Consider the following 286,550-nt stretch of genomic DNA (forward strand, 5'->3'; position numbering starts at 1 on the left):
GCTGGGGGAGGTCTAGGCTGGATGTGAGGAGGAAGTTGTTGGCAGAGAGAGTGATTGGCATTGGAATGGGCTGCCCAGGGAGGTGGTGGAGGCACCATCCCTGGAGGTCTTCAAGAAGAGACTGGATGAGGCACTTGGTGCCATGGTCTAGTTGAGTGGCTGGGGCTGGGTGCTAGGTTGGACTGGATGATCTTGGAGCTCTCTTCCAGCCTGGTTGATTCTATGATTCTATGAAAGTAAGGCTGAGGGGCTTTTAGCCTGGAGAAGACTGAGGGGGGATGTATCAATGCTTATAAATGCTACAAGAGTGTTAGGGGGATGGGGCCAGTCTTTTTGAAGTGGTGCCCAGTGGCAGGACAAGAGGTAACAGATGCAAACTTGAATGTGGGAAGTTAATCTAACCATGAGGACGAACTTCTTTACATGAGGGTGACAGAGCACTGAAACAGGCTGCCAGTGAGGTGGTGGAGTCTCCATCTCTGGAGCCATTCAAACCCCACCTGGATGCCATCCTGTGTAACCTGCTCTAGGTGAACCTGCTCTGATAGGGCAGATTGGATTAGATGATCTGCAGAGTTCCCTTTCAACCCCTGTCATCCTGTAATTCTGTGAATTGTTTCTCAGGAGCACTTAGAGGATCAGAGGAGGCTTTATCTCGGGGAATAAACAGCAGATGTTGGTTTATAGCAGAAGAGATTTTGCCTCAGAGCTCATCCTGTAACATGGTAGCAGAGCTGTCTACCTGGGGTGGCAGACCTGTGTCCTCATTTGATCCACTGAGTGTGAGGGAGATAGGTCACCATCAGTAACCAGCAAGTGATTGTTGTACCTGGGGTGGCACACCTGTGTCCTCATTTGATCCACTGAGTGTGAGGGAGATAGGTCACCATCAGTAACCAGCAAGTGATTGTTGTACCTGGGGTGGCAGATCTGTGTCCTCATTTGATCCACTCAGTGTGAGGGAGATAGGTCACCATCAGTAACCAGCAAGTGATTGTTGTACCTGGGGTGGCACACCTGTGTCCTCATTTGATCCACTCAGTGTGAGGGAGATAGGTCACCATCAGTAACCAGCAAGTGATTGTTGTACCTGGGGTGGCAGACCTGTGTCCTCATTTGATCCACTGAGTGTGAGGGAGATAGGTCACCATCAGTAACCAGCAAGTGATTGTTGTACCTGGGGTGGCAGACCTGTGTCCTCATTTGATCCACTGAGTGTGAGGGAGATAGGTCACCACCAGTAACCAGCAAGTGATTGTTGTACCTGGGGTGGCAGACCTGTGTCCTCATTTGATCCACTGAGTGTGAGGGAGATAGGTCACCACCAGTAACCAGCAAGTGATTGTTGTACCTGGGGTGGCAGACCTGTGTCCTCATTTGATCCACTGAGTGTGAGGGAGATAGGTCACCATCAGTAACCAGCAAGTGATTGTTGTACCTGAGGTGGCAGACCTGTGTCCTCATTTGATCCACTGAGTGTGAGGGAGATAGGTCACCATCAGTAACCAGCAAGTGATTGTTGTACCTGGGGTGGCAGACCTGTGTCCTCATTTGATCCACTGAGTGTGAGGGAGATAGGTCACCACCAGTAACCAGCAAGTGATTGTTGTACCTGGGGTGGCAGACCTGTGTCCTCATTTGATCCACTGAGTGTGAGGGAGATAGGTCACCACCAGTAACCAGCAAGTGATTGTTGTACCTGGGGTGGCAGACCTGTGTCCTCATTTGATCCACTGAGTGTGAGGGAGATAGGTCACCATCAGTAACCAGCAAGTGATTGTTGTACCTGAGGTGGCAGACCTGTGTCCTCATTTGATCCACTGAGTGTGAGGGAGATAGGTCACCACCAGTAACCAGCAAGTGATTGTTGTACCTGGGGTGCCCTGCTCTGGATGGTGCCTTTCTGTAGCATTACTGTGGCCACAGGCTGAGGTCGTTACAGGAGTAGCAGCATCAACACTTGGACCTTGGGTATGAGCTGAACTCGCTGGTTCTCTTCTGTCCTTAATGGTGCAGAATTAGTACATCTCTACAAAACTGCAGCAAAAAAAGAAGCAGGCCTTATGGAGCTGCTTCGTGGTAGGCACTATCCTGAACTGGTGTGCTGGTGGACCAGCTCCTCCTCCACTGGGAGTGCCTGGCGTGTGAGGAGTGAATATGAGCTTATCCACCAAGCTGCCTGGGTTTGCTATCCAGCAAAGCACTTGTGGCTGCAAGCAGACATGATGGCCCTGTTGTTGAGCAAATCATCACTGCATTCCTGGGTCAGTGGCTATAAAAACACGTGCTGAAAGGCTGTTACCTTCCCAGTGGAGCCAGAATGGAGCAGTGCCTGAGACCAGTCTTCATGTTCCCTGTCAGAAAGCCACCACACAGGGTGGCCCCTCTTTTCCATCTGTCACAACTTGGACCACTTCACTGGGTTTTGTGTAGCTTAGGTAGAATTTGGATGGTTGTTTAACTGAATCAGAATTGGGCTGAGGTCCAGCAAGAGATAGACATCCATCTGCACAGGACAGGTGTCCCCGGACTTTGCAAAGCCACCAGACTGGAGAGTGCCACAAGTCCATCAGGAAGCCATTTGGGCAATGCAGAGGAAAGGAAGTTCTATAACTAGGTGGATGCACCATCATTAAAAGTGCTCAGCATCAGCTGGGATGAGGCTTTGAGCAACCTCATCTGGAGAAAGATGTCTGTACCCATGGCAGGGGTAGTCTTTAGGCATCTTTAAAGTCACTTAATAAAAAAGAGTAGAATAGAATCAACCAGGTTGGAAGAGACCTCCAACATCATCCAGTCCAACCTAGCACCCTGCCCTATCCAATCAACCAGACCATGGCACTAAGTGCCTCAGCCAGGCTTTGCTTGAACACCTCCAGGGATGGTGACTCCACCACCTCCCTGGGCAGCCCATTCCAATGCCAATCACTCTCTCTGGCAAGAGCTTCCTCCTAACATCCAGCCTAGACCTCCCCTGGCACAACTTGAGACTGTGTCCCCTTGTTCTGTTGCTGGTTGCCTGGGAGAAGAGACCAACCCCCACCTGGCTACAGCCTCCCTTCAGGTAGAGGAGCTGGCTAAACACCCCCAGCTCCCTCAGCCTCTCCTCACAGGGCTGTGTCCCAGGCCCCTCACCAGCTTTGTTGCCCTTCTCTGGACACGTTCCAGCACCTCAACATCTCTCTTGAATTGAGGGGCCCAGAACTGGACACAGGACTCAAGGTGTGGCCTGAGCAGTGCTGAGTACAGGGGACACTTCCAACCCAAACCATTCTGTCTATGGAAGCACAGGTAGACAGGATTGCTGGCTGGGGCTCAGGGGGATCTGGGTTGGTGACTGTGTCCTACACTCTACATCTGATCTGATTGAAGAGAGTGCCCTACACCCTGCATCCTGTGCCCTCAGAGAGCAGCCACAGGCTGAGGTTTAAGAAGCAGCTCATCTGTACAGCTTGTTTCCCTGGCCACAAAATATTCCTCTTTCTGTGGCCTTTTCCAGTATTTTGGTTTTGCTTTGCTGTTGTGCTGCCAGGGCCCAACAGGCAGGCAGGACGGCCACAGGGCACTGAGGGCATCGATGGTACAGAGAACTCTGATGTTCATTGCACAATCTGGGCCCTTCCTCCTGGTCACAGTTAAGCAATAAATCGCTGGTGACATCCACTCCCCATCTAATCTCCCTCCTTGACTTCTCCCACACACGTCACTGCCAGAAGTGACTGCAAGTTTATGCCTGTGCTGCATTTGTTGATGAGCCCCAGCAAAAAGAGGTGAAAGTTGCATTATTCTGCTGTTATCATTGCTGCTGACTGAGAATAGAATCACCAAAATACTTCTGCTTGCCCTTTTGTGCTTATACGGGGATGTTGCTGCAGATATCCCCTGCATTCCCCTGGAAAAGAAAGAGTGTTTTATCCCTATTCCCCAAGTGCCCAATACAAATGCAAATCAGCTCCAGGCGGTAAATGCTGGTTTGGGGTTTTTGTTTCTCTCCTGGCTGCCCAGCATCCTTTGGCGGAGCGTTACTCACTGGTTGCTTTTCCTCACTTTCCTTTAGCTGCTGTGCCCGAAGTGAGATCCCCATGAGGGTCCCAGACCTGCTCCATTCCCACACCTCTGCCCTGATCCTCCTCCTCCTCCTCCTCCTCCTTCTCCTTCTTCTCGTTGTTTTGCCCAACTTGTTAACACCCTGTTTGTTTATTAATCCCTTGAGAAGAAGAGCTAAAAATAAACTAGTGCTCACTCAGTTTCCCTAAAATAGTGGCTAGGTGAGCCACACTGGTGCCATATGTGTATAGAGAATCATAGAATCAACCAGGTTGGAAGAGACCTCCAAGATCATCCAGTCTAACCTAGTACCCAGCCCTGTCCAATCAACTAGACCATGGCACTAAGTGCCTCAGCCACTGTTTTTTTGAACCACTCCAGGGATGGCAACTCCACCACCTTCCTGGGCAGCCCATTCCAATGCCAATCACTCTCTCTGCCAACAACTTCCTCCTAACATCCAGCCTAGACCTGCCCTGGCACAACTTGAGACTGTGTCCCCTTCTTCTGTTGCTGGTTGTGGGGAGAAGAGACCATCTGTGTTCCCATATGTGGTCTCTGTACATGAGAAGTTGTTCAGCATGAGAGTGGTGAGAGACTGGAATGGGTTGCCCAGGGAGGTGGTTGAGGCTTCATCCCTGGAGGTGTTTAAGGCCAGGCTGGATGAGGCTGTGACCAACCTGATCTAGGGTAGGGTGTCCCTGGGCATGGCAGGGGGTTGGAACTAGATGGACCCTTGTGGTCCCTTCCAACCCTGACTGATTCTATGATTCTTTTATCCTTGTAGTCCCTTCCAACCCTGACTGATTCTATGATTCTTTTATCCTTGTAGTCCATTCCAACCCTGACTGATTCTATGAATCTATATGAGAATATGTGGGTACTTTGTCTTCTTACTTTGCAGCCTCTCCACAGGATTCATCTCTTAGACAAAACCATGCAGGACATCATAGGACATCTTGGACAAAGCACAGCAGGGAGTCAAAATCAGAGGAAGGAAGGTGATGCTGAATTTCCCCATCACTTTAAATAGGTCAGGGGTTTTAAGGTATAAAATACCTACATGAGGGACTCCTAAGTCCTCTATGAATAGAATTTGGACAAGTGGGACTAGAACAAACAAGGCCAATGAGAGTAGCTGGTACTCTAAACCCTGAGGCCAAAGCAAGTGTCTGCTTGCTTAGAAAATTCATGCACTAATTTTTTTAAGTGCAAGAAATCACCAGAAGAGGCTGTTGGGAGTCACAGGATATTACAGGGTGGATGGGACCTCTGGAGATCATTGAATCCAACTTCCCTGCCAGAGCAGGACAGAGTTAAAGCCATGTCTGCTATTTCTCCTTCTGGACTTAGCACATTTTCTTACCTGCCCATATTTCAGACTGAGGCAGACTCCCTATGCCTTCAGTACCTCTTAACTGTTTTGAAAGAAGCTATCATCAACTGCATTTAAAACTACAGCTGAACTGATCTGCAGTGTACGTCACATGTGCCCAGAATTACTAAAGGGGAGGTTAAAAATGAGATATCAACATCAAAATTCAGCTCTGGCAATCCAGCAAATGGCAGCCTGGAAGTTCAGTGAGATCAGTCTTCTTCTGAGCATCACTGCTAGGGGCAGCCACTGGCTTGATCAGGGTCATCTCTTCCTTCTTGATTTCAGGTCAGCCAAGCACTTAAAGGGTTGGACTTGATGATCTATGAGGTCTCTTCCAACCTTGGTAATACTGTGATATGCCTGATTGAAGTGCATGAGCAGCTCCTGCTTACCAAAATGTTCTTGCAACTGGTGTAGCATTTAGAATCATAGAATCTACCAGGTTGGAAGAGACCTCCAAGATCATCCAGTCCAATCTATCGCCCAGCCCTATCCAGTCAGCTAGACCATGGCACTAAGTGCCCCATCCAGGCTTTTCTTGAACACCTCCAGGGATGGTGACTCCACCACCTCCCTGGGCAGCCCATTCCAATGGCAAATCAGAATAGGATATCCTTAGGATATCATTTTAGGATATCCTTAAACCCAGTGAAGGTGGTGGAGTCGCTGTCCCTGGAGGTGTTGAAGAAAAGCCTGACTGAGGCACTCAGTGCCATGGTCTAGTTGACTGGACAGGGCTGGGTGCTAGGTTGGACTGGATGATCTTGGAGGTCTCTTCCAACCTGGTTGATTCTGTGATTCTAAGGGCTGCTGAAGCTGATATGGGGCTCAGGCAACCCACTTTCTATCCCACTTGGGTCCACCAAGGGGCCTGAGGTCCTGTGAATCCGCTGAGCTCCGAGGCCTGGCTGTGCGTTGCGGTGTTTGAGCCCACAAAGTGGCCTGAGCTGTCTGCAGGGAGTGACCCAGTTTAGGTGGGCAACACAAGGAGCTGAATCCATCACCTGCATCACTTTGTAGCACCTCCCATCCGCCCGGCGCTGACACTGAGCGGATTGTTCTGCCCTGAATGCCGCAGCTGAGCTGCTCCCTAGAAAAAGACCTCGGAGTTAAAAATTTCATTTGTGCATGTCCCTTTTTTTTTTCCCCTCTCTTTTATTTTTTTTTCTCCTTCCTCCTTCCCCCCCCCCTTTTCATCTTCTTTCCTGCTGCTATTCATTTAGCATGAAATAACCTCCCAAATCAATCCGGAAGAGATGGTTTGAAACTGTTGCTCTTTTCCCATTGCTAATTGCCGGTTCGAAACGCCATTCGGCTCGGCCCTGAATGCACAGTCAGATGTTCCTAAGTGCCCACCAGGTATTTTCCCCAACAAGCTTTTATTTTCCTGTAAAAAAAAACCAAACCTCCAACCAACCAGTGCTGGCTCACTGGTTAGCTTTTAACGGGACAATAGCGTCTCCATAGTACGTCTTGTTTCCGAAGCGGAGCAGGAATCAACCGCTGCCAAGTTTCACAGGGCCAGGGGCATGGGTTGGTACTTGGGGGCCTCAGAAATGAAGCAGTTAATTGCCCTACTGGGAAGGAGGAAATTTCTTGTAAAAATCCAGAATCTGGTTGAACAATGTGGCCTTTTATTTTCAGCCTTGGAATCAAGCCTGGCTGCTCTTGTAAACAAAGAAAGGAAAGAATCACTGAACCAACCCAACACATAAAAACTGACCGTGTCTGTCTTTGAAGTTCCCTTTATGCTGTTTGGAAAACTTGAGATTATAGAGGGGTTTTTTTTTCTGTTTTTTTTTTTTTTTCTCTCACTCTCTTTTTAAGGAAAAAGAGGGATGGGAGTTAAGGGAAACTTTCTCTTAAACAGAGCAGAAGTCATTAATTAAGTATCCCATTCATCCCAAGGCACCGGCTCATCAATCAGGCTTCTTATTAGCATTCTGATGACCCTCCTGACCCCTGTCTCTGTACTGTCTGCATGACGACACAGCAAACCAGACCACACACCGAAACGAGGAGGATTATTCCACACTTTTCCTTACTCCCGGTGGGCAGCAGGGGGGGAGGGAATGAGCCGGGAAGAGGAATGATGGCTGATGTTGTTGTTTTCCATTGAAGCAAGTCAATAAGTGGCTCCTGGAGAAACAGCCCCTGAGAGCTTGGGAGGGCAGCATAAATGATGTGGTGGTGGGTTTGCTGATGTCTGCACAAGGCTGCTTTGGGATTGGGACCTACAGCTTAGCAGCCATCTCCTCCCCTCTCCTCTCACCCCACCTCAGCACCTCTCGTCCTGTAGCTGTGGTCAGTTGTAGGCAATACCACAGATGGACCCTAGCTGTGTCTTCTACCTACCTGTGAGTGCAGGAATCTCATCATCCTTACAAAGAGAAAAAAAGCACAAAACACATAGCAAAAACCAAAAACACATAAAAAAAAACCTACAGACAACCCCCCACCAAAAAACCCCAACACCCAAAAATCAAACACACACACACAAAAAAAACCCCACACAGAAGAATATAGACACAAAGAAAACCACACAAAGAATGGAATCATCCAGTCCAACCTAGCACCCAGCCCTGGCCAATCAACCAGACCATGGCACTAAGTGCCTCAGCCAGGTTTTTCTGGAACACCTCTAGTACCTCCCTGAGGTACATTCTGTGGCTGTCAGCTGGCTTTGTGTGCTGTGCCATTCTACTCAATACTCTGTGTATTGTGAATTTAGATCAGCTGAAAAGTCAGATATTTCTCTGATGATGTAATCTCTTTCAACAAAGTGGCCTGGAAAGCAGCAAGTTAAAAAAACCCCACCAAAACCAAACAAGGAGAGAAGAACATATATTAAGAGGTGGATGTGAAGCTCAACATGAGCCAGCAGTGTGCACTTGCAGCCCAGAAAGCCAACCAGAGCCTGGGCTGCAGCAGAAGTGTGGCCAGCAGGGCAAGGGAGGTGACTGTGACCCCCTACTCCACCCTGCTGAGACCCCACCTGGAGTACTGCATCCAGTTCTGGAGCCCCTATTACAAGAAGGATGTGGAGATGCTGGAGTGTGTCCAGAGAAGGACCACGAGGATGCTCAGAGGGCTGGAGCAGCTCTGCTATGAGGACAGACTGAAAGAGTTGGGGCTGTTCAGTCTGGAGAGGAGAAGGCTCCAAGGTGACCTTTTTGTGGCCTCCCAGGATCTGAAGGGGACCTACAAAAAAGCTGGGGAAGAACTTTTCAGGATATCAGGTAGTGACAGGACCAGGGGGAATGGAGCAAAGCTGGAGGTGGGGAGATTCAGACTGGATGTGAGGAGGAAGTTGTTGAGCATGAGAGTGGTGAGAGCCTGGAATGGGTTGCCCAGGGAGATGGTTGAGGCCCCATCCCTGGAGGTGTTTATAGCCAGGCTGGATGAGGCTGTGGGCAGCCTGATCTAGGGTAGGGTGTCCCTGAGCATGGCAGAGGGGTTGGAACCAGATGATCCTTGTGGTCCCTTCCAACCCTGACTGATTCTATGATTCTAAGTTGCTACTGTCACAAAGGAGATCAGGGGAGGAGAGACCTGTTACATGGGAGACCTAAAAAGGCACAAAGAATTGTGAGGCTCAGACCCTTTTCATCTCTCTCCAGTGCAGCATATGAGAAGGTGAGTTCAGCTGGGTCTAAGTTCGGCAGCTGCTGATGTGGTGCTGGACCAGCTGATGCAGCAATCAGATGCAGCAAAGCCTGCATAAATTAAATTCCATGAACAGGGGGGAAAAAAATTAAAGAGGACCTCTAGTGCCAGCAGCTCCTCTTATCACTTTGTAGCCTGTTTGTGTTCCCTGGCAGATAATCACCATGACTAACATTTATCTGACACAGACGACTTTGCTACCCAAATCTGTTTTCTGACCTTAAGTGACTGTTCACAGAAATGAGAGCTACCCCTGACAGTATAAATGCTAACAGTGTTCTCCAAGGAAAGAGATGAGCTTTGTAGACACCTTCATAAAGTCAAAACAAGATGCAATGAGTGCTCCAGAGAGCTGGAGGAGAGTCTCAGTGCCTTTTGTTTACCTGTCTTAGTATGTGTGGGAGTTTTCTTCATCTGATTTCTTTCTTTTGCTGTTGTGTGTTGCAGCTTCAGACTCTGTGCAGCTGGATGGCCTCACTGGAGCAAGCTGCCTGTCATGCTCTTCAAGCCAACTTGACTTCTGCTCTTTCTTTCCCTTCTGTTATCTAATCTGTAGTTTCAAGAGGTCTGCGAGGCAGGAAAAGCTGGCACAAGTGTTTGGCGATGCAGCAAAGGAAGTTGCTCAGGGTTCAGAAGAACTTGGCAAAGCAGCAGAGGTTTAACTTTAAGCAGCTTCCTGGGCTCTTCAACGTGCCTGGATCCAGACAGTGGTGGAAGGTGCAGTGAGATGGGAGGGGAAAGGAGGACCTGGGCAGCTGCACACAGGTCTGCCTGTGGCTTGTTAGCAGATTGCTAATCTAAGAGTTTTGCTGCCCAGACAATTCCCTCTGCTGCACATTTCCTCATACATCCCCACTCAGCTCATGTGCATTATAAATTCCCACTTTATCCTCTTGAGACAGAGACTTGACAGGAGGGCAAGGAGCATGTTGGAATCTTCCAAGTTTTTATGCACTGAGATTTAGCTTACCTTTCACAAGAACTGAACTCTTCCAGTGGCTTTGCCTGTTCCTTCCCCAAGTCTGTTGTTCATGTTTTCTTTGGATCCTTTTGCTCTCTTTTTCCCTTTGATTTTCCTCCATGAAGCTTATAGTGTCCCATGAACCCACAGCATGCTTCTGAAAAAATCCATCTTTAAACAGTGCACCTGAGCCACATGTTCCCTCTACAGAGATCCTCACCTGAATAGCCAAGCTGAAGGCACCAGACAGCAGAGGCATGGCTTAAAGAGGGTCTCCTGTGAAAAATCACCAGACTGCCTCCAAGCAGGTCTACATAAATCACCTCTGGTCAAAATTGAGTGCACAGTATTTATATTTCATGGAATCACAGAGCCAACCAGGTTGGAAGAGAGCTCCAAGATCATCCAGTCCAACCTAGCACCCAGCCCTGTGCAATCAACCAGACCATGGCACTAAGTGCCTCAGCCAGGCTTTGCTTGAACACCTCTAGAGTTGGAGAATCCACCACCTCCCTGGGCAGCCCATTCCAATGCCAATCACTCTCTCTGCCAACAACTTCCTCCTAACATCCAGCCTATGCCTTCCCTGGCTCTACTTGAGGCTGTGTCCCCTTGTTCTGTTGCTGGTTGCCTGGCAGAAGAGACCAACCCTCACCTGGCTACAATGTCCCTTCAGGTAGTTGCAGACAGCAATGAGGTCACCCCTGAGCCTCCTCTTCTCCAGGCTTCACACCCCCAGCTCCCTCAGCCTCTCCTCACAGCACTGTGCTCCAGGCCTCTCACCAGCTTCGTTGCCCTGCTTTCCTTATCTTGTATGTCTGGCTGCTTGTCAGGGATGCCAAGATCAGAAATGACTCAAGTCATTGACAAAAACCATACACTCGGTCTGCCCCTGAGGAAATAACCTGCATCTCCTCATCTGTCAGTATTTCCTCTTCTTCCTCCTTGGACTATCACAAAGAGACTGAATTTTTCCTTTATTAATGACCCTCTTCACCTAAGTTGAATGAGTTCTCCATAGGTTCTCTAGATGAACCTGCTTGAGCAAGGAGGTCAGACTAAGTGATTGCCAGAAGTCCCTTCCAACACCTACTATTCTGTGATTCTGTGATTCTCATTCAGCTGCTTCTTAAAAGTCCCTTCAGGTAGTTGTAGACAGCAATGAGGTCCCCCCTGAGCCTCCTCTTCTCCAGGATAAACACCCCCAGCTCCCTCAGCCTCTCCTCACAGGGCTGTGCTCCAGGCCTCTCAACAGCTTTGTCGCCCTCCTGTGGACACATTCCAGCACCTCAACATCTCTCTTGAATTGAGGGGCCCAGAACTGGACACAGCACTCAAGGTGTGGCCTGACCAGTGCAGAGTACAGGGGAAGAATAACCTCCCTTGTCCTTCTGGCCACACTGTTCCTGATCCAGGCCAGGATGCCATTGGCTCTCTTGGCCACCTGGGCTCACTGCTGGCTCATCTTCAGCTACTATCTACCAGCACCCCCAGGTCCCTTTCTGCCTGGCTGCTCTGCATTGCTGTCTACAACTACCTGAAGGGAGGCTGTAGCCAGGTGAGGGTTGGTCTCTTCTCCCAGACAACCAGCAACAGAACAAGGGGACACAGTCACAAGATGTGGGGGGGAAGTATGGGCTGGATGTTAGGAGGAAGTTGTTGGCAGAGAGAGTGATTTGCCATTGGAATGGGCTGCCCAGGGAGGTGGTGGAGTCGCTGTCCCTGGAGGTGTTCAAGCAAAGCCTGGATGGGGCACTTAGTGCCATGGTCTAGTTGATTGGACAGGGCTGGGTGCTAGGTTGGCCTGGATGATCTTGGAGCTCTCTTCCAACCTGGTTGGCTCTGTGATTCTGTGATTGAGATCCATGCCCCTGAGGAGAGCAGAGGCAAAGTGCAGCTCGCACTCACTCCGTGCCCCCAGCAGCGTGGCGGTTGGGGCAGGCGAGCAGGAGCGTTCCCAGCGCCGGGCGCGCAGCGATGCCAAAGGATCTTCAGGGGCTTGAGGGGGGGAAGAAAACCCTGGCATAGAATTTAAAATGTGCTCTAACCTTTTCTGCAAACTGAAAGCAAGAAAAATGCTCATAAAACTACTCTTTGTGCCCAGAAAGAAGTCCGTTTTTACACTGTTGCTAAGTTTCTTATTGTTTTCTGGCTGTTTTTTGTGTTTCTGTGGCAGCCTTTTCTGTGGGTCTCTTTCAGTGACTTAGCTATATTGGCCTGCAGATAATTAGATCAGTGCTATCATTTTCACTGTCCTTTTTTTCTTTCCTCTGGGGCTATTTGCATGAGAATGGCAGTTTGTGCCACTCTTTCCCTCTGTCTCCCTCTCTCTTTTGAACACGGCACCATTTCTAAACATGAAATGATTCAGGCAACAATCTGCCGGTGGCTCTGGTTAAGGAAACACTGAAAACATCTGCTTAAGAAAACACTTCTGTCAACCAAAATGTCAACTCCTTTTTTTGGTCAGTTGAGGCTTCTCTTCAGAAAAAAAAAAAAAGGGGATTCTAATTTCTTTATTTTATGTATTTCGTTTTAGAAGGTTTTTAGCCTGTTTGCATTTGCTGTATGCAAAGCTCCTGACCAGACTATACTCTCACTCTGGCTATATAGCTGTGTATCATGATTTATGGTGTGCTTAGATAGTTTGTAGACAAATGACATATTAGTATTTAAACTCTTGGTGCACCCTATGGACATTGGACCCTCAGCAAGTTTGCTGATGACACCAAGCTGTGTGGTGCAGCAGACAGGCTGGAGGGCAGGGATGCCATCCAGAGGGACCTGGATAGGATGGAGAGGTGGGCACAAGCCAACCTCATGAGGTTCAGAAGACCAAGTGCAAGGTCCTGCATCTGGAGCAAGGCAATCCCAAGCGAAATGCAGGCTGGGCAGTGAGTGGCTGGAAAGCAGCCCTGAGGAGAGGGACTTGGGGGGTGCTGGTGGACAAGAAGCTCAGCATGAGCCAGCAGTATGCACTTGCAGCCCAGAAAGCCAACCAGAGCCTGGGCTGCATCAGAAGTGTGGCCAGCAGGGCAAGGGAGGTGATTGTGACCCTCTACTCCGCCCTGCTGAGACCCCACATGGAGTACTGCATCCATTTCTGGAGCCTCCATTACAAGAGGGATGTGGAGATGCTGAAGTGCATCCAGAGAAGAGCCACGAGGATGCTCAGAGTGCTGAAGCAGCTCTGCTATGAGGACAGACTGAAAGAGTTGGGGCTGTTCAGTCTGGAGAAGAAAAGGCTCTGAGGTGGCCTTCTTGTGGCCTTTCAGTATCTGAAGGGGGCCTACAAAAAGCTGGGGAGGGACTTTTTAGGGTATCAGGGAGTGAGAGGACTAGGGGGAATGGAGCAAAGCTAAAGATGGATAGATTCAGAGTGGACATGAGGAGGAAATTGTTGAGCATGAGAGTGGTGAGAGCCTGGAATGGGTTGCCCAGGGAGGTGGTTGAGGCCTCATCCCTGGAGGTGTTTAAGGCCAGGCTGGATGAGGCTGTGGGCAGCCTGATCTTGGGTAGGGTGTCCCTGGGCATGGCAGAAGAGTTGGAACTGGATGATCCTTCTGGTCCCTTCCAACCCTGACTGATTCTATGAACTCACCTGGGAGTCAGAGACTCTTCAACATGGTAGAAGCAATATTTGGGGGTTACCCAGAAGAGCAGACAGGGCTGAGCCCAGGACATGGGAGAGCTGAGAGGCCAAGCAGAGTTTAGCTCACTGCTACATGAGGAGGAGATGCCACATGATGCATCAAGATTTTGACATGGAGTTTCCTGGCTCAAGAAAATTGGTTATTCCCAAGAGGAGTGCAAAGGGACTGGAACTGACTCGCCAGAGCCATGGGAACTGCTAATGCTCAGCAGCTCTGAAAATTGTGTCAGTTCACTGGGGTTAGTCATCACTCAGTGGAAGTCACTGGAAATGGCTTCACCAGGAGCATAAACTATGAATTAGAAGACTTCTTAATGAAACACTCATGCCAAGCTGTGCATAACCAGAGACCACACATCAAACAGCACACAACCCTGTGCTCCTCCCTGTGTTGTGGATGGCACACAGCTAGACCTTTGGGAAGCACTTCAGGACCTTTGATTTCAGTGACCCTTCTGAAGTGTATTTCCCAAATCCTCTCTGTTTGCATCAGGCAAGTTTTGAGGAGCTCTTGTTCTCCCCAGAGCCATGCAACACCTCCCAGCAACCTTCCTTCCCATGCAGCTCCTTCTTAGCCAGGAGCTGTTAGATCAAATAAACTAGTCCCTGCCAAGCAAACAGAGATTAGTGGAAGGAAAGAGTGCAGCACACAAGACAGTGCTTGGTATTAGTTGTTAATTGTCTGCATTTAGCATTTTATTTCTGCCCAGCAAAACTCTTAAAAGCAATGACCTGCACTAGTAAAAATAGTTTATAGAACCATAGAATCAGTCAGGGTTGGAAGGGACCACAAGGATCATGCAGTTCCAACTCCCTGCCATGGCCAGGGACACCCTACCCTAGATCAGGCTGCCCACAGCCTCATCCAGCCTGGCCTTAAACACCTCCAGCCATGGGGCCTCAACCACCTCCCTGGGCAACCCATTCCAGGCTCTCACCACTCTCATGCTCAACAACTTCCTCCTCACATCCAGGCTGAATCTCCTCACCTCCAGCTTTGCTCCATTCTCCCTAGTCCTGTCACTATCTGATACCCTAACAAAGGCTCCCCAAAGGGAGTCTGATCTCAAACCTCACACATTTACCTGCAGAAATTTCTCTGAATGAAGATAAAATCTTTGCAAATTTCAAGGAACACAGAAATGCTGAGGGGGAAAAAAGTAGTCAGAAATAACATTTCTCAAAAAAAAAAAGAAAAATAATTTTCTTTCTTACTCTTTTCAAGTATCTGAAAATGTTTCCTCAATGCTAATTCTCTTCCTAAATCACAGAATCATAGAATCAAGCAGGTTGGAAGATACCTCCAAGATCATCCAGGCCAACCTAGCACCCAGCCCTGTCCAATCAACTAGACCATGGCACTAAGTGTCCCATTCAGTCTTTTCTTGAACACTTCTAGGGACAGTGACTCCACCACCTCCCTGGGCAGCCCATTCCAATGCCAATCACTCTGTCTGGAAAGAACTTCCTCCTAACATCCAGCCTAGACCTCCCATGGCACAACTTGAGACTGTGTCCCCTTGTTCTGTTGCTGGTTGTCTGGCAGAAGAGACCAACCCCCACCTGGCTACAGCCTCCCTTCAGGTAGTTGTAGACAGCAATGAGGTCTCACCCCCTGAGCCTCCTCTGCTCCAGGCTAAACACCCCAGCACCCTCAGCCTCTCCTCACAGGGCTGTGTTCCAGGCCCCTCACCAGCTTTGTCACCCTTCTCCAGGCACGTTCCAGTATCTCAGCAGCTCTCCTGAAGATTAAGTATAGTCACTGCCCATGCTTGATCCATATTTCAGTTGAGTTCTGGACTCCTCTTGTCAAAAACAACCACTCATAGATTCATAGAATGGATTGGGTTGGAAGGAACCTTAAAGATCATCTAGTTCCCACCCTACCTCTGCTGGTAGGGACATCTTCCACTAGCCCAGGTTGCTCAAGGCCTTGTCCTACATGGCCTTGAACACCTCCTGGCATAGGGCATCCACAACCTCCCTGGGCAACCTGTTGCAGTGTCTCACCACCCTCACTGCAAAGAATTTCTTCCTAACATCTAGTCTAAATCTGCCCTGAACAAGCTCCCATCCATTCCCTCTCACCCTATCACTACAAGCCCTTGTTAAAAGTCCCTTCCTGGCTTTCCTGTAGGTCCCTTTCAGGTACCAGAAGGCTGCTATAAGGTCTCCCCTTTGCCCTATAAGCAACAAGACCCCAAGAACTATATCTCAAGAATTATCCCAGGACTGAGCTGTGTAAATCTCCATGAGTTCAGAAAATGCTGGCAAACTGAAATACAAAGTTGACTGAATGAGCACATGAAGTGACCTGCTGTTTCTTCTTCACAGAATCATAGACCCAGTCAGGGGTGGAAGGGACCACAAGGATCATCTAGTTCCAACCCCCCTGCTGTGGGCAGGGATACCCTAGACTAGATCAGGCTGCCCACAGCCTCATCCAGCCTGGATGAGTTCTTCAGTTCTTTCAGTTCTTAACAGTATATATTGGGGTGGGGGTTTTGTTTGCTTGGTTGGTTTTGGGTTTTGTTTTGTTTTGTTTCTTTTTCTTTCCTGCTTTAAAAAAAACTCAGGTTAGGTGTTTCAGGTCCAGTTCAGACACTTGTGTTTAGCTCAGCAATACTTTGCTGAAACCAGAAGTCTCCAGTGGCATCTCACAGCTCAGCCTGGCCTGGGCAAGGACTAAGAGAACCTTTGGAGTATCTCCTGATCAAGTGAATGTCCCCTAAACACAGACAGCACAGCTTTGTACTTAAACATCTCTTCCCAGTGTAATGCAGTGCTGACAAACACATAGTGCTCACTCACCACTGCCAGCAGAACCACCATAAACTGCTTTGTCCTTTCTTCTGGGGAGAATGTATTCCAAGTGAACATGAAATGCACACCAAGATTAAAAGAGGAGAAGGGAAACTGAGACAATGGCATCCAGAGTTTGCCAGAGGAAAATAGGGCTTTGTATGTAGGGTGCCAAGTCTGCAGTCTTGTGTCCACCAGTAGTTTCACCTGAATAAAACAGCATATCTGGAAGCCAAGACTCTGAAGGAAGGAACTGTGTACATGCAGTGTATATTCTTTGAAGGGGTCTATAGAAAACCCAGGCAGGTGAGGACTGGATCTACACAAGCCACACAATCTTATGTCTACACACAGCTTCAGGTTAAAAGGCTTAACTTTGGCTTCAGCAGAATATGCTTTTCATCTATCTTTCCCATCTTCTTGGGTCTCTTACTGTGTTCATTTCTTGTGCTTCTTTTAGGGGAGAAACAAACCAGACTGCTTTAAAAATGTCTTCCACTGCCGAGAGTATAAACTTCCTGAAGATTTTAGCCTGTTTGCAAGAGATTCAGTTAAAACGAAGATTTTAGGTCAACATTTTCTTCTGGCAGACTGAGCCTGAAGTGCACTTTATTTCCCTTTAATTTAACAGCTCCAGCAGCTTTTCCAGTTAAATCGACTGTTCATTATTGAGCCCATTTATGAAGGGCTGTGCAGTGCAGTTTAATGAATCCCTGGCACAAAGCTCCCTTTCAGCGTAGGGAAAGAATAGCAGCCTATTTAGGTCCTGTAGGGCTGTATGTCAAAGGCTGCCTATAATACTTGTCAGGGAAGGGCAGAAATTCCCACTGATATAAGAATGTGCAAGAAATCAACTTTCACAACCTACTTGCCGATTAAGATGCGATCAGGAAATGAGGCTGTAGGTTGGGAGCGGTGACACCTGTTTGGGCAGCCGGATTTTCCCAGAACTCGATAACCATATGGGCCATACAACTGGGCAGGGGGGGACAAAAAGAGTCCTCCCTCCCCTGTAGGAGAGGCTTCCTTACTTTTATACTGCCTTCCCAATGCTGTGGTGAAAGGGAAATGAGTGCTGTGAATCGCTCAGTGCTGGGTTTGGTTCGTCTTCTGCAAAGGAAGGTTTTTCTAGTGGTCACAGAATCATGGAATGGTTTGTGTTGGAAGGAACCTTCAAAGGTCACCTACCCTGTCTCCATGCAATGTGCAGAGATGTCTTTAACTAGACAAGGTTGCTGAGAGCCCCATTCAGCCTGACCTTGAATGCTTCCAGGGATTGGGCATCTGCCACCTCTCTGAGCAACTTGTTCCGGTGCTTCACCACTGTCATTGTAAAATACTTCTTCCTTACATCATACCCTCTTTTAGTGATGGGGCATAGGATGAGGTCTTTGCTTAAGGCTGGATCCTAGTGGGATCCTGTCTCTGTCACAGAAGATGTACTCTGGTGTTGGGCACTCTGACAGGTGGTCCCATGAGCATTAGGAGGGTAGATTCAGATTCTGCAACTGCCTGTGATGAGGAAATGCTCTGCAAAAGTGCTGGCACCATAACACGGTCCTCAGCTGTCCAACGGTTTCTTGTTTGCAGAAGGTGTTCTCTCCTTTCTGGCCTACTTGGTCTGTAAGGATAACAAATTGTTCTTCTTGAGATGACCTTGATTGTGTCTCTGTGAGCTCACCTTGTGGCCTGTGCAAAGTATTAGTGGGCATGGCATGGCCCTGATCTCTCTGATTCATGGGGTGACCACACTGCAATTCCCTCTAAAAAAGCCAAGTTTGATGCCAAGGGCATCACTCAGGAAAGCCTTAATTCCCAGAGCTGCCTGAGTTGCTGCTCCCTATAATGGGCAAGAAAACAACTGAAAGTAGATAAATTTCCTGCACACACAAAAAAGAGGAAAACAGAGCACTGTGAACACTTTGTGAGCGGGATGTAGGTTTGGAGTGGGGAAAAGCACTTCTGTAGCTTGTTCACTCACCTCAGTCTGATGAGGGGAGAGTGGCAGGACCAAAACATCTAATCCAAACATTATTGGGGGGTTGGAATTATTTTGAGGGTCTGATCTCAGCACTTCCCAATCATTAGACCTTGCCAGAGAACCCATGTGGATGACTGGTGGGGTGTGAGAGCCACCCTCCGTGTGCTGAGCATTATCATCCTGAGAGAGCGCAGGCAGAGGATAAGCGTTGGCTCATACGGTCGCTGAGAAAGAGAGATGTGTTGCAGAAATAACCAAACTGCTATTTCCCTGGAAAAAATAAGTTTCTTTGCAAGTTGTTGACATCATGTAGCTTAGCAAATTTCCCTCCAGGCTTTGCCCAACTTGGGGTAATCAGCTCTGCTTGAGAGAACATGGAGAATGAGCATGTTTAATGCAATTATGAAGGCTTTCTAAATCTCCAGATCTGGTTGAGAATATGTAAATTTGGCTGCTTAGCACAACTGAATGCAAACTTCCCTTTGCATGCCTGACAATTGTTTTAATACTCTCCAATTTTTAGGAGGTAATCAAGTCTCCCACTAAACCGTAGCTGAGCTCTCAAAGCTGTTTAATTGAATGAATTCAGCCTTACACAGAGGAGAAGCCAGGGCTTTCAGCCTTTTTTTCCTCTAAGCCACTGGATATTTAGGCACTCTGCACATAATGCCACCCAGACTCATTAAGAAGCCCCTTTAGATAAGCTATGAAATGTTGCTGTTATGACACCGAAGCAGATACTAACTGGAGAACAACTTAGCTGCTGCTCTGTTAGAGTTATTTCACATTGCTCAGGTAAGAACTGGTACCAAACTGGCTGCACATCCAGTAAGAGACAGTGATCCTCATTTTCTAGACCCATGTGCAGTTTGAAGTGGCTTCAAAGTGGATGCAAAACTATCTAGTGGAGCACACAGGGGACATGTATGTTGTTTTTCACATTTCCCCATTGGTAAGGGAGCTTGGAGCAGGCTGAGAAGCTTGACAGGGCTTGATGGGACACAAGCATAAAGGCTTGGGTAGCTAATCCATGTCAGTTGCATTCAGTCTAAGTAGTTGAAATCCACCTTGTATGTAGAGGTAATTAATCTTATCCAGAGGTACACTGATATCCCATAGCCCTCTGCTTACTAAGGTAATTTTTGGCTTCCATTACACAGCTGCACTCAGAGCAAGTCTCCAATAAGATTCTGAGAGGCTCCAAGCTGAGCATATTTTGCAAGGACATCCAGTCCAAACATGCCTAATTTTACTTCTGATGAAGTATGTACTTTTTTTTTTTCGCCCTTTGCATTCAACAAGTGTTTGAAACCAAACTGAGGTGAACTTGCTTCTCTTTTATATATATATATATATATATATACACACACTACTAATCATAGAATCATAGAGCCAACCAGGTTGGAAGAGACCTCCAAGATCATCCAGTCCAACCTAGCACCCAGCCCTAGCCAATCAACTAAACCATGGCACTAAGTGCCTCAGCCAGGCTTTTATTCAACACCTCCAGGGATGGTGACTCCACCACCTCCCTGGGCAGCCCATTCCAATGCCAATCACTCTCTCTGGCAACAACTTCCTCCTAACATCCAGCCTAGACCTCCCTGGCACAACTTGAGACTGTCCCCTTGGTCTATTGCTGGTTGCCTGGCAGAAGAGACCAACCCTCACCTGGCTACAGCCTCCCTTCAGGTAGTTGTACAGAGCAATGAGGTCACCCCTGAGCCTCCTCTTCTCCAGGCTAAACCCCCCCAGCTCCCTCATATTTTCCTCACAGGGCTGTGATCCAGTCCCCTCACCAGCTTCACTGCCCTTCTCTGGACACATTCCAGTACCTCAACACCTCTCTTGAACTGAAGAGCCCAGAACCTGACACAGTAAAAGTGTGGCCTGACCAGTGCTGAGTACATGGGAAGAATAACCTCCCTTGTCCGTTCCAATGCCAATCACTCTCTCTGTGAAGAACTTCCTCCTAACTTCCAGCCTATACCTCCCCTGGTGCAATTTGAGGCTGTGTCCCCTTGTTCTGTTGCTTGTTCTGTTGCTAAGTACAACTTCAAGAGCAAGTTGTCCTTTTCTTTTTCAAAGTTTTGCTTTCTGGTTTTTCCTTACCCCACAAAACTGCTTCATTTCTAAGGAATTGATGCAGACCAAGAAAAGTCATTTTGTTTCAGTCAAAATGAGATACACATCTTTATTCCTATCTGGACATTGAAATTCACCAGAAATAAACCTGGAGCTCAAAGGGTTAATCACAGCACCACGATTCTATGATTAACCCTTTGAGCTCCAGATTTATTTCTAGTGAATAAGGTTGTTCTGCATCAGCATAGAAGTTTCAGGACAGAAACTCAACCAAATACCTTTTCCCTGCAGAAAAGACAAGGTAGTTCCTTCAGGAGGTATCAGTGCTTTCAGTAGGCAGCTCACCAACTTTTCTACATTCCATATGGAAGATCTACTGCTTCACTAAACCTGGGCAAGTCAGAATCTTCCATTTTAACTGAATGCAGCCCTGTCTACAGGATCACAGTACTGGATTTTCTCAGGACTTGATCTGACCGTCCCTGGGGGTCTTCAAGAAAAGACTGGATGAGGCACTTAGTGCCATGGTCTAGTTGATTGGTTAGGGCTGGGTGATAGGTTGGACTAGATGATCTTGGAGGTCTCTTCCAACCTGGTTGATTCTATGTGGATTCTATGTGGATTCTATGACAACAATCTGAAAACAAAATATGCTGGACAATGTGCATAGCAATGAGCTTGGAAGAAAACCCACAACCTTTTGTATTTAAGGCTTGCACATCACAGCAGGCATCAGAGCAGAAATATGTCTCTGTGCCCTTGCACCTAGAGCTGTGCAGGTGATCCAGCACCACCGTGTCAGATCTCAAGCAGAAGGAGATGTATTGTGCCATCTGAACAGCTGCAGGAGGTGGGCGACAGTGTTGAGGGTGGCTGCATGTTAGTGATGGGGATCACAGAGTCATTTAATTTGGAAAAGACCATTAAGATTAAACATCTGAGGGCTGGCCAGGAGTGAGTGGGACAGGTTCTGCTCACTTGCTCCCTGGTATAGGACAAGGAGGAATGGGTGTAAGCTGCAGCACAAGAGGTTCCACCTCAACACAAGGGGGAACTTCCTTACTGGAAGGGTCCCAGAGCACTGGAACAGGCTCCCCAGAGAGGTTGTGGAGTCTCCTTCTCTGGAGACATTCAAGGCCTGTCTGGATGTGTTCTTGTGTGACCTGAGCTAGATTGTGTGGTCCTGCTCTGGCAAGGGGGGTTGGGCTCGATGATCTCCTTAGGTCCCTTCCAGCCCCTAATATCCTGTGATCCTGTGAAGATTACTGAGTCCAACTGTTAATCTTACACCAACAAGTCCACCACTAAACCATGTCTCTAAACTTCACATTTACACATATTTTAAACACCCCCAGTCAAAATGACTCCACCGCTTCCTTGGGCAGTCTGCTCTAATGCTTAACAACCTTTTTGGTGAATATGTTTTTTCCTCATATCCATTCTAAACCTCTGCTGGTACAATTCGAGGCTGTTTCCCTTTGTCCTATCGCTTGGTACCCTGGAGAAAGCTGATTGTGTCCAGGGCGGTCTGAGTATCTGGTCAGGGATGGGTGTACCTACCTGTTTCTGCCTGCCCCAGGACAGCTGTGTACCTATGCCGGGAGTTATATACCTGTCACGGGTGTGTGTGCTTACCTGTGCCGGTAGCAGTGTACCTTCCCGGGGCTGCGTTCCTGTCCCGGGGCTGTACCTGTGCCAGGGGCTGCGTACCGGTCCTGGGGAAGATGCTCATCCCGTCTCTCCACCGCTGCCGATTTCCCCGGGCGGGGGGGTGGTGGCAGTGGGTGCCTGTGGCACGGCCCAGCCCCTGGGCGCCCGGCGGGGAGGCGGGGAGGACCGGGACCAGCCCCGCTCCTGAGCCCTCCTCCTCCCCCGCCCGCCGCCTTTTCCCCGCCACCACCGCTGTCCGCTCGCCCGGCTCAGCCCTGCGGAGTTCGGGGTGGCGGCGCCCCGGCGCCGGCCATGGCCGTGCCAGCCGCACTGCTCAGCCCCCACCACCTCCTCTCCTTCTGCTTCCCCGCCGCTGGCGGCCTCCTGGGCTATGCCGACCTGGAGAAGGGCTATGAGGGCGGCGGAGGAGATGCGGAGGACTTTAAAGAAGCCACCAGGGACCTGCTGAGCTTCATCGACTCGGCCTCCAGCAACATCAAGCTGGCGCTGGACAAGCCGGTGAAGTCCAAGCGGAAGGTGAACCACAGAAAGTACCTGCAGAAACAGATCAAGCGCTGCACCGGCATCATCGCCGCCGCTCCGCCGCCACCACCCGCTCCGCTCCCGCCGGCCGCCGCTTCCTCTTCCCCTCCCGCTGCCTGCCCCGCCAAGCCCCCGCCGCGCCGGGAGGCCTCGCAGGCGGCCAGCAGCCTCCAGAGCAAGAGCCTGGCGGCCCTCTTCGGCTCCCTACAGCAGGGCCGAGGGCCGGCGGGCAGCGGCGGAGAAGCGGCGGGCGGCGGAGCGGTGGGAGGCGGCGGCGGAGCTACGGGCGGCCCGCGGAAGGTGCCGCTGCGGGACCGTAACCTGCCGCCCTCCTTCTTCACGGAGCCGGCGTTGCCTCCGGCTGCCCGCGGGCCGCCGCCGCCAGCCAAGGAGCTTGAGAAGGGCGGCGGTGGAAGCGGCGCAGAGACGACCGAGTTCTTCGAGCTACTGGGCCCCGAGTACGGTGCGCTGCTGCCCGAGCACGCCGCTCCGCCGGACGCCTTCCCTGGAGGCGGCACCCACCGCCTGCCAGCCGAGCTGGGCCTGGAGCACGGCCTCTACGAGTCGCCGCTGCCGCTGCCCGCCGCCCACCACCCGCTGCTGGGCGGGCTGCTGTATCCCGAGCCACCCTGGAGCCCGGCCGGGCCCTGCAGCCCGCCCAAGAAGGCGCCAGCCGAGGCGCTGCGCCCACTCTACCCTGGCGGCGGGGAGCCAACCCCCGGCGGCGGCGGTGAGGAGCCCGGCGGGCACCTCTCGGCTGGGTTCGCCCCCTTCTTCCCCGAATGCTCGCTGCCGCCGCCGCCGCCGCAGGTGTCTTACGACTACAGCGCCAGCTACCACCGCTCTGCTTTCTCTGGCCTGTAGGACCACGCCGAGGGTCTCGGCCCCCGCCCCGAACCGCTCCGCCCGGGACGATGAAACGCAGGGAAGGGGGAGCCAGCCCGGCCCTGGGGACCTGAGAGACGCTCCGAGTAGAGCGGGGGCCTCCCAGCGCTCACTCCCGGGCAGCAGGCTCCGCTCGCCCCACCAAAAGTCTGTCTGTGTCCCACCCGAAATCACAGCCACGGCTCCCGCAGGATTCCCCCTTGTGCTCCACGAGCTGCATCCTCCTGCGGTTTGGGAGACGCTACAAAGAAACAGTGAAATGATGCGTTACTTCAGGTGTTTGTCTAGCGGCCGGTGACTGCCTTTCCTTAGCCTTCCCTAGGGGTCGGATGCTGTCTTACTGTAGGCGGACGCGGCTCGGTGTACCTGTCTTACGCGACCTTGCAGCGGGGGCTGCTCTTGAAGGCAGCCGTGACCACTTGTACATTATTTCAGTCTAAAACTGCCCACTCCTGGGGGGCTTTTACCATTCCTCCCCGGCTCGTGTGCATCGCAACTGCTGGCGGGCGCTCAGCTGAGGACACAAAGGCGAGTTGAGAATGTCAAGTGAAGCAAAATCTAAAATGCTGCTACCAAAACTTAGTGTCCTGAAGCGTAACAGTGTCCCGCAGCACCTTGCAAACGGCAGTTTACAGCGGTACCTAAGTTAATTGATGGCGTAAGATGGGGACAAAAACGTACTGTAGCCACTGCAGCGATGTGATTCCTACAGACCCGCTGGATTTCTTCCAGGAATGTGTCAAAGCTCGGAAAACAGCGCGGCTCGGTCTCATTGTGTACAGGAGATTATTTGATAATCATTTAAGTTATGTAAAAGAGTCTATGATAGGTCCTATAAAAATAAAGCGACACAATAGTTCTAAGACCTGTGGTTGTTACTGCCGTGGAAATGAAGCATTCAAGGGGCTTTCACTGTGCCTCCATCCTCTGTAATGGTTTCTTGGCAGGAGTTAAGACAGGCAGTGGGTTTTGTCTCTCCTAAATCTTTTGAAACGCTGTATTTTATCCACAGCGACCCGTGCTTGTTTTGCCTTCATTTGTACCGGCTGTTCCTTTAACTTGGTAGAAAGAAGGGAACGATAATGCGCTACAAAGCCAAGGGATGAAAATTGTTACAGTTATGAAAACAGATCAAAATACTCTTGAGGTTTCCTATTGAGATGCGAGCCTTAAAAGGCAAGGCTGGCTCCCTGCCAGCCCCGAGCGGGCTGTTTGTTTTTGAAACGGGATCCACATACGGATCAGGCTGAGGATTTACCCTCAGTGGTAACAGGTCCTTGTGCCTTGTGTCTTTTAAAAGATAGCTTGAAAGGTAAAGCAGTTTTCCCCTTTTATCAACACAGACAGAACTTTGCAGAGGCTTAGGGTCAAGATGTTGGGATGCGTGGAGAGCTGAAACAAGATCTTTCAGAAATAAACTGTGAGAGAGTTTGTTTGAGAAATTGGCTTAATTTTACTACCAAACAGCCAGAGCTGCAGCTTAGACAGCTTCTTTCCTCCTAAAAAAGATCACCAAAGGCTGTAGGGGAAGGAGCCATCATGGGTGAATGTCCACAGCATTACAGTGTCGAGTAGCTGAATGCTTCCCAGAAAATGCACCTTTCAAGTATAGTTTCGTGGTAGTTTATTTAACTAGGCTTGTATGAGGAACAGTGGGCAGCTGGGGTAGGCAAGGTAGCTACAAATTGGGTTAATCCTGCCCCGCTGCTGGTTTTGATGGTGGGACAATGTCCTACTTTGTGAACTCAGTCTTTCTGCCTTCGCTTTGGCAAACCTCCCAGTGAAGAGAGTGCAAGTTTGCATTTGCAAGCAGTGCTTTGCCAGGTCTGAGCAGAGCCTGCGTGTAACTGCGTTGGAGATTATCTAGTCTAGACCAACTGAGGGGTTATTTCAGTTGGAAAGGTGGGATTTGTTTTGTTTAGCAGTTGCCTCAAGCATGTGGATTTGTGGCACACATTGGCAGCTGCTTGGAGTATTTCAGTGTGATGGTGCTGTGTTATTCTATCTTACTGCCCAGCTTTCTCACTTGAGCTGTGGGTCCAAGACATGCACTTTCAGCAAGCCAAGCAAATGAAAGGGAAGCTGCCAATGCAGTGGTCTCTGCTAAGGAAAGAAAACACCTTTTTTCACTTGTTATTTCACTGAAAATCATAGATGTTTCACCAGCTCAGCAAAGAAATGTCTGTTAACTAAGGATCTAATCCTGAGAAGACCTTACAGCTTATCCCAAGGACGTGGTGGAAGCCCCATCCCTGCAGGTCTTTGAGGACAGGCTGGATGGAGCTCTGAGCAACCTGATCTAGTGTGAGGTGTCCTTGCCCACGGCAGGGGGGTTGGAACTAGATGATCCTTGAAGTCCCTTCCAGCCCTGACAATGCTATGATTCTATGATCATGTCATCTGTCTCACAGACTTGAAAAAAATCTGAAGGAGGTCTTCAGGAATATACTCTAAGGTATGCTATGTAAACACTGCAAACCTGGATGGTTTGGTTGCCCACAGGCCTCACATTTTTATTCCAAGTAGCTGTGAAATGACACAAATCCAATCCACTGTTGGTTTTCACTCATTTGGTACTCTGATCCCTTGTCAGTGCTCAGAGCAGCCTTCCTGGGTGAGATCTTGTCTCAAACCATTGAGAGGAACAGGTCTGTGGGTGTCATCAGAGCTGGATTGGCACCAAACTGGTCTGGCAGCGTGTTCCAGATCCTGCCAGCTTGGGAGATTTGCAAGAAGTTTGGTTAGGCTCCAGAAGTCAGCTTGACTGAGCAGCAGCAGCAGCTGCAGATGTTGCTTCAGCTTAGCTTCTGTTCTGCAATAGCTCCTTAAGGCAGATTTCCATTTTACAGGAGCTTACGCTGGGGAGACAAACCAACCAACCAACCAAAAAGGTATCAGTAGTCTTCAAAGTATCCCTACATCTCTGCCAGAGAATGTGCTTGAAAAGTGCGTGGTATGGGAAGTCTGATAACGCTGGGAAGGAATTAACAATGGCCGGGTCGATCCCGGCTGCTTTTCCCACAACACAGGCCAGACAAAGGACTTCTGTGCAACTGCTGCGGAGGGCTGGAGCTCCTCTCGGCGCTGCGGAGGAGGCGAGGGCAGCGCTACGAGACCAGGGGTTGCCATCTAGCGGCTCTGTGTCTTTTATCCTCTTTGTGCATGTGTGGGCTCTTTTTGTTGTGGTCGTTTCCCTCAGCTTGAATAGTGCAGGCACTGAAAATGTCACCTAAGAGTCTCACTCAGAAACGTCCTTGCTTTCTCCTCTGAAATTGCTTTCTCCTCTGAAACACTGAAGAGCACCATCTGAAGCATCTGTGAGAAGCAAACCTTTTCACTCGAGCTGGGTATTTTGGTTTATTTGGTGCACTTTAACAAGGAGTCTGTCTCTGGGAACTAAAGCTGATTGTTTTTTTAGCTTTTCTGGCTCAAAAGTAGTGTGTCTCTTGGAATGAAAGCAAGTCCTGTTCGGTTGGATCAAGGTCAGACGATCAAAGCATTTTGCTTTAGAAAGCCTGCACTGTGTTCCTCAGCTATACTCAACCCCATTTTGTTACTGGTGTGTTTTACACATACTGCCTGATTTCAGTGGAGATTTCAGTAGGAAAACCTACACATCTTAATAATTCCTTATGTGCAGTCAAAGATGGTAAAGGAGAACACTGAGAACCCTTTCTCCTGTTTTTAAAGGAGGGAAACTTACCTTTCCATAATGGTGACTTACTGGTGAATAATAAAGAGGTCACCATGAAAAGGTATCACTATGTCTCAGTATTTTGTGACTTAAACAGCCTGGGCCTTTTCCAAAGCCACTTCCAGAAAGCAGAAAGAGCCTTTTCTTTTCTTGGATGGGCTTTTGAAGCAGACTCAGCTAACTCTTTAGTGACCCCAGCTTGGCATTGCTCAAATACAGCCTGACCCTCGATGATGAGTCATCTGTGAGCTTACATAGTTGTTCAAACAATGTTAGTTAAAAAGACAGAGAAGTTTGTTGTAAACCTTCTTTTTTCTTTTCTGACATTTAGAATAAACTGCTTTTGGCAACAGTGCAAAATCTGAAGGTCATTCTGCAGTTATGTGCAACAGGAGGGACAAAAAGGTGGTGAAGCAATTTCAAAGTGTTATGCAAATAACTGAGATGGAACTGCACTGCAAACCTGACTGTGAGTTGGTACTGCTTTTAGGATGGTTTTGTGTCAGCTGGGGAGACTGCAGCCTGCCTTCTCTGCAGTAAATTCATCTTTTATTTTTAAGATTGGCAAACACTCGTTTAAAATCCATTGGGGTTTTGTAACACATCTACATAAAAGAGTATAGAATCACAGAATAATAGAATCAAGCAGGTTGGAAGAGATCTCCAAGATCAGCCAGTCCAACCTAGCACCCAGCCCTAGCCAGTCAACTAGACCATGGCACTAAGTGTCTCAGCCAGTCTTGAACACCTCCAGGGACAGTGACTCCACCACCTCCCTGGGCAGCCCATTCCAGTGCCAATCACTCTCTCTGGCAACAACTTCCTCCTAACATCCAGCCTAGACCTCCCCTGGCACAACTTGAGACTGTGTCCCCTTGTTCTGTTGCTGGTTGTCTGGCAGAAGAGCCCAACCCCACCTGGGTACAGCCTCCCTTCAGGTAGGTGTAGACAGCAATGAGGTCTGCCCTGAGCCTCCTCTTCTCCAGGCTGCACACCCCCAGCTCCCTCAGCCTCTCCTCACAGGGCTGTGTTCCAGGCCCCTCACCAGCTTTGTCACCCTTCTCAGTATCACAGTATCACCACGGTTGGAAGAGACCTCACAGACCATCAAGTCCAACCCTTTACCACAGAGCTCAAGGCTAGACCATGGCACCAAGTGCCACGTCCAACCTTGCCTTGAACTGCCCCAGGGACGGCGACTCCACCACCTCCCCGGGCAGCCCATTCCAGTGTCCAATGACTCTCTTAGTGAAGAACTTTCTCCTCACCTCCAGCCTAAATCTCCCCTGGTGCAGCCTGAGGCTGTGTCCTCTCGTTCTGGTGCTGGCCACCTGAGAGAAGAGAGCAACCTCCTCCTGGCCACAACCACCCCTCAGGTAGTTGTAGACAGCAATAAGGTCACCCCTGAGCCTCCTCTTCTCCAGGCTAACCAACCCCAGCTCCCTCAGCCTCTCCTTGTAGGGCTGTGCTCAAGGCCTCTCCCCAGCCTCGTCGCCCTTCTCTGGACACGCTCAAGCATCTCAATGTCCCTCCTAAACTGGGGGGCCCAGAACTGAACACAGTGCTCAAGGTGTGGCCTGACCAGTGCTGAGTACAGGGGAAGAATAACCTCCCTTGTCCAACTGGCCACATCCAGGTCCAGGCCAGGATGCCATTGGCTCTTTTGGCCACCTGGGCACACTGCTGGCTCATGTTCAGCTACTATCTGCCAGCACCCCCAGGTCCCTTTCTTCCTGGCTGCTCTCCAGCTGCTCTGTCCCCAGCCTGTAGCTGTGGATGATCTCCAGGGGTCCCTTTTGCCCCCTATCATGCTGTGATCCTGTGTGATCACGTTGCTGAATATGTGAAATACTTTTAAGTGCTTGAATTATGTTCAAGGAATATGCAGCATTTCTCAAATGATCTCTCACCTCTCTGAGATGCTGGAGCTGCATCCTATGAAAGATGTCACCCTCCCAAAGGCAGATAAAACTATGCCCTTTTCCCTGTGCTCCCTCCAGGTATTCCTTGGCAATGCTTGACATGCAAGAAAATGTGTTTTGATCCATAATAAGGGAGGCAGGACAGGATTCCAGATTTGTATTAACAGGCCCCTATTAGTGCATGTTTTGTGTATTAGGATGTCTCCTGGTGGGCATTCAGACTGCCTCAGTCTCAGCAGCTAATTGTCATTCAGCCTGCAAGCTCTGCTGAACAAGTTCTGGCAAATCCTGCTGTGCTAGATGAAGAGGTGACTGTCCCCATTTCCTACCCTGCCTCACTGACATAGGTGCCATCCCATAGCTCTGTGTGCTGAAGAGGACTGTACCTGTGTCTCAGTTACTCCAGGCTGTGATCAGTGTTCAAGCCCATCTTCCAGAATGGTTTAAAGTGAACTGGGGAGGTACCAATTAGCCCAGGAGTGGCTGGAGTTCAGCTCAGCTGTTTGTGCCACAGCTCAGCTGAACTAATCTGCTTGCAGATGGGGAGTGAGTTAAACCTGAGATACTGGGTAACAGCAGTATTACTTTACTAGGAGCTGTAGGTGGGGAATACAAACATCTTTCTCTTTGAGCAGAAGCTGGGCATAATTGTTTCTGATACTTTGTGTGTGTGTGTGTTTAGCTTTATAGAAGATACAGACTCACTGCTTAAACCTCTGTGTGCCTCAACAGTGGGGGAAACTCAGTGAATGATTTTTGATCATGTTGCCAAGACACACTTCAAATGTAAAGAATCCAGCCTGAGACAGGCTGCTGGATGAGGGATGGTGCCACAGGAAAGGGAGTGGCTCAGATTTTGTCTTTTTCTGTCTAATAAATTGCAGACTGATACAGGGTCTTCAACACTACAAGGTAAAGAACAAGTTTATAGAGACTGAACTCCATGACTCATTTCAGTGACCTGTTGCAGACATGACCCTTTATGGAGGTAGTCTTCCAAACCTCACAGTGAAGACCTCAAGCTTGTGCTGGATCTACTTTGCTCTCTATAGTGAGTTTGGGCTGTGACAATGCTCCATGGTAGCTGTGAGAGCTCCTAAGAGCTGTTCTGGGCTCTGCCTTAGTATGACATACGTAGTATTTAGACTCAGAATCATAGAATCAACCAGGTTGGAAGAGAGCTCCAAGATCATCCAGTCCAACCCAGCACCCAGCCCTGTCCAGTCAACTAGACCATGGCACTAAGTGCCTCAGCCAGGCTTTTCTTGAACCCCTCCAGGGATGGTGACTCCACCACCTCCCTGGGCAGCCCATTCCAATGCAAATCACTCTCTCTGCCAACAACTTCCTCCTAACATCCAGCCTAGACCTCACCCAGCACAACTTGAGACTGTGTCCCCTTGTTCTGTTGCTGGCTGCCTGGCAGAAGAAACCAGCCCCCACCTGGCTACAGCCTCCCTTCAGGTAGTTGTAGACAGTAATGAGCTCTGCCCTGAGCCTCCTCTTCTCCAGGCTAAATCCCCCCAGCTCCCTCAGCCCCTTCTCATAGGGTTTGTGTTCCAGGCCTCTCTGTCTGTTCCTTCTCTACCCATGTCTCTTGGACATGTTCAGCTCCAAAGCTAGTGGGAGTGCTTCTTTGGGTGTTGAGGTTGAGCATTAGGAAAAGTGCTTTTTCCTCCCAGCAGTTTAAAAGAAGGTTCATAGTGAATTTGGGAGATCTCTGAATCAATACCCAGGAGCTACAGATTAAACTATCATTTACTGTTTTGACTCCTGACTGTATTGAATACAGCCTGCTTGCCTGTGAGTTGAGCTGGACTCTGATGGATGTGGTGTGACTAATACCAGCCAGTGTTACAGTTCTGTGATCAACTCCTCCCTGTTCCAGCAGCTTCTTCCCTATCAGCAGTTTGTTAGCTAGATTTGTTAGGTCTGGAGTAAACAGCCCTGTTGTTCACAGTATACAGAAAGCAGAGTTCAGATAGGTAGAAATTGGGTCTGAATTCTAAGTAGAAGGGAAATTCCATCCTTCTACCACCATTTTTCCTCAGTGGATAATGAATAAGGAATCTTTTTTTTCTTTGCATAGTAACATTTCACAGTAGAGCTGGGCTTTAAAGAATAGCTGTAATTGCTTCTCTGCACTCAAATAATTGAATATAGATCAATTACCACCATTTTAGGTATTTGAACAGCCAAGCTTGCTCTGTGAAGAAAAACCTTCCTTTCCTGTTTAATAGTCAGACCTTTAGCTTCTTTCTTTATCCATATATCTGGGGCAGATGATTCAAGCACGGTCATTAATTAGTGATTTTATCAAGATTTTCCTTTCAGGACTGAAAGGTCAGCACACCCTTGAAGAGCTGGCAAAACAAATGTCTCTGATTTGCACATGAAGTCAAAGCTTTGGAGGAAGCAGCCTCAGAAAATGACTTAAAGGGTAGAGATTTAATTTGAGGTGGCTGCTTGCAAGAACAGGCCTGGTGTGCTAAACACAAATGTGATGACCAAATAGCCTGAATTTTATCCAAAATTAGGAGATTATTTTTTTAAATGGATTGGATGATCTTCCAAGCATAAAGCCAGCTGACAGAAACACCAGGCAGAAGGGCTGGAGTAAAAGCCAGGGCAGAGGAGCATGGCTCTGTCTTTGATAGAATTAATTTTTGGTTTTCTGTTCAGAGATCTTTTGGTTGCCAAAGACACATGCTGGGTGCTGGGGATGAGCCAGTGCAGCAGCCTGTGGCAGAGTGCTCCAAGCAGTGTGGTGGCTTGGCCCTGCTGAGGAAGGAAGAACATGTTTTGCTATGAGACAAATGCTACCTGAATAATCCAGACCAGATGGGATCATGAATAAGATGCAATTTTGTTCAATCAGAGGAGTGAGCTCAAAGGCTAGGCAAAGAGAAGTGAAGGGTTTTTTTCTGGCAGGGGTAACTCAGATAACAGTCAATTAGAAGGCTTAACATCGTGTTAGGATGCCATAGTGGCTTGAAGTGGGTGGTTGAGGCTCCATCCCTGGAGGTGTTTAAGGCCAGGCCGGATGAAGCTGTGGCCAGCCTCATCTAGGGTAGGGTGTCCCTGCCCATGGCAGGGGGTTTGGAAGTAGATGATCCTTATCACAGAAGCACAGAATCAACCAGGTTGGAAGAGAGCTCCAACATCATCCAGTCCAACCTATCCCCCAGCCCTATCCAGTCAACTAGACCATGGCACTAAGTGTCTCATCCAGGCTTTTCTTGAACACCTCCAGGGATGGTGTCCCTTCCAACCCTGACCAATTCCATGACTCCATAAGATTGCCACATTATTACTTGCATTGGTATATTTTCCTTCTATTTATCCTACTTTTATCACTGGTTTCAAATCACTTCATTTTTGAAAGGAAGAGAAAAAGAACAACTTAGGAACAGATCATTTCTTCTGCTATTGAGAGTAAAAGTAGGGACAAACAGAGTAATCCAAAATGATTAGCTTTAAATATTCTCACTTCAAATTAGAAACCAAAGCACAGACAGCAGCTGAAAGTCCCAGTTTGAAGGTGTGTGTTTCTTACACACTCTTAATCTCTTTTACTAGGGGATGTGACTTGTAGAGCAGCCATGCAGCAATTTCTGACATTGGTCACGAGTGCCTCTATAGGATATTTGTCTTGCACAAGATTGGACAAGAAAAAAGACCAACATGAATTGCCACTGCTTGGGTCCCTAGTAAAAGCCACCATAGCACTGACAAGAGCTTCTCAGGCTCGCAGGAGCTTCAGCTAGCAGTCCTCTACAGCCCTCGAGTGGTGCACTTTGAATCCGACAGGCTGGCAACAGCGCCGTAGCCTCGGCTAAGACGTTGCCAGGCCGGGCACGGTCATCCCTTCCAGGAAAGGCACTTACCGCCTTGCCGCCGCCTTGGCAGCCTTCCCCTTCCCTCCCAGCTCAGGAGCCCCAGTGAGGATGTGCTGTCTCCCCGCAGCACCAGCCTGCCAGCCTTCCCCTTCCCTCCCAGCTCAGGAGCCCCAGTGAGGATGTGCTGTCTCCCCGCAGCACCAGCCTGCCAGCCTGCACTCTCAGCTGTGGGCCAAGGGCGAGCACCAGACCTTTTAGATGGAGGTGCAAAGGCAGAAGCTGTTAAGCCTCCCAGCGAGGTTGGCCTAAACTCGGGAGGGTGTCTCCCTGCAGCCTCCTGTCTCAGAGGAAGTCAGCAGGAAAGGCTTTGGCCTTTGGCTTCTGAAGCCAAGGGGAAGGATGCTTTTGCTGCAGTGAGCTTGGGGATTGAGGCCAGCATCAGTAAGTATGCAGAAGACACCAAGCTAGGAGCAGGTGTGGATCTGCTGGAGTGCAGGAGAGCCCTGCAGAGGGACTTGAGCAGGCTGGATGGGTGGGCAGAGGCCAATGGGATGAGACTGAACAAGGCCAACTGCAGGTTTCTGCACTTTGGCCACAACAACCCCAAGCAGCACTCCAGGCTGGGGCCAGAGTGGCTGGAGAGCAGCCAGGCAGAAAGGGACCTGGGGGTGCTGGTAGAAAGTAGCTGAACATGAGCCAGCAGTGAGCCCAGGTGGCCAGGAGAGCCAAGGGCACCATAGCCTGCATTGGGAACAGTGTGGCCAGTAGGACAAGGGAGGTTATTCTGCCCCTGTACTCAACACTGGTCAGGGCACAGCTTGAGTCCTGTGTCCAGTTCTGGGCTCCTCAGTTCAAGAAAGATGTTGAGGTGCTGGAAGGTGTCCACAGGAGGGCGACAAAGCTGGTGAGGGGCCTGGAGCACAGCCCTGTGAGGAGAGGCTGAGGGAGCTGGGGGTGTGCAGCCTGGAGAAGAGGAGGCTCAGGGGTGACCTCATTGCTGTCTACAACTACCTGAAGGGAGGCTGTAGCCAGGTGGGGGTTGGTCTCTTCTGCCAGGCAACCAGCAACAGAACAAGGGGACACAGTCTCAAGTTGTGCCAGGGGAGGTCTAGGCTGGATGTTAGGAGGAAGTTGTTGTCAGAGAGAGTGATTGGCATTGGAATGGGCTGCCCAGGGAGGTGGAGTCGCTGTCCCTGGAGGTGTTTAACAAAAGCCTGGCTGAGGCACTTAGTGTCATGGTCTAGTTGATTGGTTAGGGCTGGGTGATAGGTTGGACTGGATGATCTTGGAGGTCTCTTCCAAGCTGGTTGATTCTATGGTTGTTTGATTCTATGATTGTTTGATTCTGATTCCTCAAGGGAGTTAAAACAGATGCAGAAAGTGCTGGTCTGTTGCTTGGAGGGAAGTTTACAGGACAAGATCTGAGAGGGAAAAGGAGTCTGCAAGCCCTGATGTGGGCAGAGAAAGGTTAAGTTGTAGAGTGCTTTAAACCATTTGACACACCCAGGCCCACTCTGTCTCATTCCTTGCTGCCCACATGCTCTCCCTCTCCTTTCTGGAGCTGCTCCTCGGCCACTGGTGCCCAGACATTTCTTTCATCTTGCTGCATACACAGGCAATGCTGAGAGGAGACATCAGTGGAGGAAATGTCCAGCTTGAGTATCCATGTAATGATACAGGCATGTTAACCACAGAAGGTACCTGATTGCTCTCCAGTGACCCTCAAAGATGTAGGTAGGGTCTGGGGCCAGGCTGCAGCAGAGCAGTGTGTGAGCAGTGAGCATATAAGTGTGAAGCTCTGGACGGAGGCAACGGGAAAGCTCTTCAAAGCACCCCAGGCAGGGACCGAGCCTCAATGCATGCAGTTTGGCAAAGGAGTAGTGGAGAAGAACAGGACTTTCCCCTGTGAAACAATTATATGGCCTGAAGCTATCTGGTAAAGGGCACTCCTGCTGAATGCAGCCAAACTCATTGTCTCTGTTCTCTGCAATAGAGACAGCCCTGGGTGACAGCATTGCCAGGATCCCATTGCCAACCAAGGCAGCTAGCCTTTAGGTTGCTAAGGCAGAAAGCTGTCCTCTGGCAGAGCTCACTTGTCCTCATTAACCCCTCCTTAGAAGGAGCTGCACAGCTCAGAGAAGCATCTAGGAAACAAACAAGCACAGAGCAAATTCAGTCAGACAGTGCTGCAGCAGAGGACAGTCAAGGTTAGGAGGCTGCCAGACCCACAGGACAACTGTGCTAGAGAGCTGTCCTGCAGATTCCTTTGGTGCAGGTCAAAACCGAGGACTGTGTAGCCTGTCCCTGTGCTCATCTTAAAGTACTCTCCTGGCTGAGGCATCCAGGGGACAGCAAGGATGTCTTTGTCACACCAGGGTGGGGCTGTTCTACAAGGAATCTTCTGCCTTCCCAAGACATGTGGCCATTCACTTTCCCAAGGACATTGTCTGAGTTTCACAGCTTAGAGGGCTCTCAGTCCTGTCTGCAGGACCAGTATCTTTGCCTGCAAGAGGAGAGAGGACTGACCCTAGGAAGAAGGCAATCCCTCAAAACTCTGAGCTCTGAGGGCCTAGGGGGTCTGTCTTCTGTTTTCTGGGTCTTTCCTCATGTCCTTCTGAGAAATTGGAATAAGGTTGGATAGCTTCCAGTCAGCAGGGACCTGCCCAGACTCCCAGGACCTCTGGTAGGTGACTGAGAGGGTTCTGCCATGCCATCTGCTAACTCCTTCAGTACTCTGGGATGAATCCCATCAGGCCCTATGGACTTGGAACCATTCTGATGAGATTTAAACTGCTCTCTTAGAATGCCAGAACTTTGATGCTGTCTGTTACAAACACTTGAAGACACCTTGAATAACAGAGCAATGCTTTGCAATCCTCTGCTGCTGCCTTCTATGTCAGAAGGGCTGCCTATCACTGCCAGAGCTGTCCCCACAGCAGCCTCAGTGGCTGTGCCCCAAGACAGTAAAAGGTGCAACACAAATTTCCTGCAGTTACACTGGCCCCATGAACACAGAAAGCCAAGAGTTTAATGTGAAGAATCTCACTTTTGCACCCAGAAAGAGCCTCTTCTAGATGACATTTCCATTCTGTAACAAAGCATGTCTCTGTGCTACACACAGACTGACAGAGGAACACTGCCATAGAGGGAACAGTGCCCAGATGACAAGGAGTTTCTACCTAACTGCTGGATTTATGTGAAGTGCATTCCCTGCCTTTATTTCGCTTGTTCAGTAACCTTGGAGGATGCTCACAACTTCAGCTTGTGCAATTTTCAGTGCGCTGTTCTGCTCTGCAGCTCCTCTCCATCCTAGAGACACTGCTGCTCTGCAGACAGCTGCTGCCTCAAGAAGGCAGCTTTGCACCTGCTCTATCTACTGTGGTCGGCAAAGCCAATTCCTTCTGAGTTATCCACGAGAATGCCAACACCACCTTCTACTGGGACATGTGAAGAAGAACAAAGATGGCATTAGGAGGCTGCAGTTAAGGAAGCTCTGCCTCGACCTTCTCACCAAGGTGCAATCTCTGTCATCCTGTCCCATAGCAGGACAGAGCTCTTCCACTTGGGCTTCTGCCTGGGCCTTTCTCACACTCATGGCAGTGGCCCCAGGAGCCCTGCAGGGAGAGGGAGCCTGACTCTGGATAGCACTGGAATGGTCACAGTGTGTCCTGGGACTGCTGGAGATCAGGTGGCAGAAAAGGCCATGGAGGTCCCAGCTCAGCAGCAGCCAGCAAGGTGCCACTGCCCAAAGGTGGCAAGTGGTACCCTGGGCTGCACTGGGCAAAGCCTCACCAGCAAGTACCCAGTGCTGGTGAGACCACTATGAGGGAGACTTGGGCATGCTGGGGAGAGCCCTCCGGGGCCCCTCCCCCACCCTACCTTGAGTGACCGTTGGGCTATTGTTGCCTTCACCTGGCGCTGCCTGGCAACGGCTCCAGTGCCTGCAGGGAGCACACAGGAGTGGCATTGGAGAGCCAAGCTCTTGCTCACCAGCATCCCCAGTTAACATCCTTGGGTTAGCTGAGTGACTCCCTGGTTTTCCATCGCATCCCACACGAGGCTCCTCCACATCTTGGCAGCATGGGCCAGCTGAACTGCTGCAGGGGCTCCAGGTAGGCTTCAGTCAGGACTCGGGGACACCTCAGCACAGCTGGGACCCACAGCAGCCACACTGCTCATGCCTGGTGCTCTCTGCTCTGCAGGGTTGAACCTGAGCCCGTGCAGCAGAGCCCACCTGTCCCAGCACTGCCCAGACCACTGCTCCGTGAGCGCCTGCAGCTGGCTCTTGGAAGGAGAATGAGGCTGCCCTGGCCCTTTAGGCAAAGAGAGACCTCAGCCACCACTGTAGATGTGCCCAGACCATCGGGCTGTGGTGGCTCAGGTCTTCTCTTTGGCCAGCCCCTGGCTGCTCTGTGCAGCCAGGATGGCAGGATGCCCCAGCCCATCCAGGTAAGCAAAGCCTGCCCAGGGCTTCCCCATCCTGCTTGCTCCTCTGGCAAGTGGTGGCCCCAGCAGAGGGGCTCTGGGTAGGGCTCGACCCAATGTCACCATCCTCCAGCCACCCTCTGTCCCGCACCGGTGAGAGCTGTGGAGCCCTCCACACTTGCTGCTGCCCCTGAGCAGCCTCCAGGCAGGGCTGGGGCGGCAGGCAGGCAGCTGTCTCCCTCTGTGTGCTGCAGGACCTGCTGGCTCTGCTCCACCAGCGGGGGCCATCCACAGAAGGGATCTTCCGGCTGGCAGCTGGCGAGAGAGACTTAGGGGCCCTCCGGGAGGCCCTGGACAGCGGGCAGGAGGTGCCCCTGCAGAGCCAGCCTGTGCACCTGCTGGCTGCCATCCTGAAGGTGAAGCCTGCTGACCTGCAGCCCAGCAGCTCTGGGCTCTCTGGTGCTGATGGGCACCGGTGAGAGCAGGAGCCGAAAGCCAGTGGCTGCTGGCGAGCCAGGGCTGGGCAAAGCCTCAGCCAGAGCCTTTGCCATTGCAGGACTTTCTGCGGAAGATCCCTTCCAAGCTGCTGGAGGCTGAGCTGTACCAGCAGTGGATGGGAGCCCTGCACAAGAGCAGCAGGCAGGCGAGGCTGGCGGCGCTGAAGGAGTAAGTGTGCTCAGCAGCCTGCCTGCTCCTCAGGGACTGGCAGAGCTTGGCACTTGCCTGCACAGCAGTGGCCTCCTTGCCCAAGCTGTGTGTGCTGCCAGCCACCTCTAGCTGCTGAGGGCTGGAGCTCTGGGGGCAAGAGGCACACAAAAGCATTCCTCTCCTTGGAGCAATTCCTGCACACACTGGGGGCTGCTCCACCGAGGAATTCCTGCCAGAAGGGCAGGCAGGGAGGGAGGTGGGCAGGGAGCCTTCCTGCAGCGGGTCTTGGGTGCCATCAGCCTGTGTTGACAACATCCATTTTACTGACCTTGTGTTCCTCTTTGCTCAGGGTCACCAACAAATTGCCCCAGGCCAACCTCATTCTCCTCAAGAGCTTGCTGTCCCTGCTGCATAACATCAGCAGCAACACGGACAGCAGCAGGATGACAGCCAGGAGCCTTGCCATCTGTGTTGGGCCAAACTTGCTGAGCCCAGTGGAGGAGCCACCCCTGGAGATGCTACTGGAGGTGACAAGCAGGGTATGCTGCCTTTCCCGGCTGGCTACAGCCTTGCAGGCCCTGCTGAGCTTTGCTGTTCAGAGGAACCTTCCTGCCTCCACTCTGCAGCAAACACTTGGTGGGGAGCTGCCTGGAAGAGCAGCCCCACAGCTGCAGCTTTCTGTGCAGAAGCCAGGCTCAGCAGTGGGAAAGACTGTGAAAAATGGTACCCGTGTCAATAAAAGAATGGCAAAGCAGAATATAAGAATATGAGAAAATGGAAATATGTCAGTATGAGAGTGGCAGAGCAGGGTGTGTCAGAGCTAACTAAGCTGGAGACGCTGGAACCTACGAGCGACAACAGAAAGCGCTGTGAAGAGACAGCCCCCCTGTGAATAGGGGCCATGAACAAAACAGGGGTGTGCCGGAGCTAACTGAGCAAGGCTAGGGATGAACAGTAACAGAAAACACCATAACCATGGTAGGTAAGGGACCGTAAAGCAGGTGACTGTGCAGACCAAATAGCTGAGTCACAAAGACACCTGAGGAAGACTCGTTACTTCAGCCTCATGGCCACCAGAGAGACCCCCAGGAGGATGAGCAGGCATGCGCAACAGCTCCAGGAAAGACCAGAAACTGCTCGGGAAGTGTCTGACTGTGTATGAAACTGCTTTGTGACTATGTATGTGAGTGGGAAACAAAAACCCTGCAGCGGCATGTGTGCAGTGCACAGCTGTGGAGATCACAGGATCACAGTATCACAGTACCACCAAGGTTGGAAGAGACCTCATAGATCATCAAGTCCAACCCTTTACCACAGAGCTCAAGGCTAGACCATGGCACCAAGTGCCACGTCCAATCCTGCCTTGAACAGCTCCAGGGACGGCGACTCCACCACCTCCCCGGGCAGCCCATTCCAGTGTCCAATGACTCTCTCAGTGAAGAACTTTCTCCTCACCTCCAGCCTAAATCTCCCCTGGTGCAGCCTGAGGCTGTGTCCTCTTGTTCTGGTGCTGGCCACCTGAGAGAAGAGAGCAACCTCCTCCTGGCCACAACCACCCCTCAGGTAGTTGTAGACAGCAATAAGGTCTGCCCTGAGCCTCCTCTTCTCCAGGCTAACCAATCCCAGCTCCCTCAGCCTCTCCTCGTAGGGCTGTGCTCAAGGCCTCTCCCCAGCCTCGTTGCCCTTCTCTGGACACGCTCAAGCATCTCAGTGTCCCTGCGCCCAGCGCTGCTCCTTGCTTGCCAAAATAAAAACTCCTTAAGCTTATCTCTATGTTTTTGGTGGCTCAATTTTAACAAGACTCAGCTTCAGCCTCCCCGGTGGGTGAGTTAGCCAAGCCGCAGCCTGCCGCTCAGCCTCTTGAGTTGCCTGCACGGCTCAGCACAGACTCGTCCCTCCGGGACAAGCAGAGCCCAGGCCCCTGCAGTCCCTGCACAGCACCGCAGGCGCGGGAGCTGCCGGCCGCGCTCCGCTGCGCGGCTGCACGCACGCACCGCGCCTGCGCAATGCGAACTGCGGCGTGCGGAGAGCGCGGGCAGAGGCCGAGTGCCGCCGCTCAGCCGCGGCTCTCCTCTGCGGCACCTCCTGCCTGGCGTCCCCTCCTGCCTGGCGTCCCCCTGGGGCAAGCCGGCGGCTCGGGAAAGTCTCTTTCTCCTCTGAGTTGCTCTTTGCCCCGTGGGCATTCTCCTGACTTCCCCAAATGGTTACCTGCGCCTGTGTGTCCCAACCCTCCCCACAGCCGAACGCTGTGAACCTGCACATAGACTTCATTAATATGTTAACGGGATTTTGATATTAATAAACTGATAATTTAATTAATTGTTCTGTCAAACATGAATATCCCTAACTCTTTATAACATGAGGTGTGGCAGAATTGAGACAGGCTGGAGAGATGGGCCCAAGCCAACCTCAAGAAGTGAAGACAGCCAAGTGCAAGGTCCTGGAGAAGAGTCAGGGCAATCCGAGGACTAAATGCAGGGTGGAAAAGGACTTACTGCAGGGTGGTCTCAAAGGGAAAGAACTTGGGGAATGTCAGTCGAGGAAAAACTCAACCCAAGCCAGCAATGTGTGCTTGCAGCCCAGAAGGGAAATCCTGTGCTGGGCTGTGCCAAAGAAGTGTGATCAGCGAGAGGAGAGGCAGATGTGACTCTCCCCTTCTGCTCTCCTCTCCTGAGACACCACCTGGAGTACTCTATCCAGTTCTGGTGCAGAGTCAGGACTCTAAGCTTTAGGAATGCAAACTTCCAGCTCCTTATGGAGATAGTCAGTAGGACAACATGGGAAAAGATCCTCAGAGAGAGAGGAGCAGAGCAGAGCTGGCAGATCTTTAAGGGCATCATGGTTAGAGCACAGGAGATCTTGCTTCCCATTTGTAAGAGATCAGGCAAGGAAGGGAAGAAACAGGCATGTCTGAATAGAGAGCTGCCAGTCAAAAGAGCAAGAGGAGACGGCACAGACAGTGGAAGCAGGGACAGGAAACCTGGGAGAGGAATAGAAACACCACCCAGTTGTGTAGAGGTCATTTAGTGCAGCCCCCATGCAGTCAGCAGGGACACCTCCAACTAGGTGAGGCTGCCCAAGCCTTACTCCATGAGAAAGCAGGTGTATGTGTAGCTGGTGCCATGGTCTAGCCTTGAGCTCTGTGGCAAAGGGTTGGACTTGATGATCTGTGAGGTCTCTTCCAACCCTGTGATACTGTAATACACATCCTGGGCATCCAGACCAGCCACTTGGGCTGCTGAGGTCTGGGGAAGGCAGCAACAGTGATCTTTCTCTTTGTTGATTTACATGAACAAGGGAGAGACAATTTCATAGAATAGAATCATAGTGAATCATAGTATCAACCAGATTGGAAGAGACCTCCAGGATCATCCAGTCCAACTCATCACCCAGCCCCGTTCAGTCAACTAGACCATGGCACCAAGTGCCTCGTCCAGCCTTTTTTTGAACACCAGAACGAGAGGACACAGCCTCAGGCTGTGCCAGGGGAAATTTAGGCTGGAGGTGAGGAGAAAGTTCTTCACTGAGAGAGTCATTGGGCACTGGAATGGGCTGCCCTGGGAGGTGGTGGAGTCGCCGTCCCTGGAGCTGTTCAAGGCAGGATTGGACGTGGCACTTGGTGCCATGGTCTAGCCTTGAGCTCTGTGGTAAAGGGTTGGACTTGATGATCTGTGAGGTCTCTTCCAACCTTGGTGATACTGTGATACTGTGATACATGTCAGAGGCGAGCTGTGAGTTCTTCCTCCTTTGACCAGACAGCTGCTCTGGAATGCTGAGAGACCTCTCAGCATTGCTCCTAAGCCTGACAGTGCTCAAGAGCAGTTGGGTTTGAGCACCAAAATATCAATAACAACAATAGAAATTGTAAAGCTGAAGTCCTGAGTACCCTCCAAGATAAACTTATAGAGGTTTTACTGGCAGATAAGGACAAGCAAAATAAAGGAACAGGCTCTCCAGAGAGGTTGTTTGGTCTCCTTCTCAAAGGGCTCTCAAGGAGAGTGGGGCTCCATGTGGCTGCCAGCCAGGCACCAGCAGCGTTCTGGGGCCAGCTCTGCTCAGGATTTCTATCTTGGTCTGGAAGCAGGAGCAGCTGAATGCACCATGAGTGACTTTACTGACAACACTAAACTGGAAGGTGCTCATGAGGCCTCAAGTCTAGCAGTGGGTAAGAGGTATTTGAACAATGGCCTCAAGAGCATGTTTCTTCAGAAGGTCCTGAGAACAGCCTGAGTCCTCACAAGCACAGACATCCCCTTACGTTCCACCACCTGTGTGGTAGTTTGAGGGGTCCTAGATCTCCCTTAACCAAACCATAGGGACGGAGGCCCATCCGAGGGAGATGGACCTGCTTGTCCCAGGATATTGTAGTATTGCTAATCTAGTCATAGAATCAAGCAGGTTGGAAGAGACCTCCAAGGTCATCCAGGCCAACCTAGCACCCAGCCCTGTCCAATCAACCAGACCATGGCACTGAGTGCCTCAGTCAGGCTTTTCTTCAACACCTCCAGGGATGGCAACTCCACCACCTCCCTGGGCAGCCCATTCCAATGCCAATCACTTTCTCTGGCAACAACTTCCTCCTAACATCCAGCCTAGACCTCTCCCGGCACAGCTTGAGACTGTGTCCCCTTGTTCTGTTGCTGGCTGCCTGGGAGAAGAGACCAACCCCCACCTGGCTACAGCCTCCCTTCAGGTAGTTGTAGACAGTAATGAGCTCTGCCCTGAGCTTCCTCTTCTCCAGGCTGCACACCCCCAGCTCCCTCAGCCTCTCCTCACAGGGCTGTGCTCCAGGCCCCTCACCAGCTTTGTTGCCCTTCTCTGGACACGTTCCAGCACCTCAACATCTCTCTTGAATTGAGGGGCCCAGAACTGGACACAGCACTCAAGGTGTGGCCTGCCAGTGCTGAGCAGAGGGGCAGAATAACCTCCCTTGTCCTGCTGGCCACACTGTGCCTGATCCAGGCAGGATGCCATTGGCTCTCCTGGCCACCTGGGCACGTTCTGTCTTCTGGTATCACAGCTTATAAGGCAGTGCCTGACTGATACCCTTTCCTTCTGCCCCTGCCTTTCCTCCCTTCACTTCTTTGCCCAGGGAACAGCATGTGTCCCCTCTCATCTGATGGGCTGTGGGGGAGGTGGCTGCCAGCTTGTCACTACCAGGCATTGTGAGCTGCAGCATGCAGGTTGCGGAGGCCTTGCAAGCCTCAGCTGGGGAGGGCAGTTTCAGCCGCAGGGTGGCAGGGGTGGAGGATCCCAGAAGGCCGGTTTGGGCCTAATGGGTCTCGGTCTGACGGCTGTGGCCTAGCTTGTGAATGTACTTATTCTGCCTGAGGGGTTTCTGTCTATGTGCTCTTGTACACAGAATCTCTCTTTAAGCTTTCCATCGCTGTGCAGTCTCCTCATTCTTACTCCAGTGCCAGGTCACCCATGGCCTCGAACTGGGACAACCTGATAAGCAGCAAAGGTCCCTCTGCAGTGTCTGCACCCTGAGGGAATGTTAAGGATGAGGGGAGAGCCCAACAGAACAAGTACCACGGGAGCTGGCTCCTGGGAATGCCTGCATGTGCAGGTTTTGCTTTACCTGTAAACCTGGGCTTTGGCTTGATCCAGAGGGATTCTTCCTCTTACCCTTCGGAGTCTTTTCCCTATGGCACTGCCAGGCAGTGACTGAGCTCATTTATGGTGCTGGGCTGCCTGCTAGCCAACGACTGATGGCAACAGTGACCAGGTATGGAAGGCACTTTCAGATTTCCCCAGAGCAGCTATTGCCTCCTCTAGGGGAGCTGAGGGTTGAAGGTACTGAGTTCCCAGGAGTACTGTTGTCCCCAAAAAGCAGGCAAGGGCTGACTGCCCTCATCTCTGCAAGGCTTTACAAGTAAGAGATAAATTCAGAGTATAAGAAGAGGCTTCTGTGGTAAGAGTATGGCTCTCTGTTGGACTTGCTGATTGCCTGGTCAAGATGAGCTGGACCAAACCCAGCTTATTCTCAGGAATAAACCATGTTTGTGGAAGTCTCAAATTACGTTAGTGAAGAATAAAGTCTTTCAAGCCACCTGTCCAAAAGCATCTTGTCTTTGATTTCATTGGTGGAGGCATGAAGCCTTCCTTGCTGGCAACATTTGAAGAGGAAGATGGTCAGGTGTCTGCCATAAGACCCTCTGAGCACTCTTCAGTGCCCCCAGGCTGCTCAGGAAATTTCCTCCCTTCGTGACTCCACCTATTGTCTCTCTTTCTTTCTTTTTCTTTTTGAATTCTTGCCTAATATTTTAGAAGTCAGGCCTAGAAGAATACAGGAAGAACAGAAGAGAAACCAGGAGAGGGCTATGTTTGAAACAAACCTTTTTGAAACAAACAAAAGTGACTACTACCCTGCCACCTGCCTTCTCAAAGGCAGAGCTTTTTCCAGAAGCCATGGAAATTGAAGAAAGCCTCAGTTTCAAGGTCTCTCATTCAAGGACTGTGAGCATTTCTCAGTGTCTCTTCCTGAACCTGAAGCTTGATGGCTTTCTTTTCCCTTCTTTAGCCTAGGTGACAATTGCCTATGCAAAGAGCATGAAAGGTGCTGGCATGCCAATCATCTAGACACTGTGAGAGAGACTGGTTCACCAGCAAAGGGATGAGGTGCATTTCCTGGCACTAAAAGCCACAGTGGTATCTAGCCTTGGCCTTGCTGTGTTTGAGCACCAGGAATTGGCAAGGGAAGAGCTACTATCAAGCTTCTCTTTTGTAGTTATGATCAGGAACACCTTCCAACTCACTGGGATAGTATTTGCCAGGGCTGTGACAATTTTGCAGGGCTGCTGGATGCATCCCTGGAACTTTGTGACATGGAGACACCCCCCAGGAGGTCCTCTTCTGGCTTCCTTAGCAGTGCCCAGCAGAAGATGCAGTGGTGCAGGTGTGCATGGGTTTGGGAGTGCTTTGGTCTCCAGACTCCCCATTGTGCATCCCTTGGCTCCTGTTCACTTGGAGAGCACCCTGGACTGCAAAGAGGATAGAATCTGTTGTCCCTATCGGCCTGAGGGAGGTTTTCAGGTTTGTTTCCAAGGAGGTGGAAGCAGGACCATGCCAGGATTTGTGGCCTATGCACCAGCTTAGGTTGGATGAGACTGCCCAGACACTGGGGACTTTCGAAGCAGCAAAGGGTGGTGCTGCTCAAGTGTGCAGCTCTTCCAGGGCAATGCACACACTTCCCACCACACTCAGATGGCAGTGTGGCTGTTGTGTGTGAGGGATGGCCATGCATACAGCTGCCACCATGGAAGTGGTGCTCTGAGCTTCCTGCAGGCACTCCCACTAGGAATGAGACTGTCTGTGAGGTTGCCCAGGTAGCTTCTCTGGAGGCCGCAGAGCTGAGACCTGGGCAGTATGCTAAGCAGGCAGCAATATGCAGTGTTAACTGGCTGGGATAGGCTGCAGCCACAGCCTGTCCTTGGAGCACTGGCTGCCCAGGCTGGACTCTTGTTTTATTCCCCGCTGATACGCTGCCACAGAGAAGAAGCAGCAGCAAGTAACAAAGTGCTTGTATTGATTCACTTTTATCATTCTGCAAGCCTGGAGGTGCACTGATATCAGCAATGAAATGAACCATGGGAAGTGATTCCCGCTGGAGAGGGACAACAGTTCTCACTTGTTTTTTTCACTTAGACGTTTTGAGTTTGCATGGCTGCAGAGGGCCACCTGTAATCATCCATAACAAAAGAATCATAGTCAGGACTGTAAACGAGCTGCTTCACAAAGGCTTCCTTATCTGCTGGCTCAGGGTACCAAGAAGCAAGACCATGCTTGTAGGCCCAGTCAACGATCTGCAAAAAGATAAGCAAAACGATCTGAAGAAACAATATTGGTATGTTAGAAAGCTGAGGCCAACTGCAGTTTGTCCCTGCCTGTATTTTCACTCCTCCCCTCAAAATTGTGGCCTTTTCTCCAATTTTTTCCTCTTTCCTCTCCTGAGTCAGCTGCACTTCACCCCTTGGGTGAAGCAGTGGATTTATAGGTTGGACTAGATGATCTCAAAGGTCTTTTCCAACCTGGTTAATTCTGTGATTCTATGTGAATGCAAGCTGCCTGCAAGATCTCAAAGGTCTTTTCCACCCTGGTTAATTCTGTGATTCTATGTGAATGCAAGCTGCCTGCAAGATCTCAAAGGTCTTTTCCACCCTGGTTAATTCTGTGATTCTGTGTGAATGCAAGCTGCCTGCAAGATCTCAAAGGTCTTTTCCACCCTGGTTAATTCTGTGATTCTGTGTGAATGCAAGCTGCCTGTGAGATCTCAAAGGTCTTTTCCACCCTGGTTAATTCTGTGATTCTGTGTGAATGCAAGCTGCCTGTGAGATCTCAAAGGTCTTTTCCAACCTAATTCTGTGATTCTGTGTGAATGCAAGCTGCCTGTGAGATCTCAAAGGTCTTTTCCAACCTAATTCTGTGATTCTGTGTGAATGCAAGCTGCCTGTGAGATCTCAAAGGTCTTTTCCAACCTGTTTAATTATGTGATTCTATGTGAATGCAAGCTGCCTGTGAGATCTCAAAGGTCTTTTCCAACCTGTTTAATTATGTGATTCTATATGAATGCAAGCTGCCTGCAACTACTGGCTTCTCAGAAATGGACACCCTTGCCCTGTCAAAATGGTTGGAGTGTGCAATTAAAGGAGGAGAGCAGCCCTATGCTCACACCTTTAAGCTCCTCAGCTACACTGTGCATCCATCAGTAACTCCTAGATGACCAAGAGGATGATTCTCACTGGGTGTCCCCTGAACAGGAATTACTAACCTGATGTACAGAGGGCAACAATCCACAATCAAACAACAAATCTGAATCTGGAATAGTATTTAGGTACTTAAGCCCCTATAACATACAGGAAGAGAGGTTCCCAAACAGCAGCTTGGAACCTAAAGTCTTTTGGCAACTTGCATCATATTTGAATTTGACTCTAAACCCTGTTTTTTTTTAAGTGCTAAGCACTCACAGCACCAAGCAACAAAAACAGAGCTTTGTGAGCTGTGAGGAAGCCAGGATCAGAAGGTATTTTTCATGCTCATGATGGGACAAATCATTGCAGCAATTCTGGCTGAAAGCATTCCCAGGAATCATTCCTTTAGGCTGTAGAGTAAGTTGAATTAAACCCCTAGAAAGCAAAAATGGTACCATGGCAATTCTTGCTCTCCCTACCACAGAAAGTGGCAGTAAAAGTGCAAATACTCACTTTCACAGCAATTTTAAGAGACACCTCTCTGATGCTGTTCAAGGGGGGATAGAGTCTTCCTTCTGCAAGGTTCTGCTCTGTCACCTCAGCAGCAATAGACTAGAAAGAAGAGAAATGCCAATTATAAAGATGGCCTCAATAACACTGCACACTCGCTAGCATTGCACAGCGTGTGGCTGACACCTCAGCAGCGGTGGAGCTGGGACTAGTTCTCAATGGGAAGTGCTGAACTGCTGAAAACACATATGTGCATACATTTCATTACAGGCTTAACACTGGCTCAAGAAGGGCAGAAGTGCTGTGCCACAACAGAACTTGTGGAGAGTGAGAAAAACTCTGTCATAACTCCTGCACCTCTCTCGGTGCAGTGGAAGCACCTGAGACTGGGAAAGGCTGTGGCTTTTTGCTGAGGCTGTGCCATTTCCACTCAAGCCAGTGTGAGAAATAGATGTTTGATCCGATCAATTTGTGGCAAGAGGCCACAGACAGGGAGGAAAGGGGGTTTTGAATGGAGCTGCACTACTCCTTGCACGACCATCACAAAAGCATACACTTGGCTTAAGATAACAGCAATAAATAATTAGAAACTAGAAAGATTGGTGGAGGAGGGAGGCAGGTGGAAGAGACAGCCTTTGCACATGAGCAAACAGAGGACTAGTTTGGAGTTCGTGGAAAAGACACTTGAGGAAGACCCCTTACTTCATCACTGAAAGACCACCAGAGGGACCACCGGATAAAAAGAGACATGCGTGGAAGAGACACCTCCCATTCTTAGAACTGATAAGGACAACCCAACCTTTTCTTAGAATTAGTAATGAATATGTAATAGAATAGGCTATAAAAAGAGACAACTGAAAACAAAAGGTGTGTGTTAGGGTAGAGCAGAGTCTCCCCACGCACCCAGGCCTGTACATTGCTTGATTCCTGCAACTCTATTCAAGCCTTATTTTGCATGAACGCAAGTTTATGCCTGTTATTTATGAGACCAGGTTCTTGGAAACACCTGCAGCAGATGCATGTGCCTCTTACTGTCTGTCCCAGGTTGAGGCTACAGGGTTAAAAACATTTTCTGGGGACTAGAAGATTGTTACTCAATCCCATAATTCTGCTATCTCTTTATAGACTCACAAGGTCAATTCGTTCTCCTTTCCTCCTCCTCCTGCCCTGAGTGTGTGGCGGGAGCCAATTTATTGGGAACATGCAAGCAGTAGGCCTCTTGGATGGTGGAGGCGTTGGCAGGGGGGAGGACTGGAGCACTGGGGAGTGTAGATCTAGCTGTTTGGGGATGGGGAAAACTTCAAGGGGGGGTTACCATGATAATTGCTTTCTAATATCTATCGCTGTATTATCTCCCTCTAAATATAATTCTGTATTTTCTCTCCAATTTGATTTGAGAGTTTGATCTCTGTCAGCTCTCTTTAAAAACCTACGGCACTGTCTTTTAAAAGTATTAGTTTAATGCCAGTTGGAAACCTCTGCCGTGACGAGGAAGATATCATCAGAGATGTGCCGAACTCCACAAGCGATGACTCCCAGTGCCACTCCTGGGAAGACGTAGGCATTGTTGCCTTGGCCTGGGAAGAAGGTCTGTCCACTGGGCAGGGTTACCTTTGAGAAGGGACTCCCACTTGCAAATATTCCCCGGCCCTGGTCAAAGAGACAGAAAGAGGCACCCAGATTCAGAAGAGAAGTCTTAACCTTTCTGCTGCTTGCCATGATCTGTGCTCAGTGAACTCTAGTGAACAAGCGGACAAATCTGCAGCTGGTCAGTGAGAGGCATCTCCACCACAGCCACCTCCAGGTGACACTTCTGGAGGACATGTCCAGAGAAGGGCGACGAGGCTGGTGAGAGGCCTTGAGCACAGCCCTACGAGGAGAGGCTGAGGGAGCTGGGGTTGTTTAGCCTGGAGAAGAGGAGGCTCAGGGGTGATCTTATTGCTGTCTACAACTACCTGAGGGGTGGTTGTGGCCAGGGGGAGGTTGCTCTCTTCTCTCAGGTGGCCAGCACCAGAACGAGAGGACACAGCCTCAGGCTGTGCCAGGGGAGATTTAGGCTGGAGGTGAGGAGAAAGTTCTTCACTGAGAGAGTCATTGGACACTGGAATGGGCTGCCTGGGGAGGTGGTGGAGTCGCCGTCCCTGGGGCTGTTCAAGGCAGGATTGGACGTGGCACTTGGTGCCATGGTCTAGCCTTGAGCTCTGTGGTAAAGGGTTGGACTTGATGATCTGTGAGGTCTCTTCCAACCTTGGTCATACTGTGATACTGTGACATGGTTCCCAGCATTATGAACCAGGCCACTGAGCACGGAGTGTGTGTTTGTACTACAAGTGCTTTGAACTTGTTGAGGAGTCTCTCTTCCTCTCTATGAATCACCTATAAAGTGTGAAGAGAGATGCATATGAGATAAGGCTCTGGGGACTACGCGATTGTTTTAGCTGGCATCAAGTGGTGGGATGGGCAAAGAGGAGAGAGAGACAAGGCCTCCTCTCACTCTAAGTCAAGCCATGTGACAATAGTTCTTCAGTGACATGTGGTCCCGACTGGGTTCTGAAACTTATGTAAACAACTAGGTTGCCAAAAGACTAAGGACAGCAACCTGGAAGGATGTGACATCTCAGACAGCTATGGGTGAAGGAGGCAAGTGCTGACTTGAGAGGATTACGAAGTAATTCAGGCTGGTAGGGGTGCAAGCTCCTGCTCACAGCAAGGTTAGCTATGCAGTCAGGCCAGGTTGCTTAGGGCTTTCTCTAGCCTGGTCTTGAAACCTTGCAAGGACAGACTGCACAAGCATTCTGGGCCCCTATTCTGCTTCCTGACTCTCCTCACAGTGTGCAAGCTTTTTTTTTTACAATCAGCTTGAACTTCTTTTGCTTCAACTTATGCCCACTGTCACTTGTCCACACACCATGGTTTCCTTGGTACAGTAATGGCCACAGCACACCCAGCTTCCCCACGCTGAACTCCAGTACCTCAGTGAGGTGGTAGCACTGCTCCGCTGTGCACTCTGCTTTACTCGTGGGGTTGCTCAGGGCAAACACGATAGGCCTCTCATTGAAGGCTGCCATGTCCTTCAAAATCTTCTCAGTGAAAGCTCCTGCAACAGCTGCTACACCTAAAACAACAACAGCAGAGTGAGATGGTGCTTTCCACCTGCCTGACTTCAGTATGTTGGACTGATGCCTCTTGAACACCTCTATTGGTAAATGAACTGTGGAACAGGCTGCATCTCTGGAGATGCAGGTGGGAATGTTTCTCCTACTATGGCACGATTAAAAGCCTGTCTCAAAACAAAGCCCTCTGCTTCTCTGAGCAGAGAGGGGATCAGTGTTTAGGCCAGTCTGGCTGCAACACTTTGCCTCCAAAAGACTTGCCTGAGGCGCTTGTTGTTACCATGGCCCTGCCCAGCCTACCAGGGCCATAACTGCTGCTATGAGCTCCAGATCCTGAGACCCCCAGCACCTCCCTCTACAGCCCTGTCTGGGAAGGCTCCGACAGCTCCAAGAGAGAGGAAGCCTGTGATCCACAGTCGAGGAGGGAAGGATGTGGAGAACTAAACTAACAAAAGAGGGTAATAGAAGGCTGCTTTCATTGTGGCTGGGAAAATAACGTGAGGACCTGGAGGAAAGAAGTTCTCCTAAGAACTGAATTGATGCAAAAAGGTTATGCTAAGGGAACTCCACCTATAATTGCTGTAGGCTTCACTTTCTGCACAACCTCTTCCAGTGTGTTGACACTGGGGTGGTCCTGGGCAAACATTTCTTTCTCATGGTTCAGGTGGCTCCTGCCCTGTGAGGAAAAAGGAGTCAAACTTTGGTCTGTTGGCAAAAGTTGGAGGCACAAGGTAGCAACTAGTCATTTCATTTATCTTTTAGTCCTCTACCTAAACCAGATTCCACAGAGCAGAACCTCAGCATCAGCCAGACAGGCATTGAGCTGTTGGTGTAATATCATGTAGGGCTGGTCTCTGCTCCTCTCTCCCTGCAAAATATACTGATTTTGTGGGGGGAAGGATTTGTCTGCCAGGGCAGAGAAGTGGTACATCATGAGCCTCCTCAAGTGTGAGGAGAGACAAGAGAGGCCCTGGGGACCCAGGCAGTTCAGGGCAGAGCTGGGCCAGGCTGGATCATGAAGCAAGGCACAATGTTGTTGTAATGCTCTTTATGACCTGCAAGATTTCTAGTACTGCTTGAGACCATGGCCAGTAGTGCATCCCACCACTTCAGAGGCCCAGCCTGAAGCACTGCCTTTAGGCCAGCCCGTGCTGCTGGTACACAGTTGTCTCCAGGAGGCCTAGTCCTCTGAACAGGAAGAGCTCTGCTGACACCAATGAAACTGCAGCCCTTACTCCAGTGCTGAGCAGGAGTCCCAAGGTATTCACCTGCTCTGGCCTCTCTCTAGCTTGCAGGAAACAGCAAAGAAATGAAGCTTCACATTTACCTTCACAATCAGGCCCTTGGAGTCCACCATCCAAATCTTTTTGATGGCATCTTCTCGTGAAATACCTTCCTTTTCCATGGCCATGATGATAAGGTGAGCTATGCCCATTGCAGCCTGGAACACAGCATGTCAACATTTCATAGGGGTATCATCATCTTTTGAGGGGTGACTTTTTAAGCAAGAGATGTGTTGGGGCTGCCCTGTGCAGGGAGGCTGGGCAGTGTCATAGCATGGGCCTGAAATGATCTCTGTAGGTGGTGCCATAAATACAGAAAGAACCTAAATCATGCAGCAGAGCAGGTAGCCTATGAGGCTGGAGCAGTGGAGGTGGTACCTTGAGAGGCAGAGGCTGTCCCCACCATTAAACCAGCTGCTGCAGGAAAGGAAAGGGGCAAATACTGGATGAATGCTGGTGAAGCTAAGTGGGATTGCTGCATCTGAAATACAGCCAAGATTAATGTCCTCTTCTCTCATTCCTGCCTGAAGAAGCAGCCCTGGATTTGCTCTGTTAGTGGTCCTACAGCTGTGCCTGGCCCTCCTGCCCATCTGAGGACAAACAAGGTTAGGATGGGTCTCTGTGTCAGAGATGGTGACCAGCACAGACATGTCTGCCAGAAGGGGCGGAGAAAGAGAACAAATGGTCGTTATTTCACAGAGGGGTGGACAAACAGTGAGCAGCAGACCTTCCCAAAGTCCCACAAGTGGGCAAGAGCTGAGCCAGAATCTGGACCAACAGCTTCAGTAGCCCACAGCCCAGACATGGGATACTTTTTCTTCTCCTCTTACTTTGAGGAAGGCATCACACAGACTGTTTGGGTTTGCCATAGGGGCAATATGACTGACTCCAAGAAGTGAAGTTACCTTCTTATGGTCCTTTGGGTCTGAGTCCTTCTGACTGTATTGCTAAAGAGGCTCTGGTTTACCCTGAATACCAGCTCTGAGGACTCAAACCGACCTCCCTCATGTTCCTGCAGCACAAAGTATGTCCCTCACGGTAATTAAAGCCCCACTGACACATGGGCAGCCTCACAGCATTCAGGAAGTCTGCCTAGAATTCATGTGCTAAAGGATCAGTGAAAGATTATTGGTAACCTCTGTGCAGCAGTGAGATTCACCTGCTGGGCCTGCTCTTGCCCAGTGACAAGGAACCTGTTTCTGTGCTTTGTTCTCATGAAGCCAACTCCTGCAGCAAGCTGTGTATTTGACTTTCCTTTCTTTAAATGTGAGTTTAGTTTGATTTAGGAAAAAGCCAAGAGCGTTCCTACCTCTCCTGCTCCCTGGAAAACAAACTTGTGGTCAGAGAGTTTGTTCTTTGTGATCCTTAAGGCTGCAAAGATGCCAGCGACCGCAACAGATGCAGTGCCTGAAAAGAGAGAAGCACCATGAGATGGACATCCTGGCAAATGGATTAGCTATACTACTGATACACTGCTAGAAACCTTGTGGTAAGAATCCTTCTCTTAGATGTCGTCACTAAAGAGCCAGACTGCATTCCCTAATCTGAAATATTGCTCCTCAGAAGTGCAGGGGCAGGAGTGCACCAATTTCCCTCTACAGATAATCAAAAGGACTCTGAATGATAGAGTGGCAGAAGAATTTAATACCTAACTCCCAAGAGTTTAAGATGCACCTGCAGCAGAGTTGTGGTCTGAAGTTGGGCACTCACCACAAAATCCTCTGTGATCATGGAATTACTTTTCCTCATTTACCTTCACAGCCTAGCAACATCTTCTCTTTATTTGACTTCCCTGACATTCTGATATGGTGACTCAGAGCCATCGTGTCTCACTGACATTAGGGAGTCACTGAACATGTGAGTTGGTCCCAGATTAGTGAGGAGAGCAGACTCCTGCTGTTACAGACACAGATCCATCAAGGGAGGCTGGTATCTACACTGAATAAACCTGGCTTCGCCCCACATCGATCACACACTGTGTTCATATAATGTCCTGTTCCAAGTGAAGGAACAAGGTGGGAAGAAACCAGTTAAGGCACAGTTTAATAAGGAGTCAGGCACTGGTGGTATCTCTGTTCACCTGGGCAAGCTGAATACAAGTGTTACAGGTGATCTAGAAGTGAAAGACGCACTTCTATCACAGAGTATCTCAAATTGAAAGAGATCCATAAGGATCATCAAGTCCAAGTTTTACTGTTTAGCATTTTAAAGGATACTGGTTCAGATGCGCTCCAACTCCAATGCTATCCCCAGCTCTAAATCTGCTCTCTTCAATGTCATATTCACAAGCTTTGTGACAAATTAGGGAGGTCACAAGTAACAAGCCCTGTGTGGGTGGTCATGGGTGGGACATTGAACCCTTTCAGGCTTATAAACCTTCAGTAGCTTTACCAGATTCCCTGCATTTCTTACTTTCCTGCCCATTTAATCAGCAAGTGCTTCTGTTTCAACCAGCCAGTGCATCACCCCTGAGGGTGGTCAAGAATTGTGCAGGGGGGGTGCTTCAGGATTTTAGTGGTCACGGTAGGTTGCACTTGATGATTTTAAAGGTCTTTTCTAACCTTAAAGATTCTCTGGTTCTACAATCAGTGAGATCACAGGCAGGATCCTTATAGCTTGGGGTGCTGACTGACATCAGTGAACCTGCCCGGCTGGCATACGGTGCAGCTCATGAGCTAAGCATGACCATGAGCAGTGAAACCAGCAGATGGTGCTGCCTCATTTGTGAAGAACCGAGAAAATAAGTTCGTCTTCACATGCTCGTTTTCTCTAGTGCAAAAGCCACACCTAAAGTAGGAATCTACTGCCGTATCATGGCATCGAGTGCAGATTGTATCCCCCATTATTTCCAGGCAAACAGCAGAACTAGCGAGAGCACAGCTGTTCTAGCAGAGAAGTCCCTTTTATTGACAGGGAGCCTTGAGAAGAGACTGGCAAAGAAAATCTTTACTGGCCAGACCAGAAGAGTTTTCCAGCACCAGCAGTTCACCAGCATTTTGCTCTTATAACTAGGATGAGTTTAGCTCTCCAAAACCGGATAATTAGCACGACTTACAAGTCATTCTGGTTAAGCAGAGGTGGCAGCAGCCACTGACCTGCAGCAGACGGTGCAGTGGTGTCCATACACAGACACATTCGAATGAGAATAGGAGCAGCATCACTTCTTGCTCATGAGGGCACTGCAAGCACCCAGCTCTTACAAACAAGAGACTAGACTAATGGCTGGTAGTTTCATAGGCTTCTTTCTCACCACAAATCATCTAAGGCACTCACTTCAGCACCAAGGATGAATTCCCCTCATTTGCTCCAAAACACAGTTTAAGGGAGTTGATGGAGAAGAAACCAGCCACTGAGTGCTCTGCTGCTTCAGTACTGACATCTCAGCTCAGATGACTGAAGGATTTCTTGTTTCTCCTGCACTCTTTGCCTTTTAAAGATGGATTTAGAGTAATATTTACCTGGTGAAAGGCCATGCCACGGGACTTGAGAAAGGACAGGGGAAGATAATGAACATCCCAGCACCTTAAAGGACACCAGATTATCTGCCTAGTTTTCAGATGTTGCTGCTTTTTGTAGGTGTCACACAGCTATCTCATGCTCAGTCTCTAATTAGTGTGGGACTGCTTGGCTTGCTGCCATGCCAGATGCTAGGAAGAAGCTCCTCTAAACAAACATCACACAGAATCACAGCATCACTATGGCTGCAGTAGACCTTTAGGATTATCAAGATCATCTAACTCTACCAGGGCCACTACTACACCACATCCCTGAGTACCATATCTAGATGGCTTTTAAATACACTAAAGGATGGCAACTCAATCGCTTCTCTGGGCAGCCTGTTCCAGTCTTTGAGAACCCCTTTGCTACAGAAGTTTTTCCTGATGTTTAACCTACATTTCCCCTGGTGTTAGTTGGTGCCATTTCCTCTTGTCCTATCAGTTGTGACTTGTGAGAAGAGACTAACATCCACCTCTCTACAACATCCTTTTAGGCAGTTGTATTCTGACAAGGTTTCCCCCCGCCCCCAGTTCCCTCAGCTGCCTCTCAGAAGAGTTGTTCTTAAGGTCCTTCACCAACTTTGTTGCCCTTTTCTGAATCTACTCCAGCACCTCAATGTCTCTTACACTGTGGTGCATGAATGATCCTGCCCATGCTAAAGCATGGACTGGGTCAGATGAAATGTGCCCTTACACTATGGTGCATGACTGATCCTGCCCATGCTAAAGCATGGACTGGGTCAGATGAAATGTGCCCTTACACTATGGTGCATGATTGATCCTGCCCATGCTAAAGCATGGACTGGGTCAGATGAAATGTGCCCTTACACTATGGTGCATGACTGATCCTGCCCATGCTAAAGCATGAACTGGGTCAGATGAAATGTGCCCTTACACTATGGTGCATGATTGATCCTGCCCATGCTAAAGCATGGACTGGGTCAGATGAAGTGTGCCCTTACACTATGGTGCATGATTGATCCTGCCCATGCTAAAGCATGGACTGGGTCAGATGAAATGTGCCCTTACACTATGGTGCATGACTGATCCTGCCCATGCTAAAGCATGGACTGGGTCAGATGAAATGTGCCCTTACACTATGGTGCATGATTGATCCTGCCCATGCTAAAGCATGGACTGGGTCAGATGAAATGTGCCCTTACACTATGGTGCATGACTGATCCTGCTCATGCTAAAGCATGGACTGGGTCAGATGAAATGTGCCCTTACACTATGGTGCATGATTGATCCTGCCCGTGCTAAAGCATGGACTGGGTCAGATGAAATGTGCCCTTACACTATGGTGCATGATTGATCCTGCCCATGCTAAAGCATGGACTGGGTCAGATGAAATGTGCCATTACACTATGGTGCATGACTGATCCTGCCCATGCTAAAGCATGGACTGGGTCAGATGAAATGTGCCATTACACTGTGGTGCATGAATGATCCTGCCCATGCTAAAGCATGGACTGGGTCAGATGAAATGTGCCCTTACACTATGGTGCATGACTGATCCTGCCCATGCTAAAGCATGGACTGGGTCAGATGAAATGTGCCCTAGCACTGTTACCACCACCACAGTTTTTCAAGAGAGGCAAGACAACTGGAAACCATGTAGACACTTCTACTGCAGACGGTAGAAGAAGACACTTCTAATGCAGACGGTAGAAGAGGAAGGGACTCCTGCCTGGCAGTTTGAACTGCAAAGAAGTGAGGTGAGACCAAGGTCTCTCCTGTGACATGCAGTAGAAAATGAATGCCTACTCATACACTCACGCATGCTCACATGCTGCATCCCAGGCTTACTGTGCATGGAAATCCCCAAGTCCCTGTGTGGGTGGGAGTGGGGAAGTGATCAGAGGAAAAACTCCCAAAGTGGAACAATTACAGTGCAACAGTGTAAGTGTGAGGTCACAGCATTAGCAGCAATAGATGCCTGGAAAGCATTTAAAAGAAAGAAACATAATTGAGAACTGTCTTGTTTCTCTTGGCCCTGACTCAGGCAAAATTGCTTTACAACCTATGACTGTTGAGAAGTCTGATGGGACAAATGCTGCAAAGCCATTTAAATGGACAGTGCTGGTAGGACATTCAGCAGAGGGGCTTGAGATCCTTTTTAAAGATGTCACTAGTGGGCACTTGAGAAGTGAGGAGTATGAAAAAAGGGTGCATGGATTCAGCCTGCAGAGCAGTGTGCATTTTGCAGAGCGCAGACCTGTGGGACTGGGTGTGCCATTACTCATCCCCCTGCACTTGCGCTGCAGCTCTGAATAACAGCAGGACTCTGTTCAGCTCTGTCATTCCTAATCCTCCTCTTCTCTCTCCAGTGACTCTCTAATCTTTCCACATCTCCTCTACTGCATCTCACTCTTATTACTCAAGTAACAAAGTTAGAATCATAGAATCAGTCAGGGTTGGAAGGGACCACAAAGATCATCTAGTTCCAACCCCCCTGCCATGGGCAGGAACACCCTACCCTAGATCAGCCTGGCCACAGCCTCATCCAGTTACAGTACCTTGGCCTCAGCTCAGTATGTTTCTTTGAGAATTACAAATTCTGAGCATGGAACAATTGAGCTTCTCTATGGAGGAGAGCTCACAGCTGGTTCATGTAAGGAACTGGCTAACCATTGTGCTTCAGTTCTGAAAAAAACACAACATGAGATGAGAGGGGATGGGATGGGGCACTCCTCACCAGGAGTTGTGGCATGAAAAAAACAACCACCCTTCAACACATTGGTCTGTCTGTTTCCAAAGAGATTGGTATCTGAGGTGAGATATGGAGAGGCACAGAGACGAGAAAGGAAAATGCTCACAAATTATCCTGTTTGTCCCAGACTCAAAGTGAACACTCAACAAAGTATCACAAAATAGCAAGCAGCCCTCAGGAGCCTCTCTGGGGACCCCAGAACAACAGAACAGGTGAGAAAACTCAGGTACACTCAGAAAAACGACTGTTCTCTTAGGAACTAATCTCTGACACTCAGGGACATTGAGAACTTTGTAAAACATTACAGGAAACCCTTCTGAGGTTGATGTGCCACTTGCACCGCTGTAAGAACAAACCCCAGCAGATGTCAGTGGAGCTACACTGCAGCAAAACCTGGGGTCTGAAACAGCTCCACAACTTCAAGACCCTTCAAAATTGAAAGGGCTGCAGTCCAGAGGCACCCATGCTCAGAGACTTTATTCTGCCTTCAGAGAGGAAAGAGACGGCAGAGAGGTGAAGAAGTTTTGCACATGGACTTACAGGCAGTGCTGGCATGAGTGTCACAGGGAAGGTACTGCCCAGTGCCAATGTCAGGGTTGTACTGTGTGTGCCATCAGCCAGTAGCTCAGCAGGGGACACAGGGGCAAGGACCCTGTGGGTGCTTGGGAACAAGAGTACTCTCATGCTGAGGGCTGTCACTGCCCTGTCACTCAGCTCCTGGCACAGGCTGAGTGGTGCAGAGCCTAACTACCATGCTGAACCCTTCTGATAGCAGCAGCAACGTGAGCACACAGCACACCACTGCCCATTTCTTCATAACACACCCACGTGGGTGATTCTCCCATGTCCACTGCACACTGGTGGAAGAGATGGCCAAATTCAGCCTCATGTTTTATTTTTTCCCCTTGTCCCACCTGCTTATCCTTCACCCCATCAAAACTGTGCCACAATGAGGACTCAGGGAACAGCAAACACTTGACAGCTCCAGCAAAAGGCAGCCAAGAAAATACATCTAAATTTATGGCTGCAGAGGAAGCATAGGGCTTTTCCAAACCCTGGTTCACATTAACTCCCTGCAACAGTTCCACCTGTTACTGGAAGGCAGAGTGGAGCTTGTCCAGATCCGCTCCAAACACATAACCAAAAGGCCAAGACAACAAAGTTGATGCAGAAAAGCTGCTGGAGCGGCTCAGTGTTTTCACCTCCATGGCTGTGGGCTAGTGTGAAGAGGCAAAGAGGTGAAGAGCTGCTTGATAATGAATGTGCAGAGCTCATCTTAAACTAGATGCTTAACTGCAGGTAGTCTCTAGGTGCTCATTTTTAATCCTTCCACTGTAAAATGCTTGGATTATACTTGGCTTGGCTGATCACTCCTGCCTGTGCAGAATGCCAGCCAGGACACAGGCTGTACCCACTGGCAGACTGAATCCTCTGGTCCACGAAGACAGAGGCTACCAGGCAGCGACCAGCACTTTGCAAGAAAGCATCTCTGTCCCACAGCAGTGGAGATGCTGTGGATGCTGTTTTATACCAACAAGCTAAACCAGGTCAGAGCACAGCCCTGTTTTCTCTGTGCATTTTGCCTCCTTAGCCTGGACTTGCAGATCAAGAGGAGCTTAAAACTGAGGTGATGTATGCTGTTCTTGATGGAAAAGGAGGAGTCTGCCATAGCCAGTGAACAAGAGAAACAGAACAAGAAAAGCAGGAGAGAAAAGCAGATCAAATGTTACCATCCCCCAAATGACAGAAGGTACAGGCCACATCTTTAGGGCCCTTCACCACTAAGCCCAAAGCACTAAGGGCCATTTACAGCCCGGAGTCCATACTGTTCTGACCTGGATGGTTTAGCAGTCAGTGTGTGATTTAGACACAACCCCAGGAGCTGGTCCTTAAACAGTTATATGTAGTAGCACCAAGGGAAAACGCAGGAGCCTCTTCTGCTGCAGGGCACCACCTAGTAGTGGTGACTAGTAGAGAACTGAGAACATCTCCACTTCTATCTTCAGGCTGGGTAAATCCCCACAGGGAAAGTGTGCTGCTCAGGAGTTGCCTGGCAGGACATAGCCTGCTTTGTTCTGCAGCAGGGTATGTCCAGAGCTCCCTTCCTATTGTGCTCCCCCCTCCTCTTAGTTTCCTGTGATAATTACTGAAGCATTTTCCACACCAGCTGAAACAACAAAGTAAGATACTGTACCATTTGAATCTGCTGCAATTAGTTAATGCTGAGCCAAAAGCTAGCTTTGCCTGCTTCTCACAGCACATGGCAATGTGCCTGCAAAACTGGCCACGTCTGCACATGATTGATTGCTAACTTGCACAAATGTTTGAAGCAGCTCGGATTTGTGGTGCTGCAGTCAGCTTGTTCCCAACCTCAGCTGAGGTCTGGGAGCAGTATTCCTCCAGGCTGAAACACTGCCTCCTGAAGCATCCTGGAAAGCTTACTGGAATGGTTATCTGCTAGGATAGTGAGAAAAGGTGGTTGGTGGGTCATGAGATATTTTGAGGCTCATCTGCAGTCACACATTCAACAACAAAGTGGAATCTCTGCTCTAGCAGTTGGGAAAAGACTCAGAGGTTCTACAAAAGTGATGACTCCCTCTGCACTGCCTGCAGAAGACCACATTAGCTGTGGAGGGAGTGTGGAAATATAAAAGGCTGGGTGTTTTTCAGGTGGATAATGATCTGGGGGCTCCCTTCCTCAAGTGCCCTGAAAAAGTTTCATTGCCTGGTTTAAGTGCTCATGGTTTTAGAAATCCCATCTGTTCAGAGCCTCCCAAACTGGATACAGATACACATGGAACAGTGATTGGTGGTTCACAGATACATTTGGAACAGTGACTGGTGGTTCTTTGAGAAGATATCAATGACAGTTTCAAAAGACTGTTAAAGATGGCCAGAGCCAGGAGTCAGTAGACCTGTGCTTCTGTGTGCTCTTCTTTTGCCCTGACCATATGTGTGAAAGGCTTTTGAATGACATAGAATCATAGAATCAACCAGGTTGGAAGAGACCTCCAAGATCATCCAGCCCAACCTAGCACCCAGCCCTGTCCAATCAACTAGACCATGACACTAAGTGCCTCAGACAGGCTTGGCTTCAACACCTCCAGGGATGGCAACTCTACCACCTCCCTGGGCAGCCCATTCCAATGCCAATCACTCTTTCTGGCAACAACTTCCTCCTAACATCCAGCCTAAAGCTCCCCCAGCACAACTTGAGACTGTGTCCCCTTGTTCTGTTGCTGGCTGCCTGGCAGAAGAGACCAGCTTCCACCTGGCTACAGCCTCCCTTCAGGCAGTTGTAGGCAGAAACATTCAACTGCCATCCAGCCAGATTTGGACAGGCTGCAGTGCTGGATGAAGGCTACCCTCATGAAGTTCAATAAGGACAAATACAGGGTCCTCCATCTGGGGAGGAAGAACAGCAGACACCAGTACAGGTTGGGGACTGCCCTGCTGGAAAGCAGCTCCATGGAGAAAGACCTTGGAGTCCTGGTGGACAGCAAGTTCTGCGTGGGCCAGCAATGTGGCCTTGTGGCCCAGAGAGACAATGCCATGCTGGGATGTAGCAAGAAAAGTGTGTCCAGGAGGCCTAGGGAGCTTCTTCTCCCCCTCTGCTCTGCCTTAGTGAGACCACATCTGGAATATTGTGTCCAGTTTGGGGCTCCCCAGTTCAAGAGACTCAGGGACCTATTAGAGTCCAGCAGAGAGCCACAAAGATGACTGGGGGGGCTTGAGTATGTCCCCTATAAAGACAGACTACGAGCCCTGGGGCTGTTTAGTCTGGAGAAGAGAAGTCTGAGAAGAGATCTTATCAATGTCTATAAATATCTGAGGGGTGGGTGTCAAGTGGATGGAGCCAATCTCCTTTCGCTGGTCAGCAGCAATAAGACAAGGAGCAATGGCTACAAACTGGAACACAGAAGGTTTCCCCTCAACATGAGGAGAGACTTCTTTACATTGAAGGGTGACAGAGCACTGAACAGGCTGCCCTGAGAGGCTGTGGAGTGTCCTTCTCTGCAGACTTAAAACACCTGCTTGATTGCATTCCTGTGTGAACTACCCCTAGGGGATCCTGTGATTCTGTAATTCAGGCTGGAAAAGACCCTCGGGATCACCAAGTCCAACCAATCACCTTACTCTACAAATTTCATCCTTAACCATGTCCCCAAGCACCACATCTAAATGACCTTTAAACGCATCCTGGGTTGGTGACTCAACCACCTCCTCAGATAGCCCATTCCAATGCCTGCCCACTCCTTCTGTGAAAAAATTCTTCTTTATGTCCACTCTGAAGCTACTCTGTTTCGGTACTAAGTAACCTGCACCTGAAGGACTCAGGTTTGATAGGTGACTATGGAGGATACCATGCTGCTCAGCCAGGAGAACAAACCTTTACTAGAAAATGTATGGTTAGAAGAGATGCCCAGAAACCATCTTGTCCTGTGTCTGCTCAAAGCAGGGCTAGATTCAAACTGGGATTAGATTGTGTCCTAGTTACCCCAAATTTCTCTCTTCTCCCTCTAACTCCGTGGTTTGAATGGGAGGAGAAAGGAGTGAAAACCTGCTTCCTCCCCACCCTGCCCTGAGGGCTTGAAGGGGGCAGCAAAGGGTCCCTTTTCCTGCACACGGGCTGACCCGCGCAGAAGCCCACGCTGAAATCAGGCTGGTGATTGGCTGTGGTTTTGCACCCAGAATAGCTGGTAAATGGACACTTTGTCTAGAAAAAGGGATAAATGAAACAAGGGTGCCCACCTTGGGGTCCCCATCTAGAATCATAGATTCAACCAGGTTGGAAGAAACCTCCAAGATCATCCAGTCCAACCTAGCACCCAGCCCTAGCCAGTCAACTAGACCATGGCACTAAGTGCCTCAGCCAGGCTTTGCTTCAACACCTCCAGGGATGATGACTCCACCACCTCCCTGGGCAGCCCATTCCAATGGGAAATCACTCTCCCTGCCAACAACTTCCTCCTAACATCCAGCCTAGACCTCCACCGGCACAACTTGAGACTGTGTCCCCTTGTTCTGTTGCTGGTTGCCTGGGAGAAGAGGCCAACCCCCCCCCCCCCCCCCACCTGGCTACAACCTCCCCTCAGGTAGCTGTAGACAGCAATGAGGTCACCCCTGAGCCTCCTCTTCTCCAGGCTAAACACCCCCAGCTCCCTCAGCCTCTCCTCACAGGGCTGTGTTCCAGGCCCCTCACCAGCTTTGTTGCCCTTCTCTGGACACATTCCAGCACCTCAACATTTCTCTTGAATTGAGGGGCCCAGAACTAGACACAGCACTCAAGGTGTGGCCTGAGCAGTGCTGAGTACAGGGGCAGAATAACCTCCCTTGTCCTACTGGCCACTGTTCCTGAGCCAGGCCAGGATGCCATTGGCTCTCTTGGCCACCTGGGCACACTGCTGGCTCATGTTCAGCCTATTATCTATCAGTGCCCCCAGGTCCCTTTCTTCCTGGCTGCTCTCAGCCACTCTGTCCCCAGCCTGTAGTGCTGCTTGGGGTTGTTGTGGCCAAAGTGCAGAAGCCTGCACTTGGCCTTGTTAAATGTCATTCCTTTGGCCTCTGCCCACCCATCCAGCCTGTCCAGGTCCCTCTGCAGGGCTCTCCTACCCTCCAACAGATCCACACCTGCTCCTAGCTTGGTGTCATCTGCAAACTTACTGATGCTGGACTCAATCCCCTCGTCCAGATCATCAACAACAGAATGCTTGGCCAGATGGGCTCCTGCCATGACTGGCCCTTTCCCGCTTTTGGATGGCTCCTACCTTTTGGAGGGCTCATGATTTTCAGCCTGTCCCTGCTTTGGATGGCTGTCTCCACTTCTGCACCCTTTGTGCAAGCTGCTAGGCTTGTGAAGCCTGAGGTCCTTTGAGAGTCACCGGTGGACTGCTCCCTCTCAGACCCTATCAGTAGCTAACTTCCTGGCTGCCTCCTGGCCTGGGGACCCTATCAGTTTTTGGCTTTCCCCTGCTGTTCTGAGGGCAGCATCGTCCTGTGACCATCCCACTCAGGAGGAAGTGCTCGAGACATTTCTGAGTTTGGTGGCTCTGTGACTCACCTCGGACTTCTGTGGCCTGGATCTCTATTATTGCATATTGCCTGCAATGTCAGAAGGCTGCTCCTGCAGAGGAATCCAGTAAGGGATCGCTGCTGAGCGCCTATCTCCCTTCTGTCAGTAAGCCTTTCCCTTCATCTTCTGCTCAGCCTGACTGATAGTGGGGTAAAGCTGTGTTTATAGCTTAGCCTGTTCCATTCCCTGACTTCCTAAATAGCTAGATTAGAATACCCTTTGTAAGATACCCCTGATCAAACGGAATCTGCTAATAAACTAAACTAATTTTGTATATAGTTTTGGGGGTAGGGTTGCAGGAAAAGAAAATAATTCTATTTTTCATACTTCCTGACTTGGCCACGTTAATTCCCTGCCTCCACAACAGACTGTTGATTAGGGCTTTCTCAAAGGATAAAAGTCCCAAAGCTTTTCTGCAGAGATTGCCCTCGTGCTCTGCCATTCTCACAGTGAATAATGCTTTTGTTAGGCCTGATCAGGTAACAATGATAGCAAAGGCTTTCTGTTGCAGCATAAATGTTTCAGCTCTGCAAGCTGTGTCAAGTGCCAATCACAGGTTGATGAATCTGATCCCACTTTTGCTTAACCCAGGCACAAACTCCTGCTGATTCTTCACAGAGCCCTAGGTAGAATCACAGAATGGTTGGGGTTGGAAGGGACCTTTAAAGATCATCTAGTCCAATTCCCCTGCAGCAAGCAGGGACACCTTCAACCACAGCAGTTTGCCCAGAGCCCTGTCCAACCTGACCTTGAATATTTCTGGGGATGGGGCATCTACCACCTCACTGGGCAACCTGTGCCAGTGTTTCACCATCCTTAGCAGAAAAAATGGCTTCCCTATATCTAGTCTAACTCTCTCCTCTTTGAGTATAAAACCACTACCCCTTGTCTTGTTGCAACAGGCCTTGCTATAAACTGTCCCTGTATTTCTTATAGGTCCCCTTTAAATACTGAAAGGCCACAATAAGGTCTCCTCAGAGTCCTCTTTTCTCCTTCAGGCTGAACAGCCCCCGTTCTCTCAGTCTCACCTCACAGGACAGCTGCTCCAGCCTTCTGATTTTTATTTCCACTGGTCTGACTCCAACAAGTTCATGTCCTTCTTGTGCTGAGGACTCTAGGAATGGACACAGTTGTTGCCAGGGTTGAGTAGAGGGGCAGAAGCACCTTGCTTGAACTGTGGTCATGCTGCTTTCCATGCAGCCCAAGAAACAGTTGGCTTTCTGGGCTGCAAGTGCACACTGTTGGTTCATGTCCAGCTCTTCATCCACCAATACCTCTAGGTTGCTGCTCTCTATCACATCCTCCCCCAGCCTCTATCAAGGCTTCAGCTGTCTTACTTTTTGTTTATCACAAGTTGAGCAAAGTTACAGAAGGAAGGGAAAGTGCAGGACCTAAAGCTTTCTTGTGTCACTCCAACTTCACATGCCTGCTTCACTGCCTGCCCTGGTACTTTACTGGGAAAAAGGAAGAAGTGACAATCAGTTTTCTCCCCTAGAGCTGAAACTGAAGCTGTTGCCCCTTGCATGAACCCAGACAGAGCTGGGAAAGGACTGATGTCATCACCCCCATAGAGGAAGGAGAAGCACTCCCTCAATGGGGAGCTCCTACGAGGCGGGCACTTTGAGCCAGCTCCTGCTAGCTCCCAGGCTAATGGCTTTCAGAGTAAGAGCAATCACCTCATCCCAGTTTGTGGTACCTGGCAGGCGTCCCACTCAGCGTCACCAGGCTGGCTCCAACTGGAAGAGGGCTGAGTCACTTTAATTCTGAGGGGTTGAGATGGATTTGGCAATACTGTAATTTGTGTGACAGGGAAAAAAAGAAAGAAAATAAAAGGCAGGCCTTAATATTTTAGACTGCTTTCAGTTCATGTAGGCCCCGAGGCAGCAAGAGGGAGACCCAAGGGAGATTAAGTGGAGCAATTAATCCTTTCTTCCCACGTCTGTGTGTAGGCACATGGAGTTCAGAGTCCCAGGAACCCACGGACAATGACTTCACATGAGTGTGGCTCAGCCCTGACTTAACTTGCACTGTTTGTGCCTAAGATGTGTTTTCAAATCAATATACTTAAAACAATTCTGGCTCAGAAGCTGGGGTAATTCAGGCTTCAGGAGGTCTGTTGCTGCCTGACTTAAGTAACACAAATCAGGGTTGCTTAGACAAGACTTTGTATGATTCCCATCCATCATTTAAAACCCAATTTGCACTGAACTCTTCAATTTTTGTTAAGGTAGGTGAATCACAAAACACCAGAATGTTAGAAAAGAGAGAGCCTGAGGAAAACCCCTGCTGAGGGGTCTGGAGCACAAGCACTATGGTGAGTGGCTGAGGGAGCTGAGATTATTTAGCCTGGAGAAGAGGAGGCTCAGGGGAGACCTCATTGCTGTCTACGACTACCTGAAGGGAAGCTGTAGCCAGGTGAGGGTCAGTCTCTTTTCCCAGGTGACCAGTGAGAGAACAAGGGGATACAGTCTCAAGCTGTACCAGGGGAGGTTTAGGCTGGATGTTAGGAAAAAACACTTCACAGAAAGAGTAACTGGCCATTGGAATGAGCTGCCCTGGCAAGTGGTGGAGTCACTGTCTCTGGGAGTGTTTAAAAAGAGACTGGCTGTGACACTTGGTGCCATGGTTTCGTTGGTTAGATGATGCTGGGTGATAGGTTGGACTCGATGATCTCAAAGGTCTTTTCCAACCTAATTAATCTGTAATTCTGTGCTTAGGAGGGTGTGAGAAAATGGCACTTTCTACCTTTCTCATGTCATCTGGGATACAGAGGGGTGAATAAATTGGACTACTCATCCCAGCTTCAACTTCATTAAAGCCTGACCTGACTCTAAAACAGGGCGAGTTGAGCAGACACAAGTTCTATCAGCTTCCCAAAGGTCCCCAAAACTCATTCCTGACTAGGACCCTGGCTTGCAATCCCTATTTCCTACAGTCACATAAAAAACCTGAAATGGTGACTTGATTCCCTTGCCCCATCCCTTGTCTGTGCAATAGAGGGGCAGGATTTCTTTCCTTATCTATGACTGAAACCGGTGCTTGCCAGATGCTTTATCTGAGAACGTAAGGGAGTTCAGTAAGAGGTGAAGTCCTCTTGTTTTCACAGGTGGAACTGTGTGCATTTTTCAGAGGACTCAGCATCTCCCATGCACCATGGAAGGCATCTAACCTGGGGAAAAGCAGACCAGGTCCATTTTATGGTAATGCTATTTTACAGTTTCCTCCTAGATGTGGTTTGCCTCTGAAGTAATTTCCAGGAACTGTCTAAGGCATTCAACTATGGCCAAAAAGACACTGTAAAATAGTCTCCTGCCTCCCACTCAAGACCTTGAATTTTGCTTTAATATCCTCTTTCTCTTCTATCTTAGAAACCATTCCAATTCACCAAGAAACATTTCCAATTCACTCAAGTTCCCTCAAGAAAACCTCAAGGCCCACAGATCTGCCACATCACCTGGCCTATTTTGCTTTCAACTGCTGAGTCTTATTCCACTTGCAGAGAGAGCAACTTACCCAGAATAAATCTTTACATCATTGGCTTCTTAGTATAGGCTTCATCTTTCCATCTCCAGAACAGTTTGAGTTCTTAGTTCCTCCATTCAAAACTGTATCTGCTTTTGCAGTGCTCCTCTCTATCTCCTTTTGCAGTGTTCCTCTCTCTGCTGAAAGCTCTTGTGGGTGGCAAGGGCACCTAATGAGTCTTCTTGTGCAGGAGAATCTCTCTCACCTTCTCTGAAGTGCCTTAAGCTCCTCTACTTCTGAACCCTTCTCCTGAGAGTGTCTCTGAGCAGGACCATGCATCCTGTCACACCACCCATATTCCCACAAGCCAGGGTCTTACTCCTTCGTGTGTCACGGCAGATGTGAACAAGCTGTTACACATACTGCCTAATACTGCTGGATGAGTAGCAGATGCAGAAGCAGCACTGCAAAGTTTGCTCACCAAAGAGCCAGTATTGTGTGAGAAATGTCTCTGGCATTTCTTTCAGTCTCTTTCAAGTACAAATGAAGATAAGCCCAATCAACTGCAAATAATTACAGTATCACACAGTATCAGGGTATCATCAGGGTTGGAAGAGACCTCATAGATCATCAAGTCCAACCCTTTACCACAGAGCACAAGGCCAGACCATGGCACCAAGTGCCACGTCCAATCCTGCCTTGAACAGCCCCAGGGACGGCGACTCCACCACCTCCCCGGGCAGCCCATTCCAGTGTCCAATGACTCTCTCAGTGAAGAACTTTCTCCTCACCTCCAGCCTAAATCTCCCCTGGCGCAGCCTGAGGCTGTGTCCTCTCGTTCTGGTGCTGGCCACCTGAGAGAAGAGAGCAACCTCCCCCTGGCCACAACCACCCCTCAGGTAGTTGTAGACAGCAATAAGGTCACCCCTGAGCCTCCTCTTCTCCAGGCTAACCAATCCCAGCTCCCTCAGCCTCTCCTCGTAGGGCTGTGCTCAAGGCCTCTCCCCAGCCTCGTCGCCCTTCTCTGGACACGCTCGAGCATCTCAATGTCCCTCCTAAACTGGGGGGCCCAGAACTGAACACAGTACTCAAGGTGTGGTCTAACCAGTGCAGAGTACAGGGGCAGAATGACCTCCCTGCTCCTGCTGACCACACCATTCCTGATGCAGGCCAGGATGCCACTGGCTCTCTTGGCCACCTGGGCACACTGCTGGCTCATGTTCAGGCGGGTATCAATCAGCACCCCCAGATCCCTCTCTCTCTGGCTGCTCTCCAGCCACTCCGACCCCAGCCTGTGTCTCTGCATGGGGTTGTTGTAGCCAAAGTGCAGCACCCTGCACTTGGAGCTATTGAACCCCATCCCATTGGACTCTGCCCATCTGTCCAGGCGGTCAAGGTCCCGCTGCAGAGCCCTTCTGCCCTCCAACCCAGCCACATCTGCCCCCAGCTTGGTGTCATCTGCAAACTTGCTGATGACTGACTCCATGCCCTCATCCAGATCATCTATGAAGATGTTAAAGAGGATGGGGCCCAGCACTGAACCTCGTGAAATTCTACATGTTGTGAGCAGGACTAGACAGAAGAAGAAAAGATGAAGACATTGACAGGAGAGCTACTGCTTATTTATAGGCACTTGGATGGGCAAACAGCATTTGCTTTATAGCAAAGTCATCCTAAGACCAGGATGCCACCAGGATGCAGCTTGTATCCCTGTGCTCATGTGAGCAGTTCTGCTGAGTGCCGAGTCTCGCAGGGCCTGGTACATACTGGTAAATAACTACATGCTGGTAAATAACCCAGCCTTGCTGCTCTCATTTCTCTTGGACCCTGGGAGAGTTATGCTAACCACTCTAGGGGAGAGCACATGAGTTCTCAGATTACAGTGGAGTTAGCATCCATGGAGTGGAAATTAGCAGGTTTACCTTTTCATTTATACATGTCATAAGGAGGATTGTAACAATAGAGGGACATTTTCAGCTAATGACCACCTGGCTCAGGGAAATGGAAAGTCCTGCATATCTGTTAAGGCATCATCATTGTTTTAGCTAAATTATAGAAAATTAATGGAACTCTCTAAATTACCTTAATAACCTAAAGCAGATGATCAGTTTTCTCCCTTGGACAATATTTCTGTAGTGAAGCAGCTAAATTCCTGAAGATAATTAACAAACAATGAGAAGGACTGGTTGTAGATGTTAAGGTTGGAGGTAATCTTGGCTGTAGAGACCATGAGATGTTAGAGTTTAGTATCACTAGAGAAAGAAGCAGGGTTCTGCACTTTGGTCATAACAACCCCAAGCAGCGCTACAGGCTGGGGACAGAGTGGCTGGAGAGCAGGCAGGAGGAAAGGGCCCTGGGGGTACTGGTAGATAGTAGCTGAAGATGAGCCAGCAGTGTGCCCAGGTGGCCAAGAGAGCCAATGGCATCCTGGTCTGGATCAGGAACAGTGTGGCCAGCAGGACAAGGGAGGTTATTCTTCCCCTGTACTCAGCACTGGTCAGGCCACACCTTGAGTGCTGTGTCCAGTTCTGGGCTCCTCAATTCAAGAGAGATGTTTTGATGCTGGAACATGTCCAGAGAAGGGTAACAAAGCTGGTGAGGGGCCTGGAACACAAACCCTGTGAGGAGAGGCTGAGGGAGCTGGGGGTGTTTAGCCTGGAGAAGAGGAGGCTCAGGGATGACCTCATTGCTGTCTACAGCTACCTGAAGGGACATTGTAGCCAGGTGGGGAGGTGGCCTCTTCTCCCAAGCAACCAGCAATAGAACAAGGGGACACAGCCTCAAGTTGTGCTGGGGAAAGTATAGGCTGGATGTTAGGAGGAAGTTGTTGTCAGAGAGAGTGATTGGCATTGGAATGGGCTGCCCAGGGAGGTGGTGGAGGCACCGTCCCTGGAGGTGTTGAAGCAAAGCCTGGCTGAGGCAGTTAGTGCCATGGTCTGGTTGACTGGCTAGGGCTGGGTGCTAGGTTGGACTGGATGATCTTGGAGGTCTCTTCCAACCTGGCTGATTCTATGATTCTGTGATCAGTAAAATGTCAGCCCTGGACTTTAAGAGGGCTAACTTTGCCCTCTTTAAAACTCTACTTAGAAGCATCCAGTGGACTAGGGCTTCAGAAGGAAAGGGGGTCCAAGAGAGATGGTTAACATTCAAACATTACCTCCTCCAGGCTCAAGAAAAATGTATTCCTTGAAAAAAGGCAACAAGTGAGAGAGGCAGAAGACCTGCATGGCTAAGCAGGGAGCTGAGTCTTGCCAGTAGGGTGAAAGAAAGCAAAAAGTGCTTTTTGAAGTACATCAATAACAAAAGGAAGATCAAGGAAAAAGTAGGTCCCCTACTGAACAACATGGGAGGTTTGGTAACCAAAGATGCAGAGATGGCAGAGCTGCTGAATGCCCTCTTTGCCTCAGTCTTTACTGCTAAGACTGCCCCTCAGGAATCTCAGTCTCTGGAAGCAAGAGAGCAAACTGGAGAGAAGAGGACACTCCACTAGTCAGTCAGGACTGGGTTAGAGATCATTTGTGCCAGCTGAAGACACACAAATCCATGAGCCCTGGTGTGTTGCACTTGTAAGTGCTGAGAGAATTGGCTGATGTTGTGGCTGAGCCTCTCTCCATCATTTGTGAAGTCATGGAGAACAGGGAAGGTGCCTGACAACTGGAAGAAAGCCAATGTCAGTCCAGTCTTCAAAAAAGGCAAGAAGGAAGACCCAGGTAACTACATACCAGTCAGCCTTGCCTCCATCCCTGGAAAGGTGATGGAGCAGCTCATTCTGGAGGCCATCTCTGACCACATGGAAGAAAAGAGGGTTATCAGGAGCAGCCAACATGGATTTACCAAGGGAAGATCTTGCTTGACTAAGCTAAGAGCCTTCTATGATACCATGACCAAAGGAAGAGATGTGGATGTAATCTACTTTGACTTCAGCAAGGCTTTTGATACTGTCTCCCACAACATCCTCATAAATAAACTCAGGAGATGTGGCATAGATGGCTGGTCTGTCAGGTGGATTGAAAACTGCCTCCACAACAGAGTTCAGAGTTGTCATCAATGGCACAAAATCAAGATCGAGGCCTGTGGCCAGTAGTGTTCCCCAGGGTTCAGTACTGGGTCCAGTTTTGTTCAGTATCTTTATCAATGACCTGGATGAGGGCATTGAGTGCACCCTCAGCAAGTTCACTGATGATACAAAACTGGGGGGGGATGGCCAACAGTCTGCCAGGCTGTGCTGCCATCCAATGAGACCTGGACTTGCTGAGAGCTGGGTGAAGGCAAACCACATGAAGATCAATAAGGACAAGTGCAGGGTCCTCCATCTGGGGAGGAAGAACAACAGGCACCAGTACGGGATGGGGGCTGCCCTGCTGGAAAGCAGCTCCATGGAGAAAGACCTTGGAGTCCTGGTGGACAGCAAGTTCTGCATGGGTCAGCAATGTGCCCTTGTGGCTGAGAGAACCAATCACATCCTGGGGTGCATCAGGAAAAGTGTGCCCAAGAGGCTTAGGGAGCTTCTTCTCCCCCTCTACTCTGCCCTAGTGAGACCACATCTGGAATATTGTGTCCAGTTTTAGGCTCCCCAGTTCAAGAGAGACTGAGACATGGTGGAGAGAGTCCAGCAGAGAGCCCAGAGGATGACTGGGGGACTTAAGCACCTGCCCTGTGAAGAGAGACTGAAAGACCTGAGGCTGTTTAGTTTAGAGAAGAGAAGACCACGAGGAGATCTTATCAATGTCTGCAAGTATCTGAGGGGTGGGTGTCAAGTGGATGGGGCCAATGTCAGCCAATAATAAGACAAAGTCCAATGGCTACAAACTGAAACACAGAAGGTTTCTCCTCAACATGAGGAGAAACTTCTTTACAGTAAGGGTGACAGAGCACTGGAACAGGCTGCCCTGAGAGGTTGTGGAGTCTCTTCCTCTGGAGACTTTCCTCTGGAGACTGCCTGGATGTGTTCCTGAGTGAACTACCCTAGGGGATCTTGCCTTGGCAAGGAGGTTGGACTTGATGATCTCTGGAGGTCCCTTCCGACCCCTGAAGTTCTGTGATTCCATAATGCAGCCTCAGTTTTCACTTTAGATTGCTGTGCTTTTGCTTACATTTTAAAGTGCTTATCTGTAAACTCTAAAATCTACCAGACATTGAGTATTGTACAATAAACAATCTCGTGACCTTCATCATCTTTCCTCATGACAAGGTGAAGGTAACAATTTTCATCCTCCTACCAGTCCTTACCTTGAATATCATCATTGAACGTACAGTATCTGTCGCGGTATTTATTGAGGAGCCGAAAAGCGTTGGCATTGGCAAAGTCTTCAAACTGAATCAGACAATTCATGCCATACCTGCAAACAGAGATACCTGTCAATGAAAAGGGATAAAAGTCTTCCCACCACACAGGATGTTAGGCACATATTTTATCAGGACAATGTAGCTAGTGCAGAGATAAACATATCGTAAGAGAAATGTGTCACGGTAACCGCTGTGAGGATCTCACCTTTCCCAAGGTCCATACACTCAGAAATGTGGAGTAGCTAAGAATAAAATTGGGATGGGTTTAAAATTACCCCAAATAAAATCACCAGACTAGCTCTGAAGGCTTGGAAGCAAATGAAGCTAGATCATAGAATCATAGAATCAACCAGATTGGAAGAGACCTCCAAGATCATCCAATCCAACCTAGCACCCAGCCCTGTCCAATCAACTAGACCATGGCACTAAGCGTCTCCAAGTCTCAGGTTTCAAGTTGTGCTGGAGGAGGTATAGGCTGGATGTTAGAAGGAAGTTCTTCACAGAGAAAGTGATTTGCCATTGGACCGTGCTGCCCAGGGAGGTGGTGGAGTCACTATTCCTAGACGTGTTCAAGAAAAGCCTGGCTGAGGCACTTAGTGCCATGGTCTAGTTGATTGGCCGGGGCTGGGTGCTAGGTTGGCCTGGATGATCTTGGAGGTCTCTTCCAACCTGGCTGATTCAATTCTCTGATTCTGATACAGAAAATCTGACTGCCAAGGAGACATCAGTTAAAGAGACATCAGCAAGTGCTCATTTCACCTGGGCCAAGAGATGAGAGAAAAACCCTGCCTGTATGATCCCATGGGTGGAGTGTTTTGCAGTGTGATTTCACATAGAACATTTTTGTGCTTCAGAAATGTTCCTCTCCACTGAGCTGCTTTGCAGGAAGCCAGCACACAGTGTCAACTAGTGACCCATAGAGTCAAATGACAGGAAATAACTGCAAACTTCCCATAATGATCTACTAAAATCAGGGCAAGTCTGCTGCTTCTAAAAACCAGGCAACAAACTGCTCTGTGTCTGTAGAATTCCAGAACCCTGTAAAACTCTAGGCTGCATTAAAGCTTTGTGAGTAACATCAGATGTGATGGTTTGGGTGTTACCTGGCACCCCACACTTAAGAAAATCACCCAGACTAGACTCAGCCAGCTCTGGAAATTGGAAGAATGAAGCTTTACATTTACAGCTTAGCACAATATACAAGCAGACATTCACAATATTTACAGCTTCATACAGAAACATACAGGTTAGAGGTAATACAGAAACACAGCAGCCCTCCCAGAAACCTGAGTCCCCAGGAGGGGCTCCCACCCCTCTACCTTAACCCAGACTTTGTCTTACGTTCAAGGTGAGTTTGGAGGGTCAGCCAGGGGGGTTAGGAAGCAGAAGGATTAGCCAGCCAGCAAGTTAGGTTAGAAAGAGAAGTGCAGCCCAAAAGCTAGAGAGAGACTCTGTATTATCTATGTTTGTGTTCTTGTTCTTATACATGATGATACTGTGATCCTGTGATCTCAGCAAGCCTATGAGTGAAGCAGACATCACCACTGTTTCCTTTTCACAGCCTATAGTCTAATTCTTCTCACCAAAATATCCCAGCTAGGCTCAAACTAGCACACCTAGAAGGGCTATAAGTAATCTTTTCTGTCACATAATGCAATAGGGCAGTGGGAGAAGCTCAGAGAATGAATAATGCAACTATCAGCAACCTCTGGGCTGCAGGCAGCTGAGAAAGGTTCTAAATAGCTGCACTGTGTGAGAGACCTGAGCCTCTTCTGGGACTGTAAGCAACACAGAGGCAGCATCACCTTGCATACCTCCCATTCAGGTTTCCTTCCATTGCCACTGAAACCTGGAGCTGGGGCCATGCCTGCTTTAAACTAGAAAGTGATGCAGGACAAAACATGCTGCATTTGAGAACTGTGGCTCCTGCCACAAGGAGCTCTCTTCTTGGCACTCACTGTGGGCAGTCAGGCCCTGGATGTTTTCATTAGTAGTATTATTCTTTTCCATTTCTAGTGTGTCTGTCAGCAAAGAGACAATGACAACTACATGCATTGTGCTCCTTAATTTCTCCACCATGAGAAATTCCAGTTTCATAAACCTTCTAGTCTCTAAAAGACAAGAGGGCTGGTGTTTACACTTGGGTCATGTTCTCTGTGCTTGCTGTTAGGGAAGGATCACGATGGGGACAGATGTTTTATCAGAGCCTGTTGGGACAGTACAAGGGACAGTGGTTTCAAACTAAAAGAGGGTAGATGCAGACTGTATTTAAAGAAGAATTTTTTTACAGTGAAGGTAATGAAACACTGGAGCAGGTTGCCAGAGAAGTGGTTGAGATGCTGGAACGTGTCCAGAGGAGGGTGACAAAGCTGGTGAGGGGCCTGGAACACAGCCCTGTGAGGAGAGGCTGAGGCAGCTGGGGGTGTGCAGCCTGGAGAAGAGGAGGCTCAGGGGTGACCTCATTGCTGTCTACAACTACCTGAAGGGAGGCTGTAGCCAGGTGGGGGTTGGCCTCTTCTCTCAGGCAACCAGCAACAGAACAAGGGGACACAGTCTCAAGTTGTGCCAGAGGAGGTCTAGGCTGGATGTTAGGAGGAAGTTGTTGGCAGAGAGAGTGATTGGCATTGGAATGTGCTGCCCAGGGAGGTGGTGGAGTCACTGTGCCTGGAGGTGTTGAAGCAAAGCCTGGATGAGGCACTTAGTGCCATGGTCTAGCTGACTGGCTAGGGCTGGGTGCTAGGTTGGACTGGATGATCTTGGAGGTCTCTTCCAACCTGCTTGAGTCTATGACTCTATGATTCTAAATACTACATATATACTACTAGGGCAGAGCCCAGGACAGCTCTCATGAGCTCCCACAGCTACCCTGGAGCACTGTCACAGCCCAGACTCACCAGATCAGGCAGTGATCGTGGCAAGACCCTAAGACCTGATGCTTTAAATGAAAGAAAAAAGTATTGAAGAGTCACAATTAAAATCTCTGGATGATGGCACTTAGTGCCATGGTCTAGTTGATTGGATAGGGCTGGGTGCTAGGTTGGACTGGATGACCTTGGAGGTCTCTTCCAACCTGGTTGATTCTATGATTCTATGTTCAAATCCCAGTGCTCAAAGACTGGTGTGTTGAGAGGACTTTAAAGAACTTGTGCTGCTCAAAGTCTCTGCAATTAAACATGAATTAGGCAGTGGCCACACTGAGCTATACTAGAAATCCAGCAGTTAGTGCTTACTGCTCTTTGCTAACAGCACTTTGGTGGTTGCCTACAGCACTCCATTCTACAATGATGTGACTGGCCAGAGGTTAAACTTAGAGAGGAAAATGAACAACACAGCTGCTGAGGACATTAACAGCAACATCCTTGTGAGTATCAACATGATGAGTCAGATCTACTGTCCTCCCTCCACAGCACAGTAACTCAAGATTTGTGTAACCTGTTTCATCCCAAAGGAATTCAAAGCACTCTACAAAGTATTTGGGTAGCATCCAAAAATAAAATGTGGCCAACTTGTGTCTGGAGCACAGAAGTGCTTTAATATGCTACAATGCTAAAAACCCCTCTGGTTTAGGAGACAAGATGGAGAATCTTTGTTACTGCAAAGGGAAAGGGTGGTCAAAGAGCTGCTACTTGCACTGGAATTCAGCCAAGAAAATGCAGCACAGAATGGGATTTCTTCCACTACCTTTACATATCTTAAAGTTGGCTGTGTAAGGTTGAGCTACATAACTCTGGCTGCTTGCTCAGGCAACAGGGCAATAGAGGCATGACCTAGTAACTTATTGGAACTACTCTAAATATAAAATACAAGCAGACAAAACTTCTGGAGATGCCTTTTGCTCCACGAGCTCTGTGAAGATGGTCTAAGGTGACAAACTTTAATTTACATGTCTGACTTTAGACACCTAAATTAGGAGAGATGACCTAATGTTATCTAATTCTGTTATCTGGAGCAGCTCTCCTATGAGGACAGACTGAAAGAATTGGGGCTGTTCAGTCTGGAGAAGAGGAGGCTCCCAGGTGGTCTTCTTGTGGCCTTCCAGTATCTGAAGGGGGCCTACAGAAAAGCTGGGGAGGAACTTTTCAGGGCATCAGGGAGTGACAGGACTAGGGGGAATGGAGCAAAGCTGGAGGTGGGGAGAGTCAGAGTGGACATGAGGAGGAAGTTGCTGAGCATGAGAGTGGTGAGAGCCTGGAATGGGTTGCCCAGGGAGGTGGTTGAGGCCCCATCCCTGGAGATGTTTAAGGCCAGGCTGGCCGAGGCTGTGGGCAGCCTGACCTAGGGTAGGGTGTCCCTGGACATGGCAGGGGGGTTGGAACTTGATGTTCCTTGTAGTCCCTTCCAACTCTGACTGATTCTATGATTCTATGATGTCAAGCTAAGAGGGGACCTATCATAGAATCATAGAATCAACCAAGTTGGAACAGTCCTCCAAGATCATCCAGTCCAACTTAGCACCCAGCCCTAGCCAGTCAACCAGACCATGGCACTAAGTGCCTCAGTCAGGCTTTTCTTGAACACCTCCAGGGACAGTGACTCCACCACCTCCCTGGGCAGCCCATTCCAATGCAAATCACTCTCTCTGTGAAGAACTTCCTCCTAACATCCAGCCTAGACCTCACCCAGCACAACTTGAAACTGTGTCCCCTTGTTCTGTTGATGGCTGCCTGGCAGAAGAGACCAACCCCACCTGGCTACAGCCTCCCTTCAGGTAGTTGTAGACAGCAATGAGGTCTGCCCTGAGCCTCCTCTTCTCCAGGCTAAACACTCCCAGCTCCCTCAGCCTCTCCTCACAGGGCTGTGTTCCAGGCTAGGCTCAATGGACCAAGTTTTGCACACAGTTGCCTCCCAAGAGGAACAAAATACTTAGCCTGGAGCCCTGCTTAAAGAGCTCAGTCGTTTCATGTATTTTAGGTGAAAGAGTAATGAATGGAACTTTGGGCAGCAGGGAAACACAGACATGTATCCAGCTGTTTCAGAAAAGGGCTTTTCTTTCTAAAATTGCCCAGAAGTTGATTTGATTTTAAAACACTGTAAATGCCACCTCTGAAGCCTCTGACACTCTGCTCGTTTCATTACTAGATGCCTATTATGAGACCAGGAGCCCTTTCTGCTGACTGTAGGGGTCTCAAGCTATAGAAATTTGACATCTGTTTGATACTATTATTGCATCAGAAAAGTAAATCTCCACTCCCTTGGCTTTCTTGTGGGCTCTTACACATTCCACTTCAATGACAAATGTCCCTCGAGCAGGCAGTGATTTGACAGAGTAGGAGGCACTCCTGCAGTGAACCTGACAAATGGTCTCCATGAGAAGCTGAGGCACCCTCAGGAAGTAGACAGAATTTCTGCACGAACATCAAGCTGAAGGAAACCCTCAAACTGCAATAGATTTGTGTCAACTCATATGATTCTTCACCAAAGAACTGAATTTGGATGTGACATCACAGGCTTGCATAAGCAAGCACAGCAGCCTGGAGATCACAGCAGTTTGTACTCACAGCTTTCCTTGCACATGGAAGCAGGCTACAATAAAGCAGCACGTTCTTGACCTCCTGAACAATTTCTGCTTCCTTTCTTAACAGAAGTGAGAGCTCCTACTGGGTTGCATCCAGTCATTCCAGTGGAAACTTGAAAGCAAATGAACCTCTTTCATGCAAGTGTGCCAAACCCAGGCTGCTAGCAGGACTGTTCACCAGCCCAGAGCTTACAGAGGATCGCACTCCAACACCGCTTTAAAGTCTGCTGGTGGTCAGGATGATATTACAGGGTAACAACTCCTTTCACTCAAGGATCTCCAAATACTTTACAGATGTGAATGGAGAAGTGCAAAGTGGAATTTCCCAGCCCCACTTTGTTGTAAAAAAACACAACTTTTTCAGGCTATGTTCAAGCAATTCATCGTGGCTGAGAACTAGAAAAGCTGGGAGAGGGGCCCCAGGAACTTGATTCCCACTACTTGGATGAAAACATTAGACATGACATCACCTCCTCACGAGATAAGAGCTCATTGTTTCATGGCTGAGCGTCTTCTCCTTTCAGTGTAGAGATTAGCTCATGTAAACTAAAGACAGGAAAATAACAGCCAACCCTTCCTCTCCAGCACCAAGCACAGAGAAGAACTGCCTCTCTGCCGCCGTCACTGACAGTGCAGGACTAGTGGGTGCTATGAGCTCTGCATTTAACACCACAAGCATGAATCCCACAGCCAAATTAGTCACGGCTGAAACCATCAGCTGGGTTCTCATTCTATTGTTCCCATTCTGTCATCAACATCAACACTGCAATATCCCTGTGGTGTCCTGGCCAGAAGGAAGTAGAACTGTTTCCTTGAAGAATTAATTAGTAACTGCAATCAAAACAAACTAAAATCCTGCAAATCAGCGCTGACAACTCTTAAATCTTTTTGACCTGTAGAGCCTTTTGTTATTCCTAGCTGTGTTTTACCAGTTTTCTAGCTTCCAAGAGATCCTGCCCACCAAGGAAACTCACAAGTTTCTAGTATAGAATCACAGAACCAACCAGGTTGGAAGAGACCTCATATAACACTATACTACACTGTAACCAAACATCATTTCAACCAGGCTTTCTTAGCAAATATAAAGGGACAAAACAGAGCCCAAACACAAAATTATTTTCTCTGCACTCATCCTTGGGTATTTTCATAGAATCATAGAGTTAACCAGGTTGGAAGAGACCTCCAAGATCATCCAGTCCAATCCAGCCCTGTCCAGTCAACTAGACCATGGCACCAAGTGCCTCAGCCAGGCTTTGCTTCAACACCTCCAGGGACAGTGACTCCACCACCTCCCTGGGCAGCCCATTCCAATGCAAATCACTCTCTCTGCCAACAACTTCCTCCTAACATCCAGCCTAGACCTCCCCTGGCACAACTTGGGACTGTGTCCCCTTGTTCTGTTGCTGGTTGCCTGGCAGAAGAGACCGACCCCCACCTGGCTACAGCCTCCCTTCAGGTAGTTGGAGACAGCAATGAGGTCACCCCTGAGCCTCAATCCAACAGGCAAGGCTGTGTTACTGTGTTCAGACCCACAGGTACAGGAGCTGTATCACTAGCAAGTATCTTCACCCAGTAAGTGGGCAACTGCAGCTGGCTGGGTTGAAGTACTGGCTGGCCATTGTACAGGACATGTCTACACCACACTGCTGAACAGCAAAGGAGAGACTCCTCTCTTAGTGTGCTAGTTTGAAGCTAGCTAGAATGTTTTGGTGAGAAGAACTAGATTACAGGCTGTGGAAGGGAAACAATGGTGATGTCTACTTCCCTCATAGGCTTGCTGAGAGGTATAAGAACAAGAATCTGAACATAGATAAGGGAATCATTCTCCTGCTGGGGAGCTCTGAGCTGCATCTCTCTCTAGACTCTCTGCTGTCTCTCTGATAATCCACTTTGCTTCATAACCCCCTGGCTGAACCTCCATTCTTCCTTGGGACTGGGATAAGGTAGAGAGGGGTGGGAGAAGGTGGAAGGGTGGTTGGGAGCCCCTCCTGGGGACTCAGGTTTCTGGGAGGGCTGTTGTGTTTCTGTATTACCTTTCAACTTGCATATTTCTGTCTATAACTGTATATACTGTGAATATCTGCCTGTATATTGTGCTAAGCCTTAAATATAAGCTTCATTCAATTTCCAGAGCTGGCTGAGTCTAGTCTGGGTGATTTCCAAAGTGTGTGGGGAGTAGGAAACACCCAAACCATCACACTTAGCAGCACTGCTGCACAGAGCCACCACATCAACAGATGCTGAAATTCTCCATGACACACTCGTTTCCCTCAAAAGTTGGTTTGTCAGCTGTGGCTGAATGAAATGCTGAATCCTCATCATTTCAGTCTCTATTTCCTATCCAAGTGGGCAGTTGGAGTGTGTGTGAAGACATGCTCCTCAGCAGATGGGTAGCTGTTGTCCTTATGTGATGGCTCTTGCCTCAAAGGAGACAGGATGAACTGTGAGTCGATGACAGATGTACCACTCACTCCCTTCCACGTGTGGAGGAACACACACATACATGCAGCCAGCTGGAGACACAAAAAGGAGGAAGATCAAGCACAGCTCCTGTGAAGAAAAGACCCTACAGCACACAGGCAGGCAGCTGCCTATTAATCAGGCACAGGCTGCAGCTCTCTGCTACTCTTTATCAATCTCATCTGCTGCTTTAGCAAAGACAGAAAAAGCTACTTAGGAGCTTAGGGCTTTCTTAATATTCTTTTTTGGATTTAACAGCTGTTTTCACTTTCATTCTTATGGTAACTTCTCCAGATAGTCATGGAGATTTTAATAGATTTTATCAGAAAGAGGAACTCAATGCAGTGCAAGAGCTGCACATAACAGAGCTGAGGTTGAGACTCTGCTCTTCCCTGCCACATCAGAGACTTTACTTACTCCCAGCTAGTGAATAAGAACGGAACCATGCACTTGATCTGTCCCACCATTAAAAAGACAATGCTTACGATCCTGGCCTCTGCTCTTTGCAGACTTAAATGCCAGCAAGGAAGCTCCTATTCGTGAGAGAGCAACAGCCAGGCAGTCTGCAGACTCACACAGACATCACATGCCATTTCCACTTAGATGATTTCCTTCACAGTGGTGAAAGAGAGCAACTTCCTTTACCAAATACAAACAAACCAAAGTTTAGGTTCTGCCTCTGCTGAATGAGGCTCATAAATGCACGATAGAGGCCAGATCCAGCCCATAGGGCATCCATTTGACAGCTCTGGCCTATATGGACAGGAAATGCTTATATATAATCAGTCACATTTCACTTCTCTGAGGACAAATATTTTTAACACGGAGTGCTTAAGCACAAAGAGTAATTTGTAGACCACCCAGGAGAGATGCACTTAAATGCCCCTTTTTTGCTTTGATAATCAATTATACTACTGCTTATTTCACGAGTTGCAAGGTTTGCTCTTAAATGGAAGCAGCCCAGAGGAGCCATGTGCATCATCCCACTTACTTGCTGGTAACTGCCTGCATAAACTCATCAATCAGTTCGTCGTACTGTTTCCCACGAACCCGCTTGTGTTTCAGTCCGATATAGAGTGGATCACTCAGCAGAGCCTAGGACACAAAGCAAGTCTGTTAACATCTTCACTTCCATGGATGAACACAGATTTATGTCCTGGCCTACTCAAAAAGTTTGTCTGGTGTGGTTGTATTACTTGTGTTTACGATGCAGCTCTTCCTGAGTAGAAAGCGTTTCAGTGAGAAGCTACAGCCAGGAGGATGCTCAGAGGGCTGGAGCAGCTCTGCTGTGAGGACAGACTGAAAGAGTTGGGGCTGTGCAGTCTGGAGAAGAGGACCCTCCAAGGTGACCTTCTTGTGGCCTTCCAGTGTCTGAAGGGGGCCTATAAAAAAGCTGGGGAAGGACTTTTCAGGCTCCCAGGGAGTGCCAGTACTAGGGGGAATGGAGCAAAGCTGGAGGTGGGGAGATTCAGAGTGGACATGAGGAGGAAGTTGTTGAGCATGAGAGTGGTGAGAGCCTGGAATGGGTTGCCCAGGGAGGTGGCTGAGGCCCCATTGCTGGAGGTGTTTAAGGCCAGGCTGGCCGAGGCTGTGGCCAGCCTGACCTAGGGTAGGGTGTCCCTGCCCATGGCAGGGGAGTTGGAACTAGGTGATCCTTATGGTCCCTTCCAACCCTGACTGATTCTATGATTCTATGATTCCATGGACTAGCTTTTTGTGTAAATAAGTCAGAGGGATTCATGCTTCTTGAAACTCATAGGAAATGGAGCTCTACAGCTCTACCAAGACTTCCTGAGAAAGAGCCTTATGGCTGCTGAATAAAACTTATCTTATATGGGGAGTGTTTACTGTTGATTCAGCACTGAGGTTACCAGAAAAGCTGTTGACCATAAGCAGTACTTTGAGCAATGAAGACCATCTGAAGTAACTTGACATGTGTCCTTTAGGCTATTAAGTGACAGCCCAGGGCTGATCAGAACCAGTGACCAGATGCCAAAACATTCCCAAACCCTGCACCTACCTAGCACTCACCTCAGTTATGTGTAGGTGTCCAGCCAAGGTACTGGCATATGACAGATTATTTTTTGGCTCCTCTTAGGAAAATAAACCCATGCCAGGTTTGGTTCAATCAGTCAGGATCCCTAAGCCACCTGGAAATGACTGTGTCAGCATGGAAATAGGACATATATTGGGGAAAATCACAGGACAAAGAGCAGCAGGAGACAGGAGGGCCAGCACCTCCCTGAGTCACTGCAAAGCCACTCTACTTCCCTTCCGATTTCAGGAACTGAATCATTCACATGAGAAGGGGATAAGGCTTCTCAAACCTATTGTCCTGCCGCCATGTGGGCCCTGAATACTGTCAGGTATGCCAAAATTACATTTGTTTTTATAGCCACAGCTGTTCTCTAGAAGGAAAGATGAAAGAGGTTTTCCTCTGAGTTTCGATACATTAACCCTTCAGGGCCATGAAGCAGAAAGCAAACTCATTTGCAGGACTACCCTGACTGCTCCTGTAGCACCACCTGCTCTGAGGCTGGGTCATGGAGTATAACATCCTCTCCTAGGCAAGCTGAGAAATGACAAAATCAGGAAAGACTACTTTGCTAAAAGAGCATACAAACTACTCTGAGCTGTCAGAAAGGCTGGGGACTAATGCTAAGAATACAACTCAGCTGCTCCATTTACTCCTGAGGTTCCTCTGTTTGCCAGTCACTCTAGAATCATCACCGAGTGACAGGCTGAGAAGAACAGGATGAGTGCCTAAAAGAGATGTCTTATTTCTGCACTGAGAAACAAATTTACTCAGGAGGCAAAATGCTACTAGGACACGCAGCCAGTTCTGGAGCCTCCATTACAAGAGGGATGTGACCGTGCTGGAGTGTGTCCAGAGAAGGGCCACAAGGATGCTCAGAGGGCTGCAGCAGCTCTGCTGTGAGGACAGACTGAAAGAGTTGGGGCTGTTCAGTTTGGAGAAGAGGAGGGTCTGAGCTGACCTTCTTGTGGCCTTCCAGTATCTGAAGGGGGCCTACAAAAAAGCTGGGGAGGGACTTTTTAGGCTCTCAGGCAGTGACAGGACAAGGGGGAATGGAGCAAAGCTGGAGGTGGGGAGATCCAAATTGGGTGTGAGGAGGAAGTTGCTCAGCATGAGAGTGATGAGAGCCTGGAATGGGTTGCCCAGGGAGGTGCTTGAGGCCCCATGCCTGGAGGTGTTTAAGGCCAGGCTGGATGAGGCTGTTGGCAGCCTGCTCTAGGGTAGGGTGTCCCTGGCCACGGCAGGGAGGTTGGAACTAGATGATCCTTGTGGTCCCCTCCAACCCTGACTGAGTCTATGATTCTACACTTAGGTGCCCTGGCATGAGTTAGTGCCATGGTCTAGTTGACTGGCTAGGGCTGGGTGCTAGGTTGGACTGGCTGATCTTGGAGGTCTATTCTGACCTGGTTGATTCTATGACTTAGAAGAAGTTTAGCTTGGTGACTACTTTTCAGCTCTGTTTTATCCAAGTAACTGCACTTGCTGAAGTTAATGGTTTGTTTTCAGAGACAGTGCCTGCTTCTACTAGTGGTAGTGCTCCATGTTCAGTGTTATCTCCAAGGGTTGGTGTGCAGAGCAAGGTCACTGCTAAACCTTGTGTACTGTGTTGGGGGTGCAGAAGTTAAATGCTGCACCTTCAGGGAGGAGTGGACAGGACAAGTGACCCTAAATTGACCATTCTATGAGCGCCATATTCAGTATAAGCTGACAAATCACAAGGGTCAAGTCTCTTCCTCAACGGCTGGTATGCAAGGAGGGCTCTGTCTGTTCTGCCTTTGATCCTAACCTATGAGTTCCTGAATCCAGTTCCTATCTGCATTTGAGTCTGTGACTTCCCCAGTGCCTGTCACAGCAGCAGTGAGGATGGTGACTTATTGCCATCAAGAGGCTTGGGCTTGACACTGCTTTGGTAAATATTTGTATACATTTCATTTGACTGTTATTATTTTCATTAGTTTTACCTTCCAATTCATAAATTAATAATTTAGTGGTCAGCCCAGCCCTAAGCCTTGACATTAGGGTTCAGCTAAATGGGATTTCTGCAGCTAAGAAAGCCACTCAAACCAATTATCTATGTTGTTCATATTGCTGGAAAACAGCAACTGTTATATCTTAATCCCAGATGTGAAATTGCCTCCACAGAGAAGTTCCTGGACACATAAGCTAGTTACACTTGGGCAGAAGAAAAGGGGCCAAGTGACTCTGTGAGTTCCTTTTCCTGACACATCTGACCCTTGGAAATGCCTAAAGAGCATTGGTGCTACTTTGGATTTTAATGTCCCCTCGATGCTGGGATAGAAACAGTCATGGCATGGTCAGAAGCTTCTTGTGGGAAGAGCAGCACTTACTTTCAGGTCCCTCTGGAGGGGAGCTTCAGCTGGGGGGCTCAGAGTGTGCAAACACTCAGTGGTGTGCAGACCAGCATGGAGGATTAGGAAGAGATCAAGGAGAAGGAAGAGTTGAAAGAGTCAAAGTACAATGCTCTATTGATTGGAAATTTCAAGAAGCGAGAGGCTGAGACTTATGTCTACAACTACCTGAGGGGTGGTTGTGGCCAGGGGGAGGTTGCTCTCTTCTCTCAGGTGGCCAGCACCAGAACGAGAGGACACAGCCTCAGGCTGCGCCAGGGGAGATTTAGGCTGGAGGTGAGGAGAAAGTTCTTCCCTGAGAGAGTCATTGGACACTGGAATGGGCTGCCCGGGGAGGTGGTGGAGTCGTCGTCCCTGGGGCTGTTCAAGGCAGGATTGGATGTGGCACTTGGTGCCATGGTCTGGCCTTGAGCTCTGTGGTAAAGGGTTGGACTTGATGATCTGTGAGGTCTCTTCCAACCTTGGTGATACTGTGATACTGTGATGTTCTGCTTTAGCCTTAGAGGGTCCAAACCCAACTGTTGCCATTTTCAGGAAGGAGCACAGATCAAGCTGAGCACACCCTACATTCTGTCAGTCCATGAGAGGCCTCTGTACTGAAGGGATAAAATAATCCTGTGACCAGAGACACAAGAGGTAGTTTGGAATCTCATCCCAGATGTCATCTGTGGCCACTTATTTTGCTTTCATTCTTTCCTAGTGTTCCAAGTGTGAAACCCTTGGGGCTGGAGTGAAAATGGCACATAAAAATCTGGCTTTCCAGTGAGCACAGGGATGCCTGAAAATGTCAGTACCATTTTGTCTTCAGACACAGATTCTAACTTCTTATCCCCCAGGTCTGCTATTTCTCTCAACAAACACGTGCTTGGTTTTCTTGGGGTCAAGTGAGGCACAAGTCTGTTTCACAGAGAGGGACAAGCCCAGGCCATCACAAATAACTATAGGATATTCATTTCATAAAGGACTTCCTCACAGATGTCCATTCTGGCATTGCTAAAATGTTGTGCTTTGGCCTTTCTGAGCCAGAGTCACAAGGCAAAAACCTGCAAACAGATGGAGCCCTCTTCTCTGGTTATCATGTGCAGTCAAGTCTGCAGCCTGACCAAAGACTGGAATTAATCATTCCCAAACCACCCACCAGGGATTCTCCGTTCTCTGGAATAGAGTCACCTCTCTGCAGACACAGCTCTCTGCCTGCTTTCTCCTAATTACCAGTGAAGAATAAATCTGGGATTTCCTGCACAAACTCTTTCAGCTCACCTTGCAAGGCCAAAGGGTGGAGCTGAACCTTCAGTTCCAACTGGCAACACTTTTGAAGACTTCTCACCAGGGGACCATGCAGCTATTTAGTGTTTATTCCAGTTCCCTCATAAGAGCAAACGTTTCTTGAGCATCAAATAGGAATGAAACCTGCCCACATCCCTGCAGTGCTGGTCTAGCCATTGTCTCATCTCAGGCGTCTCTGGCTTTGCATCCACTTTTAGGGAGCTGGCTCAGATAAGCCTTAATCTCACTCCCTTCTGCCCTCTGATAGATTTATGGGAAAACATTAAGTCTTACCTCATTGTCTGTGCCAACATCCAGCAGGACAGGGAGACACTGTTGTGGGTGAACTCCACCACAAGCTGTGTACAAGGCAAGCTTCCCCACTGGGATGCCCATGCCGTAACTTCCTAGATCTCCCAAGCCGAGAATCCTCTCTCCATCTGTCACCACGATGGCCTAGGAGGATCAAAAGAGACTGTTGTATGATGCTGCCCAATGCCCTAGAACCAAAACCAGCTCCACTGCCTTCACACCAAAGTCACTTTGCAGTTGCACTGTGCGGTGGATATTTGTTCCTTCTCCATGGCACCATGGCAATCAGCTGCTAGCAACATTGCTGTGATGGAGAAGCATTTAGCTGTCTAGGAATAGAATAGACCTCCTGCAGCACTTTCCTATTTCAGGAAGAATCATACTGATCTGTTTCAGTTTATTTTCTTATTCAACAGAAAACTATTTAGAGATCCCAAGGCTATTTTCTCCCTCAGCCTAAACCACTGCTTGTAAGGGCACAGCAGAATTCCATTACATTGCATTGCTCAGGAATAAGCCTGAGGGGGAACTGGAGGAACAGAGGACAGGTGCATCTATTTTGTCTTTTACACCAGCTTGGCCTTCTAGCAAAAAAAAACTCTTCAGTGGTTTGAGGCATGACACATTCCAGGATTGGAAGGCACATAATAACAGTGACAAGCAACCTGTAAGAGGGATGATTTCTGAATGCTTCTCCTAAAGGTGCTTTTTTTAAATGATGTTGCACAGTCTGAGCAGCAGGAGAGGAAGACAGCTGGGGTTTCTAGTACTGGCAGAGAGTAGCTGAGCATGAGCCCAGGTGGCCAAGAGAATCAATGGCATCCTGGCCTGTATCAGGAACAATGTGGCCAGCAGGACAAGGGAGGTTATTCTGCCCTTGTACTCAGCACTGGTCAGGCCACACCTTGAGTACTGTGTCCAGTTCTGGGCTCCTCAATTCAAGAAAGATGTTGAGATACTGGAATGTGTCCAGAGAAGGGTGACAAAGCTGGTGAGAGGCCTGGAGCACAAACCCTGTGAGGAGAGGCTGAGGGAGCTGGGGGTGTTTAGCCTGGAGAAGAGGAGGCTCAGGGGTGACCTCATTGCTGTCTACCACTACCTGAAGGGAGGCTGTAGCCAGGTGGGGTTGGTCTCTTCTCCCAGGCAACCAGCAACAGAACAAGGCGACACAGTCTCAAGTTGTGCTGGGGGAAGTCTAGGCTGGATGTTAGGAGGAAGTTGTTGGCAGAGAGAGTGATTGGCATTGGAATGGGCTGCCCAGGGAGGTGGTGGAGTCACTGTCCCTGGAAGTGTTGAAGAAAAGCCTGGCTGAGGCACTTAGTGCCATGGTCTAGTTGACTGGACAGGGCTGGTTAATAGGTTGGACTGGATGATCTTGGAGGTCTCTTCCAACCTGGTTGATTCTATGAGTCTCTAATAAGAAACTCAGCCATGGCTGTGATACACTTATCTACCTCTGTCATTGAACATTTTCCTGTTTGTTTTTCCTTCTGAGTCAATGTGCACAGTGTCAGTGATGGGAAAGTCTCTTTTTGGGTGGCCTCCATCTGTTTCTGGGTGTGAGCTCACTTTTTTACCACACCCAGAGGATGCAATTGGGACTGGAAGGCAGTACTGGGAATAGGGAAAGCAGCAAGCACATACACTGCTGCAGGTTCATCCTGGGGAAAAAAAAGGAAGTTAAAATCCCAACTATGCTGAGAATCTTTTAATTTAATGAAGAAGTTTTAAACAAGAATTTTTCTGAAGCACAGATCCCCTTTCATCCAAATAACTTCCCAGGCAAGCCTAAACATTCCTCAATACTCAGAGAGAAAATTTCTTCAGCTTAGACCACAGAATCATAGAATCAACCAGATTGAAAGAGACCTCCAAGATCATCCAGTCCAACCTAGCATCCAGCTCTATCCAGTCAACTAGGCCATGGCACCAAGTGCCTCATCCAGTCTTCTATTGAACACCTCCAGGGATGGTGAGTCCACCACCTCCCTGGGCAGCCCATTCCAATGGCAATGTGCTGAACTCTACAGGTACCAAAGCTACCCAAGGTAACACTGAAAAATGCAGGAGAACAGAAAATGCAGCCCAAAAGACATCCATTACTGTCTGTACCAGAAAGCAGAACCTGGACTCACATTTATTTGTAGCTCTTTGGATGTAAAAAACAATGGGGAAGAAAACAGCACAAAGTTTCAGTGGGTACCTGATATATAAGTACATGAAAATGATGTTTTAATTTCTCATCATGTTTGTGTGATTAGAACTCAACAAACAGTGCACTAATCTCTGGCTGAGGACAGACCCCTCAAACCAAACCACTGCTTTAACAACTAGGACCCTGTTTTCCACTTCCAGCTGTGACTTTCTTGATGACTTCAGTCAAGTCTGTGGCTAAAGAATAGGAGTACAGCTCAAGCTGATCTTCTAACTGGTTTCTCAGACATCTCTGATAGCTGATGGTGAGAGACACAAACATCCAAAGTGCAACTCTTCCCTCCAGCAGCTGTTTTGGGAAGGGATGAAAGGGATACTTCTATTGGAAGACCTCCCTCTTCATTGATCGCTATGGAAGAGAGAGTGATTGGCATTGGAATGGGCTGCCCAGGGAGGTGGTGGAGACACTGTCCCTGGAGGTGTTCAAGAAAAGACTGGCTGAGGCACTTAGTGCCATGGTCTAGATGACTGGCTAGGGCTGGGTGCTAGGTTGGCCTGGATGATCTTGGAGGTCTCTTCCAACCTGTCTGACTCTCTGATTCTGTGAAGTACTGGCAAACTGAGATTAGGCAGCAAGTCTTTGGGCAGCTGAGACTGAGATGATCCTGGACACAGGCTGTATGTAACTAGTCCAGTTTTGCAGCTCCTAAGGAGGAGACACTTGGTCCAGCAGACTGATCTAGAGCACTACACTGATCTCCAAGCTGCTGAGGCAACACAGAGAGGCAAACATCTGCCGCTGGCACTCCTACTTCTCTGCACTGACTGCATGAGGTCAGCCTTTCTAGGATGAACTGAAACTGTGGCCTGAGTGCACCAACAGGAAATGCTACATGGAAGGGTGAGTCTGAACAGCTCTGTATAGCAGTAATCCTGCTACAAGATAGGATAGGGACTCAAGATGCTGAGGGCACTTCTCAGGGTGAATATCCGATGGACAGGAATGTAAGAAGGCCAGCCCAGGAGCTTGCAGGGCAGCAGACTTGTCTAGGAATGGGAGATAAGCTTTATAACTTCTACAGAAAGATGGTTTGAAACCCATTGTCCAGAATGACACCTTATCATGACACCACTCTGTATGATTACTTGCATTCCTCCTGCTCTAACTGGGCCTTCACACAGAAAGGAGCATAAGGCTAAGGAACCAGAGACAAAAATAGCAAGGGGAGGCACTGATAAGAGCTGTCAACATCTATTCAGTGTTTCTTCATGGCAAGATTCATTAGCAACCCTGAAGGAGTGGCACAGTGACACTCCCATGTAAGTGTATTCAGAAGTGGCTTCTTCTCACTCATTCCTCTTCCAGCACTCTAATTCGTTCAGAGCAGTCCAGCTTCAACAGGAGGGGTAGAGGTGGGGCAGAGGTGGGGCACACTGGAGCTTGGCTGCAGTGCTGCTAAGCAGCCCCTCCAGACAGAGAATCCAGGTCTACAATACTTATCTCCCAATTTCCACAGTAAATGGTGTTGCCACAAAGCATTAGAAGCCACAAAGCATAAGGTGGAGCTGCATCTCCAGATACTGTTTTCACTGTCTTTAATGGGACTTACTCTCGTCGGTGTTCAGTGTGATCCAAGCCATTTCAAAGCAACAGATCCCTGCAGGGACTTAGGTGCACTCCAGGTGCCTCCTCACTTATCTCAAAATCTCAAGTGTTCCAGTGCCTACCAGTCCAGGCATGGAGAAGTCTGTGTAGAAACACACAGGGAACCCTGTGGTCCAAAACACTGATACTGATGAAATTAGATGCCTTTGTAGTCTGGCAGACATGGAAAGCAGATAGTCTGAATCTCTTCCACAGACCACTGCCCTCCTTATAGTCCCTTTTGGATGCCAGACTGGGCTGTTTCAACAACAGTCTCTAATCTTTCTGTGCCAGTTTCCCCATCTGCAAAAACAACTTGATTGGCCATAATGAGTTCTGCTCACAGTCCTAAGTCAGAAACAAATGGAAATACTGAGTTCTTTGGACAGAACAAGGACAAAACATCTAGTTTGCATCTGTTCTTCATGGTTCCAGAGACAAGGTCACAGCAATATGATTACTTTTTCTGGACACATGTTAAATTCCCTGATTTTTCCCCTTAGAAATGGAAAATGCTTGCAACACTTTCTCAGTTGCCAAACCTTTGTTCCTGGAAGAAACAGCTAACTGATAGGGGACCAAGCTCTGTCAGTAGACAGGAAAATTGCAGGCATATGCACTTTCAGACTGATGGAAGGAGGTGACTGCTAAGACCTGTCTTAAGTGTTGACTTTATTTCATGCCAGGGACTTGCCCAGCCCCGAGCTTTAGTGAAAAACACTTCAGAAGATCACTTTTTGGGTGGAGCACCAGTAATATTTTCAGCTGCTGGATATCAAACACTATTTGCTGAGTTGCCAGTGTTCTGGATGCTGCATGACTCACTGGATTTGGGAAGAAGTCCCACAAGCAAGTCAGTTACAGAGATATCTTAACGATCTCTGGTACATCTCTCTTCTAAGGAGAGCCTGAGGGAGCTGGGGCTCTTTAGCTTGGAGAGCAGGAGACTGAGAGGTGACCTCATCAGTGCTTACAAATATGTAAAGGATGAGTGCCTGGAGGATGCAGCCAGGCTCTGCTTAGTGGTGCCTAATGACAGGACAAGGGGCAATGGGGTGAAGTTGAGGCATAGGAAGTTCCATGTAAACAGGAGGAGGAATTTTTCCCTGTAAGGATGACAGAACACTGGAACAGGCTGCCCAGGGGGGCTGGGGAGTCTCCCTCTCTGGAGATATTCAAAACCTGCCTGGACGCATTCCTGTGTGATCTGCTCTAGGTGATGCTGCTCTGGCAGGGAGCTTGGACTGGCTGAGCTTTTGAGGTCACTTCCAGCCCCTGATGTTCTGTGATTCTGTGACCTAAGAAGCTTCAAGTCAGCCATAGAATTCTCCAACACACAGACCTTTCTTTTTCCTAAGGCCTCTACTCTGTACATATTTATTACCATTCACTCTCTTTTTATTGCCCAAGGTCCTGTTGCCTTTGAAAAAGACATTCTTGACCCCATACAGAGATGACAGAGTCTCTGAAGTCCAATCATTAGCCAGGAAACTCTCTGAGGCTGGCAGTGTTTCTTTCTTATCCTTTTAAATGGACCAAGCAGTAAATAATGGGCCAAGTAAATAACACCAAGCAGTTCCATTTGTATCCCAATTTCCATCCAGCTCTCTGCAATTTCCCAGTCCACAGGTGACATGCCACATACCTTAATATTTTCTTCAGGCCAAGAGTTTAGCATTGTTGCAATATGGCCTTTGTCATGGATGGTGATAAACAACCCCCTAAGAACAGGGAAAAAAAGAAGAGGAAAAAGAAGCCTTGTCATAAAATCAGTAACTCCAAGATAAAGTAAAACAGGTGAAACTTGAATATGTGGGGCAATGAGCCACTGAGGACGAAGCCAGGCTGTTCACTGTCATGGAAATGAGACCCCAGGGGACTGCTCATAAGTTTAGTTCTCATTTCAAAACCCCACAGCCCAAGACCTTTAATAGAACTTCAGGCAACAGCAACTAATGTTGGACATTTCACCCTTGTAAAACATCTTTGCCTCAGGGAGGACACTCTGCTTTAGTGCAGAAAGGCCTCCTAGTTAAAATAACTCTGGTAAATGCAGGGGTGAAGGTGGGATGGTTTTGCTTTAAACCTTGCTACACCTTCTTTCCTGGGGAGCTCATGGGGGCAGTTCACTGAAAGCAGGACTCTTCTTACCCAGGTACCAATGCCACAGCTGCATATGGCCATTGCAGACAGACATTGCAGATCCCATCTCTAGTCAACAGAGCTCCAGCTGGACACAATTAGATCAGTATTTGCCATGGCATTTGCTTTGACCAAGTCAAAACATTGGAATGGGCTGCCCAGGGAGGTGGTGGAGTTGTCATCCCTGGAGGTGTTCAAGAAAAGACTGGATGGGGCACTTAGTGCCATGGTTTAGTTGACTGGATAGGGCTGGGTGCTAGGTTGGACTGGATGATCTTGGAGGTCTCTTCCAACCTGGTTGATTCTATGATTCTATGAAACCTGACCTTACAATACTGTTTTGCTGAGCTACTTTTCTGAGCCATTTTTGACACCTGCATTCACCAAATGAAGAACACCAAAAAGCATGAGAAGTGAAAGAGAAAATGAAATGTTTGGATGAAAACTCAGGTATGCTATTGCATGGACAATTGATTGTACTAAGGCTCATTACAGTGAGGCTGGGGAGGGGCTATTTATAAGGTCTGGTAATGACAGGACAAGGGGTGATAGGTTTAAACTTGAAGAGGGGAGATTCAAACTAGATGTTAGGAAGAGGCAGAGGCCAAAGGGATGAGATTTAACAAGGCCAAGTGCAGGTTTCTGCACTTTGGCCACAACAACCCTAAGCAGCACTACAGGCTGGGGATAGAGTGGCTGGAGAGCAGCCAGAAACAAAGGGACCTGGGGGTACTGGTAGAGAGTAGCTGAACATGAGCCAGCAGTGTGCCCAGGTGGCCAGGAGAGCCAATGGCATCCTGGCCTGGATAAGGAACAGTGTCACACCTTGAGTGCTGTGTCCAGTTCTGGGCTCCTCAACTCAAGAGAGAAGCTGAGATACTGGAATGTGTCCAGAGAAGGGCAACAAAGCTGGTGAGGGGCCTGGAGCACAGCCCTGTGAGGAGAGGCTGAGGGAGCTGGGGGTGTGCAGCCTGGAGGAGGCTCAGGGGTGACCTCTTCACTGTCTACAACTACCTGAAGGGAAGCTGTAGCCAGGTGGGGGTTGGTCTCTTCTGCCAGGCAGCCAGCAACAGGACAAGGGGACACAGTTTCAAGTTGTGCCAGGGGAGGTCTAGGCTGGATGTTAGGAGGAAGTTGTTGGCAGAAAGAGTGATTGGCATTGGAATGGGCTGCCCAGGGAGGTGGTGGAGTCACTGTGCCTGGAGGTGTTGAAGCAAAGCCTGGCTGAGGCACTTAGTGCCATGGTCTAGTTGACTGGCTAGGGCTGGGTGCTAGGTTGGACTGGATGGTCTTGGAGGTCTCTTCCAACCTGGTGGATTCTATGATTCTCACATGACTCTTCCAGGGAGGCAGCTCGTTCCCACACTTAACTGTGGGAGTCCTAATGAAAAAGCCCTTCACTTTGAAAAGAAGAAAGACAAAAGTGCTGCCTTCAGCACTGATCGAGTTGCAACCACTCAGTAAGATCAGAAATGCAAAACAGGGAAAAAGTAATGGTTCATTTATTTAGCAAACTCCTTAAAACTGTGCCCAGTAACCAACAGACTAATCAGACACACATGGCCTGTCTCAGAGGCAGCTCTCACAGATATTAAACTTCATAAACTTCATTTAGGCTCTGAGGGAGTGACAGGACTGGGGGGAATGGAGTGAAGCTGGAGGTGGGGAGATTCAGACTGGATCTGAGGAAGAAGTTGCTCAGCATGAAAGTGGTGAGAGGCTGGAATGGGTTGCCCAGGGAGGTGGTGGAGGCTCTATCCCTGGAGGTGTTTAAGGCCAGGCTGGATGAGGCTGTGGGCAGCCTGACCTAGGGTAGGGTGTCCCTGGGCATGGCAGGGGGTTGGCACTAGATGATCCTTGTGGTCCCTTCCCACCCTGACTGATTCTATGATCCCATGAACAGGGCACCATACAGCTGCCATCTGTGCTTAGAAAATACTCATTAACCATAAATTAAGAGCACAGATTAGTAACATCATTGCAGATATGTCAAGGTATCACATGCTTAAAAAAGCTCTTGTTTTAATACAACATTTTCCATACATAATGATGACAACTATGGCTTAAGTGTGTAGCTGCATGTCTCATACAATCACATCTCTTCAGTGCTGAAAGGAGTCCACCAGCTATCTAACCTTTGAAAGGCATCCAGGGCTCACAGGAGAAGCTGAAGCTCAGCTAACTACTATAGCCCTGTGGCTTCATGAGTTGCCAGGTTTTTTGCACACAGTGGAGAGGGCAGATTCTCACTGCCTCTGAAGAGCTTCTGTCTCTGGCTGTTGTCTTGGGAGGGCAGTGGGTTGGTTTCCAATTCCTGCTCAGATTGCTCAGATCTAGCAGTAGAAAGAGCTCACCCTGGGTCTTCCAAAGTCTGATGCCTGCTCTCACTGTGTAACTTGGTGTGGTGGTTTGGGTGTTACCTGCACCCCCACACTTTAGAAGAATCACCCAGACTAGACTCAGTGGCTCTGGAAATGGAATGAAGCTTTGTATTTACAGCTTAGTACAACCCACAAGCAGATATTTACAGCATATACAGTTATATGCAGAAATATGCAAGTTGAAAGGCAATACAGAAACACAACAGCCCTCCCAGACACCTGAGTCCCCAGGAGGGGCTCCCAACCATCCTTCCACCTTCTCCCACCCCTCTCGACCTTACCCCAGACGTTGCCTTGTGCCTAAGGAAGAATGGAGGGTCGGCCAGGGGGGTTAGGAAGCAGGTGGATTAATCAGGTTAGGTTAGAGAGAGAGAAATGCAGCTCAAACCCCAGACAGAGAATGATTCCCTTATCTATGTTTGGATTCTTGCTCTTATACCCCTCAGCAAGCCTATGAGTGCAGTAGACATCACCATTGTTTCCCTTTCACAGCCTGTAATCTAGTTCTTCTCACCAAAACATTCTAGCTAGCTTCAAACTAGCACACTCGGGAGACAGGCTCTCATGGCCATCATCACTGCAGCATGTTTGGGCTGAAGAAGGACTGGCTTGGCTTAGCCAGGTAGGTGATGCAGAATCAAGCATGGAGAGGCAACTCTCTGAGAATTAGCATTCCCTTCTTTAGAATCATAGAATCAGCCAGGTTGGAAGAGACCTCCAAGACCATCCAGTCCAACCTAGCACCCAGCCCTAACCAATCAACTAGACCATGGCACTAAGTGCCTCAGCCAGGCTTTTCTTGAAGACCCCCAGGGACGGTGCCTCCACCACCTCCCTGGGCAGCCCATTCCAATGCCAATCACTCTCTCTGTGAAGAACTTCTTCCTAATATCCAGCCTATACCTACCCTGGCACAACTTGAGACTGTGTCCCCTTGTTCTGTTGCTGGTTGCCTGGGAGAAGAGGCCACCCCCCACCTGGCTACAATGCCCCTTCAGGTAGTTGTAGACAGTAATAAGATCACCCCTGAGCCTCCTCTTCTCCAGGCTAAACAGGCCCAGCTCCCTCAACCTCTCCTCATAGGATTTGTGCTTTAATACTGCTTTTGTTTGTGGTCAGTCAGACCCTGCCACTGAGTGGGCTGGCTTTTATGGATCCTTTTCTGCAGACCAAGTGGCTATGACACGCTTTCAGTCTCCCAACCAGATCCCTAGTCCTAGCTGCTTATCTCCAATGTCACACCCATGGAGTAATTTGGATGAACAACTGCTCCTTACTTTACTCCAGGCAAAATCTATGGCAAGTGACTTCTCTTGCTGAAAAAAGCACATCTGGAAGAGGACACATATCTGAGCAAGCCTCGAACTGAAGAGCCAAGTGCCTGGTTTCAATAAAACACACATTTCCAATGCCAGCTGGGCAACATTCCTGAACATGCTTAAGACTCCATTAGGTATTCAAGCATTCAGAAAGGGATGCTGGTAGTGGTGAGCTAGAAGCCTGTTTTTAGGCCAAGTATGAAATAACTCTGACAGGCAGCTCAGCAAATTCACTGTGTTTTTAAGAACAGGCCAAGGGAAACAGACATCAGACTTCAGATTCAGAGCAAGTTCAGATTCAGACATAAACCTGTGATTTTTTTATGGTCACCAGGAGAGTCATGCTCTACCCACTGATGACAAAAGTTACCCACAGAGATAAGGAGGCTAGCTTGCTGAAGTAAGAGGTGCACAGCTAACAGAGAGTTAATCTTCCTTAAAACCCCTTCTGTAAGGCAGGCAGAAGGAAGGAACCAGGTCCTCAAACTGAACTCAGCAAACAGTTTGCTGCTGACTGAACAGAGAAGGGCAGCAGCCAGGTTTCTCTCCAAGGTACACAGCTTATAGGAGAGTTAACAGGAGCAAAAGCTTAGTTTGTGCCTTTGAGGACAGCAAGGCAGAGCTGTGAATACTGAAAAGAACAGACTGGTCTGTGTGGATCAGTAGTAAATAAGAAACATCCATGCATCAATAAAACCAATTAACTTGATTTTCCTGGGGAAAAGATGCAGCCTAAGCATTCTGAAGAGGGAATGCAAAGGAATGCAGTGCAACAGATGCTGCCTTTATCATCATGCCCTCTCCATCTCTCTTGGGCTTATATTTGATTAATTGCTTCAGAGACACAACAAGACAGTGAGGTGAAACATAGAATCATAGAATCAAGCAGGTTGGAAGAGACCTCCAAGATCATTCAGTCCAACCTAGCACCCAGCCCTAGCCAGTCAACCAGACCATGGCACTAAGTGCCTCAGCCAGGCTTTGCTTCAACACCTCCAGGGACGGTGACTCCAGCACCAACCTGGGCAGCCCATTCCAATGGCAGTTCTACTTTAATCCCTCTTGGGACTCAATAAAAAATGATTTAGTTAAAATAAACCAGTAAAAAAATAAGTAACTTTTATCAAGTCAATAACATGGGCACTGTGTGGAGCAAGCACACATCCTGGTTTACTGGGCCAGAATCATAGAATCAACCAGGTTGGAAGAGACCTTCAAGATGATCCAGTCCAACCTAGCACCCAGCCCTATCCTGTGCTGAGGATCCTGCCATTCTCCATCTCACTGTGTATCTTTATCCCCTGCTGAGAAGAAGCTATGTACACAGCTGGAAGCCAAACACACACGCGTGGGAGTGAAAACATAAGAAATAGAGCTTGGTAAGAATTAACTGCTTCAGCAATGGCAAGAGAGAATCTATACAGTGTAGTTCTGGCTAAACAGTAACCTCCAGAGCTGTTACCTTTGTGGGAGTAATTTCAGAGTGGGAAATGTTTCAACCTGTGTTCCTTAGGGTTGCAGAGCTCCAGGCTCCTATTCAGTCCATTAACATCATAGGTTTCACTGTAGAATCATAGAATCAACCAGGTTGGAAGAGACCTCCAAGATCATCCAGTCCAACCTAGCACCTAGCCCTAGCCAGTCAACTAGACCATGGCACTAAGTGCCTCAGCCAGGCTTTTCTTGAAGACCCCCAGGGACAGTGCCTCCACCACCTCCCTGGGCAGCCCATTCCAATGCCAATCACTCTCTCTGTGAAGAACTTCTTCCTAACATCCAGCCTATACCTACCCTGGCACAACTTGAGACTGTGTCCCCTTGTTCTATTGCTGGTTGCCTGGGAGAAGAGGTAGCTGTCTTTAGTTAAGGTGGAAGTCAGACTAGATTTTACTGTGCCACTGAGTACACCTGTAAGGCTTCAGGGAACTTCAGACAGTGTTACAACTCCTTAATTTGTCACTGACAGTATTTCTAGCTGGATTTCTAGCTGCCCAGGGAGGTTGTGGAGTCTCTCTCTCTGGAGATATTCAGTAACCATCTGGATGCATTCCAGAGTGATCTGCTCTAGGTGATCCAAGTCCCTCTCCTCAGGGCTGCTCTCCAGCCACTCACTGCCCAGCCTGGATTTGTGCTTGAGATTGCCTCTTCTTTCCTAGTAGCTTCAAATCTCTCCTCACTTCCCTTCTACCCAAAAGTTCCCCTCCCTCTCCCTAGCAGCTTTACCTTGGCACTTACCAGTGCTTCTTTGGCTGTGTTTGCAACCCTTCTGGTGCTATCTTGCCCCACTTTTCTGGCCTACTGCTGCCTCTGACATGCAATCAAACTGAAATACAATGCCATGCAATGCAATCAATGTCTTTTCTTTATCAAGCTCCACACATAACTTCTTTGGCCAGTGTTGTGCCTCTCCTGCAGTCTTATCTGGTGCTGTGGTTTTGGGTAGCACTGATCCAATTTCATTTACCTGTTTCATCTATACTATTAAAAGGTCCTTTAAACTTAATACACGTGAATACCAGCCAGCAATTATACCCACCCACTTCAGCACTTTGGTTAAAAGCCACAGTGCAGCAGAGCAGAGGATGGCAACAGATTGCTGACTCATGTTTTAAAGTGAAGCAAAAGGATCCTACTTTTTGCTTCATGGGAATTTCCCTTACTAGCTGACAGGACCACATCTGTATGTCCCTGTAGAGGAATAGAATCATAGAATCATAGAATCAACCAGGTTGGAAGAGACCTCCAAGATCAGCCAGTCCAACCTAGCACCCAGCCCTATCCAGTCAACTAGACCATGGCACTAAGTGCCTCATCCAGTCTTTTCTTGAAGACCCCCAGGGACGGTGCCTCCACCTTGATAGCAGCTAAGCTGACAAGGGTTGAAAAGCACAACCCCCTGGCTCCTTCTCCTCCCTCACTGCTCCAGAAGCACTAGTCTCTGAAAAAAACAGATACTTACTCAACAAGGGAGAAATGCATTTGCACAGCATTATCAAATATTTAGAATGATAGAATCAGTCAGGATTGGAAGGGACCACAAGGATCATCTAGTTCCAACCCCCCTGCCATGGCCAGGGACACTCTACCCTAGAGCAGGCTGGCCACAGCCTCATCCAGCCTGGCCTTAAACACCTCCAGGGATGGGGCCTCAAACACCTCCCTGGGCAACCCATTCCAGGCTCTCACCACTGTTATGCTGAACAACTTCCTCCTCACATCCAGGCTGATTCTCCCCACCTCCAGCTTTGCTCCATTCCCCCTAGTCCTGTCACTCCCTGATATCCTGAAAAGTCTCTCCCCAGCTTTTTTGTAGGCCCCTTTCAGATGCTGGAAGGCCACAAGAAGGCCACCTGGGAGCCTCCTTTTCTCCAGACTGAACAGCCCCAACTCTTTCAGCCTGTCCTCATATTGCAGGCACTGCAATCCCATACTCCGTGTTTGATATATAGCATAAGGAACACAATAAACTCAACTGCAAGTTCCACATGCCTTCTGCACAGCCTGTTCACCAGCCCTGTATATGGGATCTCAGAAAAGAAACATCAGAGGTGTCAGTCTTTGCTCTGTATAATTAATTGCTCCTGAGATGAGGGATTCAGATAGTAGCTAAGGTTCCTGATCCTTCAGATGCTTCCACACTGCTGGTCAGCCAGATGCTTGCAAGGACTGTATGTGCTGCTGTGCCAGTGGGCAATGAATGGCAAGACTAAATCACTGACATGCCAACAAACCTCAAGCTTTTGATGTGGTGTTTTGTTTTGTTTTGTTTTCCATTGACAAAGGTCCAGTCTGGGTGCTCTGAGGGGAACTTGCTCCACAAGCAAGGCGAGGACAAAGACTACTGGACTGGATAGCATTAAGAAAATGAACACACTCACAATACTTCTATCAGACAGGTAGGCATTATGATGCAGTGTTTGTAGCCAGACAGGAAAGGCTCATTCTCAGAACAAAACCACTCAGAAAAAAGGTTAAGCATTTCCATGAGCCAGCAGTGTGCCCAGGTGGCCAGGAGAGCCAATGGCATCCTGGTCTGGATCAGGAACAGTGTGGCCAGTAAGACAAGGGAGGTTATTCTGCCCCTGTACTCAGCACTGGTCAGGCCACACCTTGAGTGCTGTGTCCAGTTCTGGGCTCCTCAATTCAAGAGAGATGTTGAGGTGCTGGAATGTGCCCAGAGAAGGGCAATGAAGCTGGTGGAAGGCCTGGAACACAGCCCTGTGAGGAGAGGCTGAGGAAGCTGGGGGTGTGCAGCCTGAAGAAGAGGAGGCTCAGGGGTGACCTCATTGCTCTCTACAACTACCTGAAGGGGCATTGTAGCCAGGTGGGGTTGGTCTCTTCTGCCAGGCAACCAGCAACAGGACAAGGGGACACAGTCTCAAGTTGTGCCAGGGGAGGTCTAGGCTGGATGTTAGGAGGAAGTTGTTGGCAGAGAGAGTGATTGGCATTGGAATGGGCTGCCCAGGGAGGTGGTGGAGTCACCATCCCTGGAGGTGTTGAAGAAAAGCTTGGCTGAGGCACTTAGTGCCATGGTCTAGTTGACTGGCTAGGGCTGGGTGCTAGGTTGGACTGGATGATCTTGGAGGTCTCTTCCCACTTGGTTGATTCTATGATTCTGTGATTCCACTCAGAACCTGAAGGTGATGAATTTCTGCCCATATAAGAGCCCTTGAGTCTTTTGGCTTAGTTGAGCCTGAAGTTCCCTCTGAACAGGTAGGAAATCCACAGGCAACCATTGCTTAAGAAAAAGAGCAACAAACCAAAGAAATGAGTCAGCTCTCTGCCAAAATCCAAGTCTGTGCAAATCTGCTGTTGAACAGCAAAGAAGAAGCTGTAGGGCAGCAGTCAGAAACCACCACTGAGGAAGGAGGTGGCAGAGGAAAAGGCTCTGACAGAAGGGGATCACAGCCATTTCCTTACAGAAAGGCATGACACCCTTGGAATGCCTTGAGAAAGCCTTCAGATGGCAAAACTAATCTTCACAGTCAGTAAAGACAGAGACCAGTTGATGTGCCACTGTGAAAGGATGCTGGCAACTGCTGCAAGCCACTCTGTGCTCTTTGGAGTTTGGCTGAATTACGCCTTGAGCCCAGAGCATTGACAGGCATTTTGGCTGTCCACAGCTGCAATGGGAACACAGGCAAAGCAGGGATCAGCTGATGGCCTTGGCTTTTGCTGCATGCTAACAACAGCAAATTGCCACAATTGTGCCAGAAGAACAGGCTGGAGGATCTGCTGTTGATTAAAGGGCAGTCTGTGCTAGGGATGCAGTTAAACGTGCTTACAGTAAACCCCTGCAGTTGGTTTTATTTATTTACACTTTGAAGACTCACACACAAAATTGACAGGTTGAGCAATATGAGCCTCTAGAGACATCTCCACCAGCTGCGCCCCTGTTGTTGAACTTTTTTGGTTCAGGTCTCTGCCAGAACAGGATAAGAAGCTTCAGAATAACAAAATAAACTTTGAAATTGCTTGGCTCTTTTTGGGAGCTTGAGATTATAAATGCCTGTGGGCCACAGGCTTTGGAGAGAAAGTATGTGCTAGCATGCACTGATTTGTCTAAATACAGTACCATTAATCATCAACTTGGACAAAACCTCTGGAGTGATCCATCCCATCTTTTTGCAGACTTGTTTGTAATAGCAGCCAAGAACTTTTTATTGGTTTAGATAACTTTATTTGTAACTTGTATGATGCTGAACAGTGTCCTGAGGTACTGATGAAAACATAAGAGGAACCAAGCACAAGCAACTATTAATGAAAGCTACAGAGATCTATACAGCAGTATCACAGCATCACAGAATTGTTTTGGTTGGAAAAGTCTCTGTAGGGGGACCTGGATAGACTGGATCAGTGGCACAAGGTGTGCTAGTTTGAAGCTAGCTAGAATGTTTTGGTGAGAAGAACTAGATTACAGGCTGGGGAAAGAAAACAAGGGTGATGGCTACTTTGCTCACAGGCTTGCTGAGATGTATAGGAACAAGAAATAAAAACATAGATAACCACTCTCACTTGGGCTGCTGCTGGCTGAGCTGCATCTTACTCTCTCACCTCACCCTCCATTTTGGACTAATCCACTTTGCTTCCTAACCCCCTGGCTGAACCTCTGTTCTTCCTTGGGACTGGGGTAAGGTTGAGAGGGGTAGGGGAATGGTGAAGGGGTGGTTGGGAGCCCCTCCTGGGGACTCAGGTTTCTGGGAGGGCTGTTGTGTTTCTGTATTACCCTTTACCTTGTGTATTTCTGTCTATAACTGTGTATACTGTAAATATCTGCTTGTATATTGTGCCAGTTGTAAATATAAGCTTCATTCATATTTACAGAGCTGGCTGAGTCTAGTCTGGGTGATTTCTAAAGTGTGGGGGGGCAGGGAACACCCAAACCATCACACAAGGCCAATGGGATGAAGCTCAAAAAGGCCAAGTTCCAGGTCCTGCACTTGGATCACAACAACCCCATGAATTCTCCAGGCCTGGGGTAGAGTGGCTGGTAACTGCTCAGGGGAAAAAGGACCTGGGGGTGTGGGTAAACAGCCACCTTGAAGATGAGTCAGTGTGTGCCCAGGTTACCAAGAAGGCAAACAGCATCCTGGCCTGTGTCAGCAATAGTGTGTCCAGCAGGATGCCAAGAGACTTATTTTCAAATGATTTGCAAGGTAAGTGACTGCATTAATATCAGACATGCAATTAAAGCTGTAATCATGTATTTTAGGCAGGAAAATAATTGTGGGACCCAGAGGGTTCAGGCTCCAAAGTATGATAATGAAAGTTTCACTATCCATACCCACCCACCAAACCCACACAAGGAAATCTCCATGATCCTGAGGACAGCAAGCAGCTAAGCTCTAGGAGAAACTGACAAAGACCAGAACAGAGACATCTGAATGAGCACATAGGAATGATTGCTCCCAAATTCTTCACCATCAGAGTGGTGAGAGCCTGACCAGGGAGGTGGTTGAAGGCTCCATCCTGTCTTGGTTCTAATTTAAATTCTCAGAGACTCAAATATATTTGATAGAACCAGTAACACATTTTTAGAGTGCACTTTCCTCTTCCCCCTTCTTTCCCAAAAGAAAGGAATTAGATGTAGGGAGAGAAAAGGTAAGCACACCCAAATAAATCATCTCACTCTGATTTGGAAGTTAAAAGAAGAACAGTTTAGCAATAAATTAAAAAGGTATCTGAGGTAGGGAAGTTAACAAAGGTATAGGGAAGGGAAAACAACTACAAAATGTGTAAATGCAACCAGATTTTGATGGTGATGGCCTTTGTCTGCCTCGTGGGTGATGGCCACGTTGTAAAAACCAGGAACAGGATGGTGATGCTGGTAAGCAGGGAGGCAGGGAGTGCAGAGAGAGAGGGAACAGGAAGCCCTCCCTGCTTTTATGGATCTTTAGACAGGCAGGGGGAGCTAACCATCACCTGGTAGTGATCAGACCCACCCCCGGGGAGGGGTCAAGACCACCTAAGGGCAGGTTCAAGGTCACTCCCCCTGCAGGGTTAACCCTGTACACATCCCTGGAGGTGTTTAAGGCCAGGCTGGATGAGGCTGTGGGCAGCCTGATCTAGGGAAGGGTGTCCCTGCCCATGGCAGAGGGGTTGGAACTAGATGATCCTTGTGGTCCCTTCCAACCCTGTCTGATTCTATGTCCCCATCACTCTGGGGAGGGGAACACAAACCTTCCTCTAACAACTATTCTGATAGTTGGCCAAAAAGATAGCTTCCACTTAGACATAACATGTGCTGCTTCATGCCTAGTTCCTACTGAGCTCTCACCAATCCATACCCAGTAAAACATCAGAACTCTTCTGAGCTGCAGGACTGAGCAAAACACAGAGAAAATGAGGAAAAAAACCTGAATGTAGAGAAAACAACATGAAAAAAGGGAATGGTTATGGAGCAGGATCCAAAATGTACAGATAGAAAACCAAAGGGGACAGCAAGCAGAGCACTTATGGCTGTGCCTGCTGCTCCCTAAAGAAGAGGTGGAGTAAGGGAAGAAGCACAAACTCCTGTGGGTGCCTACAGTGGAGCACAGATGGACATGGGTAATGGGTGAGGAGGACGTGAAAGGGAACAGACAGCATCACAAATGTGAAGTGCTAGGGAACAGTGGGCACAAATTGAGAGGAACCCTGGATTCATGGGTTCTGCTAGCCAGGAAACAGTCTAAATAATAAGTAGTCTTTTCTTCCTCAGCAGGGGGAAGTTAATGGAGAAAGATCAACTCATTAACTACTGGGTTTGGTCATTATGCAGCACAGCGACAATGGAGTGTTTGTGTCATATCCCTAACAAATATCTGCTATCCACAGTACAAGATTAAGGGAGGAGGCAAACAGATCCATGTTGCTCTTGGCTTTTCCTGAGCTACCTGAACCTTCCAGATTCTCAGGACTGGATTTTATGCTTGAACCAGAGAAGAGCTGTGCCATAGCATAATTCAGTGCTTAAACCTCACTTGCATCTCAAAACATCAGAAACCAATTTACTCCAGTGTCCTTTTCAGCTGTGGTGTTTCAATAGTGGTGTTTAAGTGAACCTCTGAGAAGGTCTGTGTAAGAATTGAGCTCCTGGTGCCAAAGGATGGGTGAGATCCAAGCAAGTCTGACTCTTGCTTAACCTCAGTACCCAGAGTCCCCTTCTTGCTGGTGTGCAGAAGGGAGAGGGAGCAAGCCAGGCTGTTCATAGCTACTCTGCCACTCCTGTCTTAATTTGCAGATGCACATGGGTAAAGATCAGGCTTTGATGTAAGACACAAGATCCCACCTCTCAAGGGACTTCACCAACCAGCAAGAGTGTACAGTTCCCAAATTCAGTCTGCTTTGCTGCATTTAAGCTCACCATGCTCAAGGGACTTGAAGCCCTTCATTCAAAAGCAACTTTCCTACAGTGTAGAAAAGTCTGGTTCAGCCCTGAATTTCTCTTCCTTTTTGGAGGCTCCATCCCAAACTGGCCTCTATGTGGGACCCTGGTGGTATCTCAGTAACTGAAAGACTACAGGGTTGCACAGAGAAATGTGTTAAGATAGGCAATCAGTGCTCAGTGATGTTGACCAAGGAGCCCTTATCTGTTTTCACTGCTAAGCATGTAATGTATTGTGTTTTACTTGAGAGTACAGAGGTTGAGGTGGGATCAAAAATCCCTGGGAAGTTAAATTAAGTCCTACCCTAATGATATCTCCTTCCTGTCCTGTGCAAATTCTTGCAAGACCCACACCTTCACTTTGAAAGTGCACTGCAGGGAACTCCAGAAAGGAATACAGAGCTAGGACAAAGTTTGACAAAGAAAAGAAGGATTACCTTGAGAATATCAGAGTCGTTGCTGTCTACAGCCAGCTGAAGGGAGGCTGGAGCCAGGTGGGTGTTGGTCTCTTCTGCCAGACAACCAGCAACAGAACAAGGGGACACAGTCTCAGGTTGTGCCAGAGGAGGTCTAGGCTGGATGTTAGGAGGAAGTTGTTGGCAGAGAGAGTGATTGGCATTGGAATGGGCTGCCCAGGGAGGTGGTGGAGTCACTGTCCCTGGAGGTGTTCAAGAAAAGCCTGGATTTTAGTGCCATAATGTAGTTGATTGGACAGGGCTGGGTGCTAGGTTGGACTGGATGATCTTGGAAGTCTCTTCCAAGAAGGTTGATTCTATGATTAGCTTTCAATTAAGTAAAATCTAACCTGGTATACTCAGAATGAATCCACCTCATAAGAAAATGTTCCTTTTGCCAGAAATTACATCAAATACCACCAGCTTCTACAGCAGGTCCCCCATAATCATGTATTGAAGATGTGTGTGGTTTGCATTACCAAAAATGTTTGAATGATGCATCCACACAGAAGGTTCTCCAGAAACAAACCCCAAAACACAGCAAAACCCAGGGAAGCTGAAAATTACAGCATCAAAGCTCAGAAGCCCTCACTCTATGAAGAGTCCCTGGGGAAGAATCTTTCTGGCAAATGCAAACCAGTTCTTCATGCAGCCTGCTGAGTTTTTTTCTGCTTCAGAAGTAGGTGCCCATGGCAGGGGTGTTAGAACAGATGATCCCTAAGGTCCCTTCCAGCCCTGATGATTCTGTGCCCTGTTATTAGAGGATAGGAATGCTGCCTTGCTAGCTCTGACAAGGCTTTTCCACAGCAATATGGGACTGCAGATCACAGTTACCTTGCAGTGCCATATCAATGATATAATAAAAATCATAGAATCATAGAATCAGCCAGGTTGGAAGAGACCTCCAAGATCACCCAGAACTGTATCATTTATGAATATAACAGAATTGATATATTTATAGATATTAGAAGAAACTTTTTCACTGAAAGGGTTATCAAACACTAGGATAGGCTCCCAAGAGAGGTGGCTGAATCATTGTCCCTGGAGGTCTTTAGAAGATGCAGAAATGTGATGGTAAGGGACATAGCTTATCACCAGACTTGCTAGAGCTAGGAAATGGTTTGGCTTGATGATCTTAAAGGTCCTTTCCAACTGGAATGATTCTGTGATCCTGTAAATATTCCATAAACTAAACAGTTAAGAATCACAGAACCAACCAGGTTGGAAGAGACCTCCAAGATCATCCAGTCCAACCTAGCACCCAGCCCTAGCCAGTCAACTACACCATGGTGCTAAATGCCCCATCCAGGCTTTTCTTCAACACCCCCAGGGATGGTGACTCCACCACCTCCCTGGGCAGCCCATTCCAATGCCAATCACTCCCTCTGTGAAGAACTTCCTCCTAACATCCAGCCTAGACCTCCTCTGGCACAACTTGAGACTGTGTCCCCTTGTTCTGTTGCTGGTTGCCTGGCAGAAGAGACTGACCCCCACAGAGCTAGAAGAAAAGAGGATTGCTACTCATGCAAGGTGTCCCCTAGGTCATGAAGCATAGTCCATGGGAAGCTGTCCTATGGTCCAGTGGATACTGCTGTCTGATGTTTTCATGATAGCTGGTGCTATTTCCCCTCCAATTTACATCCTGGTATTCAAAACTAAATAATTCTCTTCCCTCCTCCCTGTCTTTGGCATTTTTTTTTTGTTTAAGGTGGGGTTGATTCTTGTGGCAGCAGCACAGATTTATGCCAGATTAAAGGCAAACACTTCCTCTTGAATTTCCTTCACCAGGTCAATGTCTTTCTTTTGGCCAACTCCACCTCTTCCTATGAGCTTCTCCTGGTAAATCTGGGAATTTCAGCAGACTTCAACTTAAATCACCTCTGACAGCAAAGGAAAGCCTGACCTTCATAAATTAATAGGAGACACTGCTGTTAACGTCCATGGAGGTTGCTCTTGGCTGCTAAAGCCACATATATTTTGTGCAGGAAAGGTAAGGGAGAGGAAGAGCAAACACTGGAGATAGAGAAGGAGCAGCACTGATTGTTTTTCTAGTGAAGAAAAAGGATGTAAGTTGCTTTTCACTCCCACTGCATAACTGTGGTACACACCAACAGTGTCCATCCTATTATCCCAGTCTCCATGGTACCTAAAATCATGGCTGATATCTCAGCTCTTCTCCCTGTACACCCAGAAGTCAATCTGTGCCCTTCATCCCATTTTGAGAACCACTTAACTGAAGGGGGAACTGAGAAGGGACAAGGATGGGGGTACTGCATGCTGAAAAGGTTTGTCTGGAAAAAGTGGAGTCACCTCTGCAGGAGCAGTGGGAACCTGTGAACGACTTTGTCACCTCTTGGCAGAGGTTTCCAGCAGGCTGAGATGTTTTCAGCAGCCCTGGTGCTCTCTCTGTGCTTACTGGCTCATCTTTACCTACTTCAGTCATGGCCTTCCCCACATTCTGTAACCTGATCCCATACCAAGGACTGTCTCCCACCTATATATCCTGCCAACCTCTTCAGAGCTTCCAGATTCTACATTGTCTTCACACACATTCCACAGTTTCCCCCTCTTTCAGTCTATTACAGGACCAGTCTGCTGTGGTGACGTTCTCTGAAAGCATATGATTGGACATATCAATCTCCTCCTACAGTGATATCAGTGGCTTCTTGAAGAAGGCTGAATCAGGCTGGTAGCAACAAGAGAAGTTATGATAGCAAACCTTTTCACAAGTAGAGATTGCCTACAGGGATTTCAAAGAACAATTTTTAGGGCATCAGTACAAAACCCAGCCTTCCCACTCACTTTTGACCTCCACTGTTTCAAAGAAAAGGAAGAGCCAACGATTCTGTGGTTAGGGACACGTCTATGGGACTTACTCTTTTGCCTTAATTTCCATTATGCTTGGGTTTAAAGTCTTTAGAATCATAGAATCATCCAGGTTGGAAAAAAGACCTGCAAGATCTCAGAGGCCCAACCTAGCACCCAGCCCTAGCCAGTCAACCAGACCATGGCACTAAGTGCCTCAGCCAGGCTTTGCTTCAACACCTCCAGGGACAGTGACTCCACCACCTCCCTGGGCAGCCCATTCCAATGCCAATCACTCTCTCTGACAACAACTTCCTCCTAACATCCAGCCTAGACCTTCCCCAGCACAGCTTGAGACTGTGTCCCCTTGTTCTGTTGCTGGTTGCCTGGGAGAAGAGACCAACCCCCACCTGGCTACAGCCTCCCTTCAGGTAGTCGTAGACAGCAATGAAGTCACCCCTGAGCCTCCTCTTCTCCAGGCTGCACACCCCCAGCTCCCTCAGCCTCTCCTCACAGGGCTGTGTTCCAGACCCCTCTCAAGCCTTGTCACCCTTCTCTGGACACCTTCCAGCACCTCAACATCTCTCTTGAACTGAGGAGCCCAGAACTGGACACAGCACTCAAGGTGTGGCCTGACCAGTGCTGAGTACAGGGGCAGAATAACCTCCCTTGTCCTACTGGCCACACTCTTCCTGATCCAGGCCAGGATGCCATTGGCTCTCTTGACCACCTGGGCACACTGCTGCCTCATGTTCAGCTACTATCTACCAGTACCAGAAACACCAGGCAACTTCCTCTCCTGCTGCTCAGACTGTGCAATGTCATTAAAAAAAAGCACCTCATCAGAGACAGATCTGTTGACAATTCTGTAGCTTGACTGATCTTTCACTTGCTCATTTGTCATCAGAGACACAGATCATTATTTTGTCAGACTTCATTTTTGCACCATCTGCATCCTGTTAGCTTTCATTCTCCAGGTTCAGCTTCACCCAAGCATGTTTTGCATTGTTCTGCCATCACTTGTCAAGGATATTTACATCTCCAGAAAAGTGAATTTATGTTTTTCTCTCTGCCCCCACTGCTTTCCTCCAAAAGTAATGCTCCAACCTTTTCCAGTCCTGCTCTCATGGGATGCCAAAAGCTTTTGAGGAGCAGCTGATGACTTTATACTTTCAAATAGCAGTATGCTCATGAATTACCCAGTGTCTAAAGACATTATGGTCTTATGTCACTGCAGTAAAACTATCCCTCATTATCACAGAAGAAATAAAACCCTCATTCCATGCCCCAAGATAAGTTTCCTCTCTGCTTTCTCCTTGTGAAAAAGTATAAGGAGTCCTTCCAAAGATACTGCCACAACGAAAAGAGATCCTCTGCTTTAAAAAAAACCCTTTTCAATAGCATTGCACAAGTTCAGCCCTGTGCTTTAAGCACATTTGTAAAGCAAAACAAAACAATCAGAAAAAGCAAACAAAGGAAACAATGCAACCACTGGAATGGGCTGCCCAGGGAGGTGCTGGAGTTGTCATCTCTGGAGGTGTTGAAGAAAAGCCTGGCTGAGGCACTCAGTGCCATGGTCCAGTTGATTGGCTAGGGCTTGGTGCTAGGTTGGACAGGATGATCTTGGAGATGTCTTCCAAGCTCATTGATGCTATGATTCTATGAAATATTGCTGCCTTGGGACACCATTTCCAGCCATATCCTTTGGCCCTGACAATAGGCATACATCCAAGCCCTCTTACAACCATTCCAGAACTTGTGAAGCCCCACACAGCAGAAGACTTTTGTCCCACACAGCAGAAGAGTTTTGTCCCACACAGTGGCAGATTTTTGTAACAAAACTACAACCACAAAACCATGAGACACAAAACAAGGAGGGGCAGAATCTGAGTATCATAGAATCACAGAAACATTCTGCTTGGAAAAGACCCTCAGGATCACCAGGTCCAACCGATAAACCTTACTCTTGCAAGGTTCAGCCTAAACCATATCCCCAAGCACCACATCCAAACGACTTTTAAACACTTCCAGAGCAGGTGTTTTAAACACTTCCAGAGATGGCATTGGTCTTTCTCACAGAGAGAGTGATTTGACACTGGAATGGGCTGCCCGGGGAGGTGGTGGAGTCACTGTCCCTGGAGGTGTTGAAGCAAAGCCTGGCTGAGGCACTTAGTGCCATGGTCTAGTTGATTGGCTAGGGCTGGGTGCTAGGTTGGACTGGATGATCTTGGAGGTCTCTTCCAACCTGGATGATTCTATGATTCTATGGTGACTCAACCACCTCCCCAGGCAGCCCTTTCCCATGCCTGACCAAAGTCCCTGAGAAGTCAGGATATTTATCCCCCCTAGTTTTAATACTCCTCCTGTTACTGGCTACTGCTGCAGACAGGATTTGTGGCTAGGAGGACGTCTCCTTGGACATGGTTGCTCCTTTCTTGTGCTTATTTAATGTGGTCTGATCACAGAAGAGAGATTTTGACAGGGTCTTTAATCAAAAAAATCATAGAACAGTTTGGGTTGGAAGAGACCTTAAAGATAATCTAGTGTCAAATTCCTGCTTTGGGCTGGGACACCTTCTACTAGATCAGGTTGCTCAAAGCCCCATCCAGTCTGGACTTGAACACTCAGGTGCTACTGTTTGATCCTTCAACCTGCACTTAGAATTTACAAAATCTTTTTTTTTTTTAATCATTTCAAAACCTGCCTGGAAAACAAGACTGGAACATTGTGATTCAACACAGACACTTTCCAACAACTTCAGAGGTCTTAGGTGCTGGAAATGCTGGTTTTAATGATCTGATAGTTCCAGCTCTCTTATGGTCATTCAAAAAACCTGAGTTTTCACTGCATAGGAAAAGTCTGAGGACACAGGGGAAAAAAAAACCCAACCCAACAAACCTGCTTGAGGAATTTGAAGTGCCTCCTGAAGAGAACAGCAGTAGGAGTTTGGGGAAGGCAGAGACAGGAACCTGGTGAGGTATAAGACACTCAGCCTGGTCCATCAGAAGTAGTGAGGACACTATAAGGATCACAGGTTAGCATACCGAGAGCTGGATGTTTGCAAGTGGGTTTTCCTAGCAGTTGTTTTCACAGTGTCACAGTATTATCAGGATTGGAAGAAACCTCACAGATCATCAGGTCCAACCCTTTACCACAGAGCTCAAGGCTAGACCATGGCACCAAGTGCCACATCCAATCCTGCCTTGAACAGCCCCAGGGACGGCGACTCCACTACCTCCCCGGGCAGCCCATTCCAGTGTCCAATGACTCTCTCAGTGAAGAACTTTCTCCTCACCTCCAGCCTAAATCTCCCCTGGTGCAGCCTGAGGCTGTGTCCTCTCGTTCTGGTGCTGGCCACCTGAGAGAAGAGAGCAACCTCCTCCTGGCCACAACCACCCTTCACGTAGTTGTAGACAGCAATAAGGTCACCCCTGAGCCTCCTGGTTAGCAGAGAAAGACTGCATAATATTCTATAGAACTATAGATTCTATAGAGGATGATGGAAACCTGGACCTAGAAGGAGTCCTGACCTTCAGACACCAGCCCTGTAAAAGCACAGGTAAAGAAGTCCAGCCTTAAGACTTTGTCTAGAGACTAGGAAAGGTAAAAGAGGCACTGAGCCCTGCAATTATGACAGCAGCATCTGGCAAACAAAATCTGCAGCCATGTGAACACTCATAAATGTGCTCTGATGAGAAAAGCCCTGTTGGATCTCATAGGACTATTTTCAGATGCTCTTGTACAAGTGCTGCATTGTAAGCAAATTACTTTTTATTTGTAAGCAAATTGTTTTAACCTTTCCAGGGTCAACCTTCAAAGCAGCCTGATCTATGGTAGGGTGTCCCTGCCCATGGCAGAGGGGTTGGAACTCGATGATCCTTGTGGTCCCTTCCAATCCTGACTGATTCTATGATAAAGGCAAGCACTAATAGGGCTGAGGAAGACCTCAACACAGGGAAGAAGTGTATTGTGTCCATTTTTCACTAATTGCTGCTGCTGTGGCCACAGAAAGACTGCATAATATTCTATAGACCTCCCTCCTCACTATAAGTGGAGGTCTCTTCCAACCTGGTTGATTCTATGATTCTATATGTGCATGTCCATCCATGCTGGAGCACCATATGGCACTTAAAAACTGAGATATCTCATCTCTCCTGCCTGCTCAACTGCATTAGATGTGACAGCCTGGTTTAAAAGGTAATTGCTGCAGCAAACATTCAGATCAGCTCCCTGCTGCCCAAAGACGTGGGGTGGGAGGCATGGCACTCTGGAGGACAAGCTTAGAAAGAATTTGATTCAGTGGAGAGATGACCCAAAATCAGCAGGAGAGAGTTCACAGCAGGACATGTAGTGAGGAGAAATACTAAGCACAATTATGGAGTGGCACATATTTGGTGGAATAATTGTGTCAAAGATTCACATGGAGAAGACAAAATGAATTACAGTGACCAGACCACTCAGATAATGCCAAAACCAGTGAGGGCACGCCAGGACACGTTAGCAAAAGTTCACAGCTAACTGCTCCAGTCACCTCGACTCTGCCAGCCCTCTGTGGCAAAGTGGTGCTCACTCTTCCGTGATGCAAAAAGGACACTTTTGTGGTAGCCAAACAGGACACTTAAGAATGGGACAAGCTGGATGAGTCCAAGGCAAGGAAGCTGTCAAGCTGAATGTGATTCCAGTCTGCTACCATGCAAAAGCTACTGCAGAGAGGATGACACTGCAAAGAATGTTTAGGTGGGGAATCTAGGGAAAAACACTTTTTGCTTACATGAGAGTTATGTCCTGGAATGGGCTACATAGAGCAGCTTCACTGCAGATTTAACATAAGCCATGATTAATTAATGAACAGGATTATATGACAAAGCTTCCTATGACAGCAGAGCAAAACTGAATGGCTTGTCCTCTCCAGCTCTAAGTGCTATGTTCATCCTAAAACATCAGTAAATTACATTTATATGGGTCTCACTTTGTTTTAAAGCCCTTCCAATACAAACACAATTAGAAGAATCAACTTTTATTCATAAAAGATTCATAGAATCGACCAGGTTGGAAGAGACCTCCAAGATCAGCCAGTCCAACCTAGCACCCAGCTCTGTCCAATCATCTAGACCATGGCACTAAATGCCTCAGCCAGGCTTTTCCTGAACAGCTCCAGGGATGGCAACTCCACCACCTCCCTGGGCAGCCCATTCCAATGCCAATCACTCTCTCTGTGGATATTGTCCCAACAAGACCATGGTACTAAGTGCCTCATCCAAGCTTTTCTTGAACATCTCCAGGGACAGCGACTCCACTGCCTCCCTGGGCAGCCCATTCCAATGCTAACCACTCTCTCTGCCAACAACTTCCTCCTAACACCCAGCCTAGACCTCCCCTGCCCCAACCTGAGACTGTGTCCTCTTGTTCTGTTGCTGGTTGCCTGGCAGAAGAGACTGACCCCCACGGAACATCAGTGAAACTTAGGCTAACAAACACAGGAAGGGGTAAAGGTAGAAATTCAAACTTAATTCCTGAGCTCACCAAATCTGCAGGCCCCAGTGATTTATCAGGAAGTGCTGGTTCTCACCCTGAACTAAGGTCTTGCAGGCCAGCTCCTAATATACATAACATCCTCCAAGACAGAAAATATACACTGCAAGACAGTAAAAGGCAGATTGACAAAAAAAGCACATATGAATGCTTCTCATCACTTTACATAGTGCAATACTCTTTTCTTTTTGCAACAAAACCACTGTTTTGTTAAAAAAACACAACTTGATTCAAACCAAATCTGAGGCTAGGCTGAAATTCACACAGTATCACAGTATCACCAAGGTTGGAAGAGACCTCACAGATCATCAAGTCCAACCCTTTACCACAGAGCTCAAGGCTAGACCATGGCACCAAGTGCCACATCCAATCCTGCCTTGAACAGCTCCAGGGACGGCGACTCCACCACCTCCCCAGGCAGCCCATTCCAGTGTCCAATGACTCTCTCAGGGAAGAACTTTCTCCTCACCTCCAGCCTAAATCTCCCCTGGTGCAGCCTGAGGCTGTGTCCTCTCGTTCTGGTGCTGGCCACCTGAGAGAAGAGAGCAACCTCCTCCTGGCCACAACCACCCCTCAGGTAGTTGTAGACAGCAATAAGGTCACCCCTGAGCCTCCTCTTCTCCAGGCTAACCAATCCCAGCTCCCTCAGCCTCTCCTCGTAGGGCTGTGCTCAAGGCCTCTCCCCAGCCTCGTCGCCCTTCTCTGGACACGCTCAAGCATCTCAATGTCCCTCCTAAACTGGGGGGCCCAGAACTGAACACAGCACTCAAGGTGTGGTCTAACCAGTGCAGAGTACAGGGGCAGAATGACCTCCCTGCTCCTGCTGGCCACACCATTCCTGATGCAGGCCAGGATGCCACTGGCTCTCTTGGCCACCTGAGCACACTGCTGGCTCCCTGCCACTGGAAATTCAGTGTACTAAGGGCATGACAGTTTGCCCTTTCCTGTGGAAGCCATAGGCTGGAATCCAAAACAGCTCCAAGCCCAAGTTGAGCAGTAAAACTGTCAGATTATGAGAACAGATGTTCTTACCACGTTGGTAAAATGCTGAGGGTTTATAACATGAGAAAGAACTGAGTTCCAGGAAGTGGAATTCTCCAACAGCAACAACTGCAGAGTCTAGTGCACGGAAAGGCAGACCTACTTTCCTGAGGATAACATTAGGGATGGAAAAGAAAAGAAGCACATCTCCCAGATATTGTTTTAACTTCTTGCACAGTAAAGGCAGACTGAAGGCAAAGACAGTGGCTGCACATTCAGGAATTGCAGCTGTGAATTTTGAGCAGCTGAGAACTAGCAGTGTGTTCTTCCCTGCTTGACAGTGCTCACAGGTGAACACCAGGAGACAGTCTGGATTCTCTTCTCTTTACTACCTTTTACTCCTGCCCAGAAGAATTAAGTGTTCTCCTCCTGTACAAAGAGCAATTCTTTCTTTGGCTTCCTCATACACAATGAAGATGAGGGGATAAGGCCAAGTGTTAGGTCCTGCACCTTGGTCAGGACAATCCTCGATATCAATACAGGCTGGGGAGAGATGAAATTGAGAGCAGTCCTGCTGAAAGTCACTAGGGAGTACTGGTGGGCAATAAGATGAATATCAGCCAACAATGGCTACTTGCAGCCCAGAAGGCAAATCACATCCTGGGCTGCATCTAAAGAAGTGTGGCCAGCATGTCAAGAGAGGTCATTCTACCACTCTGCTCTGCTCTGCTGAGACCTCTCCTGGAGTACTATCTCCAGCTATGGGGCCCACAACAGAAGAGGGATATGAACCTGCAGGAGCAGGTCCAGAAGAGGGCCACTAAGATGATGAGAAGGCTGAAACACCTCTCCTGTGACGACAGGCTTAAAGAACTGGGGCTGTTCTACCTGGAGAATGCTCTGGGGGGCCCTTATAGCTACATTTCAATATCTGAAGGAGACCTGCAGAAAGGCTGGAGAAGGACTAATTAGAATGGCTTGTAGTGACAATGGTTTTAAATTGGAGCAGAGTAGATTTAGGTTGGGCATAAGGAGCAAGTTCTTTACAGTGAGAGTGGTGAAATACTGGAACAGGTTGCTTGGGGAAGTGGTTGAGGCCCCACCCCTAAAGATATTCAAGATCAGACTTGATGTGGCCCTGGGCAGCGTGATCTAGCTGGATGTTCCTGCTCACTGGAGGAGGGTTTGACAAGACAACCTTTGAGGGTCCCTTCCAACCCAATGCAATCCTTGAATCTGTGGATATAATCAAGACTTCCCTAGATGAATATCTTCACCACAGCCCAGCAAATTTAGAAGCTGGAAATAGAACACAATTACCCAGAACAGAAATAAGCCAAAACACAATCCTGAAGAGCAGCTCATGTCAGGGAATGCAGTGTCCTTGTTGGAAATAAGGACAAGAAGGATGCAACTGTTTTTCACCAGTACAATCTTATCCATAATATATCCTTCATTATTAGTTTACACAGCTCCTTGATCTTCAAGGTTATGATCCTCCTGTGCCCTTAGAGGCAGCTAGTAGAACTTGCCTGTTTTGTCACCCATCACACCACTCTCAGCTGAAACTGCAGTTACACCTCATGCTGGTGCAATGCTTTTAAAAAGGATATTATTCCTCTCCTCTCCTTTGCATACTTCTGCAGCAAAAGTTAAAACCTTTACTCTTTATTTCGAGGACAAGAAAGAAAAAATAAGAAGCTTGCAATGAAAATTGAACCTCACCCCTGAATTTTCAGGCTAGGACTAAAATGTATTTCAGAATGCTAATGAGGACTTTCAGCATTAATCATTAAAAAGAGTTAATGCAGGACAGTGCCTTCCAGCATGGTAGAGAGTGTTTAATGTTGCATGAATTTATATGGTCACTGTTTGGAGCAGTGAGGAAGGCACCGATGCAGAGCATCATCCCTTATGAAAATGATTCTTGTGGCATGGTTTGTGGCAGTGCACACAAAAGCTCCAACTCAGCACAATGTATCCAAACCCCAGCAATTACTCAAACGGCAGCACTGCAGAAGGCACTCCGAGCTCCTGAGGCAGCAGATGGGGCGGGGTGCAGCCGTAAGTTCAGAAAGCTGTTTGGAGCTAGGCTGCACAGACTGTACAGTACTGTTAGAGAACAAAACCACTCTGTTCACTGTCCATAGGAAGAAGGCAGAGCTAGTCTCGATTCCCCAGCTCATCATCAAGTCTACACACACAAAACTGTTTGCTGCTCCGACTTTGGATGAGAGTTTCAGATCTTTTGGGCCACACACATAAAGATGGACTGTTGATACAAAAGAAACATTCACACCAAATTTAATAGAGTCAAGAAGAGTCTCTCCACTCACCGTGGTCTCCTGAAAGCCAAACCATACTGCTGACAAGCCAGGCCAACTGTTGGGGTGTAAATGATGGGCATGAACCTTTCGATGTCGGAGGTCAGCACTCGGTAAAAAAGCTTCTCGTTCCTGTCTTGCAATGTCATAAGGACAATATACCTTGAAAGTAAACCAAAATAGAAATGTATCAGCATTCATGGCAGCTCCACAAAACGCAGTACTTGGCTCACTCAGTATTCATTCAGTTTTCCCAAGCCTTGACACTCCGCAGTGCTATACCAAGGTTGGGTACTTGGAGCAAAATTTCCCAGAGGACCTGACCAGCTTTACCATCCTCACCAACAGCTACACAAAGATTCAGCAGAGCTGAAGTCACACCCTTGCATAAACTCATTTGAGTTTCACCACAGTATAGAAGGGACATTGAGGTGCTGGAGCGGGTGTGAAGAAGGGAGACAAGGCCGGGGAGAGGTCTGGAAAATGACCTATGAGGAGCGGCTGAGGGAGCTGGGGTTGTTTAGTCTGGAGAAGAGGAGGCTGAGAGGGGACCTTATTGTCCTCTACAGCTGTAGAGGCTGTAGTGAGGCTGGAGCTGGTCTCATCTCCCAAATTACTAATGAGAGGACAAGAGGAAATGGCCTCAAGATGTGTCAGGGAAGGTTTAGGTTGGGTGCTGGGAGGAAGTTCTTTACTGAGCAGGTGGTCAGGCACTGGAACAGGCTGCCCAGGGAGGTGGTGGAGTTGCCATCCCTGGAGGTGTTTAAATGGAGAGTGGATGTGGCACGTGAGTCTATGGTTTAGTGATTAAGGATGCTGGGATGAAGGTTGGACTGGATGATGCTGGTGGTCCTTTCCAACCATATCAATTCATAGTGATTGGATATTGTGCTGAGGGATTTGGTTTCGTCAAGGACCTGTCAGTGTGAAACTAATGATTGGACTCAATGCTCTTGAAGGTCTTTTCCAATCTAAGAAACTCTGTGATTCTGTGAGATGCAAACCCATCCATCACAACAGGAGTCAAACACCATTTTCCATCATCAACTGTGATGAACAATACTGGATGCAAAGGAAGCTCAGAAATACAAAGATTAGTCAATAGACATCATTTGTTCTGTTTTGTTTAATTCATTTCCTTCCAGTTGGCAGGTTCTTTCTGTTCTTCCACCCAGTATCATAGTGGATGTATTGATATGCACATGGCAGGTATGGGCAGTACTTGTGTTCAGTCTGCCTCCAGTGCTCTGAGGCAAGGACTGACTTTTCAATGTACATTTGTACCCAAAATTTGCTCCCCAGAAATGTGGTGGTGGGAAAAGATAGTACCAGTGCTATTCTAGGAGAGCATATAATGAGGAGAAGGTGGACAGGCTATAATGAAAGCTCCATGGGCAGCTGGAAAAAAGTGACTTCGAGGGAGACCTGTGTGCTTTGAAGCAGCATCCATCAGTCTTCTTGGAGGCTCTAAAGGATTGAAAACTGAAAACAGGGAGGGAGGAGGAAATAAGATGGTTTTGACATACTTGTCTAGATCATTTGATTTGTTCTCAAAGTTTTTCATCACACGGAGGACTTGAACATCTTGGCTTAAGAAACAAGGAGGAAGAAGGCCATGAATTCCCAGCTGAAGCCTCTCTTCAAGTGTAAAAGCCATTCCCTGGGAAGAAAAGAGGAAGGCAGATTAAAAAAAGAGGAAAAAGAGCAACAGTATTCAGATCCTGAAGCCCTGAAAGCAGTCCTACTCTGCAGGGACTGCAGCAGTTGGATCATCCAGGCTGTACAGCTCCTGCATCAGCAGTCTCAGCATCCACAGGGCTCTTTTGCCCTTTGAATTTACTTGGTCTCTGCAGTGTATACAACTTTATAGTGCACATATTCTTATGTATGCTTTCACTTTACACTTCCCTTATGTTATGTAATTAGCTCTTGCCTACTAGTTCAAATGGCCTTCCTGAAAGCCCAGGTCTCACAGCCCTTTAGAAACGACGTGACAGGTTTAGAACCATAGAATCAGCTAGGTTGTAAAAGACCATTAATATCAGAGTCCAAATGCTAAGCTGACATTTACCTTAGTCTACCACTAAACCATGACCCTAAATGTCACATCTACAAGTCTTTTACATATGTCCAGGGATGGTGACTCAACCACTTCCCTGGACAGACTGTTCCAAGGCTTGACAACTCTTTCAGTGAAGAAAATGCTCCTAAGATACAGTATAAACCTTCCCTGGCTCACCCTGCTACAGCATGCTTTCAGAAGAGTAACTTTTCCTCTCAGCCTCCTTTATTCCATACAGAACAATACTAGTTCCCTCAGCTGCTCCCACAGAAGACTTGTGCACCAGGCCCCCCTTCAACACCTTTGCTACCCTTCTTTGGATACACCACAGCACCTCAACGTCTTTCTTGTAGTGTGTGGGCTAAACAGAGTTGGAGATGTGGCCACACCAGTACCAAGTACACAGGGACAATCACTTCCCTAGTCCTGCTGGCCACACTAGTTCTAACACAACAGGATGCTGGTAGCCTTCTTGGCCATCAGGGCACATTGTTGCCTCATATTCTGCTGGCCATTTGAGGCACTTAGTGCCATGGTCTAGTGGATTGGACAGGGATGGGTGCTAGGTTGGACTGGATGATATTGGAGCTCTCTTCCAAGCTGGTTGATTCTATGAACATTCCCAGGTGCCTTTCTGCCAGGCAGCTTTCCAGCCACTCACTGAGAGAGTCATTGGACACTGGAATGGGCTGCCCGGGGAGGTGGTGGAGTCGCCGTCCCTGGAGCTGTTCAAGGCAGGATTGGACGTGGCACTTGGTGCCATGGTCTAGCCTTGAGCTCTGTGGTAAAGGGTTGGACTTGATGATCTGTGAGGTCTTTTCCAACCTTGGTGATACTGTGATACTGTGACCCTGCAGCATCGCATAGGGTTATTATGAACCAGGTACAGGATCCAGCACTTGGCCATGTTGAACTTCATATTGCTGGCCTTGGCCCATTGATCCAGCCTGTCCAGATCCCTCTGCAGAGCATCTCTACCCTGAAGAACATCAACACTTCTGCCCACGTTGGTGTCTCCTGCAAACTTATTGAGGGTGCCCTTGATGCCCTCATGCAGATCACTGAACAAAGACATTAAAGAGGACTGGTGCAGTACTGAACTCTGGGGAACGTTACTTGTGACTGGCCATCAACTGGACTTAACTCCATTTACCACAGATCTCTTGGCCCAGTCATCCAGTCAAGTTTCTACCCAGTGAAGAGGACATCTGCCCAAGCCATGAGCAGCCACTTTCTCCAGGAGAATGTTGTGGGAAACAGTGCCAAACGTTGTAGTCAAGTCCAGGTAAACAATATCCACAGCTTTTCCCTTATCCACTAAGCTGGTCAACCTGCTGTAAAAAGCCAGGTTAGTCAAGCAGGATTTGTCTTTCATAAACTCATGCAGGCTGGGCCTGATCACCTGGCTGTCCTCTATGTGCCATGTGATGGATGGCACTCATGATCATCTGCTCCACCACCTTTCCTAGCACCCAGATCAGGTTGACAGGCCTGTAGTTTCCTGGATTCTCCTTCCAGCCCTCCTGGCAGGTGGGTGTCACATTTGCTAACCTCCTGCTAGCAAAGTTTTCAGTTTGGATACTGAACAGTATCCAACTGATCAACTTCTCACAGCTTATCAACTTCAGTCGCCTTCTGGTTTTCCACCAGCCAGAATGCGTGTTAGTGGCATATTAGAAGTGCAGATGACTGATTGATGCTCATGATGCCTTCTTGGTGCTAACTCTTTGTTTTTATCCAAGGAGCAAACAACTCTGATGAAGAAGCTGACACTGGCTCAGAGCTGAAGATGGAATGCTAGGTTACACAGGATAACCCTGCTCTTATGGGACAGCATCCTCCTTCAGCATCCTTGAGCCTGAGCATGTCTCGCTCCTACGCATGCAGGGGGCTGATGCTTCAGACAACCATCAGTGCCCTGTGCTGGACTGAGGTAGATGAATGATAGAATCAACCAGGTTGGAAGAGACTTCTAAGATCATCCAGTCCAACCTAGCACCCAGCCCTAGCCAGTCAACAAGACCATGGCACTGAGTGCCTCAGCCAGGCTTTGCTTCAACACCTCCAGGGACGGTGCCTCCACCACCTCCCTGGGCAGCCCATTCCAATGCCAATCACTCTCTCTGCCAACAACTTCCTCCTAACATCCAGCCTAGACCTCCCCCGGTACAACTTGAGACTGTGTCCCCTTGCTCTGTTGCTGGTTGCCTGGCAGAAGAGACCAACCTCCACCTGGCTACAGCCTCCCTTCAGGTAGCTGTAGACAGCAATGAGGTCCCCCCTGAGCCTCCTCTTCTCCAGGCTAAACACTCCCAGCTCCCTCACCCTCTCCTCACAGGGCTGTGTTCCAGGCCTCTCACCAGCTTTGTTTCCCTTCTCTGGACATGTTCCAGCATCAAAACATCTCTCTTGAATTGAGGGGCCCAGAACTGGACACAGGACTCAAGGTGTGGCCTGACCAGTTGTTGAACAGCAAAGGTAACACATTCTGCAGTCTAGGAAGATGATTATACAAAGTCTTAGTGCTTAATTAATGGTATTTCTCCATGCTGATAGCAGATTAGACAGCAAGATAGAATGAAACATTTTCAGAAGCATCTAGGTAGCATAAATCCTAATGGAAACTTCACCCATAACAAACCAACTGATTCGTGTCTTGATGAACAGCTGGCAGTAAAATATTAAGGATCAGTAATTATTGGACTGTATTTACTCAAGCACACAAATGATTTTAAATATCTTAACGAGCAGCTTTATGACCATATAGCTGCTAAGCTTTGTGGCACAGATTTAGTATTCCTCTAGGGTACAGAACTGCTATTATTGCTGCACAAGAAAAACTGAGGACAGATCCTGATGAACTTGGATTTGGCAACCTTCCCTAACCCCCTGTTGCTTGTTCCCATCCCTGTGCCATCCCAGTGGCTGTGCCAGCACAAGCATGTGCACAGTCATATGGTTAAGGAGTGAGAGGAAGTACCTGGATTAAAAATAATCAGGTCAGTTGAGCTGTGAGCAGCTCCCCTGGCTGATGACACACCACAGGTAGCAGAGACTGGCAAACCTGGGCACAGCCACTGGGAACATACAGCCATGGCTCTCATTCAGCTGTAACTGCTGCAGATACTGATGAAAAAGTTTGTCAAACTGACAGCAACCTGTGACAGCATAGAGCAAAGGAGTGAAACTGATTCTCCTGTTAGAATCATAGCATCAGTCATTGTTGGAAGGGACCACAAGGATCATGCAGTTCCAACCCCTCTGCTATGCCCAGGGACACTCTACCCTAGAGCAGGCTGGCCACAGCCTCATCCAGCCTGGCCTTAAACACCTCCAGGGATGGGGCCTCAACCACCTCCCTGGGCAACCCATTCCAGGCTCTCACCACTCTCATGCTCAACAACTTCCTTGTCACGTCCAGCCTGAACCTCCCCACCTCCAGCTTTGCTCCATTCCCCCGGTCCTGTCACTCCCTGAGAGCCTGAAAAGTCCTTCCCCAGCTTCTTTGTAGGTCCCCTTCAGATACTGAAAGGCCACAAGAAGCTCACCTCTTCTCCAGACTGAACAGCCCCAACTCTTTCAGCCTGTCCTCACAGCAGAGCTGCTCCAGCCCTCTGATCAACCCAGTGGCCCTTCTCTGGACAGGTGATCCTTGTGGTCCCTTCCAACCCTGACTGATTCTATGATTCTTCACGACCAGTTAAATCTCCGTATCACTTTGTAAGGCACAGAGCTGGTGCATCACACAGTGGCTCTGTGGCAGGTTTGGGAGACAAGCAGAAATTGCCTGCCCTACCTTTGAAGGCTGCTTTCTGAAGTTTCTCAGACGGTGTAGAGGCAGGAGCCCGCGGTGAAGTGGTTATATTCAGTGCAACAGCACAGCGTGAAATGAATCTGGAAACACATTCTGCCCCAGATCAAAAGCTGCAATTCCCTGAGGTATTGCTATGTTTAAGATTAAAGCCCTTAGGGATGGATTCTTTTCTTAAAGAACTGCCTGAAAGCCATATTGTACCACTCTTTTTCTGGTCTTGAAAGGTCTACTGATTAGATAGATGGTGAGCTACAGCCCTGCAGAGCTAAAGGCAGGGGCTCCAATTCACTTTTCAATGTGTGGGAAATGGGTTGGCATGGAGAGGGTGGATGCTATGCCACTACCCAAAACCAAAGGCAAAACTATCAGCTGCCCACAAGGCTTCACACTAGGCAGGAGCTAAGTGAGGGGGTCTGTGCTGGAAAAAAAGGCTTTCTGCAGAGAACCTCCAATGCTTGTTTTCTTCTTGTTGACAGCACCAAGTCTGTTATGTGGCAGCTCCCTCTTTACTGCTCAAGCCCATAAAAGCCACTTATTTCAGAAGCTGAAGGGTGAAAAGAATTCACAGATGACTGTTGGTTTTATTATTGCCTGCACTCTCCAGTTGTGAGAAGAGTGTTTCACTGGAAGCTGAATACAAGGAGGAGGGATGAATGCATGGCTTAGCCTTGTAATTTACTCATATATGAAATTTCTGTTGCTGGGAACAAAGACACAAAGTAGCAGTTCCTGGGTATCAGGAAACTGTCATTACAACAGTGGGGGTTCAATCGAAGGCTACATTAGTCCTTACCTAGTGCAGAACACACAGAGTCGACTGCAGCTCAGACCACCTCCAGCACTCAGCATCGTAGCTTACTGCATCTTTCCACATGCCTGAGCTGTGGAGCACAACAAGCAGACAGCACAGGGAGAGCTGTGGGGCAGCTTGCATGGCCAAATCAAAGGATTTATGCAGTTTGTACAGTCCCAAGTCATTGCCCTCCATGCTGTTGGGACTCAAGCCATGGTTATCAGCCTGCCTTCTGGGAACATAGTCCCTAATCCACACAGTTGAAAGCTGTCCTGGCAGTCTCTGAGCTGAGTAAACAAGGATCTGTGAACATCTCTCAACCTTTTGGAAACAGTGCCTGGAACAGGGAACTTCCTGGTCTGATAAGAGCAGGGTGTTGAGAGCAGACACAGAGGAAACACAGGCATGCAAGGATCACCACTGCAGGCTGCAGGAACAAGCACAGCTAATCTGCTTCTCTTGCATTATTGTAAGCTAACAGCTGTGACAGGGATGTCCTAATACTGAGAGAACTTAACAAGCTTGTTCTGTGCAGATTTTTCCTGTAATGTGTGTCCATAGATATTTGCACCTGTCCAGTTTTGCAGCTGGGATGTACTTTGACTGTCTGCAAGCCGAAGTTCCTCCCGTAAGGAGCCAGTGCCAAAAGCTAAACTAATTTCCACTGAGACTGCATATGCAGGGGCCAGTGAGCAGAGAGCAACATCAGAAAACATCACTGTTATGCACTGTGAAAGATTCTTCTATAAAGGTTAGATCCTTTTGTGGTCTCCTTGGCTCTACTGACTTGACAACCTGGCCACACCTTGAGTACTGTGTCCAGTTCTGGGCCCCTCAATTCAAGAAAGATGTTGAGGTGCTGGAACATGTCCAGAGAAGGGCAACAAAGCTGGTGAGGGGCCTGGAGCACAAATCCTATGAGGAGAGGTTGAGGGAGCTGGGGGTGTGCAGCCTGCAGAAGAGGAGGCTCAGGGGTGATCTTATTACTGTCTACAACTACCTGAAGGGGCATTGTAGCCAGGTGGGGGGTGGCCTCTTCTCCCAGGCAACTAGCAACAGAACAAGGGGACACAGTCTCAAGTTGTGCCAGGGTAGGTATAGGCTGGATGTTAGGAAGAAGTTCTTCACAGAGAGAGTGATTTCCCATTGGAATGGGCTGCCCAGGGAGGTGGTGGAGGATGTCCCTGGGGGTCTTCAAGAAAAGCCTGGATGAGGCACTTAGTGCCATGGTCTGGTTGATTGGTTAGGGCTGGGTGCTAGGTTGGACTGGATGACCTTGGAGGTCTCTTCTAACCTGGTTGATTCTATGATTCTATGATAACCCTCTTCACAGTGCTCCTCACTCAGGCGTCTCTTGCTCCTCTGATGGGCTGTCACAGGCCCTGTCCTGCACTGTATCCCAGCCTGGAAAAGCTTCATGGAAAAGATTATTTGCATTAAAAGAGGGAAAGAGGCCCAATGAGGGATGATCCTTTAATTTCTCATTTAACATGTCTCAATGTCTCTTACTACCTGGATTTTGTATGTGTTTGTGCTCTTAAGCTTGGAAAAAACCCAAACCTGTGATGCTCTGGGGTATGGGGAAGTTATCACTCAGCATGTCTTCTCCAAAACCTGGAAAGAAGATTCCCTGCTGTGCTTTCTCAGCAGTTATTGCTGGGCAGACCTTTTGTTAACTATGATTTACAAACTCTTGTCACAGTGTCTGTGCCTCTTTCTGGGTTCAAAGTTATAGGCTGAAAAAATCCCACACTCTTGGCCACCTCCTTTGTCACAAAGTGATAAAATTGTGGATTTCTAATCCTTTCATATCCTTGTTCCTTCCTCTCCTTGGAACACTACAAAAAAACCCCTCCAAGACAAAGATAATTGAGCCACTCAACTTCATGTTTGTTTCAGTTCCTGGGGAACCATCTTTAATGAGGTCCACTAATTAGAATATTAAGTTGTCTCTATTATTATGGAGTTTTTTACCAGCAACTGTTTTGTTTTGTGCAATTAACTTCCTTCCCCTGGATTAGAGGGACATATTTTCTTTATTATTCTTGTTTTTACCTTGTCTTACAACAGTGACTTTTGATTTACACCAACAGTGAGTAGAACTGGATGGAAGACGGATGAGGCTATGGCCAGCCTGGTCTAAGGTGGGGTGTCCCTGGGCATGGCAGGGGGGTTGGAACTAGATGATCCTTGTGGTCCCTCCAACCCTGACTGATTCTATGATTCTAACTGGAATACAACAAACTCCTTGTGCCAGAACACATATTGACCAGGAATCTGATCCTGCAGGGTTTATCTCACAGAAATAAATGCTTTCCTGATGAGGACATCCCTGATGGGCATGTGCTAGGCAAAATCTGACAGTCACAGGCAAGAAAGAGCAAAGCCATGCTGTTCCCACATGTTACAGGAGGTTTATCTCAATAAATAAAAGTCACAAGCCACATGTCTTCAGGACTTTATTCCTTAATCCATAGGAAGAACTTCAGTGCAAAGCTCCTCAAGCCCTGTATTGTAATTTCAAGCTGCAGGGGTAGAGCTCTATATTGCATTTAGCAGAGAACTCATTACTATTTCTCACAGTTTGTCAGCCTTCAGGGCAGCAATTTTTCCTCCAGAGGAGAAAAGAAAAAGCAGGAAAATAAAGATATCCATATGCTAGAAATGATACATGTTGTGTCTGCAAATAAGATTCTGGAGCACTGAGAAAACAAATGCTTTACAACTGTGCTTGACAAACCTCCCCAGAGAACATCTGGCTTGGCAGGATGGTTTTGTGAAGGCTCTATGGTAAAAATAGGATCATTGTCCTATGGATAGGAAAGATGGAGACAGACAATACCAAGTAAGAGGTGACAAGATGCAGCTGAATTTTCTTATAAATGCAAATTCTGGTCCAAATTCAGTATTTTCCTTCTTTCCACAAAAGCAATATTAAGATCCTTATGAGTTCTAGCCAAGGTAATGGGAATACTTCTTTGGCTTTAGTAAGGAATAGATTAGGCTGACAATTCTTTTTTGATTTTGATTATCTTCACAAATATCTTTACATGTATGAAGAGTCTAAATATAAGCTTCAGCTCTTTCAGTAAAGGAGAAGAGTAAAATCACTGCATGCAGACCAGAAAGCAAATCATATCCTAGGCTGCATCAAGAAGAGCGTGGCCAGCAGGTCAAGAGAGGTGATTCCTCCCATTTACTCTGCTCTTGGGAGATCCAATCTTGAATACTGGGTCTGCTTCTGGTGTCCCCATCGTAAGAAGGACACAGAGCTGTTGGAGCGAGTCCAGAGGAGGGCCACAAAGGTGATCCAGGGGCTGGAACATCTCTGCTATGAGGATAGGCTGAGGGGGATTGGAATGGGCTGCCCAGAGAGGTGGTGGAGTCCCTGTCCCTGGAGATGTTCAAGAAAAGCCTGGCTGAGGCACTTAGTGCCATGGTCCAGTTGACTGGACAGGGCTGGGTGCTAGGTTGGACTGGATCATCTTGGAGGTCTCTTCCAAACTGGTTGATTCTATGATTCTATGAATTCAGCATAAATTACAATGTTTGCATTCCTAAGTCTACAAAAAACAGCACTCATCCTTGATTTAGAGAAGCAAATATGTCTGAGAAGAAAGGACAAGACATTTAAAGTTTAAAGATAACCCAAACCATTAAGAGAACACAGTTTTTAAAGCCCATTTTCCCTTTGCAAACTTCCCCCCTTCTACAGGCAGCCAATCATGTGAACTGTGATTGCATATAATATGGGCTGGGTGCTACAGAGAGCACAAACTTCGCTTTGAGGTTCTGGCAAATCACATAAAATGAGGCTTGTGCACTTACTGCTCGCATGCAAACTGCATCACACTGTGGATTTGGAGGATGGGAGCCTCCCTGCTGCTTGTGTCTCATTTGCCACTCAGCAAATGAGGTTGCTCTAAATGTAGGCTGGAGCTGAACTGCAGTTCATGGATGACTGCTGATGGCTGTATTTGGTTGAACACCACTGAAAAGCACTGTCCAAGCCATAGAACTAGCTGCTATACAATAGGATTGCTTGAGTGGAAGGTTAATCTGAATGAAATCAAGAGTAGTTTTGTTCCTGACTTCACCAGAGATGATTTTCCCACTGTGCTATTCACATGCCCCTGTATGCTTCTTCCACCAAAACTCTGTAGAAAGAAACCATCAGCAGAAGCTTCTTGAGCAGTACCAGATGCTCTCTGCTCATTTCCATCTAATCCAGGACAAGCAGACTTGGCTTCTGAACCATAATTTTGATAGCTATTTTATAAGATGCAACATATGGCTGCACTTGAGATGCTTACAAAACATTCAGATACCCCTCAGATAAAAGATCCTAGAGAAAGTTAATGATTTCCTTTAACAATTAGTCATATCAGAAACGAAGAAGGCTCTAAACAAGAAATCTGTCATCTCAGTAGAACAAATGCACTAGAAAAAGCACAACTGAACGCTCCTCCAATTACACAACCACCACTTGAAAACAACTAAAGATGCAGGGGAACATAGAGCATTCCACAGGAAACCTGTGTGAGCCTCCATTTCCCATGTGAGCAATTCACACTGCTTTTGCTTTTCCCTCACCTCTTCTGCAGTCCAAGATGACTGATGAACTTCAACCCATGCAATTTATCCCTGGGCTCAACAGAGGAACTGTAGGTGTCATGATGCGCACGGGGCCAAGAGACAGTCACCAACTGTGGTGCTATTGGTATTGAAACACACCAGCTGAGAGACACAGCAGTCTAGAGAGTGCCCAGCTTCCCTTCGGAAGGCAAGAGGAGATCTTTGTACTATCCTCACCTGGCTGCTCACCTTAGAGTTCAGCTGTGCTTTGCACCACAACGTTTCTCTCCTATTTCTCAGCCCTCCACAGGCTAGGCCCTCCCATAGTCTTTTGTCTCTCAAGGCATTAAGTAATTTGCTTCCCCCCCTTCAGTATTTCTTCAACCATATTTCACAAAATCCCTTTTTAACCCTGACAGGTAGCTGAAGCTCTATGTATGCACACACACACGTAGCACAAATGCACATCCTTTTACAATCCAGCCTCCAGCCAGCCCCAAGATGATCTCCATGCTGACCTCAGGGGCTGCTGTTCTGCCAAGCACATGTTTTGCTTAAATGCTGAGATCATTCATCCAACTGTCCAAACTACTTTTGGCATCACCAGGAGAGTAGCTAGCCTACCGTGACTACCCTCTGACCCAGTCCCTTGTCCTCCTCCTCCTCCTCGTCTGAATATTTTCCTGCAAACTTTGTCTTCCTTTTTAATGCAAAGAGGATGAAAGAAGATGCATGAAGTGCTCACATGCATGCAACCTGACCTTTCGTGTCTACAGTTCTCAGCACCTTGGCATGCTCTCTCCCTGATCTTGGTCTATTGTCAGCTTGATTTGATCTGTCTCTAAATCATAGGCAGTTGAATGCACAGGACTCAGTGTGCTTGGCCCCGGTACCAGAGCATCTGGAAGGCAATTTGTACAATAACACAAATACAATATGATACATCCTTTCTATCAAACTTCCCCACCAGGATCTCTAAATACCCTCCCAATGATACAGTGCTTTTATTTTCCACTTTGCTCTGTTTTTCCCATATGGTGGAATTCTCCAGGTGATAAAATAAGCTTCGTTTCATACCAGCGCTTAGCATTTGGTCGAGACTGAGCCTTGAGACTTCCCGTTTCAAAAAGCACCCATTGAGCTAGGAAAAAAATATTTATACTAGACTATAAATCAAATAACTAATAAAGTTCCTGAGATTTTTCCAAGAAAGTTTAAAAAATGAGAACTCCCATCCTCCTCCTCCAACTGTTTTTAATCAAGGGCAGTATGAGACCAGTTATCCAAGTTCAGTACGTGTGGTGGTGATGGGTGGGGGGGGAAGGCACAGTTAGTCTGAGATGAAAGTTAAAGATTAAAACCCTTTTGATTCTGTAAGCTGTTTGACAAACATTGCTGTGGAACAGGAACTGCAGCAAGATGTTGCAAAATGTTTCTGTCAGTCTGCTATGCGGAGAAGGAAATAGCTAAAGCTTTGATTTCACTCACAGTATCACAGTATCATCAGGGTTGGAAGAGACTTCACAGATCATCAAGTCCAACCCTTTACCACAGAGCTCAAGGCTAGACCATGGCACCAAGTGCCACGTCCAACCTTGCCTTGAAGTGCCCCAGGCAACTCCACCACCTCCCCGGGCAGCCCATTCCAGTGTCCAATGACTCTCTCAGTGAAGAACTCATGCAACCTCTGTCTGCCAGGAGTCACCAGGTGATGCATCAGACCTTCAAACCTGCTATTCAAAGCTGGGTTTCAACTTAGTAATACCTGCCTTGCTGAAAGAGCATGGGGCACTGTGGGAAGCACAAGAGGCAGAGCCAGTCTGCAAAAACTAGGAAGGCTGCAGTGATGTGCCATTGGAATGGGCTGCCCAGGGAGGTGGTGCAGTTGCTGTCCCTGGAGGTTTTGATGAGGCACTTGGTGCCATGGTCTAGTTGACTGGTTAGGACTGGGTGAAAGGTTGGACTGGATGATCTTGGAGGTCTCTGCCAACCTGGTCGATTCTATGATTCTATGACTTTAATTTACAACCTGCCTGTCTTGCCTAGAACAACAATCTTGTGTTCTCCAGAACCAGCTGATGACACTGAGCACATCTTTGGGAACTCAGGTTTCAGTCCAAGGTTCTGTAAGCTGTTTGCCAAACCTTGCTGTGGCACAGGAACTGCAGCAACATGTCACAAAATGTTTCTGTCAGTCTGTAAGATGCCTGACCACATGTTGGTGAGGATGGCTGAACTCTTCCTTATTACTGGGAAGCTGTAAATCCTCCCCTTGGAAAACCTTCAAACCTGGTTCTGTTCGTGATTCCATTCAAAGCCATAACTTAAAACACAAATAATATTGTTCTTGGCATGGCTGCTGCCTCTCCTAGCTTAGATGAGTATTGTCCAAGGCCAATGCAGCAGCTTCCTTCCTCCAACACAAAATCTATTCTTCTGGAACCAAAACCATTTGGCTAAATGACGCAGAGACAAAGCGTGACTGCAGTATGGCTCACAAACACAGCCCAGGCTCCTTGGATGCACAAGCAGCATTCCAAAGTAATTTGCTATGTGGAGAAGGAAATAGCTAAAACTTTGATTTCACTCACAAACCCTATGAGGAGAGGCTGAGGGAGCTGGGGCTGTGCAGCCTGGAGAAGAGGAGGCTCAGGGGGGACCTTATTGCTGTCTACAACTATCTGAAGGGAAGCTGTAGCCAGGTGGGGGTTGGTCTCTTCTGCCAGGCAACCAGCAACAGAACAAGAGGACACAGTCTCAAGTTGTGCCAGGAGAAGTATAGGCTGGATGTTAGGAGGAAGTTGTTGCCAGAGAGAGTGATTGGCATTGGAATGGGCTACCCAGGAAGGTGGTGGAGTCACTGTCCCTGGAGGTGTTGAGAAAAGCCTGGCTGAGGCACTTAGTGCCATGGTCTAGTTGACTGGACAGGGCTGGGTGCTAGGTTGGACTGGATGATCCTGGAGGTCTCTTCCAACCTGGTTGGTTCTCTGGTTCTATGCATACAGTCCAAGGTGAGAATACTCTGTTCTGAGCCTGTGAGAGGGGAGAGAATCAAATCCAGAACTGGCAAATCCTCATGTGATGAATAAACTGCACTTCTTTCTGCTGTGATGGGACCTCCCACCTCTGAGTTCAGTTGGAATGATTCTATGCAACCTCTATTTGCTAGGAGTCACCAGGTTATGCATCAGACTTTCAAACCAAAGTTGGGTTTCAACTTAGAATCATAGAATCAGTCAAAGTTGGAAGGGACCACAAGGATCATCTAGTTCCAACCTCCCTGCCATGGGCAGAGACACCCTACCCTGGCAGGGGGGTTGAAACTAGATGATCCTTGTACTTAATAATACCTGCCTTGCTGAAAGAGCATGGGGCACTGTGGGAAGCACAAGAGGCAGAGCCAGTCTGCAAAAACTAGGAAGGTTGCAGTGACTTTAATTTACAACCTGCCTGTCTTGCCTAGAACAACAGAATCTTGTGTTCCTCAAAACCAGCTGATGACACTGAGCACATCTTTGGGAACTCAGGTTTCAGTTGAAGGTTTTGATTGTCCTCTGTCTGGTACCACAGTCATGACTTTTAAACACATCAAGGGTTTGTGACTGAATCATCTCCCGGGGCAGCCCATTCCAATGCCTGAAATTCTTAATTTCTAGTGAAAAAAAATCTTAATATCTAGTCTAAACCTACCCAGTCACAGCTTGAGGCTGTTCCCTCTTCTTCTATTACTATTTACTTGTGAGAAGAGACCAGCACCAATGTCTCCATGACACCTTTCAGGTAGCTGTAGACAGCCATGAGGTCTCCCTAAAGCTCATCTTGAGTTTCTCATCCACCAGCAATCCTAAGTCCCTCTCCCCAGGGCTGCTCTCCAGTCAGTCACTGCTCAGCCTATATCAGTGCCTGGGACTGCCCCAACCTAGATGCAGGACCCAGCACTTGGTCTTGTTAAATGTCATGAGGTTGGCTTGGGCTGACCTTTCCAGCCTGTCAAGGTCCCTCTAGATGGCATCCCTGCCCTCTAGCAAGACGATTGTGCCACACAGCTTGGTGTTGTCAGCAAACTTGCTGAGGGTGCTCTCAGTGCCACTGCCCATGTCACCGACAAAGATGTTAAACAAGAGTGGTCCCGGGACTGATCCTTGGGGAACTCCACTTGTCACTGGCCTCCACTTGGACATGGAGCCACTGACAGCCACTTGCAGCAGGCTTTTTCTTTTACTGAGCTGCACAGACTGGCTTGCCATCTGGTAACATCTGATTTCCTCTGTTTGAGGAAAATGTTTTCTCCTGGGAAGCCTCATTCAGGGCATCAAGAGGAGTATCTCAGTGTAAGGTCTTTTACAGTTGTCAGAGGCACCCACATCTTGCACTCAGAAATTCAGGAAGACCATACCCTGCAGCTCTGAAAGGCTGTAATGACAACAGAATTATCACACTAACGGAAGGCCAAGTTGAGCCCAGCCAGCTGCTTAAGAAACTATCCTGAAAAAATTCCCAGACCTTTCTGTCAAAGCCAAAGAGATTGAAAAAATGTAGAATGAGATGAGCAGAGGGAAAACAAACAGTTAATGGACTCTGAATTCTGAAGCTCTCTAATACCACACAATGGTCAGGAGGGAGCCGGTGGATTACTTCAGCCCCCACAGCAGGGTCATGCACTGGCCCAAGAGCTGACTCTGTTCATCCAGGACACCCAAGCAAAGCTCCAGAGAAAGTCACATGGGCACTGACATTTCCATGCTCAATTGCATTTCCATTCCTAAAGCAGTACTCCTGTATTACAGCACAGCTGTAGCTTGCTCATTCAGTCCCATCTCTCTCTCTCCTGATTTTCTTTCTCAGAGCTGATAAAGCCAGATTATCTCGTGGATGTTGTTATTTCCAGGATGCATCACTCTGAGCTTCCAAGAATGTCAGTGAGCATTGTGTTTGGGCTGCCACACACTGCCATCGTATTTCCTCTGATGATTTCCTGAAGTAAGGCTTTTGTTTCTTCTAGCTGGTACTAGATTTGTGCCTGCCAGAAACCAAAGAAACAAATACTCTGAGTGCCAAAGCTGCAGGATGAATCCTAATGCTACTTCACCACACAAGAAAACTTGAATCTAGCATTTGGTTATTTTCACAGCTCTTAGTAACTTGGGTTTATGCAAGTGTTCTGTGTACAAATATGCCCCCTCACTATAAGAAAGACACTTAATTGCTGGAGTGCATCCAGAGAAGGGCAGCAAAGCTGCTGAAAGGTCCAGAGAAAAAGTCTTATGGGGAATGAATGAAAGAACTGGGATGGTTTAGCCTGGAGAAGAGGCAGCTGAGGGGAGACCTCACTGCTCTCTACAGCTACCTGAAATGAGGCTGTTGTTACAACACAATAAAAAACAGCCTCCACTTCACAGGTGATAGGATGAGAGGAAATGGCCTGAAATTGTGCCGGGGGGGTTTAGATTGGTCAGGCATTGGTGTAGTTTACCCAGGCAGGTGGTGGAGTGACTGGTGGACGAGAAGCTCAACATGAGCCAGCACTTGCAGCCTGGAGGGCCAACTAGATCCTGGGCTGCATCAGGAGAAGTGTGGCCAGCAGGTGGAGGGAGGTGATTCTCCCCCTCTACTCCACTCTGCTGAGACCCCACCTGGAGTACTGCATCCAGCTCTGGAGCCTCCATTACAAGAGGGATGTGGACGTGTTGGAGCGTGTCCAGAGAAAGGCCATGAGGATGCTCAGAGGGCTGCAGCAGCTCTGCTATGAGGATAGACTGAAAGAGTTGGGGCTTTTGAGCCTGGAGGAGGCTCCAAGGTGACCTTCTTGTGGCCTAGCAGTACTTGAAGGGGGCATACAAAAAAGCTGGGAAGGGCTTTTTCAGGATATCAGGTAGTGACAGGACTAGGGGGAATGGAGCAAAGCTGGAGGTGGGGAGATCCAAACTGGACGTGAGGAGGAAGTTGTTGAGCATGAGAGTGTTGAGAGCCTGGAATGGGTTGCCCAGGGAGGTGGTTGAGGCCCCATGCCTGGAGGTGTTTAAGGCCAGGCTGGATGAGGCTGTGGGCAGCCTGATATAGGGTAGGGTGTCCCTGTCCATGGCAGAGGTATTGGAACTAGATGATCCTTGTGGTCCCTTCCAACCTTGACTGATTCTATGACTGTTCCTAGAGATGTTCAAGAAAGATGTGGACATGGCACTTCTGGACACGGTTTAATGGCCATGGTGGTATTAGGCTGATGGTTGGACTCCATCATCTTAGAGGTCTTTTCCAACTGAAATAGTTCTATAATTCTAACATCAGTGATGAATACAGAGGCTCCTTCAGACAGTTCCCATGCATTTTTTGCTCAAGGCTGTGTTAGGCAACTTGGTGCATACCAATTTCAAGACCACAAAATAACTCCAGCTGGCTATCTGCTCCCTCTGGGTCTGTGGCAGTTGAGTCCATCAGCCTCATGTTCAAATGTATGCACTGTTTTCCAGACAATTAGACCTTGGGTGTAAACCAATGGACTGAGCCTTTGGTTACAATGCTTGAAATCAGACATGAAGCTTGGTCTCTGAACCATAACAGTGTCTGGTCTTCTGAGACAGGGCAGATACCACATCCCAGCTGCATGCAACTTGTCAAGGACATCTAGCACTGGAAGAAGCTTTCAAAGATTGAGCAGATCTAGGGTGTGACCTGGAAATAACCAAAAGTCTTTCCCTTCACCAACTACACCCCTCACAATTCAAAATAACCCTTTATTCCTGAAGCCTTATCAGCTCTACCCTTCAAAATCACAAAGCACAGAGAAAGAGCAACTATGAAAACCTGAAAGTCAGTTTCTGAAGTCTCTTTGAAAGCCATCCCTTCAACACTTGCAGTTTTGCTCTGAGCTTAATGCAGACTTCTGTTCAGCAGCAGGCTTGGGTGGACATTTTGGAGCTGGCATTTAGGCCATGCAATATCACACCCTGCATGTACTGAACAGGAAGGTGAAGTGGATGAAGCTTTCTTTGTTCCTTAGCTGAAGAGTTTGGCTTAGCACTCAGCCCTTCTTTCCAGCTTAGGACAGATTGGATTCCAGTGGTAAAATCCTGGCTGCAGTGAATCACACAGCAAAAGTCACAATGAATCTAGAGCAAATCAGATAGAGTTAAGTCTTTGGGATTTGTTTGCTAGACAAAACTCTAAATGTAAACAATGACACTGATTCCACTATTATTAAAAAATGAAAGCCCCTTTAAATGAAAGCTGAAGCAGTGGCAAAGCATACCAAGGTTTCATCATATCAAATTTGCAAGGTCCTGTGAAGAGAAGGGAGTTGGACTTGATGATCCTTATGGATCAGCCCTAACTTAAGATATCCTATGATTTTATGATCATAGAATCAACCAAGTAGGAAGAGACCTCCAGGATCAGCCAGTCCAACCTAGCACCCAGCCCTAGCCAGGCAACTAGACCATGGCACTAAGTGCCTCAGCCAGGCTTTGCTTCAACACCTCCAAGGATGGTGACTCCACCACCTCCCTGGGCAGCCCATTCCAATGCCAATCACTCTCTCTGGCAACAACTTCCTCCTAACATCCAGCCTATACCTCCCCCAGCACAACTTGAGACTGTGTCCCCTTGTTCTGTTGCTGGTTGCCTGGCAGAAGAGACCAACCCCCACCTGGCTACAACCTCCCTTCAGGTAGTTGTAGACAGCAATAAGGCTTCCCCTGAGCCTACTCTTCTCCAGGCTAAACACCCCCAGCTCCCTCAGCCTCTCCTCACAGGGCTGTGTTCCAGGCCCCTCACCATCTTCACTGCCCTTCTCTGGGCACATTCCAGTATCTCAACATCTCTCTTGAATTGAGGAGCACAGAACTGGACACAGCACTCAAGGTGTGGCCTGACCAGTGTTGAGTACAGGGACAGAATAACCTCCCTTGTCCTTCTGGCCACACTGTTCCTGATCCAGGCCAGGATGCCATTGGCTCTCTTGGCCACCTGGGCACACTGCTGGCTCATCTTCAGTCTTAAAGCTTTAAAAAAAAAAAATAACCTCTGTAACAAAAGAAATGTTATAATTCTTGGCAGGAAAACTCATGCTTTTTAATTGACATAGAATCTGTAGTCAAAATTCAGTATCAGTTGTTGTATGTGACAAATGCCAAATGAAAGCAACAAATGCCTCTTCCAAACTGTCTCTCTCCAGCCTTCCTGTAGGAATCCTTCAAGTCCCCTTAGGTCTCCCCAAGGTCTTGTCTTCTCCAGGCTCAACAACCCCAGCTCCCTCAGCATGTTCTCACAGAAGAGGTGTTCCACTCCCCTGATAATTTTTGTGACCCTCATTTGGATCTGCTCCATCAGGTCCATGTCCTTCCTACAGTGGGGGCTCCAGAGCTGGGCATCAGGTGAGATCTTACCAGAGCAAAGTGACAGAATCACCTCTCTTGACCTGCTGGCCACACTTCTTTTGATCAAAAGTAGTTAGTCAAAATGAAAATGAATTTTTTCATTCTGATCTAGGGTAGGGTGTCCCTGCCCATGGCAGGGCGGGTTGGATCTAGATCATCCTTGTGGTCCCTTCCAACTCTGACTGATTCTATGATTTAGGTGAACAAAACAAAGCCACATTTTCTTGGGGTATTTAGGCACTTGTAGATGCAGAAAGATATCTACTGGAATGATCAAAGATATATTAATAAGACAAATCTGTAATGAGCAATGTGTTCAAATCCCTAAGATTTAATGCAGCACCATCTAAATGCCTTCACAACTCTGACTGGAAAGGTAAGAAGAAAACACAGATTCTCTATGGGCTGTTACTATTCTATTTTATACATTTGCTTTTCCCAGTAATACAAAATAACCCTAAGAGGGAGTGGCTACACAAAAAAAAAGAGAGCTGTTAAAAACTGCTTTCAAAGGGAGGTCTAATTTCTTGCCAAATAGCCTTAACATAAAATCAGAGTGAAAGCAGCTGGAAAACGAAAAGAGAAGAACATAGAGGAATGGATTTAGATAAGCTACCTGGCTGCTTAAGTGAAAACAGCTTTGGGGCTGCCTTCTGATAACATGAACTTGTTTAAAGACAAACACTTGCATAAGCATTGCCAGCCAAGGAGAAAGAACATTTAGGAAAACAAAGAAAACACAAAATCAGGTCTCCTTGTTATAGATCAGCCCATCTCACCTCAGTGAGGCAGCATTTCTCTCCAGATCATTTACTCCCACTGCATGCTAGCTGCACCACCATGTTGCACCTAGTGAGTTGCTTCCACTACAGAGTTTCACTTCTTTCAGAAGGCTTTGTTGGACATTCAAGTTCCACACCTTCTAATTTTCACAGAAACACAGAATCACAGAATCAACCAGGTTGGAAGAGACCTCCAAGATCATCCAGTCCAACCTAGCACCCAGCCCTTTGCAGGCAACTAGACCATGGCACTAAGTGCCTCATCCATTCTTTTCTTCAACATCTCCAGGGACGGTGACTCCACCACCTCTCTGGGCAGCCCACTGCAATCCCCCTCAGCCTATCCTCATAGCAGAGGTGTTCCAGCCCCTGGATCACCTTTGTGGCCCTCCTCTGGACTCAATCCAACAGCTCTGTGTCCTTCTTATGATGGGGACACCAGAAGAGAGAGACCTCCAAGATCATCCAGTCCAACCTAGCACCCAGCCCTAGCCAATCAACTAGACCATTGCACTAAGTGCCTCATCCAGGCTTTTCTTGAACACCTCCAGGGATGGTGACTCCACCACTTCTCCGTGGTGAAGCCTCCTCTGCAATTTCTAAGGCTCAAAGCCCCTCAGCATATTGAGTGGATGTGCATGTGCTTGGCATTTATTATTTTGCTAATGAGAGAGTCCAGAATCACTAAGGAAGAGGTTAGTGTCCCTAGCAGAAGTGCTTAAGACAAAATGGCACTTTGGGAAAGCCTCTATCAGCTGATTTCTCCTATTTAAGCCACGAACAAAGTAAAAGCAGGAAAACAAGAAATTAAAAGCAAAGCCATAACACATCTTTCACACAAAGCCATAGAAGTGTATTTACTTCTGCTGATTTGTTGTTGTTGTTGTTGCTTAGAGGAAGAAGAAATAACAAAGCCCAGGTATTAAGCTGTACCATGGAGACAGACCCATTCTATTAATGTGGTTTTGTCAGCAACTGTTTGATTACTTGGAGCTTTCTTTAGAGCCTGGAGTGGAGCCAGGTGGTGTCTATTGATGGCACTGAAAGCAGAGAAACGCCGTGGAGGTCAGTCACCAGAAGAGACCTTTCTGCTTCCACTTTGCCAAGTTGCTTGCCGAGGTGGCTGATGGAAACAACTTCTTTTCATCAGTCACAATGAGATTCTTTCAGGCTCTTTCTCATCTTGGCCTTATTGTCAGCGTCGCAGGCAGGCCAGTGCCTAGCTCTGCAATGAAGTCACTACAGAAATGACATGGTGAGCATCTATTGACCTCCCCAACTGTGTTTCCTTGTCCTGAAATAAATTTGAGCGTAGTTATTATGGCGCCTCTGATTTAGTAATTGGCTTTTGGGAGACACTCAAATGCTTCAAATGGAAATCTTTTCTTAGGTCAAATCCTGTCCCTATTGTAGCCTGCGGGAATTTTGCCATCAGACTTTAATGAGACAACAATTTGGCCATTAATCCATGAAAAATTGCTGCTGTAGTTCACACTGCACTCCCATTTAGGACCCTGTTGTTCAATTCACTCTCAACTAGCTTGTTTTCACTTTCAAGAGAATTGCACAGACTAGAGAGTAATTCAAACAACAAATTCAGCAACAGCAGGCGTTAGCTGCATTAACTCCATGACTGCTGGGTGGACACTGCCAAACCCAGCTGCACAATCTTCCCAAACCTACTAACAGTCCTTGAGTCAATGGGAACACTGAAGAAGCATCATCTCCTTCATTTCAACTAAAAGTCAACAAAAGCCCCATAAACTGAAGAGTTTCTATGGTGCACAGTTTGGGACCATTCATGCTTTTCAATGGCAAAGAAAGGAGCTGGTTTTTAGGTCAAGAGACACCAAGGATCAAATTCTGTTCTAGGTGTACACCAGGGCTCACATTAATGGTGGCATACCTTAAGGCAGGGCTTCCAAACTGCCACATGCACATCTTGGCTGACTGGCACAAGCTTCTGTTTATCACAACATACTGCATTCTTGTAGTCTAGTTTGAGTGAGATGCAAATGGTTCTTTCAGAAATGCCCACACATTGCTTGCCAGTTAGCAGACGTGCACTTGTGTTCCAAACCAACCCTTCACAGACATGCTTATGAGCAACTCTCACACTCCTGGGGTTCACAAGTTAAACATCAGTGGTATAGAACATACAGATTTTCAGAGGTGTCCAAAGTCAGAGTAACTCCCACTAATTCTGGTAGTTGACTTTCCCTACCTTGGCAATTGCTCATCACTCTTACTCAGAGTTAAGTCTAACTTAGACTCCTGGACTTCATTCCTACACCATTTTACAGTACCTGGAGAAGTACTCAATGGCAGGTTTCTCTGTGTGGAAGGGGCTTAAGTAAGATAATATCCAGGTTTCTGCATCTCTGCTTAATAAAACATCCAATTTCTCTCCTGTTGCTTTTCATCGACCCTGTTTAAGTGATCTGGCACACTCTGAAAATGCACAACAAGGGCTCTATTATGGCTGAGCAGTAGGTACAGCAGGTTTCACTGGACTGTAACTGATTTGTTTCAGATGAAGGGATGCTGTTAACCACCACTGTGAATATAATTGCTTAGTTGATTTCCACATTCTTGTCATTGTTGGCCTGGCTACTGCAAGAACAAGCTGGTGAGGAATTCTCTAATGCTGGTTAAAAAAAGAAGGGGGGGAAAAATAAAGGAAGTCTTCAGGTCAAACCAGAAGTTCAGCCAGACGTGCCCATACCAGAGGCAACATGAATGCCTCTTTCACTCCTTCACTGCTTGTTCTTTGCTCCTTTTTTAGACCAGGAGAATTGCTTCAGGTGAAGAAGGGCAGGGACTTCTGCAGATGTCCAAGATACAGAGGTGCCCAAGCTCCCAGATGCACATGCCTGATTCCTTTTGTGACACATGGCAGTGGGCTCACAAGGCTCTACCAGACTTTCACTACAGGCTGTCACTTGCAGCCCATCTTCGCACAAAGCATGGCTCTGCCCTGATGTGCTGCCTCTGTAGTGTGTCCTGTGCTATTAAGTCAGTGGGAAACCCCCTGAATTCCAACTGAACTCAGAGGTGGGAGGTCCCATCACAGCAGAAAGAAGTGCAGTTTATTCATCACATGAGGATTTGCCAGTTCTGGATTTGATTCTCTCCCCTCTCACAGGCTCAGAACAGAGTATTCCCACCTTGGACTGTATGCATAGAACCAGAGAACCAACCAGGATGGGAGAGACCTCCAAGATCATCCAGTCCAACCTAGCACCCAGCCCTATCCAATCAACTAGACCATGGCACTAAGTGCCTCAGACAGGCTTTTCTTGAACACCTCCAGGGATGGTGACTCCACCACCTCTCTGGGCAGCCCATTCCAATGTCATCACTCTCTCTGCCAACAACTTCCTTCTCACATCCAGCCTAGACATCCCCTGGCACAACTTGAGGCTGTGTCCCCTTGTTCTGTTGCTGTTTGCCTGGGAGAAGAGACCAACCCCACCTGGCTACATCTGCATCTGCAGATGGAGGCATCTGCAGCCCACAGGTGCCAGGCACTACATACACACAGTGTACACACCCCCTGTTTTAAAGCCTGCTGAGTGGTGCAGCACTAACTAAACTGTGGGAATGCTAAGGGGAAGATTTTTGCAAAGGCACAACTAGAGAAGTTTGGTAGTCCCTGGGGACTGGGTATCCAAATGACCTTAATGTCTCTCTACTGCCATTTCACATTACATTTCTAATCCAGATTCTTTGGGGTCTTCTACTGGAGTAAGGAGAAAGTTTTTTTCATTGCGTTCATCACTGCAGGTCTGAATCTTCTAAGGGTTATTTTGCCTCTTTTATGGAAAACTCCCCTGCACATCCTTCCTCCTGTGACTTCATTCTTTTCCAGACACCAGAAATGAAGGCCTCCTGATTTTTCAAAGGCTTTTAGAGATGTTTTTTTAAAATTAATTTAACATGCAGTTTAATATCCAATGTCCACTGAATGCTTCAGATGCTTACCTCTTATCTCCTCTGTCATTATTATCTAAATCTTGGGGGTAATGCATTATTCATTCCTTTGAAAATAGGAAGGAAGTACTATAATTCATAACATTTTGAACATTTTACTTGTTTTAAGTAACTAATTGTACAGGGTTAACTCTCCTGGGGCAGTAGTCTTGAACCTGACTTCAGGTGGCCGTGACCCCTCCCCAGGGGTGGGTCTGAACATTAGTAGGTGATGGTGGTTAGCCCACTCCCCTTTCCTGTCTAAGATCCATAAAAGCAGGGGGACTCCCTGTTTGGCTCTCTCTCTCTCCTGCCTTCCTGCTCACCAGAAATCACCCTCCTGGTCCTGGTTCTCTTTGTTTCACCACGTGGCCATCACTCCACGAGGTGGACAAAACCCATTGCCACCAAATCTGGTTGTATATTTACATATTTTGTATCTTGTTTTCCTTTCCCTCTATCTTTGTAACTTCCCTACCTCATATATCTTTTATTTATTGTTATGCTTTTCTCCTTTTAACTTCCAAATGGCAGTGAGATTATTGATTTGGGTCTGCATACCTTTCCTCTCTCTCCATCTAACTCCTTTTCTTTTGGGAAAGAAGGGGGGAGAGGGAAGGGCATCCTATAAATTGTTACTGGTTCTATCAACTATATTTGAGTCTCTGGGAAATTTAAATTAGAACCAAGACACTAATGAACACAAACTCCCTTTATTAAGAAAACCCAGCAGCAAGACACAGCCCTTTATAGAAACAGCCTGGCAGGATTTAGTATAGGTGACTACCCCTTATTGCTGTCTACAACTACCTGAGGGGAGGTTGTGGCCAGGAGGAGGTTGCTCTCTTCTCTCAGGTGGCCAGCACCAGAACGAGAGGACACAGCCTCAGGCTGCGCCAGGGGAGATTTAGGCTGGAGGTGAGGAGAAAGTTCTTCACTGAGAGAGTCATTGGACACTGGAATGGGCTGCCCGGGGAGGTGGTGGAGTCGCCGTCCCTGGGGCACTTCAAGGCAAGGTTGGACGTGGCACTTGGTGCCATGGTCTAGCCTTGAGCTCTGTGGTAAAGGGTTGGACTTGATGATCTGTGAGGTCTCTTCCAACCCTGATGATACTATGATACTACTATGATACCCCTAAAAGCATGGCTTAAAGGCAGCGCAAACAAGCTCAGTGCACTCCAGGTATGAGAAGAGGACTGCAAGTTTCAGTCAGACTGAAAGAAGGGTGATGCATTTCTTTCTCAATAAAGGTTTAAGCCTTGTTCTGGACTATAAACACCCTTAAAAACATTTGTATTAAAATAGCTCTCATTTGTATTAAAATAGCCTTAGGGTCCAAAGCACATTGTAAAAACAAAAGGAGATCAAAGAGAACAATGAAAAAATAGCCTCCATCCCAAAGAGACCACTGGTAAAGAGGGGCAGGAGACCAGAGGAGCAATACTGACTAGGACAACCTTTTCCCTAGCACAAGCCTCGCAGACTCTCAGCACACCCACAGTGGAGGCTGTAAGTCACCTCAGAAATACTTGTTATGTTAAAGCAATCCTGCCCTGCATGTGGGTTTGCTCTGGGATGACATCCATCTCAGAGGCAAAACACAGAGGATCTTGGGCTGAATTCTTATTGTGAGTGACATGGAGAAAAAGCCCTCGCCATAGGACACTGATTCACTGCCCATGGCTCCATTGAAACTTCTGCACAGAAAACCAGGCTGCTCCCAGCGAGCCGCGTGATGCCCGGCTGAGCCCGCCGTGCGGATTAGGAGCTCACGGTGCCAGCTCTGCCAACACCCGGGCCCGTGGGGAAAGGCCTGGCTAAGCAGGAAAATCATGCTATAGCATGAGAGACTGCCAAGGAATGAGTCCTCGGGGGCACACGTGTGTCTGTGGAACAGACGGCAAGGAGCTATGCAGTAGAGCAGAGAAGAGAGCACGTTGTTCTCTGCAGGAGCAAGAAACACCCAGCAAGAGACACTCCACATTTCTGCTTTGCTTCATGTAATTGGCATGCACTGCCAGCCACAGGAGGTATGTAACCAACATAAATTACTTGATCATTAGCTACCTAATATGCAACAGTGGCCCTCATAATTAATGGGAAGAAACAGGGAGGGCAGAATAAAAGTAGACAATGACACCATGAGATGTTTGCTGCTAATGCCGCTCAGGAGCAGTGACAGACCAGTCCAAATGGCTTCTCCCAAAACTTTAACCAAAAGTTTCCTAGGAACATTCAAGAGAAAAAAGACTGAGAAAGCATAACAGTGTGATGGCCACGAGCATATGATGCCCATGACAACGTGGTGCCAATGATTCTCTACACTAAGAACCCTGTAAGTGGAATTACACAATTGCTGTATCTGTGGAAGACTGTAAGGGGGAATCTCTGTCTAAAGAACTTGTTGCTTTGGTGGTGAAATGATCACGTGTCTGGAAAGTAACTTGATGGCATTTACCTAGAACAGACAGAGAACATTGCTATATATATTTTAGCTGACCAGACTTAGCTAGTTATAGCAGTACACGTTATAGACCATCTGTTTACTCCAGCAGGCAACAAAACCAAAGACAAATACTAAAACCTACCAACCTAAACAAATGTGAAAAGAGAGTTAATGTTCCAAGCAGGTTATACTGGAACACTCAGAAATCTGATATATGAGTCCAAAAAGACATTTTTAGCACTCGTTCATTTCTAAAGTGAAAAGTAACTAAGTTAGCAACATGTGGAGGTGTTTAAGGCCAGGCTGGATGAGGCTGTGGCCAGCATGATCTAGGCTAGGGTGTCCCTGCCCATGGCAGTGGTGTTTGAACTAGATGATCCTTGTGATCCCTTCCAACCCTGACTGATTCCATGTGGATTGTTATGTGTTGACTCTTAGGAGATCTCAAAGAAACCTAAATTCCTCCTGTGCTTAGAAATTTCTGTAAAGTTATATATGTGTGTATGTATATATAAATGAAAAGACAGTTTCCATAAGACAGAAATCTTCCTCATATCACAGTATCACCAAGGTTGGAAGAGACCTCATAGATCATCAAGTCCAACCCTTCACCACAGAGCTCAAGGTCAGACCATGGCACCAAGTGCCACGTCCAATCCTGCCTTGAACAGCTCCAGGGACGGCGACTCCACCACCTCCCGGGGCAGCCCATTCCAGTGTCCAATGACTCTCTCAGTGAAGAACTTTCTCCTCACCTCCAGCCTAAATTTCCCCTGGCACAGCCTGAGGCTGTGTCCTCTCGTTCTGGTGCTGGCCACCTGAGAGAAGAGAGCAACCTCCTCCTGGCCACAACCACCCCTCAGGTAGTTGTAGACAGCAATAAGGTCTCCCCTGAGCCTCCTCTTCTCCAGGCTAACCAATCCCAGCTCCCTCAGCCTCTCCTCGTAGGGCTGTGCTCAAGGCCTCTCCCCAGCCTCGTTGCCCTTCTCTGGACACGCTCAAGCATCTCAATGTCCCTCCTAAACTGGGGGGCCCAGAACTGAACACAGTACTCAAGGTGTGGTCTAACCAGTGCAGAGTACAGGGGCAGAATGACCTCCCTGCTCCTGCTGACCACACCATTCCTGATGCAGGCCAGGATGCCAGTGGCTCTCTTGGCCACCTGGGCACTCTGTGGTAAAGGTTTGGACTCGATGATCTATGAGGTCTCTTCAACCTTGGTGATATTGTGACTGTGATACTGTGACTAACTACCTCTGGTGTAGATGGCTACAATCCGTGTGTCAAAAGCAGTTCTGAGAAGAATGCAGGGCTGGAGGCTGTAAGGTTTAGTGGGATGGCATTATGCCAAAGGGTTTAGAGGGCTCCTCATAACATCCCATCACCAGAGACATTGTACATTAGTCCTCTCACATTCTGTCACATATTTTGTGACAACATTATTGATCCTACGAACCTGACATGTAGTAAATAATAAGTTAAATATGATCTCAATGTTCCCAATAGCTCACTTTCCACATACATTTTGCTGTGCTTGCAGTGCAGACAACACTGCTGCCACACAAAGCTCAGAAGATGAATTTCGTGGTCTGTGGTTGAAGTGTGCAAAATGAGTTTTTGGTTTTACTGTACCAAAGGGAAGTTTTGCCAGACTGCAAAAGAACTGCAGCCAAACAGAGATGTTTAGCTTCAGCCTTGCAGGAGAGGCTGAGAAGCACATGCAAAGGACACTCCTGCCAGCACAGCCCTTCAGGGAGATGACAGGCTAAAAGATTTGTAGTACTTTCCCTAAACTGAGAAAGGAATTAATTGTTTCCATGCTGAACAAAAGGTTAAAGAAAGGCTCCTGAAGGCCACAGCTCCGAGGAAAGCAGATGAAGCCTACCAAATATTCTGCAAATTTCCTTCTCTTCTTGAATTACCCTGGCACCTCAGTGAGGCTGTCTCAGCTAGTGAGACCCAGAGTAGTCTGTCCTTGAGTTGGTTATGACAGAGCAAAACCCTGCCCCACACCTGTCATAAAGCATGAGAAGATCCATCTGGTACAGGCATGCAGCAGAACACAAAATATGTACCTGCAGCAGGCAATTATTTTGGTGTTATCAATAACTTAACTTGGTATAGCAGTCGGTGCAAGAGTTTGGGTGCTACCTGTCCCCCCACACTTAAGACAATCACCCAGTGTGCTAGTTTGAAGCAGGCTAGAATGCTTTGGTGAAAAGAACTAGATAATTGGCTGAAAAATGAAAACAATGGTTGTGTCTCCTTCCCTCATCAGTCTCGCTGAGAGCTCTGGGAACAAGAAGGGTAAACATTAGATAACATTCACCATTTTCTCATTTTGCTTTTGCCTTCAGACCGAACCACATCTCCTTAACCTCACTGCCACTAACCTTCCTTCTTAACCTCTTGGCTGCACCTCTTTTCTTCCTGGGAACTGGGGTAAGGTTGAGAGGGGTAGGGGGAGGTGCAGGGGTGGTTTGAGAACCCCTCCTGGGGACTCAGGTTTCTGGGAGGGGAGTTGTGTTTCTGTATTACCTTTTACCTTATATATTTCTGTCTATAACTGTATATACTGTAAATATCTGCTGGTATATTGTGCTGCTGTAAATAAATAGCTTCATTTATCTTCCCAGAGTACATCTGAGTTAGCTGGGGCAAATTCAAAAGTGTGGGGGGGCAGATAAAATCCAAACCACCACACCCAGACTAGACTCAGCAGCTGGAATCTAAAGAATGAAGCTTTATATTTACAGCTTAGCACAAGATACAAGCAGGTATTTACAACATTGTGCTAGTTTGAGCCTAGCTAGAATGTATGGGTGAGAAGAACTAGATTACAGGCTGTGAAAAGGAAACAATGGTGATGTCTACTTCACTCATAGGCTTGCTGAGAGGTGTAAGAACATGAATCCAAACATAGATACAGCACTTCTTGGGACATCGCCTGGGCTGCATTTCTCTCTAGCCTCTCTGATTAATCCACTTTGCTTCTCAACCCCCTGGCTGAACCTCCATTCTTTCCTGGGACTGGGGTAAGGTTGAGAGGGGTGGGAGAAGGTAGAAGGGCAGTTGGGAGCCCCTCCTGGGGACTCAGGTTTCTGGGAGGGCTGTTGTGTTTCTGTATTACCTTTCACCTTGTATATAACTGAATATACTGTAACTACCTGATTGTACATTGTGCTAAGCTGTAAATATAAGCTTCACTCAAATTCCCAGAGCCGGATGAGTCTAGTCTAGGTGATTTCCAAAGTGTGTGTGTGAGGGTAACACCCAAACCATCACACATATATATACAGCTACATACAGAAAGTTAAAAAGTAATACAGAAACACAGCAGCCCTCCCAGAAACCAGAGTCCCCAGGAGGGGCTCCCAACCTCCCTTCCAACTCTCTTCCACCCCTTTACATTGTCCCAGACTTTGTCTTATGTTCAAGGTGAGTTTGGAGAATTGGTCAGGGGGTTCAGGAAGCAGACAGATTAGCAGGTTAGAGAAAGAAGTGCATGCAGCCAGAGCCAGAAAGAGCAACTCTGTTATCTATGTTTCTGTTCTTGTTTTTATACATCTCAGTGAGTCTATGAGTGAAGTCGACATCACCACTGCTTCCTTTTTACAGCCTGTAATCTAATTCTTCTCACCAATATATCTCAGCTAGGCTCAAACTAGCACTGCCAGTTTTTGAAAAGCTAGAAAGTGGAGCAGCTTTGGTGGTAGTAAGAGGAAGCTCTTTCTGAGGGAGAGAAATGAGAGAAAACAAAGACTATAACAAGGGAAAAATAGAGGCCTATGTTGCCAGCTGCTTTGAGTCGACATCTTGACAACAAAGAAAAAGAAACCATGCACCAAGAATCACCTGTGAACCAATCCTACCACAAAGACTGCTTTGATTCACTAGGGAACAGTGGAGAAAGAACAGCAGTAGACAGAAATGCTAGGAACAAAGCAAAGATGACTCGGGTTAATTCAGACAGAGAATTCTAAAAGCCTGGATGAAATTATAGCTGTGTGACATTTTTAGTGTAAGAATGACCATAGGGTAGAGCTGTTATGCAAAAAGCAACAGAACAAGGGGACGCAGTCTCAAGTTGTGCCAGAGGAGGTCTAGGCTGGATGTTAGGAGGAAGTTCTTCACAGAAAGAGTGATTGGCTTTGGAATGGGCTGCCCAGGGAGGTGGTGGAGTTGCCATCCCTGGAGGTGTTTGAAAAAAGCCTGGATGAGGCATTTAGTGCCATGGTCTGGTTGATTGGACAGGGCTGGGTGCTAGGTTGGACTGGATGATCTTGGAGGTCTCTTCCAACCTGGTTCATTCTATGATTCTATGAAAAGTGAAGTACGACCAATGGAATGAGAATAATCTGGGAGCACACAACTCCTGCCCCACAGAAACAGGCTGAACTGTTTGATGTCAAAAGCTTCTATCAGCCTTAAAACAGCCATAAGGTATGAAGACTTGTACTGCTAAAGAATGAATTCCTAGCTTTCAAACAAAACTGCTGCAGAATCCACCATGTGCAAAAACTCCAGGTGTCTGCATCAACCCCTACATAAACCCTTCAAAGGAGGCAACACCACTACTAGCAGCAGTAGTACTGGCCTACCTCAGTAGGATGTGGAGCAAGGTGTTAAACAGAGCTAGGAACTTCCTGCAGCTAACATCACAGCAGCATGCAGCCATTAGAATAGGTTTTGCCCTGCACTTTGAGGTATGTCTCTTTTTTTCCCCTTTTTTAATTCCTTCAGAACCCTGAACAGCTTGTTAGTGTGATTGTTAGATCCAGAGCTGAATCATAGAATCCACCAGGTTGGAAGAGACCTCCAAGATCATCCAGGCCAACCTAGCACCCAGCCCTAGCCAGTCAACCAGACCATGGCACTAAGTGCCTCAGCCAGGCTTTTCTTCAACACCTCCAGGGACAGCAACTCCACCACCTCCCTGGGCAGCCCATTCCAATGCCAATCACTCTCTGGCAACAACTTCCTCCTAACATCCAGCCTATACCAACCCCAGCACAACTTGAGACTGCGTCCCCTTGTTCTGTTGCTGCTTGCCTGGCAGAAGAGACCAACCCCACCTGGCTACAGCCTCCCTTCAGGTAGTTGTAGACAGCAATGAGGTCACCCCTGAGCCTCCTCTTCTCCAATGAGAACACTCACAACAGACAAGTTATTGAACGCTTCCCCCGATGTGTCTTTGTTTACAGTCCCCTTGGCTACTGTAGGCCCTTACCAATTCAGAACCTATAGGGCTGCATATTTTAACAGGGTACTCATCCTGTAATAAAGCATCCCTTAACTGCAGCCAGATGTCTGCTGAACTCTGCAAAAAGCTGTTTCTACCACTGCCTTTTGGTTTGCTCTTACATCTGCTGAGTAGCTCAGGAATTAGTAGAATGTGAAACGTTTTATGAATTCCCTCTGCTCTCATTCAGTGTTAATATATTCAACGTGTTTTTCTAAAGCCTTATGCAGGCACACACTTGTGTGCTTCTCCTCCCTGCTTTTAATTTATTTGCATCACTTAAGTCCCAAAGCTGACTTGGGAAATTCACAGAAATTGGAGACAAACCCCATCCACCGACGTGAAAAAGCTCAGCCTATTTCTAGTCCCAGGAAGGATCGTTTCCAAAGGGTGAAATCTGACCTTACTGAAGTTAGAGGCAAAACTTTGAGGGGCTTCATTAAAAGAAGTCTAGCCCAAAATTAACCTCAGGACTCTTCCCTCATCCTTTCTATTCAGGATTAAAGCACACTCTCCACTTCATATGAACATGTTTGAATTAGTATTTATGAGTTTAAGCTCCTTGGACTGTGCTTAGGCCTATACATACCATAAGGGAGATTCTCCTTCCCCTCCACTCTGCCCTGCTGAGACCTCAGCTTGAATACTGTGTTCAGGTTTGGGCTCCCCAGTTGAAGAGGGACAGGGATCTGCTGGAGAGGGTCCAGCAGAGGGCAACAAGGATGATTAGGGGACTGGAGGGCATGGCTTATGAGGAGAGGCTGAGGGACCTGGGGCTGTTTAATCTGCAGAAGAGAAGGCTTAGAGGGGATTTAATAAATGTTCCTAAGTATCTGAGGGTTGGCCAGGAGTGGGGGACAGGCTCTGCTCACTTGCTCCCTGGGATAGGACAGGGAGCAATGGGTGTAAATTGCAGCACAAGAGGTTCCAGCTCAACACATGGGGGAACTTCTTTACTGTAAGGGTCCCAGAGCACTGGAACAGGCTCCCCAGAGAGGTTGTGGAGTCTCCTTCTCTGGAGACTTTAAAGCCTGTCTGGATGTGTTCCTCTGTGATCTGTGCTAGATTTTATGGTCCTGCTCTGGCAGGGGGGTTGGACTCGATGATCTCCTTAGGTCCCTCCCAACCCCTAATGTCCTGCAATCCTGTAATGGCATCACATTGGAATTATTAGCATTGCAGTTGTTTTCTTTTCTTCTGAGATTGAACTTTCCAACTTGCTTTCTCCCCTTCAATCCTAGGAAGTAAGCACAGGTGTCAAATCTGTCAAATCCCAATTCATTCTGGTCTGTTATTTTCGTGGAAATGAGTGAGGGAAAAATGGCAAACTGCAATTACCATCTCACTCCCTACTGTGCAAAGCCCAAATTGCTTCCTATTCTTCATTCACAAACAGTAATTTTGTTCGCTAAAGTAAACTCTGATCCCATTCCAATTTTCTCCTAGATTGGTTGTTGCATGGAAGGAGGGAGAAAGCAAGTGTTGAGAGCAGCTGATGTGGTACAGACTTAACAAGAAGGGTTATGAAAACCAAAGGACAGGAATTTGCTGTTCTGGGTGCTGCTTTTCCATCAGTCTGCTCTCAGATTGTGTTCTCGGTGCCAACATAAACCCATAGATAGCAGCAGCGGCTGCAAGTCCTGTGCTTCCAGCTGAACTTAGCAAAAGTGAATTCCATTTGCAGGCTGTTATCCCTGCTGAATGCTTCAAGGGGATCATCCAGCTCCTCTCCCCTAGCTACTGCCCTGCTAGCAGAGCCCACACAACATCATCATATATTGGCACAGAGTAGGAAATAAATCTGGAGGGAGATCTATGCACAGTTTTGCAGCCATAACCCAGTAATTTCTTGTCTAGAATCATAGAATCAACCAGGTTGGAAGAGACCTCCAAGATCATCCAGTCCAACCTAGCACCCAGCCCTAGCCACTCAACTAGACCATGGCACTAAGTGCCTCATCCAGGCTTTGCTTCAACACCTCCAGGGACGGTGCCTCCACGTTTGTCTCTATTAGTTCTTCTGGGGTGCAGAGAGGGAAATCCACTATTATTGATCTACCTGAAGAGGTTACCTTCTCCATCAAGTGGCCTTGAGAGAGTATTAATTTCTTTCCCTTCCCACTCCATCAAGCCTTCATGAAAATATCCCACTGGCAACATACCTTTTGGGTCTAAGGGCTACTTGGCTGCAAAGTTAATGTCCTTCGGTACCAGAACCAGACAAAAAAAAAAAAGAGGGTTGGTTGGAAGGAGTATGACAGGGTCAGCTAGCTAATTCTGCCACTGTATGGCCAGATGAGCTACATCTACTTTGCTTAAGTCCTAAAAATCTCCTACATTACAAGTTACACATCACCCACTCAGTTCACTCCAGAAAGATCTTCTTGCTCAACCCTCACTGCACCAAAGCTCACAACTTTCCATCATGTCTCCCACAGGTACAAAATTCAAAACCTCTGTTATTGCTCCATTTTATGTATTTGAAGACCACTCTCATGTCCTTCTCACTCCTTTTGTGAAGGGGCACTTGCGGGTCAAGTGAGCCACATCTATAAGTAGCATTGCCCACCTGAGGCACAGCACCCAAAACAACACATTAGGTCAAAGAGAGGACCAGGTTTACTAAACAAATCTTGCAAACAACACTCCACTCTATATATCTTAGTAAGAAGCATGACATTGTTGTCTTGTGTTTGAGATCCACCACAGCTCCCCAAGACAATTCCCTGCAGAACTGCTCTCTGGCTGGGTTTCTCCTCAGATCAGCCTCACAAGTATACCTTTTCCCCCCAAAAAAAAATTCTGCAGTTTGTGAAACCAACTTCAAATTCTAGTTCTGCCCTTGGATGTGCTTGCAGGCCCTCTGTAACTTGTTGCCATCAGGAAATGTAGTGAATATAAACAGTAATTGGCATTGTGTTGCCTACATTTCCTCCAAAATCACTGCTAACTCAGAGCCTACAATATTCAGAAAGCAGTAAAAAACATGGGAAAAAAAGAAAGAGGAACCTCTATCACTGCTGCTGCTTGAATTGCTAACAGCCAGCAGAGATTGCTCAATTTCTGTCTCATGCTGTGGCAAACCACATGGGAGCACAGTGGGAGGTTCTTTTGGTTTCATTAAACTTAGGAGAGGAGAACCCTTGCTGTCAGTGCCAACAGCATTCACATGATCTCAAGCAGCAGCAACCATCAGCATCTGAGAAACGCAGATTACTTCAACCTCCCCAGCCCATGAGGACTTAAAGGGAGGAGTAAGGAGAGAGCACGGGGAGGGAATGTGCCAATGGAGCCATTTTATGGTACCACTCTACATAGAGCTTCCAAATCATGCAAAGGACAAACTGTTCATGCAAACAAAGAGAAAGCAGCACAGCTGTCACTACCACAGCTCAGGAGAACACATCCCAGACCAGGTATTCCAAAGAGCAGCACATTCCTATCAGAATGAGTTACTAAACAGCTATGGGCAGAGGGCCTCTGCACTGTGCTGCTCAGCAGAACAACGCAGGACTGGAAAAGCTATAATGGAACATGCAACTTGTTCAATTTGTGGCTCATGTTTTGTATGGAAGTATAAAAATTAGGTGGAAAAATACGTTGGAAAGCAGGAAACAAAGCAAAACCAGGCTAATGACATGCAGTCTACATACATTTTTCTGTCTCACACATATTCTCTGACTTCTTGACCCTTCCCTCCCTCCCATTCCTTTAAGCTTAGGCGCAGCTTTAACAGGCTGAAGTAATGAGCATGCTTTAATTATCATTTCTTCACACTACCACGGTCTATATCACAGCTCTGCAGGCAGCATTCAGGCAGCTCACTGCTGTCAGGCATTACCTTCCATCTCCAGTAACGCTTCTCAGCTGTGGCTGCAATCAGCCAGGACAGCTCAGGGCTGCAGGCAGAAGTGCCTGCCAGCTCACATTAGGAGCCAGCTGATGCCTGCTTCAAGTCAGCTAAAGGGCTTGTTTCTCACTGCAAGTCCCAGCAGTGCTACCCACAGTCCATGGCTTTTACAGTCCCCTGTGCTGAAATGAAAAGGGAAAGAGATGTGTGGGGCTGGGTATCAGCTCCTCTCCCCACTATTAAAAACCCTTGCTATCAGCTTTACCTGCCCACTTCACAGGCCTTTTACAACCTGCTTCAGCCAACCTACAATAAAAATGTTGAGCACAGTATCATTATACTTGGCAGTGGTGAGGCTGCACCTCGAGTACTATCTTCAGTTTGGGGCACCTCAACACATGAGAGATATTGAGGTGCTGGAGTGACTGCAGAGGAGAGTGTGCTAGTTTGAAGCAGGGTAGAATGTTTTGGTGAGAAGAACTAGATCATAGGCTGTGAAAGGAAAACAGTGGTGATGTCTACTCCACTCAGAGTCTTGCTGAAGAAGAAAGGAAAACATTAGATAACACTCTCACCATTTTCACTCACTCTGCCTTGGGCTTCTGACTGAGCTGCATCTCCCTAACCTCACCTTCCACTCACCTTTGCTTCTTAACCTCTTGTCTGAACCTCTATTCTTCTTTAGGACTGGGGTAAGGTTGAGAGGGGCAGGGGGAAGGTGCAGGGGTGGTTGAGAGCCCCTCCTGGGGACTCAGGTTTCTGGGAGGGGAGTTGTGTTTCTGTATTCCTTTTACCTTGTCTATTTCTGTCTATAACTGTATACACTGTAAATATCAGCTTGTATATTGTGCTAGCTGTAAATAAATAGCTTCATTTATATTCCCAGAGCTGGCTGAGACTAGTCTGGGTGAGTCCTAAAGTGTGGGGGGGCAGGGAACACCCAAACCATCACAGAGAGCAACGAAGCTGGGGAAGGGCCTGGAGAATAAATCTTGTGAAGAGCAATTAAAGCAGCTAAGGCTGTTGAGTTTGAAAGAACAAAGGCTGAGAGGAGACCTCATCACTCTCTACAACTATCTGAAAGGATCTTGTGGAGAGGCTGGTGCTGGTCTCTTCTCACAGGTAATTAATGACAGAACAAGAGGGAGTGGCCTCAAGCACTGACCAGCAGGTTTAGACTAGGTATTAGGAATTTTTTTTTTACTGAAAGAGTGGTCAGGCATTGGAATTGGCTGCCCAGGGAGGTGCTTCAGTGTTTAAAGATCGTTTGGATGTGGTATTTGGACATACGGCTTAGGGGTGTGTGATGGTTTGGGTGTTCCCTGCCCCCCCCCACTTTAGAAATCACCCAGATTAGACTCAGCTGGCTCTGGAAATATGAATGAAGCTTATATTTACAGCTGGCACAATATACAAGCAGATATTTACAGTATATACAGTTATAGACAGACACACATAAGGTAAAAGGTAATACAGAAACACAACAGCCCTCCCAGAAACCTGAGTCTCAAGGAGGGGCTCCCAACCACCCCTTCACCTTTTCCCCTGCCCCTCTCAACCTTACCCCAGTCCCAAGGAAGAATGGATGTTTGGCCAGGGGGTTAGGAAGCAAAGTGGGTTAGCCCAAAATGGGGGGTGAGATTAGAGAGTAAGATGCAGCTCAGCCAGCAGCCCAAGTGAGAGTGAATGCCGAGTGCGATTATCAAATGGTTTTAGTTCTTGTTCCCATACTTCTCAGCAAGGCTGTGAGTGAAGTAGACATCACCACTGTTTTCTTTTTACAGCCTGTAATCTAGTTCTTCTCACCAAAACAGTCTAGCTTGCCTCAAACTAGCACAGGGTGAATCTTGTAGAGTAGGGTTATTACTAGCCTGTAATCTAGTTCTTCTCACCACAACATTCTAGCTTGCTTCAAAGTAGCACAGGGTGAATCTTGTAGAGTAAGGGTTGGGCTTAGTGATCCCAAAGGTCTTTTCCAACCTGAACATTTCTTTGGTTCTATGATTCAGTGATCACTGCATTCATGACTTTTGCCAAGGGTGTGCAAACGAAATTTTCCACATTTCCTAACCTACAGCCAGGGATGATAAACACCATGACTTATGCTTCAGAAATTCTCTTCTCCCAGACTTGGTCAATAACCTGGTGCTAGGTGAGGGAAAACAGCAATAACCAAGAAAGCATCTCCTGCCTCCCAGTGAGACTTGAATAAGTAACAGTATTAAGCTATATTTTCCCATTTCTCCTAGACTCTCCAAAGATCAGATTGGAAAGAGAATGAGAAACAGATCACAGAAGTGACCCTGCTGTATTACATCTGTCCGACCTATGGGCTATTTTTTTCCAAACCTCCATCAGTGAGCTGTGGAGATAAGAGAAAATTGTCTTGAGTGGCCTTTACCCATAGGGAAGGTGTCCTGGAAGGCTAATAGGCCTACTAGATATCCTGGCTTACCCCACCCTTCTGCTGATGGAGGAAGCAAGGGTGGGAGGAAAACAAAGGCCGGGGCCATATTGTCCCCTCCCAAAGTGATAAACAGGTACCCACAGGGGTTTAGGTACTTGTGGGTGTCTTGCCCAAATAAGGGTGAGCAAGCCCTGGGTTCACCTAATAAGGTCAGCTTTGCAGATGCCTTCTTGATTGGTGAATCTCTGTGGCCAAAGGAGCCTTTGCACTCGGGCAAGTAATAGAAACTGAGCTAAGTTGCAAGCAGTTGTGCTGCTTCTGCCTCACTGTGTGCTGCTTCTGCCTCATGGAGCTGCCTCTGCCTCACTGCTCTTGGACAACATGTTCTGCTCTGCCTCATGCTTCAGACCAGCTTAGCCCTGAAGGTTTGGCCTTGAACTACCTGGAAACTTAAGTGCCTCAAGTTTCCCAGCAGAAGGCATTTAAGTGCCTCACAACATGGCAAGAAGTGCCACTGCCATGGTGCTCCCTGCACATCTGCAGGAGATGCTGCCTGCACCTCTGCAAACCTCTGTGCCAAGAGGAACCAGGATCAGGTCAGAGATTGTTTGCCTCTTTCCCAGCACCCTGGGAAGATCTAGAAGCCTCTCAACAGCATGAGCAGTTCCAACACTACCATAAAGGAGCCAGGGCCTATCTTGAAATGTCTGCTCCACTGCAGTGAGCAGCAGAGACTCTCCCTAGGGCTCCAGGCTGCCCATTTGTAAGTGAGGCAAAGCCATTTTGTGGCTAACCTTTTCCAGTTCTTCTGATTCTCCTAAATTAATGAATTGCCCAGAAGCATCCTTCTGAAGGTTTTTCTAACCAAATTAAAACCCAAATGCAGCTAAGTAATATATAGCTGTGGGCAGGGCTTTTCAGAAATAAAATTAATTCATTTTATAATTCCTGCCTTGTTAATTGCCCCAACTAAATCAGAAGGGTGTCGACCAGCAGCAGCAGAGAGCCTTGGAGCGCTCCTCTTCATGCCTCAGCACCTTCCAGGGCAGCGAGCACGCTGTGGCAGCAATTGCCATTGGAATGGGCTGCCCAGGGAGGTGGTGGAGTCACCATCCCTGGAGGTGTTGAAGAAAAGCCTGGCTGAGGCACTTAGTGCCATGGTCTAGATGACTGGAGAGGGCTGGGTGCTAGGTTGGACTGGATGATCTTGGAGGTCTCTTCCAACCTGCCTGATTCTGTGATCTCTACATCAGATGACCTGGGAACAGTCTCCTAGTAGAGTTAGAGAAAAGACAGGAAGTGCAGGCAGGACACAATGCAGCTGGCAGCCAAGTAGATGCAGCAGCACAGCCAGAATAGCAATGGTGACAAATCAGTGACCCAAGAAACCTGCTCTCCTAGCTTAGACAATGGCCAGCACCAGGTGTTTCTTGAAAAAAATGGGAAATGGTTTGCAAGGGCAGCAAATGGGAGTTTGCTTTCCTTTTGAAGCTCTGGAGTTCATGCCTCAACAGTCTATCTGCACCTACTTATCTACCAGCTGAAGCAGTCATGCACTTAGCTTAAGGCCTTTGGAATTAGCAAACCTGTATTTTTATTGTGATTTAGCAATGCTCTGAACATTCAGTTTATTCAGTAAGTAACAGGAAAATCCAGGGAACAACTCCAGCCATCTTAAATCCCAACCTTTCTGCAACCAAATCTCACTTCAGAAAATGTGTGATGTTCCTCACTTCGCTGCTTCTTTTCACTTCTCCCTTTAACTTAGGGCTGCTGCTGCTGCCTCTTCAGCAACCACTTGTGGACCCATCAGTGCTGGTGTTGCTGTCCCAGCTCTGTCTGTCCAACATAAAATGAATGCTCTGCACAAGGCTGAGGCTCAAGCAGAGTATTGTAATTCCTCCCAGACTCAGGTTTGCAACCCAGTACCTTTTCCAATCTCATTTGAGGCAACTGCAAATACTGGCTTTAATTATTGTACTAAATGGTAGTTTAAACAACATTCAGAGTTTGATGGGGTTTCTAAGCAGACCTTTTTTTGTAGCTACACATCTGAAACTGGGGCAGGCTGGAAAACATAATTTAAAAGAGCAACAAAAGTGCTTTAAAAAAAATCTCTTATTATGATGAGGCACAAAATTAATTTTATCCCTCCAAAGCAAGAGACATGGACTAAAGCACCTGAATAGTTCAGATTTCTTTATGCAGCAGAGTCAGAGGAAATTTGCAAGCAACTCAGGTACCTCACTGAACAAAGCACAGAAATGGGGCAGGGCAGGTCAAAGAGCTAAACCCAGCTTTTCATGCCAAACTGATCTGAATTCAAACCAATGATGTCCAATTCTGTAATATACAGCTTTGCAGCATCTCCCTCTGGAATGTCAAAACAGCAACTCAATGCATACTCCAGTGCATTCACATTTCCCTAATGGAGCTGAGCTATTCACAAGCTGAACAAAGCCTGAAAGGAGCCAGGCTAGGGGGGGAAAAGTATGAATCCCACTAAATATTCAGCATTTAAAATGCAGGTCAGAGAACACAATTGAGTTTAATTAGAAAACTAAAATAGATCCCTGCATGTTAATACACTTGCTCACTGCTTGGGTTCATTTCAAAGTGTTCCCATTGGATTGTCCCTGGAGACATTTGTGTTTGTATCTAACAAAGGAGATAAAAAATGACAGGAAATGTTTGTTCTGGGTGTATCTCTGTAAATGTGCTTGCAGCAAAGATGTTATTGCAGGAATAGCTGGCCACTCAGTGCTTTAAGAACACTCTCTCTCCTGGAAAAGCCCTTATTAACCTTCAGCCACTGCAAAATGGAGTTTCCAGTGCACTGGGGTTTGACTTTGACAACGTTGGAAAATTGTGGCAATAATCAGAGCTGTGACACATAGGCCTGTGTCACAGCCTGCCTGAAAATGATCTGGTTGTCAGTGCCTGAGGGCTAATTCCTAGCTCTTGTCCTCAGGGATGCTGCTAAAACGAACAGATGCAATGACAGTGAATTTAGAAAACCCCAAAACTTAACATGCCTTTTTAATGTAAATAATAATAATAATCACATGATCACAGGATGTTAGGGGTTGGAAGGGACCCAAGGAGATCATCGAGTCCAACCCCCCTGCCAGAGCAGGACCACACAGTCTATCACAGATCACAGAGAAACACATCCAGACAGGCTTTAAAAGACTCCAGAGAAGGAGACTCCACAACCTCTCTGGGGAGCCTGTTCCAGTGCTCTGTGACTCTTACAGTAAAGAAGTTCTCCCTTGTGTTGAGCTGGAACCTCTTGTGCTGCAACTTACACCCATTGCTCCTTGTCCTGTCACAGGGAGCAAGTGAGCAGAGCCTGTCCCCCCACTCCTGGCAGCCTTCAGATACTTATAAACATTTATCAAATCCCCTCTAAGTCTTCTCTTCTCCAGACTAAACAGCCCCAGGTCCCTCAGCCTCTCCTCATAAGCCATGCCCTCCAGACCCCTAATCATCCTTGTTGCCCTCCGCTGGACCCTCTCCAGCAGATCCCTGTCCCTCTTCAACTGGGGAGCCCAAAACTGAACACAGTATTCAAGATGAGGTCTTAGCAGGGCAGAGTAGAGGAGAAGGAGAATCTCCCTTGATCTGCTGGACACACTTTTCCTAATACACTCAAGGATCCCATTGGCCTTCTTGGCCACAAGGGCACATTGCTGTGCCATGGGTAACTTGCTAGCCACCAGGACCCCCAGGTCCCTCTCTACAGGGCTGCTCTCCAGCAGATCACCTCCCAGCCTGTATTGGTGGAGTTTGTTATTCCTCCCCAGATGCAGGACTCTGCACTTGTCCTTGTTGAACTTCATCTGGCTAATAGTAATAATAATAATAAATATTACTAAACAATATCTATTATCTATAATAAACAAATAGAAATATAATAACTATTTAGAAATTAAATAATAGAAAATAGTAATAATGAAATAATACTGTTTCTTGAAATCACTCAGTACAACACTGAAGCTAGAAAATCCCAAGTGTGTCTGTAGCACAATCCTTACTGAAGCTCATCAGCTACTCCTGTTGATGCTACCTGAATATGATTATAGTGAAACAAGTTGGGTAGAATTCCTATAAATACATTTTTCAAACCTTCTAGAGATCTTCACTAATTTAAAAAAATCATAGAATGGTTTAGGTTGGAAGACACCTCAAGGATCATCCAGTTCCAAACCTGTGCCATAGGCAGGGACACCTCCCACTAGAGCAGGTTGCTCAAGGCCTCGTCCAGCCTGGTCTTGAACACCTCCAGGGAAGGAGCAGCCACAACCTCCCTGGGCAACCTGTGCCAGTGTCTCAGCACCCTCACTGGAAAGAACTTCTTCCCAACATCCAGTTTAAATCTTCCCTCTGGCAGTTTAATCCCATCATTCCTCACCCTGTCATTACAAGACCTTGTAAACAGGCCCTCCTCAGCCCTCCTGCAGGACCTTTTCAGATACTGAAAGGCTACTACAAGGTCTCCTCAAAGCCTTCTCTTCTCCAGGCTGAAGAGCCCCAACTCTCATAGCCTGTCCTCATAGCAGAGCTGCTGCAGCCCTCTGAGCATCTTCATGGCCTCCTCTGGACTCGCTCCCAACAGTTCCATGTCCCCTGAACATACTTCAGGTCAGCACTGGGCTGCCCAGGGAGGTAGCTGAGTCACCAACCCCCAGATGTGTTTAAAAGTTTTTGAGGCTATGGCTTAAGGGTGAACTTTGTAGGGTAACAATAACCGTTGGGCTTGGTGACGTTGAGGAGCTTTTCTGACTGGAATGTTTCTGTACTTCTGTGTGAAAGACTCTAGGAGATGACTCCCAGTATCCATATGAAAGACTGGTCCAAAAAGTTTAAGTGTTTTCAGGTGACTCTATCTTCCTGTTGTGTGAACAGTTCAAAAGTTTCACTGCTAAACTAGTGTGCTTGTTCTTCCATTTTTCAGACATTTCCTTTTCTTCACAGAGAGTTCTCCTGGCTTGAATATACCTCTTCTATGAGCAAGGTGCAGGAAGGGACAGAATGCTGCAGTCCCAGTGCTGGGGCATGGGAGGAATCAAAACATATGATGAACAGAGAAGACTGACCCATGTAGATGCTGGTTATCTCAGCTGAGTGGAACGCAACCATAGCAAGTGACAACAAACACAGACATGAAACCTGAGCTCCTTAGCACCAAACATAAGATGGAAATTGTACCTCTGAAGAAAATTTCACAGCTATTTTAAACTATTATCCACATATATAGACATAAATAAGAGGATTTTTAAATATCACAATAAGATGATGGAATGAAGATGAGGAGGACCATTCTCTTCTGCCTCAAGAGCAAAGGCAAGACAAGGACACAGATGATTGTCATGTTCTGGGACTATGAAATTCTCATTTTGTGTTGCTTCTGCCTGAAAAACACTAGACTTAGGTGGGTGCTTATTGAAATGACTGAATCTCCAGTTCCATGCTGATGGTCAGGTGCTGGGAGGTGGCTCACTTGCCTCAGTGTGAGCCAGATCCAGGGAACAATCCCAAGGAGCTCATCCTCGGTCCATTGCTCACCAGTGGCCTTCTCATGATCAGTAAAGTATGGAACTAGACACAGAGACATTTCTGAATTGAAATCTCAGAGGAAAATGTGTTCCAGACAAGGTCTGCTGCAGCTAAAGGTTGTCTCTCATGGAACATTCCCTCCCCACATGGGCTGAGTGTACTCAAGACCAGTCTCAACACAACACCCACCTCCAGCTGCTGGAGATAGGACTTGATAAAATCACAATTCTTATTCCTGTCTTCTTCCCAGCTATTTTCTCTTGTGGTTGTCAACAAACCCCATGCCAATTTGAGGAGCCATCTGGGATGCTACTAGGGAAATCCCAAGCAGATTGGCATAGCTTTCTCCTAAGAGGGACTAGCAGAACTACAGCATCTGCCAAGCATCCTCATCTGAAAAGAACACGCTGCTCTTCAGAGAAGCAGACCAAAACCTGCAGAAATATTAACCATTTCATTTGAGCCAAACTTTATCCAAAGGTACTGGCCCAAACAGAACCAAAACTTGCTTTAGAATACCTTCCCTCCTCATTTATGCAGGCGCCTGCATGCTTGCATTCTGCCTGGATGAGCTCTTCCTCTGCCTGCCCTTAGCAATGTAGGGGTACAGTTCAGAACAGATTTCACTCACCAATAGCACAGCAGGAATTTGAGGGCTGCTTTTTTTCTTTCCCAAAGAGGAGACAAAGCCTACCAAGCAATTCTACTCCTTTGAACCTTGCAGACGAACTGACAAAAAAAACCCCCAAACTCATTACTTGGGACATATTTTACCTCCTGCAAAGGGTGAAACAGGCCAAGTGCAGAGACAGATAAAAAAAAAACCAAACACAGCCATTTCCCCACCTCCCTCCCCCAATCCCTGCAAACTCTCTGAAGCCTAAAGCATTACCAGAGATCTCCCACTGTGGGGAGCTACAGACCACAGAGCCCTCGACTCAACACAGATTATTTAGGGGCTTTAATGCACCAGGCAAGAACTCAATGTCAGGGTTTCCTCCTGAAGGATGCGTAGCAAATGCTGGCACAATCAGAGTCAAAGAGATAGGTACCCACATGTCAGAGCCAAGCTGGCCTCCCGAGCAAAGGGCTGGCAGGTCTGGTGTTGCATGTCCCCCTCGAAGACACAGGTAGCTGATGCCCTGGAGGAATGTGAGCTTTTCCTCCTGGCTCTTTGTATGCTGCTCCTGGTAAGGGAATTCCCATCCGGACCCCCAGCAGGAGGTCGGTTTAGGCATGTGCACAGCCAGCCAGCCTGCTGCACCAGCCAAATCCCTCCCATTGACACCAGCTTGTGAGCTGACATCTAAGAAAAAAGTCTGTTTTCACCTCCTGCCTGAGTGGAATAGCTTGTAGCTATACACAGGTGACCCTGAGCAAGGAGAAAAACTGTTAGATGAACACTTGAAGGAAGTGAGGCAAAGCAGCTCAAGATTCCAACATAAGCTGAATGCAGGACTGAGAGATAAAATCAGACAGAGGCTTTTGGGTCTCAATAAAAAGCCTTCACAAGAACAAGTCAGGGTGCAACACAGATAGCCAGTGAGGTGGCAGATGAGAAGGTGTTGCTCCAGGCCTGACTTGTATTTGAAGCTCCAGCGCAAACACCCACTCACCTACACCACTCCAGGGTGCACCAAGACTGTGACCTCTCAAAAGGTCAAATTCTTAATAAGCAGCAGAGTGAAGAAAGCACAAGAAACAGCCTGTTTCTTAAATTCCAGGCAGGATAAATCCCAAATCCAGCCCCATCAGTGGTGGTGCAGTGTCTGATGGTGCTAAATTCAGCCTTGCTTGGGGCTGGACTTCTGCTGCTAGGTTGAATCTGATCTAGGTAGTTCAAAGACAGATGTTTCAGTTGTCCCTCCTCCACCCCCTAAACTCCTCTATTATTCTATCCATAAAAAAGTGAAGGTCCAGTACAAAGAACATAGGCCAAACAAACAAGTTGCTGCATCTAAAACTGCTAATGAACGAGGCTTTGCTTTCTGCTAGGGAGGTTGAATCAAGTTCACTCAGAGGACTGTTTAAGTTTAAATTGATTTGTTTAGACTCAGAGAAGAGGCCACGAAGTATACAAAAACATTCACAGATAGAGCAGTGAAGGCATTGTGATCCCTGCAGTTAACCAGGCTGACTAAGAAAGCACCTTTCTGCAGCAGATGAGGTTAAATCCTTCTTTCCTGTATTTTCATAGTTAACCAGGCTGACTAAGAAAGCACCTTTCTGCAGCAGATGAGATGAAATACTTCTTTGCTGTATTTTCATAGTTAACCAGGCTAAGAAAGCACCTTTCTGCAGCAGATGATATAAAACCCTTCTTTCCTGTATTTTCACTGTATCTGCTGTACACACAAACAGTTCATTAGAAATACAAGACCCAATGATGCAGCAGAAGCATTGCTAATATGCAATACATATAAAATGAGGCTTTTTACATCAGCTCCTCCCTTCCATCTGCCCCACAGCCTCTCATGTCTATCTCCTACTCTCTCTACTCCAAAATTTCTTCTCTCCCTCAATATCTGTTTTTGGTAGGTTATCTGAAGCTGTCAACTTTTTATATTCTTAGGAGGTTCAGTTTATACAAGGAAGAGGAAAAAAAAGACCAAACAACAAAGCTACATTTAAATGTTTGCTCATTACTTCAGTGAGGGTGAGCATCTTTGAACAAAGAATTTTCCTCTAAATACTTGCAGAGTTTGATGGACCACAGCACTGCAACATCACAACAGCAGCTCAAAGCCTCTCACCCACTGTGGGAATGGCTTAGAGCTTTAGTGAATACATATAGCCTAAAATAGGATAACTGCATTCCTGGCAATAGCTGAGGAGCTCTTAAGTAAACAGTCTCAGGGAAAAGTAGATGAAAGGAGACAACAAACACCCATTTTAAATCTCTGGACAGTGCTGTCCGTGTTTACGACGTGCTGCTCAGTGTTGAGATTCCCTGATCACAGAAGATCATATAGGTCTAATCTACTGGAGGGCCCCAAAGTCACTTGTGGAAGCTTGCTCTAGCTCTCCATTACCTTCAGCAGGACTGAAATGATGCTGGCACGAGGCTACAGTTTATGTCTTGCTCTTGTTCTAACTGCAAGTGGTTTTTCTTCTGTAATTGCAGGCAGGCACGTGCACAGCTGCTGAAGTGGACACAAGAGTTTCACAGTGCATGCATTTCCTGCCAAAGTTAAGATAGAAACTATGGCTGGCTAACAGTTAATCTTTGGCAACAGACATTTTAGTGAGATACATACATGGGCTTTAAATGACCACCAGAATTAGAAAACATTAGAGATATATCATCTTCAGAACACTGGTTAAAGGAGCTGAACTTTCTGAGCCCTATATGTTAGAGAACTCCTCTGTTTTCATACCAAGTGTACATCACCAGTAAAGTGACAACAAACCATAGGCAAGATAAATATATTACAGGCCTCATAATGACACGATGAATCCTCTAGATTTTCAAGTCCCTGCAGGAACTGCCTCTCTTGGCATTTTGAAGGCAACTCTTAACATAAACCAGTGTGTGTTGAGCACCTGCATTGTTGTCTTCACAAGGAAACAAACTGTGGAACTGGCAGAATATAATCTTCTTATTCCTTAAGGAAAGCACACTCAGATGCAAGAAAAACAATCCATGGATGCTGTAAAGGCAAACTCTTTCCACAAAGTGAGGACAGGCAGATGAAGAGAGTAATCTGAAGACAGGACATATATATGACTGTACTGTGTGTGAAGTGTGAAATGCCAGAAGCAAGCTCCATGTGGCAAAATCAATGAGATGTGTGCATTTAAACATTCCTGGTTTTCTGAAGGCTGAAAAGAGGAAAAATCACTTTAAAGCCTGATGAGATTTGATGACTAAAGAGCACAGATTAGCAGAGAGAAGTCCAGTTTAGAACCAGCATGGAGGATCAGTGCACATCTTCCCAGAGGCCAGATGCAAAGGAAAGACAGACATTTCAACACACATTGAACACAAGTCCTAAAACAGAATTCCTATTGAAAAAGCCTGAAATAAGAAGCCAAAAAGGACAGAGAAAAGAGAAACATTGTCCCATCTATGGAAGGCCAAGTCTCAGCCTGAGTGACCCAGGGGTACCACAGCGAAGAGAGTCAGCTCCTTGGCACACCAGCCTTGGGTGGCTGGAAGAGAAGTCAGCTGCAGCAAGTCACTGAAAAGGAAGGATATTTGCTTAACCAGGTTGGAAGAGACCTCCAAGATCATCCAGTCCAACCTAGCACCAGCCCTGTCCAGTCAACTAGACCATGGCACTAAGTGCCTCAGCCAGGCTTTGCTTGAACACCTCCAGGCACAGTGACTCCACCACCTCCCTGGGCAGCCCATTCCAATGCCAATCACTCTCTCTGCCAACAACTTCCTCCTAACATCCAGCCTAGACCTCCCCCAGCACAACTTGAGACTGTGTCCCCTTGTTCTGTTGCTGGTTGCCTGGCAGAAGAGACCAACCCCCACCTGGCTACAGCCTCCCTTCAGGTAGTTGTAGACAGCAATGAGGTCAGCCCTGAGCCTCCTCTCCTCCAGGCTGCACACTCCCAGCTCCCTCAGCCTCTCCTCACAGGGCTGTGTCCCAGGCCTCTCACCAGCTTTGTCACCCTTCTCTGGACACCTTCCAGTATCCAGTATATAATGCCCAATAGAAATAGATTTTCTTATGATTTGTACTTTTGTAGAAGTTCAAAGGAGTTCAAATAATAATCTCTACCTTTAGATTTTGTCTGGTAATAAAACAATTTCTCAGTGATCTAACAGTTGTGGGGAACCTTTGGGAATAGCAATCCATTAAACAGAAGGAAGAGCCAAACACTCTTAGAATCCTAGAATGGTTTAGGTTGGAAGGGACCTTCAAAGATCATCCAATTCCAAGCCCCTGCCATAGGCAGGGACACTTCTCACTAAAGCAGGTAAACGAAACAGCTCTCTAAAGCTGGAGAGATGCTTTACACCCTTCTGGGAGCAGCTGATTTACAGACTGGTGCAACAACAGACAAACTTCTTCAGGTGTCTTTAGTGAGTGAGGAACTATTGCCTGAAGGCAAAGAACTGCAGTGTGAAATCAGCTGCTGACCCTGAAAACACTGTCTCATTCCATCATTCAGAAATTAACATGGTTACACCAAATGTCCTGGGAAGAAATGAGTCACCTGAAGGACACAGAGTAAAAAGGTGACTTTGGGCATTCAAGACTTTGGGGTAGGTTTTGAAATGATCTGCTGAGCATTTCGTACAAATAGCAACTCCTATGACTGCACATGCAGCACAGGTAGTGCCTTACTGAGTCTAAACGTTGGTATGTGCACCAGAGGCCTAGGATGGCTCAGTCTTTACTTGCATCTTAACTACAAACACATTGCCCTGGGACAAGACAAACATTCGCCAAGCATCACCAACTTTTGCATCCTGATGATTGCAAAATGAGATTTTGCAGCAATTTACATGGTCTTCAAAGGCAAGCATTTGTAATGAATGCATTATCTACATCAACACTTTAATACATAAATGAAAATTAATTAGCTAAGCTCAGGCTCCTGCCTAGCAGCATTTCCTGCTCAGTGATTTGGATCAGCGTGGGCTGATCCTTATTGGAATGCCTGAAACATTTACTTGTATTGCACGTGAACACAACAGGATTTTATGTCCATAGCAGTGATTTAATGTCCACTCTGCTTTAACAGAGTCTTTTAAGTGGTCCACAGAGTAAAAGTTAACAGCTTTAATACTTTGGCCCATATGGCTTATGAGAGTCCCTTTACTGATCGGCATAAACCCCAGTACTGCTGCAACAACTCTCATAGCAAGTGAATGTCAGCAACAGTTGGGCTGGTTTGGGCTGGTTATGCTGCTCTCCTCCTGGCAACAGTTAAGGGAATAATTTTCCCTCGAAATAGCAAACCTCATTCTCATTAAATTCTGCTTTTGATATCACTTATCAGCAATACCTGGAGCAACTCAACTGATGCTAATAACCTACCAGCAGAGTGAAATCAGGCTAAGTGAAAATATGGACTCGGGACCACAGACAACAAAAAGTTCTGTGTCTATATCAGATCCAACCTTTTCTTGGCCTGGCTGGTCCAGCTCTCATATGCACTCAAGAAAAACAAGTACCTGCAAAGCCCATGAGATATCAAATAATCCTGACAGAATGCCCACTGAAATATTTCTGGCTGCTTCTAATCTCATCATCTTTTATTTATCCAGTGAATGCAAATTGCTTTAAATGATATTTTGCTCCTCAATGCAGATAAACTTGAAAATTCTTTCCTCTCTTCTTTCTATTCTGGCAGGTCCTTAATATCCTTCACAAGACTAGAAACAAGCTGTGGGTTGTATTGTACAACTACATGAAAGAGCACAAAATTGCAGTTCTCACATTCCAGTCCAAACAAACCCAGAGCTGCTCCAGCCTGGAAACAAAGCAGCAGGCCACTGCATTGGTGACTAATGTGGCTGCAGGCTTATGAAGTGAAGCTTGTGGAGCAGGCTGCTGGAGTGGCCACTTTTCTTGCACAAGAAAGTAAGCTCAACTCTCTCTAGACACATCCTCTTGGATGCATTTGTCTTAAAAAGCCCTGAGCAATACTTGTGAACTTGAAAACCGTCACTAAGCTTGTGGTCTTGTCTTAAAGGACTTTGTGTCTGACTTTTAGATACCAGGGAAGACATGACTCCACCTAGCTTTGGAGACCTCAGAATGGTTTGGGCTTGGAGGGACCCTTAAAGGTCATCCTGTCCAACTCCTCTGCAGTGAGTGGGGACATTTTCACCTACAGCAGTTTGCTCAGAGCCCCATCCAACCTGACCTTGACTGTTTCCAGGGATGGGGCTTCCACCACCCTTCTAAGAAACCTGTATGTGGTAGTTTGAGCCTAGCTGGGATATTTTGGTGAGAAGAATTAGATTCTAGGCTGTGAAAAGGAAACAGTGGTAATGTCTATTTCACTCATGGGCTTGCTGAGATGTATAAAAACAAGAACACAAACATAGATAACAGAGTTTGCTCTCTGTCTTTGGGGCTGCACTTCTCCCTCTCTAACCTAACCTGCTGTCTGTGTGACTAGTTCATCTGCTTCCTAACCCCCCTGACTGACTCTCCAAACTCACCTTGAATGTAAGGCAAAGTCTGGGGTAAGGTAGAGGGATGGGAAGCAGGTGGAAGGGTGGTTGGGAGCCCCTCCTGGGGACTGTGGTTTCTGGGAAGGGTGCTGTGTTTCTGTACTATTTAACTTGTATATTTTGGTATGTAGCTGTGTATATTGTAAATACCTGGTTGTATATTGTGCTAAGCTGTAAATATAAAGCTTCATTCAATTTCCAGATCAGCTGAGTCTAGGCTGGGTGACTTTTCACAAGTGTGTGTGTGGGGTGGGTAACACCCAAACCATCACACTGTGCCAGTGTTTCAAGATCCTCATTGTAAAAAAAAAAATCTTCCTTCTCTGTAGTCTAAATCTCCCCTCTTTTAAGTCACAATTATTTGCCCTTATCCTGTCACAACAGGCCCTGCTAAAAAAAGTCTTCCCCATCTTCCTTATATGCCCCTTTAAGTACTGAAATGCTGCAGCAAGATCTGTTTCCCAGAGCCTTCTCTTCTCCAGGCTGAACAACATCAACACTCTCAGCCTTTCCTCATGGGAAGGGTGTTGCAGACTTCTCATAATTTCTGTGAACAGAATTTCAGAAGCAAAACGAAACCAGAAAGAATGAAACCAATCAAATTAAACTCACACCTCAATTCAGGCTCAGAAAACTTAAGGAAAGTACTAAGAAACCCAGAAGGAACTTGTGACACTTTCATCTTCCTAATTCCTGTGAATTATCTCCCAAGAGATGGAAGTGGTACTCTATGTTTCACACATGCTGAGAATATTACATTCATCTTTACTCATCCTTTCTATGCCACTTAAAATTTTGGAAACCAGAAACCAGACAGCCCCAAACTGGTCAATCGTTCCTTATACAGAAGTCCTTCTACACCCCTCAATCAACCCCGCTGCCCTTACTGTAGACCTTCACCAGGACATCCCTTTCTGCAGAGCACTTATGAATAAGCACAGCAGAACAGATTCCAGTACAGATCCCTCCCAGGCTTCATTGGCAATTTCCCATTACTCCCTCCAAGTTTTGTTCCTTATCTTTTAATTTCCCATGTAATCAAGCCAGAACCCTGCCTCCTCTAACCATGATTGCTCTGCCCCTTGAAAAAGCCTTTGTCAAGGGCTGCATCAAAAATGTATCAAAATTCATATAGACAATATCAACCAAATCATGTTACCTGTGTATTTGTTGATCCCTTTGGAGACTTTCAAGCCAGGAAGTCAGATAGATTCTTCCTCAGCAGATTTTATTTGTCCAAGCATCAACTCATTCAATCTCTTATTAGACAGTCTCTGCTAATTTGCTGATGTTGCAGGCCTACAGCTTCCCACATTCCCTCAAAATCTTTTTAAAGTGGACATCCCTGATCCATCTTCAGATACTGAGAAAGTTCTAAGCAAAGACAGATTTTATTGTAAGCAAAGCAAACACTTAAGCCTTCCCCTAGAGCTCTTAGGTGAGCACATATTTGTATTATCTACTCTATCTTAACTTCTTCTACAGTAGCCTCAACTCTGGATGTATTCTCTCCTGAGTTTACCCCAAAATGCTTTATGGCTGTGTCACCTGTTTTTCCACTGTGAATAACAATGCAGATAATTTATTTGGTTCCTCTGGAGCCCATCATTTCAATCTTCTCTTTTGTTTTTTGAATCTTTGATCATAAAATGACCCTGCAGACTCTCTGGCCAACTTTTTGCTCCTGATATGTTTGAAGACTCCACTACTAGTTTTGAGTCCCTTAGCTACTTGTTTTCCTGGGCTTGTGTTATATTTTTACATCTCCTCTGCCAGAGATTAGGATCCCTTCCATTTTCATCCTTTGGAGATGCTTTCAGGTTTTCAAAGACTGCCTTCTCATCACTTCATAACCCAATTTACTTTGCTGTTTAGACCCTATCTGCTCCCTTCAATGATTTCCTAAGCCCTTATTAAAAGTTTATACATAACTATGATACTAGTGTGGTATTGCTCAGCATCTCAGTGGTGGAAATCCCTTCCCTGGAGATATTCAACGTGAGGCTCAATGGGGCTCTGAGCAGCCTTGTCTAGTTGAGGATGTCCCTGCTGACTGTGGGTGGGGTTGGACTAAATGCCCTTTGGAGGTCCTTTCCATCCTGGACCATTCCATGATTCTGCATCTCCTGTAATTGTTTAATTCTCTTTAAAGCCCTAATATCCTTTGATCAATTTTCCTCATACACACATATTTAATTTTAGAGAAGCTGAGCAGAACTGTGGTGCAAGTTCAGCCTTTTAACCTGAAATATCTTGCAGTCATTGGTATGAGCAGCACCTAAACCTGCAAAACTTTCAGCTAGATCTGGCACCTTGCTTAATGCCAAATCCAGAGACCAGCTGCTGTAGGAAACAACTGCTGACAGTGTCTCCTCATTTCACCTCTAGGCAAATATTAGACAAGGTGTTAAGTAACAGATATGGTGATAACCAGATTTTCCACATACAGTAAGGGTATCTTCTGCCCTTGTGATCTCTGTATGTGCAGTTCAGAGTCATGGTCCTGGTAGGAAAGCTAACAGTGAAGGGGCAATGTTATATTCTTTCTATTTAGACACAAAATTTCAACCCAGGTTGCAGAGCATCCCTGATGAGTCCTGCTATTTAATCTGTCTTTTAAACTATCGTGTGTGTGGCTTTTTGAATGAGCTCAAGCACCACAAATTTATGCCCAGTTGCACCTTACTGTGAATTGCACCTTTCCAGATGGCAGGAGATACCTAAGTGTTGGAAATACAGTTGTTCTGCTCTCTTATATCTCTAAAATAAGCTACTGACAGTTCTTCATGATGGCCATCAAAGAAATAAAGAAATTACCTTGCTGAGGGAGGGAATAGGGCTATGAAGATGGTTAAGAGGCTGGAGCACATGAAGGAGAGGCTGAGGGACCTTGGGCTTGTAGGTCTGGCAAAGACTTAGAGAGGATCTAATCCATGTTTATATATATCTGAGGGCTGGATGTCAAGAGAGAGAGGACAGACTCTTCTCAGTTGTGCCCTGTGATAGGACAGGGGGCAAAGGGTATAAAGTACAGCACAGGAAGCTCCACCTCAAAACAAGCAAGAATTTGTTTACTGGAAGGGTCCCAGAGCACTGGAACAGGCTCCCCAGAGAGGTTGTGGAGTCTCCTTCTCTGGAGACTTCCAAGACCTGCCTGGATGTGTTCCTGTGTGACCTGCACTAGATTCTATGGTCCTGCTCTGGCAGGGGGGTTGGACTTGATCTCTGGAGGTCCCTTCCAACCTCTAACATCCTGCGATCCTGTGACTTAGGAAAAAAAATCTTCTGTAAAATAATGGATTCATTGTTGTGTGAAACTGCTATTTGTAACAATGTTAACTTTGTGCCTGCAAGATGACATGGCAGCAGCTATCTGTCTGCTTGCCTTTCACATCAAGAAAGCACTTTCAGGAGATGCTATTCTCAGAATTCATTCTCCATATCCCTAACGCACTGTGTTGACCACATGGATGCTCATCTTAAGCAATGTCTAGTGAAAAACAGGTCAAACCCTGGCTTTGAGTTTTACATGAACCAGAGTTTTTTGTGCACAAAAACAGGCTGCCAAATTATAGGCTGGATGTTAGGAGGAAGTTGTTGCCAGAGAGAGTGATTTGGCATTGGAATGGGCTGCCCATGGAGGTGGTGGAGTCACTGTCCCGGGAGGTGTTGAGGAAAAGCCTGGCTGAGGCACTTAGTGCCATGGTCTAGTTGACTGGATAGGGCTGGGGGATAGGTTGGACTGGATGATCTTGGAGGTCTCTTCCAACCTGGCTGATTCAATGATTCTATGATTAATTCTTGCCATCCAAAAGCAGGTTTAAGTTATCTGTGGAGACCTAGCTAGCAAGAGCAATGTTCTTGCTCCTCACTGCCTCAAGTGATGCTGCATGGATGTGTAGGGTTTTTAGTTCTGAGAACTAAGAAATAGGGAAGGAAAAATAATGCAGCAGCTCTCCTTGGCACAGATTAAAATAAATAAGCCCTCTGCCAAAAGTTGTAGTTTAATTTTGGTCTTGCTTTAAAAATAAACATTACAGAACACTAAAATCCTACATTTTATATCCCTTAAGCAGCAACAAAGTATGAATTAATGTCAAGTGAAATAACAAGAAACAAACCAGATACTGTTTTAATAGCTGGAAATTAATAGCTAGAAATTAAGAGCCTTCAATTCCCTGAGCTCCTGGCTTCAACCACATGGACAGGGCTGCTCTGCCAGCTCTCAAGGGTTGCTCTTCCAGCTCTAAACACAGATCACTGAGCTAGAGACTCTCTCTCAGTTACATCAGTATGTCACACAGACACTGATTAATTTAGGTAGAAAGGGACCTCCAGAGGTCATCTAGCACTGCCCTTGCTCAGAGTAAGTCAGCTTGCTCAGGATCGTGCCTCCCCTCAGGACTTTGCCAAAACCAGGTGGGTTTGATAGAGCAAAGAGGATGATGTAACTGGAATACAACACTGATTTCATAACTTAGAGTAAAAGAGATGGAAACAGTACAAAAATTAACATGTTTTTGGAAACCCACAGTAAAACAACTTCTGTTGTGCTTTTCAATAACAAAATGATACAGAACAGAGACAAGCAAAATATTTATTGTTGCCAAGACCTGGCACACTGTGCAAGGGGATCTCAACTAGGCATGCCAGACTGCTCTCTCATCCTGCTAAAGCTCTGCACTGACACTCACTGACCAAGGGCTGCATATTTGTTCATCTGCCTGAAGGAACCAAAGCCAAATGCTGCTTGATTTTTGATCTTCTCTTCCATCTCTGCTTCTCTCATGTGACAGAGGACAGTGAAATAACATCTCTCACTCTTTGAACTCATCATAATTAACACAATGAGACCTCCCAGGTCACATATGCAGCCCAGCTCTATACAATCTAATTACAGGAATACATTTATTCTAACAATTTTCCCATTTGCATACCCTTTTGCCTCATTTTTTTCTCAGCTGGATTACTAAAAGCCTCAGCTGGTTGTGTTCAGTGAGTTCGTCTCTGCAGCAGGACTCTTGGAGGAGGTTGGACTTTATTTAAACCTATATTCTTTCAGGGGATCATAGAATCAAGCAGGTTGGAAGAGACCTCCAGGATCATCCAGGCCAACCTAGCACCCAGCCCTATCCAGTCAACTAGACCATGGTACTAAGTGCCTCAGCCAGGCTTCTCTTCAACACCTCCAGAGATGGTGACTCCACCACCTCCCTGGGCAGCCCATTCCAATGCCAATCACTCTCTCTGCCAACAACTTCCTCCTAACATCCAGCCTATACTTCCCCTGGCACAACTTGACACTGTGTCCCCTTATTCTGTTGCTGGTTACCTGGGATAAGAGGCCAACCCCCACCTGGCTTCACAGGAATTAGGAAGATGAAAGTGTCACAAGTTCCTTCTGGGTTCTTGACAGAGAGTGATTTACCACTGGAATGGGCTGCCCAGGTAGGTGGTGGAGTCACTGTCCCTGGAGGTGCTGAAGAAAAGACTGGATGAGGCACTTAGTGCCATGGTCTAGTTGATTGGCTAGGCCTGGGTGCTAGGTTGGATTGGGTGATCTTGGAGATCTCTTCCAACCTGGTTGATGCTATGATTGCTTTAAAACTCTTACTTTCTCATGAAATGAGGATATTGACTTCATATAATCACTTTCAAATTCATTTTGTAGCTCCACTCCATCACAGTACAGAAGCTTTTCTCTACCAAGCTTCTGTTCTATTTTCAAATTTTCCACTCATTTCCCACGAGAATCCAAGCAACAGGCTGAGAACCCATTATTAAAAAAAAACCACCATATTCGGTGGGTTTAGATGTGTTATTTTTTGGTGATCATCCTGTATGGGATTGTTTTCATTTTTTGGTTTTCAGCCTTGCTGCAACTCAAAACTAACCTGTGAAGCTGAATCCACACTTCCTCACTCTTCCCCACATCTATTGGAAAAAATGGTGCTGAGATTCAGGGCAGTCATAACCAACTGTGCACTTCTGATGCATTACATGAAGCAAAAAGTCTGATAACAAAGAAGAGATATCCACCATATCTGATTATCCCTAGTAACTGGTCCCTAAATATGAGAAACTCAGTTAGGCTAGAACATGTCCTACTGCAGAGCTTTCATCCTACCACCATCAGGACTTAATCACAGTATCACAGTATCATCAGGGTTGGAAGAGACCTCACAGATCATCAAGTCCAACCCTTTACCACAGAGCTCAAGGCTAGACCATGGCACCAAGTGCCACGTCCAACCTTGCCTTGAACTGCCCCAGGGACGGCAACTCCACCACCTCCCCGGGCAGCCCATTCCAGTGTCCAATGACTCTCTCAGTGAAGAACTTTCTCCTCACCTCCAGCCTAAATCTCCCCTGGTGCAGCCTGAGGCTGTGTCCTCTCGTTCTGGTGCTGGCCACCTGAGAGCAGAGAGCAACCTCCTCCTGGCCACAACCACCCCTCAGGTAGTTGTAGACAGCAATAAGGTCTCCCCTGAGCCTCCTCTTCTCCAGGCTAACCAATCCCAGCTCCCTCAGCCTCTCCTCATAGGGCTGTGCTCAAGGCCTCTCCCCAGCCTCGTCGCCCTTCTCTGGACACGCTCAAGCATCTCAATGTCCCTCCTAAACTGGGGGGCCCAGAACTGAACACAGTACTCAAGGTGTGGTCTAAGCAGCGCAGAGTACAGGGGCAGAATGACCTCCCTGCTCCTGCTGACCACACCATTCCTGATGCAGGCCAGGATGCCACTGGCTCTCTTGGCCACCTGGGCACACTGCTGGCTCAATCAATCACACCTTCATCTCACCACCACCTCAGGAACAGAGATTCTCTAAAAGTCTCTCTTCAGGAAAAATGTGATTTCCAGAAACTTTGAGTGACAAAATAGTATTTGGTTATTCACAGTCTCTTTTAATAGAAGAAGGCATCAAACAATACCACAAAGCTGCAAGTTCAGAATAAAATATTTCTTTAAACAACACTCAGTCATAGAATCATAGAATCAACCAGGTTGGAAGAGACCTCCAAGATCATCCAGTCCAACCTAGCACCCAGCCCTAGCCAATCAACCAGACCATGGCACTAAGTGCCTCGTCCAGTCTTTTCTTGAAGACCCCCAGGGATGGTGCCTCCACCACCTCCCTGGGCAGCCCATTCCAATGGGAAATCACTCTCTCTGTGTCATCTTAAAGAGCTCCTTGCTTTGTATGCTCCTTCTTTGAATATGGAGTTTAAAAGCATTTAACAAAGTGGGGGGGAAGATCAATATTTTGAAGGCTATTTAAAATGTAGTGATTTAAGCTAGGAGGTCCCTGAGCTGCAAACTGTTGGCAAGAGGAAGAACTGTCATTGATTCCTTGCCTACTCTCATTTTTCTCTAAGCATTTGCTGTTGGCCACTGTGAGAACAGGGTATTAGAATAAATGGTCTCATCTAGTTATAGCCACACAGGCATATCCAAGCAGTAAAATTATCAAGCTACTTGAGATACAAGAGAAGGCAGGATATGAAGAGCCATCAGGTTGGCAGAATAGAAGGAAACACCAAAATTGGTCAAGTTTCTCATGTGTTTTCAGTCTCCTGCCATGGTGTTGTTCTCAGGCATCACTGCTCCAAGACTAATTCATCACGGAGCTGAGAAGTGTGCCAGGGGATCTTACCACACAGTCTAGGCAGAAACCAAAACCCTGCAGCTACCAAGTAATGGCTTGTAATAAAATACCCTAAAAAGGCAAAAGTATGTTTTAATAGTTTATAAAGCACTGAAACAGCATCAGGAATGACTCAAGTAGCTGCACTTCATGGAATTGATTCTTAAAACCAATACAGGATTGCGCTTTCTCTGCAGTAACCTTCGCACTGAGGTGGTTATTATTCACAGGGGAACTGGATTTCCTAATGGAAGAGGTCTGGGAATGAAGTAGTGGAATCTCTGAGATTTCTTCACTTTCATATTTTTCCCTTCCAAGCTGTAGAACAGGGGAAAACAAATCAGGGGGTGGGTGGAGGGAGGATAGAATAGAGTCAGCTTGACCAGCCAAACCCTCCTGACAGAGCCAAACATCATCTATCAGCAGTTATTGGCCAAAAAGCCCTTTGCAGACAGGAGAAAGTGCTGAAATCATCTCAATCATGGTACAGATACTGCTATGAAACAGCATCCCTAGCACAGTGAAACATTTAAATATCTTTAGATGGACAGGCTGTAAAGTAGTAGATGAAAGAGTGCTTTTGGAATTTGAAAGTGTTTGGATGTAACACCACTGCTAATGTAAGGCTATCCAGAAAGAAAATTCAGTCTGTAGAAAACAAGAGAAAAAAGCAGCTACATCATTCAGAAGTTTTCTCCTATATGTACATACAGGGAGAACTCCTAAATATATCATAGAATCAACCAGGTTGGAAGGGACCTCCAAGATCATCCAGTCCAACCTAGCACCCAGCCCTGTCCAATCAACTAGACCATGGCACTAAGTGCCCCATCCAGGCTTTTCTTCAACACCTCCAGGGACAGCAACTCCACCACCTCCCTTAATTTGCTCTAACAAGTCTGTATTAGAGGCTTTACACTACAAAACACCAGCAGAACTGTGACAAATATTGGGAAAGAACAAGAAGAGATAAAGTGTGAAGAGCTTGTTCAGATGCAGCTGAGCAGTGATAAAGCTCTGGTGGGTTCTGGGTAGGAGAGCTGAGCTTTGCTTACCTACCAGAGCTGCCTCATGCATGATGGCATCAGATGAACTTAGAGAGAATCACAGAAACATGCAGGCTGGCAAAGCCCCTCAGGATCACCAAGTCCAAGCTACAACCTACATATAAGCTATACTCTACAAGATTCACCTTAAACCATCTTCCTAAGCACCACATCCAAACTACCCTTAAACACATCCAGGGTGGGTCTATCCAGTATCTGAAGAGGGCCTACAGGAAGGCTGGGGAGGGACTAGTGACAAGGTCTCCTATCATTGGAATGGGCTGCCCAGGGAGGTGGTGGAGGCACCATCCCTGGGGGTCTTCAAGAAAAGCCTGGCTGAGGCACTTAGTGCTATGGTCTCGTTGATTGGTTAGGGCTGGGTGCTAGGTTGGACTGGATGATCTTGGAGGTCTCTTCCAACCTGGTTGATTCTATGATGTCTCTCTGAACTCTGCTTGTGGGGAACTCTCTGACTGAAAGGTCATTCCAGGAAAAAGGCAGACTATGCAAACTGCTATTGAAATGACTAGCACGGCACAGAGCACCCTTTGGGACAGCAGCACAAAACCTATCAGATGTTCTGTACTACTAACGTGTGTACATACAGCCAGCAACCAGCATGTTTCCCTCAGATCAGCAGCTGGGATAATACTGATGCATTGCAAGCTTGGGAAACTAGATTCTGGAGCACAGCCCTACAAGCAGAGGCTGAGGGAGCTGGGGGTGTTTAGCCTGGAGATGAGGAGGCTCATGGGGGGACCTTATTGCTGTCTACAACTACCTGAAGGGAGGTTGTAGCCAGGTGGGGGTTGGCCTCTTCTCTCAGGCAACCAGCAACAGAACAGTGGGACACAGTCTCAGAATGGGTGAGGGGAGGTTTAGGCTGGATGTTAGGAAAAAAAATTTCACAGAAAAAGTGATTGGCCATTGCAATGGGCTGCCCAGGGAGCTGGTGGAGTCAATGTCCCTGGGAGTGTTTAAAAAAGGGCTTGGTACTTGGTGCCATGATTTAGTTGCTTAGATGGTGTTGGGTGATGGGTTGTACTTGATGATCTTGGAGGTCTTTTCCAACTGATTAACTGTGTGATTTAGTCCTCATGCCCAATCTGTCTGAAACCTCATGACAACACCTAACAATGCTTCTAAACTGAGTTTTGCTAAGCACAAGGACAGAAGACATTGCTTGGTCTTTCATGAACGTGAGCTCTGTCTGTAAAAAAAACAACCACCCTACAGCATCTCTTCCCTTTTTATACAGAAGGGAAAATCTGTAGAAAGGAGACCTGGCCACATTCTATAAATGAGCAGAGGCCCTTCAGGGCTTACAGATGCAGCAAACTCTTTCAAAATCCAAACAGCCACTCTGAGTGGGTTGTGCCACAACACAGATAACGGTCCTCTCCTATCACATAGCAGTCTGTGAGCTGCTATGGTGATAAAGTTTTATGTTCAAGCATGCACATTTGCCCTGAAAATAGCTGTTGTAGCAGTTTAAGATCTTACAGTCTCTGATGGTCCAATCTGACTGTCCAGCCTTGCTGAAGTCGATTGCCTTTGCTGTAAGGTGAGCAAAAGTCTACTATGTCCACAAAGCATGAAGCAATAAACTTAAACCACTGAGGAAGGGACAGTTGTGAAGTGAGACAGAACTCGTTTTTCAAACTCCCTCTCAACTGGCTCATTAACTCCAGAACAGTAATTATTTGATTACTGAATACCACTCAAAATCCCTTGAAAAGGATCCCTTTTTAGAAGGATGATGAACATTACTCATTCTGGGGCTGATGAAGTCCTTTCCATAGGTCAATCAGTACTGGCAGTCACCAGAGCAGTGGCATTCTAAGTAACCCTGTTCCTGAAAACAGACCTCATAAATAAGCTCTCATTCTTCATGTCCAGTTCTGGGCTCCTCAATTCAAGAAAGATGTTGAGGTGCTGGAACATGTCCAGAGAAGGGCAACAAAGCTGGTGAGGGGCCTGGAGCACAAATCCTATGAGGAGAGGTTGAGGGAGCTGGGCCTGTTTAGCCTGGAGAAGAGGAGGCTGAGGGGTGATCTTATTACTGTCTACAACTACCTGAAGGGGCATTGTAGCCAGGTGGGGGGTGGCCTCTTCTCCCAGGCAACCAGCAACAGAACAAGGGGACACAGTCTCAAGTTGTGCCAGGGTAGGTATAGGCTGGATATTAGGAAGAAGTTCTTCCCAGAGAGAGTGATTTCCCATTGGAATGGGCTGCCCAGGGAGGTGGTGGAGGCACCGTCCCTGGGGGTCTTCAAGAAAAGACTGGATGAGGCACTTAGTGCCATGGTCTAGTTGATTGGTTAGGGCAGGGTGATAGGTTGGACTGGATGATCTTGGAGGTCTCTTCCAACCTGGTTGATTCTATACTTCTATACTTCTATTCCTTTCTGAAAGAGCTGCCCACTTCAGATGAAAAGCAGCAAGCAATCTACCCTAAACCATAATTAGTTAGTGCAAGCCAATTAAGAACCCAAGATTAAAAAGACATGACTATGGAATGAAATATTTAAAACAGTAACATTTGACAATTAAAAAGATCCACTTAATCATACAACATTCTCTGCAATTAGTTTCTCAGCTTTCACACTAATGATCATTGCAGAAGACTAGCCCACAAGAATAGTGCCATCCTAAGGCAATGGTCAACTTTCCACTTGGAAATACTCAGCAGATGTATCAGAAATTTCTGGATTAAGCATATACATTGCCATTCCCAGCATCAGAATTAGGAGCTCCTGGCATACATCAACCATTCCCATCAGAGGGGAAAAAAAAGAAGATGAATGTCAGGGTCACAAATTCTTCTTCAAATACTGGAAATGTTTGTTTACTCTGGACCCCTCAACCAAGCTATAATTTGTAGGTTTAGTGCTGCATGATTCACCAACATTGAGGCAGCCCACAAGAAACATAATTTTCAATGATTTCCTTAAAAATGTGGGTGGGAAATCCCTGTTTGTTGCACAAGAAGCCTTCAACTCTTTGCTTCTGATGTAGACTACTGTAAAAAAGCAGCAAGCATCCACCATACAGAATACACAAAACTGACAAGAAGGTCCAGTTCTGGGTCCCTCAATTCAAGAGAGATGTTGAGGTGCTGGAATGTGTCCAGAGAAGGGTGACAAAGCTGGTGAGGGGCCTGGAACACAAACCCTATGAGGAGAGGCTGAGGGAGCTGGGGTTGTTTAGCCTGGAGAAGAGGAGGCTCAGGGGTGACCTCATTGCTGTCTACAGCTACCTGAAGGGAGGCTGTAGCCAGGTGGGGGGTGGTCTTTTCTGCCAGGCAACCATCAACAGAACAAGTGGACACAGTCTCAAGTTGTGCCGGGGAAAGTATAGGCTGGATGTTAGGAGGAAGTTGTTGGCAGAGAGAGTGATTGGCATTGGAATGGGCTGCCCAGGGAGGTGGTGGAGTCACCATCCCTGGAGGTGTTCAAGCAAAGCCTGGCTGAGGCACTTAGTGCCATGGTCTACTTGACTGTCTAGGGCTGGGTGCTAGGTTGGACTGGATGATCTTGGAGGTCTCTTCCAACCTAGTTGATTCTATGATTCAGGCATGGAGGTCTGGGGAACTGGAGTTTTACTGACACTTGAAGGTGTTAGTGTACTTTTCCACACTCTAAGCTTTTAGCCACTACTTTTAAAGTCTCACTAATGCAGGATGCTGTCACACATAAAAGAAAAAACAGAACAATCCATAACTTGCACATCCTATTCCAAAGCAACAAAAATAGTCATAACAGCAGAACTGAGGCACATTGTCAAGAACAGTAATGTGAAGTGTATTTTCACAATTTTTTTTCTTTAATTTTAAAATTAGATGTGGATTTTGCTAAAAAAAGAAATTCTACTTCCATCCAGAAGTGGCTCATATGGAGATTCATACACCAGTCTCTAAGTAGAAAGCAAAAGAAATGAGATTCCTGGGATCACTGATGGAAAAAAAGCCCACAAACCACAACCAAGGCAAATCCACCACACCCTCTAAAATACAAATAAGTCCTATATGAATGAAAAGTAAGTGACAAAAAATGGAAATAGCAAGGTGAAAGACTACAGGTGAGCTGTAAATATCAGCTGCAGAACTAAAACCTAGTCTGTATCTTCAGACTTAAATAAAGCTTTCCTAACAAAAACTGGTACTTTTGTTAACACTGAAAGCAGATCTGCAGTTTCATACCAAATGATATTAAAACCAACTGGAAGTGGGTAGTTAAATAAACAACAACTGCTGATTATCAAAATCATTTTAACTGAAAACCTATGCTGTCTTTCAGTGAGTTAGATTTGCAACTTCTGCAGTAGTCAATTCTGCTTTAGAGGACTGGAAATTCCTGGATTGGCCATTTGGGAGTTATGATGGATCCCAGATCATTAATAGTAACCAGATACACTGGTTTGAAGAGCAAGAGTTTGGTACTGTGCATGGAGGGCTTTGCAGCTGGCCTCAGTGCAAAGGATGGCCTTGGGTACACTCAATTTGCTAGCATAGATACTGCCTGAATCTGATGGACGTCATTTGGGGTTCCAGCAGGAATGCAGTACAACATGACATTCAAAGTAGCTCCACTCACAGAAAACACTCAAGTGTTCTCAAGAGACAGGGATGAACTTGAGCTGCAAAGCCTGTATTAAGGACTGTAACCAGATTATGAATGACCATTTATGTCATCAAAACTAGCTCACGTGGCAAAGCAGCTCAGTAGCTGTGGCTTAAATCATCATCATAGAACAAGGGGACACAGTCTCAAGTTGTGCCAGGGTAGGTATAGTATGAATGTTAGGAAGAAGTTCTTCACAGAAAGAGTGATTTCCCATTGGAATGGGCTGCCCAGGGAGGTGGTGGAGGCACCGTCCCTGGGGGTCTTCAAGAAAAGCCTGGCTGAGGCACTTAGTGCCATGGTCTAGTTGATTGGCTAGGGCTGGGTGCTAGGTTGGACTGGATGATCTTGGAGGTCTCTTCCAACCTGGCTGATTCTATGATTCTATGATTCATCAGGATGTACTTGTCAATTAAGAGTGCAAGGAGGGATGCTAGTGACCAGAAAACAGTTGAGATTTGGCAAGTTATCTGGAGAAGTAATACATAATCCATGATTTTGATAATAGAAGTGTCGAGATGCAACCTTCCTGGATGTCCTTCACACAACATGAGGCAGCAGTGTGCCCAGGTGACCAAGAAAGCCAATGGCATCCTGGCTTGTATCAGTAACAGCACGGCGAGTAGGACAAGGGAGGTTATTCTTCCCCTGTACTCAACACTGGTCAGGACACACCTCAAGTGCTGTGTCTTTTTCTCAGTGACCTGATAACATCAAACACCATCACACATTCTTCCTGAAAGGGTTTGCATAAGGTTTCTTCAGTTTCACAAACAAGATGAAACTGAGCAGCTTACCAGGATAAATGGACAGACAGGACCAGGACCTGCATTCCTCCAACTACAGTACAGATACAGGCAACACAAAAAGTTGCTTCTATTATCACTCTTCATTTGTTCAAGAAAAGCCTGGCTGAGGCACTTAGTGCCATGGTCTAGTTGACTGTCTAGGGCTGGGGAATAGGTTGGACTGGATGATCTTGGAGGTCTCTTCAAACCTGGTTGATTCTATGATTGTAGGACAGAGATTTTGCTTCTCATCTCCTTATCTTGCACTCCTGATGGTAAAAAAACCTTTTTCCTGTTTCATTGAAATCCCTTTCTGAGATGTACGTCATATTTCAAATAAGGTTTTATTAATAGCATGAAATGTTTCACATTTCTCTCACAAATTTTACAGATTACTCACAAAAAGCAGCTTCAGGCTTAAAGCTATGAATATATTACCCAAGCATTTCCATTCATGATCCACATACAATACTCATAAAAGGAGAGCTCCAAGAGATGGCTTCTGCAAATAAATCCAGAATATTCTGTTCAAAGCTCAGCATTTCTTATTGCTTCACAGAAAAAAATGATTGTAAAACGTAGAAGCACATGAAATAATGTGTTAAAACAAAGTATAAACATATTTTTCCATCAGTTGAGTACAAGAACTGAAATATGGACAAGAAACAGTATTAAATTAACTGATGCCCACCTTAACAAATGGGTTACATGACAGTAACCCATTACATATTCAGTCTTAATTTCTAAGTGTAACAGAAGATGAAGATGTGCCTTTGAACATTCTTTATAAGTCATCCTATGCTGAGAGGTCAGAACGATTTTAGCTTGATGTATAAGATGTTGATGTTTTGCAGATGGTATTAGCAATGCCTCCTCCTGCAGGAGAATCAGAAGGTTTTCATTTTAGAGAACAGCAGGGGTGAATTAGGGCTCAGAATAAAGAGGCCAGATTCTGCCAGAAATCCTGGTCTAGGAACATGCATGTGCTCACTTACGAGAAGAAAAGTAATCTTACTCCAGATGAAAATGTGACAAATGCAGAGGGGTGGCCCCTGCAATTGCATATTTTAAATTGGCTTCCTATTACATGTAAGTTTCTAGAATCAGGTACCTCCCTATTCCATTACCCTGGTCTCAAATAAATTCCTGCAGAGAAGTTACCCTTCTGCTTCTCCAAGCCTTTTCCCCCTCAATTCAAAAGAAAGTAGTTCTGCAAAGCTTGAGGTTACCCGAATAGAGTCATAGAATCAACCAGGTTGGAAGAGACCTCCAAGATCATCCAGGCCAACCTAGCACCCAGCCCTAGCCAGTCAACTAGACCATGGCACTAAGTGCCTCAGCCAGGCTTTGCTTCAACACCTCCAGGGACGGTGTCTCCACCACCTCCCTGGGCAGCCCATTCCAATGCCAATCACTCTCTCTGCCAACAACTTCCTCCTAACATCCAGCCTAGACCTCCTGTGGCACAACTTCAGACTGTGTCCCCTTGTTCTGTTGCTGGTTGCCTGGCAGAAGAGACCAACCCCCACCTGGCTACAGCCTCCCTTCAGGTAGTTGTAGACAGCAATGAGGTCACCCCTGAGCCTCCTCTTCTCCAGGCTGCACACCCCCAGCTCCCTCAGCCTCTCCTCATAGGGCTGTGTTCCAGGCCTCCCTCACCAGCTTCGTTGCACTTCTCTGGACACGTTCCAGTATCTCAACATCTCTCTTGAATTGAGGAGCCCAGAACTGGACACAGGACTCAAGGTGTGGCCTGAGCAGTGTTTAGTACAGGGGAAGAACAAACTCCCTTGTCCTACTGGTCACACTGTTCCTTATCCAGGCCAGGATGCTATTGGCTCTCCTGGCTACCTGGGCACACTGCTGGGTCACGTTCAGCTGCTATCTACTAGTACCCCCAGGTCCCTTTCTGCCTGGAGGCTCTCCAGCCACTTAAAACAAAAAGAAAAAAAATGGAAAAATTTGTTTTTTTTCCCCAAAAGTCATCAAGTTCTAAAATATATTTATGTTGGAACAGCATTGGTAAGACTCAGCAGGGAGCAAACATTCTGGGTTATTTTTGTCCTCACTGAAAACCTATGCCTCAGAAACTTTTAGTTTGTTTTTTTTTTTTTTAAACACAGATATAGTCATCCACACATATTATTCACAAATATTTCTACCACTGAATTTTCCCACCAGAGCTCAGCATTTGCCTTAGAATCACAGAATGGTTTGGGTTTCAAAAGGATCTTTAAAGGCCATCTAGACCAAATCCCCTGCAGTGAGCAGGATCACCTTCAAACAGATCTGACTGCTTTGTCTAACCGAACCTTGAATGTTTCCAGAGATGGGGATTCTACCACCTCTCTGGGCAGCCTGTGTCAGTGTTTCAACATCCTCAGCATAAAATATTTTTTCCTTATATGTAATCCAAATGTCCCTTTAGTTTAAAACCATTGCCCCTTGTCTTATTACTAAAGGGACCACTAAAAAGATTGTCCATATCTTGCTTATCTAGGGAGGAGAAAAGGTTTGCTGCTCTTCATGCCTTGGAGGCAGACTCTGGCTCCAAACATCCTTAATGTGTCTTTAATGTATCTTTACTGTATTTTAATACAACTGCTCAATTACTGCACAGTACCTGGAAAGGACAGGTCAAAGTCCTGCCATTGGAATGGGCTGCCCAGGGAGGTGGTGAAGTCACCGTCCCTGGAGGTGTTGAAGCAAAGCCTGGCTGAGGCACTTAGTGCCATGGTGTGGTTGACTGGCTAGGGCTGGGTGCTAGGTTGGACTGGATGATCTTGGAGGTCTCTTCCAAACTGGTGGATTCTATGATCCTACGACTAAACAAAGTAAGATCTAAAGCCATGAATACAAGAGTCTGTCATACTGCTTCAGAACTTTTTCTTTTCACTCAGCACTCTTCTGTTCCTCTTTTTAACTTAACTTAAATTTAACTTTAAAGAGATTCAATTTAAAAAATCCATGGGGTCCCAGCAGTGCAAAGCTTAAAGCAAATTTATGCACTGCAAAGTTTTAATACCTGGAGTACTGCATCCAGTTCTGGAGCCCCTATTACAAGAGGAATGTGGACATGCTGCAACATGTCCAGAGAAGGGCCACGAGGATGCTCAGAGGGCTGGAGCAACTCTGCTATGAGGACAGACTGAAACAGTTGGGGCTGTTCAGTCTGGAGAAGAGAAGGCTCCCAGGTGACCTTCTTGTGGCCTTTCAGTATCTGAAGGGGACCTACAAAAAACCTGGGGAGGGACTTTTTAGGCTATCAGGGAGTGACAGGACTCAGGGGAATGAAGCAAAGCTGGAGATAAGTAGGTTCAGACTGGATGTGAGGAGGAAGTTGTTGAGCATGAGAGGGGTGAGAGGTTGCAATGGGTTGCCCAGGGAGGTGTTTGAGGCCCCATCCCTGGAGATGTTTAAGGCCAGGCTGGCTGAGGCTGTGGCCAGCCTGATCTAGGGTAGGATATCCCTGCCCATGGCAGGGGGGTTGTAACTGGATAATCTTTGTGGTCTCTTCCAACCCTGACTGATTCTATGACTCTGTCACTTCATGGGGTTATTTCTTACTTATCATTATTCTCATTTAACAAAGCAAATGCCAACTGGAGACATTATCAGCTGTCTGAATCTTATCCTGCAAGTTCATTTCATTGTGCAGCTGTTTCTTCCCCTGTCCTGTGAATAATACAGATATATTATTGCTGTTGTTCTTATAAACAAAAACTATTGCTTCTCATTCTTCTCAATGAAGAGCAGAAGTGCAGTACCATTTGTTTACAGCCCAGCTGTGCTCCCATAAGAAACACTCCTCAGACAGGTTTTGGCTGGAAGATGCTTACAGCAGTGGGATATTAAATCAAAACCCTCTGCCCTAGTTCAGCAAAGCACTTTCTTAAACAATACGAAGCCAATAAGGCTATAACTCCAAATACTTGACTGCAAAGGCCTATAATTACTCATTTGTTTCCCATCAAATTCAATCTGCTTTGGATCTAATCCTAGACATTTGCTGGAAGGTGTCATTAAACAAAATGAGAGGAAAGTCAGGCCAGTAATCTCTTGGTTTCTAAGAAATCACTGGTTGTAGCATCTGTCTAATCAGATGCTTAAGCAACAGCCACAGGAGGACCACACATCACACCCAGATATCTGGCCCATGCATGTACCCAGGTTTAGTTCTCTCTTTGAATTATTGCTTTAATAATGTAGACAAGGTAATTACCTCAAGTTTACAGATATTGCCATCTGTAACTTATACACAGTGTGACTGGAAGTTTTGAACTGCCATGTAATAAACCCAGAGATTTAAAGTGATTAACTAAGCATATTAATGGAAAAAATGAACGGAGCTCTGGTTAAGGGGATTAAACAAACCTCCCTACAACAGCTGCCTGTTAGTGCTTGCTTCCCTTGCACGTGGCTTTGGGGAAGTATTTCACAAAATGCTTTTCATTTCACAAAACAATGCATATTTGATGACACTTAATGGGACACAGCAGATGAGCACATGGGTTTGTAACAGGCTGTGGTTGACATAGAATCAGTCAGGTTGGAAGGGACCACAAGGATCATCAAGTTCCAACCGCCCTGCCATGGGCAGAGATACCCTACCCTAGTATCAGGCTGGCCAGAGCCTCATCCAGCCTGGCCTTAAACACCTCCAGGCATGGAGCCTCAATCACCTCCCTGGGCAACCCAGTTCAGGCTCTCATCACTCTCATGCTGAAGAACCTCCTCCTCATCATGGCTGGTACAGACAAGAGAGGCTATAAGACAACTAAGCAAATAGGTAATGTGACAAATACACTGGCTGAGGCACTTAGTGCCATGGTCTAGTTGACTGGATTGGGCTGGGTGATAGGTTGGACTGGATGGTCTTGGAGATCTCTTCCAACTTGGTTGATTCTATGATAGGAGCACGATTTTTGTTGTGAGGAAACAAAAGGGGACACACCCACACACAACAGGAGATGTGCCAGGTGGGGGTTGATCTCTTCTGCCAGAAACCAGCAATAGAACAAGGGGACAGAGTTGCAAGTTGTGCTGGGGAGCTATAGGCTGGATGTTAGGAGGAAGTTTTTCCCAGAGAGAGTGATTGGCATTGGAATGGGCTGCCCAGGGAGGTGGTGGAGTTGCCATCCCTGGAGGTGTTCAAGAAAAGCCTGGCTGAGGCACTTAGTCCCATGGTCTTGTTGACTGGATAGGGATGGATGCTAGGTTGGACTGGACAATTTTGGAGGTCTCTTCCAAACTGGATGATTCTATGACTCCATGGTGCTTGCTGCCACCTGATCCTGTCTTGAATGCCTAACAGTGATTTGGAAACTGCCCTCTATAACTATTTGATAAGAAACATAACAAGGCTCAACAGTTTGAGGTGCAATACAGCAAGCACGTTAAAGATTCCAATAGCTTGAACTTCAGTGCCTGTATGAAACTCATTAAGGAAAACCAGAAGCTGACTAGTAAATGCCTTGAAAGTCAATGCCTCCACGAGTTAGGAATGAGAAATAATAACCCACAAGTATTTCTCCTAGTCACACTATTTTCTTTTCTTTTCCTCCAAGTCTCAATGTTCAAACTCCATAGTTTCTATATTTTTCATTCTGGTAACCACAGCCAGAGATGATGTGTCTAACCACAGTCTCACTAGAATGAAAAAGTAACATGTGCCTTCACTTCAAACTCAAGCTGGAATAAAAACATGAACCCTATGAGGAGAGGCTGAGGGAGCTGGGGGTGTGCAGCCTGGAGAAGAGGAAGCTCAGGGCAGACCTCATTGCTGTCTACAACTCCCTGAAGGGAGGCTGTAGCCAGGTGGGGTTGGTCTCTTCTGCCAGGCAACCAGCAACAGAACAAAGGGACACAGCCTCAAGTTGTGCTTGAGGTCTAGGCTGGATGTTAGGAGGAAGTTGTTGGCAGAGAGAGTGATTGGCATTGGAATGGGCTGCCCAGGAAGGTGGTGGAGTCGCCATCCCTGGAGGTGTTGAAGAGAAGCCTGGCTGAGGCACTTAGTGCCATGGTCTAGTTGACTGGACAGGGATGGGTGATAGATTGGACTGGATGATCTTGGAGGTCTCTTCCAACCTGGCTGATTCTAAATTCTAAACCTAAGCTGTGCACTCTAAATAAAGAATGTGTTTCTTAATTTGCAGAGCAATAAGTTGTAAAGGTACTTACTTCTGTATTTCATGGTCAGGTGATACCAAACATGTATACAAGGGGTTCTCTCTAAAGGATGAGCTCTGACATCTACTCTTCTCATATACTGGTTTCTCAAGGCATGTCCTGTTTCCACCTAAGATCTTTTACTATGCCAAAATGTAAGGACTTCAGCCATTACCCCAGGATTTCTGAATGTCCAAAAGCTGGCTCAGAGCTAGTGTCTGAAGTGCAAAGTTAATCTGAAGAAGCAGAATAAATCCAATGCATCCAAAAGATGATCAGCCTCTGCATATGTAGAGGCTACATGAAAAGCAGCTACTGGATGCTCAAAAGTGCCAGCTACATGTCTCATCTCATCCATAATGGAGGAAAGGACTATCTGCACTGCACAAAGTGGCATACATTCAAATGGTCCTACCATTGTGTGCACCACAGGTCTGGAACCTCTGACATACTAAAGGCTTCTGAGCCTAAATATCTCCTCTTTCCTAGCAGCCTTCTTCTGCCCGGATAGGGAAAAAGCCACTATTTCCTCAAAGCTAAAACTGAAGTTTAAGAGACATGAAGCATTTTCCATAATATGAAATTACTGTGAACCTAAAACTACTATGAACCTGAAAGGGAAGAGGGTCACAGTACTGCAAGGAAGTTTAGTTTAGGCCCCAAATAAGGCTTCACTGTAGTCAGCTCAGAATTTGAGGGAAAAAAATTGCAACACTAAGAAAACTAAAGCCAGTAGTGAACTGACCAAGCGACTGTTTCATCAGCAAGACTGAAGTTTATACCTCCTACAAGCACACTTGATACAGTACTAGAGTTCAGAGGTTGTGTTATGAGGATGCTAAGACATTGAGAAAGACTTGTGAATGGTTTCAGCTGTTGCTTTCTAACAGCTCTGTAACCATGTTCAGTGCTCTTCTTTAGACCGACACTGTGGAAGATTTAAAGATCTGTGGGTTGCTTTATTTAATCTCTGACAAAAAATGAAGTTAAAAGCATCCATTTTACTGAGTATGCTCTTCCTCAGGAAATACTAATTGAAAACTTCTTGCTCTCTGTTACAAATTGCAATGCAAATATTATGATTCTGTAAGTCAAACAAGATTAATATCCCTCTTTCCCAGCAGGAAATCCTAATAAACGCTACAAGGGTTTCCAGCTTTGCAGGAAGTAAAACTGCTGGACTCTTTTATAGCTGGCTTCAGTGGGAAGCTCATTTTGCAACTCCACAAAATACCAGTTACATTCCTAGAAGCAAGGCAGTCCAGCTGCCAGTCAATAGGACATTTGACCTTGCAGAGAAACGTGAAAGGCACTTGTACAAAACAAGAAGATCTAATTACACTCATACTCCGACTGCCAAATCCATCAAAGCTTATCTTTAAAATGCAATTAACATTTAAAAAGTGGCCAACACCAAGCCTATTTTCCAGCAGCAGCCAGGGTCTTGCTGCTGCTTTCCAGTACCTTTGCATCATTTCTATTTATATGAGGAGTGACTTTGTTATCTTAAAACTTCAAATGCAGTTAAATTAAATCCAGAACAGTTACTTGCCTTTAGGGAAAGTGGCCCAGTTTCAAGTATCAGTCATGCATTCACTTTAGTTTCATAATCCCAGTTACCCTTGACCAGTGGACATTTGGAAGGTCACAATTCAAAGGTACTTTTCTAAGTTTTATAAAGCTACAGGAAGTCTCTAGGGCAGCTTGAAGCTCTCTGTGGTATCCCACTTTGTGCCTTCTCCAGCAGCTCTCATGAAGAAGTCCAGCTCTTCTTGCCCATGTGCCAGAAAGCTTATGGCACTGCAAAGACATCACTGAGCTGGTGGCTCCAAAGCTGATTAGGAATATGAATGAATTTGGACAAATCACTTTTGATTTTTAGGATACACAACTGTGGAAGCAGGTGGAGCTTTCACATGATTCTCTATCAGTAGAAACTGATGATGTCAGCAAATCCCATTTTTACTTTGGTATTTTGGTTTAGACAATAAATAAGCATATTTTTTCACATATGCATCCATTTTAGTTACTATCTATTAGTAGAGCAAGATGGTGAAATTTCACCTTATACTATCTTTAATCTCATAGCTTTGTGATCAAATGATCTTGTATCTTGGAACAATGCAGTTACTTACTCAAATGCAAAAAAGGCTCAATGCAAAATTGACTGAAACCGAGAGAAAGCCTCCCAATGACTTAATCCTCTTAGAAACCAAAAAGCACTACTCAGGGAGACCTCTGTGATGTTGCAAGCAGTTTTTTCCCCCCACTAGACATAGGCCAGTAAAAGCTGCTGGCATCAGCACATAGAGTGAAAGACATGTCACACATGTCTCCTCCTAATAAATACTGCAGCACATCACAACCTGGGCAATTTACCAAACCTAAAAGGAATCTGTTTCATGTGTGCAATGAAAAACAAGTCCCAGTGGTTTGTGCACTGAAAGTCCTCCAAACTTGAGAGGGAAGACAATTCTTTTATTACCTTTGAGCAATCACACTTGTGTTTGAGTGTGATTTACTTGACAAGCTTGTAAGACACCAATGCAAGCAAAATCACCAGTGAGTATAAAGTAGCAGACAGTACAGAAGCTGTTCTGCATTACAAGCAGCACTAACTTATGCTTGGAAGGTTTTCTGTAGACACACCTACATTTATCTTTGCTCTCCATTGCTTTCACCCAGCAAGCCAAGCCATCTGCTAGGCACGGGAGGGAAACTTTTCAGTTCTTCTTCCCAGCATCCTCATCACACCCAATACTTTGAGACTCTCTTGCACAAACAGCAGCTCTCCCCCAGAAATCACCTGAACTGCGAAACTATTCTCATACAAATCCAAGTGTCCTTCGTGCACCTCCAAATGTTGCACAAACCTTTTCTTTTCCCTACAATGTCTGCTGAAAATTAGCCTTTTCACACATTGTGCTAGTGCAAATGGTTTGCTCCCCCAGAGTTTTTCTTCTTTTAAAGACTGTCTGTTAGTGTTTGCTTGCTTGCTTTTTAAACTACAACCAAAAACCCAAATCAATGGAGACAAAAATATATTTTTAGATTATACTTCCCCCCCAGTATTCAGTTGGCACTTTTGCAAGTAAGCTTTGTAAGTTGGTTCACTTTATGGCTAGATTTTAAAACCTTCATATATTATTAGGAGAGAAAAGGGTCTTGTCCCTCTAATAGTGTGATCAAGGGTCTGATGAGAGGGTTTGGTTATGGTTGGGGGTCTGTTGTTTGTGTTGTTTTGGTTTTGTTTGCTTGTTTTGTTATTGTGTTTGGGATTATTTGTTAGTTTTGGCTGGGGTTTTGTTTGTTAGTTTTGTTGTTGGTTTTCTTTTTTTTTTAATAGACCAATCGATCTAGTTGGGGATAAAAAACCTGAGTTACTAGAAGGGCTATGAACGTGAAAATCACTTAGTTTACTTCTTTTTTCCACTCCCAGCTGGCCTAGTAAAATACATTATCTCTCCTTCCAGCCCTGCCCTGCTTACCTTTAGACTATCCTGCCTACAGAAACTCTAAATAATCTGGACACTTAATAAAATGACAGGATTTGGCATGCATTTGGTATTCTCATCTGCAGATAATTTTAGTTGTGATAATTTGCAAGTGTAACAGCAAACCCTTAACATTAAGATTAAACAAAATTTAATACTTTCCAAGATGAATTTAACCACTAAGCAAAGTGATGAATCTATGAGCTAAGCCAAAGAGTTCAAAGATGTCTTGTTCAGGAGAACACAGAACTGCCACATTTGAAATAACTAATTCCTTCCTATGTTGAGAAACACAGAAAAAAGCATTAATTACACATTTTAAGAGGCTGAGTAGAACTAATCCAAATTGACATACTACAAAATAGACTTAGTACTTTTTAAGTGCTGGACAGAAAGAAAAATGCTCTGAAATGTGGAGCTAGTATATATATACACACACACCCCCCAGAGATTTACTGGAAACCTTTTTTCAGTTCCATGTACTGAAAAAAGTATTCATGTCCAACAGAGAGCTGTGAAGCAGAAAATGTTGATAGGCAGAAAACTTCTGCATTGGTGTTATTTTCTTTGTCAGAAACACAGTCTGCTCAGTTTATGTCTGAGTTTTGTGTTTGGCAGCTGTAGAGCTATAAAAAGCTTTGCCATTTAAAACAGTTTAAAAAGATACTGTATTAGACTGACAATACAGAAGTCATTTATCAAACTGTCATGTTGTTTGGGGAGACAGATAGCAAGTGTCACTCCTGGGCCTCAGAAAGGAGGTTAAAAATTAAATACATGCTCATCATCTCTACTAGAGTACATTATAAACTGACAGTAATCAAGTTTGCTGTTGTGCTAAGCCTTCTATTGAAAGAGAGGGAATTACAGCACAGTGTTTATTCTCCCCCAAGCATCAAGGCCTGTCTGACCTGGTCACAACAGCTCTAAAGCTAAGTCTGTCCCAAAAGAATTTATTTGGGTTAAAGCTACAATAGGCTATTGAATGCTTGGTAGCAGGTCTAACAAGTCAGTGAGAAAAAGACAGTAAAATAACTAAGAGTCAGAGGATAAGCAAGAGATAAAGCAAAACATTGTTTTTCAATCTGACTTGTCTCCTAGGTTTTGTCAGGGTAAGAATATTTCTGGATCCAGTATGCTAAGGATAATTAAAATAACCATTTGCCTTTTAGTTTTCTGCTCCCATGGTAAAAAAAAACCAAAAAAAAACCAACAAACCACCAGAGCAAACAAACATCCAAAATAAACCACATGACAGGACGACCTACACTCCTGCATGGCATTTAACTAGATACCTATCTGGTTAAAGGTAGGCAAGGCTTCTTCTGTGCAGGGCAGCATTCAGCCTTCATCTACAGCAGGCATGTGCACTGGGAGCTCCAACAGCAAATTCCAGGCCCTAATTCTGCAAGGGTCTGGGTGCTAGAAGTGATTGGGTGCTGTCTGCGTGGGGGTACCTGCTGGCAGTGATACTCCTTGTGAAGCAAAGAAAGAGCAGAATAACATACTGAAAGCACAGAGGTGTTTGCACAGCACTTTGCGTCAGTCAGGCAAGTTGGAGGGGCAAGAAGGTAAATCAGCATCATTTATAGCAAGTCAGAGAAAGAAAACTATACCAAATCCTTGGAGCACCTTAAATATTATGAACAATTGTAACTTCTCCCTTCAGCAAGAGGTATCAATAGTGCAGCTGCTCCTGAAAGATCTGTTTTCCCTTTTTCAGCTCTGAACGAATGCCAGTAACAGCTGCTAGTGTTCTTCTGAGGGTGGCTGCTATAGAAGCTAAAGAGGAATTCAATTTACATTCAGTTCAAAATACAGTCAAATGAAATTTGCTTGAGGCTCAGGTTTGTTCAGGGAGTGCCAGATTTGACAGACCAAAGCCAAAGATTCTGGGGTCAGACTGGCGCATGAAACTATGAAGCTGTCAGACCAATCTCTAGCAGGTACCTTACTGAAGATTAAACCCATCTGAAATCAAAACCAACGCACAAACTACTGCTCTCCGTGTTGTGAATTAGCACTGCCTTTCAGCAGCTTAGCTAAACTGTCAATACTTCTGATGAGCACCAAGAACTCAACGTAGAGCAGCACAGTTTGTAACATCCATGACATTCTGCGTCATGCTGCTTACATGCAGCAAGGCTTGGTGAGGTCAGTGAAGAGACCAGCCCCTCACATAATAAACTCAGTCTTCCCTCCAACATCTACAGTGCTTCCAAAGTAACCAGATGGTTGTTTGCCACATCTTTGGCTAGATGCAATTGTGCTAGTTTGAAGCAAGCTAGAATGTTTTGGTAAGAACTAGATTACAGGCTGTGAAAGGAAAACAGTGGCGATGTCTACTTCGCTCATAGGCTTGCTGAGATGTATAGGAACAAGAAATAAAAACATAGATAACCACTCTCACCTGGGCTGCTGCTGGGGAACTGGCAGAGCTGCATCTTACTCTCTAACCTCACCCTCCATTTTGGACTAATCCACTTTGCTTCCTAATCCCCTGGCCGAACCTCCATTCTTCCTTGGGACTGGGGTAAGGTTGAGAGGGGCAGGGGGAAGGTGAAGGGGTGGTTGAGAGCCCCTCCTGGGGACTCAGGTTTCTGGGAGGGCTGTTGTGTTTCTGTATTACCCTTTACCTTGTGTATTTCTGTCTATAACTGTATATACTGTAAGTATCTGCTTGTATATTGTGCCAGCTGTAAATATCAAGCTTCATTCATATTTCCAGAGCTGGCTGAGTCTAGTCTGGGTGATTTCCAAAGTGTGGGGGGCAGGGAACACCCAAACCATCACAGCAATGGATAGGAATGCTGAACAAGCTGCAAAATTCAGCCCTAGACCCATTCTAAATAAAACAATATCAATTTTCACACTACTTATCAATTTGTATTACTTAAGTGCAGCCCTTACTCAAGTGCCAAAAACACTACAGTCCACACTACGAAACATGAGCTACATTCATTTTTGGTTCTGCCCATCCAAAAACATACCTGGTGTAAGGATTAAGGTCTGTCTGAAAGAAAGGGCTCAATAAAAAGAAAGCAACATAGACAGCTGCCAAAGTGATGAATTTCCACAACTTAAAGGCAATTTTAAAGGTATTTTTATAGCATAAACTGCTCAGAAAACAGAAACAGGCATTTTGGTCCTAACACAATTTATTTTTATTAGTCTTTTATAGTAAATGAAAACAAAACTCAGCACTCACAAAAGCTCCTCAACCAATACTTCCAAGTCCTCTCAATGAATTTACAAGAGCAAAAAGCAAAACAAAGGCCAATATATTTCAAGTTGAGCACAAGACAGATGCAGTCTGAATGAGCACAACTCATCTTGGCAGCAAGTCTTCCCCTGCACTTCCAAGCTTTTCCACAAGACCTCTACACTTAAAGCATTAGTGGTATCCCAAAGGGGAGAGTGACAGCGTTGGCAAGAGATTATGCAGACTGACAGGAAGGCAGATGGTCTCTTAGTTTTGCTATGGTAAGGAAGAGACTGTTTCCCCAGCTTGGATTCCAAAGGGACTTCTGCAGGCTGCTGCCAATACCAGGAGAACCAACAGATATTGTTTGGGCTTGGTTTGCTGACCATGCAGTAACAACATGTCCTTTGACACCAAAACATTAGGACTCAAAAATTACTATGCTTAACATTAACAGCAAACATGAACATCAAACATGAAACTCCACATACCAGAATGAAAACCAAAACAAATGCAACTGAGCAGTCAGTGATGATACACCTAGGCTTGACTACTGAAGTGAAGAACAAGCCAAAACACTGAAAGTGGCTCCGTACTCTCGACAGTACTGAAGACTCACCATGCTGCACAGTACTTCAGCTTATTTATGTTTCAGCTCTAGAAGAGCTAGACCATGATTTGCCAAATAGCTCTCAGTTATGATTTGGCTCAGTTTTGAAGTGGCCCATGTGGTGCATAGTTTGGCCATAGAAGTGTCTTGTTCAATACCCCTAGAAACAGGACATACTCATCAGGTCAGTTCATCTAACACAAGCATTTTGTCTCCAGCAGCAGTCAAATTTCAGAAAGAATAAACAGCATAGGTAAATAGGATATTCTTCCCCTGCACAGTCCCATCCTTTCCTTTCCAGTTTGAGGTCATTCAAAGCCAGGTGTGGTTTTAGAATTTACAAATCTATGTTGGATTTTTTTTGTTTTGCTTTCTAAATTAACTTTCAGTCTAAAACTTGTCCCCTAAAACTTAGTCAAATAGCCACAGACTCTTGAAAGGTAGGAGAGGAATCTCTAGACTCTCTCTTTGAAAAACACAGAGCTGATGGTAAGCTAAAAAATGCTGGGAGTTACAGATTCACAGAATTAACCAGGCTGGAAAAAACCTTCAAGATCATCGAGCCCAATGTATCATCCAACACCTTCTTGTTAACTAAACCATGGCACTAAGTGCCTCAGCCAGTCTCGTTTTAAACACCTCCAGGGATGGTGACTCCACCACCTCCCTGGGCACCCATTCCAATGCCAATCACTTTTTGTGCAAGAACTTCTTCCTGACATCCAGGCTAAACCTGCCCTGGCACAGCTTAGACTGCGTCCTCTTCTTCTCTCACTGGCCATCTGGGAGAGGAGACTGACCCCCATCTAGCTACAACTTCCCTTCAGATAGTTTTAGAGAGCAATAAGGTCTCCCCTGAACCTCCTCTTCCCCAGGCTGAACAATCCTAGCTCCCTCAGCTGCTCCTCGTAGAGCTGTGCTCTAGCCCCCTCACCAGCCTTGTTGTCCTTCTCTGGACATGTTCAAGCACCTCAACATCACAGCACTTTTTTAAATTGAAGGGCCTACAACTGGCCTCAGTACTCAAGGTGTGGCCTAAGCAGTGCTGAGTACAGGGGAAGAATGACTTCCCTGGTCCTGCTGGCCACACTATTCCTGTGCCTGCCATAGTGCTTAAATGTCTATCAAGAACTCAATCTGACACCTCCAAATGTAAGAACAAAACTAGCTTTAGATACTTACTAATTTGAAAAGATAATCTTGCCAGATGTCATTTCAGATGCAGTTTTCTTGTGCTTGTGGCCAATTTTGTTTAAATGCAATCATTTTACAAATGCATCTAATTTTAGGCCTGTTCTAACACAGTTGCTGAATACAATCATATGCAAGACTGCATCATTTTTTTCTCAGCTGCAGTGGCAAATTACTCACACTATGTCCAAAGAATCCTCAGTTAGCTCAACCCTGATCCTCTCAAAGCTGAAGGACAAACAACCTTTCTGCATTTTAATGATGTGTATAGCAATACATTCCCAAAACACTGCAGAAACCTACAGCAGCTCTTTACCATTTCATTCTTATAGATCCAGACTCATAATTTGGTTTTGTTTGGCCTGAGTTTTTGGGGGATTTTTTTTGTTTTCATAATTCATCATGACACATTCCTTGAAAATCAATTGAGAGTGTGTATACACATCAACAGAGGCCAGGGTATTATCCAGATCAGATCTCAAGCTCTTCTCTCTGCACTGCACCTTGCAGGAAAGTTTAATGTATTATCTCAGCCCTTCAAATACAGCAATATCCTGACACTCCGAAAACAAACTGTGACCTCCTACCCTACATCTGCTTGTGATGGCAGATCTCCAAGCAGGCGTGGTTTATCTCGAAATCAGGACTTGCAGCAAAATGTGTGAAGTGACATCAGCCCTCCGCAGACAAGATTGTTGAGTCCCTACTGGTATACAGATAAACTGGAAACTATCCAGCCCAGTCTGTTAAAAAAGAGAGGGTACATTACTATAACAGAACACATGAAAGAACTGGGAAATCATGACAAACACATCTTAGATGAGCAGAACTGCACAAACCTTCAGAACTGACAGCAGCACCAGAAAGGACACAACATGGCCTTGACCAAACCAGACACAAGGCAACTTGGATGAATATGCTAGTAGATAATCACAGAATCAACCAGGTTGGAAGAGACCTCCAACATCATCCAGTTCAACCTAGCACCCAGCCCTGGCCAATCAACTAGACCATGGCACTAAGTGCCTCATCCAGGCTTTGCTTCAACAGTTCCAGGGACAGTGACTCCACCACATCCCTGGGCAGCCCATTCCAATGCCAACCACTCTCTCTGGCAAGAACTTCCTCCTAACATCCAGCCTAGACCTCCCCCAGCACAACTTGAGACTGTGTCCCCTTGCTCTGTTGCTGGTTGCCTCGGAGAAGATATTAAACCCCACCTGGCTGCAGCCTCTCTTCAGGTAGTTGTAGACAGCAGTTAGGTCACTCCTGAGCCTCCTCCAGGCTAAACATCCCCAGCCTCTCCTCTCAGGGCTTGTGTTCCAGGCCTCTCAGCAGCTTCGTCACCCTAAAGAGATAGTCCATCTTTCCTCCCAAGTTCTGAGCACTGAATTAGCTTTTCAGAAGGCCAAGGTTGCCCAGTAGAACAGATTTGTCTCAGCACTGCTGCCCCCCTGTCAACAAGTTACTAACTCATGCATATCCAAAGGTTCTAACAAATCCTCATGAAACACACCTCGGACATGGATTGCCACAGAATGGTCTTACTGATTCATTATGGCTATCTGTTCATTTTTTTAGGTTTTTCACTTTTGCAGCATTCAAAGGCAGAAAAAGAAGTACCTCATGAGACACATCACAACATCACAGCATCAGTCAGGGTTGGAAGGGACCATTAGGATCATCTAGTTCCAATCCTCCTGCCATGGGCAGGGACATCTCACACTAAACCAGGCTGTCTAGAAGCCTCATCTAGCCTGGCCTTACACACCACCAGGGATGGGGCTTCCACTATCTCCCTGGGCAACCTGTTCCAGGGTCTCATCACCCTCATGGTGAAAAACTTCTTCCTAACATCCAGTCTGAATCTACCCACTTTTAACTTTGTTCCATTCCCCCTAGTCCTATGTCACTACCTGACACCCTAAAAAGCCCCTTCCCAGCTTTCTTGTATGCCCCAAGCTTGTCTTCATCCTCCTGTTATTTCTGAGATTGCTCTGCCTTCTTGGAACAATTGCTCTTGTATTCGAAGACCACAAGCATCCCTCACAAGAATGCTGACACTTTCCAAGTCCAGGATCAGACACAGACATATACTGCTACATAAGGAGGAACAGTATATGGAAAGTACAGCAGCATAACCTGTTCTGCATTCAAAGATCCTCTTAGTGCCCAAGCTACAAGATTCCCTTGCACATAATTTCCCCAATGTCACACAGAGAGTCTGACACCAAATGAAACCCAGTCTTAGAGATGGAATGCAGTCTTGTTTAACTACAAGGCAGCTTTTTGTCCCCTCTAAATTTTGCCCCAAATGCCCACACAGTGGACTGACTGGCCAAATAATTTAAGGACTTCAGATAACTCATTTATGATCCATGCTTAATGTAGTGTCAGCACCTTTGATCAACATTTGTTTATCTGATACAAAGGAATTCCTAAATCAGCTTGACACAGTAAACAATGGCCAAAGGAAAGAAACAACTGCAAATTTCTTACATCCATCATCAGGTTTTCTATTTTTGTTTTTCTTCTCAAGCAGATTTGAGAAAGAGGAGATTCTCAGAGGAGAGCAAGCTTTTACTAATATTTAGGGTATTAGAGATGACTGGGCAGCAAAGACTGCTGAGTCTGCTTCTTCAAAGCACCTTCAACCTAGTGAGCAAGGAAAGAGTTGGATCAATAACCTGAGAACATAAATCTGTGATTCTGCTGGAGGGACATAATCTTCTTCACTGAGTAAATACCACACACTTCATAGCTTTAGACTGACACTTTAGATTGAATCTAAAACCTATAAAACAGCTAGAGCATGAAGTGAAGCAGCAGAACATTAGCCACCCAAAGCCTCACTTCTGAAAAACATTTTACAGAGATGCAGGAACAGATCCCTTGCAGAACAACTTTCAACCAAAGGAAAGTTTAGATTAATGTAAGATTTGCTGCAGAAAAATAGCAATAACCTCATGCCTACATTTAGCTAGCAAAGAGGTAAGGAATAATTGCTCTGTGATGAGAATATAACTGAAAACCTATTGAGATCCAGACTTTGACCTACACCACCAAAGCACAGCAGGCCAAAGGGGCATCAATCGTATACTGACAAAATATGAACTGTCTGCAATAAACCATTACAGTTGAACATAGCTTATTCCTTAGACACTACAATGAATGGTCTTGAGCAACAGAGAAATAGAAGCCTGTTTAGAAAAGTCTGGAAAGAAGGCCTGAGCATTTGCTAATGACTAGTTACTTGTTCCCTAGGTGGACCACATAAACAGGTGGTCTTTAGCTCTTATCACAGGTCAGCCATTTCTGTCCTCACCTGGAGGTTCTGTAGATGACTATCAATCAATGTAAGGCCTGTATTGACAGAGGAACACAACAACATAAAGAGCAAACATCCAGGTTGGAGACCAGTTGGGAAATTTCTCATGGCCAATTAAACACAGCATGCTACAATATATTTTACCTTTCACAGAAGCAGTTTTCTTCACTTCTCACCTCACTCGATTTAGACTTTAAAATATTTCACTGAGAGGGGTGAAAATATGTTAGAAAAACCTCACTTCTGAAAATTAACAACTGGGATGTTCAATTGTTTGTGTGTAATTATTGCAATACACTGAGCAAAGGTCAAAGTATTAACTTTTCAGTTCAAACAGATTATGTGAAAGATTACTAGAAAATAACTGCCCCCCAAAAGAACAAGTCAGGTGTTGAAGGAAAACGCATCCAAACCATTTAATGCTGATGAATTACTGTTGCTTAAGAAATAGCTGTCAATTTGTCTTCGGTCTTGCAGGCATAACAATTCCAATGAGATTGCCTCCAAAACTGTTGTGTGTTCAGTAACATCCAATGTCATCACATGCTTTGGTCCTTTGGAGTGCACCTCTATGAATGCTGACATGGTACCATGAGATCCAAGTCCAGCACACTGTGTACTGCACAAAGCAAAGGCTCTCACCAAAAGAGGCTCCTATCCAGATGAAGACACAGGGGGCTCATATACCAAGAAGATGATAAATAGTCACAGACCCATCAACTGTCAAAACCATATTTAGTATCTGCTTACTTTTAAGGTAATTAATACATCTGTAGTTATTTCTAGCAATCTTTATGCAAAATGCATTAGTGAATCTGGCATACTTGATCCCAAAATCTGTATCCAGATTCTTATTTTCACCCTTCAAATTCTGGAAGGTACAGAAAAGTACTGTGGGAGTAAATTACTGGGCCTCACTTTACATACCTTGCATCCTGTGAAAAACCTTCCTCCTAAACGTTACTTTTAAGAATAGTGGTGAGGGTTCTGCAGCATGGAGAAAGCCCAGCAAAAGATGCTGCTTTGGTAGCAGAACACACACTGCTACGAAAAGAGGCTTTATAAGAAGAACCACCACATGTTCTTGTTTGAGCATGAAGGTGTAAACAATCAGTTCCACTGCTACACTCTTAATACAGCATATACCAAAATATCTCTGGTATTTTCGTGATTTCAGGTTTCGGGTCCTAGCCAAAAGCTCACTTGCCAAACAGCAGCTCTTCCGATGCCACCCCTACAGCTGATAGAGGGAAGCCCAATGACCAGCTCTGGAGGCTGGTGGTGACTAGCCAGCTGGTGAACACCTACAAAACTCATCCTGTGCCCTGCAACTGCTTCCCTCACTTGCCCATAGCATTTCACCCCCTTTCTGAACGTGACTGCACCCTGGGGATGGTCACAGCCACACTACCGATAGTTAGACGCCAGGATACTCTCCTGGGAAGGTCAAGCACCTTCCTCCACCTACACCACCAACCACCAGCGAGCCGCTCTGCCTTCGCTCTCAGCTCAGCCGCTCACGCCCCTGGGAAACACCCCCCCAGCCTCACCGACCTTGTTGAGATGGGGGCTCCTGGTGATGTCGTAGCCGCGCTTTTTGACAGCCGGGGCCCTGCCATGGGCGGCCGTGCTGCCCCGTGTCTGGCAGCTGCAGCTCTGGAAGACGCTGAGGAGAAGCGGCCTCCGGCTGGCCCCCACCATCCGCAGCAGGGGGCCGCCCGCCCCCCAGCACAGCGGCACCATGACCCCGCCGCAGCTGCTGCGGGCGGAGGCAGCGCAGTGGACGCGGGGCGGGGCGGGCGCGGCGAGAGGCCCAGCCCGGCCCGGCGCAGGTGCGCGCGGCTCGGCCCTCAGAGCGCCGCGGCCCGTGACGGAGCGAAAGGGAACCCTAGGAAGCAAATCCGGCCTCGGCCCCGCGGCTGTCGCGCCTCCGCCGCTACCTGCCGAGGCTCCCCCGGCGGCTGAGGGGAGCAGGGGTGTCTGTTGAGGCCCCGCCTCTGCCAGGGACACTGGAGCCGCCCAACCGCCGCCTGAGGAGCCGTTAGCGGCGGCACCGCCACCTGCGCAGCGCGGCCCACGGCAGCGGCGCCGCCGGAGAAGGGGCTTTGCCTGGCCGGGACTTCGCATTCCTGCTGCCCTGGCTCCGCCGCCGCCCTACGGGCCTGCCCTGTTTTGTATTCTAGTTTCTCCATCACTAGTCTTAGTAATGGGCGTCGTGAGAGCAAGCGGGGCATGTGCTGCCGTGAGCGGGCCTGGCGCCGGGAGGTGCTGAATCCCTGACGCAAAGAGCAGGGCCCCAAAAGCGTAGGTGGTGGAAAATTAAGGCTGCCGGGAGGAGCTGCTAGTCCTTTGGAAGCACTTTGGAAGGGGTTTAGCCTGGAGAAGAGGAGGCTCAGGGCAGAGCTCACTGCTGTCTACAACTACCTGAAGGGAGGCTGTAGCCAGGTGGAGGTTGGTCTCTTCTGCCAGGCAACCAGCAACGGAACAAGGGGATGCAATCTCAAGTTGTGCCAGGGGAGGTCTAGGCTGGATGTTAGGAGGAAGTTCTTCCCGGAGAGAGTGATTTGCCATTCAGTGGGCTGCCCAGGGTGGCGGTGGAGTCACCATCCCTAGAGGTGTTGAAGAAAAGCCTGTCTGAGGCACTTAGTGCCATGGTCTAGTTGATTGGCTAGGGCTGGGTGCTAGGTTGGACTGGATGATGTTGGAGATCTCTTCCACCCTGGTTGATTCTATGATTTGTGAGTCTTCCTTTTCAGAAGGGTAAACAGCTTTGGGTAGTTGGGCACATCAGTCTACCTATAATCTGTATGTTCTATATATACAACCTATATACTCAGTATTTATAATGTAGGTACGGTATGCTATGTATGTAATGTATGGCATAGAATACTGGGTTGGAAGGTTGTGTAGCAAACAGCACATTTGACACAGCTGTTTGTAGGAGAGTCCATAACACTGAATCTCTGGATTCTTCAGCCACTCTAGTGAGCATAGATAAAAGAGGAGAAACTTCTCTGACTGCTTTGGAAAAGTGCACCATTGAGTTGTTTGAGGAGATTTTTGTAGTGGGGGACAAATGCCAATCTGAAAGCCTGAACAATGAGGCTGCTTTGCAGAGACCTGTGAAAAAACATCTTTTTTATGTCTAGTCTCCACTCTTGTAGTTTAAAAACCGTTGTTATCTTTCTTACAAGCCCCCTTTAAATGCCGAAAGGCCACAAAGTTGGGTCACTCTGGAGCCTTCTCTTCTCCAGGCTGAGCAGCTCCAACTCTCTTTCTTTATGGGAGAGTTGTTCCATCCTTCTGATCATTTTCATGGCCCTTCTCTGGACCCACTCTAATGGGTCCATGGCTTTCTTGTGCAGAGGACTCCAGGCCTGGACACAGTTCTGCAATTTAGGTCTCACCAGAGCGCAGTAGAGTGGTGGAATAATCTCCCAAGACCTGTTGGCTATGCTTGTTTTGATATGGGCCAGGAAAAAGTTTGGTTTCTGAGCTGCAAGTACACACTGTTGCCTCATGTTCAACTTTTCACCTACCAGTAGCCCCAAGTGCTTCTGCACAGTGCTGCTCTGAAACCCGTCATGCCTTAGCCTGTATTGACAATAAGAGTTGTCCCAGTTGCAAGGCCTTGCACTGGGCATTGCTGAACATCATGAAATTGATGTGGACCCCCACTTCTCCAGCTTGTCCAGGTCCCTCTGGACGACATCTGGTTCCTCTGGCTTATCAACCACACAGCTCAGCTTCGTGTCATCTGTAAAGATGTTGAGGGTAGTGGAACAATGGAACTGGTGGCCTAGAAATGTCTTGGAAGTTCCCATTCCTTGAGCCGTTCAAGATCTTGATGGCATTTTGAGCAGCCTGTTCTAGTTGCCATCTCTGCTGACTGCAGGGAGTTGGGGAAGATCACCTTTAGAGATCCCTTCTAACCCAAACCATTCCCTGATTCTATGATTCTGTGGTATGACCTCAACTCCCAGAAGCCACCACCAACACGAGCACCTGACATTTGAGCCATTATGACATCAGCCCTGGAGCCAAGGATACTGTGGCAACAGAAGACCTGGAGGCAGTATGTTTTCTGCTGCTCTGGTGGAAGGAGGCCTCTGTTCTACAGGATGCTGCCCAAGATCTCACCGTCTCATGGTAATACTTCCAACACACTCGATTCCACCTAGATGATCTTCAAGATCATTTCCATCCATTCTATGGCTCTGTGAATGCTGTATGGACTGTGAACCACTGTTGGTGGCAACAGGGCTTGCAAAAAAAGGCTTTACACACCATAGTATGGCAAGGAGAGTACACTGTTACCCTTGAAAAGAAGGCAAAGGAGACATTCTGTTTGGACATGAACTGGAAGCTGAATGCAGAAAGAAGATCTGATAGCAACCCCATACCAAGGGGCAGGAGGTCAGTGTGAGACATGGATACACAAGGTATGTTCCTCTCCTCCTCATCTTACACTCTTTCTCTTCTTCTCTAACCCCAGCATGTGCAGCAGATTGATCCTCACTGTAATCGTCATTAGAGTAGCTGATGAGGTCCTCTGTTGTTTCTAATCGTTCTTCGCTGCAAACTCCTCCTCCACCTCCACTGCCTCCTATGTCATCATCTTCTGATCCTCCTTCTTCTTCTACTTCCCCTCCTTATTCTTCTCCCCATTCTTCTCTGATATCTTTTTCTTCACCTCCACATTCTAATGGGCACCTTCTTTTTCTTACTCTGTTTGTTCTGGTGGTGATCGGGAGGAGAGGGTGGGCATCGGTGGGCAGAGTGAGAGCGTTGGAAGGAGAGAGTGGAGAATGGGGAAGAAAGAGAAGACGTTGGGGAGGAGAGGGTGGGCATAGGAGCGCAGAGTGAGTGGGTGGGAAGGAGCGATTGGAAGATGGGGACGGAAGAGACTGCTGGGGTGAGGAGAGGGTGGGCACTGTGAGAAGATGGACAGGAGAGAGGGGAAGTAGCTGCGTTACAAAGAGCAGAAAAATATCATAGAAGGGTGGGCATTGGGAGAGGAAGGGTGAGAGAGTGGTGAGGAGTTCGGAAGGAGAGGGTGGGCATGATGAGAAGGTGGGCAGGAGAGAGTGGAAGAAGCTGTGTGTGAGAGAGAAGGCAAAGGGCATAGCAGGGTGGGCATTGGGAGAAGAAGGGTGAGAGAGTGGTCAGGCGTGGTAAGAGGCTGCTGAGGGAAGTGCTGTAATCAGCATCCCTGCAGGTGCTCCGTCAGTGTGTTCCTGTGGAGCGAAAGGGAGCCTAGGAAGCAAATCCGGCCTCGGCCCCGCGGCTGTCGCGCCTCCGCCGCTACCTGCCGAGGCTCCCCCGGCGGCTGAGGGGAGCAGGGGTGTCTGTTGAGGCCCCGCCTCTGCCAGGGACACTGGAGCCGCCCAACCGCCGCCTGAGGAGCCGTTAGCGGCGGCACCGCCACCTGCGCAGCGCGGCCCACGGCAGCGGCGCCGCCGGAGAAGGGGCTTTGCCTGGCCGGGACTTCGCATTCCTGCTGCCCTGGCTCCGCCGCCGCCCTACGGGCCTGCCCTGTTTTGTATTCTAGTTTCTCCATCACTAGTCTTAGTAATGGGCGTCGTGAGAGCAAGCGGGGCATGTGCTGCCGTGAGCGGGCCTGGCGCCGGGAGGTGCCGAATCCCTGACGCAAAGAGCAGGGCCCCAAAAGCGTAGGTGGTGGAAAATTAAGGCTGCCGGGAGGAGCTGCTAGTCCTTTGGAAGCACTTTGGAAGGGGTTTAGCCTGGAGAAGAGGAGGCTCAGGGGTGAACTCATTGCTGTCTACAACTACCTGAAGGGAGGCTGTAGCCAGGTGGGGGTTGGTTTCCGAGGCAACCAGCAACGGAACAAGGGGATGCAATCTCAAGTTGTGCCAGGGGAGGTCTAGGCTGGATGTTAGGAGGAAGTTCTTCCCGGAGAGAGTGATTTGCCATTCAGTGGGCTGTCCAGGGAGGTGGTGGAGTCACCAGCCCTGGAGGTGTTGAAGAAAAGCCTGTCTGAGGCACTTAGTGCCATGGTCTAGTTGATTGGCTAGGGCTGGGTGCTAGGTTGGACTGGATGATGTTGGAGATCTCTTCCACCCTGGTTGATTCTATGATTTGTAAGTCTTCCTTTTCAGAAGGGTAAGCAGCTTTGGGTAGTTGGGCACATCAGTCTAGCTATAATCTGTATGTTCTATATATACAACCTATATACTCAGTATGTATAATGTAGATACTGTATGCTATGTATTTAATGTATGGCATAGAATACTGGGTTGGAAGGGAACCTCGAGGTCAAACCTTTCATGTTGAAAGCGTGCTCTAAACAAGCTGGGTCAGCACTCTGGCCAGCTGAGTCCTAAAAGTTGTGTTGTGTGATAGTTTGGGTGTGACCCGCCCCCCCCCCCCCGTTTGGAAAATCACCCAGACTAGACTCAGCAGCTCTGGAAATTGAATGAAGCTTCATATTTAAAGCTTAGCACAATATACAAACAGAAATTTACTGTGTATACAGTTATACCTTCCACCTTCTCCCACCCCTCTCTACCTTACTCCAGACGTTGCCTTGTGCCCAAGGAAGATTGAAGGGTCAGCCAGGGGAGTTAGAAAGCAGATGGATTAGTCACAAAGATGGCAGGTTAGGTTAGAGAGAGAGAAATTTAGCCCAAAGCCCAGGCAGCAACTCTGTGTTATCTATATTTATGTTCTTATACATCCCATCAAGCCTACGAGTGAAGTAGACATCACCATTGTTGTCTTTTTCACAGCCTGTAATCTAATTCTTTTCCCCAAAACACTCTAGCTAGCTTCAAACTAGCACATGTTGGAAAATCCACAACTTCTGTAAGGAAGCTATTCCAATGACTGATTGTTCCCATTTTGAAAATTTTTCCTCTTTTACCTGATTGGAATTTTCCCCCTAGTAACTCATACCCATTACCCTTCATGTGACAACTTGTAAAATGTGTGTTTTTCATGTATTGGCATCTCGGTAGCCCATGCATTGAAAAAGGCAGGTCCTTGCATCACTTTTTTCAAATAAAAGAACTCTCTTTTCCTTAGAAATGGTGACATCACCATAAATGCCACACTTCTCATGTAAAACCCAACAAGCAGATTACTCCTCAAAAGAGCGGAAGATTCAGTGTCAATTTCACCTGCAGATCAACACTGCTCCCATAGCTGTGCCTTCATCACAAAGCTCAGGTCTGCTTTGCTTGAGGAATGCTTTCCAGCTTTTCCCCTGTGTTTGTGTGGCTGCCTGCAGATGTATTTTTTGATGTGCCTTAATATTTTTGAGGCTAAATGATGCAATCTGTTCAGAAATTATAGGACTGCAGAGTGAAAGGTTAGGTGGATATGGTTGCTTTTTCTTGCTTTGGTATTTTTTTAGGAACCCCACAGACTAGACTTGAGCAGAGTAGACCATTTCAATTTGTTTCCATGGCTTTAGGATTTCTCCCTGAAGAGCGTATGGCCTCATGCATTGCCTTCAATGTGCCTCTGCTGTCAAACAATGATTATATTCCAACTCAGACTTGAAAACTATGGCCACTTTACTAGAACCACAGAGGAATCCCTTCTTACTGGTCATATGTGTTTGGAGGGTGAGGTTGTCTAGTCTTTGCTTTTTTCCCCTTTTCCTATCAAATACATGAAATTTGCTATAAATGGAGATCTGCTACTGAGGAGACCAAGACACTGGAGGTATATGTACATCTCTGAGGCTGGATTGTGGTCAAGGAGATTGTTAGGGCGTGAAAGACACAAGAAGGAATTTACTTTTTTTTTGCTTAGCTCTACATTGGGAAAATCTTGAGACTTTGGTTTTGTCAGGGTCAATTTCCATTTGAAAAAAAAAAAGAGTCAAGATTTTGCCAGCTTGTCAAAACTTTGCTACTCTCACCAGCCAGCAGCACACTGGGCAAAAGCCAGACTAAATTAGAGTGAGCTATTCTCCATCTCACTAGAGATTTGTGTAAATTTTGCAATGTCTTTCTGGTAGTTGTGGCCATGTGTGTAGCAAACAGCACATTTGACACAGCTGTTTGTAGGAGAGTCCGTAACACTGAATCTCTGGATTCTTCAGCCACTCTAGTGTGCATAGATAAAAAAGAGGAGAAACTTCTCTGCTTTGGAAAAGTGCACCATTGAGTTGTTTGAGGAGATTTTTGTAGTGGGGGACAAATGCCAATCTGAAAGCCTGAACAATGAGGCTGCTTTGCAGAGACCTGTGAAAAAACATCTTTTTTATGTCTAGTCTCCACTCTTGTAGTTTAAAAACCGTTGTTATCTTTCTTACAAGCCCCCTTTAAATGCTGAAAGGCCACAAAGTTGGGTCACTCTGGAGCCTTCTCTTCTCCAGGCTGAGCAGCTCCAACTCTCTTTCTTTATGGGAGAGTTGTTCCATCCTTCTGATCATTTTCATGGCCCTTCTCTGGACCCACTCTAACGGGTCCATGGCTTTCTTGTGCAGAGGACTCCAGGCCTGGACACAGTTCTGCAATTTAGGTCTCACCAGAGCGCAGTAGAGTGGTGGAATAACCTCCCAAGACGTGTTGTCTATGCTTGTTTTGATATGGGCCAGGAAAAAGTTTGGTTTCTGAGCTGCAAGTACACATTGTTGCCTCATGTTCAACTTTTCACCTACCAGTAGCCCCAAGTGCTTCTGCACAGTGCTGCTCTGAAACCCGTCATGCCTTAGCCTGTATTGACAATAAGAGTTGTCCCAGTTGCAAGGCCTTGCACTGGGCATTGCTGAACATCATGAAATTGATGTGGACCCCCACTTCTCCAGCTTGTCCAGGTCCCTCTGGACGACATCTGGTTCCTCTGGCTTATCAACCACACAGCTCAGCTTCGTGTCATCTGTAAAGATGTTGAGGGTAGTGGAACAATGGAACTGGTGGCCTAGAAATGTCTTGGAAGTTCCCATTCCTTGAGCCGTTCAAGATCTTGATGGCATTTTGAGCAGCCTGTTCTAGTTGCCATCTCTGCTGACTGCAGGGAGTTGGGGAAGATCACCTTTAGAGATCCCTTCTAACCCAAACCATTCCCTGATTCTATGATTCTGTGGTATGACCTCAACTCCCAGAAGCCACCACCAACACGAGCACCTGACATTTGAGCCATTATGACATCAGCCCTGGAGCCAAGGATACTGTGGCAACAGAAGACCTGGAGGCAGTATGTTTTCTGCTGCTCTGGTGGAAGGAGGCCTCTGTTCTACAGGATGCTGCCCAAGATCTCACCGTCTCATGGTAATACTTCCAACACACTCGATTCCACCTAGATGATCTTCAAGATCATTTCCATCCATTCTATGGCTCTGTGAATGCTGTATGGACTGTGAACCACTGTTGGTGGCAACAGGGCTTGCAAAAAAAGGCTTTACACAACACAGTATCACAGTATCACCAAGGTTGGAAGAGACCTCCCAGATCATCAAGTCCAACCCTTTACCACAGTGCTCAAGGCTAGTCCATGGCACCAAGTGCCACATCCAACCTTGCCTTGAACTGCCCCAGGGACGACGACTCCACCACCTCCCCGGGCAGCCCATTCCAGTGTCCAATGACTCTCTCAGTGAAGAACTTTCTCCTCACCTCGAGCCGAAATTTCCCCTGGCGCAGCCTGAGGCTGTGTCCTCTTGTTCTGGTGCTGGCCACCTGAGAGAAGAGACCAACCTTCCCCTGGCCACAACCACCCTTCAGGTAGTTGTAGACAGCAATAAGGTCACCCCTGAGCCTCCTCTTCTCCAGGCTAAACAACCCCAGCTCCCTCAGCCTCTACTCGCAGGGCTTGTGCTCGAGGCCTCTCACCAGCCTCGTCGCCCTTCTCTGGACACCATAGTATGGCAAGGAGAGTACACTGTTACCCTTGAAAAGAAGGCAAAGGAGACATTCTGTTTGGACATGAACTGGAAGCTGAATGCAGAAAGAAGATCTGATAGCAACCCCATACCAAGGGGCAGGAGGTCAGTGTGAGACATGGATACACAAGGTATGTTCCTCTCCTCCTCATCTTCTTCCACTCTTTCTCTTCTCTAACCCCAGTATGTGCAGCAGATTCATCCTCACTGTAATCGTCAGTAGAGTAGCTGATGAGGTCCTCTGTTGTTTCTAATTGTTCTTCGCCGCAACCTCCTCCTCCACCTCCACTGCCTCCTATGTGATCATCTTCTGACCCTCCTTCTTCTTCTACTTCCCCTCCTTATTCTTCTCCCCATTCTTCTCTGATATCTTTTTCTTCACCTCCACATTCTAATGGGCACCTTCTTTTTCTTGCTCTGTTTGTTCTGCTGGTAATCGGGAGGAGAGGGTGGGCATTGGTGGGCAGAGTGAGAGCGTTGGAAGGAGAGAGTGGAGGATGGGGAAGAAAGAGAAGACGTTGGGGAGGAGAGGGTGGGCATAGGAGCGCAGAGTGAGTGGGTGGGAAGGAGCGATTGGAAGATGGGGACGGAAGAGACTGCTGGGGTGAGGAGAGGGTGGGCACTGTGAGAAGATGGACAGGAGAGAGGGGAAGTAGCTGCGTTACAAAGAGCAGAAAAATGTCATAGAAGGGTGGGCATTGGGAGAGGACGGGTGAGAGAGTGGTGAGGGGTTTGGGAGGAGAGCGTGGACATGGTGAGATGATGGGCAGGAGTGCAAGGAAGGTAGTGATGAAAGAGAGGCCAGTGGAGGAGGACAGGGTGGGCATGGGTGGGCATGATGAGAAGGTGGGCAGGAGAGAGAAGGAGAAGCTGTGTGTGAGAGAGAAGGCAAAGGGCATAGCAGGGTGGGCATTGGGAGAAGAAGGGTGAGAGAGTGGTCAGGCGTGGGAAGAGGCTGCTGAGGGAAGTGCTGTAATCAGCATCCCTGCAGGTGCTCCGTCAGTGTGTTCCTGTGGAGCTTGGTGAGGTAGTTTAGTGGTGCTGGTAGTTGGGTTATGGTTGGAGGGGATGACCTTCAAGGTCTTTCCCAGGCACGGTGATTTGCAGGATTGTGTGCTTGTGCGTGGTGGTTGTCGTCTCGTTGTGGGTCGTGCTGTGTCTTGTGTGGTGGCCTGCTTCTGATTCTTTGGGTTTCTTTTTTTCCTGGAGAGAGAAGGTGGTGGGGTTGGGGAGGAGAGGGTGGGCTTAGGGAGGGCATGGTGGATGTGAGATGAAGCTGGTGGATTGGGGGAGAGCAGGGTTCTTCTTTCTGTGCTCTTGCGTCGTCCTTTTTGTCCTCTGAATGCATTGTCCTGTTCTTCTTGCTGTTGTTTTTGCGTCGTCTTCTTCTTTGTTGTTCTGCTGCGTGGTCATTTTTTCCCTCTTCTGCATGATGCTGTTGTGTCTTTGTGAGAGAGGCAGAGGAGGAAGGAGAGGAAGTGGACGTGGTTTTGGAGGAAGAGGGGGAAGAAGAAGAAGTGGGTGCACTTCTTCTTCTTTCTCCTCTTCCTCCTCTTCTTCTTCTTCTTCTTTTCTAGGGCACGCCCGTTGTGAGGCTGGGCTCCTTTGAGAGCATGCCCAGCGGGATGGGTGTTGGAGACAGGAGGGTTGATGCAGTTGCCCGTGCTTGCTCCGGTTGCCCATTTTGCTGGTGCCTGGTGTGAGGGCTGAAGGAAGAAGGGGTTGGCAGCTGGAGGTGAGCAAGAGCTCCTGCAGAGCGAGGAGGTGGGTGAGAAGTTGAGGTGATGTGAGGGAGGTTAGTGTGTGTGTGTGTGTGTGGGGCTGGGGCGGGTGGTGGCAGGTGGCATGATGTGGAGGCTGGAGAGCTGGTGGGCACAGGGAGTGCCCTGCTTGTCCTTTGCTTTGCAGAGCCATTGGCTGTGTGGGACACGGTGGCTGGCCTGCTTGGAGAAGCACTTGTGGTGCCAAGGTACGTTCCTCTTCCTCTCCTCTTCTTCTTCCTGCTCTCTTTCTCTTCCTCCCCTACTGCATGCCCAGCACGCGCAGCAGATTGATGCTGACTGTCTTGGTCAGTGTGGTAGCAGAGGAGGTCCTCTGTCTTTTGTCCTTGTTCATTGCCTCCACCTTCTTGTTCTGGGCTGTCCTGTTTCTTCTGCGCTGCCCTCTAAAGGGTTGGTTCTTTGTTTTTCTATTGCTGTTTGTCATGGTGGAGTGAGCGTGGTGGTGTTGGGGAGGAGAAGGTGGGCATAGGTGGTTAGAGTGCGAGCGTGGGAAGGAGCGAGTGGAAGATGGGGACGAAAGAGAAGGCTGGGGGGGAGGAGAGGGTGGTCATAGGTGGGCATAGTGAGTGCGTGGGAAGGAGCGAGTGGAAGGGGGGGGGGAGGAGAGGGTGGTCATAGGTGGGCAGAGTGAGTGCGTGGGAAGGAGCGAGTGGAAGGTGGGGACGGAAGAGAAGGCTGGGGGGAGGAGAGGGTGGGCATAGGTGGGCAGAGTGAGTGCGTGGGAAGGAGCGAGTGGAAGGTGGGGGGGAGGAGAGGGTGGGCCTGGTGTGAGGATGGGCAGGAGAGCGAGGAAGGTGGGGATGAAAGAGAGGCCAGCGGGGGAGGAGAGGGTGGGCATGGGTGGGCATGATGAGAAGATGGGGGGGAGAGAGAGGGAGAAGCTGTGTGTGAGAGAGTGAGGAAGAAGCTGTGTGTGAGAGGGAAGGCAAAGGGCATAGCAGGGTGGGCATTGGGAGAAGAAGGGTGAGAGAGTGGTCAGGCGTGGTAAGAGGCTGCTGAGGGAAGTGCTGTAATCAGCATCCCTGCAGGTGCTCTGTCAGTGTGTTCCTGTGGAGCTTGGTGAGGTAGTTTAGTGGTGCTGGTAGTTGGGTTATGGTTGGAGGGGATGACCTTCAAGGTCTTTCCCAGGCACGGTGATTTGCAGGATTGTGTGCTTGTGCGTGGTGGTTGTCGTCTCGTTGTGGGTCGTGCTGTGTCTTGTGTGGTGGCCTGCTTCTGATTCTTTGGGTTTCTTTTTTTCCTGGAGAGAGAAGGTGGTGGGGTTGGGGAGGAGAGGGTGGGCTTAGGGAGGGCATGGTGGATGTGAGATGAAGCTGGTGGATTGGGGGAGAGCAGGGTTCTTCTTTCTGTGCTCTTGCGTCGTCCTTTTTGTCCTCTGAATGCATTGTCCTGTTCTTCTTGCTGTTGTTTTTGCGTCGTCTTCTTCTTTGTTGTTCTGCTGCGTGGTCATTTTTTCCCTCTTCTGCATGATGCTGTTGTGTCTTTGTGAGAGAGGCAGAGGAGGAAGGAGAGGAAGTGGACGTGGTTTTGGAGGAAGAGGGGGAAGAAGAAGAAGTGGGTGCACTTCTTCTTCTTCCTCCTCTTCCTCCTCTTCTTCTTCTTTTCTAGGGCACGCCCGTTGTGAGGCTGGGCTCCTTTGAGAGCATGCCCAGCGGGATGGGTGTTGGAGACAGGAGGGTTGATGCAGTTGCCCGTGATTGCTCCAGTTGCCCGTTTTGCTGGTGCCTGGTGTGAGGGCTGAAGGAAGAAGGGGTTGGCAGCTGGAGGTGAGCAAGAGCTCCTGCAGAGCGAGGAGGTGGGTGAGAAGTTGAGGTGATGTGAGGGAGGTTAGTGTGTGTGTGTGTGGGGCTGGGGCGGGTGGTGGCAGGTGGCATGATGTGGAGGCTGGAGAGCTGGTGGGCACAGGGAGTGCCCTGCTTGTCCTTTGCTTTGCAGAGCCATTGGCTGTGTGGGACACGGTGGCTGGCCTGCTTGGAGAAGCACTTGTGGTGCCAAGGTACGTTCCTCTTCCTCTCCTCTTCTTCTTCCTGCTCTCTTTCTCTTCCTCCCCTACTGCATGCCCAGCACGCGCAGCAGATTGATGCTGACTGTCTTGGTCAGTGTGGTAGCAGAGGAGGTCCTCTGTCTTTTGTCCTTGTTCATTGCCTCCACCTTCTTGTTCTGGGCTGTCCTGTTTCTTCTGCGCTGCCCTCTAAAGGGTTGGTTCTTTGTTTTTCTATTGCTGTTTGTCATGGTGGAGTGAGCGTGGTGGTGTTGGGGAGGAGAGGGTGGGCATAGGTGGTTAGAGTGCGAGCGTGGGAAGGAGCGAGTGGAAGATGGGGACGAAAGAGAAGGCTGGGGGGAGGAGAGGGTGGGCATAGGTGGGCAGAGTGAGTGCGTGGGAAGGAGCGAGTGGAAGGTGGGGGGGAGGAGAGGGTGGGCCTGGTGTGAGGATGGGCAGGAGAGCGAGGAAGGTGGGGATGAAAGAGAGGCCAGCGGGGGAGGAGAGGGTGGGCATGGGTGGGCATGATGAGAAGGTGGGGGGGAGAGAGAGGGAGAAGCTGTGTGTGAGAGAGTGAGGAAGAAGCTGTGTGTGAGAGGGAAGGCAAAGGGCATAGCAGGGTGGGCATTGGGAGAAGAAGGGTGAGAGAGTGGTCAGGCGTGGTAAGAGGCTGCTGAGGGAAGTGCTGTAATCAGCATCCCTGCAGGTGCTCTGTCAGTGTGTTCCTGTGGAGCTTGGTGAGGTAGTTTAGTGGTGCTGGTAGTTGGGTTATGGTTGGAGGGGATGACCTTCAAGGTCTTTCCCAGGCACGGTGATTTGCAGGATTGTGTGCTTGTGCGTGGTGGTTGTCGTCTTGTTGTGGGTCGTGCTGTGTCTTGTGTGGTGGCCTGCTTCTGATTCTTTGGGTTTCTTTTTTTCCTGGAGAGAGAAGGTGGTGGGGTTGGGGAGGAGAGGGTGGGCTTAGGGAGGGCATGGTGGATGTGAGATGAAGCTGGTGGATTGGGGGAGAGCAGGGTTCTTCTTTCTGTGCTCTTGCGTCGTCCTTTTTGTCCTCTGAATGCATTGTCCTGTTCTTCTTGCTGTTGTTTTTGCGTCGTCTTCTTCTTTGTTGTTCTGCTGCGTGGTCATTTTTTCCCTCTTCTGCATGATGCTGTTGTGTCTTTGTGAGAGAGGCAGAGGAGGAAGGAGAGGAAGTGGACGTGGTTTTGGAGGAAGAGGGGGAAGAAGAAGAAGTGGGTGCACTTCTTCTTCTTCCTCCTCTTCCTCCTCTTCTTCTTCTTCTTCTTTTCTAGGGCACGCCCGTTGTGAGGCTGGGCTCCTTTGAGAGCATGCCCAGCGGGATGGGTGTTGGAGACAGGAGGGTTGATGCAGTTGCCCGTGCTTGCTCCGGTTGCCCGTTTTGCTGGTGCCTGGTGTGAGCGCTGAAGGAAGAAGGGGTTGGCAGCTGGAGGTGAGCAAGAGCTCCTGCAGAGCGAGGAGGTGGGTGAGAAGTTGAGGTGATGTGAGGGAGGTTAGTGTGTGTGTGTGTGTGTGGGGCTGGGGCGGGTGGTGGCAGGTGGCATGATGTGGAGGCTGGAGAGCTGGTGGGCACAGGGAGTGCCCTGCTTGTCCTTTGCTTTGCAGAGCCATTGGCTGTGTGGGACACGGTGGCTGGCCTGCTTGGAGAAGCACTTGTGGTGCCAAGGTACGTTCCTCTTCCTCTCCTCTTCTTCTTCCTGCTCTCTTTCTCTTCCTCCCCTACTGCATGCCCAGCACGCGCAGCAGATTGATGCTGACTGTCTTGGTCAGTGTGGTAGCAGAGGAGGTCCTCTGTCTTTTGTCCTTGTTCATTGCCTCCACCTTCTTGTTCTGGGCTGTCCTGTTTCTTCTGCGCTGCCCTCTAAAGGGTTGGTTCTTTGTTTTTCTATTGCTGTTTGTCATGGTGGAGTGAGCGTGGTGGTGTTGGGGAGGAGAGGGTGGGCATAGGTGGTTAGAGTGCGAGCGTGGGAAGGAGCGAGTGGAAGATGGGGACGAAAGAGAAGGCTGGGGGGGAGGAGAGGGTGGGCATAGGTGGGCATAGTGAGTGCGTGGGAAGGAGCGAGTGGAAGGTGGGGACGGAAGAGAAGGCTGGGGGGAGGAGAGGGTGGGCATAGGTGGGCAGAGTGAGTGCGTGGGAAGGAGCGAGTGGAAGGTGGGGGGGAGGAGAGGGTGGGCCTGGTGTGAGGATGGGCAGGAGAGCGAGGAAGGTGGGGATGAAAGAGAGGCCAGCGTGGGAGGAGAGGGTGGGCATGGGTGGGCATGATGAGAAGGTGGGGGGGAGAGAGAGGGAGAAGCTGTGTGTGAGAGAGTGAGGAAGAAGCTGTGTGTGAGAGGGAAGGCAAAGGGCATAGCAGGGTGGGCATTGGGAGAAGAAGGGTGAGAGAGTGGTCAGGCGTGGGAAGAGGCTGCTGAGGGAAGTGCTGTAATCAGCATCCCTGCAGGTGCTCCGTCAGTGTGTTCCTGTGGAGCTTGGTGAGGTAGTTTAGTGGTGCTGGTAGTTGGGTTATGGTTGGAGGGGATGACCTTCAAGGTCTTTCCCAGGCACGGTGATTTGCAGGATTGTGTGCTTGTGCGTGGTGGTTGTCGTCTCGTTGTGGGTCGTGCTGTGTCTTGTGTGGTGGCCTGCTTCTGATTCTTTGGGTTTCTTTTTTTCCTGGAGAGAGAAGGTGGTGGGGTTGGGGAGGAGAGGGTGGGCTTAGGGAGGGCATGGTGGATGTGAGATGAAGCTGGTGGATTGGGGGAGAGCAGGGTTCTTCTTTCTGTGCTCTTGCGTCGTCCTTTTTGTCCTCTGAATGCATTGTCCTGTTCTTCTTGCTGTTGTTTTTGCGTCGTCTTCTTCTTTGTTGTTCTGCTGCGTGGTCATTTTTTCCCTCTTCTGCATGATGCTGTTGTGTCTTTGTGAGAGAGGCAGAGGAGGAAGGAGAGGAAGTGGACGTGGTTTTGGAGGAAGAGGGGGAAGAAGAAGAAGTGGGTGCACTTCTTCTTCTTCCTCCTCTTCCTCCTCTTCTTCTTCTTTTCTAGGGCATGCACGTTGTGAGGCTGGGCTCCTTTGAGAGCATGCCCAGCGGGATGGGTGTTGGAGACAGGAGGGTTGATGCAGTTGCCCGTGATTGCTCCAGTTGCCCGTTTTGCTGGTGCCTGGTGTGAGGGCTGAAGGAAGAAGGGGTTGGCAGCTGGAGGTGAGCAAGAGCTCCTGCAGAGCGAGGAGGTGGGTGAGAAGTTGAGGTGATGTGAGGGAGGTTAGTGTGTGTGTGTGTGGGGCTGGGGCGGGTGGTGGCAGGTGGCATGATGTGGAGGCTGGAGAGCTGGTGGGCACAGGGAGTGCCCTGCTTGTCCTTTGCTTTGCAGAGCCATTGGCTGTGTGGGACACGGTGGCTGGCCTGCTTGGAGAAGCACTTGTGGTGCCAAGGTACGTTCCTCTTCCTCTCCTCTTCTTCTTCCTGCTCTCTTTCTCTTCCTCCCCTACTGCATGCCCAGCACGCGCAGCAGATTGATGCTGACTGTCTTGGTCAGTGTGGTAGCAGAGGAGGTCCTCTGTCTTTTGTCCTTGTTCATTGCCTCCACCTTCTTGTTCTGGGCTGTCCTGTTTCTTCTGCGCTGCCCTCTAAAGGGTTGGTTCTTTGTTTTTCTATTGCTGTTTGTCATGGTGGAGTGAGCGTGGTGGTGTTGGGGAGGAGAGGGTGGGCATAGGTGGTTAGAGTGCGAGCGTGGGAAGGAGCGAGTGGAAGATGGGGACGAAAGAGAAGGCTGGGGGGGAGGAGAGGGTGGGCATAGGTGGGCATTGTGAGTGCGTGGGAAGGAGCGAGTGGAAGGTGGGGACGGAAGAGAAGGCTGGGGGGAGGAGAGGGTGGGCATAGGTGGGCATAGTGAGTGCGTGGGAAGGAGCGAGTGGAAGGTGGGGGGGAGGAGAGGGTGGGCCTGGTGTGAGGATGGGCAGGAGAGCGAGGAAGGTGGGGATGAAAGAGAGGCCAGCGTGGGAGGAGAGGGTGGGCATGGGTGGGCATGATGAGAAGGTGGGGGGGAGAGAGAGGGAGAAGCTGTGTGTGAGAGAGTGAGGAAGAAGCTGTGTGTGAGAGGGAAGGCAAAGGGCATAGCAGGGTGGGCATTGGGAGAAGAAGGGTGAGAGAGTGGTCAGGCGTGGGAAGAGGCTGCTGAGGGAAGTGCTGTAATCAGCATCCCTGCAGGTGCTCCGTCAGTGTGTTCCTGTGGAGCTTGGTGAGGTAGTTTAGTGGTGCTGGTAGTTGGGTTATGGTTGGAGGGGATGACCTTCAAGGTCTTTCCCAGGCACGGTGATTTGCAGGATTGTGTGCTTGTGCGTGGTGGTTGTCGTCTCGTTGTGGGTCGTGCTGTGTCTTGTGTGGTGGCCTGCTTCTGATTCTTTGGGTTTCTTTTTTTCCTGGAGAGAGAAGGTGGTGGGGTTGGGGAGGAGAGGGTGGGCTTAGGGAGGGCATGGTGGATGTGAGATGAAGCTGGTGGATTGGGGGAGAGCAGGGTTCTTCTTTCTGTGCTCTTGCGTCGTCCTTTTTGTCCTCTGAATGCATTGTCCTGTTCTTCTTGCTGTTGTTTTTGCGTCGTCTTCTTCTTTGTTGTTCTGCTGCGTGGTCATTTTTTCCCTCTTCTGCATGATGCTGTTGTGTCTTTGTGAGAGAGGCAGAGGAGGAAGGAGAGGAAGTGGACGTGGTTTTGGAGGAAGAGGGGGAAGAAGAAGAAGTGGGTGCACTTCTTCTTCTTCCTCCTCTTCCTCCTCTTCTTCTTCTTTTCTAGGGCACGCACGTTGTGAGGCTGGGCTCCTTTGAGAGCATGCCCAGCGGGATGGGTGTTGGAGACAGGAGGGTTGATGCAGTTGCCCGTGATTGCTCCAGTTGCCCGTTTTGCTGGTGCCTGGTGTGAGGGCTGAAGGACGAAGGGGTTGGCAGCTGGAGGTGAGCAAGAGCTCCTGCAGAGCGAGGAGGTGGGTGAGAAGTTGAGGTGATGTGAGGGAGGTTAGTGTGTGTGTGTGTGTGGGGCTGGGGCGGGTGGTGGCAGGTGGCATGATGTGGAGGCTGGAGAGCTGGTGGGCACAGGGAGTGCCCTGCTTGTCCTTTGCTTTGCAGAGCCATTGGCTGTGTGGGACACGGTGGCTGGCCTGCTTGGAGAAGCACTTGTGGTGCCAAGGTACGTTCCTCTTCCTCTCCTCTTCTTCTTCCTGCTCTCTTTCTCTTCCTCCCCTACTGCATGCCCAGCACGCGCAGCAGATTGATGCTGACTGTCTTGGTCAGTGTGGTAGCAGAGGAGGTCCTCTGTCTTTTGTCCTTGTTCATTGCCTCCACCTTCTTGTTCTGGGCTGTCCTGTTTCTTCTGCGCTGCCCTCTAAAGGGTTGGTTCTTTGTTTTTCTATTGCTGTTTGTCATGGTGGAGTGAGAGTGGTGGTGTTGGGGAGGAGAGGGTGGGCATAGGTGGTTAGAGTGCGAGCGTGGGAAGGAGCGAGTGGAAGATGGGGACGAAAGAGAAGGCTGGGGGAGGAGAGGTGGCAAGGTGGGCATAGTGAGTGCGTGGGAAGGAGCGAGTGAAGGTGGGGGAGGAGAGGGTGGGCATAGGTGGGCAGAGTGAGTGCGTGGGAAGGAGCGAGTGGAAGGTGGGGACGAAGAGAAGGCTGGGGGGAGGAGAGGGTGGGCATAGGTGGGCAGAGTGAGTGCGTGGGAAGGAGCGAGTGGAAGGTGGGGGGGAGGAGAGGGTGGGCCTGGTGTGAGGATGGGCAGGAGAGCGAGGAAGGTGGGGATGAAAGAGAGGCCAGCGTGGGAGGAGAGGGTGGGCAATGGGTGGGCATGATGAGAAGGTGGGGGGGAGAGAGAGGGAGAAGCTGTGTGTGAGAGAGGGAGGAAGAAGCTGTGTGTGAGAGGGAAGGCAAAGGGCATAGCAGGGTGGGCATTGGGAGAAGAAGGGTGAGAGAGTGGTCAGGCGTGGTAAGAGGCTGCTGAGGGAAGTGCTGTAATCAGCATCCCTGCAGGTGCTCCGTCAGTGTGTTCCTGTGGAGCTTGGTGAGGTAGTTTAGTGGTGCTGGTAGTTGGGTTATGGTTGGAGGGGATGACCTTCAAGGTCTTTCCCAGGCACGGTGATTTGCAGGATTGTGTGCTTGTGCGTGGTGGTTGTCGTCTTGTTGTGGGTCGTGCTGTGTCTTGTGTGGTGGCCTGCTTCTGATTCTTTGGGTTTCTTTTTTTCCTGGAGAGAGAAGGTGGTGGGGTTGGGGAGGAGAGGGTGGGCTTAGGGAGGGCATGGTGGATGTGAGATGAAGCTGGTGGATTGGGGGAGAGCAGGGTTCTTCTTTCTGTGCTCTTGCGTCGTCCTTTTTGTCCTCTGAATGCATTGTCCTGTTCTTCTTGCTGTTGTTTTTGCGTCGTCTTCTTCTTTGTTGTTCTGCTGCGTGGTCATTTTTTCCCTCTTCTGCATGATGCTGTTGTGTCTTTGTGAGAGAGGCAGAGGAGGAAGGAGAGGAAGTGGACGTGGTTTTGGAGGAAGAGGGGGAAGAAGAAGAAGTGGGTGCACTTCTTCTTCTTCCTCCTCTTCCTCCTCTTCTTCTTCTTCTTTTCTAGGGCACGCCCGTTGTGAGGCTGGGCTCCTTTGAGAGCATGCCCAGCGGGATGGGTGTTGGAGACAGGAGGGTTGATGCAGTTGCCCGTGCTTGCTCCGGTTGCCCGTTTTGCTGGTGCCTGGTGTGAGGGCTGAAGGAAGAAGGGGTTGGCAGCTGGAGGTGAGCAAGAGCTCCTGCAGAGCGAGGAGGTGGGTGAGAAGTTGAGGTGATGTGAGGGAGGTTAGTGTGTGTGTGTGTGTGGGGCTGGGGCGGGTGGTGGCAGGTGGCATGATGTGGAGGCTGGAGAGCTGGTGGGCACAGGGAGTGCCCTGCTTGTCCTTTGCTTTGCAGAGCCATTGGCTGTGTGGGACACGGTGGCTGGCCTGCTTGGAGAGGCACTTGTGGTGCCAAGGTACGTTCCTCTTCCTCTCCTCCTCTTCTTCCTGCTCTCTTTCTCTTCCTCCCCTACTGCATGCCCAGCACGCGCAGCAGATTGATGCTGACTGTCTTGGTCAGTGTGGTAGCAGAGGAGGTCCTCTGTCTTTTGTCCTTGTTCATTGCCTCCACCTTCTTGTTCTGGGCTGTCCTGTTTCTTCTGCGCTGCCCTCTAAAGGGTTGGTTCTTTGTTTTTCTATTGCTGTTTGTCATGGTGGAGTGAGCGTGGTGGTGTTGGGGAGGAGAGGGTGGGCATAGGTGGTTAGAGTGCGAGCGTGGGAAGGAGCGAGTGGAAGATGGGGACGAAAGAGAAGGCTGGGGGGGAGGAGAGGGTGGGCATAGGTGGGCATAGTGAGTGCGTGGGAAGGAGCGAGTGGAAGGTGGGGGGGAGGAGAGGGTGGGCATAGGTGGGCAGAGTGAGTGCGTGGGAAGGAGCGAGTGGAAGATGGGGACGAAAGAGAAGGCTGTGGGGAGGAGAGGGTGGGCATAGGTGGGCAGAGTGAGTGCGTGGGAAGGAGCGAGTGGAAGGTGGGGGGGAGGAGAGGGTGGGCCTGGTGTGAGGATGTGCAGGAGAGCGAGGAAGGTGGGGATGAAAGAGAGGCCAGCGGGGGAGGAGAGGGTGGGCATGGGTGGGCATGATGAGAAGGTTAGGGGTAGAGAGAGGGAGAAGCTGTGTGTGAGAGAGTGAGGAAGAAGCTGTGTGTGAGAGAGAAGGCAAAGGGCATAGCAGGGTGGGCATTGGGAGAAGAAGGGTGAGAGAGTGGTCAGGCGTGGTAAGAGGCTGCTGAGGGAAGTGCTGTAATCAGCATCCCTGCAGGTGCTCCGTCAGTGTGTTCCTGTGGAGCTTGGTGAGGTAGTTTAATGGTGCTGGTAGTTGGGTTATGGTTGGAGGGGATGACCTTCAAGGTCTTTCCCAGGCACGGTGATTTGCAGGATTGTGTGCTTGTGCGTGGTGGTTGTCGTCTCGTTGTGGGTCGTGCTGTGTCTTGTGTGGTGGCCTGCTTCTGATTCTTTGGGTTTCTTTTTTTCCTGGAGAGAGAAGGTGGTGGGGTTGGGGAGGAGAGGGTGGGCTTAGGGAGGGCATGGTGGATGTGAGATGAAGCTGGTGGATTGGGGGAGAGCAGGGTTCTTCTTTCTGTGCTCTTGCGTCGTCCTTTTTGTCCTCTGAATGCATTGTCCTGTTCTTCTTGCTGTTGTTTTTGCGTCGTCGTCTTCTTTGTTGTTCTGCTGCGTGGTCATTTTTTCCCTCTTCTGCATGATGCTGTTGTGTCTTTGTGAGAGAGGCAGAGGAGGAAGGAGAGGAAGTGGACGTGGTTTTGGAGGAAGAGGGGGAAGAAGAAGAAGTGGGTGCACTTCTTCTTCTTCCTCCTCTTCCTCCTCTTCTTCTTCTTCTTCTTTTGTAGGGCACGCACGTTGTGAGGCTGGGCTCCTTTGAGAGCATGCCCAGCGGGATGGGTGTTGGAGACAGGAGGGTTGATGCAGTTGCCCGTGCTTGCTCCGGTTGCCCGTTTTGCTGGTGCCTGGTGTGAGGGCTGAAGGAAGAAGGGGTTGGCAGCTGGAGGTGAGCAAGAGCTCCTGCAGAGCGAGGAGGTGGGTGAGAAGTTGAGGTGATGTGAGGGAGGTTAGTGTGTGTGTGTGTGGGGCTGGGGCGGGTGGTGGCAGGTGGCATGATGTGGAGGCTGGAGAGCTGGTGGGCACAGGGAGTGCCCTGCTTGTCCTTTGCTTTGCAGAGCCATTGGCTGTGTGGGACACGGTGGCTGGCCTGCTTGGAGAAGCACTTGTGGTGCCAAGGTACGTTCCTCTTCCTCTCCTCCTCTTCTTCCTGCTCTCTTTCTCTTCCTCCCCTACTGCATGCCCAGCACGCGCAGCAGATTGATGCTGACTGTCTTGGTCAGTGTGGTAGCAGAGGAGGTCCTCTGTCTTTTGTCCTTGTTCATTGCCTCCACCTTCTTGTTCTGGGCTGTCCTGTTTCTTCTGCGCTGCCCTCTAAAGGGTTGGTTCTTTGTTTTTTCTATTGCTGTTTGTCATGGTGGAGTGAGCGTGGTGGTGTTGGGGAGGAGAGGGTGGGCATAGGTGGTTAGAGTGCGAGCGTGGGAAGGAGCGAGTGGAATATGGGGACGAAAGAGAAGGCTGGGGGGGAGGAGAGGGTGGGCATAGGTGGGCATAGTGAGTGCGTGGGAAGGAGCGAGTGGAAGGTGGGGGGGAGGAGAGGGTGGTCATAGGTGGGCAGAGTGAGTGCGTGGGAAGGAGCGAGTGGAAGATGGGGACGAAAGAGAAGGGTGGGGGGAGGAGAGGGTGGGCATAGGTGGGCAGAGTGAGTGCGTGGGAAGGAGCGAGTGGAAGGTGGGGGGGAGGAGAGGGTGGGCCTGGTGTGAGGATGTGCAGGAGAGCGAGGAAGGTGGGGATGAAAGAGAGGCCAGCGGGGGAGGAGAGGGTGGGCATGGGTGGGCATGATGAGAAGGTGGGGGGGGAGAGAGAGGGAGAAGCTGTGTGTGAGAGAGTGAGGAAGAAGCTGTGTGTGAGAGAGAAGGCAAAGGGCATAGCAGGGTGGGCATTGGGAGAAGAAGGGTGAGAGAGTGGTCAGGCGTGGTAAGAGGCTGCTGAGGGAAGTGCTGTAATCAGCATCCCTGCAGGTGCTCCGTCAGTGTGTTCCTGTGGAGCTTGGTGAGGTAGTTTAGTGGTGCTGGTAGTTGGGTTATGGTTGGAGGGGATGACCTTCAAGGTCTTTCCCAGGCACGGTGATTTGCAGGATTGTGTGCTTGTGCGTGGTGGTTGTCGTCTCGTTGTGGGTCGTGCTGTGTCTTGTGTGGTGGCCTGCTTCTGATTCTTTGGGTTTCTTTTTTTCCTGGAGAGAGAAGGTGGTGGGGTTGGGGAGGAGAGGGTGGGCTTAGGGAGGGCATGGTGGATGTGAGATGAAGCTGGTGGATTGGGGGGAGAGCAGGGTTCTTCTTTCTGTGCTCTTGCGTCGTCCTTTTTGTCCTCTGAATGCATTGTCCTGTTCTTCTTGCTGTTGTTTTTGCGTCGTCTTCTTCTTTGTTGTTCTGCTGCGTGGTCATTTTTTCCCTCTTCTGCATGATGCTGTTGTGTCTTTGTGAGAGAGGCAGAGGAGGAAGGAGAGGAAGTGGACGTGGTTTTGGAGGAAGAGGGGGAAGAAGAAGAAGTGGGTGCACTTCTTCTTCTTCCTCCTCTTCCTCCTCTTCTTCTTCTTCTTCTTTTCTAGGGCACGCCCGTTGTGAGGCTGGGCTCCTTTGAGAGCATGCCCAGCGGGATGGGTGTTGGAGACAGGAGGGTTGATGCAGTTGCCCGTGCTTGCTCCGGTTGCCCGTTTTGCTGGTGCCTGGTGTGAGGGCTGAAGGAAGAAGGGGTTGGCAGCTGGAGGTGAGCAAGAGCTCCTGCAGAGCGAGGAGGTGGGTGAGAAGTTGAGGTGATGTGAGGGAGGTTAGTGTGTGTGTGTGTGTGGGGCTGGGGCGGGTGGTGGCAGGTGGCATGATGTGGAGGCTGGAGAGCTGGTGGGCACAGGGAGTGCCCTGCTTGTCCTTTGCTTTGCAGAGCCATTGGCTGTGTGGGACACGGTGGCTGGCCTGCTTGGAGAGGCACTTGTGGTGCCAAGGTACGTTCCTCTTCCTCTCCTCCTCTTCTTCCTGCTCTCTTTCTCTTCCTCCCCTACTGCATGCCCAGCACGCGCAGCAGATTGATGCTGACTGTCTTGGTCAGTGTGGTAGCAGAGGAGGTCCTCTGTCTTTTGTCCTTGTTCATTGCCTCCACCTTCTTGTTCTGGGCTGTCCTGTTTCTTCTGCGCTGCCCTCTAAAGGGTTGGTTCTTTGTTTTTCTATTGCTGTTTGTCATGGTGGAGTGAGCGTGGTGGTGTTGGGGAGGAGAGGGTGGGCATAGGTGGTTAGAGTGCGAGCGTGGGAAGGAGCGAGTGGAAGATGGGGACGAAAGAGAAGGCTGGGGGGGAGGAGAGGGTGGTCATAGGTGGGCATAGTGAGTGCGTGGGAAGGAGCGAGTGGAAGGTGGGGGGGAGGAGAGGGTGGTCATAGGTGGGCAGAGTGAGTGCGTGGGAAGGAGCGAGTGGAAGATGGGGACGAAAGAGAAGGGTGGGGGGAGGAGAGGGTGGGCATAGGTGGGCAGAGTGAGTGCGTGGGAAGGAGCGAGTGGAAGGTGGGGGGGAGGAGAGGGTGGGCCTGGTGTGAGGATGTGCAGGAGAGCGAGGAAGGTGGGGATGAAAGAGAGGCCAGCGGGGGAGGAGAGGGTGGGCATGGGTGGGCATGATGAGAAGGTGGGGGGGAGAGAGAGGGAGAAGCTGTGTGTGAGAGAGTGAGGAAGAAGCTGTGTGTGAGAGAGAAGGCAAAGGGCATAGCAGGGTGGGCATTGGGAGAAGAAGGGTGAGAGAGTGGTCAGGCGTGGTAAGAGGCTGCTGAGGGAAGTGCTGTAATCAGCATCCCTGCAGGTGCTCCGTCAGTGTGTTCCTGTGGAGCTTGGTGAGGTAGTTTAGTGGTGCTGGTAGTTGGGTTATGGTTGGAGGGGATGACCTTCAAGGTCTTTCCCAGGCACGGTGATTTGCAGGATTGTGTGCTTGTGCGTGGTGGTTGTCGTCTCGTTGTGGGTCGTGCTGTGTCTTGTGTGGTGGCCTGCTTCTGATTCTTTGGGTTTCTTTTTTTCCTGGAGAGAGAAGGTGGTGGGGTTGGGGAGGAGAGGGTGGGCTTAGGGAGGGCATGGTGGATGTGAGATGAAGCTGGTGGATTGGGGGAGAGCAGGGTTCTTCTTTCTGTGCTCTTGCGTCGTCCTTTTTGTCCTCTGAATGCATTGTCCTGTTCTTCTTGCTGTTGTTTTTGCGTCGTCTTCTTCTTTGTTGTTCTGCTGCGTGGTCATTTTTTCCCTCTTCTGCATGATGCTGTTGTGTCTTTGTGAGAGAGGCAGAGGAGGAAGGAGAGGAAGTGGACGTGGTTTTGGAGGAAGAGGGGGAAGAAGAAGAAGTGGGTGCACTTCTTCTTCTTCCTCCTCTTCCTCCTCTTCTCTCTCTTCTTCTTTTCTAGGGCACGCCCGTTGTGAGGCTGGGCTCCTTTGAGAGCATGCCCAGCGGGATGGGTGTTGGAGACAGGAGGGTTGATGCAGTTGCCCGTGCTTGCTCCGGTTGCCCGTTTTGCTGGTGCCTGGTGTGAGGGCTGAAGGAAGAAGGGGTTGGCAGCTGGAGGTGAGCAAGAGCTCCTGCAGAGCGAGGAGGTGGGTGAGAAGTTGAGGTGATGTGAGGGAGGTTAGTGTGTGTGTGTGTGTGGGGCTGGGGCGGGTGGTGGCAGGTGGCATGATGTGGAGGCTGGAGAGCTGGTGGGCACAGGGAGTGCCCTGCTTGTCCTTTGCTTTGCAGAGCCATTGGCTCCGGTCTTCTGTTTTTCATACTAAACAGCCCCAGATCTCTCATCCTTTCCTCATCAGATAGATTTTCAGTTCCTTAATCGTCCTTGTTGCCCTCTGTTGAACAATCTCCACTATATTCCTGTCCCTCTTGAACGATGGAGTCCTCAACTGGTCACAATATTATAGGTATGGTCTCACTAGGTTGGAGTAGGGGGTGGAGGAGAACATTTTGCTGATATATATATAAAGGTGAGGTTTTAATATGGCTCGTTTTGAGTATGGCAGAAAGTATGGAACCTCAGAATGATAGGGGTTGCAAGGGAACTCTGGCGATCATCTAGGCCTACCACCCTGCTAGAGCAGGTTTGCCTACAGCAGGTTGCACAGTATGGCATCCAGATGGGTTTTGAATGAGTCCAGAGACAGAGGCTCCACCACCTCTCTGGGCATCTTATTCCAGTGCTCTGACACACTTCACAGAATCACAGAATCAACCAGGTTGGAAAAGGTCTTTACGATCATCGAGTCCAATCTATCACCTAACCCTTCTAATTAACTAAACACCTCCAGGGATGGTGACTCCACCACCTCCCTGAGCAGTCCATTCCAATGGGCAATCACTTCTAAAGAAGTTCCTCCTCATGTCTCCTATGTTCAAGTTTGTATGTGTTACCTCTTGTCCTATCTGTGGGCACCAACTGAAAAAAAGACTGCCCCCATCCTCCTGGCAGTCACTGTAATATTTATGAGCACTGATAAGATCCCCTCTCAGTCTTCTTGAGGTTAAAAAGCCCTAAATCCGTCAGTCTTTCTACATAAGACAGATGTTCTTGTCCTCTAAACATCTTTGTAGTCCTTTGCTGTGCCCTCTCAAGCAGTTTCTTGTCTTTTTTGAGCTGGGAAGCCCAGAACAGCAGTGAACATTATGAATACTCCTAACAGCCAAGTAAACCTGGATATCATGACAGGGAAACTATAGCAATGAAACCTGCATTCCTGCATTTCTTTACCTTTCTCTGCAACCAGGCAGTTGTCACCCTTTCATTTTTTCAATCTCATTTTAATGTTACGTGGAGCATTTCCCAAGTGCTATGTTTATGTATTATTATTTATACTCACCCCTATCCCTAAGGATATCCTCCTCTGCAGGCACGTCTCCATCAGGAACTCTAGTGAAAAACTGAAGACTGGAAGAATTCATCTGCAAAATTTCACAGGCCCTTAGAGAAACTGGTGTCAGTATGGTCCAATGCCCTTTGGAAATCCATTCTAAACTCATCTGGCCTCTGTTTAGCTGTCATAGAATCATAGAATCAACTAATTGACCAGGTTAGAGAAGACCTCCAAGATCATCCAGTCCAACCTAGCACCCAGCCCTGTCCAATCAACTAGACCATGGCACTAAGTGCCTCAGACAGGCTTTTCTTGAACACCTCCAGGGATGGTGACTCCACCACCTCCCTGGGCAGCCCATTCCAATGCCAATCACTCTCTCTGCCAACAACTTCCTCCTAACATCCAGCCTAGACCTTCCCCAGCACAACTTGAGACTGTGTCCCCTTGTTCTGTTGCTGGTTGCCTGGCAGAAGAGACCAACCCCCACCTGGCTACAACCTCCCTTCAGGTAGACAGCAATGAGGTCCCCCCTGAGCCTCCTCTTCTCCAGGCTGCACACCCCCAGCTCCCTCAGCCTCTCCTCACAGGACTCTGTCCCAAGCCTCTCACCAGCTTCGTTGCCCTTCTCTGGGCACATTCCAGCATCTCAAGATCTCTCTTGCATTGAGGAACCCAGAACTGGAACTGTCTTAGCATTGCAATTAACAATCAGCAGCTATCAAGCAAAATTACCATCATGGCCTCCTAGTACAATCATCCCCACAGTGTTGCATCCAAAAGCATGCTTTCTTTCACCTCTTTGGCAAAAGGAAAACACCAGCAGGAAATTTCCAAGCAACAATCAGTTCACAGAGGGCAGCAGCCTCCTACTGAACTTTGCTGTTCATCTAGTTACGCAGGACAGAGCTCTTCAGAGGTATATTGATGAGATGGTGGGCTGATAAGGAAAGCAAACAGCTGAAAGTGAGAAGTGGCTTGAAAGGTCATCAGTGCTGTTGAATAGGTTCAGATGTACTCAGCCACTGGCACACTCTGTTACCTAGAGAGGAGCTCTCAGTCTTGCTGCCCTTTAAAAAAACCTCTGTGTAAAGTCTGCATCAATGTTTTGCAGAGTTCTATGTAATGATAGAAGAAACAAAGTGACAGGCTTAGCATAAAATTGTGGTGTTTGCATAAGTAAAGCAGGAATGTTTGCTGGGTTTCACATTGAGTCATTAAGTGCCTTTTTTTTTTTGGCAATGCAAAAATATTCAACATTTTTTCTGTCCATCAGGTCTTCAAAAAAACCCTCTATAATTTCAGGATAATCTTCCAAACGGCCTTTGAGTCTGATTTTAGGAGACTTTGAGTCTCTTATGCCTCTTAAAATCATAGAATCATAAAATTGTTTTAGCTGGAAAAGACCTTTAAGATTGGCAAGTCCAACCCTTATCCAACAACACCATGGGCATTAAACTGTCTTCCAGAGCGCTGTGTCTGTGTGGTTTTTTAACACCTCCAGGGATGATGACTGCAGAACAAAATCAGGACAAACATATTTAAGTCAGGACAAAATCAGGACAAACATATTTTGACTGATACAAATCATTGTCTCTGATCTGACTGAACATCTGAATGATGTTGAGATGCTGGAAGGTGTCCAGAGAAGGGTGACAAAGCTGATGAGAGGCCTGGGACAGAGCCCTGTGAGGAGAGGCTGAGGAAGATGAGGGTGTTTAGCTTCGAGGAGACTCAGGGGTGAGACCTCATTGTTGTCTACGAACTACCTGAAGGGAGGTTGTAGCCAGGTGGGGTTGGTCTCTTCTGCCAGGCACCCAGCAACAGAACAAGGGGACACAGTCTCAAGTTGTGCCAGGGGAGGTCTAGGCTGGATGTCAGAAGGAAGTTTTCCACAGAGAGAGTGATTGGCATTGGAATGGGCTGCCCAGGGAGGTGATGGAGTTGCCGTCCCTGGAGGTGTTGAAGCAAAGCCTGGCTGAGGCACTTAGTGCCATGGTCTAGTTGACTGGCTAGGGCTGGGTGATAGGTTGGACTGGATGATCTTGGAGGTCTCTTCCAACCTGGTTGATTTTATGATTCTACCCTGATTTAGGGTTGGATGTCCCTGCCCATGGCATGCAGGTTGGAACTAGGTGGTCCTCGTGGTCCCTTCCAACCCTGACTGCTTCTGTGATTCTATGATTCAATTGTAGTTTGGTTTTTTTTAAACACTTTTTCTTCTTATTTACACCATCCAAAGTTTGCAGACTTCTATCACTGACTCTATAACTTTATTCCAAATACATATTTTTCTTGAGTGCTGGCAATTCTAAGTCTATATTTAGAAAATAAAAAGTATATGTATAAATACAATACATAATTCAAATATATTTTAATATGAAATATGATATAAAGATAATATAAATATAAAATTATATACTAATATGTCTTGGGTTCAAATTCAGGTTCCCAGAGACTCTAATAAATTTAATAGACCCAATGACAATTTATAGAATGTATAGAGTGCCCTCCCCTCTTCCCCCTCCTTTCCCAAAGATAGGGAGAGAGAGAGAGATAAGCACACCCAAATAAATCAATCTCACTTGATTTGGAAGTTAAAAAGGAAAAGTTTAACAATAACTTAGAAAAAGGTATTGGAGGTAGGGGAGTTTACAAAGGATAAGGAAGGGAAAACAGCAAAATACAAAAAAGGGATGGATACAACCCGAGCAATGTGATGGTGTCTCTGCCTTGTGGCTGCCACGTGGTGTGCTGGGTATGCAGTGTGAGTGTGTGTGTCGAGAGGGAGCGAAGGAAAAAGAGGAAGAGGAGCAGGAAGCTCCTCTGGTTTATAGGACAGGAAGTGGGGGGAGTGGGCTAACCATCACCTGGAGTGTGGCCCACCCCTGGGGAGGGGCCAAGACCCCTAGGGTCAGGTTCAGGGTTACTCCCCCAGGAGTGTTAACCCTATACATAATAATATAAAATATTATCTATTAATAGGAAATGAGCACTTTAAGAGGCTATGTAATAGGAATGCAGGAAAGCTTGCACTCTTAAAAGTCAATAAACCTAGATAGTTTGCTGAATAATCTCTCTCGGAGGCTCTGCTGTGAATATGTAACACAGCTTGGGTAATATACTTTATGTCATGGAGTCTGCATGTATGAGCCAACTGCAGGAAGGAATTTTAATCAGTGTGGTCATTTTCCAATCAGAACTGCTACCCATCATTGGTGGTGATAACGCCAAGGTCGCGGGTTCGTTCCCCGTACGGGCTACCAACACATCCTCCTCTGTGGAATCGAACCTGGGTTTCCCACGTGGCAGGCGAGAATTCTACCACTCAGCACAACACAGAACCCTTTGCTAAGGAAGGTTGGAGATGTTGTTAGGGATGTTTTAGGGTTTAGGAATGTCATTGAGGGTGTGCTGTATGTGACGTTGGTGTCAGAGACTAGGAGTTGTTTGGAAGAGATGAGCTACCCAGTAGCCTACCTAATATGTGTGAACCCAGCCAGCATGGGTTTAGGAAGGGCAGATCCTGCCTTTCTAACCTGATCTCCTTCTATGATCAGGTGACCCGCTTGGTGGATGTGGGGAGGCCTGTGGATGTGGTCTATCTGGACTTCAGCAAGGCCTTTGACACGGTCCCCCACAGCAAACTGCTGGCTAAGCTGTCAGCCCATGGCTTGGATGGCAGCACTCTGTGCTGGGTTAGGAACTGGCTGGAGGGCCAGACCCAGAGAGTGGTGGTGAATGGTGCCACATCCAGCTGGTGGCCAGTCACTAGTGTTGTCCCTCAGGGATCTGTGCTGGGCCCCATCCTCTTTAACATCTTCATAGATGATCTGGATGAGGGCATGGAGTCAGTCATCAGCAAGTTTGCAGATGACACCAAGCTGGGGGCAGATGTGACTGAGTTGGAGGGCAGAAGGGCTCTGCAGCGGGACCTTGACCGCCTGGACAGATGGGCAGAGTCCAATGGGATGGGGTTCAATAGCTCCAAGTGCAGGGTGCTGCACTTTGGCCACAACAACCCCATGCAGAGACACAGGCTGGGGTCGGAGTGGCTGGAGAGCAGCCAGACAGAGAGGGATCTGGGGGTGCTGATTGATACCCACCTGAACATGAGCCAGCAGTGTGCCCAGGTGGCCAAGAGAGCCAGTGGCATCCTGGCCTGCATCAGGAATGGTGTGGCCAGCAGGAGCAGGGAGGTCATTCTGCCCCTGTACTCTGCAGTGGTTAGACCACACCTTGAGTACTGTGTTCAGTTCTGGGTCCCCCAGTTTAGGAGGGACATTGAGATGCTTGAGCATGTCCATAGAAGGGCAACGAGGCTGGGGAGAGGCCTTGAGCACAAGCCCTATGAGGAGAGGCTGAGGGAGCTGGGATTGGTTAGCCTGGAGAAGAGGAGGCTCAGGGGTGACCTTATTGCTGTCTACAACTACCTGAGGGGTGGTTGTGGCCAGGAGGAGGTTGCTGTCTTCTCTCAGGTGGCCAGCACCAGAACGAGAGGACACAGCCTCAGGCTGCGCCAGGGGAAATTTAGGCTGGAGGTGAGGAGAAAGTTCTTCACTGAGAGAGTCATTGGACACTGGAATGGGCTGCCCGGGGAGGTGGTGGAGTCGCCGTCCCTGGAGCTGTTCAAGGCAGGATTGGAGGTGGCACTTGGTGCCATGGTCTAGCCTTGAGCTCTGTGGTAAAGGGTTGGACTTGATGATCTGTGAGGTCTCCTCCAACCCTGATGATACTGTGATACTGTGAACTTGATGATTTTGGCTGCTATTGTAGGTCTGGTTGTAGTGTGGAGGCGAGAGAGATGCAGGAACAAACAGGCTGTAAGTGAGGTTTTTACCTTCTCCAGAGGCAATAGCAGGGAGCTAAGGGTTAAAGAAACAGTCTGCAGCCGAAGCCAGCGGGAGAAGGGGGAGAACAAGCTGTGCTTCTAGACATTAAGTTCTTGATGCTCCAATGAAATTTTATTAATTTATCTATTGTTGCCATTTATGTGGCCTATCCCTGGAATGTTCATCTCTCTCCTATGTCTGAGCTAGAGGATCAGCTCAAACGGCCACAATTACGAATTGTGGTCTGCCAAGCTCCAGCTGAAGCTCCAGACTTTGCACTGAACTGCTGGGGTCTGGGCAGATCTTTGCTTCTGCTGACTTTGCTCTGAGAAATTAATTTCTGGCAAAGGAGGTGGACAGCTGGCGCTGCTGTTGTTGTAAAATTCTGCAGTGTAAGTTGCCAGACCTATGTGTCAGGGAGAGATTTTTCAAGGGAGGGAGAGAAGACAGCAATCATAACACTACCAGACAGAAATGAATTTGGGTTTTGTTTAGTTTGGGGTTTTTTTTGTAAATAGACATTCTTTAGCTCACAGTGGGGAATTTTGCCATTGCAAAGAGGATGACTGAATTAGTAGGCAAAGTAAGAACAGTCTCTACTTGTAGCCATAATGTGAAGAAGCTGTCAGCACATCCATACAGGCTGTTGGGTCCATGCAAACGTCTAGGAGGCTTCCAAAAGCCTTTATAACCCATGGAAAATGCCATATATAAAAGTTTTATGGATTGCCATCTGCTACTTGGGAAATACAACATTCTAATGGTGAACTGTATAAAATGGCTAATTTAGGCCCTAATCAATCTTGAACAATGAACTGATTTGTGTTGCTTCTAGAACAGGAAAGAAGAGCAGAGTAAGCCAAAGGTTCGTCCCTAGAGAGCTCAGACTTAACACCTATTGACATGTGCAGTGCTGGTGAATAAGTTCATTCTTGGGGACCAAGCGGAGGCAATTCAGCCCCAGTACAGAGAGGTCTGCAGGCAGCAAAGACTGCAGAGAGCTGTTCTTAAATGTGGAGACACTCCTTCAGAATATTAAATAGCAAGTAGATAAAAAAGTAACTTCATGTCCAAAACTCATATCAAAATTGATGTAAAACTCTATGTCTGTATCCAAACATCACTATGGACAGCAGTGGAAGGGATAGTGGAGGACAAAGGCAGAGAGATATGCCAAGTTCAAAATGTGCACACAAATTATAGATCATCTCTAGAATTTGAAGACCTAAGATCAAAATGTTCCCACAGGATGAATCATGCAGCTAGCAGCAGTATGGGGATTTGTTCATGCTATGCAGCTTTAAAGCTTGAGGAGAGCAGATTTTGACTGGATGTTAAGAAGAAACTCTTTACAGTGAGCACGGTGAGACACTGGAACAGGTTTCCTGGGGATGTTGTAAATGCTTACTCTCTGGAGGTGTTCAAGACCAGGTTGGACAGGACCTTTAGCAACATGGTTTAGTGGAAGGTGTCCTTGCCCATAACAGGAGAGGTGAAACTAGATGATTTTTAAAGTCCCTTCCAACCTAAATAATCCAATGATTCTATGATATTTCCCTGAAGTGGAGCTGGGAACTTCAACACAGCCATGAACAACTCTTCAAGTACCCACCTTGCCTTTGACAATCAATTAGCAGAATATATGAGGGTTCAGAGCATGGAGCCTTAGTGCAACAGAGTCTCCAAAATTGTGTAACAGAAGAAAATGAATGAAGAACCTTGTGAAGCCCATAACCATATAAGTGCTCTTAAGACTTCAGTGTTTCTAAATCACTGAAAACAGAATGGCTAGTCTAATCTAGGCAAACAGAGTCTGATCTTGAGCAGAGAAAGATGTCTCCAAAGGGCACTTTCTCCCATGCTAAGCCAAGAGTTCAAAGGGTGTTGAATCGCCAGCTGGGAAGTGCCTGCCACCTCTCGTCCTAAAGCGTGGAGGTGTATTGTTGAGCTGCTATTGCATGTTTAAACAGCCAACACTGATTAGGATTAATCCTTAGAAACCACTTGTGACAAGCCTGGCATGCATGCCTATAGTTTAGAAGCTGAGATACAGCAAAGATTGTCTTCCTCTTGCTGAAGCTGGCTGCCTCCTTCACTCTGTATTCACATCAGCAGTATTCTTTGGGAAAAGCTAAGCTTTCCTTGCAGCCAGAGAAGGGTTTCAGCTGACAGCTAACTCCTGGTTCAATGTTGTTATCTCTAGCAGTGAAATCTTGATAATTGAGGGATTCAATCTGAACAAGAGTGAAGTGTACGTGTGTGTGCCTGAAGGAGGGATGGAAGGGAAGACAAAATACAGAAGCAAAATTCCTTTGGAGTACTGAATGTGCTGGGAACTCCTGTGGCATGACAGTCTGCGTAACAACAGCTGTTAACTGAAGTGCAGAAGTACCCTTGCAGCCTGCCAGGCTTCTCCCTTGTTGCAGTACAAGCAGATACCAGAGTTCTTCCCCTTCCCACTCACATTTTCTGAAACCTGGATGCTTATTGACACACATTCAGCTGCATTTCAGAGCCTGTGTGAGTCACCGAGCTAGGGTTTATTACTCACTGCTGAGCAATAGCTAAGGAATTAGGAGCTCTGGGGCTCGTGTGTCAGTGATCACTACATACACAGTGCAGGTTTGCCTGGGAACCCTTCAAATTATCCCTCTTTCTTTTATTTATTTATTTAGTTCCCAGCAGGGTTCAGGGACAGGGTGTTCCTGCTTTCTGGGTTATTTTGTTACCCCTGGGTGAAGAAGCAGACAAACCGAGCAAGAAAATGGATTTTATTCATTGTGGGAAAGTGAGTGTATACAGGGGAAAAAAATGTGTTCCACATTCTCTCCACATGATGAATTTAAGACTCATGTGGAGATAAACCAAAAATACCCATGAAAGGCCTTTGGTTTTTGCATTTAACTTCCACAGGAGATTCCCAGAGTTGTTTGAAATAAACAACATGAAAGGAGACCCTCTGCCCACTCTCTGATGTGAAGTAATTAATGGTTGGGTCAGCATTTCCACTCTTAATTCTGCTTTTCATAGGCTTTGTTTTAAAAATGTGCTCCAGACGTGAACTGAACATGTAATAATACTTTGCATTTAGAGAAGGCTTTCATCTGAGCAGCACAAAGTACTTTGAAACTATTAGTCAATTAAGATTCACAGCATCATGAGACATACAGACTTCATTTTTTCCAGAGAAAAGGAGGCATTCAGAGTCAAACACCCTGGTGACATTTTTTCTGTTGATATGACATAGCATCAGAAACCCAGAGATTTGTCCATTAGTTCTGATAATCTCTTGAAGCCATCACTGTTTCCATGTCCTGCTTGATGGGGTGTTTATTTTTCATACCAGGACGAATTTTGAAACAATAATTTAACTAAAAAAAAACCCAAACCACCCTCTGTGTAGCTAGATCATAGAATCATAGGGTCAGCCAGGTTGGAAGAGACCTTCAAGATCATCCAGTCCAAACTAGCACCCAGCCCTAGCCAGTCAACTAGACCATGGCACTAAGTGCCTCAGCCAGGCTTTGCTTCAACACCTCCAGGGACGGTGACTCCACCACCTCCTGAGCCAGCCCATTCCAATGCCAATCACTCTCCCTGCCAACAACTTCCTCCTAACATCCAGCCTGTACCTCCACTGGCACAACTTGAGACTGTGTCTCCTTGTTCTGTTGCTGGTTGCCTGCAGAAGAGACCAACCCCCACCTGGCTACAGCCTCCCTTCAGGTAGTTGTAGCCAGCAATGAGGTCATCCCTGAGCCTCCTCTTCTCCAGGCTGCACACCCCCAGCTGCCTCAGCCTCTCCTCACAGGGCTGTGTTCCAGGCCTCTCACCAGCTTTGTTGCCCTTCTCTGGACATGCTCCAGTATCTCAACATCTCTCTTGAATTGGGGAGCCCAGAACTGGACACAGTACTAAAGGTGTGGGCTGACCAGTGTCAAGCACAGGGGCAGAATAACCTCCTTTGTCCTATTGGCTACACTGTTCCTAATCCAGGCCAGGATGCCATTGGCTCTCTTGTTGTTATCAACTTGCCCCTTTCAGTAGGAGATCTGCACCATAACTGAAGAGTGACTTTTCTAGGATCCCATGGGAAGGCTGTGCCACGACCGAGGAGTTTCACCTGTCCAGCCTCATGCCCTAAGAGCAAGGCCACCTTTCCGATTTGGATTTTCAGTAGGTTTTTGGGTGTAATCATCTTTTCCTTTGAGCTGTTACAACACCGAGTGCCGCAAGTCTTCTAGCTGCAAGTGCAGCAGTTTCAAATAGAAATAATCCTCCTGGCACTGCCCTAGAGAGCATGAAGCTGCACACAGTAACTCACAGAAGGTGACTCTAAACTGTCACAACAGTATAGTAGCGAAAGCGACAGCAGCAAAGGGACTGCTGTAAGGATTGTAGCAGGAGGGTACGTTCCTGCTGCGTACTGAGTCTAGAATCTGTTTTGTGTGCTGCCTTGTGATGTTGCATCTTTTATTTTGGTTTTGTTTGGATCAATCTAGAGCCATTGTTGGTGGTATAAAATCCTTTTAACAGATTGCTTAGGGCATGACCCACTGTGATCAAGGGCAGCACGCTCAGTCCCTGCGATTAAAGAGCGCTGCCTTTAATCCCCAGAGCCTGAATGACGTGCTGCATTTTACAGTGTGGCAAACGCACCTGGCCGGGCTGAGATAGGGCTTATGAGAAAGCACTTTTACAGGCATGCATGCAACACTGTAAAGCTGTTCTGAGCAAGGTCAGAATAATTCACAGTATACACTTTGGCTCGGTTTGAAGATCATCTGCAAAACCTACATAGAGAAAATTGCAGGCAAGACTAATAAAAAATTTAATGAGCCTTGATCAGCAGGAATAGTTTATTATGATTTGGTTTATTAGTCTTTTCAGGTACTCTTTCCTCATGCCAGTAAGTATAGGTGATTACTTGCCCATGAACCTTTTTTTAGCTCACCATGAATCACAGCTGAGAAGACATTATATGGGAACTTTGTGTAGACATTCAATGGGTTGAGGGATCAAAGCCAGATCTGGTATTCTACGTCCCCAACCCAGACCAATTACATCAGAGTCACTTCTCTGTGTCAAAAGTTAATTTCAGAACACAGCCTTGTTTAGAATGAACTATTGCTTTTTAAGGGTAATGCCAGAAGATCAGATGCCTTTGGAATGTCTTACCTATTATTCAAGGTTATTTTGTTTGTCTGATAAAAGTCCTACTTGAATATTTGAGATTCGTGCTGGGAGGACAATAACAGGATAAGGTCACATCAACAACTGGCGGAGAGGTTCACCAGCTAAGTTCTAGCACTTCAGCTGTTTCGTGGTAAACAGCCCTTTGCACGCTTCGTCCCCAGGCACCGGGGGAGGAGCTCCCTGCAGTCCAGCCACGTTTCCATGGAGTGTGCTCCAGCAGTTACCAGGATGTGAAACAACTAACCCCTCAAAAGCATGTTCACAGACCTAAGCCCAAGACACTTACAGTTGCAACATACAGTACCAGGGGACTCTTTAGCATCAGATAAAGAATGCTTTTGTGGTAAGGAAGATGTTGGATGCTAACAGAGGGTGGGAAACACTCACTTTGCCAGTGAGTGGGTTTTGAGACAAACTGTGAAGGAAGAGAGGATTCTCAAGAGAGCAGAAAGCCTGAACTGCTACAGTTCTTTTCCCCTTTAAATAACAAACAAAGCTGCGAGCACAGAGTCTGTCCCACCCCAAGTCTCTGCAATACTGGAGGGAGACGATGAGTGATTAAAACCAGCTTAACTATTGCTTTAAATCTTCATCTTGTAACAATTCTACTGTCTCTGTAACTTCCTTTAACAGGAAATTTTCCCTCTGCTGTCTGAATGCTGAAGACAGATTTTTTTTCATATTATTGTATGTCAAAAACTTGCTTTGAAATGAGTTTCTCAGACTGCCCTGGGTGATGCTGCACCTACCAAACTAACCTGCAAACGCCAAGACCCACCACAAAGCATTAAACAAATCACTCCACCTATAGGACACAGTTCATAGTGCACAGGCATCCCCCGGGCCACAATCACATTTCCCATTCCAGGTACCCAGCTCGGCAGGACACCTCCCTTCAGCTTCTGGAAACGAACCCGTGGCTGCAGCAGGCAGTTGTGACAGGCTCTCTTCCATGACCAGTTTTAGCAGTCTTCCAAAGCTGAAGCTGAAAAGCAGCCTTTGAAGAAGTGCCAAAAAGGAAAAGTGTCCTAATTATCCTTAAGGGCAAGTCTGCACCTCTGAATGTGCATGTAAGGAGCTTATCAGGACTAATGCACAGGTTAAACAATGTGTAGGACACCTAGGAGGCTTCCTGCTGAAAACCTCAACAATTCAAAACTCTCATCTGCAAGATAAGGAGGCAGGAACATGCATGAAATAGGTGTTAATTGTGGTGTTCTTCCTCTGCACAGCACTGACTCATTTCTTCCATTTTGACAGGCTTTATCTGGAAAAAACAAGGCTGGATGGTGGCTGTGTGTTGCCTACAGTCCTGGCAGAGATACAGCAAGACAGATGACACCTTCGTTTATAGGTGTAAAAAGGCCAATGGTGAGAAACAACAAAGATGGAAGAAGGTATTTTTGTTTACTCACAAAGCTGTTTTGAGAAGTACATACTGTCCTCCAACCTTAGTCTGGGTTAATCACTGGGACAGGTTCTTAATTCACCTACCTTAAGACAAAAACGTGTAGTTACATAAATAATCTGGCACTGACTCCATGAGCCAGTGTGCACCGAATTGTTTTGCTCCTGAGAGTGAGAGGAGTGCCTGTCATCTGGGACAGCCAGAGGGATTCTTTGAGACTCTGATACACATCAAAGTTCACATGAGAATAATTCTTCAAAGCAGAGCCACATCCTCTTAATGGGGAGGAGTGCTGGGAAGGTTTACAAGTGCAGAAGCAGTAACTGAAGGATGTGCTAACACTCTTGCTGACAGGAGAGGAAGGAAGGTCCCAAGCAGCTTGAAAGGGTGATCCTCAACCACTAAAAGGTCTTGCTGCTGTCCTGTTTTAAGGACACCTGAGATAAACTTTGCACTTAAACCCTGTGCTGTAAATATGCTGCAGACTCCTCTGAAATCTTGTGGGGTACACAGTGAGCAGCACATGGGAGAAAGATACTCCTCCTTTACTCAACAACTCACCTATGTCTATGTAGGAAGCTGGAGCAGGGCTGAACTTTGCACGTGTGTCTCTGGTGTCTCAGAAACACTCTAACCCCCAGCCAGCCTTGTTTGCTGATTGCACATGATACACTTTTCTCATTTACTGGACAAAGCCTGGTGTGCAACAAATATCTGAAAGGCAGGGACACTAGACTGGTTTTATCTCAGAGAAGGAAGCAAAAAGAAACACAAACATCTCTCATACAAATCCATAGGGTTATGGACATCTATAAGAAAAGAAAGCTAACTCCCAAACCTGAACGCACTCAGTTCCAGCTCCTTCTGGAGTGTGCTGCAATGTGTTCAACTTTACCCTCAGGGAAGGGATGGGAGTGCAAATTCCAAATGCCAGATGTTGTATACATTGCATAATGTATTACTGGAAGATAGCATAGAGATGAATGAATAGATTAATGGTGAATAATACAAAATAAGTAATAATAAAATGCACAAATGCAGAACAGAGCAAATGGCTCTCATACAGAAAGCATTACTTGCCTGAGAAACTGTTACCTATAACCCAGAAGAAAGTCCATCTCTTGTCAGAGTTTCAGCTAGAGTGGACTGGGCACTGCTACACATCCATCAGGAGTACTCATGGAATCAATCAGGGTTGGAAGGGACCACAAGGATCATCTAGTTCCAACCTCCCTGCCATGGGCAGGGACACCCTACCCTAGATCAGGAGGCTAATGAATCATATTATCTGGATCACTTTCCTATCTCTAGATAAATATCAAACTATAGAAAATTCCCTTACAGTACATTCAGCTCACATAACAGGCTGGGTTTTGACTTGGTAAGATACCTTGTCAGGAGAAGACTTATTTATTCCCTGAAAGATTTTCTTAATGTTGGATATGAATTAAGAAATTACTTTTTTTTAATCTCACTGAACAACAACAAAACAATCTGTATTGAAACAGTGATTGCTCCACTGCTTCCAAATGCTGAACTCACTGTAAAACAGGCCTGTGATTAATGTTCTGATATATAGGTACATACATTGAACTGGGCCAGCAACTCAGATGCTTGAGCGTGTCCAGAGAAGGGCGATGAGGCTGGGGAGAGGCCTTGAGCACAGCCCTACGAGGAGAGGCTGAGGGAGCTGGGATTGTTTAGCCTGGAGAAGAGGAGGCTCAGGGGTGACCTTATTGCTGTCTACAACTACCTGAGGGGAGGTTGTGGCCAGGAGGAGGTTGCTCTCTTCTCTCAAGTGGCCAGCACCAGAACAGGAGGACACAGCCTCAGGCTGCGCCAGGGGAAATTTAGGCTGGAGGTGAGGAGAAAGTTCTTCACTGAGAGAGTCATTGGACACTGGAATGGGCTGCCCGGGGAGGTGGTGGAGTCGCCATCCCTGGAGCTGTTCAAGGCAGGATTGGACGTGGCACTTGGTGCCATGGTCTAGCCTTGAGCTCTGTGGTAAAGGGTTGGACTTGATGATCTGTGAGGTCTCTTCCAACCCTGAAGATTCTGTGATACTGTGATCAAACAGAACCTAAACTCTGAGTCACACAGTCCCACGATACCAACAGCTATCTGGGACTCTCCTTTACTTCAGTGTCTGCTTTATCTGCTCTGTAGAGCTCTGAGCCACATGGTAATTCATGCAGTGAAGTTTTAAGTGACTATAGCTTGAAGGCAATAGCTGTTTGAGAGGTGAACTTGTAAGAGACTTCAGAATAAAAGAACCAGCAAGTACTAAGCTGACATTTTAGCAGATGGTTTCCTGGGTTAGTGTGTCACTTACCTATAAGGAGCAAGGTCTATTGCATGCTTTAAACACACAGATGAAAACAGCTTGGTTCAGCACAGACTGTCTTTTGACAGAACCATTGAAAGTCACCAGTCCTTTTCCTCACCTCTACTTTTCTTCAGGACCTCCCATTTCCTGGCACCAACATATCTGAATACAGCAGGGAAACAAGAAGCACTGCATCTGAGCCTATTTCCTAGAGAAGTGTGTGAGATACTGTGGTGGGTTGAGAAAGAGTACAGCAACAAGGAGATGGTGACAGATGGCAGGAAGAAGGCATGGAGCGGACAAAGAAAAAGGTGAAAGTATAGAAAGTAAGTTTCTATACATTGCCCTGATAAACACAATAGAAACACCTGGAAGAGAAGGAGAGAGTATGGAAAGAAAGGGCTAATATAGAAAGCCAGGGTAAGCAAGTGTACAAAGACAAATCAACTGATACATCAAGTAGCTTCATCCAATTATTGGTGAAAGAGCAGGGAAAGGGAAGAATAGATGAAGGTAATGGTATTGCTAAGAGGTCTGTCATATGGGAATCCTCGTGCAGAGGACAAAGTGTGTGGGTTTGTGTTGTGGAATGTAACTGAGACTTTGAGCCTTGCAGTTTGGGGACAAACACAGTGGCTGCCATTTCAGGCATCACAGGATCACAGGATGTTAGGGGTTGGAAGGGACCCAAGGAGATCATCGAGTCACAGAATCATAGAATCATAGAATCAACCAAGTTGGAAGAGAACCTCCAAGATCATCCAGTCCAACCTATCACTCAGCCCTGTCCAATCAACTATACCATGGCACTAAGTGCCTCAGCCAGTCTTGCTTTTAACACCTCCAGGGAGTCCAACCCCCCCTGCCAGAGCAGATCCACACAATCTAGCACAGATCACAGAGGAATGCATCCAGACAGGCCTTGAAAGTCTCCAGAGAGGGAGACTCCACAACCTCTCTGGGGAGCCTGTTCCAATGCTCTGTGACCTTTCCAGTAAAGAAGTTCTGTTGAGGTGGAACCTCTTGTGCTGCAACTTAGACCCATTGCTCCTTGTCCAGGCATCTGACTGAGAGCACAGGAATGTTACTGGGTTGTGTTGGTCCAGCTGAATGTATCACTGCCCATCTCCTGAGCTGCTTTACAGGCCAACATGAAACAATTTCACCTCTGAGACCCGCAAAACAAAATGCATGAACGCACCCTAACATGAAGGTGAATCTGTCCACAAAATCACACAATGACAGATTGGAAGGGATCCCAGAGATCATCTGGTCCAACCTTTCTAGGTGATAGTGCAGCTTAAAGGAGATGACTCAGCACCCTGTCAAGCTGAGTCTTAAAACTGCCCAGGGTAGGGGAATCCACTACTTCCTTTGGGAGATTATTTTCCTGTGTCTAATTGTTCTCATTGTGAAAAAATTTTCTTCCGGATTCCAACTGGAATGTTTCCAGGAGTAACTTGTCCCATTCCCCTTGTCTTTTCCACGTGACTCCTTGTAAAATTGGAGTCTCCCTTCTCCTGTCAGCCAGCCTTTATGTACTGGTATGTGGTAATAAGGTCTCCCCTAAGCCTTCTCTTCCAAAGACCTGAACAAAGCCAGTTCTCTCAGCCTTTCCTTCTATGATAGGTCTTCATTCCTCTGATCATTTCTAAGACACCAGGAGAGGCATGCCAGCAAAACTGTGTTGATCAACAGTTCAGACAGGCTTACAACAAACCTGAGGTGCATCTTAGCTAACAGATGGCAAAGCCACAGTGACCATATTGCTTTTCTTCAGATAGTCATGTAAACCACTGCAGTATTGGTTTTGGCACTGGTAGTCTGTTGTCAGCTATTTCCCCCCAAATATTCCATGGGCTTTCCTTATGACACACACCAAGCAACTTCCTGAAGTAATTTTCTTTCTCCTTTGGACTCTATTAATAAGAAATACAAATATTATGAAACTGCCTTGAGAACAAGAGAGAAACTGAGTTTCACACCTCTAGCTACACTTGTTTTGTTTGTTTGTTTGTTTCATTCAAGCCCAGGTCACAAGGTAGCCCTCATGTATGCCATGTAAACAAATCATAAACCTCTTAAGCAGAGGAGGAGTTGGGGATTGTGAAACTTTCCTTTATAGTCTGTGCTCTAAGTATCATAGAATCATAGACTCAACCGGGTTGGAAGAGACCTCCAAGATCATCCAGTCCAACCTAGCACCCAGCCCTAGCCAGTCAACCAGACCATGGCACTAAGTGCCTCATCCAGGCTTTGCTTCAACACCTCCAGGGACGGTGACTCCACCACCTCCCTGGGCAGCCCATTCCAATGCCAATCACTCTCTCTGCCAACAACTTCCTCCTAACATCCAGCCTATACTTTCCCCAGCACAACTGGAGACTGTGTCCCCTTGTTCTGTTGCTGGTTGCCTGGGAGAAGAGGCCACCCCCCACCTGGCTACAGCCTCCCTTCAGGTAGTTGTAGACAGCAATGAGGTCACCCCTGAGCCTCCTCTTCTCCAGGCTGCACACCCCCAGCTCCCTCAGCCTCTCCTCACAGGGCTGTGCTCCAGGCCCTTCGCCAGCTTTGTTGCCCTTCTCTGGACACATTCCAGCACCTCAACAAGTAGTTTAGAAACCGCTCTCTCTTTGTGCTCCAGGCAGATCTTTGAGTTTAGCTAAGCCATTCCAGAAGACATTTCCTAGCATTCCTATTCCCTGTGTGATATCCTCTCTGCCAACATAACCAAGTGAGCTGCTGGTGTAGTGCAAGATCATTCACCCCTCTGTTAGGGAAGGACTAGGAAAAAGTGTGTGAGAACCTCCTGAGCCAGGAACATCTTTATGAGCTTATACTACATGTGACTGTGTGAGGTCATCCAAAACACATCCCTTAGGGGTTTTTAGCTAGTAAGGGAGATTTTGAACATGAGGACAGAAGTTTTCAAGCTCTTTGCAACACTCTCTTGGACAAACTGCTAGCCTGAGAGGCTCAGCTTGGTTTAAATTAAACCACTTTCAATTCCTTGGGATAATTTTTTGCTGTACTCCCCTATCACTCTAGCATTTGAGAATCATTGAGCCTGTTTTCAGCACCAGCTGTAATTGTCCAGAGGTCACTCATTTTTAATGAAACCATTTCAACACCAAGTCTTTTCCATATAAAGAAATAATAAATCATAAATAAAGTGATTCTGCCACTTTGCTCTGCTCTGGTGAGACCTCCCCCGGAGTACTGCGCCCAGGTCTGGAGCCCTCAATATAGGAAGGACACATTGCTGATGGAGTGGGTCCAGAGGAGGGCCACATGGTTCTTTATTATGAGGGTAGTGGAACACTAGAACAGGTTGCCGAGGAAGGTGTCTTGAGGCCTGTTCCCTGGAGATATTCAAGGTCTCTGGGTACCTGATCTAGTTGAGGATGTCCCTACTGACTGCAGGGGAGATTTGGACTAGATGACCTTTGGAGGTCCTTTCCAGCCCAGCCCATTCTATGACTGTGTGATAAGTCAGCCAAGTGTCACCAGGCTTTTTTTAACCTGTTAATTCAGATTATAATGCAGAGGTAATTTAAATCATCCTTTCATTGTCCTTGATTTTAGGGAAACACCAAAAGTGCAGGATACCCACGAGTATTGTCCATACTCATCCTTCTCACAGTTGAATCAAGCCTTGACTTTGCACAGCATCATCTGGTGTGGAAAAGGCTCTACCATTCTGTTTTCTGTTTGTACAAAGTTTGATCCTTGCCTATAAAAACAACAAAACAGTTTTGTTGGACACAAAAGTAAATGTGGCTAAATCCAACTGAAGACATGTAAACTTTACACATACAAACACACACACAGATGTTTGGCATGTGTACATGTGAATAGTGCATCTGAGGCATATGTATGCTTCAACTGTGTTTTGTGTACCCTTGACTGAACTTTGCTTCAGAGCAAAAGTGTACATTTGTACTCATATTTTTTTTTTTCTCCATAAAAATATTTTAATTATTTAAGTCCCATAAGCCCAAGAGCTCCGGATGCATATTTTAGTTGTTTGTCACAAGAACGATCCAGCATAAAAAAATCCTTTCAGCCAGAATGAGTTTGTACAATGCTCAATGTTAAAGTGAAGTAGGAGACTTTTTCACACAGTATCACACAGTATCACCAAGGTTGGAAGAGACCTCACAGATCATCAAGTCCAACCCTTTACCACAGTGCCCAAGGCTAGACCATGGCACCAGTGCCACATCCAACCTTGCCTTGAACTGCCCCAGGGACGACGACTCCACCACCTCCCCAGGCAGCCCATTCCAGTGCCCAATGACTCTCTCAGTGAAGAACTTTCTCCTCACCTCGAGCCGAAAATTCCCTGGCACAGCCTGAGGCTGTGTCCTCTTGTTCTGGAGCTGGCCACCCTGAGAGAAGAGAGCAACCTCCTCCTGGCCACAACCACCCCTTCAGGTAGTTGTAGACAGCAATAAGGTCACCCCTGAGCCTCCTCTTCTCCAGGCTAAACAAACCCCAGCTCCCTAAGCCTCTCCTCGTAGGGCTTGTGCTCGAGGCCTCTCACCAGCCTCGTCGCCCTTCTCTGGACACGCTCAAGCATCTCAATGTCCTTCCTAAACTGGGGGGCCCAGAACTGAACGCAGTACTCGAGGTGTGGTCTGACCAGTGCAGAGTACAGGGGCAGAATGACCTCCCTGCTCCTGCTGACCACACCATTCCTGATGCAGGCCAGGATGCCACTGGCTCTCTTGGCCACCTGGGCACACTGCTGGCTCATGTTCAGGCGGGTATCAATCAGTACCCCCAGATCCCTCTCTGTCTGGCTGCTCTCCAGCCACTCCGACCCCAGCCTGTATCTCTGCATGGGGTTGTTGTGGCCAAAGTGCAGCACCCTGCACTTGGAGCTATTGAACCCCATCCCATTGGCTCTGCCCATCTGTACAGGCGGGTCAAGGTCCCGCTGCAGAGCCCTTCTGCCCTCCAGCTCAGTCACATCTGCCCCCAGCTTAGTGTCATCTGCAAACTTGCTGATGACTGACTCGATGCCCTCATCCAGATCATCTATGAAGATGTTAAAGAGGATGGGGCCCAGCACTGATCCCTGAGGGACACCACTAGTGACTGGCCGCCAGCTGGATGTGGCACCATTCACCACCACTCTCTGGGTCCGGCCCTCCAGCCAGTTCCTAACCCAGCACAGAGTGTTACCATCCAAGCCGCGGGCTGACAGCTTAGCCAGCAGTTTGCTGTGGGGGGACAGTGTCAAAGGCCTTGCTGAAGTCCAGATAGACCACATCCACAGGCCTCCCCACATCCACCAAGCGGGTCACCTGATCATAGAAGGAGATCAGGTTAGAAAGGCAGGATCTGCCCTTCCTAAACCCATGCTGGCTGGACCTGAGATCCTTGCCATCCCTCAGGTGCGCAGTTATTGGCCCCAAGAGAACCTGCTCCATCAGTTTCCCTGGCACTGAGGTCAGGCTGACGGGGTCTGTAGTTCCCAGGTTCCTCCATCCGACCCTTCTTGTGGATGGGGACCACGTTTGGCCATTTTCCAGTCTCCCTGGGACCTCTCGGTGAGCCAGGACTGCTGGAAAATGATGGAGAGTGGCTTGGCCAGCTCAGCTGCCAGCTCTCTCAGCACCCTGGATGGATCCATCTGGTCCCATGGGACTTGTGGGTGTCCAGGTGGCTCAGCAGGTCCTGAACTAATTCCTCATGAATTTCCAGGGGAACCACACCGCTCCCCGACCCCATCCCCCAGTTTAAGAGGCCATTTGCCTCCTCCTCCTCTCTCCCTTACTGTTGAAAACTGAGGCGAAGAAGGCATTCAGGACCTCTGCCTTTGCTTCATCATCAGTTATAGTGTTCCCCTCCCGGTCCAGTAAGGAGTGGAGGCTCTTCTTGCCCTTCCTTTTAGCGTTGATTAAATTTATAAAAGTGTTTTTTGTTAACTTTCACGGAAGTGGCCAGCCTAAGTTCTAGCTGAGCCTTAGCCTCTCTAATTTTTCTCCTACATAGTCTGGCTACCTCCTTAAACACATCAGGAGAAGCCTTCCCCTCCTTCCAGAGGCGATACACCCCTCTTTTTCTCCCCCACTTCCTTCAGGAGCTCTTTGCTCATCCAGGCTGGTCGCCTCCCCCTGCGGCTCATCTTTCGGCACGTGGGAACTGCCAGTTCCTGTGCCTTCAAGAGCTCCTGTTTAAAGTAAGTCCAACCATCCTGGACCCCCTTTGTTCTCAAGAACTGCTGCCCAGGGGACATTGGAAATAAGTTCCTTGAGCAAATTGAAGTTTGCCCTCCTAAAGTCCAAGGTGTAGGTTTTGTTGAAGTGCCTCCCTACCTCCCTGTATATTGAAAACTCCACTAACTCGTGGTCGCTACAACCCCAGGCAGCCTCCCACTATCACATCTCCTACCAGCCCTTCTCTGTTGGAGAGCAGCAGGTCAAGCTGAGCTTGACCCCTGGTAGGCTCGTTTAACAGTTGGGTCATGAAGCTGTCCCTCCATGCACTCCAGAAATCTCCTGGACTGCCTCCTCTCTGCCGAATTAAGTTCCCAGCAGATATCTGACAGGTTAAAGTCACCCACAAGGACAAGATCTGAAGATCTTGAGACAGCCTCCAACTGTTTGTAAAATATCTCATCTGTTCCCTCATCCTGGTTGGGTGGTCTGTAACAGACTCCAACCAGGATGTCAGATTTATTAGTCCTACCTCTGATTTTAATCCACAGGGTCTCTACCCCTTCATCCCTCACTTCTAGCTCAATGGCATGGAGTGACTCTCTAATATAACAGGGCCACCCCTCCTCCTCTTCTCCCTTGCCCTATCTCTCCTGAAAAGGTTATATCCCTCCAGTATAACAGCCCAGTCCTGTCTGTCGTCCCACCAAGTTTCTGAAATGGCAACTACATCGTAGTCCCCCTGGTGGACCAGGACTTCCAGTTCCCCCTGTTTGTTACCCAAGCTGCGTGCATTGGTGTAGATACACTTCAGCTGGGCTCTCGATTCAATTGTCCTTAGTTTCCTTCCATCTCTCTCCTTCTCAGAGAGAGTAATTTCCTCACCCACCCCCCTTCAGACCTAGTTTAAAGCCAGCCTAATGAGCCCTGCCAACTCCAGTGCCAGGACTCTCCTGCCCTTCCTAGATAACTGCACCCCATCACAAGCCAGCAGGTCCGGCGCAGTAAAAGTTCCCCCGTGGTCAAAAAACCCAAAACGCCGCCGCTCGCACCATCCCTTCAGCCATTTGTTGATATCGTAGGTTCTGCTATTCCTCTCTGTGAACTCCCTTGCCACAGAGGGAACTGAGCAGAACACCACCTGCGCTCCCGCCCCATCTATCAATTTCCCCAGGGCTTTAAATTCCTTTTTTTTTTTTTTTTTTTTTTTTCATTATAGTGAAATGAGTATTTTTAAGATTATATGTGAAGCTTTTAAACCAGCAGTGGTAAATTAAGATTTTTTGCTGTCTGAAATGAATCATAGAATCATAGAATCAGTCAGGGTTGGAAGGGACCACAAGGATCATCTAGTTTCGACCCCCCTGCCATGCCCAGGGACACCCTATCCTAGAGCAGGCTGGCCACAGCCTCATCCAGCCTGGCCTTAAACACCTCCAGGCATGGGGCCTCAACCACCTCCCTGGGCAACCCATTCCAGGCTCTCACCACTCTCATGCTCAACAACTTCCTCCTCACATCCACTCTTAATCTCCCCACCTCCAGCTTTGCTCCATTCCCTCTAGTCCTGTCACTCCCTGATATCCTAAAAAGTCCCTCCCCAGCTTTTTTGTAGATCCCCTTCAGATACTGGAAATGCTTTAAAAGGTCTCTAGAAGGTGAACTCCAGTTCCTATCAACAGCAACTTTAATCTTTCAATGGATTTCAGTGGTGCTTAGATTTTACACAGAGATAACATCTCTTAGCTTTTCCACCTTTTGGCTTTCTGGGGACTTGAATTATTACCATTTTACCATTTATTCTTTGGGAAAGAGCTACGTACCTACCATACACCAACCAAACTCTCTTTCAAGAATAGGTTAATAAAACAGTCAGGTAGTTTTTCCTATCTCATCCTCATCAATTAATGAAATAAAGAACTGACTTCTATCCAGACAGCTGCAGATGACATTGCACACCTGCCTGTCATGTTACTCTATCAGAGCTGGACTGGGACTTTCCTGCCTGGCTTCGTATTTCTTTTACTAAGAGCATCCAGGTACTTTATCAGGGCCTGAATGTGAACATAACAGAGGAACCTAATGGAAATTGCTGTTCTGAGTAATAAGTTGATGAATCGTAGAATGATAGAATCAACCTGGTTGGAAGAGACCTCCAAGATATCCAGTCCAACCTAGCACCCAGCCCTAGACAGTCAACTAGACCATGGCACTAAGTGCCTCAGCCAGGCTTTTCTTGAACACCTCCAGGGATGGCGACTTCACCACCTCCCTGGGCAGCCCATTCCAATGCCAATCACTCTCTCTGACAACAACTTCCTCCTAACATCCAGCCTAGACCTTCCCCAGCACAACTTGAGGCTGTGTCCTCTTGTCCTGTAGTCGGTTGCCTGGCAGAAGAGACCAACCCCCACCTGGCTACAGCCTCCCATCAGGTAGTCATAGACAGCAATGAGGTCCCCCCTGAGCCTCCTCTTCTCCAGGCTGCACACCTCCAGCTCCCTCAGCCTCTCCTTATAGGGTTTGTGTTCCAAGCCTTATGTATGACATTGCATTTGCTTGGAATTGCACTGATTGCAGGAGGCAAAATTCACTCCAATCTCTTTAGGAATAAGATTAGGATGGATCTCATGACTCTTCCAGATGTACTTCTCTCTACTTCTTTGTTGAGAGCTCATACAGAGGGATCTGCTGAAGAGGGCAGACAGTTTCAGTCAGACATGGTTAAAAGAACATCCACTTACCTCTATATGAAGAATGTCATCAACTATCCAATTATTTTTCAAACTGCTTGCTTTTCACTCTTTGTTAATGATTTTCCCCAAAGCAACACAGATTGCTTCTGGAATTACTCAGCTGATGCCCACTTAATTGCCTTTTGTTGTTTTCACCTCGGGATGAACTCAGATATGAGAAGTGATTTACCTCAATGGGAAAGTTCTTGCAGTGTTCTGTTAAATATTTACTTATGGCTTTTATGGTTTGCCTTGCCCTTGGTATTCCCAAGCCCTTTGAGACATCAATATCAATTCCCACTGACTCTATGGACACTTCTCTCCTCAAGCAGGGTTACTCAATACCGTTCTGGATACATTTTCTACTACTTAACTTGATTGGAAGTATTTTCATGTTTGTGTTGCAAAGGCCAGCAGAGACTTTGTGGACAATTTCTTCTTGCTCTTAGAAAAATGCATGCAAGAGTTGTTAGGATGCAGACATTTCAAACTGGATTGCAGGACCAGTGTGGAGCATTCAGCTATATAAATCAGAGTAAGAAATTTCTGACCAAAGGACCCAGGCCTCCTTACACTCATCTATGCACATTTACTCAATGCCAGCAAATGAAGACCAGTAAGTACCTTGAAGCCTCTTGTCTTCTCATAAGAGAAACAACAGAAAAGACAGAGAAACTAGAGGAGCACTACAGCCTTGAAATACAAGACAAATGAGTTCACATTCAAGAAAATGTATGGCTGTGGCTCAGCACTGAAGAAGCTATCCCTCATAATCTTTGTAGCAAGAGACAAGTTACCTAGACCATCCATTCTCTGAATAGGGAGCATTTTTAGGTTGTGAAAAGGAAGAAGATTCTGTGCTGAAAGGGTAATTTCAGCCCTGTGGTTGAGTGGAACACCCTTGACACCCATGATGTCTCTACTCAGAGGTCTTCTTACAGCAGGGAGTTGCTCTCCACCTGCTGTTAACTTTGGTGACTGCTCCAAGTGCCAGCTTAGGTGTTATTAAACAGTCTGTCTTCAGCTCTCTTACTTCATAGAATCAACCGGGTTGGAAGAGACCTCCAAGACCTATCACCCAGCCCTATCCAATCAACTAGACCATGGTACTAAGTGCCTCATCCAGGCTTTCCTTCAACACCTCCAGGGATGGCAACTCCACCACCTCCCTGGGCATTCCAAAGTTTAAACAGGACCTCCTGTCCCAGCTGAGTGATGGTAAGGTGTTAATGTAAGGTGCAGCACTTGAAACAGAGGCACTTCTCAGATGTCATGTTCTGGATGTATTTTCTGCCAGACCAAGCAGGTAGATACACTCTGAGGCTTGGGCCTATCCTGAGGGTCCCACCAGAACTTCATCTTTAATAAAGATCTCTAGCAATGACATGGTGGAAGGATGTAGGAAGCTGTGTTCAGACACCAAAATATTTCTCCTTAAGTATTCATAGAATCATAGAATCAAGCAGGTTGGAAGAGGCCTCCAAGATCATCCAGTCCAACCTAGCACTCAGCCCTAGACACTCAACTAGACCATGGCACTAAGTGCCTCATTCAGGCTTTTCTTGAACACCTTCAGGGGCAGCACCTCCATCAGCTCCCTGGGCAGCCCATTCCAATGGCAAATCACTCTGGGAAGAATTTCTGCTCATAGCTTATCTAGAAGTGTCATTTATATGGCAAAGATACAAAACTGAAAGAAGGCAGAAATATTGCAGAATCATCTCTAGGATGTGTGTGAAGTAAACCATTTCTACCAAACTCAGCCGTGCATGTTTTTCTCTCAGTGTTTGATTTTACAAACCACAGCAACACTGCTTTGCCTTTTTGCCTTTTACTGACTGACCAATCAATCCACTGACCCTTCCATATCCTTCTGCCCAGTCTGTACCCACAGATTTCTGGTTCAGTGGCCTTCAGCAGCTGAAATGAGAGGGACTATAGAGTGCTGACAAGAAGAAGAGTTCTCAAGTTGATCCTTTCCAGCATCCAAATTCTCTACACAAGTGGCACTCAGGACCAAAGGGGTATTGTTTGCCTCTGTGAAAATATCTCTTCTGCCAGGCAACCAGCTACAAAACAAGGGGACACAGTCTCATTGTCGTGCTGGGGGAGGTCTAGGCTGGATGTGAGGAGGAAGTTCTTCATAGAGGGAGTGATTGGCATTGGAATGGGCTGCTCAGGGAGGTGGTGGAGGCACTGTCCCTGGAGGTGTTCAAGAAAAGACTGGCTGAGGCACTTAGTGCCATGGTCTAGTTGACTGGCTAGGGCTGGGTGCTAGGTTGGACTGGATGATCTTGGAGGTCTTTTCCAACCTGCTTGATTCTATGATTCTATGTTTCTATGATTGGCTAGGGCTGGATGATAGGTTTTTCTGGATGATCTTGGAGATGTCTTCTAACCTTCTTGATCTATTCTATTCTATTCTATTCTATTCTATTCTATTCTATTCTATTCTATTCTATTCTATTCTATTCTGTTCTGTTCTATCTGTGTACTGTCACTCAAAAGACCTATTTAAGACCTGTTTAGGGTGGTGGCTGACCTCGGCAATCTAAACCCTCCCAGTCGGTTACTCATGTAAAAGCACCTCAGGTTGGAAGCTATTTGTATTTATCTTGAAGATCACTGATCAAATTCAAGCCAAGCTGTCTTGAACAAGCCTTGAACATGCCCACAGGCATAGAAAGGTATTTGGGAGGGACAGTGCTAAGCCTTCTTTGTGTATGTTTAATCCTGGGTTGCTGATGAGTTTTGAGAAGTGTGGCAAAAACCTCATGCCACAGTCTGCTTTGACAGGGCACCAAGCCCTTTGTGCAAGTGCTTTGTTCTGCCCTGAGGGGGATCAGCCTACTATCTACATATTATGGGCTTTCTTCAGAAGGTACCCAGTGATGCTTTTCACAGTTTATTTAATTGCTCCATGGAACTTGTTATTGAAAATTCCATTGGCTACATCTGTACTGCTAAACGCAACAGACCAGTGACTGCTGCCTGGCATGAAGCCAGAGGGCATGGTATGATTCATATGCACATGACTAAAGTGTTTTCTCCCTAAAAACAGGGTGGCCACACCCAGCTGCCTATTGGGAATAGTCCCAAGAATGTCCCCTTCTCTACACTGTGCTCAGGTATTGTCTGCTAGCTGATGCTAATCCATGTCCAGGGACCATGTGAAAATACAGACAAGCATGTGGCACTGTTAGAGCTGCTGTCGTGGCCCAGTTTAATCTATCAGTCTAGACACAGCCATTAAGGTCAAGAGTTTTGTAGGATTCTTGAAAGGGCCAATGTGTTTATATGGCTAATAAGGATATCCAGAGGAACAGGAGAAGTATTTCAAAAGCAAAACCAAAACCAGATCAGGTGCTCTGGCAGTGAGAAAGTGCTAAGTCCTTCTGGCAGCAGAATACACAGAAATGCTTCTAACAGGGTTTCTGGTATCCTCCCCAGCAACATCTGCTGCTGCAGGTTCTTTGGAAGGGAATGCTGGGCATGATAGAATTCATAGTATCACTCAGAGTTGGAAGAGACCACAGGGATCATCTAGTTCCAACTTCCCTGCCATGCTCAGGGACACCCTACCCTAGATCAGGCTGGCCAGAGCCTCATCCAGCCTGGCCTTAAACACTTCCAGCCATGGAGCATCAACCACCATTCCAGACTCTCACCACTCTCATGCTGAGGAACTTCCCCTTCACGTCACAGTATCACAGTATCACAGTATTATCAGGGTTGGAAGAGACCTCACAGATCATCAAGTCCAACCCTTTACCACAGAGCTCAAGGTTAGACCATGGCACCAAGTGTCACGTCCTGTCTGAACCTCCCCACCTCCAGCTTTGCTCCATTCCCCCTAGTCCTGTCACCCCCTGAGAGCCTAAAAAGTCCCTCCCCAGCTTTTTTGTAGGCTCCCTTCAGATACTGGAAGGCCACAAGAAGGTCATCTCAGAGCCTCCTCCAGACTGCACAGCCCCAACTCTTTCAGTCTGTCCTCACAGCAAAGCTGCTCCAGCCCTTTGAGCATCCTCGTGGCCCTTCTCTGGACACACTCCAGCATCTCCACATCCCTCTTGTAATAGAGGCTCTAGAGCTGGATGCAGTACTCCAGGTGGGGTCTCACCAGAGTGGAGTAGAGGGGGAGAGTCATCTCCCTCCCCCTGCTGGCCACACTTCTGCTGATGCAGCACAGGCTCTGGTTGGTCCTCCAGGCTGCAGGTGCACACTGCTGGCTCATGTTGAGCTTCTCCTCCACCAGCACCCCCAAGTCCCTCTCCCCAGGGCTGCTCTCCAGCCACTCACTGCCCAGCCTGGATTTGTGCTTGGGATTGCCTCGACCCAGGTGATGGCCCTGTCCACACTCTGCTGTGGCAGTCCTGCCATGCAGTGTCACACTTTAGGTAACAGGTATGGAAAGACTGTTGAAAATACCTCTTCAGTCCTCTGATTTCCTCATTTTGGTCCTTGATCTGAAATAGGGCAAAGCTTGGAGTTGGAGGCTGGCAGGTCTGAGTGCTGGATGAAGCTGTCCTGTTTCATGTCTGAGTTAGTACCTTGGCACAAATGTGGATTTGGGTTGTAAGGCAATTTTTCTGCCTGGTATTCCAAGGAAGTATACTCCTAAATTGTGCCTGTCTTTAGTTTTGAACTGAAATCTTCAACTGATCCCCCGCTTAAGCTTTTCCTTGTGCTTTCTTACTTAAATCTAAATAAACAAAGATATTTAGTCTTTCCCATGCACACATACTTTGGCTTGCTTCCTGTGTCCCTTCTCTTACCTCTGAGATGCTACTGAGGACCTTGTTTCAAACACGCCTGTGCTTCAATGAGTTGGAGAGCTCTAACAACATCCACTTGAGCTTCCCTTTGTGCAAGTCCACAAGAAACATCAGCCAAAGACAGGATTGAAGCAGTTGTGTAAAAATGGCATCATAGGTAGATCCAGCCAGCAGAGTCACTGCAGCCAACCCACAGGACTGCCTGCACTCTCTTTCCTGAGGGCAGACTCTGGGATACAAATGCAGCTATTATAGAATCATAGAATCAACCAGGTTGGAAGAGACCTCCAAGATCATCCAATCTAACCTAGCACCCAGCCCTATCCATTCATCTAGACTAAGTGCCTCAGCCAGGCTTTTCTTCAACACCTCCAGGGACGGTGACTCCACCACCTCCCTGGGCAGCCCATTCCAATGCCAATCACTCTCTCTGTGGAAAACTTCCTCCTAACATCCAGCCTAGACCTCTCCCAGCACAACTTGAGACTGTGTCCCCTTGTTCTGTTGCTGGTTGCCTGGCAGAAGAGACCAACCCTCACCTGGCTACAACCTCCCTTCAGGTAGTTATAGACAGCAATGAGGTCACCCCTGAGCCTCTTCTTCTGCAGGCTGCACACCCCCAGCTCCCTCAGCTCTCCTCACAGGGCTGTGTTCCAGACCCTTCACCAGCTTTGTCACCCTTCTCTGGACATACTCCAGCACCACAATATCTCTCTTGAATTGTGGAGCCCAGAACTGGACACAGCACTCAAGATGTGGCTTGAGCAGTGCTGAGCACAGGGGCAGAATAACCTCCCTTGTCTTACTGGCCACACTGTTCCTGATCCAGACCAGGATGCCATTGGCTCTCTTGGCCACCTGGGCACACTGCTGGCTCATCTTCAGCTACTCTCTACCAGTAACCCCAGGTCCCTTTCTTCTTGGCTGCTCTCCAGCCACTCTGTCCCCAGCCTGTAGCACTGCTTGGGGTTGTTGTGGCCAAAGTGCAGAACCCTGCAGTTGACCTTGTTAAATCTCATCCCATTGGCCTCTGCCCACCCATCCAGCCTGTCAAGGTCACTCTGCAGGGCTCTACTAGCCTCCAACAGATCCACACCTGCTCCTAGCTTGGTGTCATAAGCATCATTTAGTGCCAAGTATTTCTGTCTCACATTATCTATCCTCCACCTTCAAAAGCCACAGGAAATAAACTGTTTAAAATTTTATCTTCTCTTTTTCCAGTCATCAAAGATAAACTTTGACATAAATACAGTGATGTCTGAGTGAAGGATGAGTTGTAGTAACCAGCAGGATCCTAGAGGATAGCACCAACTGGTCTGTTTTCATGGTTAAGCCCTCAGGTTGTGTACAGACATGATGCCTCTTAGTGTGGGAACACCAACATGGATTGAGCAATCCCTATGGGATGACCCTGAGCCAGAACAACTCATATCACAGTGTTTCCTTCAGGTGAGTGTCACTGTCTTTGGTAGGTGCTAATCAGTCTGTAGATATTTGATGTGCAATGTTGGTTTACATCAAAAACCATTGTCATGGACCATACACCTGTAGGCCCTTTTCTTTAGAAAAGGCAGATTTTCAGGCACGAAGTGAAATGTGCCACAGCCGCAGCCTGTGCTGTCTCCACACCAAAGCAGGCCTGTGGAAAGACAAAATCTGAAAGCAATTTCCCCCTCTTCTTTCTTGTGGCTGATATTCAGCCTGTTCCTGAGGCTTAGGTCAAAGCCTAGCCAGCACTTAAGCCCCTCAGCAGGATGGATAAGTGGTGTCTAGGCTTTATGCTGGGTCTCTGCACTCGCATGAATTTTTACCAGAGGGGAGAAGCATTCCTTTGTCCATGCTGGGAAGTACACAGCCAGGCCTCTCTGTGGTATCACAGTATCACAGTATTGTTAGGATTGGAAGAGACCTCACAGATCATCAAGTCCAACCCTTTACCACAGAGCTCAAGGTTAGACCATGGCACAAAGTGCCACGTCCAATCCTGCCTTGAACTGCCCTAGGGATGGTGACTCCACCACCTCCCCGGGCAGCCCATTCCAGTGTCCAATGACTCTCTCAGTGAAGAACTTTCTCCTCACCTCCAGCCTAAATCTCCCCTGGCACAGCCTGAGGCTGTGTCCTCTCGTTCTGGTGCTGGCCACCTGAGAGAAGAGAGCAACCTCCTCCTGGCCACAACCACCCCTCAGGTAGTTGTAGACAGCAATAAGGTCACCCCTGAGCCTCCTCTTCTCCAGACTAACCAATCCCAGCTCCCTCAGCCTCTCCTCATAGGGCTGTGCTCAAGGCCTCTCCCCAGCCTTGTCGCCCTTCTCTGGACACGCTCAAGCATCTCAATGTCCCTCCTAAACTGGGGGGCCCAGAACTGAACACAGCACTCAAGGTGTGTGATTGAATCCTTTAGACTGAGGGGATGCTGGCTGTCCTATGGGAATAAAAGCCACCACTGAGGCATGTGCCTTTTGCTATCCGTGCGATCCGAACGGTTCCATTCAATCAAAGCCCCTCGAGAGCCGAGTCTAGAGCAGGTTTTTCCTTAATGGGCATGTCAAATTTTAGTTCCTTTTGTTAAGATTTTAAGGCAAATTAAAAGCAGTACTTTAAATCCTGAGGATTAAGCACAGCGGGCGTAGATGTGCAAGTACTCCCACACCTCTGACTTCGTATGACCTCTAACTAGTTGTTACCGCAAGCCTGTGAAGACAGCACCTAATCCTTAAAAGCTGCAATAGCTGAGTTAAGATTGGTTCATCACAGAGAAATTAAAATATGTAAATAGTTTTGGTGTGTCTGTGCACAACCACAGAGCCCTGCCACCTCCTACCTCCATAAGTCTTCACTACATCTCCCCATGCCTGCAGCTACAGGAGCCGAATCCTAGCCAAGAGCTGTATGCCATGCTAAAGAATCATAGAATCATAGAATCAACCAGGTTGGAAGAGACCTCCAGTCCAACCTATCACCCAGCCCTAGCCAGTCAACCAGACCATGGCACTGAGTGCCTCATCCAGGCTTTTCTTGGCATTCTGGCCTGCATCAGGAATGGTGTGGTCAGCAGGAGCAGGGAGGTCATTCTGCCCCTGTACTCTGCACTGGTTAGACCACACCTTGAGTGCTGTGTTCAGTTCTGGGCCCCCCCAGTTTAGGAGGGACATTGAGATGCTTGAGCGTGTCCAGAGAAGGGCGACGAGGCTGGGGAGAGGCTTTGAGCACAGCCCTACGAGGAGAGGCTGAGGGAGCTGGGATTGGTTAGCCTGGAGAAGAGGAGGCTCAGGGGTGACCTTATTGCTGTCTACAACTACCTGAGGGGTGGTTGTGGCCAGGAGGAGGTTGCTCTCTTCTCTCAGGTGGCCAGCACCAGAACGAGAGGACACAGCCTCAGGCTGTGCCAGGGGAGATTTAGGCTGGAGGTGAGGAGAAAGTTCTTCACTGAGAGAGTCATTGGACACTGGAATGGGCTGCCCGGGGAGGTGGTGGAGTCGCCGTCCCTGGAGCTGTTCAAGGCAGGACTGGACGTGGCACTTGGTGCCATGGTCTGGCCTTGAGCTCTGTGGTAAAGGGTTGGACTTGATGATCTGTGAGGTCTCTTCCAACCCTGATGATACTGTGATACTGTGATACCTCAAGGGACGGTGCCTCCACCACCTCCCTGGGCAGCCCATTCCAATGCCAATCACTCTCTCTGTGAAGAACTTCCTCCTAACATCCAGCCTATACCTACCCTGGCACAACTTGAGACTGTGTCCCCTTGTTCTATTGCTGGTTGCCTGGGAGAAGAGGCCACCTCCCACCTGGCTACAGTGGCCCTTCAGGTAGTTGTAGACAGCAACTGCATACACAGATTTCCCTTTGTTTCTATTCTGCTGCCACTAGCAGCTGCCTTTTTGATGCTAGCACATCAGAAGCTGCCCACGTTCCTTATGCATAGCACATTTCTAGTGAAAGACTCCTGGATCTGGGCTGTAAAATCGCCGTCACGTAACACAGAGGGGCTGAGAAGCTCTGGAAAGCTGTCAGCTGGAATATTAACCCAAAGTTGTGCTTCACTGGCTTGGCAAAATTTTTCAGGAACTCCTCCTCTGTGCAGCACTGAGGTGACAATTCTTCCTCATTTCCCTGTCTCCCTGTGGTGGTGGATGTACCTAGAACTCTTCAGGGGGTGGTTATAGCAGTGGGGTCAGAACAGCTGAGATTATTGTTGTGAGGCAATGCGGTCTTCTGGTTCAGGCAGGGCACTGCAACTAAGACATCCTGACATGCATTCTAGGCTTCTCATCTTGGCTCCTGGTCAAATTAAGGACAAGTCCTGGGTGCATGGATTCCTTTTACCTGTGTATTTGGTAGACAGAGTGCTCTCCAGATGCATGCAGGGGCTGGAGATGCTTCAGTGCGAAGGGGAATAAATGCAAAGTTGCTGGCATATGGGTGATGAGGGAGAAGTATTTTACTGAGCAGACCCTACAGAATCATGACTGGGAAGTGTAATGTGGAAACAACAGTCAGAGCTGGCAACACTGGCCAGAGGAGTACGATGACCCAGGTGACAGCTGAGAACATGATCCCTTGCTTGGCTCTGGAAGGTCCCAAGTACAGGGCTGTGAGCACAGCATAGGCTTATTCACTGAGCTTAAATCCATAAACGAACAGCTGCTTTCCAAGAGCACTGTGCACCCAAATGAGACTCTCCTGAGTTCCCTTAAATTATTTAGTTTATATAGGCTCATTTTGTCAACTTCGATCTTGGGCTGTCCCTCCCTTCTGATGAGTAGGATCATCACATGGCTACAGGATGGAAGGAGTTAAGCCTGTCCCTCACATAGCTGTGTTGTCTTAGCACATCTCAGCTAATTTCAGACACTTATCTCATGCATTTAAGGCTACGCCTCCACTAATAAATGAAACAGGCCAGGGAATGCTACAGGGCATGGTTTGAACTGCTGCTGTGCTGACATTAGTCTATGGAGGGTACTAGCCTTGTTCCAGCAGTCTCCATCATGACCTGGGAACCCACCAGGCTGAGACTGCTTCCAGCTGATGGTTCCTTAAGGGACACTTTGACAGGAAAAGCAGGGAAATCTGCTCACCTGGATGGCACCTCCCTGGTGCCTAACTGGCCTCAGGATTAGGGTTTGGGCACATTTAACTTACTCATACAGATCAAGTCTAAGATCTAGAAAGATAAAGACACTTCCAGAGATTGAGTCAGCCCACCTGGGATCTGACTCAGTCCTGGAGGTGTCTGTCTGCATTGAGAGACTCAGGTGCTACTTTCCTGTGCAGCTGCTGCAGCTGCAGGCTTACTGTCAGGGCAGATGGATCTGGGCAAGTGGAGATAACCAAGGTATATGGGATTAGACTGGAGGAATGTATTTTCCCTTGTACTCTGCTGGATGATAGATTAACTAAATGACTGGTACCGATTTAATACTCCAGTCACTGTAGTAATCATATTTAGTGCTTTGACAGCTCATCTGGATGTTTTAGAATAAGAATTTAACACTTTATACCCACCTCGGGACACAGAATATTTTATAAGCTGTGATTCATTTCCACAGTGGCCTTAAAAGGACTCTGAGTAGCAGTGTCTGTGCCTGATGAATGTGTAAACTGAGGTACAGAGTGATGAAAGGACTTTTTGTCCTTTTTTTCTTTCCATATAGCCAGTCAGAGATGAAGTTGGAAGTGCAACCCCCAGGGCTTGGTTCCTGCTCTTCCAAACCTGCCAGCTGAGAAAATGTCTCACATTGTTTTAATGAAGTTCTGTTTGCCATTTCATTTTACAGACTGTTAGCCTGGAATAATGGGAAGTGGGTGCCCTGATGGATGATAGGAAGCCTTTGTAATTTGTCAAAGGACAATTAATAGCTGGAAAGCTCAAGACCAGCTCTCTGTCAGTGAATATAATTTGGGCTAGAGTCACTTAAAGGTTTCTGTCCTTGTGTGTCCAGTTGGCAGGGTCAGCTGCAGCTCAATCTGAGGTTTGAATCCCCAAGTGCAGAAGCAACCCTGCAGAGCTTTCTTAGAAAAGATATCTCAGGCCTCCAAGACCATGAGTCTTACATATGGTCAGAATAAAGGCAGAGAGAGAGTCAGCAAAGGGCGAGGTCTGATTTGTGTGTTTTAGTGATGTTTTGTTGTCCTCAAGCTCTTCTCTGAGGTGAATTTTCTTGCCAGACATTATCAGCTTCAGTGGTTTGGCTCAGATTTTTGCTCCAGATTCTTTTATCCTGTTGACTTTTGGATCAACTCTGCACTGGCTCTGTTTTGAAAGTTGCTTTACCCATATTAATGTTTAATTTAAACAAGTATTAAATCATAAGTCTAACATGGAAATGTTTTAGTCTCTGGACAGTTCCTTTCCTTGCTGCTTTCAAGCTGTACATGAGCACAGCTCCACTTGGCAGGATTTCTTCTGTTCGATGCTGGTCCCATGACACTCTGTTATTACTGCTGCTTTAATGCAGTGGAAAACAAACAAAAAAAGCCCCACTGTGGTATTGTAGGCAATACTGTGGGCTCTTGTGAGTCAAAATGACCCAAGGCTGTGGGGGAAAGAAGCCTGAAACTCGTTTATTTCACATTATAACTATACAGTCTCTATGGAGAGTGTTTTGGAGCTGGGAACTTGGTGGTGGATCTTGAGGTTCTATGAGGAGAGGAAGGAAAATGTCTGTTGTAATATACTCCTTTAAAACTCATCAGTCATTAGATGCCAACTGCAATAGAGATGGGATGGACAAAACTGCATGAGGGGTTTCAGGACAGTTATCTCCATGAAGAACATAACTATGTTGGTACCTACTTTGTGCAGACCTTCCAGGAAACATGCTGCTAAGAGTTGCTGCTGTTCCCACTGCCCTGAGTTACCTTCAAGATCTCAAAGTGAGGCTTCTAATGTCTTAATACCCTAAATAATGTGGGCCTACCACTTTCCTTTTCCGATGCTACTTTGTCAAGGCATCTTGTCAGGGTCCTGGATGGCTCTCCTGAATCATGAAATATCTCAGATTGGGAAGGAGAAAAGAAATAGTTGCAGCTATTGGACAACAGACATAGATGAACATTTTTGTCAGCCTCAGTGGCAGCTGAACTTGGACCCACACTAACATGTGACTGTCCCCTCCATACCTCTGAAAGATTCAGACTGCTGTTTTTCCACGTGGTACAATCTCTGCACAGTTTCTCTGATCGTGGTTGTAGAGGTTGTCCAAGAGCACTTTACAGACCATGCTTGTGGTTACTTGACTTTGCACTGTCTACCAGGCACTCATAGTAGCCCAATTGCATGGTCTTCCTGTCTCCTGCTCCTTAGGCAGTTGCATAGCCATGGCAAGACAGTTGAAACAGGAGCTAAGCTGTCTCCAAATCTCATTCCATCCATATTTGCCTATGGAAAAGTCTTTTAGAGAAGGAATGTTGTATTTGATCTCTATTTGCAGCACACTCATCAACAAGCTAATGACATCTAATAATGATGGTTGTCTAATGATGATGGCCACCTTCTACCACTGCTCCTGCAGGTGAAGATGCCATTAACTTGCAACGCTGCAGCTTACTCTCCTTCTGTGTCTCCACTGGCACATATTTTGAAGGAAATGCTGTTGTGCTTAGTGAGGGAAAGGCAAAGCAGCCTGGGAGTGTGGAGGAGAGGTCCACACATTATTCTCAGACCATTACCTTGCTTTTCTATCTCACTCTGCAGCTACAGCAGAAAGTTCTGTCTTTGTAGAAGGCCAGCCATCCTTCCTAGTGTTGAATGATCTCTCTAGACCTTCCTGCTCAGCCCTGTAGAGCACACCCTACCTACCCAATCACGTCCATGGCAGTGTTCATTACTGCACAGAAAGTACATCAAGCTCTTTAAGCCATAGGTAGCTGAGGCTGCTGACCACCCTCTGGGGCACAAAAAGTGCAGGTAGCTAATGTCTCCCTTGTTCAGATGAACCGAGGAACAAAGGGCCCAGAGCTGTGCTTCTCTTAACACTCTCCAGAGCAGTAAGCATGCTGCTTATTGCCTGCTTCATGATGGGGCTATTTGAGTTTACTTCTGGAGAAGAGAAGATTTAGAGGGGATTTGATAACTGTTTATAAGTATCTGAAGGCTGCCAGGAGGGGCGGGACAGGCTCTGCTCACTGCTTCCTGGGATAGGACAAGGAGCAATGGGTGTAAGTTGCAGCACAAGAGGTTCCAGCTCAACACAAGGGGGAACTTCTTTACTCTAAGGGTCCCAGAGCACTGGAACAGGCTCCCCAGAGAGGCTGTGGAGTCTCTTTCTCTGGAGCCTTTCAGGGCCTGTCTGGATGTGCTCCTCTGTGCTCTGTGTTAGTATTGTCCTGCTCTGGCAGGGGGTTTGGACTTGATGATCTCTTTGGGTCCCTTCCAACCCCTAACACCGTATGATCCTATGATCCTATGAGTTCCCCAAGCCCTCTTTAATAACCATTCAGGTTCTAGATGGATATGGTCATGGTTTTCAATAAGCTTGCAATTTACAGTGTGTCACTCTCAAGGCACTGTGTATGTCTAATGCTTAAAGGACATGCTTAGCACTGACATGCTCTCATCTAGGTTGGTGCCAAGCAGAACAACCATTCAGGCAGCACTGGTGAAGCTGTTAAGGTCAGAGAGTGATGGATAAGCACCAACTGCTACTGTTAATGCAGTGGGGATAAGTACATTGTACTTAGACTGGAATCAGTCTACAACTCAGAAATTAAGAGCTTTGGCTTCAGGGGACATGAGTCTTCAGGTTTGTATCTCCTGCTCTCAGAATCACAGAGTCACAGAAACATCCAGGTTGGAAAAGACCCTCAGGATCACCAAGTCCAGCCTATAACTCTACTCTGCAAGATTCACCTTATACCATATCCCTAAGCACCACATCCAAACAACTCTTAAACAGATCCAGTGTGGGTGACTCTACCACCTCCCTGGGCAGCTCATTCCAGTGCCTGACCACTCTCTCCATGAAGAACTTTTTCCTTATGTCCAATCTAAACCTACCCAGTCTCAGCTTGAGGTCATTCTCCCTTGTGCTGTCTCCAATCACCTGTGAGAAGAGACCAGCACCAGCTTCCCTTCAGGTCGTTGTAGGCAGCAATGAGGTCTCCCCTCAGCCTCCTCTTACTCAAACTAAACAGCCTCAGCTCCCTCAGTCACTCCTCCTCAGATTTATTCTCTCTGTGTGCCATAAAACACAATGGGACAATTTCCTGCTCTTTAGTCAAATAAAAGTCACTCTCTGTGATGACTGGGGAGAGTCTTTTGGAGCCTGTCTACTCTCTCTTGAATTCTGCTGCTGCTTCTTGAAAATGAAATGGCCTGAGGGTAACTCTGACATCTCTGCCTAGATTCCTAAAAGGGAGCCAGAAGCCAGCAGTATGAGTAAGGCAGGATCCCATGTGACTGTGAAACCACTGCTTTCCATGGGAAGATATTTCTCCCGTTAGAAAGTCCAGCAAGTGGGAGTGGGGAAATCTATAGCAACGGTTTGGCCTGGGACTGTGGAAAAGATATGTGATGCAAGCTGAACTACTGGCCTCTCTCACCTTTGCTTGGTATGGGAAACTGCCTCTTCTTTCCAGCTCACAACTGGCACAGGCTGTGAAATTACTTATCTGCTAAAAGGCTGTAGCTCTGGGTTCCTCACTGTGCTTTGTATTTTGTCAGATACACAAACTCCAAAACTTTGGCTTTGTAGTGGCTAAACAACGTGGCAGAATCACTGCTCCAGCACTGTGCCCCAGAAAACAAGGGAGAATTTTCACTCAGTGAAGTAAAGGAATGGTAAGTGGAACTGTACATATCATTCCTGGCTCCATCCAGCTTACTGAGATAGCCTGCCAACCTCCCTCATCAGTGATAATGTATTCCATTTTCCTCACCAGGAGCAGCAAACAGAGACAGAATCTCTTTTGACTGATTTTGGCTGGAACTATATTTTCTGATTTCCAACCAAATTCTTCATGGAAGTTAAGGTCATTTTATGACACAACTATGTCCTCCTGCTGTTATGAGAATACAGCTGCATCCTACAAAACAGGTGTGAGGCTCTGCTCTTGAAGTTTTAGCCTATATTAAAGTAATAAAGGGAAATTAGTCTATATTAAAATAATAAAGGGAATAGAAATAAAGGAAACTTTTCTTCCTTTCTTTGAAACCAATGCTATTGGATTTAGCTGAAACCTCAAGTTTCCATTCCACAAGAATTGCCAGCATTTTAATTCCAGTTCTATTATGGAAAGAACAAAGCTTGCTATTCTGACTTTAGGATTTTGGAGTATTAATATAATGTAATATAGAGCAAAATGTGACTGGAAACAGAGTTGTTATGGAATGAAAAATTAGTCGAAGCACTCAGACCAAAATACCATCAAAGTCAGCAGTGTTGTAGGGGAAGCTTTTGATGTAGACGAAACAGCAAAATACACAGTCAGAGTATTTTCAGGCAGTTTTCATTACAGGTGGCAATGAAATGCTTTCATTACAGTTGCAATAACATGTAGGTTGACAAAGGTGAAATAAATGTATGGCTCTTTGTCTGGTGAAATCCAGACAGTAAGTCAAAATATCCTTTGGTTGGCTCTTATACAGTCTACAACTACCTGAAGGGAGGCTGTAGCCAGGTGGGGGTTGGTCTCTTCTGCCAGGCAACCAGCAACAGAACAAGGGGACACAGTCTCAAGTTGTGCTGGGGAGGTCTAGGCTGGATGTTAGGAGGAAGTTGTTGCCCGAGAGAGTGATTGGCATTGGAATGGGCTGCCCAGGGAGGTGGTGGAGTCACTGTCCCTGGAAGTGTTCAAGAAAAGCCTGGCTGAGGCAGTTAGGGCTGGGTGCTAGGTTGAACTGGATGATCTTGGAGGTCTCTTCCAACCTGGTTGATTCTATGATTCTATAAGTCAGCTACATGGCTCACGAGACTGTGTTCATAGAATCATAGAATCAACCAGGCTGGAAGAGACCTCCAAGATCATCCAGTCCAACCTAGCACCCAGCCCTGTCCAATCAGGTAGACCATGGCACTAAGTGCCCCATTCAGGCCTCTTTTTGAACACGTCCTCTTTCAACACAGAGGATATTTTGTCAGTCACTGCATTGCCCCCTTCAGCAGATAAATTAAGTGATGTGCTTTAGCCAGCATTATTTGTCCAAATGCATATCTTCATTGTGCTATTTGATCTGGGCATTATGTAATCAGCTTTGATTACAGGTATTGCTATCATCTGCTATGCTTGTAATCAATCAATCAATCACCATTTAATTAGTTTCCTATGGTAACACATCAGATGCCACCAGGTGATGCCATTTGCTATTAGCTGACTACTGGAGTCTCCTCCCACCCCAGGTGCAGCCACTTTGCCCTCCCTGCCCACTCCCCTTTATATTCTGCCCCAGAAGGTCAGAAGCCCCAAGTTAGGCCCGTTGAGGGCCAAGGGATCCTCCGCCTGGCGTCCCTGGTGAGTGCCCATGGTGTGCACTGGGTGAATTGGTGGAGGATTTCAAAGGCCGGGGGGCCTGGTGGTGGCCCCCCGGCTGTTAGGGTTAGGCTCCATAACCATTGCGACGTACAACATCATCCACGGGTGCTGGGTGTGTGTCCTTGCTGGAGCTGATTTCTTTTGCAGGGTATTTTCACAGTATCATCAGGGTTGGAAGAGACCTCACAGATCATCAAGTCCAACCCTTTACCACAGAGCTCAAGGCTAGACCATGGCACCAAGTGCCACGTCCAATCCTGCCTTGAACAGCTCCAGGGACGGCGACTCCACCACCTCCCCTGCAGCCCATTCCAGTGTCCAATGACTCTCTCAGTGAAGAACTTTCTCCTCACCTCGAGCTGCTGGGTCATGAATCACCTGTTCTCACCAGAGAGATATTTTCAGGCAGCCTGACCCAGAGAAGACACCCAGTATCCCTGAGACATGAAGCAAAAGAAGCTGACATTTTAGAGCAGTTGGCATGAGCCCCTGCTTGGCCACTGGCTCCTTGTCCTTGACACATTCAAGTTCACCTGTGATTTTTATTTGATTGCTGTATCCCAGCAACTCCTTTTTCGCCTCCCTGAGTGCCAGCTGCTCTCTGCACTGCAGCATGTTCTGTCAAATTCCATCTCTTAGCTGCAGGTAACTTCATCCAAGTGCCCTTGTGGCAGCATTGTGCATCCTTTTTAGTTTGTGTGGCCTCTTTTCTCTATAAAAAGGTCTGGATTCTACAGTGGGAGGACCAGAGATGGCAGAAATAAACTATCAGCACAGTTACCTATACATAGCTTACTGAGTCAAGGGCTTCTCATTGTTCTGTTCAAGACAGGAGCAGTGCCTGGTGCCACTGACTATTTGAAGTTGGCTGCATTCAGCTTTTTGCTCGTTGAGAAGTCTCCAAGTAAGAAAGAGCTCTGTGGTAAAGGGTTGGACTTGATGATCTGTGAGGTCTTTTCCAACCCTGATGATGATGATGATGATACTGTGACCCAAGACTTTGCCAGTCTGCAGTCATTCCCAGATAAGCATCAAAGGACCTCTTCTTGAAAATCACTGGAAATCATGAGTGGAGAATGAAGGTGGCAATACTTCCCCCTCCCACTTTTGCTTTCATTTCCAGAAGGCTGTTTCTGACAGGGTCTCTTGGGACTAGCATCTGAATGATGAGAAGGCTGTAGGAAGTGCCTAAAGCAGTTACACATGGTACTACATGCTTCCTACCCTTCCATTTAAACCACAGTCTAGCAAAACAATTAGCAGTGTCTGCCACTGCACACCAGTTTTCACTTGCTGAAAAATGACCATCTCTGCATAGACAAAGTGGTTGATTAGAATCACTTCTGGCAGGTTTTAAGAAGCTTCAATATTTCAGAATTTCACTTGGCATGCCTTTATGTCATGGCTCTGACAGTAGCATCCCTGCAAATAATGGTTTTCAAAGCAGCTTTCAAAGTCAGCGTTTAGTCCAGGTCACAATTTGAGAAGGATACCATCTGCAGCTGGGCATAGCAGTCATTAAGGACTTTTGGACAGCACAGACAAAAGTTTCTTCTTCTGATATCTCCAAGAGGAAAGGCCAGAGAGAGAGATAGAATCACAGAATCAGTCCAGGTTGGAAGTGACCACAAGGATCATTCAGTTCCAACCCCACTGCCATGGCCAGAGACACCCTATCCTAGATCAGGCTGGCCACAGCCTCATCCAGCCTGGCCTTAAACACCTCCAGCAATGGGGTCTCAACCACCTCCCTGGGCAACCCATTCCAGTCTCTCACCACTCTCATGCTGAAGGACTTCCTCCTCACATCCAGTCCCAATCTCCCCACCTCCAGCTTTGCTCCATTCCCCCTAGTCCTGTCACTACCTGATGGCCTAAAAAGTCCCTCCCCAGCCTTTTTGTAGGCCCCCTTCAGATACTGGAAGGCCACAAGAAGGTCACCTTGGAGCCTCCCCTTCTCCAGACTGAACAGCCCCAACTCTTTCAGTCTGTCCTCATAGAATCAACCAGGTTGGAGGAGACCTCCAAGATCATCCAGTCCAACCTAGCACCCAGCCCTAGCCAGTCAACTAAACCATGGCACTAAGTGCCTCAGCCAGGCTTTTATTGAACATCTCCAAGAATGCCAACTCCACCACCTCCCTGGGCAGCCCATTCCAATGCCAATCACTCTCTCTGCCAACAACTTCCTCCTAACATCCAGCTAGACCTCCCCTGGCACAACTTGAGACTGTGTCCTCCTTGTTCTGTTGCTGGTTGCCTGGCAGAAGAGACCAACCCCCCACCTGGCTGCAGCCTCCCTTCAGGTAGTTGTGGACAGCAATGAGGTCACCCCTGAGCCTCCTCTTCTCCAGGCTAAACACCCCCAACTCCCTCAGCCTGTCCTCACAGGGCTGTGCTCCAGGCCCCTCACCAGCTTCGTTGTCCTTCTCTGGACACATTCCAGTATCTCAACATCTCTCTTGAATTGAGGAGCCCAGAACTGGACACAGGACTCAAGAAAGGTTGGAGGACACAAAATGCCATCAAGCATTTCAGGGAAAGTCTTGTTAAGGGTAAAGTGACTTGCAGACATCAGTGGCCTATTTATGTCCCTCCACTTAGCCCCCACCTTTGTCTCAGGATCCTCTGGCCCAGCCCAGCCCTTCCTGAGATCCTGAAGCTTCAATTTTTAAATTTTTTTCTTTGCTGTGACTGCTCCTTAACAGGCTTTGGGGCTTATAACACTTCACAGCAGTAAAATGCCTACTTCTAGTGCAGAAAATCTGCCCAGCTTCTGCTCCTATCATTTAACCAATCACAGTTTCTTAGGTTGCCCTGATTTCTTCTATAAATGCAGTGCTTGCAAGAAGCAACTGAATGTGAGTCTTTCAAAACAAGAACTAAATACTGACTCAGTTTTTTTCAGCAGAGGATGCCAGGAACTTGTCTTCTTGGCAGAGCCTTTCTAATTCGAGTTTTATCACTATTTCAGCAAATAAGCAAGAGGGGAGGAAAGGGTAGTGCAGCAGAATGCAGAGGGAATAAACTCTAACAAGGGGAAATGGACAGTGTAGGCCTCCTGATGGGAGATGTGTGAGCCTGGAGAATAATCCTCCATGGCAAATTTCTCATGGGGAATTGTAATTTCCTTTTTAAAGGACCTCTGTAGCTATCTGGACATCCTGCACTTTGGAACAGCTCCCTCCACTTAGCAGAGTTTTCTTCCCATCTTCTGCCTGTCTCCCAAAACATGAGCATGCCACACTTGAGTGCATGTGTGCACTCCAGCCATGCAAACAACTCACCACATCTCTGGCACTGCAGTGTTGGCATAGCTCTGCAGCTGCACAGACCTCCAGTTCCTCCTATTTGTTTCCCATGTGGTGCACAGGACCTCCTTAGGATGGCCTCTGCCTCCAGGTTGTATATGAGCCCTCCTCGATGCCCTGTCTCCTCTGTGATTTTCTCTTCATCCACAGAAGAACCTACTCAAAAGTCTTCCCCAGCAGGTTAGAAAAGAGCCAGAGGGGTGTCTTGATCAGGGCTAGAGTGATACATGGAGCTTTTCCCTTTTGTCAGGCATTCAAATCACGTTCAAGGCAGCATCAACCAGAGTTCCTGGCAGTTTGGAGATGTGAACATGTGATCTTCATCCAGCCTTCCAACAGCATCACCTTTTGATGTATTTATCAGTTGTCTCAGCAGAGAGGCCAGAGCTGGGTAAGTGAGGGTGCCCTTGCCCCAGCACAGAGACCTCCCCATGCTAAAGGAAAAGGTTGCTGGTGCAGAAGAGGTTCCTCTAATGCTGCTGCACAGCACTGAGCCCAGAGAGGTATCACAGAGTTTGTTACCTAAACTGAGAGTCTGTCTTTAATCTAACACCACATGGTCTCTGTCAAACTATGAAATTCATTAACCACCACCAGGAAACAAACAACTCCTCAGATAACTTTCTAAAAGAAAATGAGTTTAGCCTCCAAAGCTGCTATTTTCCACATCTGCATGTCTTTTGCTTTCTGTCCCTCAAGCATTTCCCAGGAGAAAACCAGCTCCACACACTTATTTCTATCACCTCAAGCACATGAAACGTTCTGGCCTTCACTGAATGTCACTGAATGTATTATGTGATCTCTCTCACCCTCCTGAAACTCCTGCTAGTAGTGAGGAACACTGAAAAATAGGCAATTCCAAGCGAGTTACATACTCAGGTTAGGGATGCAGATGAGAAAGCTAATTACATGAGAGCAGTATTGCCTGCTGGCCTTCAAGGGCTGTTGGCTTTGTTCCAGGGTGTGCCAGTAACGCAGTGTGCAAACACTGGTGGTTAGGCTGATTCTTCTGTCTTGATTGCAAAACAGGCTGACAAAGTGTCTTTTCTTTTCCCTTTCAAAATGTACTGCACAGTGCAGCTCCAAACTGAGTGAGACTTGTGGATGCTGGAGAAACTTAAACGTAGCAATATAATACAATATTGTTCTTAAGCAGACAGAGCTCCCCTTTTTTTCAGGGAGAATATTGCCTGCAGGATCAGGTCGTCAGGTCCTAATTAGGGCTCTGTCAGCTGTCAGCTTTCCCTGACGGGTTCAGTACAGGGGCTCCATCTCACTTGCTTCCTTCTACTCACCCTCAGAACAGAAACTCCACATTCAGAACAGGAGCATTCACAACACACTGATTTCATTCTGACCAGGCTTGGCATTCCCCTGGCTTTGCTAATGCCTGTGCTTACTTTGGTGCCATCTTTTATTGTAAGCCTAATAAGTACATAAAAGCTGAGGAATGGGGATCCAGGCGGACTCGCAGCGATGAGCTTCAAGGAGCTTGTTTGCCAGGCAGACAGACTGGGTAAACAATTAGCTGCAGCTCAAACGTTCAGGTCCCATAGAGGAATTGGCACTGGCCACTCTCTATGACATTCAAAATTTGGCTTTTCTCCAATCCAGTGTTTAAACATCTGTGGTCGTTTGTCCAGCCCCACAGACTCAGTTAAGAATCTCTGCTCCATTCTGCTTTTGTAAGTGGAGATATGGCAATTATTTACTAAGAACTTTGGAGAAAAAAATGTGCTTAGCATTACAGCAAGGGTAAAAGAGAGTTGGTTTGAAAGTCATATAATGCACCCAGGTCAGCAGCTATCTGTGTAATACCATAAGCAGTGTATGCTTGGACAGAGTAGAACTGGGAGCGTTGCTGTCACAGACCCTTCTGTGTTGGTGCTGGTAGCAAGCAGCTGGTTTTTAATGACACTTATAATAGTGAATATGTGATTTTAAACCTGCCTTTCATGTCTAATCATGCCTGCTGCAGTACAATAGAGAACTGTAGCCTTATTCCTTCATGCTGGCAATGCAGAAAATAGAATCACAGAATCAGTCAGAGTGGGAAGGGACCACAAGGGTCATCTAGTTCCAACTCCCCTGCCAAGGGCAGGGACACCCTACCCTAGATCAGGATAGCCACAGCCTCATCCAGCCTGGCCTTAAACAGCAGTATCACAGCATCATAGAATTGTTTTGGTTGGAAAAGTCTCTGTAGGGGGACCTGGACAGACTGGATCAGTGGCACAGGGTGTGCTAGTCTGAGGCTAGCTAGAATGTTTTGGTGAGAAGGACTAGATCATAGGCTGTGAATTTAAAACAAGAGTGATGTCTACTTCCCTCACAGACCTGCTGAGATGTATAAAAACATAAGTCAAAACATAGGTAAGACACTCAGCACCACTCTCACTTGGGCTGCTGGCATCTCTCTAACCTCACCCTCCATTTTGGTCTAATCCACTTTGCTTCCTACCCCCTGGCTGAACCTCCATTCTTCCTTGGGACTGGGGTAGGGGGAAGGTGAAGGGGTGGTTGGGAGCCCCTCCTGGGGACTCAGGTTTCTGGGAGGGCTGTTGTGTTTCTGTATTACCTTTTGCCTTGTCTATTTCTGCATATCACTGTATATACTGTAAGTATCTGCTTGTATATTGTGCTAGCTGTAAATATAAGCTTCATTCATATTTCCAGAGCTGGCTGAGTCTAGTCTGGGTGATTTCCCAAAGTGTGGGGGGGGACAAGCAACACCCAAACCATCACACCACCTCCCTGGGCAACCATTCCAGGCTCTCACCCACTCTAATGGTGAAGAACTTAAATACATAACAAGCACTTCTGAAGTATTTATTTTAAATTCCATTAGTGGTGGGTCTCCAAATCAGTTGTTACACCTTCTGTATCAGGACATCATGTTTATTATCATCATGTCACTCCTAGGGTGGAACTTTTTAGGCTGTCAGGTCGTGACAGGACTAGGGGGAATGGAGTGAAGCTGGAGGTGGGAGATTGAGTCTGGATTTGAGGAGAAAGTTCTTCAGCATGAGAGTGGTGCGAGGCTGGAATGGGTTGCCTCAGGGAGGTGGTTGAGGCCCCATCCCTGGAGGTGTTTAAGGGCCAGGCTGGATGAGGCTGTGGCCAGCCTGATCTAGGGTAGGGGTGTCCCTGCCCATGGCAGTGGGTTGGAAACTAGATGATCCTCGTGGTCACTTCCAACCCTGACTGATACTATGAGTTTATGATAATACAACACCTGTCATTGTTTCAGTTTGATACAGTAAGAGATGCACAATATTATCTGAGCCCATCTCCTGTAAATCACAAACTCTTCTGTTTCACCCCTCTTTCCCTTTACCCCATGTCTGCAGATCAAGTAAGGAACTTGAGCATGTTCTCAGAAAATGAACCTTGCCATATGCCACAGGTCTGCCAATCCAGCTTCAAACACAGTAAATAGACACATAAAACCTGGTGAACAACATATGAAGAAATGCAGGAAAATATTCTTGGTAGTCACTTGAAGAAAATGAGATAAAAGCATTGCTTGCTTCACTCTCATACACAACTACTAAAACTCGCTCTTCAACCATACATGCACAAGGCATTTGGAAAAGAACAGAGGCTATGGGGTGGATCACTGTGCAAGTCTGTGCCTGTTCCCAGTACAGAACTTGCAACTTGTTCAAAGGCAACAAATGGGTTCTTTGTGGATATTCTGCAAGACAGGGGCTTTGTTTGACTTAAGATGTAAATCTAAGCTCAGGCGTGGACTTGGTCCTGTTTGGAGCAGGGAGGTTGAACTGTCAGAGGCAACCTAAAATATTCTATGGTTTTCTAAATAGATGTAATGACTACTAATGGTCTAAATTGAGTGCTGTGTCCAGTTCTGGGCTCCTCAACGCAAGACAGATGTTGAGATACTGGAATGTGTCCAGAGAAGGGTGACAGAGCTGGTGAGAGGCCTGGAACACAGCCCTGTGAGGAGAGGCTGAGGGAGCTGGGGGTGTGCAGCCTGGAGAAGAGGAGGCTCAGGGCAGACTCATTGCTGTCTACAACTACCTGAAGGGAGGCTGTAGCCAGGTGAGGTTGGACTCTTCTGCCAGGCAACCAGCAACAGAACAAGGGGATATAGTCTCAAGTTGTACTGGGGGAGGTCTAGGCTGGCCTGTTAGGAGGAAGTTGTTGGCAGAGAGAGTGATTGGCATTGGAATGGGCTGCCCAGGGAGGTGGAGGTGTTCAAGAAAAGCCTGGAGGTGTTTGAAGAAAAGCCTGGCTGAGGCACTTAGTGCCATGGTCTAGTTGATGGCCAGGGCTGGGTGCTAGGTTGGACTGGATGATCTTGGATGTCTCTTCCAACCTGGTTGATTGTATGATTCTAAATGAATACTAATAACAGGCCATCCTGTGTAATACTAGGAGCAAAGGTCTCAGCAGACAGCCACTAAGAAGGCTCAGGTGATCTGGAAGAAACTGACAAATGCTAGGCAGAATCTAGGTAAGAGTGAGTTAAATAGCTCAAGTTACAGCTCCAAGGAATGGTCTGCTTTTCTTAGGGAAATGTGAGAGTTTAGATGGCCTCCAAATCAAAAGAAAGGTACACAGACTCCTCTGAGATCAGAGTGGGGCATTAAGCTGATGGAAAAAAGAGCAGAGTGAAAAGGTAGGACAAAGGACACATTCATTTGCACAAATTTAAACCGTCCTGAAGTAGATGAGCAAAGGTGAAAATATCTCCTTTTCCTTAAGCTGATAGGCAGGAATATAAGCAAGAGGAACTTGCCTGCTCATTAATAAACATCAGTGTGGCATGACTGACATTACCAAACGTGGTGGCAGGATTTCTGGAGTAAAGAGTTTAAATCACCTGTCATAGCTGAGCCATCAAGTAGTGATCTCAAAATAGCAGAACATTTAGCTGAAAAGTGGCATTGCCTCTTTCTTTCACTGTGAGTGAGACCACTGATTTGTAATTATTTATTGGTTTAAACCATAAGAGAAATATCTACTTAAAATATCTCTGTGTGATGTGCAAAATGACTCAGTCACAGAAACCTTAGTGGTGGAAGGGACCTCCAGAGAACCAACCCCCCTACCAAGACAGCACCCTGAGGGTAGTCTACATAGCAATGCATCCAGGTGGGTTTTGAAAGTCTCCAGAGGAGAATCCACAACCTCTCTGGGCAGGCCTGTTCCAGTGCTTCATCACCCTCACTTTGAAGAAGTTTCTCCGCGTGTCAAGGTGAAACCTGTGTTCCAGTATGTACCCATTGCTCCTTGTCTTATTGCTGTGCACCACTTGGCACACACCCCTCAGGTATGTATGAGACTGATGAGATCTCCTCTCAGTCTTCTCCAGACTAAGCCCAGGTTTCTCAGTCTCTCTTCACAGGGGAGATGCTCAAGTGCCCCAGTCATCCTCGTGGCTCTCTTGATGGACTCTTTCCAGCAGGTCCCTGTCTCTTTTGAACTGGGGAACCCAAAACTGGACACAGTATTCCAGGTGTGGTATCCTTAGGGCTGAGTAGAGAGGGGGAAGAACCTTCCTAGAGCTGCTAGTCCAAGTGATGTATTCTGGATTTCCATGGTGACAGTAGGACTTTGTAAACACCACACAAAAGACTTTCCTAAAAGGAAAACCAACACAGAAAACATACATTCCCTTGCCAGCTAACACAGCTGTCATGCCAAGGGTTTAAATATTATTCACAGAACCAGGCACACACTGACAGGGCTTGCAAGGGACATCTAAAGCATAATAATTTATAGCAGCCCTCTAATAGCTGAGTGAGGCCTCTAAGAAAGCTGGAGAGGGACCTTTTTTACACAGGCATGTGGTGATAGGACAAGGGGCAATGGTTTTAAACTAGAGCAAGCAGATTTAGACATTAGGAAGAAGTTCTTTACTATGAGGGTGGGGAGATGCTGCAACCAGAGAAGTTATGGAGCTTCATGCCTCGGAAATGTCTAAAAGTAGGCAGGATGAGGCTTCAAGCAACTGATCTAATGGAAGATGTCCAGCCCGTGGCAGAGGGTTGGAAACTAGATGATCTTAAGTTCCCTTCCAACTGAAACCATTCTGTGATTCTGTGATTCTGTATCTCACAGAGGATTAAAATAATAACATTTATGGAAACAGATTTCAACAAAGAGTAATCCTGCTTTTGATGTAATTGCAAGTCTTAGAGTAGCAGTAATTGTAATGACATAGTATACTTGGACTTTTAAGGCCGCTGACCATCTTTGTAAGCAGCTGAAGTATAAATAGAAAATAACTAGACAATGATGAACCAACAGGCTGTAATGGACACCTACACTATGATCATATTTAGCTCAAGGCTGACTATTCCTTAAAAGTCTTTCTCAGATTTAAACCAGGGCAAATATCCACTGGTTAGTGCAGGATGTCAGGCTAGCTCACAGTGCTTTTCCAGCTATAGAGCCTGCTTTGTGTGGGTAACTCAACTATCGAGTGAAGACAGCACTGAAAGTAGAGCAAAAGCTGGTACTTGTGGCTGGAGTCTTTCATCATGGCTCAGGCCCACTACTGCAGGCACTGGTTACAGAATCATAGAATCAGCCAGGTTGGAAGAGACCTCCAAGATCATCCAGTCCAACCTAGCACCCAGCCTTGTCCATTCAACAGACCATGGCACTAAGTGCCTCATCCAGGCTTTTCTTCAACACCTCCAGGGACAGTGACTCCACCACCTCCCTGGGCAGCCCCATTCCAATGGCAATGACTCTGGAAGAGCTTGCTCCTAACATCCAGCCTAGACCTCCCCCAGCACAACTTGAGACTGTGTCCCCTTGTTCTGTTGCTGGTTGTCTGGCAGAAGAGACCACCACCCACCTGGCTACAGCGTCCCTTCAGGTAGCTGTAGACAGCAATGAGGTCTGTCATGAGCCTCCTCTTCTGCAGGCTGCACACCCCCAGCTCCCTCAGCCTCTCCTCACAGGGCTGTGCTCCAGGCCCTTCACCAGCTTCATTGCCCTTCTCTGGACACATTCCAGCACCTCAACATCTCTCTTGAATTGAGTGTCCCAGAATACTCCAAGACAAGAGCAGTGTCAGGACCTATACTTCTCCTGAGTGTGGCCAAACCACTATTGAAGGAGTACCTGTGTGGATGCCTGGGTTGGGTGCACTGTTCATGCTTCTCCAGTCCAGGAAGCCTTCTGCCAGGGTGATTAATGCTGCAGATCTCTATACACTGCTTGTCTTAGTTCAATGAGGATGGGGATAAGAACATTATGTTAAATTCTAAATTATGTTTAGATGTCTGATTCAGCTCCTGGTACAGACCAGGTATGAAGTATTTATAACTCTGTCTGATTTGACTTGTATGAGGCTGTATATATGGAATTAAAAATGATATTTGGCCACTTAGATCTTTCTTTTTGGTGCAGAAGGGAATCCAACTTAACTGAAAGAGTACAGACTGAGACATTTCAGAAACAGTCTTTTTCACTGAGTACATTTGAGAGAGGCCACCAGTGAGTACCTGGTACATAGTGTGGAGCAGCACAGGACTATTTTTAGACATTTCTCTTTGAGTTTTGGAATGCACTCGAAGGCACACTGAGTTGGAAATAAGTTATAAGAAATCCAGGCTGGCTATAAATGTTCCTTATGGGATGTGTCTCTGCAAGACATATCATCAGATGGCTTTTGTATCTTCTAGGCTTTGAAATGTAGATTGCAGTAATTAGCACTGGGAAAGACCTACTGCATTACCCAAACTGTTACATGATACTCAGGATTGTTCCTTTTCCTAATGTTTTGCCTCACACAGTTTATATATCCTTGGGGAGGGGGGGGAAATCCCTTGGGATACTATTTCACAACCAGTTCTCACAGTCAGAATATTTTCTGGTGACATTTAACCCAAATATGTCTTTTCTTATCTCCTTGTGTTATACTCTTGTCATATACTTCAGTGCCACGTGAAATAATTCCTCCTTAGGGTCCCATATACTCTACACTGCAAGCAGAGACTGTTGGAACCATCCTGTGATAAACTGTACAGGTTTTCTCTAACCAGTTTGCAGTTATTTTGGTGGGTTTGGTTGGTTGCTTTCTTTAAACTCAATCACCTCCACTTGAGCTGTCTCGGCTGCCTCTACTGATGGCCAAGAGAAAATCATTCCAGACTGCAGTTAATTCCACAACAACTGCAGCACCTAACGTGAGTGAGATGGATTGCCCTGAGGAGATGACTCCTCTCCTCTGACTTAAAGACAGCCTTCCTCAGGCTACTGGAATGATTTTTACGTGGCTAAAATTAGCTGAGGTTAATCTTGTTTACTTCTTCCCAAGCTAATCATATCTGACCTCTTTTGCTTCTAATGTGGTTCCTCTTCACGTTTCAGACCAGAAGCCCCTATCAGACATTCCCTGGCTGTGATGGCCAAACAGCCCTTCTGTGTGCCCTGGACTCCAGTCTTCCTTTCCTCGAGGAGCACTGATTCCCAGATGTTCACTGTGGACTCTCAGAAACTCTACCAGCAAAGGCTTGACTGAGAAATTAAGGCAGGATCACTCTAGTAAATAGTACTACTCTGATTTAGTTGTGGCAATTAACGAGGCAGGGATTATAAAATACATATTTTTTTATTTCCAGACAGCCCTGCCCACACAACTATACACAAATGAGTTCAATTTGGGTTCTAATTCGGTCGGGAAAATCTTCACAGGGATGCTTAAGGGCAATTCATTCATTTGGGAGAATCAGAAGAGTTGGAAAAGGTTTGAACACAAAATGGCTTTGCCTCACTTACAAATGGGCAGCCTGGAGCCCTAGGGAGAGTCTGTGTTGCTCACTGCGGGGGAGTAGGAATTTCAAGATAGTTCCTGGCTCCTTTGTGGCAGTGTTGAAACTGCTCAGCCTTTGAGAGGCTTCTAGATCTTCCCAGGGTGCTGGGAAGATGAACATCTTCATCAGTGGCATTGATGAGGGCACAGAGTGTCTGCTCAGCAAGTTTGGGAGGCTTGGCTGATACAGCTGAAGGCTGTGCAGCCATCCAGAGAGACCTGCACAGACTGCAGAGCTGGGCACAGAGGAACCAGATGAGTTCAACAAGGACAAGTGCAGAGTCCTGCACCTGGGGAGGAATAACAAACTGCACCAGTACAGGCTGGGAGGTGATCTGCTGGAAAGCAGAGCTGTAGAGGGACCTGGGGTGTAGGTGGCTAACAAGTTACCCATGGCACAGCAATGTGCCCTTGTGGCCAAGAAGGCCAATGGGATCCTGGGGTGTATTAGGAGGAGTGTGTCCAGCAGATCAAGGGAGGTTCTCCTCCCACTCTACTCTGCCCTGCTGAGACCTCATCTTGAATATGTGTTCAGTTTTGGGCTCCCCAGTTGAAGAGGGACAGGGATCTGCTGGAGAGGGTCCAGTGGAGGGCTGAGAGGATGATTAGAGGACTGGAGATAATGATTTATGAGGACAGGCTGATGGACCTGGGGCTGCTTAGTCTGGAGAGGAGAAGACTGAGAGGGGATTTGATATATGTTTATAAGTACCTGAAGGCTGCCAGGAGCAGGGGGACAGGCTCTGCTCACTGCTCCCTGTGACAGGACAAGGAGCAATGGGTGTAAGTTGCAGCACAAGAGGTTCCAGCTCAACACAAGGGGGAACTTCTTTACTGTAAGGGTCCCAGAGCACTGTGTGCTAGTTTGAAGCAAGCTGGAATGTTTTGGTAAAAGAACTAGATAATGGGCAGTGAAAAGGTAAACGTGGTTGTGTCTCTTCACTCACAGTCCTGCTGAGAGTTCTGGGAAGAAGAAGGAAAACGTTTGATAATATTCTCCATTTTGTCTTTCATTCTGCCTTTGCCTTCAGACCTAGTCACATCTCCTTAACCCCACTGCCACTAACCTTCCTTCTTAACCTCTTGGCTGCACCTCTCTTCTTCCTGGGAACTGGAGTAAGGTTGAGAGGGGCCGGGGAAGGTGTTGGGGTGGTTTGAGAGCCCCTCCTGGGGACTCAGGTTTCTGGGAGGGGAGTTGTGCTTCTGTATTGTTTATCCTTTGTATATTTCTGTATATAACTGTATATATTGTAAATAGCTGCTTGTATATTTGCTGCTGTACAATAAATAGCTTCATTTATATTCCTGGAGTCCCTTCTGAGTTAGCTGGGCAAATTCAAAAGTGGGGGGGCAGGTTGATGCCCAAACCATCACACACTGGAACAGGCTCCCCAGGGAGGTTGTGGAGTCTCCTTCTCTGGAGACTCTCAAGTCCTGTCTGGATGTGCTGCTCTGTGTTAGATAGTATTGTCCTGCTCCGGCAGGGGGGTTGGACTTGATGATCTCTTTGCGTCCCTTCCAACCCCTAACATCCTGTGATCCTGTGATCCTATGATAGAGGCAGAGGATCTCTGATGTGATCCTGGTTCCTCTTGGCACAGAGGTTTGCAGAGGTGCAGGCAGCATCTCTTGCAGGTATGCGGAGGACACCATGGCAGTGGCACTTCTTGCCACATCATGAGGCACTTAAATGCCTTCTGCTGGGAAACTTGAGGCACTTAAGTTTCCAGGTAGTTCAAGCTCAGAACATCAGGGCTAAGCTGGTCTAAAGCACAAGGCAGAGCAGAACACATTGTCCAGGGCAGTGAGGCAGAGGCCACCAGGCAGAAGCAGCAAAACTGCTTGCAGCTTAGCTCAATTTCTATCACCTGCCCGAGTGCAAAGGCTCCTTTGGCCACAGAGATTCACCAATCAAGAAGGCATTTGCAAAGCTGACCTTATTAGGTGAACCCAGGGCTTGCTCACCCTTATTTGGGCAAGACACCAAGTACCTAAACCCCTGTGGGTACCTGTTTATCACTTTGGGATGGGACAACATGGCCCAGGCCTTTGTTTTCCTCCCACCCTTGCTTTCCCCATCAGCAGAAGGGTGGTGCAAGCCAGGACATCTAATAGGCCTATTGGCCTTCCTTTTATTTGTCTCCTGAGGTAGAGAGGTACACTGCCTTATGTGTCCCCACTGGGCCTACATCCACTGCAAGATGATCTTCCCAAGAATACCAGCTTCAACCCTTCCTTCCCTGAGGGAATTTTTAACTGCATAGACTGTCTGCACTGCCAGACAGACCATGGCTAGAACATAGTCTGAAATATGCTGTGGTCCCTCATTTATGAGTCACACTGCTAACTTGAGGGTGCCTTCATGCTGGGTGCAGCATGGCCAGGCACCAAACTAAGTCTGAGCTCAGGCATCTTATTGGAAATCCTACCAATTCCTGCTGCACAACAGAGCTTGCAAAGACCCTTCCCAGCATTAGCCAAGAAACACTGCAAAGGCTGACAGACAGAAGGTGAAAGGTTTGACCCAACACTGTGCCCACCTCACCTGCTTTGCAAGCATGGCTTCTCACTGCAGGGAGAGCCTTCTGCTTTGCTGTATGCATTGAACATGGGCTTCTCTTTAACCGAGCTGGGTATGAGATGAGGAGCTGAAAAGCAGTCTATTAATACCCTCAGTGACCTTCTAACTATACAGTAGCTTCAGAGGACTTAGAAAGTGCTATAGCTCACTATTCTTGGATGAGTATGTGGCTGACGCCACCAGACGGAGCAGCGAACTACAGCTGAATCTAAACCCAGCAGATAGACACAGGGTAGCAGGGAAACTAAACCAGCAGTGATGAATGTAATCCAGTTTTGCATAAGAGTGGAATTCCTTTGTTTCCAGGGGATTCCTGAAGTTCTGCAGGAGCGAAGTCACAAGTGAATGATTTCTCTTTAAGGTGTGTTTTGGGCTTACTTCACTCTGTGGATATGCTGTTTATCCAAGTGGTGAAGATGCAGTGTCTTATAAAAAATCTCAGTCTTGCTGGAGCAAATCCAGATGCCTGGTTTATTTCAACAAGTTTTCACTATCCTGAAATGCAAAGGGCACTCAGTTTAAATGTCACTTGTCAGAAATGTTTTCAGCATTATGAATATCAGTCATTCCCAAGGCCTGTGTAGTTAAGAGGATCTATAATATATATGGCTGTGAATTTTGAACCAGGCTGAATCAAAAATGTTCTTCCTCCTTTTCTTTCTGTGCATCTCATAGACTGATCAAAACTTCCTACAAAATATGCTGTACTTCAAGCAGGGCTTGCTACAAGAAGGACATTGGAGGTGCTAGAATATGTCTAGAAGAGGGCAATGAGCTGGTGAAGGGTCTAGAGAACAAGTCTTGTGTGGAGGGATTGTTTAGTCTGGAGAAGAGGAGGCTGAAGGAATCACGGAATGAGAATCCCAGAGTCAGTCAGGGTTGGAAGGGACCACAAGGTCATCTAGTTCCAAACCTCCTGCTATGCCCAGGAACACTTCACCCTAGATCAGGCTGGCCACAGCCTCATCCAGCCTGGCCTTAAACACCTCTAGCATGGGCCTCAACCACCTCCCTGGGCAACCCATTCCAGGCTCTCACCATTCTCATGCTAAACAACTTCCTCCTCACATCCAGACTGAATCTCCCTACCCCAGCTTTGCTCCATTCCCCCCAGTCCTGTCACTCCCTGAGAGCCTAAAAAGTCCCTCCCCAGCTTTTTTGTAGGCCCTTTCAGATACTGGAAGGCCACAAGAAGGTCACCTTAGAGCCTCCACCAGACTGAACAGCCCCAACTCTTTCAGTCTGTCCTCACAGCAGAGCTGCTTCAGCCCTCTGAGCATCTTCGTGGCCCTTCTCTGGATACACTCCAGCATCTCCACATCCCTCTTGTAATAGAGGCTCAGAACTGGATGCAGGGTGGGGTCTCACCAGAGCAGAGTAGAGGGGGAGAATCACCTCCCTCCCCTGCTGGCCACACTTCTGCTGATGCAGCCCAGGATCTGGTTGGTCCTCCAGGCTGCAGGTGCACACTGCTGGCTCATGTTGAGCTTCTCATCCACCAGCACCCCCAAGTCCCTCTCCCCAGGGCTGCTCTCCAGACACTCACTGCCCAGCCTGGATCTGTGCTTGGGATCATTTAGGAATAATCTTCTGGCCTGTCTTATCTCCTACTTTAGGATGTAGTATCTCACCCTCTAAGACATCCCCTAAAGGTCTGCATAAGGATACTGAAGTGGTCATGCCTAGCTTTTAGGTGTCTCTGTGTGGGCAGAGGAATCCTCTTCAAAGCTGGAGTCCTTCATGCTGCTGCAGTGTGTGACACTGGCTGCTGAAGATTTTCACCAGCACAGGAAGGACATTGTACATTCGTGGCAATACATTTCATAAACAAACTGACTCAGATTCTCAGTCCTCTCACACTTCCTTTAAGAGTTGACAGTAAAAGAATCTTGCATTTGGGAGCTAGGAATGAGTGCCTTGAATCCATAGACTTGGAAAACCTGAGCAGTATCATTAGATAGGGCAAAATATCTGAGGCAATGCCTGGCCTTCCCATCACCCCAGCACCCAGTCATGGGATAGCCACCATGCCTCCTTAGCCTCCTTAGCACTCTGTGGAGACAGAACATGGTCATGCTCCTTGTGCAGACGGGGAACTGAGGTGGCAGGGCCATCCTGAAGCCCTGCAATGAAGCAGGGACAGAGATGAGGGTAGGACTTGTGTCTCCAAAGTCTCAGTCTGCACCTTCCTTGCCTTCAAAGTACATCTTGTTTCAAAGATACAGAGTGTGTCCTCACCTGTAACTTAGTCTTGCAGTTAGAAAGAGCTTTGGGAAATGGGGCATCTGTGTACAGGGGCCTCTGCCCCAGGGAAGGAAGAGGAGCCTGCTGAATAGCTGCCATGGCAGTGGGGAACTCCAAGGCCCTTTCTGCTGCATTACATCAGCAGTGAGCAATGGAAGGACTCATTTGAGCCAATTCTGTGTTGTCATTCTTCCTTCCAGACTCAGTGGCCTCTGAAATCACCCCATTGTCTGTTGGAATCTGGCACAGGCTCATAATGCCAGGTTACTTCACTTCCCTGTAGAATAAAAGATTTCTTCAACCATGAGAACTTATCTCCTGATAGTGCCATTCATTAGGGCTCCCACCTGTAGACTGTTTCATTTTGAGCTCACTTGCAAGGTGCTGAAAGCCAGCCTGTGTGTTATCACTTGACAATATAGCACAGCTAATACCTACTCACCTTTATGCATGTTGTCACTTACTGCTCTTAGTCTCAGCAGTGGCTCACAGGAACGCTGAGATCATGGACTTCACTGTCCTTTCAGAACGCCCTTTTAGCCCAATTTCACCAGAGCTCTTGTTTCTTAAAAAAAAATATACACATAGGGGAAAAAAACAAACTATAATTCATTTTTTCCCTCCTCTTTTGAATGAGAAAGTAAAAACATTATACTTGCCTATAGCTTCTGGATAGAATTCAACAGTGGTTCAGTTTTTCTTAAGGTAAGGATTAAGACAGACCAGGCAAACTGCCATTTCTGAGTTTATGATTTAATGTGTGTCCTTACAACAAAATCTAGACATTTTTGTGGCAACCAGTCGTTTCATAGCTCAGCTTCAAACTAGACATTCTTCTCCATAGCTTTTAGCATCAAAGAAGTTTTGCCCACGTTCTTGAAGGTTTAATTCTCAGGAAGAATCCTGTGGATACTAAGCCTTGTGGCTACTACATCTGTGTTGTGCACAGATGCTCATGACATTCTATAATCTACTGGTATAGAATCATAGAATCAACCAGGTTGGAAGAGACCTTCAAGATCATCCAGTCCAATCTAGCACCCAGCCCTAGCCAGTCAACTAGACCATGGCACTGAGTGCCAGCCAGTCTTTTCTTGAAGACCTCCAGGGACGGTGACTCCACCACCTCCCTGGGCAGCCCATTCCAATGCCAATCACTCTCTCTGTGGAAAACTTCCTCCTAACATCCAGCCTAGACCTCCCCCAGCACAATTTGAGACTGTGTCCCCTTGTTCTGTTGCTGGAGAAGAGGCCACCCCCCACCTGGCTACAGCCTCCCTTCAGGTAGTTGTAGACAGCAATCAGATCCCCCCTGAGCCTCCTCTTCTCCAGGCTGTATAACCCAGCTCCCTCAGCCTCTCCTCATAGGGTTTGTGCTCCAGGCCTCTCACCAGCTTTGTTTCCCTTCTCTGGACACATTCCAGCACCTCAACATCTCTCTTGAATTGAGGAGCCCAGAACTGGACACAGCACTCAAGGTGTGGCCTGACCAGTGCTGAGTACAGGGGCAGTATAACCTCCCTTGTCCAACTGGCCACTCTGTTCCTGATGCAGGCCAGGATGCCATTGGCTCTCTGGCCACCTGGGCACACTGCTGCCTCATCTTCAGCTACTATCTATCAGTACCCCCAGGTAGCTATGGACCAGCTCCCCACGGTGGCAGGTGCTGTTCAAACATTACATCTTTCAAACCAAAGAGGATGCTTTTCCCCAGTCACAAGTAGAGAGACAGCAGGTAGCCACAGGCAGATAGGGACACACCAGGGAACCACAGGATATGTGGTGGTGTCTCTGACTAGGCACATTCACATAGACACTTCTCATCTTTTGTGTTTAAGTGTCTAACAGAGGTCAAACAACTTAACCTCTTGCAGTTCCTCTTTTTCTTCACTGGCAATGAGTGAATGCCTCACACATAGACAGGCAAATATTTATAGTTAGAGGCTTCTAGTCTTATTTGAGATGCCTTAGGGCATTCTACCTGACCTTCAGCTGCTGGTCCAGACAGGACAAGTCTGTAAGTCCTGTGTTCTATCATGGACAGCACAGGGCATCCCAAACCCTACAGTTAAGAAGGTGAATCCCACCACATGTGGGATATACAAGACACAGCAGAGTCTTGTATCTTTGCCCCCTTGTCTGATCATAGAATCATAGAATCAACCAGGTGGGAAGAGACCTCCAAGATCATCCAGTCCAACCTAGCACCCAGCCCTAGCCAGTCAACTAAACCATGGCACTAAGTGCCTCATCCAGTCTTCTCCTGAACACCTCCAGAGATGGCAACTCCACCACCTCCCTGGGCAGCCCATTCCAATGGCAAATCACTCTCTCTGGAAAAACTTCTAACAGCCAGCCTAGACCTCCCCTGGCACAACTTGAGACTGTGTCCCCTTGTTCTGTTGCTGCTTGCCTGGGAGAAGAGACCAACCCCACCTGGCTACAGTCCCTTCAGGAGTTGTAGACAGCAATGAGGTCACCCCTGAGCCTCCTCTTCTCCAGGCTGCACACCCCCACTCTCCTCAGCCTCTCCTCACAGGGCTGTGTTCCAGGCCCCTCACCAGCTTTGTTGCCCTTCTCTGGACACATTCCAGCACCTCAACATCTCTCTTGAATTGAGTGGCCCAGAACTGACACAGGACTCAAGGTGTGGCCTGACCAGTGCTGAGTACAGGGGCAGAATAACCTCCCTTGTCCTTGTCCCTATGGCAGGCAGAGGTTTTGCCATGCTTCAGGTGTCGTGGTCCTTCGTTAAGCGTAGCAGTGAGGTAGAGAGGCCAGTGAAGGGCAGCAAACATTGATTCCTGCTGAATTTGTATTGCCTTTCTGGAGTAACAGTGATCAGCTAGGAATTTTGGCAAAACCTTTTGTGGATTTTTCTTGTGGAGTTAAAACACATTGCAGGATTTTTGCCGTCTTGGCTCAGTTTTCCTCTTCTCTTGCCAGGATTCAAGAAGGGTGAGTAATTAAAACCTATGCAAAGAATGCGTCTGACGATTCATGTATCTGCCTGAGGAGGAAACGTAGGTGACGGATTGCAGAGCTCCTGCAGCTTATGCCCTTCGCTGGCAGGAGGGACTCCATGCCTGGGCACCCCCTGAGAAGGGACCTGTCCTACTGGGGACTCAGACGTTGAAGACAAA

At 47.6% G+C, this 286,550-nt stretch overlaps 2 protein-coding genes and 4 long non-coding RNA genes across 12 annotated transcripts; 5 read left to right on the forward strand and 1 right to left on the reverse strand.

Moving 5' to 3' along the window:
- The first annotated feature begins 22,433 nt into the window (after positions 1-22,433).
- Positions 22,434-24,513, forward strand: FAM181B (family with sequence similarity 181 member B). Its single transcript, XM_064169598.1, has one exon. The coding sequence runs from the start codon at positions 22,535-22,537 to the stop codon at positions 23,627-23,629; it is 1,095 nt and encodes a 364-aa protein (XP_064025668.1). The 5' UTR covers positions 22,434-22,534; the 3' UTR covers positions 23,630-24,513.
- A 21,187-nt stretch (positions 24,514-45,700) lies between these two features.
- On the reverse strand, positions 45,701-202,631 carry ME3 (malic enzyme 3). Of its 2 annotated transcripts, XM_064169608.1 has the most exons (14): positions 202,032-202,631; positions 118,893-119,026; positions 117,379-117,528; positions 92,207-92,282; positions 86,745-86,906; positions 81,772-81,875; positions 72,749-72,858; positions 53,084-53,181; positions 51,819-51,932; positions 51,062-51,167; positions 50,351-50,493; positions 48,855-49,028; positions 47,382-47,480; positions 45,701-45,983 (listed from the first exon to the last, which is right to left on the reverse strand). In XM_064169608.1, the coding sequence occupies exons 1-14, from the start codon at positions 202,602-202,604 to the stop codon at positions 45,822-45,824; spliced, it is 2,205 nt and encodes a 734-aa protein (XP_064025678.1). In that variant the 5' UTR covers positions 202,605-202,631; the 3' UTR covers positions 45,701-45,821. The 2 variants fall into 2 exon arrangements, with proteins under 2 accessions (XP_064025678.1, XP_064025685.1); XM_064169615.1 differs by lacking the exon at positions 48,855-49,028.
- Positions 202,632-211,944: 9,313 nt separating this feature from the next.
- Positions 211,945-213,788, forward strand: LOC135173446 (uncharacterized). Of its 2 annotated transcripts, none has more exons than XR_010301339.1 (3): positions 211,945-212,094; positions 212,239-212,299; positions 213,720-213,788. It is a non-coding gene; the product is annotated as an uncharacterized LOC135173446 (long non-coding RNA). The 2 variants fall into 2 exon arrangements; XR_010301336.1 differs by having other exon boundaries at positions 211,945-212,065.
- Positions 213,789-213,823: 35 nt separating this feature from the next.
- Positions 213,824-215,491, forward strand: LOC135173454 (uncharacterized). 2 transcript variants are annotated; one of them, XR_010301340.1, is made up of 3 exons: positions 213,824-213,906; positions 214,047-214,107; positions 215,385-215,491. It is a non-coding gene; the product is annotated as an uncharacterized LOC135173454 (long non-coding RNA). The 2 variants fall into 2 exon arrangements; XR_010301341.1 differs by having other exon boundaries at positions 213,831-213,877.
- A 3,525-nt stretch (positions 215,492-219,016) lies between these two features.
- LOC135173459 (uncharacterized) lies at positions 219,017-221,403 on the forward strand. 3 transcript variants are annotated; one of them, XR_010301343.1, is made up of 4 exons: positions 219,017-219,061; positions 219,204-219,264; positions 220,680-220,837; positions 221,009-221,403. It is a non-coding gene; the product is annotated as an uncharacterized LOC135173459 (long non-coding RNA). The 3 variants fall into 3 exon arrangements; XR_010301344.1 differs by having other exon boundaries at positions 219,018-219,032; XR_010301342.1 differs by lacking the exon at positions 219,017-219,061 and having other exon boundaries at positions 219,075-219,264.
- A 1,120-nt stretch (positions 221,404-222,523) lies between these two features.
- LOC135173471 (uncharacterized) lies at positions 222,524-225,039 on the forward strand. 2 transcript variants are annotated; one of them, XR_010301347.1, is made up of 4 exons: positions 222,524-222,682; positions 222,823-222,883; positions 224,313-224,470; positions 224,642-225,039. It is a non-coding gene; the product is annotated as an uncharacterized LOC135173471 (long non-coding RNA). The 2 variants fall into 2 exon arrangements; XR_010301345.1 differs by having other exon boundaries at positions 222,524-222,653.
- Positions 225,040-286,550: the final 61,511 nt, after the last annotated feature.

Source organism: Pogoniulus pusillus, chromosome 3 (assembly GCF_015220805.1).
Source record: "Pogoniulus pusillus isolate bPogPus1 chromosome 3, bPogPus1.pri, whole genome shotgun sequence".
Lineage (NCBI taxonomy): Eukaryota > Metazoa > Chordata > Aves > Piciformes > Lybiidae > Pogoniulus > Pogoniulus pusillus.

Coding starts and splice junctions, on each gene's coding strand:
- FAM181B (XM_064169598.1), top strand. CDS start 22,535: ATGGCCGTGCCAGCCGCACTGCTCAGCCCCCACCACCTCCTCTCCTTC.
- ME3 (XM_064169608.1), bottom strand. CDS start 202,604: ATGCGAAGTCCCGGCCAGGCAAAGCCCCTTCTCCGGCGGCGCCGCTGC. Junction 51,168..51,818: donor CCAAGGGCCTGATTGTGAAG/GTAAATGTGAAG, acceptor TTTTCCTCACAG/GGCAGGAGCCACCTGAACCA. Junction 47,481..48,854: donor TCTTCCTCGTCACGGCAGAG/GTTTCCAACTGG, acceptor TCTTCTTTCTAG/TCTATTGCTGCTGAGGTGAC.